The following is a 234,058-nucleotide window of genomic DNA, read 5'->3' on the forward strand; positions in this document are numbered from 1 at the left end:
ACTACAGTAGTTGGTTCTCATTGCTTCTACTCTTGCTTTCCTGTAGCGTAATTTTTTGCACAGTGGCCAGATTGAGTCTATTAAGACTGCAAATCAGATTTTGTCACTTCCCTGTTACTCAAACTCTGGTGGTTTCCCATCACACCTAGAAATTAATTTTAAATCTGTGGCCCACATACCCTTTATTTGGCCTAGTCACCTACCGTTTTTTTCCTGTACTTTGTTCACTGTACTCTGGCCACAGTGGCTTCTTTGCTGAGACTTTCCCCACCACTTCATGTGTTACATTTCCGCACTGGAAAGCGCTTCATTGAAAATGTTCTTAAGGCTCATTCTTTATAAATTCATGTCTTTGCAGTCCAGTGTCACCACTTGAGTCCTTCCATGTCCACTTATAAAGCAGTGCCCTTGATTTTACTCACTGGTTACTTTTTTTCTTAACACTAAACTTATCCAAGAGTAAGTTTCATGAGGGACAGGAACACTTTGGTCATTTTATCTCTTGTAGCTGACATTGACATTTTATTGAGGAAATTGTAAAATACTTGATGATGGGTGCTGGACTAAATGGGTGGTACTGCTAATTACATTAGATTTGGAAGTACAGAATTACACTTTGATTTGAGGAAGGAGTTTCAGGAAGAAAGGGAAATGAGTGGCCTCAAAATTCTGATCGGAGGCTTCTGAGAAATGTCAAGGAAGCAGTTGGATTTGTTTAAGTTCAGCGATCTGGCCCCCCAGAACTAAAACTATATAGGTGGCCCTTGAAGTCAACTGCTTGACCCCGTTCGTCTGGGACCGTGGCGGGGAGGGAAAGTAATTGAACGAGAGCTGACCACCAGAACTGGTTTTCAGAAGAGCGCCAGTATTTGGCAGCCAGACAGAGGCTTAAAGGGAGCCTGCAAGGTACAGCGGCCGCAATGGTGGAAAGAAAACCTATCTGGCCACTGCTCAGGCGGGTCTACAAGATCAATAGGATGAAGAGAGTCTAGTGGAATTAATGCGATAGGTCTGCTGATCAAGTTTCCTCATCTTGGAACATTAAAATGGAAAGTTACTTTTAAGAGGCTGGGCAGAATTACGTACAGACCCCCTAGACAGTCGTCTCGCGTAACCAGGCTAACACTGAAAACCCTGGACCACTTACCGTGAGGGGCCCCGATCTATCTGGGTACCCAGGCTACCCTAGCGCAGTGACAGGCCCTGCGGGTGCGGCCATCTGCATGCTTATTCTGCCCTCTGTAGCCAGGGTATCTTAGTTCTGGTATGAAGAGGCAAATTACACCCAGCACGACAGCTACCGCGTGTAGAGACTAAACACAGCCGCAGAGGCTGTGTCTCCGCCTCCCGGGCCTCTGACGTCATCACTCAGAGACAGGGGTGAAAAAGGCCCCCTCTCTCTCGCTGTCGCCTCGCCGTTAGTGTGCTGGCGCACGCACCGCCTATCAACGCCTGAGCGGGACGTGCGTCGCGGAACCAGGCGAACTCTGAGAACCGGCGGTTAGGCATCCGCTAGGGGCAGTCCGCTGCCCCTGCCTCTCCCGCAGAAGTTCGGTATCCCCACGTGCTTCCACTTCCCTGCTGGCTGGAGTCCGCCGGGCTCGGGGCGCAGGTACCCATCACAGGGTGGCTGGGGATGGGTGCTGAGGTCGTTGTCGGTGTCTTTCTTGGACCCGGAGGAGACTGGCTCCAGGACGGAGGCTCTGCATCCGTGCCGATGCCCGGCCCACGCGGACTGCCGCCTTACACCGGCGCTCCTAGATGACAGGACCCTCTTCCCTAGTAGGCGGCCAGTCGGGAGTGCTTCTCGAGCACTCTTGCGGGTTGCGTCGCTCTATCTCCACCCTTTAGGGACTGTAGCTCGGATCGGGGTGGGTGGTCGGGGTGAGTGGATGGGGACAACACTTTAGCTTTCCCGGAGCTTGCCCACAGTTCCTGGTTGAAGCACTGGGCATTGAACTGAGACAGTCTGATTCCAGATCCTCCTACACTCTTAGCCACTTCGCTATGCTTATTCGTTTATACTCTTTATTCAGCAGGCACATTCCGGATTTGTTTTGTTTGCCAGTGCTCCTAGAATGATGCGTGGTATATATAGGTGCTATGTTTATTTGTCAGACTAATAGATGAATGAATGAAAAGTAATCTTTCTTTTCCTTCAAGGCCTTCCTCATCCGTTAAGCCTTCCATGGCAACTCTAGCCCACAGTAACCTCAGACTTTAATCAGACCACTGGCTGTAGCTATTATTTTTACATGTAGTTTTATCTGTCTTTAGACAGATTATCCCTCATTTCTTTCTCTTAAGTATTTTCTCCAAGGAAATTTAAAGCTCCTTGAAGTCAAGGCTTTATCTGGTACTACTTCTGGGGCTCCCACAATAACTAGAGCAGAAAGCAATAATTAGTTGTTGATTGATTGATTGATGTGGGATCTTTGTGTGGCCGGCAACAGCTGACAAACTGGGGAGGTTGGTAAACTGAAAAGAGTTCAGGCTTTGTAAACAGGGGGACCTGAATGTGAATCTTGTCTCCGTCACTTTTCTTCCTTGGGGTACTTGAGTATTTATACTTGGCTCTTTCTTTATAGAATGGGAAACATCAATTGTGACGTAGTGTTTTACAGTAAGATAAAACTTCAAATCCATTTTGGATTAAGAGGCTAGAAGGACAATTAAGGCAGGTCAAGTTTCAGTTAATGAGCTTTATGTGTAGAATATAACAAACACTGGAGTTTCTAAGTAGCATGTCATTTTTACACTGTAGAAACAATATTTCTGGTGTTTCTTTGGTATATTATGATAATGATACAATGTTTTATCATATGTAATCACAATAACTTTTGAAATCTATATGTACAGGCTTCAGTATAGTTTCCTCTCCTTTGAGGAAACAATTGGACACATTCCATCATAGTAATATTTGTTGATTTCTTTTCTTTGACATTGTTAGTAATATACGTGAATTAAAAAAACCCAAATTCCAAAAAACAAAAGAACAAAATAAGAATCACATGCAATCTCACCAGCCATAAATACATTTTGGTGTGTTCTTCCAGTCTTTTTGTTTTTCTTTGCGTGTTACATACATCCATATCTTGCCATGTTATCCTGTAAGTGTCTATATCCATAGCCTTAGATAAGTTTTAAAAATGAGTTTGAACAATTTTTTTTGAAAACTGCCTTATTTTCCCTTAGGTATATCATATATTTTAATCATTCTATTTTTTTGAACATTGTTTCAGATTTTTTTTAAAAAAACTCGACAGAGGTGTGAATTGCAGCTTCCCTGTTGACTTCTCATTCCGAGGGAACATTTTCTTCACCTCCCAAGCCTAAGTTTCCTAATTTTAAAAATGAGGCTGATGTCTCCCCTAGGGAGCTGTTTGAGAGTTAAATAAGATGCTACTTATAAGTGTGCCTGGCATAGCCCCTGGCCCCACAGGAAGCAGCCACCTAATGTTCCTCAGCCAGACCATGGATAGTCATGTCCAGTCGTGTTTCCTTCTTTCTGTTTTAGTGATAGTTTTTCACCATGCATCGGAAGAAAGTGGATAACCGAATCCGGATTCTCATTGAGAATGGGGTAGCTGAGCGGCAAAGGTCTCTCTTTGTTGTGGTCGGAGATCGAGGAAAGGATCAGGTAAGACCTGGTGAATGCTTCCTGGTAAATGCTTACTTTGTGTCCTGTCCCACAGTCAGCATGTTGCAGACCCACTGGGGTGTTACAGTAATGACATTAAGGTCCCTTCGATTGGTTTTCTTTAAATGAAATGCATAGTGGGAACATTCCTTAGTTTCTTGGAAGTGGTAAGTACTGTATATTTAGAATTATTAGCATACATTATTAGGTTAACAGCTTTCAACATCTGGGGTGGTGGACTGAACATAGGGGTAAGTGTACAGTGACCTGGCTTCTAGTCCCAGCCTGGGCACTGCTTGCCAGTGGACCTGGGCCCTTGTCCTGGCCCTCAGTTTATTTTCTACATCTGTCAAATGAAGTCTTGGGCCTGGCAGTCCTAAAGGTCTCTTTTGGCCCTGAGAGTCTGTGGCTTTTTCCTTTGGCAGGTGGTCTTACTCCATCACATGTTGTCGAAAGCAACTGTGAAGGCTCGGCCTTCAGTGCTGTGGTGTTATAAGAAAGAGCTGGGGTTTAGCAGGTAAGCTTGGTCCTTTGAGTGTCCCATACCACTTCCCATTCCTGTTCGTTGGCTAAATGCCGGGAAATGATTCCTTGACATAGTTTTTCAGGGATAGTTAGTGAAGGTGCTATCTCTGAGGACGCTTCCAATAGAGAAAATAACAGAGCTGAGGTCCTTTTTTCATTCCTGATAGTAAGTTTCAAATCCTTTTCGTGTTCTCTAAGTCCCCAGCCTAATTCCTTACTTTCTGCATGCGATTTTTCTTCCTAGTTTTCTAAGCTGATTAAGCCCATGCAATGCACATTCCTTCAGTTATTTCTGGAAGTCACTGATGACCTGATGCCTCATGCAACAACTCTTCTCCCTCTTTCTCCTTTTCAGAGCTCTTCCTCTACTAGTCTATTGCTGTTTTTGACAGTTGGCTTTCTTATTTGAAGCTGTGGAACTTAAGACTTCTTGTGGTATATAGCAGACCTCCAACACAAACATGCTTAGGCACAAATGGAATTCATTGAAGTACAGTTGACCCTTGAACAACTTGGGTTTGAACTGTGTTGGCCCAATTTATAAGTGGATGTTTCTCAGTAGTAAATACTACAGTACTACCTGGTCCATGGTTGGCTGAGTCCTTTCATGCAGAGGAGCTCTAGTCACGGAGGGGCTGACTGTAGGTTATACGCATATTAGCCCTCACGTTCGAGGGTCAGCAGTATACAGGCTAGTGAGATCTGAGCTCTGCCTCAGGAGTGGCTCAGCTGGAGTGCTGATGCCCCAGTCATTGTTCGTTTTCTCGTCTCTCCTGTCTGCTCTGTCCTTTCCCACTTGAGATCAGCCTTCTGCCGTCTGTTCCCCATGGCAGAAACAGCACTTGAGTTTTACATGTTTCTGGTTCAGCTACATGGAAGTCTCTCCCAAGTTCTTGTAGAGGGACACCCACCCCTGGACCAGGGGAGGGGGGTGGGTCACCTAGCAGGAACCTGGCAGCTCTGCCTACAGTTGTGTGTGTGGAGGAGTTTGGGGTGTGCGTGCTGTTCCTTGACAGATAACCCACGATATGGTCACCTCAGAACAGCTCTCCGTTCTGACACTCGGACCACCTTCCTGAGCTCTTCTCTCTCCCTGATCTCATCTCCTACCCTAAACCCAGCTCGCACTGGGATTCTGTCCTTGGGCCTCTTCTCCCTCCTTTATTCCCAAATGTGTTTGTCTCTACTGTGGACTCTGAGACGTGCCTCCGGCTCTGGCTGCTCTCTGCTGTGGGCAACTCTTCGCCTTGGCCCCTGCTCCCTCCTCCACTCAGGGTGCCACTTGCACCTCTCTGTCCTCACCTACTGAGATGCTCCCCACTTTTCAGGGCCTGCCTCCTTCAGGAAGCATTTCCTAAGCCCCTCGTTGCAGCGCATGGCCCCTCTGCCCTCTTCAGCCCTTGTCTTCTCTTACAGTGCTTGTCACCCTCCTTCTCCCTTCCTCCAGATATGGTCACTTGTACGCTGGTCTTTTTTGATTTCCAAGTGAGTTCATTTACTGAGGAAGCATCTCCTGTTTATCTTAATTTTTTCATATTTTCAAATGATCTGACATGTTTGTAGTAGCTGCTCAGTTAATATTTGTCGAATTGAATGTATTTTCTTTTTTAATGGAGGTCCTGGAGATTGAACCCAGTACCTTGTGTATGCTAAGCACGCGCTCTACCACTGAGCTATTTCCCTTTTCCCCTGAGTTGAATGTATTATTAATAGGCTTTAAAATTATTTCCATTTTACTTAAGTGCCAAAGGCACAAAGTTTGATTAGTTCGTATCCTTTGTTCTTAAAGAGACTTGATTTTTCCTAAAAGAAGCTAGATTTTGAGTAGTTTTGCCTTTAAAAAAAAAAGTAATAAAAGCGTTATTGCAAGTAGTATGAAAAATACAGACAAATCACAAAGGTGAAAATAAAATAAAATAAAATAAAAAGCACCCATAATTTCAACACTTGTGCATTGTTTACATTTAGCTGTATATCACCGGTATGTAATTTTAAACCATAACTGACACATTCTTTCATAATTGAGCAAGTAAGCATTTTTAATACAGATTGAGAATAAGACCTGTTGCGTGTCAGCAGAACTGTAAGTTTCTGGGGCTTCTAATTCTCACTGCTGTTCACTTGATAAATGCCACATGGGTGCAGATTTAGACAGTTCACAGTATTCTGGGCAGATTTGCCTTTCAAACTTAACTCACCTTATTTCACTTTTAAACTCCTCTGTGCCTCTGGTAGCTCTCCCACCCCTACCTTGATGGGGCAGAGCATTAGGTTAAGGCCAATGCCGAGTCACGGGCTAAGGCTGGAGGAATGGTGGAAATGAACTCGCCCAAATGCCTCCTTTGACGTGTGAGGAGGGGGAGGCCCCAGGGGAGGCCTGGTTCTAGCTATTCAGTTAGAGAACTGTGATAAAATTTTGGTCAGCTATAATCCTCAATTCTGGAGTTTTCTTGTTCTCTCTTCTGTAAAAGAGTTAACTGACAGTTGGGTATTCAGAGTTTTTAAAGACAAAAGAAAAGTTCAGGGATTTCTGAGAGAGGTCCGGGTTCCATTCCCTATCCAGATATATTTTCTATCAGTACTGTCTTAGATTAGGTCTTCCCTGGAGGACTTGATCCCACAATCTGGGAAGGAAGTGGAGGAATTCATTTAGGAATCATAGATACAGTAACCCACCGTCACAGTGCCTTTCCCAGGTCCTCTGGGGAGCAGCGCTGTGTCACTGAAGCATTGGCTTGAGACTGAGGTAATGAAGCCACCAAGGTTTGGTTTCAAGCTCTGGCCAAATGTGAGGTGTAGGGACTCCCATTATCCTTTGTGTAAAGTGAAGTGCCTGCTGAAGGTGACAGCACAATGGCAGGGGTCACACGCAGGCTTGCCACTGTCTCCCTCTGAAGCCCCTCTTCTTCATCGCTCTGCTCTAATGTCTCTCCAGTTTCCTTCACATTCAAAGTGAGGGGACTAGCCCTACAGTTTCCACATTCCCTTCCAGCACTGAGGGTCTAGGTAGGTGATTGTTGAGCCTGTCCCCTGCTCCCAACTCTAACCTCTCCAGTTAACTGGCTCTCGTGGGATGGGGGGTTGATTGCAGTCATCGGAAGAAAAGAATGCGACAGCTGCAGAAAAAAATAAAGAATGGGACACTGAACATAAAGCAAGATGACCCATTTGAACTCTTCGTAGCTGCCACAAACATTCGCTACTGCTACTACAATGAGACCCACAAGATCCTGGGCAATACCTTTGGCATGTGTGTTCTCCAGGTGGGTGACTTCCTCCAGCCCGTGCCTGGGCTCAGAGCACTGAGGGGTGCTTGGGCTGTCTGGGTGCCCATGAGAACGGGTGTACAGAAAGGAGAGAAGATTCACATGTACACCCCTCCCCTCAAGCTTTATCAGTGGAAGACTTGGCCACTTTCCAAAGGAAACTTGGTAACTCACCCCATATAAAAAGAACATTTTTTTTTTAAATGTAGTTAGGGATTGAACCCAGGACCTTGTGCATGCTGAGCATGCGCTCTACCACTGAACTCACTGAGCTCTACCCACCCCCTAAAAAGAACATTTTCTACCTAAAGCAGAACTTGTCTAGAGATGCCAAAACTGGCAGTGATGTTTCATCACACCTGGGTCTAACAAGCTTGGTGAAGCACTGACCCTAGGACCCCAGACCCTCACTGGAGCTACCTGAAGACTTTGGTGACCAGAGAGCAATTCGATTTATTTTAGCCAACTGGGGGCAGACCTGTGTACTACATCCTATCCAGAGTGCTTGACTAGCATCACCACCGCCACCCTCACCCCACTCCCACCCTTCTAGTCCTTAAAGCCCCCTCACTTTCCCCCTCAGAGAACTTACCTGGTGAATTTCTTCAGTGGCATGTATTCTTTTGCCTGGCACATTAAAAGTTCCACATTTTTCCTTCTTTTGAGCTCTGGTGGTCTTTGTTTTAGTCTGTGATTCTTTGACACCTGTGATGCCCCTCCCCCAGCCCCATAAAAAGAAGACATTTAAGCACAAATCTCCACATTTAAGCACAGATTGCCACATTTTACTATGTATTTATTTTATGTATGCAATATTATGATTACACATACTGTGAAACATAGCTTATAAATTTAAGAAATGAGGTTGGAATTTTTGAGTAGAAGTGCTGGGTTTTTCTTTCTGCATTCCAGTGGGTCGTCTGTACTCTACTGGCTTGCATCCCACCTTGGAGGCTGGAAAGAGCATTTTGTCTGTTCTCACCTGCTCTCTGAGTTGCTTATGCTCCACACTGTTACCAGGTGCAGTGATGATGGCTCCTTTAGGCAGTGGCTCCCTCATGTGGTGCAGCTGAGTTTTGTTAAACAGTTTCCATCTGTAAACATAGCAGAAAGTGAATGTGAGAGTTTCTGAAATCCAAGTGTGAATCAATGAAGATTAGAGAACTTCTTTCCAAGTAAGATTTTATCAGAGATTATGAGAAGCACGTTGATATGTTGAATCAGGTACACCTGTTCTCCAGAACTGGGCTCTCTTCCGTGGTCCCCTAAGTAGGGGTGTGTGTGTGTCCTGGTGAGTCAAGTGACGAATATGGTCTTGAGTCTGTGCTCAGAAACCCTCCTTATACCTTATCACCTGACCCTTGGTTGAGCTTCCCTGTAGGTGTTCTTTGCATAACCAGCTGGTTCTAAGGGCTCCTTCTTCCAGGATTTTGAAGCTTTGACTCCAAACTTGCTGGCCAGGACTGTAGAAACGGTGGAAGGTGGTGGGCTGGTGGTCATCCTCCTGCGGACCATGAATTCACTCAGGCAATTGTACACGATGACCATGGTGAGTGTCTATGTTTTAACCTAGTTGTGGGGTTTTGAATCAGTCTGTTTCTACTGTAGGCTGCTTTCTTCTAAGAATTCCTGTCGGGCAGTTCCAGTGAGCAGCTGGTACAGCCTCGGGACTGGGAGCTCTTTGACTGCAACTGATGAGGAAGTCGCTACAGGAACCCCCTCCCCCCCACCGGCCCCAAGCGGGCTGGGACCTCGGAGTTGTGCATTTGCTTTCAGGCATTTGCAGATTCTGCACGAGTGAGCTCCAGACGTGATGCAGCTGTTGTGTAGTTACATTTCTGAAATAGTATTCCATGGAGAGCCACGAAGTGCCTGCCTACATTTGTCGATACTGTAGAAGGGGAGCGAGCACAGGCCTCCTCCCTGGGCCCTTGTCCTAGCGGGTGACGAGGGAACGTTGCCATCCCCCTCCCAGACTGGCAAGAACTTTGACTCCGGGTGGGGCGGGGTGGGGGGAAGTGTTTCTCTCCCCAGACTGAGGACGTAGCCGGAAGTGGGGCAGTGTCTCACTGGGGGCAGGGCTGGGCTCTGACGCAGCAGTTTGGCCACGTAGGTGTTCCGAGTGACAGGTTTTGCATCACATCCATGGCCCAACTGCTCAGGAGCTATTCACATTGGCCTCAGGGCTTCGTGAGCTGTGTCCATCTGGTGAAATGGACTTTCTCCAACCTTAGTGCCTGCTTCCTGTCCCCTCCCCATCTCTCTTCAGTTCACCACCACCCCTCTGGCCTCCTCGAAGATCCTCAGACATGCCCCCTCTCCTCAGTACACTCACCTGAGGGCCCGCACGCTAGCTTTCCCCACGGGAATATCTACCCGGCTGACTTCCTCACTGCATTCAGGTCCCTGCCCGAATACCGCCTCCCCAGTGCAGCCTCCCCCACACTCTGCAGCGTGTGGTTTACCTGGCACTCCTTAACCTGTTTCAGTTTTCTTCAAAGCACGTTACAACCACTTAAAGTTAGACACTTGTTTATCGTCTGGCTGCCTGTGCTGGTCTCCACACTTCACGGAAGCAGGGGCTTCGTTTTCCTCCCCAGTGTGTTCCCCAGTCCTGGAAGAGTGCCTGGCCTCTAGTCAGCCCTCTTTACATACCTGTGAATGAACGAATGTCTGCGCCCATGTCGCTTCGTTTATTCTTCTTCCCTCTCGTGGCTGCCCGCTTATCACCTCAGAGGGCCTTCCCTCACCTCCTGTATAAGTAGCCCCCCTCCCCACCCCCACTGGCTGTCCCTGCACCTGGTTTCTCACTCGCAGCATTTGCCAAAATTTGTATCTATGAACTTGTTTGTCTCTAGCCAACCATTTGACTGTGAGCTCCATGAGAATAGGGTCATGCTTTACTGAACACCAGTGTGTGCTCAGCTTGTCTGGTGTTGACGTGTGTGTTTCATTGAATGAATGAATACATTTATGATGCTTGATAAAGTGGGAAAAGTCAGAGATGAGGTGAGGGGACGTTTGTTGTAATGAGAATCATTGCATTTAGTGTCTGATCCCAGCTCCAGTAAATCACATTTGGCCAGTTCGGCACAGCAGTTTAGGTAGGAGTGGGTTTTTTGTCTCTAGCAGCATTGCTGATGCCTCTTTGATCCCAGGGTTACTTGATGGAACTTCCTCACGTTTGGACGCTGAGCCTCGGCACTTTGTTAATGGATATTGTCTTTTTAGGACGTACATTCAAGATACAGGACTGAGGCCCATCAGGATGTGGTGGGAAGATTCAATGAGAGGTAGGTCTGGAGCACATTTCTTAGTCCCTCAATGTGGGGAGTCACAGTGGGAAGATTTCCATCTTGGACCTGAGTGAGAGCTGGGCTCTGTCTGAGGGAAGGTAGTACGGGAGCCCCAAGTGATTGGAGTCCTGACAGCAGCAGGAATTGTGGCGCTAACTGGGAGTAACAGTGAGTGGAGGGCTGGGGCCAGGACTCTGTCCTCCTCCTGGCGCTAACCAAGTCGTTCCCGCGTTCTGGCTCTTAGCCTCCGCATCTGTCAAAGGGGCAATGTGTCTGGATCACTCTTTCCCCAGATGTGTTTCCCAGAACACTCGTGTTTAAGAGGGACCTTATGGCACAAGAGTTTTCTGGCCCAGTCTCTCTGGGAAATACTGGCACTGCTTTTCCTTTATGAAGGTTCGCGTGTGCCTGTTGTAGCTTCTGAACAGTATTAGAGCAGCAGGGACCCGCTTGATTGTTTCCTCCATTTATCTGACCACAAAGCCCTTTTTAGGGAACACCAGCTAGCAGCCTATGGAACACCTTGGGGAGGAAGAAGCTGTGGCCTAGATCGGTGGTTCGCAGTTTTGCTTCTGGGGAGACTTGGCAGTGTCCGGAGACACTTTATCATGAGCTGGGTGTGGGTGAAGGGTAGAGGCCAAGGAGGCTGTTAAACAGCTTAAAAGGCACTGAAAAGCCTCTTCAGCAAGGGATTACCTGGGCCAAGCTGCCGGGAGCGCTGAGGTTTAGAAATCCTGGCCTGGAAGAGCCGTGGGGCCGATCACATCTCACCCACTTCTGCTGCTGCTCGGGAGGAGCAGGCCTGGAGGGAGCCCAGTGCTCATGGAGGGGCCTGAAGCTGGTGAAGGTGTGTGAGGCCTGTTCTTGCAGCTGAGGGAGAAGCTGGATCTTATGGCCAAATGTGTTTGTCTACAATGTGGGTTGTATTTCTCAAGGGAGCTTTCCTCTCCTCCCTTTCCTTTATTTTTGCCTCCTGTGGCAGAAGGTAAATCCATTTGTGTCTGTTTCCCTGTGTGGCTGGTGAGCATATGTGGGGTGGGTTTGAAGTTTCCAAGTCAAGGATGGCTGAGACACCAAGTCCCGAAGGGTGAGCCTGGGAGGATGTGGGACGGGCCAGGTGACTCCGGGAGCAGCTGGGGTTCTGCACAACAGGAGCGCTTGTAATCAATCTCTTAAGGGAGTTCCCCGTTTTCTCATTTGCTGTGTGTGTTCCGGTGCCTTGTGAGGGAAACTGGGATCATCTGGCACTGCTTTCCAGCTGGGTTTGGCTTTCTCCAACTTTCTTAGAGACGTGGGCCTAGATCGATTTCCTGAAGAAAAGTCCTTCCCTTGCTGTGTAGGAATTGCCCCCAACACCTCATGACGGTGGTTTTGTTCCTCAGGTTTATCCTTTCTCTGGCCTCGTGTAAGAAGTGTCTCGTCATTGATGACCAGCTCAACATCCTGCCCATCTCCTCCCACGCCGCCAGCATTGAGGCCTTACCTCCCCAGGCCCCGGTGAGCTGCCGGGGGTCCGGGAATCTGGGGGAGGCTATGTTTTCTGTGCTGATCCTCCCTGGCAGTGGCAAACCTACTCGTCCCCTCTCTGGTAGGAGGAGAGCCTTGGTCCCTCCGATCTGGAGCTGAAGGAGCTGAAGGAGAGCTTGCAGGACACCCAGCCTGTGGGCGTGTTGGTGGACTGCTGCAGGACCCTAGACCAGGTGAGCCTGGCGTTTGGAATGTCCCCACCCCAGTCTAAGCAGTGGAGAGGGAAAGGAGCAACAGAAGCCAAGTTCGGACAAGTCGAGACTTGGCTTCTCCCTGGGGAAGGAGACTCTTCTGTCGCTCACACTCAGGCACAGGCAACAGTGTGGGTTCCCAGTATCATCTCTGCCTTTCCCCCAAGTTAACAGTTCAGGGAGCTGAGGGCTGGAGAGAGATGGGTTACATTTAAAGAGGAATACCTTCAGCAGTTTTTCCAGGAGAGGGTGATAGACTGATTTTCTTTCATTTTAGTTGAGTTTGGATGACATGAAGGCTTTTGCTTAAATTGCCTTGTGCGGAAGCGAGGGAAGCTGGAGGCCCCTCGTACATACCCTGGCTCCAGTGTGAGGCCTGATGAGGCCCCTGTGATGAGGATGTGTACCTGGTCTTCAGGTACAGACAGCAGGCTGGGCTGGGAGCTGCCAGGATGCATTTCTGTGCTCCCTGAAGTGGCCGGCGCTGGTAAACTTGGTTTCTCTGGTGCTTCCTGGGCGGTGATGGGAGCTGAATGGGCGTGGCCCAGAGGCCTCCAAGCTGTCAGGTGTGTTCAGGGTTCTGGTCCAGCCTGACCAAGCAGCACAGGCCTCTCAGCGCTGGGCTCTGCCCTCGTGCTGGAAAACAGTTGCAGTGATGCCGCCCGCTCAGGGCTGAGTCCCAACAGGCTGGTTTCTCTTTTCGTTCTGGAAATGGAATCGCCAGCTACACAGCTCTCTCTGCAGCCCAGGCTGCAGGCTTTAACCTCTCTCAGCCACTTTCTGGTCCTCTCTTTATCACCAGAGAGAGGGTGGGGAAAGGGAAGAAGAGGGAGAAACCACAGTACAGCAGTATTGTTATAAGAAAATAAGGGGCCCGTGGCCAAAAAAAAAAAGAATCAGTAAGTATGAAAGTGTGCATTAAAAATAGAAAGTGGTGTTTTACTTGGCTGCCTCACTCTGCAGACACACCTAGTATTAACAGTTTATTGTGTGTCCTTCTGGATCTTTTTCTTTGCGTATAAATGGATATTTAAAATACATATATATATGGAGGGATCACACTGTACAGAGTGTAAGTAGTCCCTGCTACACATTGGGTTTGATTCCAGCTCTTTTGCTGTTATAAACAATGCTGTTAGGACATTCTTACAGATACATCGGTGGGCACCATCTCTGGGATAAGTTTCCAGGAGAGGAATTGCTGGACCAGAGTGTGTGTGCATTAAAATGGGTGTCACACCAGGTTACGGAGCCACCACCAGTGTATGAAAGGGGCTTTTTCTCTGCAACCTTGCCAACACTGAGTACTATCTAACTTGTAAGTCTTTACCAATCTGATATGGGAACATAGACTCATTGTTTCAATTTGTATTGCTTTATTAGAGAAGCAGGCACCTTTTTAATATAACAACTGGTCATCTATTTGTTTTTGTAAACCAGTCTGCTGTTTTATATTGGTTTTTCATTTTTGAATATTATTTTGAAATGTATTTTTAGTCCAGATCCTTACTCTTTTATTGTGTTATTGGATTTTTCCAGTTATGTTTTATCAGAGTTTTTAACTTCTCTAAAGCAAACAACAAAAGGATAAAATACAGCCTTCAGCAAAGGATAAGGCAAGTAGGATCTGGATACCCCCTGAGTGTTTCCATCTGGAGACTCTGGCTTCCTCTTGCCCCTCCGTTTCTTTCCCTTCTGACTGCCTGGGCCTGAGTCAGTGTCTTCTAGGTGTTGCTGCCTGGTCACTTGAGGCAGCTTCTTCAGGACCAGGCAGGCCAGCCTGGACCATCTGGCCTTCCTCCCAGCCTCAATGGCCTGTTCCCAGGGCAGATCCCACTTGGGGAGCGGAGTCTGGTCCCTGAGTAGTGTCGTGGTCCTTCTCATTCATGCCTCTGGCATCTTGCTTTCCCTTCCGGTGCCAGGCACTCCTCTAGGCGCCAGGCTCAGCAGTAAACAAGAGGGACACACCTGCTTTGCGGGGCTCATGTTCTGATGGGATGGGGCAGACAGCGAATCAAGGAAATAAGCAAATCAGGCAGTACAGCAGAAGGTGCTGCATATGACCGGAAAATGGAAAGAGCAGCAGGGAGGGGTGGGGAGTGCCAGGAGAAGGGCGGGGTGCTGTGAGTCTAGGTACCGTGGTCAGGGAGGGCCTCGTTGAGAAGGTAGTATTTGAGCAGGGTTAAAGGAGTTGAGAGAGTGAGCCAGGTGGCTCTCTGTGGGGAGAGTGCTCGGGCAGAGGACCACCAGGTACACAGGCCTGCGGTAGGAGTCCCCTGGTGTGCTCGGGAGGCTGCTTGGGTTGAAGCAGAGCGAGCAGACATGGGCAAGAGGAGATGACGGAGGTCAAACGGTACAGGCTGTGCAGGCCCCTGGAAGGGCTTGGCGCTTACTCTGTGAGTGATGGGAGCCACCAGAGGGTTTTGCATTTACGGTGTCAGCACAGCTGCTGAAGAAACCCCAGGCTTAATTTTAAAAGGATCCTTCTGGCTACTGTGTTGAGTCTAGATGGCAGCAGAATGGAGGTGGGCTTAGGAAGACTAATTAATTTGGAGGTGACTGTATCAGTGGAGGCGAGACAGGATGGTAGCTGGGACCAGAGTGGTAGAGGAGGATAACGGAGAGGGATATGTTTTGAAGGTGGTATTGACAGGATTTGCTGATGAATCAGAAAATGGAGAAGGCTCTTAGCCTGAGCCATTGGACAGTTAACTGAGCTGGGGAAGATCGTTGGTCGAGGGGGACTGAGGAGGACATAAGGCGTTCAGTTTTAGGTTTGAGTTGTTGGTTAGACGTACAGGTGGAGACGTGCAGGCAGTTGCGTGTATATAAGAGTCTGGTGTGGGAAGAGCTCAGGATGGAAATGTGAATTTCAGGGTTATCAGCATCTAATTGAGACCAAGGGAGTGAGAGTCCAAGTGCTGAGCCCTGCTTCCTGACCTGTAAGAACTGCCCCCTGGTTTAGCCTTGGCATCAGCCTGACTTCTCTGCGGTGATGGTGTTGGATGGCTGAGTCTTGGCTGTCCTCAGAGCACATCTGATATTTTCTCTTTCCACAGGCCAAAGCGGTCTTGAAATTCATCGAGGGGATCTCTGAAAAGACCCTGAGGAGTACTGTTGCACTCACCGCTGCCCGAGGAAGGGGAAAATCTGCAGCCCTGGGGCTGGCTATTGCTGGAGCTGTGGCTTTTGGGTAAGGCAGTGTGATTCCCCATCTTCAGGCACGCTGAGCTTTGAGGGAGCGGTGCAGGAGCAGGGCTCAGGGGACAGGGAGGCAGCTGCTGGGTCTGAGTAGGCTCCTGTGTAATTTCTCTAAACCCGGGGTTTCTGTCTAGAAATAGCAATGCTGTTTCCCCCAAGGTGCACAGACACGTGCAGGCACTCTCAGACACACACACCAGGGCCTTTGTGATCACTATTTAGAGTTGAACACAAGAGAGCAAAGAAATGGGGGTAAGAAACTTAAAAACTCTCAGGAGATGGAAATGTGTATGACAAGCTTTGCTGACTGAGAAAAGTGTAAGTTTGACATGTTAATGATTTTGATCAATATTAGATCTGTTTGCTGCTGAGGAGCTGCCTTTGAGTGTGATGTTCCTTTCTGTTCTTTTGGCCTGGGCTGCTAGGAGAGCATGTAATTCCAGCTTTGCAGACATAAATAATGGACCTTGAGTTTACCATGTCTTCCTATATGCATTATCTCCCTTGATGCTCCTAATAGCTCGGCTAGCATTTCATAGGTGGATGAACATAGGCCCCAGGAGTTTGTGACTCACCCAAGATCCCTCCCCAAGTCAGTGCCGGTAGTGCCAGGGCTGAGCTCAGCTCCTGACTTCTAGTCCTCTGTTCCTTTGGCTGCTCCAGTGGTACCGCTCGGCCCCTCAGCCATTAGCATCCTTGATGTTCAACAAGGATCACTCGGAGGTTTACTGTGGTCTTGGCCTGAGCACTCTTGAGCTCTCCAGCTTCACAGTTTGAAACCCTCAGCAGAGCTAGTGATGAAAGTGAAGCCCCCTCGTCCCAGGGTACAGGACCGGGAGCAGCATGCCGCTTTGCATGCTGCGGGAGTGGTCCCCACAGCGCCCTCAGCAGTGGGCTTTCACATGTCGGCAGCTCAGTGCCAGGATGTGCTGCCTTCACACTGGTAACTCGTTTTCATTAGTTTGGGAGGAAAAATGCCCTTGGGTCCTGAGCTGCTTTACTTTTCCTCCCCCAAAACGTATCTTTTTTTTCTGCCATTATTTCTGGTTATCACCTGTGTAATGGGCAAACAACAGTGTTTTCTTTTTTTGAGTTCTCTAAACATTTCTTAGATTTCGTTACTTAAAAAAAAAAATCCTCCTCTTTTGTTCAACAGGTACTCCAATATCTTTGTTACATCCCCAAGCCCAGATAACCTACATACTCTGTTTGAATTTGTGTTTAAAGGATTTGATGCTCTGCAGTATCAGGTAGGAAATCAGGATAAGAGCTTATTTTGATTCTGTGCTGGGTGTAAATGCAGGTGAAGTCTTTAGAATGCAAGCTGACTTTCTTAATATTTAGTTTCTAAAGCTTGTTTCTAACGTTTGTCATTGGTTTGACTCTTTCCCCATCAGGAGCATCTGGATTATGAGATTATTCAGTCTCTAAACCCTGAATTTAACAAAGCAGTGATCAGAGTGAATGTATTCCGGGAACACAGGCAGACCATTCAGGTGAGGCTTGTTCTAAAACCCTGCCACGTGGGGCCAGTATCCTGCTGTGTATAAATGCTCTAAGATGTCCCCTTTTATAGTTGTTTTATGTGCTGTGTAACTGCATGTCTTTTAGACAGTGTTGTTGTTTTACGGTAAACCTGTTCCAGATTTCCAGCCTCTTCTAAAGAAAAACGTTCAAGCAAACTAACAAATGTGTGTAGCCAGATTGGAAAATTGTAGTTTTATCCCTTGAAAATTGAGTAAGTGGGATTGTAAGTATGCCAGTCACCTAAGAGAAATTGAATCATTCCAGCATCGTTTCTAATTTTGCTTAATTATAGCAGGTTTAGAAAAGATGCATCTGTAGCTAAAATGATAACCTCACCATTTAAAAGAAAAAAGGGACTTTGTAAAATGTGCTCTGAATCTTTGTGGTTTAGCCAGTGGCCTATTTTCCTTTTTAAACAGAGTTTTCCCCAAAAGCTCTATAAATCTGCAGTGCTCTGTAAGCCTGAATGGTCTGTACTTGTGCAAAGGCTACAATTTTGTTAAGTCGTGCCAGGCTTGCAGAAGGGATGGAGACCCATGGAACCTAATGGAGTGGGTTTATTGATTATTTTTGGAGTTGGGCTGCAGTAGGAAGTGGGCCAGGTAAACTTGGCAGTTTATGCCCTTGACCTTTGTGCCTGTGAGGCATGTGTGTATGCTGTCAAGGAGGTATACCCTTTATCAAAGGTCCAGGTTATAAATCATGTTAAGTGTTTGTGCCTTTTACTGTAAGGATCTTAATTTTTTTTTCTTACTAGGTCTTCTTCTAGAATCTCTTCCTTCTGTGCGTTTCTTCCCACTTGGGCCTGGTTGTCCCCACTGAGAGGAGGAAAGACTGATGCTGGGGCAGGGCGGGGTGAGGGCAGTGAGAATACAGAGATCTGCTAAAACTCAAGAAAAATACACAAACCAAAGAAGGAAAACCTTTCCCTGAAATGCTTAGCTCAGCCCTTGCCACTCCTTGGATCTGTCATCAGAGACCCTCTCATATTACCAGAGTCGTTTTGTCTCCAGACTGGAGTTTAAAGTGCAGAAGAGGTGACCTGACTTTATGAGGCTACATTTGTGTCCCTTTGAGGCCTCTTCTTTCTTGCTGAAAATTGAGAAATGGAAGAATATTAGATTAAAGCCGGCCACACCTCTCCAAGGGCCTGCTTTCTGCTGTTTTTATGAGGTGATGTTTAGTTTTTCTCCGTAAAAATCCAAGACATGGGGCCCTACTGAGGACGTGTATCCTGCTGTTTGGAATGAGTGCAGTCTCTATCTCCTCGATCCATTAGCTTCCAGCAAAGCTGTTTAAAAATCTTACTTGTAATGAAATACTGAAACACAGAAGAAAGCACAGAGACCAATATCATGTAACACTCAGGCTTAAGAAATGCTGATGTTTTGCTGTTTGCTGTATTTGTTTCATTTTAAAAGCCATTTATATTTCTGTTTTAAAGATCTAAAACCTCACAGACACACTTGAAGTCCCTCTTTTCCCCCTCCCCATCTCTTCCCTTCTGTCACTCCCCATAGGTAACTCTGCTCCGAGATTGGTGTGTTTCCTTTCAATTCACGTGTTTATATTTCACTACATAATTATGTGCCCATAAGTGGTAACACACTATACTTGTCCCTTTTCAGCTTGCCTTTTTTTCACTCAATGTTTATTTTCAAGATTTGTCCAGATTGAAGCTCGTAGAGCTGGTTGATTCATTTTTAAGCACCATATGAGTGCATTACAGTTTATTTGTATGTTTCTAGAATTGGGATTGTTGGGTTTTAGGCTATGTGTAGATTTCCAGCTTTCTTGGATTTTGCCAAATTCTCCTTCTAAGTGTTTGTACAGATTGACCTTCACCCCAGCACTTTGAGGTTTGTTTCCCCACGTCCTCACGAACACTGGGTGTTTTACAGCTCTAGGTTTTGCCTGTTTGAATATGAAACAGGATCTCCTTGTTGTCTTCAGCGTTGCACTGATTCCTGGTGAGGCGGAGCACCTTTGTTTGTATCAATTGGCTATTCAGGTTCCTTCCCCTGTAAAATACCTCTTTATGGCCTTTTGCAAACTTTAAAAATAGCAGGAATCTAAAAAAAAAGATACAATGGAACTTATTTACAAAACAGAAACAGACTCACAGACGTAGAAAACAAACTTACGGTTACTTGGCGGGGAAGGGGGTGGGAAGGGATAAATTGGGAGTTTGGGATTTGCAGATACTAACTACAAGTTTCTTCTGTACAGCACAAGGAACTATATCAATATCTTGTAGTAACCTATAATGAAAAAGAATGTGAAAAGGAATATATGTATGTATATGTATGACTGAAACATTATGCTGTAGGCCAGAAATTGAAACAACATCGTAAACTGACTATACCTCAATTAAAAAAATTTTTTTTGACCTTAAAAAAAAAAAAGCAGAACTCCCTGAAGAAACCGGAGGGGTTGTTTATACTCACAAGGATGCTAGGCTCTTGGCAAGTGTGTGACAGTAGATGGCCAAGCTAATAGTATAAATAAGGCCGTGTGAGCATGAGGAAGGGATTGAGTCCCCCCAGTAGTGTCCCCACTGGCACAGGGAGACTTGGCCATTATATTGACGATGTCAAAGCAAGACACACAGTATCCGGCGTGGAGGAAATGCTTGGGAAACCTGACATCCTGCTCTTTAGCCGTTGCCTCTGGCCCACTGGCCGGAGTGAGGCCAGGGTGAAGCATAAGAAGACCGAGAAGAGAGAGGAGAGGGAGGCAGCCCCTATCCTTCTGCCCAGGCCCAGGCAAGGCATTTGTAGAGTCACCTGATTTTTTTCTCAAGCAGCCATCACTATTTCTCCCATTTTTCGGAGAGGAAGCTGAGGCTCTGTGAGATGAAGTGACCTGCCCAAGGTCACACAGTCAGTGGTTGAACTGTTTGGACCCAGACATCTGACTCTTAAGGCCACCCCAGCTCTGCCCTGCCAAGGAAAAGTGAGAAGGAGGAATGAGAGAAAGAAGAAAGGGGAAGAGGGAGAGAGAGGAAAGAGAGTGACCTTGATGATGACTCACCAGCAGTCACAGCTGGGGGATTAGGTGGCCAAGCTAATGATGTAAATTCTTCTTTCCCGCAGTACATACATCCTGCAGATGCTGTGAAACTGGGCCAGGCTGAACTTGTCGTGATCGATGAAGCTGCTGCCATCCCCCTCCCCCTGGTGAAGAGCCTTCTGGGCCCCTACCTTGTTTTCATGGCATCTACCATCAATGGGTGAGGACCCTCGGGCAGGAGCAGGTTTCTTGGGTAGCACTGAACGAATATGGCCTGGGCCTGGGCAGGTGGGGCTGATTCCTAAAGTCTAAGTCTTTGAGGCTGCTTCACTCTCTCATTGGCCTTCTGCAAATGGGAGATGGCCCCTTCCTAGTGAGCTGTAGCTCACTTGTGGTCTGAGTGACAGCAGACCAGAGTGGACAGCACGAGACAGGAATTCCAGACCCAGCTGATGTGTGTCTCCTTCTGTCTGTAGGCCTGATCGAGTTCTGAGGAGTACTTGGGTGGCAAAACCAATGTCTTATCTCTTAGAATTATGTGACAGTGTAGTATTAAAGTAACTGTTTAATTAGCATAAGAAAGTGGGCTTACAATGGTTCAATGGCTTTTTTATAATTTTGAAATACTTAGTTCACATTTGCTATAGAAAAATTAGAAAAAACGGATAACAAAAAGAAAATCACCAGTGATCTGACCGACTAGAGACAGCTTCTGTTAGAATTTTGGTGTACGTTTTTTGTGCATTTATTTTACTTTTTCATGTTGAATAATGACATAAACATAGTTTACTTTTTTTTTTAATTTACTTTTTTACATGAGAATATACTGTGAAATATTTCCAGGTCATTAAATAAATTGGAAAGATTTCTATATGGAAGTCACATATACAATAATTGTGTTGCATATGCAATTAATTCCATATTACAGGTTTATTATTGTGACTGCTTACACTGAAAATAGTTAAATAAAACGGATTTTACTTTTTTTGATAATAGCTTTATTGAAATATAATTCACATACTATACAACATACTCATTTAAAATGTGTAAATCAGTGGTTTTTAGTATATTCACAGAGTTGTACAACCATCACCACAGTCAATTTTAGACCATCTTCATTATTCTAAAAAGAAACCCCATACCTTTTAACTGTTACCCTTCAGTCCCTTCCTACCCCTTAGCCCTAGGGAAGCACTGAACAACCTTCTGTGTCTATAGATTTGCCTATTCTCGTCATTTCATATAAATGGAATCTTACAGTGTGTAGTCTTGTGTGACTGGCTTCTTCCACTTACCGTAATGTTTTCGAGGTTCATCCAGGTAGCTTGTATCAGTACTTCATTCCTTTCTGTGGCCAAATAATGTTCCATTGTATGTTTAGATAAATTTTGTTTTTCCATTGATCCATTGATAGACATCTGGGTTGTTTCTATCTTTTGGCCATTCGGAGTGATGCTGCTGTGTGCGTTCATGTGCAGGTTTTGCATGTTTTCTGTTCTCTTGGGTGTATACCTAGAAGGGGAATTACTGGGTCAAATGGTAACTTTTCTGTTTAACTGAGGAATTGCCAGACTGTTTTCCAAAGCAGCTGCTTCATTTTACATTTCTACCAGGAGTGTCTGAGTTTCCAGTTTTTCCACATCCTTGCTAGCATTTGTATGTCTTCTTGGTTATAACAGTCCTAGTGAGTAAGCAATGGTGTCTCATACAGCCTTCGTTTGCATCTGGCTGATGGCCGATGATGTGAGGCATTTTATTGGCCGTTTGTTTGTCTTCTTTAGAGAAATATCTGTTCATATCCTCTGCGCAGTTTTCTAATTGGGTTATATGTCTTTTTATTATTGACTTGTAAGGTTTCCTTATATATTCGAGATGTGAATATTATGTATATGATTTACAAAAATTTTCTCCCATTCTATGGGTTTTTTCTCCACTTTTTGACAGTATCCTTTGAAGCATGAAAGTTTTAATTTTGTTGCTTGTGCTTACTTTTTTTTTTAAAAAAAATAAGTAAATGGAATTCCTTTGAGAAATTTTTGTTATTGGGGTGGGGATGGGTAAAACATTGAAAATGTGATTTTTTTGATATTCTATGAAAGAAGTATTGAGTAAGATGAAGTATTTATACAGTATACTCGTTTATAATAATGAGTACTGTGAAACATAATACTAAAAATAGAAGAAAACCCACTGAGCAGTCTGCATCCTGTGCACATGTGCTTGTGACAAAAGACAAGGAGGGAATACAATTGGAAAGAGCTGGTTCAGTGATCAGATTATAAGTGATTTTTTTTTCTCTCCCAAGGTACTTTATGTCATCTTTTAAGTGAAAGTAGTAATGAAAAAAAATTACTGGGTGGTGGATTTGTTTCATCTTGATTTTTCCAAACTGGAAATGTTCTCTGTTTATTCCATTCCTTTCTTCTAATAGCAACTGTCATTACTGGTCCATTTATCTATATTCCAGTTCTGTTATGCAGATGGCTTTGTTCACGTCATCTTTTCAGTGCTTATTCTTTTAGTTCACAGCACAGTTCTGTGAAATGTTAGAATAATCCCCTTTTGAGGAAGAAGCTAAAAGAGGTCGAGTTCCTTGCACAGAGGTACTAAGTAGACATGCTGGGACTTGCGCCCAGGCCCAGACGTCTCCAAGCTGAGCCACCGTGCAGCTCTGCCTCCTTTGGGCAAACACATGCTGTGCTGGAAGCTCAGAGCTGGCAGGGCTGTCCTCGGGGAGCAGGAGTCTGGTGTTTCAGCAGGACAAGGAAAGTAGTTCTCTGTCCCCTCCCACAGAGTGGATTTGGGGTCTGGTGCCTGATTGCCTTTGCTTTTGCTCCTAGCTATGAGGGCACTGGCCGGTCCCTGTCCCTCAAGCTAATTCAGCAGCTCCGCCAACAGAGTGCCCAGAGCCAGGTCAGCACCACTGCTGAGAACAAGACCACGACGACAGCCAGACTGGCATCAGGTACCCTTGGAGCTCTGAGAGGGCCTGCAGTACACAGCAAGTCACTCCAGACTCTTGCTGGATCCTTCCCCTCATGACTTCATGGGCAGTAACACCGCTTCCTACCATCGGGCAGAGAGGCTGAGTCCCCCGGAGGTGAAGTTGCATTTCTCTGAGGAACAGCAGGCCCGTGACCAGATAGGAGCCTGACCTGGGCCTTCTGGTGGCTAGACCCTTATTTGTCATCATCTCAGGGCATTGGTTGCATTGCTTAGTGAGATCCCTTTGGGGTTGATGTCGAGGCAAGTTGAACATCCACCATATCGATTTAAAACCAGTTTACATTCTTGAGCCATATTTCTGTGGGCACCACGTGACAAATAAAGTAGACCATTTGCCTTGCTCTTTGGGACACAACATATTTACTAATTGTTCCTTGTGTGTGTGTGCTTTGTGGGGATCAGCGCGAACCCTGCATGAGGTTTCCCTGCAGGAGTCGATCCGCTACGCCCCTGGGGACGCGGTGGAGAAGTGGCTGAACGACCTGCTGTGCCTGGATTGCCTCAACATCACTCGGATCATCTCTGGCTGCCCCTTGCCTGAAGCCTGCGAGCTGTATCCTGCCAAGAGGGCGAGGGGGCGTGGGAGAAGTAGAGGGTTTTGACCCTTTGTTTCACAGGCTGCTGCTCTAGGGAGCGGGCAGAGCTCTTGATTTCCCTTCTCTTCCTTCCTAATGTGTTTCTGCTTAGAACCAGGGGCTCCTCTTCCCAAGCTGAGGGAAATCACATGTCCAGGTGACCCTTGAAAGTAGTATGTCCTGTTTGGGGCTCTCTTTGATTTATTTTGGTTGCTTAACTCCAGACCCAGCTACTATGTTAACAGAGATACCCTCTTTTGCTACCACAAGGCCTCTGAGGTTTTCCTCCAACGGCTTATGGCCCTCTACGTGGCTTCTCACTACAAGGTAACTGCACCCAGCCCGCAGGTGAACTTTAGCAGTGAACTCCAGCACTTGGCCGTGCCCTTTCACTTGGCTTTTTGCATCTTTTATTACCCAGTGTCTCAGGTGGCCATTCTGTTGGGACTAGAATGTCCTGACGTTGGCTCGGTCCAGTGGTCTTGCCGGAGGGGTTGCATTTCCCATTGTTGTTCAGACTTGTCTTGGGCTTCCAGCTTTGCATAGAGTGTGGGATTTCTGCATGTAGCCCCATGCGCAGTAGCTGGAGAGGGTGGGAAGTTTTGCCTGTTTTAAAAGAAGTACTTATATTTCTGGCTTGTCTGCTAAACGGTGGGCTGAGATGACATGGCAGTTGTAATCCGGGGGTGCTGTTTGACCTGAGGACCAGCCTTACAGCCCTGGGCTATTTTTAAGGAGCAGAGAATGAGATTTTGGAATATTTGAAATTCTTAAAAAGGCACATTGGAAAGGACACTTTTTGAGTGTCTGGGTATCATTTTTATGAACACCTTTTAATGGAAGGCTGAGGAGTTGATGTTAGAAACAGTGAGAGGTTTTCTTGAAATAGCAGCCTCTGATCAGGAAGAAGTTCACTTCCCAGCTGTGAAAAATGTGGCGCTAACCTAAGCAGTTCTCTGCCCCGACTCTGCAGCACCTGCACTCATGGTGAGGTGACGGCAGACGTTGATGCGAAGTTCCTCCCAAGCCATTGCGGAGAGTCTCAGGCTGGCCGGCCAGGATGCTGCAAAGGCGCTGTGCTGGCTTTCAGCACATCACTTGTCTTTGGGGAAGGTGGTTCTCCAGTCAACCAGTGGTTCTGAAGTAGCCTCTTAAGTAAGGCCAGGAGGAGGGGTGGTTCTCACTGACAGTGTTTGTGCCCCACAGAACTCTCCCAACGATCTTCAGATGCTTTCTGACGCACCTGCTCACCATCTCTTCTGCCTTCTGCCTCCTGTGCCCCCCACCCAGAATGCCCTTCCTGAAGTGCTTGCTGTCATCCAGGTACAGAATCGTCTTCGTGGCATTGATTGGGGAACCACTTAGTCATCAAGGATTATGGCTCAGTAACTGAAGCTCTTGATTCCTGGTCTGGAGCCACGTGCCTGGGTGTATCCAGGCGGATGATAATGGTGCATTGCACAAAGCCACCACCCTGACACAAACCCAAAGCCCCACAGGGTTCACGGATGAGTGAAAGTCAGAACTGGCCACTCCTTTGACTTACAATTCCTCCTAAAACAGAAATTTTAAAATTTTCCTCCTTTATTACAAAAGCAGTACATGGTACTTGTAAAATTAGAAGACACAGATTGGAAAAAATAATATTTTTAATGACCAGCATGTATTTATGCATTTCTTTATCATTTTTCCTTTTCATAAACATGGGATCATATTATTTGATGACTTTTTTTCCCCAATGTGTCAAGAATTCATAATCTGCATTTTTTTTTTGCCTTTTTTTTAATGGGTAGGAGGAGGAAGGTAATTAGATTTATTTATTTAGTTGGTTATTTTAATGGAGGTACTGGGGATTGAACCCGGGACCTGGTGCATGCTAAGCATGTACTCTAACCACTGAGCTATACACTGCCCCCCAATAATCTGCATAATTGTTACAGGCTGTGTTGTATTTCATTGCCTGCATGTACCATACCATGTTTAACCAACCTCCTATTAGACCTTTGAGTTATTGTGAATTTGCACAGTTCTGTATAGAGCCACGTGAGCATCCTGAGTCTTAACTTATGAGCATACATGCACATCATGTGTAGAGACCTCTCCTAGTGAGGTCTTGCTCCCTGGGCCAGGAGGATGTCAGTATTCTGCCTTGTTAATGATGGTGTCAGGATGCCCACAGAATGTGGTAATGAAACTTCCATTGGAAATTGGTGAGCCAGTTACAGGGTTAAGCCTGAGCTGGCGTGGAAACAACTGGCGAAGTCAGAGAAGCGGCAGAGTGCAGGTGATGTTCTGTGGGCGGGCTCTGAGCCTGGAGCCTGCCTCTCCGTCTGCACTGTCCTGCTCCCCCGACAGGTGTGCCTTGAGGGGGAGATTTCTCGCCAGTCCATCTTGAACAGCCTGTCTCGAGGCAAGAAGGCTTCGGGGGACCTGATTCCATGGACAGTGTCCGAACAGGTGAAGTGCTTTCCCTGGTGTGTCCGAGTCAGTGAGACTGGCGGTGTTGGAGGCTGTCTTTTGGTGCTAAGTTCTGGCTTGTGTCTCCCTCACAGTTTCAAGATCCAGACTTCGGCGGCCTGTCAGGTGGAAGGGTTGTCCGCATTGCTGTTCACCCAGATTATCAAGGGGTAATGTGTCCACATGCCTTCAAACCTGGTGTACTGTTACTAGCTGCAGCCGTGTTGCTGGCCATTCGTTAGGGCAGGTGTTCTTGATTGTTTAAATAGGAAGCTGGTCAAGGAGTAGCAGTTCCAGGTACCCCTCTGCTGTGGGTGGGTTTGCCTGGGGATGGGTGGGTAGATTTGTCTGGGGATGGGTGGGTGGGCAGGATGATCGTGTGTGCTTGCCCTTCCTTTGTTTATGAGGACATGAGACTTGTGAACCAGATCTGCTTCCTGTAATTACCTCCTAGTTTCTTAGAAATCCCTACCGGGGAGTTGGCTGTAGCCTCATCAGTTTGGGGCTGGCTGATTTGTGGACCAGAAAGCACAGCCAGCCGCCCTTGTGCTCCGGTGGCAGATGGGCTAGCCAGTGCGAGAGTCAGGGTCACGGCACGCTAGGTCTTAAGGGTCTCTACTTTGACTTCATTGTGGGGTTTCATTGGTCCTTTTTGCCAAGTGCAATCTGACCCAGAGTGAAGGCTTTCTGGAAGCAACACAGGGGCGTAGAAGTGGTTTGGACACCGAGAACGCCTCTTTTCCCTTTGCCCGTCCCCCTCTGTGTTTGTTCAGATGGGCTACGGCAGCCGAGCCCTGCAGCTGCTGCAGCTGTACTATGAAGGCAGGTTCCCTTGCCTGGAGGAGAAGGTCCTCGAGACGTCACAAGAAATCCACACCGTCAGCAGTGAGGTAAGCATGTTCTGGCCGAGCCCTGGGCTCCTGGGAGGGTAGTTCTTTGGGTCTTCAGAGCATCATCAAGAGCTACTTCAGGTCCGGGCTCTCTGGGCGGCAGCAGCAGGTTTCCTCTGCTGTTTTCAAGAAGCTGCTCTTTCTCCAGCTAATAGTTTACCCGAAAACCTCAGATCAGCATTATCAGCCTCACCTGGAAACTTCTTAAAAGTACCAGGTCTTGAGCCCCACCCCAGGCCACCTGAAGCTGTCTTAACAAGCTCCCAGGTGATGCTGATGTGTGCTCCAGCTTAAAGCCACTGCTCTGCGGTCTCCTCCTCTTAGTCCTGAGCCTGGACTGAGGGAGCTCTGTCCTTCCAGGTTAGGAGCTGGGGTGGCTTTCCACACGCCTCCATTTGATTCTCACAGTGCTCCTGTTTAGGAGGTGGGGAAGGGGCTTGTATTTAAGGTCAGGCTCAGAGGTTTGTCACTTCCTAAGGCACAGGGCCACCCTCCCCCACCCCTAATCTTCAGAATCCTGTTACTGGCATTTCTTTCTTTTTTTTTTTTTTGGCATTTCTAAACCCTGTGGCTATTTTTTCTGCATTTTGGGTTCCGAGCGGTGTGATTCCGTGCATATCTAGGGATTTGGTATCCTTAGGCATGATCACTGGACTTAATGGTGTTCCTATATTTTAAAAACTATGGGAACAAAACCGAGAGGCCTGTCCTGGTTTTTGTTGTGTTTGTCCAGAGCCTGGAGTGGCAGGGGTGCTTGGGAATGTCACTAACCTCCCTGCCCCTCTGCTGGGTGGACGGGCTCTCCCCCACCATCCTCCAGGCTGTCAGCTTGTTGGAAGAAGTCGTCACTCCCCGGAAGGACCTGCCTCCCTTACTTCTCAAACTGAATGAGAGGCCTGCTGAGCGCCTGGATTACCTGGGGGTGTCCTACGGCTTGACCCCCAGGCTCCTCAAGTAAGGGTTTACCTGCCCTTCCTCCCCCGCTTCAGCCCCTTGGCCTCGGGGTCCTGAGAATGAGAGTTGCGTGGGCTGCGTGTCTGCCTTTCTGGAGGCGTCTGTGTCAGCCGTCCGTGACTCCCCGTGTCCCCCGGCCTTTCCCAGCTTTATGTGTCGGTCGCTCCCAGAAGGTGCACGCAGTGACCTGCTGTCTTTGCATCTTTGCAGGTTCTGGAAACGAGCTGGGTTTGTTCCTGTCTATCTGAGACAGACCCCGGTGAGTGAGGCGTCTGGCTGAGGAGGGGCTGGGGACAGGTCTGTCCTTGCATAGAGCCCTGGTGCCTCCTGCTGTGCTCTGAGCAGGCCTGCCTGTGCCTCCAGGAGGTTTGTTCCAGGCCACCAAAGCAGCCATCCTCACTGAGAGACCACATGGTCACACTGTCCCCCACTATGAGTACAGTGGCTTGTGCTGGCTCCTAAAATGGCAGAGGTGCATGTGGACTTGTCCATTAGATTCTGGAATCCTTTAACGGGGGTCCTCCTCAGATTTGTATTTTAAAAGAAAAGTGGTTTTAGGAGAGGAGTGCGTTTGTGCAGACTCAAATACTATAATTTGGCATCTGAAGGAGGGGCGTGACTGTGGATGACAGAGCCATAGAGGGTGTTATGGAAGGTGAGAGAGTGACTGTCAGTTCATTAAAGAGATATATATTTAGTACCTACAGTGAGTCAGGCAGTGGGCAAGGTAAGCCATGAGGCTTATTACCTAATGGGTAGAACACAGGTAACAAAATGAACAAATAAGAAATTTTCAGATGGTTGTATTGTACCATCTGGAAAACCAAACCCTGACGTTTATAGCGTAATGAGTGGTCAGGCTTCTGAGGGGTGGGTGACCTTTCAAACTGCAACCTGAGTGATCAGAATGGGCCAGCTGTGGGACAGTCCTGCCTGCGGAAAAGAGCCTTTCCAAGCAGAGGATGCGGTAAACATGAAGGCCTGAGGTGGAAAGGAAGTGATTTGAAGGAAATGGAAGGCCAGCGTGACTGGAGGGCCCTTTTAAGGAAAAGGTGGTGGTTCAAGGTGGGGCAGTCGGGTCCAGTTGAGGGCCCTGTGTTCCTTCCCCGTTCAGCTGGAGGGAGGGGCTGGGGGAGGCTGCTGGGGCTGCCGTGTAGATGATGGCCGGTAGTCTCCCAGGAATAGAGGCGGGGAGATGAGTGGGTAGGAGATGGTGTTTTGGACTGAGGAGGACGTGGTGAGGTGGAGAGAAGGGGCCAGGTGCCAAGTGTGTTTGGGAGGTCGAACTGACTAGAGTGGAAGGATGGGGGATGTGGAAGGTGCGTGAACAGAAGGACCAAGGATAGTTCTTAGAAGATTTTGGGCTTGAGAGACTAGTGTTGAGACAAGGGGTGAGAAACTGAATGTTGGAGGTACTGTTTGCTGAGATACGTCTCAGTGGGGAAAGGCCAGGTTTGGAAGTGGGAACTGGTTTTGGCACAGTAAATGTGAGATGCCTATTAGGCACACAGGTGGAAGCACGGAATAGGCGGCTGACAGCAGGAGTCTGGAATTCAAGGCAGAGGTTGTGACTGGAGGTAGATTTGAGAGTCGTCGGCTTATTTTTAATAGAGTGTACTGCCTGGGGTCAAGAATTTTTTCTGGCAGGGGTGGGGTCTGTTTTCTTCGCAGCTGTAACCCTAGCACTTAGTAGCATCTACTGTGTATAGTTTGTGTTCCGTAAATACTTTTGTTTCATGATCAAGCATTTAAAGCTGTTGAAAGTAGGGACTGAAAATAAAGAGAGTGAGTCCTTAGACTCTCCACCGTTCAGAGGAGTGAATCGGAAAGCACAGCAAGGGAGACTGAGCAGGAGTAGCCTTGCTCTGCAGGAGAAAGTCGGGGTGTGGCTTCAGGAGCCAAGAGTAACAAGTGTTTGGAGAAGGGGAGTCAGTTGCTGGCAGAGCAGGTAAGATGAGGACACCCAGGTGACCACGGGATTTGTCAGCACTGCTGATCTGAGTGAAAGCCGCTCCCGTGCACTTGAGGGATCAGCCTGATGGGAGAGAACGGGAGGTGAGGAGACAGACCGAATACATGATTCATCCACGTGGCAAAGGGAGCTGGAGGGAGACTGGGGTGAAGGCGGGTTTGTCAACTGGGAGATTCTAGAACACTAGAATTGTTTACTGCAGGGTATGATCCTGTAGAGCTCATGCAGACAGGTGAGTGGGGCTGATTGCAGGAGTGCAGGCCTGGAGGAGGCAAGGAGGGCAGGACCCGGGGTGCAGGAGGAGAGGTGGGCACCGCATCCCTCACAAGAGAGAGTTAAGTTGGTGCCGGGAGGATGAAGAAGTTTCCAATTGCTTCTGCTTTCCCAAAGACTGGAGGTCAGCAGCTGAGAGGGAGTGCTGGGGGTTTGATTTTGGAGAGTTCAAGGTCAGTAGCCAAAAGGTGGTGCCCATTTGAGAGTTCCCAGTGGACTAGTTAGGACCATTCGGGTGTAGGGCTGCTTCCACATGGGCAGGAGCAGCTCCTGAGGGGCTGGTCCTTGTCGGCAAGTTTGGTCTGGGCTGGAACGTAAATTTGGTGATTCACTGCAAGGAGCACACAGACCAGTGGGTTCAGTGCAGATCACGTTATGTCCCTGTGGTCTTGTGCTGTGCTCGGCTTGTTTGTGACTTGGTGGAGGTCTTTTGTTACTGGAAAGCCCTTCGGTTGAAATCCATTAGATATTTTTATGGTGTTGGGCTTTGTGGTTGTTGTGTAGTAAAAAATTTAAAACCTGTGGTCACTGTTTTAGCCCCTAAAGAAGCCTGCACTTACAAACTGGTTGCCAGCAGGGGAACTGTAGCCATCCTGTTTTTTGGCTGTGGAGTTTTTGGTGTAAGCACCCAAAGCATGGAGTTTAAGCTATAACGACAGTTCAGGATCTTCCCTGACGCAAGCAAGTGGCTCACACCTGTGGGTCCAGGGTAGAAGGTGTGCTGTGAAGGTCTGAGCAGCTCTGCTCCATCGCCAGGGCACCTGCTCAGAAGTTGCAGGACAAAAGGTCTTCGGAAGCTGTTGTGTAGGTGGGGGTGCTCATCCTTTAGAAGTGACAGACCGTTCATAAATGGGGTTTTTGGTGTCAGTTAAGGATTTGTGTTTCCCAGAATGACCTGACCGGAGAGCACTCGTGCATCATGCTGAAGACGCTGACAGATGAGGATGAGGGCGACCGGGGCGCCTGGCTCTCGGCCTTTTGGAAAGGTGAACGAGAGTGGAGTGGGGGTGGGGGGGCTCAGCCAGGTGCCCAGGGTGGGGCATGTGGACCTGACTCCGCGTGGTTGGGCCCCACAGATTTCCGAAGGCGGTTCCTCGCCCTGTTGTCCTACCAGTTCAGCACTTTCTCTCCTCCCCTGGCTCTGAACATCCTTCAGAACAGGAACATCGGGAAACCCACGCAGCCAGGTGAGCTGCGGGGCTGCAGGAGGGTGGGTGGGGCTTGGTTGTGTAACGGGAGGCGGGTGTGTGGTCCAGAAAGAGGGCTGGACTAGGGATGGGGGACCGGTTCCAGGCCTGCATCTCCCACCACCCACCTCCACCCAGCAGGCCCTGCTCCACCCCAGGGGCCCTGTCACACACTGTGCCTGTTGTTCTGACAAGACTTGGGGGATGTGATTGGGCTTCAGAGATGTATGTGAGGTCATACAGCTAGTCAGTTATGGAACCGAATCTAAATCCTGTGAGCGAGGGTACCTAGCTCAATCCTGAAGTTCAGTTTCCTTGTTCATGAAATTATAATAAGAATATACTGCCAACCTTCTGTGGCCAACACGTAGAAGTGTTTTGGGCATGTAAATTCTGTTTGAATATTTAAGGCACAAAAAAGGGTGTAAAGGATCATTAGAATTAACAGCTGTGGAGGTTTTTCCCTGTTGCTAATTATGTGCGCGTGCATACCTGTTTTTTGCCAATTGTATTTTGATGAAAAAATCTGTTTCTCGAGCTGGGTGGAATGTGGGAAACTGAGTCCTGAGAAGTGACAAAGTGGGGCGAGAGTGTTGTATTCATCTGAGCCCGGAGCACGGGAGCCTTTCCTTGGTCTCAGGTGTTGGCATGGAACTCTGAGCAAGGGTCACGTGCCACCCATCCCCCTCCCAGCACGCCCCAGCTGCCTCCCCTTTACAGAAGAGGCAGGGCTGCCCGGGGCACTCTGTTGTAATGGTTGGCCAGCATTCTCGGGTGGCTTCTCCCCTTCTCTGGCTGAAGGTCTGGTGGAGGAGCAGGTGCTAGGGTGCCATCTGGGGACCATGTGTGTGCTGTCTGGGAACCCTGTCAGATCCTGTGAGGGCATCGGGCTGCCCTGACCCTTCTGGCTCTGTCGCATGTATAGCCCTACGCCGGGAGGAGCTGGAAGCGCTCTTCCTCCCCTATGACCTGAAGAGGCTGGAGATGTATTCGCGGAATATGGTTGACTACCACCTCATCATGGACATGATCCCGGCCATTTCCCGGATGTATTTCCTGAACCAGCTGGGGGACCTGGCCCTGTCCGCTGCCCAGTCGGTAAGTTACCTGCTTCTTGGGTGCTGGTATTGTGGGGCAATTTACATGCTGGGTGTTGGGTTGGATGCTTTGATGTAATTTTGTGCATTTAGTTCCTCATGGTTCCGATAGGTGGGTAGTGATCTCTACTTTCAACAGGTGGGGACTCTTGGGCTCTGTAGTCGAGCCCCAGGCCCAACCATACCATTAGTAAGTAGAAGAGCTGCAGCCTGGGCCCACATTCCCCCCACCCACCACGCTGGCTTGATTCTTACTCTACTTCATCGGGGGTCCAGGAGCTCCTTGTACCTGGAACGTAGTTGTGAAGCAGCTGTCTGCCTGGATAAGAAGTTGGTTTGGGGATCGCAGGAAGGGGTGTTTCCCGGTGGTTTCAGTAGCAGGATGAGTGGGAAGATTCTAAAATAGGCAGTGTCAGTTGATTTTTGTACCAGATACCTTTGGTCAAGGGGAATAACTCTGATTCCTGGTACCATTTTAATGGGCGAGAGCCCATCCTGGCAGCCACTCCAGCAGATTTCCCATTCTCCAGGCTCTTCTCTTAGGGATTGGCCTGCAGCACAAGTCCGTGGACCAGCTGGAAAAGGAGATTGAGCTGCCCTCGGGCCAGTTGATGGGACTTTTCAACCGGATCATCCGCAAAGTCGTGAAGGTATCCTCAGCCAAGGGCAGGGTTTTGAAAAATGTGTCAAACCCACTCCCTGTCCCAAGATGCAAAAATGTTAACATTTGGCCATATTTGCTGTAGATCTACACACGCACATGCACATGCCCGCACGCACGCACACACACACACACACGCAGAACAAGAGGGCTTCAGCTGTATCTGTCATGTTCTGTGTTCTCTCCCAGAGGCATCACTGTTAGGAGTGTGACACCTGTCCTGTGTGTTTCCATGCTCCTCCCATGAACGCGTGTGCTCCTAAACCAGAGTATACACTAAATGACTTGCTAACAAGTGACTGGGTCCCTGCTGCTGCTTCATCTCCTGCTTCTCGGCCTTGGTCTTTTGTAGCTTTTTAATGAAGTGCAGGAAAAGGCCATCGAGGAGCAGATGGTGGCAGTGAAGGACGTGGTCATGGAGCCCACCATGAAGACGCTGAGTGACGAGCTGGTATGCTCCCGCCCAAGGCCTCGCGAACACTCCGCGTCCGCCCTTTCCCCTGTCGGGAGAGTCCTCTGCACTGGCCCAGCTCGGGGGCGCTGGTGTCCTGTGGGTGTGAGTGAGTGCCAGCTCCCGCATCTTCCTGCCCTGGGTGTGCGTGCATGCCCGCAGTCCAGCAGCTGCTGTTGGAAACTTGTTTGTTTATCCTTTTAGGTTTTCAGAGGGCACGTTTTATGTTCATGTACGCTTTAGTGAGAGCTGCCTCTAACAGTGTAGGGGGTAAACTGGGGAGAAAGAGAGGTCTGCTCATCCTCGTGGTGATATTCTGCCCCATCCCATTTGTCTGTGATTTGTCCCCTGCTTGACTGACCTACTCTGTATACGGTTCTTTAACCACAGGATGAAGCTGCAAAGGAATTCCAGGAGAAACACAAGAAAGAAGTGGGGAAGCTGAAGGACATGGACCTCTCTCAGTAAGGCCCCTCCACTCCCCGTGGGAAGCGCTGGGGCTCTGCCTTGGCCTCTAGGCCCCAGAATCGGCCTGCAGGTTTCTCCTAATTCACATCCTGGGTGCCTTGGAAGCTGTGTTTCATGGGATCATCTTTAGAAGCACTAACAGCTAAAATCCTCCTAATTCAGTATTTGCATGATTTTGAAGGATTTGTTTTCCTCAGATCAGCTCTGCCACTTTGTGAATCATGACTTGCAAATCACACTCCCGGGATCCCCTGGGTTCCACTTCATGCCTTGGGCCCCTCAGGGAAGGGAGATGCTAATTGATGAGCATTCACTTTTAATGGCCACGTTTTTATATTTGACTTTTGCATGTCAGTTTGTTTGAGAAAGGATTCTACTGCAAACAAACCTACAAAACCCCTTGCTCTAGAACCCTCTGTGCGCTAGAAATCCTAGTCCCTTTTGAGCTTCAACTATAGTGGCCTTACCCGGCCCATGGATTGATGCAAGTAACAGCTCCAGAATTGGTGGCCTCTGAGCCTCTTTGGCTGTAGTCCTGTTGCTGGTTCATTAGTGATGGTGGTGGTTGGACATGAGATGGAGGCGGCCAGGGGGTCCCTGGGCAGGGTATGGAGCTCTGCCCTCAGCTTTTCAGTATCAGACCCTGGACTTGCCAGGATTGTGAGATCTCAGATGGGGCCAGGTGGGGAGCAGTCTGAGGGCAGGTGGGCTGTGGAGGTGGGGGTGACAGGAGGCTTCTCTGATGGGCAGTTGATGAGAGTCACGTGGGAGAAGTCAGGCAGCTGCCTTCTGTGCGGACTGACCCCTGCTGGCAGGCCTGACCCTCCTTGCTCCAGTGAGCTTTCTGTCCCTGGGCGCTCAGCTGCACGCCTGTCCCCTACTCTCTGCTGTTCAAATGTTGATGCAGCTGGGCCTGGCTCTTGTGACAGGACGTGTGTGATAAGAACGTTGTCGCTGTCTTACTTTAAGCAGTTCTCTCTTCTTTTGGGTAGGCTTTGATATTTTCCTTTGTTTTTTAGATACGTGATCCGTGGGGACGATGAAGAGTGGAATGAGGTTTTGAACAAAGCCGGACAGAATGCCTCGATCATCAGCCTGAAAAGGTGAGGGTCTGGCACACATCTGACAGGCAGGCATTCTCGCCTCTCTAGGAAATAGGAGGTTGGAGCAGAAGCTTTGGGAAGTCGCTATTCTTTCCATTGGGTGTGGCTGCTTTTGTAGCCGGGCCATCGCTTAGGCCTGGATCTCGGCCTCCCTCTCAGTCCCCAGACATGCCAGGGAGGCGGGCTTGAGAACAGCCCTGGTGTTGCTGCTAGCTGGGCACTTTCTGGGGGCTTTAATGCAGCATCTCCTTCGTGCTCAGAACAACAGAGGTGGTTGTATTCCTATATCACTGCTTTAACGATGAAGGAACCAAGCCGCTAGGGTGGCAAGTAACTTCCCAAGAAGCATGTAGCTAGTAAGAGGCAGAGCTAGAGTCAGGACCAGGCTTGTCCTTTGCAAAGCCCGCAGTGTTCCCTGCTGCACTCTTCTTCCACTAAGCCAAGCCGTTCTCCAAGCTTGGGGTTTTATGGTTCCTTTATACCATAAAAATGATTGCCGACCCCAAAGGAGTTTTGTTTATGTGGGTTATATCTGTCTTTTGTTTATGTGGGTCTCCTATTAGAAATGAAAAACTGAGAAATTAAAAAAAATGTTTGTTCATTCAAAACTAACAATCAGGGGCTCGTTATGGGTTTTTTCTTGTTTTAAAAAATACCGTTTTTCATAAAAATTTTAGGGGGAAGAGTAGCATTGTTTTCCATTTACGTGTTTGCCAGTCTCTCTGACAGCTGGCTCACTAGAAGGCAGCTGGATTCTCCTACCTGCTTCTGCATTCGGTCTGTTGTGCCATCACGCGTCTCGTAGCCTCTGGAAAATGGAGCAGTTGGGAGGGAATGAAGTGGAAAAGGCAAACAATGTATTAGGGTTGTGACGAAGATGGCCCTACTTGGAAAGTTCTCGGGGACCCCAGGCCCCAGCTGCTTCTCTGCAGAGCAGTGCCTATGTAGACGACAGTGGTTCCGTGGGTGGGTCCTTCACCAGAGTTTTTCTGGGGAAGACAGTGAGGCCTCCCCTGCCCTGGGCGTCTGGGGATGAGGCTTGAGCAGATGAAGCTGGTTTTGGGGTTAGTGAGGGAGGCTTGTTCTTGACATTGCCATAGACAGGGTCCCCTGAAGAGTTTATTTGGAAAGAGGAAATCTTGTGCCTCTAGGAACCATAGGCTCCAGAAATCAGATACTCTCTTCTGCCGGCTCTGTAAGTCACTACGCTACCTTGAAGTTTCCAGCATCAATACCAGCCTCGTTTTTCTGGTGCTCTGTGATGTGGCACAAAAGCCCACTGTCAGTGTGTCCTCATTCCTGGTTTGGACAATATGGCAGGTGTGGCCCAGGGCGCATGATGGCTGTGGCCTTGAGTGTGGTGGCTTTGACTGGAACAAAAGGCCGGCGGTGTACCTGGTGCAGCAACAGCCTGGTTCCAAGCTCCACAGAGCTCGGCCTCCCCTGCCTGCCGTTTGTCTGGCTGCCTCTGCCCTGAGGAGCCTCCTGCACCAGCCAGCCTGTGTGGTGGTTCATGCACTTGAGGGCTCTGGGTAAATATGAAAGTTTGCACTTTTGGAGGTAAAAACACTGATAACTGTCATTATGTATCCCTTGAAGCCTTTTCTTTCTGTTTTCTGAGCAGTCACTTCATTCAGGTGATGTTAATGGTCTCTGGACAAAACTGTTCACCCTCTCCTCATAGGGAGGGGTTTGTTTCCAGAGCAGAATGACACTGGAGAGAATCTTTAACCTGTAAGAGGGAAGGCAGGTGGCCTTCTGCTGAACGATTCCCATGCTAATCTACCAGTGTGGAACCTACTGGCCAGCTGAAATGTGTACCCGGGTTACTACTCCTTTGGATTTTCTTCTCATTTAGCAAAAAAAAAAATAATAATATCACATCAAAAAAGTATTATATGGTTTTCCTGGAAGATTCATGCTTTGTATTAAGGACTGTCCTCAGGGTCACTGGGATAATATGTCTGGTTTCCAGGGTAATCCTTAGTGGTGAGTGGTGGGAAGGAATTTGCCTTGTGATGCCTTAGATTTTTTTTTTTTGAGGTCTTGGGAGGGGGGACCGAATAGCTTTCAGGAGTGAAGGCAGGCATAAATTTGTTCCTCCACAGACCAAGAGCTTGGTCAGGGCAGGAACTGAGTCGGTGCAGTGTATCCCCTGCCCCCGGCACAATGCCTTATGGGCTTGCAGAGAACACTTAGGTCTGACTGGGTGTTCTTACATTCAGTTTCAGATGGCGGAAACCCTTTTCAGACAAAGCAGAGCAGTCTGAAAGAGGTTACAGACCATGCGTGTTTCATTCTTTATACTCCTGTTTTGTTTTTCTTCTCCAGTGACAAGAAAAGGAAACTGGAAGCCAAAAAAGAACCCAAACAGAACAAAAAGTTGAAGAAAAACAGAGATGTGAAGAACAAAAAAGATATGAAACTGAAGCAGAAGAAATAGTGGAGAGAAACTTGGACGTCGGCGGCTGACTCGTAAGGCTATGCCCTGACTTTCTGAACTGTCTCTGGCTGGACTGGGCGGCAGCCGACTGGACTACTAAAAACAACAAGAGCCCCCATCAAACCCGGAATTGGCTGGGAATTCAGTCTATTGGCTGAGCTTGGCTTAAGGCAAAGTCACTTCTGAGTGAGTCTGCACAGAACTCAGTGGTCGGCAAACCTCCGGCATGGTCTCTCCTCCGCCTGGTCCAGGCCTGCCTCTCCCATATGTTCATAGTTTGCTTTGGGCCCAGCTTATTTGGTTCTTTCCCACACGTGCAGAAGCCACGCTGGCTCTTGCCCCTCTTCAGGCGTCAAGTACACAGCCTTCTGGGGATGCTCGGGAGGCTGCTGGCGGAGCGCCGGGGCCTCTTGTCCTGGACTCATCCACGGTGTCAGAGGCCCGGAGCCGCGGGAGCTCTGGTCCAGCCAGGCGGCCGTGGCCGCAGTTAGTACGCTGGGATCCGCGCTGGTGTGCCGTCTACTCCCGGCTCCAGCAGGCCTGCTGCCCAGGGGCCCAGAAAAGCCTGAGCTCTTAATTTAGGAAGGATATGACATCTGAGTCGCCAAAGCCTGTTATTTCCTCCGTTTGGGAAAAATTGTTGGAAAAGACCCTTTTGCTAGCAGGGGTGAGAGGGAGATAGATCTCTATTTTTAATAAATAACATCCTCCCTATGTGCCCACTGACTCCATGGAGGTGGAAATTGCACTTTGCCCCATTTCTTCTGGTGGATCTCAGCTGCCAGGTGCACTTTGGAGGGTGCTGGAATCAAGGCCCAGGGTGGGCAGTGTGGCCAGGACTTAACGACCCAGGAGCCCAGGAGAAGTGGCCACACTGACCGGTGCTCGATGTGGTTGTCCCGAGGACCTTGGTGTGGCACTTGGAAGCCAGCTAGTTGCGCCTCTTTTCCTCCATAGCTCCTGGCAGGTCGTTTGGTTCCCCTCTGTCTTGGTGGACAGAAATTAGGTGGTGGTTTCACTTTTACTTTGGTTATTATGTTTGATAGTATCTACTTTCTGGCCCCAAGCCCGATACCGTGTTACTGACACCTTGACCCCTCAGGTCCTCTGCTGGTTCTGTAGGGTTGTTTTTATCCACGTCACTAAGTGCAAGGAAAGCTCAGCGTGGAAGTCTTGTTCTGATCCGCCTTTCTGCTCCCCTTCGCATGTGAGTTGTTGGCTTTCCTTCGCAGCTTCCTGACTGCGTCAGACTTCAACTTCTGTATTTATTTTTATCAAAAAAGTTCATATGGTGGTTTTGGTTACTGATCCTCCCTGGTTTTTCATAGACTTTAAAAGGATTGATCTGTGAGTCCAAAAATAGATTCTTTCCCCAGCACTGAGAGGTAATCCTGGTTCCTAGCAGTCTAGCACGTGGACCAGGAAGAAAAGGGAGGTTCTGGACCAAAAAGGGTTAAACTTGCAACTCTCAGGATGGATGCCCACAGGGAGAAGAGCAGATTCCGACCACCTGTGCCTAAGACTGCTGCTTCTTGACTGCAGACCCCCTGTTAAGTCTGTGGGAAAGTTTAATGAGATGAAAAAGTATTTTGATCCATTTTTTTCAGGTGAGTGCCTTAGCCTGCCTTTCAAAGAAGGTTTTCTTAAGGAGAGTGGCCAAGGCAAAGTCACAATCACAAATGGTCAGAGCTGAATTGTATCTTAAAACTTCCCAGCCGTGTCATCCCACAGATGAGGGACCCAGATTGGCCGAGCCTGTGCTTGGCATCTCTAGCCCCAAAGCCTGTCCCTGCTCTGCTTCAGGGAGCAGGGAGAGACTCTGAAGCCAGACTTCTGGCCTGACACACTGGCTCTGCCTGGCCCTTGCTGTGACCTGGGGCACACTTCTTTCTTCTTCCTGCCGCGCAGGTCCACATCTCTAACAGGTACGTGGTAATGACAGCACCTCCTTGCAGGACCCTTGTAAAGAGCTGAGAACAGTGTCTGGTGTGCCGCACGCAATGTCTCTCTGCGTTCTGTGGTGCTCGTCAGAGGTCACTGGGAGCTGCTCCCTTATCCATGAGCATGAAGATGTTCTAAAACCACAGCCTGCGCTGGAAGGGTCCTACCTGGGCAGCAGGGAGCATGCGCTTTGCAATCAGACCTGTCCAGCTCTGTATCCTCCGACAAGCCTGTTCTTAACTTCTCTGACACACAAAAAGGAAGTGAGCACTTTGCCTACTGTGTACAATCCTGGCCCTTTTATTTGCAAAGCGAGTGTCTTAAACAGGTCTCTGCACTTTGTGATCATAGGTTCTCCAAACCTGAAAAAGTACGCCTCCCCCAGACCTCACCATCTGGCCCCCAGACAGTGACATCTGTAAAGCTCGCTGTCTCAGGAAATCTCACTTGCAAAATGAGTTCAGATAGGCTGGCTATGAATGCTGTCACCAGGGTGGTGAAGGGGCTGAAGAAGCCTGAACAAAGAGGATTCCTCAACGGTCTCCATCCCGCAGCTGGGAGGGGCTGGCGCTGGCCTGCTTCCGTGCTCCCACTGCTCATCTGTCCCCTGCAGTCCCAGAGGGCTCCAAGTGAGACACAAAGGGGGCTGTTGAGGCTGGGGGAGGGGAGGAAATGAGTGACCGTCACCTTGGAAAAACGTACTCATTATCTGAGGCCTGGAGGAGGGGGCAGGGCTGGCATCCCCTGGGCCTGAATAGGCGGTTCAGGCTTCAGACCTGGGAGCAGGGGCTGCCCTCGATTCCATGAACAACTGGTGAACATTGAAAGATGGTGTGGATTCTGCAAAGGGGTGGGGGCGGCAGGGAAGGGAGATGCTGAGGCTTTCTTGCGGTGCTTCCAGTGGTCTGCCGAGGAGAAAACTGATAATCCCTGCATCTGGCTGCAGCCAGCAGGAGCAGAAAGGAAAGGGGAGTTCCTGGAGGAGAAAAGCAGGGAACCAGACACCGTGGGGGGGAGGCAGACTTTGCATTAGCCTTGGTGGCCTGGCCAGACTCGGACTCCCCCTGTCTGGAGGGGTTTCCTTTGGAGGTTGCAGCCCAGTTACCCCAGCTTATCACTGCCTGCTGAGCAGCTGGAGTAGAACGGCATCCCCCTTGTTTCCCAGAGACTCCTGCTGAGAAGTTCACGAGCCTCTCCCCAGCCTGCCTTTGGCTGCGACCCGCCTGAAGCAGGCAGCGGGAGGAGGACTGCCTCGGAGCTCCAGAGCAGTGGCCTGAGGACAGGGCTCGGCTGCCAGGGGCAAAGGGGCAAGGTAAGGTGACAAAACACCCTCATTTCCACTCTGGTCCTCCTGGCCCCTGGGGAGAATGTCTGATTTCTTTTTTCTAATTATTTAAGTGCTTGCTTGCTTTAGAGTATGTCCTGTTACACATGGGCTCAGAGGGGTCCTGTCCTTCCCTTATAGCACCTTCTTTTACATCTGCCCGGCAGAAAGCACGGCTGAGCTCCCACCTGGAGCCAGCTAGTGACTAGATCTTGCCCCTTAGGCTGTGCACTTGACTGAGGCATGTCCTGTAGGGGTGGGGGAACTTGACAAGGTGGACATAGACCCCCTAAAGGGTAGCCACAGCAGATGGCCAGTGCTGGGGAGGGACAATACAAGGCCTCTGCCCAGAAGGATGGTGCCAAGGGGCGTGTCTCTCTGCGGCCCCCAGAGGGCGCCGTAGGTTCATGTCTGGCCCGCTCCATTCAGTTGCCAGGGCCCCAGGCTGAGCCTCAGCCTGCCCGCCTGGGCCCCACCCACCAAAGCTGCAACATGCAATTTCCCTGGACAGACCCTGTGAGGTCTTCATGTTGTCCCCCAGCTCCTGAGTCCTGGCCTGTCGGTCACTGAACCACAGCTACTCCAGTCAGTGTTCTCAGTGACCTTAGGAATTTATCTTCCTGTCTCAGGCAGGAAACAAAAAAACCACACCTTGATGTCTGCTTGGAGTCTGCACCTAAAATAAAGTGCAAAGGATTCCAGAAAACCCTTGGGCCTGAGTCACAGGCCCACAGTCCTCCCTCCATTACCAGGTGGCACAGCCAGCTCAGGCTAAGCACGGCCTGCAAGCAAGAGCCACCAAGGGATAGGTGGCCCTCATCAGCGCCCCTTTCCCCCTCGCTGGGCCACACAGGTTTGGACTGTGTGAGGATTTGCAAACAACTATTCAGAAAACCCTAAGCACAGCTCTCATGTCAGGGCCATGGGGGCCGGGCTCACGGAAGATCAGGAAAGCCCCTGATGGCGGGCTTATTCTGGTCACTGGACTCCAGTCCTTCCAGTCCAGCTCAGGGGCAGGGAAGTGCTTAACAAATGGGAACTACTTCACATCAGAAGAGGAAAACTCAGGCCCAGCACAGGTTGGACCCAGCCTGAGGTCCTGGGTGAGGCGGGGCAGTGGGTGGTGAGTGGGCACAGCCCAACTTCCAGCAGAAGTTTCTTCCCTCTGAGATAGTGGTGTCTTAAGTAACCAGGGAATAGCTCTGGGTTCTCTTCCTGGTCCTAAATGGGCTCCTCCCTAACTCTGAACTTTGAGTAACCCTCTACTCTACCAGGAGCCATGAGGCCAAGGTCATTGTTAACGAGTGTTTATTGTTAATAAAACCATGGTACATTTACAATGTGACAACATTAATGTATAGTTACAGTATCATACAATATTACAGCAATAAAATAACAGCCTATTCCTTTGTACATCCAGCTTAAGCAGCTAGTCAAAAATATTTTCCAGGCTTGCAAGCCTCCGGGGGATTTTCAAGATGACCAGAGTGACTCCTGGATTGCCCAGGGCTTCTGGTGAATAAATAGTTTAAGGTACAGCTGAAGGCTACATCTGGCGCAAGCTGTCCAGAGGGTCTGGTCCATAAATACAAGTGTCCAGGCCCGATGCTGCTCTCCATCCTGGGAGAGTCCAGAGTCTACAGGGGTCCAGGGCAGCGAGTGGGGAGGAAGTAGAAGGGCCTCTTCTCCCAGTCCTTCCCTCCCACCCATGCCCATCCTTCAAATCCCCAAGGCCCACAGTTCCCAAGGGGAAGAGTGTGCCCCTCTCTCCAAACCAAATTAAAGCATCTTCCACTGGAGAGACTAGACCAGGGGGATGTTTAGGGCTCCGCTTCCTCAGTCCACAGAGGCAGCCTAAATCTAGGCTTGGGATTTTAGAGCCCACCCCTTTACTTGGGCCCTGAAAACAGCAGCAACAACCAAAGCTGAGGCCCCCCAGGCTCCCCCACTGTACCCCGCGCCACTCTTGGCTCAGACTGAGAGCTCTGATGGCGTTGGGGGTGGGTACTAACTGCCTTCTACCACTAATTGTGCAGGTTGGCGGTGTCCGCAGGCCTGGACACCAAGAAAATGGACTCAAAGTGACCCTGTGTGTAGAAGCCTGAGGCCCCCGGAGGCCCCTATCAAGTCTTCCAAAGGCACGGCCTGGAGTAAGTTCAGGGTTTGGTCTGTTGTGACACTGAGGAAAAATACCAGCTTTTGACTGAAATGGCCCGAGGCCCAGACAGCATACATTCTATACATTCATAAGGATGCCCACATCCCTAAGAGCCCCACTTAGGACGGCCTCAGCTGACTGAGGCCCGGAGTGGGTGGGGGTTAGAGCCTGGAGGATACAATCAGAAGCTCTGTGGAGCAGAGGTGACCTCCAGGAGGGGCGAACGGGCACACAAGGGTGAGTACACGGCAGCCCTCAAGGTGCAAGCGAGGAGTGGGGAGGGAAGGGCCACCTTTCAGCCACATCTGCCGTTAGCCTATCACTGAGCAAATGGTTAGCTCTGGGGTTTCCCAGTGACAGGTGGGCTTGGGGCACATCTGCCTCCCCAAGTCTGGCTCCAGGAGGGCCTAGAACCAGCCTCTGCCCAGCAGGGCCCCAGCAAGCTCACAGGCTCTGGCTACATGCTGGTCCGGACACCCGGGAAGCAGTTGCTCCCAGCCTTTCCCACATGCTAGGATGCCTAGAGACAACCCGGCCCAGAGCAGGCTGGGTCCACTGACCAGCCACCCCCCCACCTCACACCCGGGAGGTGACGTAGAGAGAGTGCACGCGCTCGGCCAGGGTGCTCTGCAGGTCGTGCAGGGGGTCGAGGCCCTGCACTTTGCTGCTGCGGCCATAGATGAGCTGCCGGAAAGAGTCCTGCTCGAGCAGGGCCTTCATGTGCTTGAGGAAGAAGCCTTCGCAGAACAGGGCCAGCTCGGGGGCGTTGTGGATCTGTGGGGCAGGGAGAGCAGGTGAGGCCCACAGCCTCAGTACCCATGGGCCAAGGCCCAGCTTTGAGCCTCGGCCCGGAGGAAACATGCCCTGTCTCTGCGTCTTGGGGCGACCTCCCCCTTGTCTGAATTCCTTCCATAGACATCTCCCTGGGGTTAGACTAATCTGGGTTCAAATCCCAGCTGTGCTACCAGGAACGTCCCTGAAATCTTGTTCTTGATCCACGTCCCACTGTTGACGTTTTGTTGAATGCCAGCTATCGCCACTGGACTGGAAGCTCCCTTGCTAAGGGCAGGGATTGTCCCTGTGGGATGTCCAGCAGCGGGCCCAGCACACGAGTGTTCACGTGGCAGATGCTCAGTAACTATTTTAGTTCAACAAGTATCAAGTGGGCCAAGCACTGGGCACCAGGTCCCGAGGCCGAGGTCTCTGCAGTGTTCTCTGAGAGCTGATGTTCTAGTTCGGGGAGACGGAGAAACCAAGGAACCAGCCAGGCGACCGCCAACAGTGGTCAGTGCTGTGAGGGAGTAAGAGTGGGTGAGGGGGCAGAGAGGCATGTGACTTGGGGGAGGCCTGGGGAAATCAGTGCGACTTGGAAGGAGCTTTACCAGAGGAGGGGACGATGATCACAAGAATCCTGGGGTGGGAATGAGCTGAGAAAGAAACATGGGCTGCGTGGCTGGGTGAAGGGGAAGGGAGGCATTGGAAGGGAGATGTGGGCAGCGTCCCAGGGGCCTTGTAACGGGTGATAAGGGTTGGATTTTCTTTAGTGTGCAAGCAGTGGAAAACCTTTGCTGGGCATAAGTAGGGGAGTGACATGGTCTTTACACTCTTCAAAGAGCCTTGTGGATTGCAGGGTGGGATCCAGGACATGGGGAGGCCTGGCCAACACAGTCACCAGGAGGGGACAGTGGGGACGGTGGGGATGGGGAAGTGGAGGGGCTGCTGCTATCTTGGTTAAGTGCAGATGTGGGAGAATTTTTTAAAAGATCAAATATGAATCCTAAGTTTTGAATCTGAGCAACTGAACAGATGACCATGGCATTTGCTGAGATGGGAGAAGACCAAGTGGAAAAAAGCAAGGAGTTCCTGTAGAACTGATTTGACTCGGAGAGGCTCAGCTCTGGGCCCCAGGTGTCACAGCCTGGCACGGCCCAGCGAGAATGTGACCTGGGATCCACCCGGCTCAAAGCTGCCCCGCTGGGCGGCAATGACCCCAAGCTCCAGAGGGAGTTACTAACCCTCCCTCAGCTCCTTACACTGCCAGGCCACAGCGGAGCAAAGTGCGTGGCGGGACGCGGCCGGTGGGCAGCTGGGGTCCTCACCTTGGCATACTTGTAGGTGTTCACGGCGCTCTCCACGCTCAGGGTCTGGGAGCAGAGGATCTCGCAGTGGCGCTGCAAGGCGTCCAGTTGGAACAGGCTGGCAGCTGACAGCAGCTGGAGGCAGGCAAAGGAGACTGTGGGTATCAACAGCCAGGCAGGGCCCAGGCATCATGGGACAGAGAGCTGCTTCCTGCTGTGGGCCCTGCTGCCCCTCCACTGGTCAAGTCTGATGGCCTGGACTTATTTTTGCTCTAGGCTGTCTACGTATTTGCTGGGGCACTCTGGGAGGCACAAGAGGGGTGAAAGACTGAGGTTTGACACCAGGAGGCCTTCAACCATAAGCTACATGCTCATCTACATGACCTGCTAACCAGGGGCCTGGCCAGCAGCAGGTCCCTTCTCTAAGAAGTGACCTGGTGAGCAGTGGCCAGCTGCCTTCTGCTCCTCCTGTGCCTTCCATCCCCACTGGGGCGGCCCTTTCTAACCCCAGTGGGGTTGCCTAGGAGGCCAGGTGTGGTAGGTGCACAATTTCCCACGCTCTCCAAAGGGCCCTTCCTGGCACATGAAGAGAAAGGACCAGAGGGAACCAGGAAGTCCTCACGGAGGCCACCTTCCTTCCCTCCTCCTCTTTCTAAATGCTGCATTTCTGAGAGTGGGGTTGAGACCTGGCTGACATCTCAGGCTGGAGACACACAGGCACGGAGGAATGGGGGCTGCAGGGAGATGTGGGGAGTTGTGGGCAGCTGGGGGCCGAGCAGACCCTCACCTCCAGGATGTCACTGGTGGGGATGTCCATGGATTCTGTTCCTCCGTAGTACAGATACTGCATCATCAGCTGCAGGGAGAAGAGGCCCGCATGACCACCAGATGGACCCACAGCACTGAGGTCCTCAACCAGCCCTGCAGGGCGCGCTCCAGCCGCTCCCGGCCCTCAAGTGCTGACGTTGTGGGCAGATCCGCCAGCTCCCCGCAAACTGTGTTTCCCCTGGAATGTGTGTGGCAAGCTTCCTTCCACAGAATGGTTTCACCTCCATGCTCATCACAGTCCTGGGAGCCCAGGAGGGAAGGTGCTGCTCACAGCTGGGGAAACTGAGTTCTGGAAGGGGGGCTGACCCCCTCCGCAGAGCCCTTCCACACATCAGGCACCATCTTGCTCATTTCTCCTTTTACCAAAATTCTAAACATGGGGCTGGGAGGGAGGGAAGAAGGTGGGGTTTGAAGGGGGCGCCTGTCTAACTGGCCCGAAGTCCCGAAGTCCCCATCTGTGCGAGGCGAAAGCCACAGCCCAGCTTCCTCTTGGATTTGCTCCCTTGGGAAGAAAGTGCAGAGCTGGGGCAGGGGTCTGCTCCAGAGGTCACCTCGCTGACCGGCCAGACCCCTCAGGGTCCTCGGGGGCAGAAGGCCCTGGGACATCACACGAGGTGGCCCGGGGGAGGCGGGGTACACTTAGTTCTACTGAGGTCTAAGCTACACGCTCTGCCGTGATGCTGGAGATTGGAGAGGTTCCCAGTTGGAAAAAGAAAAATAATTCTCCCTGGTTGGCTGAGGAAACAGCCCCAGCAAGGAGCTGGCAAGTGTGTAAGTAAACACGGCTCCAGCCGGCACAGTCAGGCTCTGTTAGGACTGGCCCCCAGGCTGGAAGAGGCACCAGAGGGTCTAGGGGAAGGAGCCCAACCCTGGGGGAAGAAGAGCAGGGAGAGGGCCTGCCAGCCTCATCCAGGAACAAGGCTGGTCCCGGAGTCATCAGTCTCTCCCCCACAGGCCTTCTGCAGCCCCTGCTGGAGCTCACATGGCAATCTTATGTTCGTGTGTCCCTCCACGCCAGGTGGTAGGTGCCTTGGGTGGGCCCATGCCTGGCTTCCCCTGCCATCCCCCATGCTGGGTGCTGAGTCGGTGCTGGGCACAGCATCAGCAGGATGGCCCTGGACCATCAGGGGCAAGAAGGGGACCCCGGGGTGTGGGCTGGGAGACAGGTGACAGCCTGCAGCTTCCTGGCCTAGAAAGCGGCCTCCCATTTTGGGTGCTGGTTTTGGCAAGACCCAGTTATCTGTGGCGTGTAAGAGCTCCCTGAGGTCACTTGAATGCATTCGAGTTCACAGAAGTCAGACCAGATTTGCTCCCTTGGAGCCTAATGGAGGGAGCTGGGCTGCTGACAGGCGGAGGCGGGTAAATTTCCCACAGCCTGGCAGCCCCTAGCAGGACGTGGGTCATAGCCCTTGCCCCTCATTCCTGCCCAACCCCAGACTCGGTGTCTGATTGTGACCCCACCTCGTGCTCTGAATCACCTGACTTTGGGCTTCTTAACCAAGCAACTATCTAGAGCTGCTCCCCTTCCCAGTAACTTTGGATCAAGGGATGGGAAAAGGAGGAAGGGGAGACAGCCTGTGCCGGACCCTGGGCCTCACTTCCGCCTCCTTGTCCGTCACCGAGTCCCATCCATTCTCCCCTCATCCACCTCCTTGCGTCCAACTGCCACTACCTGGTGGCCATCGGCACTCAGCTGGATTTCTCAACAGCCTCCTAGCTGGTCCCCTTCCTGCAGTAATGCCCCCCAACCCCTTCCTCGCCCTCAAGTGTGAGCTATGTAAGTGCAAACGTGACCGTTCCACACATCCTAAGATTGAATCCTGGCTCTACACTTCCTAGTTGTGTGACCTTGGACAAGTTACTCAACTTCTCTGCGCCTGGGACTCCTCACCTACCAAGAGGGAATAATGATACATGTGCACCTCCCAGGACGATACTGTGAAGCTTAACTGATGAACAGAGGCTTGGAATCTTGCCTGGCTAAGTGTTAGTGAGGATGGTGACCTTTTAGTAGCTTTCAGTGGTCTTTGGGTTAAAGTTCAAGCCCTTCACGCTGCAGTTCCTGGCTGTTCTGAGGTCTGCCAGGACTAGACCAGAAGGCGTCTCCTGAACAGGTCATGGTCTCTGGCTTCTGGGCCTTGTGTGCACAGCTCCCTCCACCCAGAGCTCCGACACCTGGCTACCTGCCCTCGTCCTCCAGGAAGCCTCCTCCTCTGCAGCTTTGAGTTAGATGCCCTCTTCCTGCACTCCCAGTATCTCCACCACCACACCCATAACACGAATTCACAATCCTGTCTCCTGGAGGGCAGGGTCCCTGTCCTGTTTACTGCCGTCTCCACAGTACCCGTAAGTGATTACATGCTTAACAAGTGACTAAAGGGAACATGAGAGGGGGACAAAACCCTTTTAGGTGGTGGCTCCTCGTGCTTCTGTGAGGCTCTGATCTCACCCATTAGGTAACAAGCCTTTCCTGTGCAAGATGAGGTCCTGGACCCACACACTAACTGCCTCTTGGCCTCAGTCTCAGCTCCTAAGGGTCATCTCTGCAGCCTGGAGACCACTTTCCAGAAAGGAGCTCCCCATGGGGACTCAGCTGGGATCCCAGCCACCACCTCCTCCAGACCTCACCTGCCACTGCTGGCACCCAGCCTGTGGAGGTGCCATCACACGACCTCTGATCACCTCTAAAGCCCTGACCTTGATCTTCCACAACCAGGATGGGCTCACCGTAGTTTTTTTCCCTTGATGCTCGGGAGGAGGGATGTGGCTTACCCCAGCGCGTGCACCCATCACCTCCCATTCCCCAGGGTCCTGCTAAAATGCGGAGGATCTGGGGTGGGGCCCGAGGTTCCGAATTTCCATCAGGCACTCAGGCAATGCCTGTACTCTGGGGAACCAGGGCTCACGCTGCGGGTGTAGTATCTGACAATCACACATCTGTCAATCTGCCCAGACCCCTCATCCAGCGATTAGGGCTCAGGGCCCATGAGAAAAGCCCTGAAGCTACAAACCCACAACAGAATGGCTACCTTGGCCTGGGAAAAACCTAGATGCTCCAACCTGACCACTGATTCAGCAAAACACAGAAGGCATTGGGGATGGAGTGGAAGACCACAACTTCTCACCCCTGCCCTGCCCCCACCCACCCAGGCAGACCAGCCAGGCAGGGTGGGGCTTCTGGGGGAGGGGCACCCCTCGAGGAGTACAGCACCCCACGGTCCACGCACCTGAAAAATGTGGTACTTCATGTCGCTGATCTCAATGGTTTTGCCGTTGTCACCATCATGTTCTGATTTATTGGTCATCAGTGTCTTGAACCTAGAGCAAAGGAGATGAGACAAGGCAGGTCTTGAACATGACTTTTACTCCATTGCTGTGTGGCAATCACACCATCCATCACCTGACCGTCACCAGGAGATGGAAGCATTTGAAAAATTACTGCCATGCTCTCAAATAATTCTTGGCAAGAGACGTTTTACATCATCCTGGGCTGACAGCTGGGCTGAGCCCTGTTCTGTCCCTGCTGCCCCCCCAGGTAAGTCACCGAGATGCCTGTGGCCAGGAAACTGACCTTCTTTACCAGAACATTTATGTTTCTAATAATCAAAAGCAATAACCTGACCAGAAGGAATACAGCCTTAGAGCTCTACTTGGAGAACCCTGGGTTCCATGGTGATGGTCTCTCTGTCAATGTGCCTCATGCCTGCTGTGGGGCAGGTCGGGGGATCCCCTGCTCCCTCTGAGGGGCGGAGGCTGTAGGGTGGAACCCCGGGGCCAGAGGCTCTTCTCCAGCATGTCTGTCACCTCATATCTGGACAAAGCTGCCCTACCCCCAGTGGGCTGAGACTGTTATCTGGGGCTGCCTACCTGTTTGAAGCCGTCACCAGCAGGACTTTATGTGCATAAAACAGCTTTCCTTCCACCAGGAAGGTCACATCCGACATCTCCTTGTTGTTCAAAAAGTGAGGATCTGCCAGAAGGGAGGAGAAGGGGATGACCACAGAGCCCGCCTCTGGAGGTTTCTTAAGTGTATGTTGGGGGTGGGGCCGGGGGGGATAGGGTGAAGAGTGGAGAAACTGAGGCCTGGGCTGTGGCACTTGGAAAGGGGACGGAGGACAGAAAGAGGAATAAGAGGGAGGGGAGGAAGAGCTGGAAAGTGCAGGTGGCCGGGCGGGGAGGGCCTCACCGAGCCTGGCTGGCAGGGTCTTCCGGAGCTCGGGGATGCTGGGGATGGGGCTGCTGCCATAGCAGTGCGTGAAGATGGCAGCCAGCTGCTGGATGACCGAGTCGTTCTGTGGGGGAGAGGTGGGGAATGGCCGTTAGCTCGCCTGTACCCCCTGGCCATCTGTTTACCACTCCAGATAGTCAGGCCAGCTTCCAAAGTCCAGGCCAGGATCAGAGGGACTGCTGCCTTTTGTTCCTTCTGGGTCTGACTTGGCAAGGGATGCCTGTTCCTTTGACACTGATTCCCCAAATTGCTTTGTTGGCCAGGCTCCAGCCCAGACAAACCCACAGCCCCTGTAGCCAGGCAGTGCACATCTGGGTGTGGGGTGGGCGTCCACCTGCGTGTGTGAGGGTGCCTGTGTCCTTCCATGGCAGGAGTGGGGTGGAGGTCCCGTGTCTGTCTGCATCAGACAATGTGGCCGTCTCATGGTAGGTCGGGGCCCCGAGCTCCAGAACCTGGGGTTCTCTGAGCCTGGGGCAGGGACCTGCCTGGCGACACTCACCTTGCTGGTCTTGAGGATGTCGAACATGAGCTGCAGGCCCTCGGTCACGAGCTCCTCGTTGTACTCCTCCTCCTTGACAGAGCTGAAGTCCCGCAGGAGGCTCTGCACCACCGAGTACCGGGACTGGGAGAAGGACGTCCTCAGGGACTCGATCCAGATGTGCAGCTTCCAGGGCACACCTGGAGACGGGCAGGCAGTCATCCCCCTGGCAGAGCGCTCCCCGCAGGGACCACCAACCCCACCCCACAACGGCCCCTTCCTGGCAGGCTTTCCTGCCATGAGCCCGATGTCTGTAGAGCAGGAAGCAGCCCTGTCCCCAACCGCGCCCTGCCTGCTGCGTGTCGGTAAGGAAAGCTTTCGTTCACCCTGGCGGGCCTCCCTGAGAGATCAGAGGGGGTCCCAGGTTCCCATCAGATGAGGTGGAGGAATGGCTCCGGGCCAAGTATAGGGAGGCCAAGTATGGGGAGCCCAAGCTCTGAAAATCCATAGCTCAGTCTGGGAAACTTCAAGTGTCATCCCAGCACCCACACTGGCCCCACTGATTGTTGGGCCCTGCAATTACTTACAGGAGAGGACCCATTAATTACAAGGGTGGCCGGGGAGACTCGGAGGCCCAGAGGATATGCAGGGTGCTTGAGGACGCAGGGCCCCACGCCTGTCTAGAAGCCTGAAATGAACCCTGTCCTATCATGGAGGGCTCTTCCCAATGCCCAGCTCACTGGTCTGTTTGTGTACATCCAGTGCCATGTAATTACTGTTTACCAGCTCCCTGGAGTGTGTTGGTGGGGCCACAGAGTAATTTAAAACTACTTTGTAAAGGTCATGACAAAAACTAGCAATGTTCCTGATAATTAGGTTACTTCTCCCCCCACCCCCCCAGCCTCACTGTGGATTGAGAAAAAGGACCAACGGCATTCCCTGGGGACTTGATGACGTAGGTAGCATTTGCATCTCTGGTTTACTGAGTGTATACAGGAGTCATATTCCCATTTCACAGAGAAGAACACTGAGGCTTGAGACTACCAATTCGACCATCGTGCACTGAGTGCTCACGGTGAGCTGGCACGGGGCCCTGGGCTTTACGCGACATCACGTTCTTAGAGGAGGATTATCAGCACCACCGGACGTGGCACACCTAGGATCTCACCCAGATCTGTCCTGGGACGAAAGAGATCTGCAGGCTTGCAGACCCAAGGAGGGAGGGAAGGAGGCTGGCCTAGGGACTGGAGAGCACAGAGCTGACCAGAAATGTTGACCCCTAGTGCTACAGCTCGTCCCAGAGCTACACGTCCCAGGCTGTGACCAGGAACGGTGGGGGGTTTGAGGGCAGGGAGCCGGTGTGAGCATCTCGAGATGTGTGCCTGCTGGGGGCAGTCTGAGGCTCAGGGTGCCTCTTGTTCTGGCCATCAGCCACCAGGACAGGGTGGACTGAGCCCCACCCTGTGCTCAGCTGCCTCCTGCCTATCTGCCCCTCTGGGCCTGGGCCTCTGCTGGCCTCAGGAGGCGCAGAATGTGCAGCGTGTGTGCATGTGCGCGTGTACTCGCACGCCGCGGGGCCTCACCCAGCGCCCGCAGCTCCATGGTGATGTCCACGTAGCCGTGCTCCGCGCTGTAGTACATGGCCTCCTGCAAGGCCTTGGTGCGCGTCCGGCTCAGCCGCACAGGCCCCTCGCTGCCACTGCCTTGGCTCGACGTATCGCTTTCCTCCACGCCCTCAGCCAGGATCTCCTCTAGGGACAGCACATCTGCTTTGGCCTGCTGCGGCTGCGTCAGGAGCTTCCTCAGGACATTCCTGTAGGAAAAGGGATGGACAAAGGGGATGCCTGAGGCCCCCACCATAGATGGTGCCCGCCTAGCTGCCTCCCAGCGACCCGTGGCCCGGATGGGCAGCTGTGGAGCTTCTGTGGGCACAAAAGGATCATGGTCTTCCCCTCCCAGGGAGGCTGGGCCAGGGCTCCCAGCAGCTCCCATCCCCAGTCCCCAGGGTGAGGCAGGGAGGCTGCAGGGAACCTCTCCCTTTTGCCATCCAAGTACTGCTGAGAAGTAACAGGCTCTGGGGCTTTGGGGCAAAGCAGGCTCCGCCATGCTGTGTGACTTCAGGCAGTTTATTCTGCCTCTCTGAGCCCTGACTGCTTTGTCATCTGTAGGACAGGGTGTCAGCATCATCCTCCCCCAGTTAATGTGAGGCCAGGGTGATGATATCAAACGCAGAGCTTGACACACAGCAGCTCCCCTTATAGCAGCCAACTTTACCCACATGAACGTGTCTGCGACACGGGACATGCTTGTACTCATTTGTTCCTTTCCTTTTATTAGTAAGAGTGAAGTGAAAGTGCATGTAATACAGAATTCATTCATATATATGGACGTGAAGAACACTGGATGCTCGCCGGAGCACGTTCCCATGTATGGTTGCATTTAACCCTGTGAGAGCCCAGGAACCTCGCCATTTACGGGGGATGAATACATCTCGCTCAAGGTCACGCTGAGCAGAATACAGACTCAGACCCAGGGCTCCAAGTCCCAGGCTCGTTGTCACATCTATGGCCTGGGGCTCTGGGATGGCTGCAGCAGGGCAGGCCCTCAGGTCACCTGGCAGGGGAGCCTCCTCCCCACAGCCCTGCCCGCCGCAGTCCACTCCATGATGGAGGCCAGGCTGTGCCATGCAGAGACCCCCTTGAGGGATCTGGGGCCATCCTGAGCTTTGTTAGCTCAGTGAGTTTATGGAGCACCCAGTCTGTGGTGTGCACTGGCACGTGAAGCCCGAGGATCCCGTGTTCCCGAGGGAGAGCGGGAAGCAGATGGGCAAACTGCGTGGGGTGAAGAGGCCGTGACGGGGGAAAATACAAGCCCTGGGTGGGTTAGAGAGGCCTGGAGGCGGTGACCTGCAAGGTGGTGCTTGAGGGCGAGGCTGGTGGAGGTGGGTGGGTGTGGGGCAGGGGGACAGACGGTGTGGAGAAGCTTTCTAGGGAGGGGACCACAGCAAGGGCACAGTCTGGGTTTAAGAACAGCATTGGGGAACAGGAAGTAGGTGTCCCACCTGCCCTTCTCTGCCATTTACTGACCTCTGCCTCCCTCTGCGCCGCAGAGCTACCTAATGGTTCTGGTATCATCCCCACCCCACCACACCCCTGGGCAGGCCTGGCCCCCACAAAGCAAGGTCTGCCATCTGCCCTTGGAGCAGGACATGATCTCCCACAGAGCTACCAGGAACCTCGTTGTGGTGGAGCCATATGTGGTGTGGAAGCCCCTGGAGCAAACACCCTGGGCACGAGAAGGGACATGGTCCTGAGGTGGCCCTGGGTGGCTGCAGGGTAGACGGTCTTACAGGGAAATAGGAGGGCCTGCCCTGGGCATCAGGAGCCCCAGGCTCCAGTCCCAGATCTGCTGGGAAGTGGCCATGGGACCTCTAAGCCATCTACCACCCAGCGCCTCTGGGCCTCCAACCTCTGGGGCCCCCATGCTGGCCTAAGACCTGTATCTTCTTTCTGGCTGGCTTGCCTGCAGCCACCCCATTGCCTCCCTGCCACCTCTGGAAAGATCTCCAGGCCTCAGTCTTCTACTCCCTGTTGGGGAATCAAGGCCCCTGAGCGCCTGTTTCATGCCCCCACAGCACACGGGGTAGGGACCCCAGGTGGGTACCTGTGACCATGGGCGGCCGAGTGGCTGAAGCAGTTCATATCCTCGTGGAGGGAGGAGGCCATGCCATTGGCTTCGAGCATGCTGAGGAGGGGATCAGCGCCGCGGCTGAGCAGCAGGCTGACCAGCTCATAGTTCCCTGAAAGAGAAGGTGGATCAAGGATGCTCTCACCACTCACTGTGTCCCTCTGCTGGGCCTGCCGGGGCACTGGGCATGGTGGAAACAGACAGTGGAGTGAGGGGAGCCCCCAGGGGCCCAGAAGGAGGGTTTTCAAGGCTTGCCGCAGGGGTCTGTGTGTGTGCAGCGTAGCCAGGCTGGGTGACACTGCGGGGAGAGGCAGGTAGAGCTGGAAGGCAGTCGGGGACCCTCGTGGGCAGGGCAGCGGAGTACCTACCAGCTGCAGAGGCTAGCTGCAGGGGTGTCTCTGCATAGCTGTCCTCGCCGCCACTCACTGCCGAGCCCTCCACGTGGGCACCAGCATCCAGCAGCAACTGTCAGGGCACAGGGCGGGTACTTCAGTGTGGCAGGGAGTGTCTGGGGTATGTGCAGGGGAGGCTTTGGTGAGGGACCTTTAGGTCCCCCCAGGCATGTGACCAAGACTTGGCTTACCTTGGGCAGCTGAGGAAGCAGAACCTTAGAATTCCAGGTTCTCTTCAGGGCAGTACGTGTCTAGACTCTTCACCTGCACTCTTGTGACCTTGGACCAAGCCCCTACGCTGTGGGGACCTCTGAGCTATTTCTCTCTTTTCAACAGTTCCCTACAAACTGGCTGCTGTGATCTTCCTGAGAACTCGTGCAGAGGAGCAGAAGAGAAAGTACCGCCCCCCCCCATCAACCAGGGGAAACTGGGGCTCCAGAGGGAGCAGAGGTGTTATAGTCAGAAAGAGCTGAGTGCCAGGGCTGGCCATGGCCAGCGGGTGACCTGGGACAGGTAGCTCAACTCTCCAAGCCTCGTCTTCCACATCTGGAAAATGGGAGAGAGACCTGCCTAGCAGCATTGTTGGGGATTAAGGGGAATGGTGCTCAGCTCTCCACAGGGGCTCAATACCTAGTGGCTTTTAGGGTTCCCATCAGAGAGGCCTGGTGAGCTACCCAAGGCTGGGAGGTGCGGGGCCGGGGCAGGGGCTCCCTGTCTGGGAAACCAGGTGGCCTCTCCCCACTCTAGCGGGGGCAGGCCTTGCAGGGGATACACGGGGCAGGGTTAACAGATACCAAGCAGTTCCCGCCCAGCTGGCTGGCTTTGCCTTGGGGCAGGGGTGGTGTCTGCACCACTCGGACAGGTGACTTCAGTCCCATCTCACCTTTCCTGACGGGCTGCTCTGGAGGGAGGGAGAGGCCCCCTAGGTTTCTGGGTTACCAAAGCCTCCTCAGAGCCTGCTCTTGGCAGTCTGGAAACCCGCCCGCCCCTCACCTGAGACCAGGTGCGAGGGGTCCAGGCTGACCTCTCAGCCTCCCTACAGCATGTAGGGAGGGCGGCTGCCAGCCAGAGGCTGTTGTCAGTCAGAAACCAGTCGTGGCACCGCTGCCTGAGCCAAGGCACCGAGGCGGCAGAGGAAGAGGCCTGCCCATTGGGGTGAAACTGGGCACCAGTCCAGGGCACAGCCCTGCAGGCCAGTTGGGCTAGGGTGGCACTCTGCTCAGGTCCTCAGGAGGGCAGTCACCAAAAAGCAGGCAGGAGGTGGCAGCCAGGCCAGTGACCTTCATTTACTGAGTCCCTCCTTTAGGCTAGGGCTGTGTGGACAGGGGTGAAGAGGGAGGATGTGACCCCTGCCCTCAGAGGACTTGAAATCTAGCAGACGGCAAGGGCGTAATACCAACTCCCAGGAAGGGGTGCTGGAACCCTTGGACCCGTGGCCTGAGGAGAGGAGTCTAGGAGTTGAGGGGCAGTGTAGCTGGTGCCCTGTCCACAGCTTCCACTTCTAGGCCTGAACCCCACCCTCACACCAGCCACAGCTACCAGGGCCACGGTGGGCACAGCGTGGCTTGGCTTGATGGGTGAGCTGGGCCAGTCTGAGTCCTCTCTCAGGAAATGGGAAGCTAAGAGACTAAGCCTGCAAACAGGGAGGTGCAGAACCAGGACAGCATGATAGAGAGAATTCATGAGTAGATAAAGCTAAGAGTCGGGAAGATGGCTGGAGGAGAGACACGGAGCACACCTGCACAGACTCCAGCAACAGATGCAGAGATGCCAGGCAGGCCTGGTACTGCTGGGGCCTGCATCTTACTCCCTAAAGCCCCACACGTCTCCTCCCACCTAAACCTGCTCCTTAAAGCAAATCCTGTGGGTCTCTGCCCTCCTGACCAAGTGAGCCGAACTTCACCAGCGCCTCTGGTGTCTCTGATTCCAGGCTGCCACTCACGCAGGTGAGCAAGCTGAGGGCACCCTGCACACCTGGCAGGAACTCACCTGGACCACAGAGATGTGTCCGTGCAGCACTGCAAATGTCAGTGAGGTCCAGTGCCGGCTGTCAGGATGGATGGAGGGGTGCCTGGGAGAGTTGCCTGGAACCTAGAAAAATACCACAGATGATCAGTGTTTCCTTGGTAAGTGACATTCCTGGGCCGGTGACACAGGTGCCTGAGCTAAGGGAACCCTGCAGAGACAGTGACCTGGAGTCAATTTGAGTGCTTTCTACATTTGATTGGTAATGTCTGCCTGGAGCACTATGTGGATAAGGCTCAAAAAGATGTTCAATTAGTGATGTCTGCCCTGGACAGAGAGATGGCAGATAGAAAGCACTTTATGCGTCGGAGGGAGGTAGAGCTAGAAGTATCTGGGATGGTAGGAATGGCCAGGGATTCAGTTGGTAAAAGGGGAAAGGTGCTACAGTAACAGAATGATGCCATTTTCTTCACTCAAATCCCCTGAGCTCACTTCTTCTCTGATAGAAAGCTCAAATCTTGAAGAAAAACCCTCTTTGCTAACTGTGATCTCTGTGCATCTCATATTTCCAGTCCCCTGAGACACATCTATCCAATTGTCCAAAATATCGCACCCAGCATGTACAATGAAGACTTTGGGGTGTTCTCTTGCTGGGACAGGGGCCCGGTACAGCCCTGTGGGGCTTTCTCACCTGGATGTCCAAGTTTGCTCCAGCATCAATCAACATCTGAACCATTGCTTCGTCCCCAGCAGCACAGGCGTACATCAGTGGCGTCATACCCTGTGTGAACCAAAGGCAGATGCTAAACTGTCTGGAAACAGAACATGAAGACACATATTCCATAGGCGTCTGCTCCAGAAACCACAAATACAGGTCTCCTGCTTAACCAGCTGCTCATCCTGAACAATCCTGTGTCCTGTGCTGGACAAGACACCTGCTCCTTGTAGGGCCACTGGACATGACACCTGAAGGATACGTAGGGACTTTTCCACAAGCACTGCAGGTCACCAGAGGGGCAGGGGGCACAGGACCTGCAGCCAGACTCAGGTACAAAGGCTACCTCTGCTGTAAACTTTGCACCAGTTACTTATACTTCTCTGTGCCTCAGTTTCTTTATCTTTAAAATGGGAATAATAACAGTACCTACCTCACTGGGTTGTTGTAAAGAGTATGAGTTACTGTGTATGAAGTGCTTAGTACAGAGTAAGCTTACCTTGGTCGAGCTAACTAACTACAATAACACAATAACACCACCACTGCTACTGTCACACCGTCACACCCGGACCCATCCCAGGCTTGTCAGTCACCGTGTGAAGTGATTCACATGCATCACCTCATTTAATGACCATGACATCCCTGTTAGGGAGGTTCTGTTATCATCCCCACCTTACAGGTGAGAAGCAGAGAGGGGGGTTAACTTGCTCAAGTCACACAAGGACTGAGAGGATGAACTCAAACAGAACCCAGGTCTGCCTGAGCTGCGAAGCTCTCCCTCTGAGGCATCTCACGAGGGTGACGAGGGTGGAGAGGTGCTTGACTTTAACATCTCGTGCTGTGAGCAGTTCTGAGCTTTTCTGAAAGCTGAGGCCCAATCCCTCCCTGAGTTTAGGTGGGCGGTTACCGGGGCTGCCTCCCTGGCTGGGAATCTTTCTCCGTGGCCAGTAACAGCAAAGGCAGCTGTGGAAAGTGTTATCCCACAGCTGGATCCTGGCAAGGGTCTGTCTGCAGCCCTGCGAGGTTATTTATTAGGTTATTTGTGTGTAGACAAGATCTCCTTACCTCATAAATTCCTGCCTAGTGCCCAGAGTAAAGAAATGGCCCGAGATGAATTATGGGTGAGAGGCCCATGTACCCAGATCGTTCTACAAACACCAAGGCCGAGGGGACCAACAGGACCGAGCAGTTAGAGAAAAGCCAACGGCCACCGAGCAAGGACCTGACTTTGTTTCATTCTCCTCGGCACATCCTTGGCTTGTTTTTCCGCCACACATCCATACACGATTCTGAGTGTCCACCAGGCTACGAGCCTTGTGAGGAAAAACTCCTTTCTGTGTGTTGGCCCCTCCCCACTGCAGGCACCTAGAGAGGCTAAACTGAAAGAGGCCACTTAACAGATTTCAGAGATCATCACCACGTGGACGACAAAAACCAGAACGAACATTCACCGAGCATTTACTACACGCCCAACTCAGAAGTTTCCTAACCTCACTGGCACCCCGCTGTGCTGGAGGTGGGGGAACAGGCTCAGAGGGGTAGAGGAGCTTGTCCAAGATGCCACAGCTACAGCGTGGAGGATTAAGCCCCAGGTCCCTCTGAAGCCAGGGTCCACGGGCTTCCCCACCGCGCTGCTGGGGGAGGACGACTGCCCCGGGACGAATGCGCCTGCAAAGCCCAGGGCCGGCGTTGGCAGGTGCCTCAGGGAGACCCGACACACTGCCTGCTGCCCCTGTAGCCCTGCCGAAGCATCCCCCTCAGCCTCGTGGTCTCCCCTAACCCAGCGCGTGCCCGCCTGTCCCATCCCAATGCTCCTGCTCCCAGCATCTCCCTTCCCTGGAATGCCTTGCCCCCTTCTCCGCTGCATCCGATCTGCCCTCCCTCCAGCTCAGCTCAGGTCCTCCAGGAGGAAGCCCTCCCTGGCTGCTCCTGCCGCACCCCTCAGGTCCACTCGGGCTTGGGTTTGCCAAGTGCCTCATCACGCCTTCTTCTGTGCTGTCACCTCATCTGAGAGCGCTATGTGACCCCTCAGTTATCATTTCACTTCCCCCATGCTTCTGTGTGGTCTTCCAGACCACGGGGCCACGACCCACACTGCAAGCACTCACAAAACCGCATCAAAGAAACAAACTGGGTCTTCCACAGCAGGTCGGACTGCTCGGATTCTCTAATCCCAGCTCTGCTCCTTAAGTAAATGAGAACCTCTGTACCTCAGTTGTCTTATCTTTAAAAGGGGGTGAGAACAGTACCTACATCACAGGGCCGTGGTCAAGATTAAATGAGTTAATCTGTGAGAAGCGCCTAGAACAATGCCTGGAACACAGTCAGTGCTATATGAATGGTAGCTGTTCACGGTAGAAACAAAAACCAAAGCAAACCAAAAAATTCAAGTTAAATTCTACCTAAAATTGTCGACCACCTCCAACACCTCCTATCCCCTTTTCTGGCTTCACTTAACTTCTCAGCACTTTTCACTAACATACTCTTGTATTTTATGTGTTCATGCTTCTCAGTATCCTCCTCTAGAACGTTAACCCATGAAGGCAAGGATGTGTGCGGGCTTGGCACGTGGCAGGCACACAGGATGCTCTGGTACAAGTCTCAGTGACTATTATCCATAGCTTGCTGTCAAGCTAACTTTTCTGAACTTTTTCCCAGCCCTGCACCCTCCGGGACAGCCTCCATCCTTCCAGTGAGGGGAAGCAGAATCCCCGTTACAAAGGGTTTCCCAGGGGCCCTAGGGACGTCTCTGGGTTGACATTCCACCTGCACAGCAGGGCTCCGCTTAGAAGCACAGAGCTGAGTGGGTGGGTCTCTCAGGTTTGGGACAGAAGGAACAGTGCCACCGACTCTGGCAATCACGAATCCCTGTGCATGGCCCCTGGCCCCTGAGCCTGGCTGGCAGAGTGCTCAGGACGCACCTGGTCGTCCATGGTGTTCACCCCGTCGGGGCCCAGGGCCTCGATCGCCTGGCTGATGAGGTCCGTCCGCCCGCAGTTGAGCATGCGGAAACCCAGGTCCTGGTTGAATTTCTCAGTAGCCGCTCGCGCATCCAGCCTCCGGAAGGAACTGAAACAGCATTCGGGCCTGTGCAGAAGAGAGCGGGGCATGTGAGCATGGCTCTTTCTGCTGGGACACTGCCTCCCAGTAAGAGGAGACACAGCTGCGCTAGGCGGACGTGGTGTGAGGACGGGGTGGGGAAGCACTGGGAAGCACTGTGTAATCAGCAGTGCCCGGCCTTGTCATGCTCAGTGACATAAGGAGCACACACGTCGGCTGTTCTAGAAACACGTTAAACAAGTGCTCTGAGCACTTGGGAGCTATCACTTGTCAGAAATGAAGGCCCATCTAAAATGATCTCTCAGGGGACCACCCCGAGGAGGAAGAAGCCAAGGCCAAGTTCCAGGTCTCAGCTCTCCATGCTCTCCCCTCAGCGCTTCCTGGTGAGGCCCAGAAGCACCAAAGAGAGTGGCCCAGACTTCTGTGGCAACCAAGCCAACCTACCAAGGAGAGTCACAGAGAAAACCTGTGTCTGCAGAGGGCACACCACAGGCCTCCAGTAGCTGGCTGCTGCCTGGAGCCTTGATTGAGCCAAAGAGTAAAAAGTACATGCCCCTAGAACGAGGTCCTGCTATTTGCCATGGAGAGAGAAGAGGTTAAAAAACAAAAAACTAACTCTCTCCCAGGTCAAGCGCAGCCAGAGAAAGCCCTCTCTGGAACAACTTCTGGAAGCCAGTCCAATACAAGAGAGGCACACTGGCAAGGAAATGAACAGCCCAGGCTTGGCACCATAGGGGCCTGGGTTCAAATCTGAACACGGTCACGTAACCCGCTAAGTATTTGTGGGCAAGTTACTATCCCTCCTGATCCTCACCTTCTCCATCTGTAATGTGGGCATCTCAGCCTGTCTGCCTCTGACATTGTCATGAGGATGAGGAAATGCACATAAAAAGGAAGGGCTCAGGACTAGCCTGCACCTAGGAAGTGCTCAGGAAAATGGTGGTGATCACAGGAAGGGAGGACCCACTTCTGCCGTGTACCCCCAAATATCCCAAAGAGTCAGACTGCGAGAGCTCTCCCGCCCAAATCCAAATGTGAGTCCGCTCTGTGTGCCAGACCAGCGGCTGCAGAGGACGCATCTGAGCGTAGCCGGGGGCCGGAGTAGATCGGTTCTAACAGGTGGGCTTGTGCAGGACATGCCTTAGAGCAGCTCGAGTGAACGGGCTGCAGCCTCTGCTTGCTGCCCCTCCGGATCCAGGAAGAGGAGGGAGCAGAGGGTCTACCCAGGGCTGGGTGGGGAAGCCGGACCCCCGCCTCACCCCTCCCCAGTTCCATACTTGAGCTGCCGGGGCTCGCAGTCCAGGCCGGGCAGCAGCAGCCGGGCGGCCTGCCGGATGTCACCGCTGTCCACGGTGAGGCTGCGGCGGTGCTCCGCGTAGGTGATGGCCACACGCATCCACTCCATCAGCGGCGGCAGCAGCATGAAGGGCCTGGGGGGCAGCAGAGAGAGAGGGTCAGCCTGGGCGGGGTGCTCCCTGAAGTGCAGAGGGGGCCCCGTTCAGCACCGGCTCTCAGAGGACAGCCGTGGAGGAGACCCCAGTCTATCCCAGTGCACAGACATTCATGAGTAGGAAGGAATTCCTGTTGGGGGCCTTCAGCAGAGCCTGAGGAAAGAAGGGGTTAGCCAGCACGTGGAACTAGGGACTCCTGCCCCATCCAAAGAGTTCAGATGGGGTCTCCGGTCTCCAGGGAGGGGAGAGGCTGACTGCAGAGGAAAGAGTCGAACAGACCTGGGCTCCAAACCCAGCTGTGCCCCATCACCGCAGACAACACCCCGAGGCTGTTTTCTTCACTGGTGAGACAGGGCAGCGCCCACTCCTCAGGGTCCTCGTGAGGCCAGAGGAGATGACCCACATCACACTGTTATGCGGGGGTGATAGCCACTCCCTCCTTAACTGGCACCCGGGCTGAGGTGGGCCTGCGTCACCTCCTGTGGCAGGCCAGGGTGGCCCAGCCTGGTGCTCCCAGTCCTCCAGGGAGGAATGGTCCCGGGGCCTGTGTCACACCCAGAACCCATGGCCACGGTGTGGGGCAGCCAGAAGGAAGCAGGGAGCGGGGGTTCAGCAAGGCCTCTGAGTTACAAACTCAGGGGCACCCGTCACAGGTGTTCTGTGCGTCACCAGGGGGCGCCATTTGCAGGAAGGTGACTAGTGCCTTGGTGGTCAGCAAAGTTGTGACTCTGCCACTAAGGGCCCGTTCCTCCCCTCCCCAGGCCCTCCCTCCCTGACCCCACCAAGCTTGACCCCTGTTCTCCACCAGTCCTCACGAGTCTCCCACAGTGAAGACCACTCTACAGTCCAGCAGGGCCCAAGCCACAGAGGGTCTTGGCTCGTGCTGGCTGCCCCTCCACGCCCCACTTCCATGTGTGCGATAGGCCCCTGCTGTCACCACCTTTCCCCTGGTCACGCAGAGAGGTACTCTGTCCAGGAAGAAGGCCTCCATTCTCCCTCCCCAGCTCCTGAGCAAGTCAGCTGCAGGCAATCACCGGGAACGGCCCACAGGTGACCTGCCTCAGGTCTCCAAAAGTTTAGCTCATCCTCGAAGTTTTAAAAGCTTCTCTCCTTGAGGGCAAAGGATGTTTTTGTTTATTTATTTTTTAAAAACAAAATAATCAGGATTCTTGAAGGTGGTTCACTTGGAAGTTATTTTGATGTTTCAGAAAGTATACCTAGGTTTGAGTCACTTCACTGGTGCACTGAGCGTACCAACTGCTGTGGCGTTGAGGAGGCCACAGGCTGGGGAAGCCTTGTAGCCTTGGCCTTCAAGGATGCTCAGAACCTCACCCCAACCTACTTCCCAGCCCTGGCATGCACCCATCATCAGGACACACCAGGCCACCAGACATCTGCGGTTCTCAAGCTCACCCTGCCCAATCCCACCTCTACACAAGGACAAATCAGAGTGAACCGGAGCTCACCTCTGCCTGTCCAGATCCTAGTTATCCTTCAAGGCTTAGTATGCCACTTCCTTCCAGAAGCCTTTTCAGATGCCTTCTCCGAAGAAAATCATCTCTTCCTTCTCCAAGATCCCTTAGAACTCCATTCCATCTTTCCAACTAGACTTTTCATCTTCAGGACTAGAGTGATACCTTCATCATCTCTCACTTTCCAAAATATGCCCAGCACGGGGCTTAGACGCAACAGATCCTCAATAAACCAAACGACTGCAAGGATGGCTAGGCATCAGGAATGTAGCATAATGCACCCAAGTTCTCAGTTCTGGACCACATCCTGTTTCTGCCCAGAAAAGAATGCCATACACTTTTCAAGGGCACAGCATTGACACATTAGAGTGGGAAGCCAGGACTCTCTACAGGGAGCTTGTAGAAACCAATAAGGAACAACAATCCATTTGTGCATGTTTACAAGATCTTGACTGTGAATGCCCATTTGACTTCCCTCCAGATATTTTGAGTTTTACAGTTCTTACACTACAATGCTATAAGGCAAGCTCAGAATCATGCTTCTACACATCACTCCTTCTGATCCAAGGGGAAGGATTTATCTAAATCACCAGCATTAGAGACTGAAGTATAAACAAAAAGATAGTCTGTGGATTTGCCAGCCATTCTTCCTTATCATGGCCAACAGCCAAGACAGACAGCTAAGTGTGGCCATGAAACCTCCAAGCAGCATCTCCCAGCTGCACCAGGGGAAATCCAAGAGGGAACTCAGGAGACCGTGAAATCTAATCAGATGGTGTCATGATTCATTCTTCTGCCTTGTGCCTCTTACAACTTGGCACATGAAAAAATGCATTGTTGATAATTGGTGGGCAGATACTGGGGATGGGTTCATTCGGCCTCCATTTTACCATCTTAGTTGGAGAGGTAGAAATTTGAAAACTACATTTCCCAGACTGCTTTGCAAATTGAACGTCATCATTAAGCTACAGCTGCAAGAGTTCTGGTAAATGGATGTGAGGTAAGAGGCCACCTTTGTGCCCCTGTGGCCTGTTTCTGCTAGCAAGCCGAGTCATAAAATATGAGGTCTTTTGTACCCCCTACAGAGAATTCGAGCATACGTTTCCCACCTTCCTGAGTGCTTCAGAGGCAGCAGTAGCGCTATTCACTGAAGGCAACAGCAAAGACTGCTGGACTCTAGCATCAATCCTGAATTGCAACTTCCAGGGTTATCTCAGAGGGAGTAGCCCCCTGATGACAAGTTCTGTATTGTCCTTGCAGTCATTCCCAGAGGTTCAGCTTTGAACATGCTCCTTGAGCCCTCAGTGATTCTGTTGGCACCTAATTCCCTGCATTATATCCCTTCCCGCTTAAAACACCTAGGGTGGTTTCTGTCTCCTGAATTGCACACTGATTAATATTCTCAATATACAAAAATCCTCCAGGGTTAAGATTGTCCCTCTGCCTCTGGGAAGGTGGTTGGTGGCCACCTGTCCACAAATAAGGCTGTTGTAGCCCCCAGATGGCCTCTTCAGGCCTTTCTCCTTGGCTTACCCACCTCCCTGGCCTGTGGTCCATAGGAAGGTAAAATGACAAGCAATTCGTGGACTTTCTCAGTAACATCCTTCCCTTGGCCTCTGGGTTCCAGGCCACTACTTCCTTTCTGGTAATTCATCTAGCCCACTGGGGATGCTGAGAAGCTGGCCTGCATTCCTGGATATTCTGGAAAATCCCTAGAAAAACTCCCATCTGCACAGGCCACGGCTATGTCCTAACTGCAGGGTGAGAAGGGTCCAGAGGAGGGAGACTGGGAATGACTGATGATGCATGGTTCCCAGGGGCTCTCTGCTTGGTTCCTTCCCAAAGAAAAAGGCTCTTTTCCTCTTCTTGCCTTTCCCTTAGGCTGAGCTTGGCTGCAAGCCACTGACTCCCCCCCTGGCTGGGTCTGGCACCTCAGAATAGTGGTTTTCAAGTGCTTTGGTCTCAGAATCCCCTCTGTACTCTTACAAATTACTGAGGCCCCCAAAAGAGCTTTTGTTTGTGTGTATTATTTTGTCACTAATTACTGTATCAGAAATTAAAACAGAAAATGTTAGAACATCTGAATACACAAGCTCACATCCTGTCAGCCATCAGAGTGATACTGTGATCACATGTCACACAGACTCTGAAAAACTGCCCTGGACACGTGTGAGAAAATGAGAGTGAACAGGCAAATAACACCTTATGATATTATGAACATAATTTTGACCCTGTGGTCTCTTGAAAAGTCTCTGGGACCCCAGGGGTCCCCCAGACCACACTTTGAGAACCACTACCTCAGATGAATGTAGCAGATCCCTCAGACAAGGCTGCTCTGGGGCGTGGGGCTGGGGTTCTGCCCTAGTCCAGCCAATTCTAGATTGAAGTGTGGTTTGCATGCATGCTCCTGGATTAAGTGTCTGAGGATCCTATACCAAATCCTCACTGGGAGAAAGTTCTGGAGGCAAGTGAACTGGCTCTGTAACTTTGGGCAGATTATTACCTTCTTCAGGCCTGTTTTTCTTTTAGATATGGAGTTAGGTCAGTGGTTTCTAGACATTTTCCATCATGATCACCCCTTTTGCTGTTATTTCACAGCTTCTACTTGACAACAGCTGTACCTACTGTACGTGGGCAAAAGCATGGGCTCTGGAGGAAGACTGCCCTAGGCTGGAATCCAGTGCACCTCAATGAATTAAACTGTAATCCTGTGCAGTTACCTTATCGCCCTTAGCCTCAGTTGCCCCATCAGCAAAATGGGTATAAATAATAGGACCACTTCTCAAGAAGGCTTGATATATGTACATAAAGTGCTTATTAGCACAGCGTTTGGCATGTGGTAAGTTCTTGGTAAAGGTTAACTACTACCACTGTTCAGTGTCTACTGACAGAGAAAAGACCCAACAGCAGAAAAGGCTAAGGGAATCTGGTCCTATTAAATGCCTCAGCTCCAGCCTTCTTCAAGTCCAGCCAACTCCCTCCCCCCACCTCCCAGCCCTCCAGCAAGTATAAACATGTAAAGCTTGCAAAACCTTCCAGCGGGCTGCCCACCACCCACTCCACCCCAGCTCATAAAACAGAGCAACAAATGCAACCACTATGTTGAGTGTGATCTGGAAACTGTTTCTGGCAGTGCAGGCCCTTGGCCTTGGCTGTCAAGAACCCTGAACAGGGGAAGGGGCAATGGCAACACAGACCCAGGGGTCACGGGGTCATGAATGTGTGATGTGGTGAGTGGGGTGGGCACAGAATTACTGCAAGGGACCTGCACCCCTAAGTGCTGCTGGCGGCCTAACCTCAAAAACACCGCATGTGCATGTGAACGCATCCGGGCAGGCTGCTACTGTGACAAACAAAGCCACTTAAAAGGGTCACCGACTGGGAGCATTTGTCTTTGTGTGCAGAAAATAACAACTAATGTCATGTGGGGCAGTCCATAAAATACACCAAAGAAAACGAGACTTTAACAGGAAGGGGGCTGAGAGGAAGAAAGAGAGACCCAGTGAGGCCAAGTGCCGGGTCCAAGGTCACAGAGCTTTTTGTTCGGCAGCAACAGGAAGACCAGTCCCACGGGGTGTGACTCAGTTTCTCTTCCTGTCTCGAAGCTAATCACGTAGGTGAGCCTGAGTGTATCAAGGACTGGCAAGGCCCTTTAACTGGACCAGGCCTGCAAAAGCCATTTTATCCTGCCAAAAAAAAAAAAAAAAAAATGGAAGAGAGTAAACTTCTTAAGGCTTTGGTTTTAAGAGGTCCCTGCAGCCTGGAAAAAAATAAAAAAAAAAACCCTGCCCCACTCAGCAAGCGTATGATTTATTGGGATTACAGTCCTATAAGCAGTGTCTTAACAACATGAAACAGGAAACGCCTCCAATTTCCAGCTCAAAGCAGGCTCTGTTCTTCCTCAAGGTGGGCAGGGGCCTTGGGGAAAGAGCCAGGCTGGCAGATGGGGTACAAGCCTGTAGCTGGAGGCCATGTCACCTGAGCCCCTGGCATGAGAAGGCCTGTGCCTCTGTCCCCAACTGGCAGGCCAACTCTGGGGCCAGTAGGTATGTCCCCACTATGTCCACCCATGAGGACTCAGTACAAGTACTCAGGCAGGCAGATCTGGAAGTGCCCACTGGCTGGACAGGGCCTCGAGACCCGGCCTGAGCTCAGCCCCGGAAAAGCTGGGCTCCCACTGTTGGCTGGGAGCACAGAGGGCTCTGGGGTGTGGGCCTGGCTCCCGGGGTGGGGAGGGTTTGGGGGAGGTCCAGGATGCCTTAGGGTCACTCCCTAAGATTCCCCCATCACCCTGTAAGCCCATCCCACCCCGCCTGTGAGCACCCTTAGTCTAGGAAGGCAGTCTCACAGGGACCAGCCGGAGAGCTGCAGGTGGTGGTCAAGGGAGGGGGTGGGCCTGAATGTCTCCCACCTTCAGCCCTAAATTCTTCCACTGACTTTGCCCCACCTTCAGGGGGACCACTGCTGAGCACTGAGGTTGAACGGGGTGACCTTCCCTTGAATCCATCCTTTTCACAGATCCTGCTGGGAAGCACACTCCCCGCCGTGCTGTCTGGCTGGGTCTGGCAAGGCAGGAACCTGCAAAGATGCCAAGCTTTCCCCAGTAAAGTGACAGCTCCTCAAGCAGGGACTGCTCTGGGAAGGTCAAGGTCGGCTCTGTGGTGCCAGCTCTGAGGCCCTCCCTCCCCACAAGTCTCCCACGATTTCTGGAGGGCCACGGTGGCCTAACACCAAGCCAGAACGTCCATGGAGAATGAAACCAACATTGTCCCACCGAAGTCAGATTCCACTCACAAAGGAAGTGATTCTAGTCCCGTTCACATCTTGGACTAATTATTTTTTCTAGAATTGCTTGGTAAACCAGAATGGTTTGGCCCAGCTTGGAGTCAGAGCTAGGCAGCCATCTCCTGACCCCTAGGCCTATCTCCTCCAGCAACCTCGCTGCCTCAGACCCTTGCAGCTGACCCCTGGCAGAATCTCCATGTGGGGTCAGGGGACTTGTGCTAGAGGTGGGGCTTAGGGCTTCCTGGGGGGGAATACACTTTGCTTATTAGAACCCATCTGGTACAGATTAGAGGCATGAGAAAAACCTCCATTTGCTCAGATATGCACATGGATATAAATTTAGATTACAACCAGCCAGGATTAGCCGTGAGCGATTTCCCTGCCTCTTTCCAGTGGTTGCCCTTTAGGGAGCCTAATTGTGAGCAGTGGGATGGAAGGTTGATTGGGTGACAAACAGGGCATCCCGGCCTGGCTCCCACGGCATCCCAGGAATATTAGGGAACACTAACAACTAACATGTACAGAGCATCTGCTAAGCACCCGGCACTGTTTTAAGCCCTTTACATCAATTGACTCACTTAATCCTCCTATCTCCTTTATGAAACAGGTACTATGATGATCCTCATTTTACACGTGGGGAAACTGAGGGCTGGAGGGTTGCAGTAACTTGCCCCAGGTCACGTGCCTAGTATGTGGCAGAGCTGCGATGTGGTCCCAGGCAGGGTACTCCCAACATCCAAGCTCCCAAATAGTACACTCCACCGCTGCTCTGTAAGTTGGCCCTGGCCTTCCATTTTCTGGACCCTGCCCCACCTCCTTCATCTTAGGGGTGATGAGTATTAGGCATAGGAACCCTGCAATGTGTCACCCAAGCTGGACCATTTTTGAAAGGGAACAGGAGTGCTGTTACCAGCAACTCTAGGGCAGCAGGTGCAAACCAGAAGAGTCTCAGGCAAATGCAAACACCTGGCCGCCCAAGCATTCGGCACTTGGGTAAAGCACCTCCACCTGGTTCAAGCGTCCCTGCCAGGCCGTGGGAGGCCCTCTCGGCCCGCTGGCCCTGAGCCTGGTCTCTGTTCTGCCCTCAGCTCTGCATCCTCACAGCACTTACCCCATTTGCAATCATTCTGCTTGTGAGGGTTTTCTCTTTGGCTCTCTCCTCAGACTATAACTTCTCTGAAGGCAGAGACTGTTTTCTCAGTGACGCTGCTCCCCCATCAGCACAGAAGCGCACATTAGAAACTCAACCTTTGAGTTTAGAAATACCCCGCACACTTCTTAGTCCTGGATGCAAACCCCTCTGGCTGCTAACACGTTTTTAGGGGTCTGCTCTTAATCCAGAACTCTGTGCAGGGCTCCAGAGTTCTCAGTCTGGCAAGTGAGCACATGAAATGGGGAAGGGTTTTGTCCTCCATCCTTGGAGGCTTGAGCAGGTCTGGGTATTAACAAATGGTTCTTTTCAGAAAAAAAGAAAATATTTCCTCGGTAGAAAGATAACCGTTTCACAGGAGAACTTGCTACCCGGGAGCAGTCTCCTGGGGAGTTGGCTGATTGGGGCAGTTTCTGGGAGGGCAGCGAGGACGGTGGGCGGGGCCTCCTCAGGGAGGGAAAAAGCAGGCGTGGCTCTGCAGATGTCAGTGTGGCCTTGAGCCTCGTTGGACAGGACACAGCCATCTGTCTTTGGTAACTGGGCCTGACTCCAGGGTGGCATCTTATGTGGGCGGGATGATACAGATTTCAGTGGCGACTGCATGCGGGCCGCCACCCTCCACGCTCCCTCCCACAGCAGGGAGGGCTCGAGTGCTGCCAGGCCCGGGGGATCTGGCCCATCTCTCAGGCCAGGGCTCCCCTGTGTGGTGGCCTGGCCGGCAGGCAGCTGGTCTAATAGGACAGGGTCTTGCTGCTTCCCACACACCTGGAAAGGAGCTGCATGAAAGCAGGTCGCTCTCCACTTGGTTGCGGCGCGGCTCCCTTGGCCTGCTGGCCACACCTCCCCTACGGGGCTCACAGCTGCCATGAAGGTGCAACAGACTCAGAGTCACCGGGGCTCGGCATCTGTGACAAGAGACCACAGCTCTTTCACCGTGTGGGAGCCAGACAGGCAAGGGCTTCCAACACGTTCAAACACATGCCCCTCCTTCTGAATACAACACTTTCAAAAGCACAGTGAGGGCACTTGCCACCATCCACCAGCCTCTGCCAAGAAGGCAAGCTTGGGAGGACCCTAGGGCTTAGCTGTCCTGCTCCATTTATTATTCCACAGACACCAGCTGGGCAGCAGGGCGGGGATGGGTCTTGTATTTAGACTCTCTGAACAGGTATACCTGTTTAGATTCAGGTGAGTATAATCACACAGCACCGGCCTTCCCCATCCCCCACAGTCTAAGGCAACATGGTGACCCTTGCACTTTTGGACACAGTTTCCAGAAACTTCAGGAGAAGGTAGAGGCATGGGACTCCTGTGTAAGGGGGAGATTCCTGACTGGCTAGTGGCTTTGAGCTGAGCTGTAGAAGGCAATGCACTCCAACCCAGCCAGGGAAAGAAGCTCCCAGCACCTGCTTTCTGCACCCACAGCCAAACTGCAGCCCCAGGGAAGACTGGTACTTGCTTCTGAGCTGCAAAGCCACATTGCTATGATGTGCTGAAGGCCTATTACATGCCAAGGAAGCATGAGGCCGTTCTGCAAACGTTACCCTCTAATACAGCCACCCTGCAAGGGAGGTATAACTATGAGTTTGCATTTTACAAATGTGGAAACTGAGGCTTGGAGAGATTTGGACACATGTCCAAGGTCACATAGCTAGCCAATGGTGATCTGCCTAGCTCTAAACAGAAAAGATTCTGGGGTCCTTCCTGACACCAAATTGCCACACACACAATGCTGTGAGCCGCTGGCCGGAGGAGAACTGGAAGGCAGGCACGAGGGGGAAAGGCTTGCCCCAGCGCCCAGCCCAGACTTCAGCTTCTGCATCCACCTGCCTCATTAGCCCTGAAGGCAGCAGGCAAGGGGATGCCGGGCTGGGCCCCAAGGTGCCAGGGGTTATACTCCACCCCCGAAGAGCTTTCTTCCCCCAGATCTCAAATATTAAAGCAGCAAAGGAGGCGGCTGTCAGAGGCAGCCAGTCTTGTGGGAGGAGGGAAATCTGGAGAGCTGGTTGGCAGGCAAGTAGGAGCATGCCAGAAAGCAGCCCAGCTTGACTCCAGACATCGCCTGAGCTCCTAGCCTGCCCACGTCCTCAGTGTCTGGAAGGTCCACAGCTCAGCCTCAGAAGCCATCTTCTTTTTTAAAATTTTTTTGGGGGGAGGGGATTAGGTTTCTTTGTTTGTTTATAAATTTTTATTTATTTATTAATGGAGGTACTGGGGATTGAACCCAGGACCTCTTGCACGCTAAGCACATGCTCTACCGCTGAACTATACCTGCCCAGCCACGCTGCCCCCTCCACCTCCCCACCCCCACGCGCCCCTCCACCTCCCCCTTCTTCAAGAAAGTAAACTTCATTCCCTTTTGAGTTGGGACTTCCCAGCACCAAGGCGCTCTCTGGGATCCTGGCAATACCCTAGACAAAGGGGATTGTGGCTGCCGTGTTACAAAAACCCTCCTAACACTCCTAACGAAGGAGGCCCCTGGGCCTGGCAGTTCCCAGTCTTCTCCTCTGTGGGGACAGGTGGGCACAACAACAGGACAGGAAGTCATACACAACAGGCCGCCCCTGGGGCACTTGTCAACAGCTGGGGCAGGATCCTGTTCTGTCTCCATGCCCTGTTATCTGGCACTGCCACTTCCTTTGTCTGCCCCCCAGTCCCTGGCTCACTCCTTCTCGGATGCTGGACATATGCCCACCTTCGGCTGGCCACCCAGAGCCAGCGAACTCAATCTGCTGGGGAAGAGGCCCCAAGGAGTTGAGAGTGAGCTGCTCAAGTCACACTGGGCAGAAGGTGCTGACTGGGAGACCGGCTCCCAGGTTCTTGCCCTTTCTCCTGGGAGGCAGGAATGAGGTATCACGCCGGACATTGAATTCACTGCATTCTTACCATTGGACCTCCCTGCCTGAACTCAGATCCGCCTCCTTCTAGCTGTGAACCTGGCTGCCCCTCTCACCTTCCCAAGACCCCAGTGTGCCCACCTGTAAATGGGAGTGGAATCGGCTTCCTCTGAGAGCTTGTGAGGGTCTGTTAGAGAGTGGGGTGTTTCAAGTGCTTGATAAACTGTAGAGGTTTGTCCAGATGCTTCCAGCCCATGTAAAAATAAATCAGATCATATCCCTCCCATGCTTTACACTGGACAATGGCAGCTCATTACATGGAGGCGTGGCGGTCAAACCAGCAAGCGAGCGGCCCAGGACATGAGTACTCCGCTTTGGAGTGTGTGACTCGCTGCTCGGTCTTTGAACCAGTGAGTGGGTGAAATCCAGTTTTTAGAGTTCTTGGAGATCCTCGGGTGGTAGGATGAGATAAATCCAAAGTTTGTACAACATCTCTGTTTGACATGGTTCTCACTGAATTAGTCCTTTGTGACATCTGGTCGACCTCATCTTCTGTCACTTGCTTGGGCCCCTGGCTATTGTCAGGGGTGGGTGAAGAAGGAATTACAGTCAGGGACTGAAAGAGGTACATTTGAGAGGGAAAGAAAACACTCATTTTGAGTAGATGTGATTTTTAAATTCAGCAGTGTTTTTGGTTATTTATGCACTGAACACAGGTTAGTTATTCTAGTCCTTTCACAGGTTTATGAAAACAGTAATTTTGCTAATAACAGCTACCATGTGTGAAGACCTTACTCTGGGCTAAGTCATTTCAGTGTATTACCTCATTTGATCCCCTCAAAAAATCTTTGGAAGTAGATCAAGCCATTCTCCATGAAAAGCTGGGGAAACTGAGTCCTGAGACATTAACTTGCCCATAGTCCCACAGCCAGAAAATGGCAGAGCAGAGACCCTGCAGATGGTCTGACTACACAAGTCTAGCCTTTAGGGTCTGCAGCTTATTTCATTAACTGGACAAAATATTTAACTGCCTACTCTGTGCCAGGAAACGTTCTATGTGTTGGGGGTCACAGTGGGAACAGGGCCAGCCCATGGTGCTTACCTTCTAGAGGGGTGAGGAGGGCAGAAAAGGAAGCAAACACATCCACAGACAAGGGAACTTCACACAGAGGAGGTGCTCGGAAGAAAAAGCAGGTGAGATGCTGGAGAGTGACTGGGGGTGGGAGGTGTGGCTCCCTGTGTGCACTGTGGACCACAGGCAAGTCACTTACAAGTCACTTCAGAGGTCACTGGGTGCACCAGCCTGGGGAATACATGGAAACTAGTACTTAATTCACCCAATAGCTATTTTTGTTTCTTTTAGTTCCATTTTGGGTAAACAGATGGAAATTTAATGCACAAAAGTGGGGAGTGGAAAGAGAAAAGAGTTTAACATTGCAAATCTTCTTGAAATGGTATTTAAGGGAACCACAAGTCAGTAGCATCAAGCCACCACTGCCATCATCTCTATTATTTGATAAGAAAGCACTTTCGCAAGCTGAGCAAAAGATTAACGAGCCCACTTCTTCAGACTAAGCACACAGCCTACCCAAGGGCGCTCATCTGAGGGGGAACGTTCCCCTCCTGCCTCTGGACTGGAACAAAGAGGGGCCTCTCCTCGCTATGCACTTCACCTGTGTCGGGGGCACTGCCCCAGAACTTGGGGGGCCCCCAGGCAGTAGGCACTGCTTGGATCTTGTCTCTACACAGGAGGAAACCAGGGCTGGGGAGGTAAGGAGCCTTGCTCAGACCACACAGCTGGAGAGGAGGGGCTGGTTTTGCCCCTCTGCACAGGCACCTCTGAGGACACAGGTCTCCACAGGAAAACCCCTCAAGCCCCACCTCGAAGCATTAGCTACTTAAACAACAATCAGCGATGACTTTAAACAAAAACAAAAACAAAGACTTAATTCTGTGTTTTGAAAATGTAGATCCATATCTTTACCTTTCCTATAAGTTGTACCAAAACATCTACTTATATTCCTTCAAATAAAGTAATTTGGTAACCCACTCTCCAAAAAAATGTAGATCCATTTCCGACATGAAGCATGCACTTGGAAGCAACAAAATCCTTCTGTGACTTTTGCTGCCCACATCACCCTACCTGTCCCAATGTCGGGTAGCTGTCCTTTAAGACCCAGTTAAAATCCCAGGCTGTTCTGATGCCACCCCTCAGCGACTCCAGGCTTCTCAAAGATCCTCTGGGATATGATGATGAAGAGGAAGAAGAACATGGGAAGGGGGAGGGGGAGGAGGACAGTGGTGATGACAGTGATGATGACTGACACACACCATGGACCAGGCACTCACGCTTTACGTATATTCACTCAATCCCCGCAACACCACTATGAGGCTGGCACTATTAGGCCCGGGCTAAAAAGAAACTGAGGCCAGAGGCTAAATGACCAGGGCCACCTAGCTCATACCCGGCGGAGCCGGGATGGAATCCAGGCCAGCAGCAGGGCCTGGGGGCCAACGTAATGGTACCATCCCACCAAGCTTCCTCTCACACCATCTGGTGGTTTGTGCTCAGTTTTCCCCCTTTCTGTCTTGTTGTTGCCTCTCTCATTAGGCAGGAGACTCAGTCTCATAAGCCACTCTTCACAATTCTCTTATTCTCTTTATAATTCTCCCCTTCCCGCTGATGGACAGAGAAGTACAGCGAGAAATATGAGTTAATAAGCAAAGCATGTAAGATGGTATCTGTCACTTAATATGTGCTCTGTAACGCCAGCTAGAATTAGCAGGAGTGTTTGTAAGTAGGGTAATATTGGAAGCTGTCTCATTAATTATTATTATTGGTAGTGACAGTGGTTATGGTAGTGACATCAGTAGTAATAGTAATTGTATTAGTAGTCATATTACTAACCCAGATGCCACTTGAGAGCCATGTTTTAAGAAACATCATCCTACGTCAAGGGAAGGAGACTAGTCTCAGTGTCAGACACGTCATCTAAGCACGTTTCTGACCATTACAGTGACGAGGAGTGGGTGGCGGTCACCATTTACAAGTACTTTTATGTGCCAGGCACTGAGCTGAGTGCTTCGCTGGACGCTCTCATTTAACCTGAGTAACCATCTTATCATCTTCACCATTTTGCTGATGAGGAAACTGAGGCCTAGAAAGATGGGCTGCCCAGTCACGCTGCTAGAAGGTAGCAGAGATGATCCCTGCAGGATGACCCGAGGCCGTGGTACGGACTTCAAGTGGAGCGGGGTGGGGTGGGGGGGACCGTAAGGTTAGCACCTTTGCTAACTCCAGGTTTTCTGAGTTCTGTTCACACACTTGCAGAAGCCCTCGTGGCCAGCGTGACACGGATCAGGGCAGCCAAGGGCTGAGCTGGACACACAGCACCTTCCGCCAGGATCTCACCTGGACAAGAGCTTCGAGCTCGGAGCAGACCCGAGCCTGAGTGAAAACGGCTCCACAGGAACTGGGGATTAAGACTAGTGTCAAACCAGCACTCACTCCGGGCCCTTTGTCCCTCCCGAACCTGCCTCAGGGTGCAGGACCAACGCACCAGACAGCATGGAGGGGATCTTACTAGGCGCACCTCTCTTCACGGCATCAAGGGAGCAGTGTGGGCAGGGCTTCCTGGAGCTCCCTCACTCTCAGAGTGGCCCAGGCCCTGCGAGGGGATGGGTCGGGAGAGGGCCAATAAAAACCAGCCAGTCACAGAGACCACCAAGCTGGACAGCCAGGGCAGGACAGTCTAGGCCACAAGCTCAGCCCTCCCCTTGTTCTGGCCCACGAGGTCCCAGCTCCCTCCGGCATCCCTGCAGACTGTGTCTCCGCGTTCTCACACTGCTCCTTTCTCTCCCCACAGGTCCCACATTTCATCCTGCCACCTGGTCTCAGCCAGATGCTAACCATCATGGCAGCGAACACTGAGCACTGACTGTGTCCCAGTACCATTCTAAAAGCGCTATGTTAACGCATTGAGCACTCATACCCCTACGGGTGGCCAGGAAGTCTAAATGTTAGTTGTCCGCAGAACCTGGGCTCTGGACAGACTGAGTGACAGATTGAAGGTTTTAAAATCAGAGAGTGATAAGTTAGATCTCAAACACGCGTCTTGGAATAGCAGGCTCCCCCTCAGACCGGGCTCTGCTGGCTAAGCACAAGACAGCAGATGTTTCTAGGCTCCATCCCAGATCAGACACCCCTCCTGGCCTAACGTTCTGCACACCAGCAGGCCCCAGGTCCACGGAGTGTGTGGCCCTCCACGAAGGTGCACCGTGCGGGGCTGAGGAAAGGGAAGCAAGAAGCCAGGGCTTGAAGCTTAAGCAAATGGATTGGTTTGTGGACAAGGGGCCCCACTTCGTTCCCAGTATTCCCAGATATTCCTCAAGGGTCTGGCTTCTCTGCTGCTGCTGGGCTTGGGAACACTGCCTGGTGAGCCTGAGCCCCGCCTCGCCCGAGGTTCTGAAGCAGAAAATCGGATCACGCCCTGTCCACCTCGGCTCCTTTGCATCTCCAGCTGTATCTGCCTCCCTCCATGTGCTCTGCTTCATGATGCTGTCTTCCAGCAGCTTGCTGGCAAGCTGGCGGACCTCCCTCTGCTCTTGCATGTCTGCACAGCCTTTCTTCCCACCTCCCCCAACTCCTCATTCCCAGGATGACGACGTCCTCTGCCCAGGATGCTCTTCCAGCTACCCATCCCTCTGCCTCCAGGCACGACTAGCAAGCCAGATGCCTGACCGTTCTCCTCCAGACTTTTTGCAGGAAGGAGGCTCCCCCCATCTCCCTGGGTAACGCTGGTCTCTCACAGCAAGTCCTTTCACTTTCTAAGTTGGGTCCCGGGTGATGACATGCCCCGCAGGGCAGCAGCTGTGACTAATCCTGTGTCTCAGACCCTGCCTTGTGCTTCACTGGTGCCAGTGATGCAAGCTGCCAGCAAGAAAGGGATCTGGGGAGGGTGCAGGGCGGTTCCAGCTGCGAGGCTCTCCCAGGGTGGCAAGGAGGCATCCTGGGAGAGGAGAGGCAGGTGGGGCTGGAATGGCCCCGGACGGGGTGGCCCCAAGGGCCAGGATCCACCCAGACTGTCTTAGAGCTTTAGGACTGGGTCTTAGCTGCCAGGTGGGAAAGCTGTAGGCTGGCACGATGAAGGGCGACGGCTTCCTAGGTCAGGGAGACCTGAGTCGAATCCCTGCCCAGAAACTCAGCAGCTAGATGTGCTCCCTGCTCCCCCCGCCCCCGGCCTCGTGCCATCATCTGTAAAATGTAGGCGATGCTAGCACCTACCTTGTTGATTCGTCGTGGGGCACAAAAGAAACAGAAGGAGGTAGAACTGCCCTTTAAAAGGAAGAGCTGGCTCCTTTTACAAGTATCTTACTTTGTCCTCCCTGAGGGGGTCACTCAGCTCCATTTCACAGATGAGGAGCCCGAGGGGCCAGTATGAGATGCTGATCTGAGACCAGGTCTCTGCTCTGAAGCCTGTGCTCTTTTCTCTGGGGTGGCCCGGCTCTCTGTGGCAGCAGATGGAGGAACGTCAGAGGGCCTTCTTGTACCTTGCACAGTGCCCCCATGCTACCTGGAGCTCCTGTCTACAACCCCCTCCTTCCTCCCAAACCCAGAGCAGGAGGCTCTGGGGAGAAAGGTCCTTGCGGAGAGATGCTGAGGGCCTGGTAACCAGTGCAAAGGCAGCGCGTGACTTAGCAGGGACCCCGGGATGAGCTTCACACAGAGGGAGCAACGCATGGCCTGCCTGCCCTTTGTCAGCACGTTTGTGGTCACACACAGCCTCCAACCAGAAGGAAGAAAGGTACTTTCTTCAAAGCAGAAATCTATGAGCTGCAGACTGGGTGGCCCTGCCATCAGTGGTGCCATGGGCCAAACCCAAGCCACCAAACTGAGTTCCTCCACCCATGTGTGCGAGGCCATGGAAAGAGGTTCCTTAGTCCCAACGGACCCAGAAATCCCCAAACCATCAAACCCCCAAGCGGAAGGCCTCCGGGCCATACACCCACCATCACACCTGAAACCAGAGGCTCTGTCCAATTCTGGCTGGGGGACCTGACTCCCATGCTCCTGACATGGGACAGAGGGAGCAACTTCAAGGGAATGAAGTAGTGGAGGAGAGGGAAAGCGACAGACAGACATCCTCAGACTCACAAAAGCAAACCTGTGTCACTCTGGAGCCCTAGCCAACTTCAGCTCCTCTGTGCCCAGGAGAGAAGGTCTTCCCCAGAGCTCTGGAGGGTATCAGAGAGGCAGTGACTGCGGGGACACGCAGCCCAGCCTGCAGTGAAAGGCCAGGGGGCTCTCCAAGGCCCCCAGGGTGAGTGAGTCCAAGCTCAGCAGGACCCACTTAGCTGCCAGGAACTCGGCCACCAGCGGGCTGTCTGCTGGCCTGGTTATATTAGGTGTCCTCCTTTCAGTAGTCGAATCTGAAATTTGGGGATTCTGTTTTCCTAGTGGTGGCTTCCAATTTCCCATGTGTCTAATACTCATTTAAAATGATTCATGGAAAGATGCCTTTGCAACCAATTTCTTGGTGCCGCCAAGTGGTGCCAAGACAGTGTGGTTTTTAAATAACAAGGTATCTAAACACATCCCGTGTGTTATGTTACCATTCAAGCTCAGCTATCAGGATCACATATAGACAAGCAGCTCGGGGCTTACAGAAACCCTGATGCTGTTTCAGAGCATCAGGGGCTGGGAATCCTCCCGGGGGAAAAGCCAGAGGGTAGCCACAAAGACATCCAAGGGATTCCGGGCACAGCACTCGCAGGAGAGCACCTCCCTGCTCAGCGCCACCGCCAGCAGCCACCGTCACAGCCGGAGGGCCACGCCAGCCCAGGGCAGCGGGTCCAGGGAAGGCTCCTCGTCCTCCTCTCCCAGCCACCTTTGCCTGGGTGACCCGGCCTTAGACCCAGTCTAGCACCTTTGGGGACCTCACCAAGCAACAAGCAAGCTTCCCCTCCCCTCCCCCCTCCCTCCAGATGTTTACCTTGCCCCTTCTCCCCCTCAGCTGGTTCTGGTAACCACAAAAGTTTCTCCCCAGAGCAGAAACAGCTGGGGCGCAGGGCCTGTGCTCTGGCTCCCCCTCCCTGCTGGGTGCTTCCTTCAGGAAACCTGAGGCCTGCACCTGCTGCCCTGTTGCTCTGTGTCAGGCCCAGGGTGACCTGCCTCTGCCCTCATTCACTGTCCAGCTCCCAGAGAAATAAGACAACAGTGATCTAATAATGACACCACTAGCAGCAGTGCTAGTGTTTACTGGGATCTACTACATGTGTGCACTGGGCCACCACTGCTTCATTGCCCTCATAACGACAGATGGGATGGTATAATGGTTATGAGCAGAGCCAGTGCGGCCTTGGTAAGCTACTGACTCTCTGTGCCTCCACTTATCCATCTGTAAAATGGAGCTGCACCTATTTCCTGTAAGTGGGCACCCACATGTAAAGTGCTCAGCACAGTGCCTGGCACATGGCAAATGATCAATAAACTCTTGCCGATCATCACTGAAATAGCACGTCACACAGCTGCTTTGTTACTGCCCTGTGTTAACAGCCAAGGAAGTTGAGGCCCAGGGAGGTCTGAAACCTTGCAGAGGTCTCAAGGTTCATGAATTCCAGAGCTGCTGTTTGTGCCCAGGCCATCTGACTCCTGAGCCACTACATCCCCCGCTCCCAGTGTTTGTCATGTGTCCACAGGATTGCCAGGGTTTTCCTCACGGCTGTTTTTAATGAGCTAGTATGGGAATCTACCTTTGTACCTTTGTCTTTCGTGACTGTGGAGGCCCTGAAGAGGGGGGCCTGGCTGTGGAGCGGGTATGAGGACCACAAAATTGCTGAGACTCAGTGCATACCAAAGACACTGGGCAGCCGGGGATGGGGCAGGGATAGCGGTGGCACTCTCTGGATCAAGGTCTCAGATCACCTTCCTCCACCATGGGGCACAGACCCCCTGGGCTCTGCCCCTCTCCTAGGCCCCGCCCCTCTCCTAGGCCCTGCTATGAGGTGTAATGTTCGTTGACAGAGCTTCCTAAACTAAAGGCAAGTCTTTCCCACCCCCTGGACCTTTAATTACACCACTCTTGATTGAGCCCATGGACTGCCCCTGCCTTGGGTGGCCATACGGTAGCCTCCAGTTGAGGCTCACATCAGCATACATATTGGACAAAATGTAAAAAAGCATCTTTCCTGGACAGAAAACTTTTAAAAGGTGACGACCCTCTGAGTAGACCATTTAGAATGGGTATCCTGTCCTCAAGCTGACATGACCTCATGTATGTCCCCTACTCATGCCCCTCACTGGGTCCCCTTGTGCAGTGTACAACCTGCACATCTGTTCTTAGCAGCCCGTTGCCCAGCTGGGAAAGGGCTGAGACCCTGTGGAGAGCAGTAGACTAGGGGCCAGCAGGCCTGAGATCCTGGAGCTATTCATCCACTAACCTGCTAGAGATCAAATAATCTGCCAGAGCCATGATGTTCTCATCTGTAAAATGAGTGGACAGGGCAAAATATGCCTGAGATCCCTAACAAAAATGCTAACAGTGACACTGCTGTCATCAAAAGAGGTGACAGCTACCACTGATGGAGGGCCAGTTACCACCCACTGTCCTTAGTGCTTTTTCTGAGGGCACTAGCTCACTCAAGTCTTACAACCACCTTTCTAAGTCTTACAACCATTCATTCTAAAATGAATACCTCATTTTATAAAAGAGGCAACTGAACCTCAGAGAGCCCAGGTAGTGAGTGCTAGAGCTGGCAGCCCCGAGACAGAGGCCAAAGCCCACCTTCTGAGCCTCAGTGACCTCACACCATTCAGCCCAGGGTGAAAAAATCCCGCTGCACTCCAAGACCAGGCCTTCATACATCTGATCCCAGTCCACGCCCAGGTCAGGCCGCCTCCTCCCAGGCACACAGGCCAGGGCGAGGGCTCTTTTTCCACCTTGTCAGTCACTCAGTCAGTTGACACACACTAGGTAGCATGGCCCACCAGGTGACCAGCCCAAGGCAGATCCCTACCGTTCATTGTTCAGGGCCATCCTGGGGGGGTCCAGGTTGGGGTTCTCCATGGATTCCATCTGGGGACACCGCAGGAAGTAGTAGAGCGTGTGGAGGGCGTCAGGGGACCAGGTGATGGGCTGGGGCGGCTGGCGGGCCTGGCGGGCGGGGCTGGAGCCAGGACACAGTGGGTGGCGCCCCTGCATGTGGTGCATGGCTCGGGAGACCAGGTCACCTGGCAGGAAGGGCAGAAAGGAGGGAGAGAAAAAGAGAAAACAAAGTCTGAGTTTCAGGCCCACATTAGGATACTTGCCAGCTAAAGAGAAGCAGCTCCCTGAGCAGAGTGGTAATTACTGTTTACCCAGAGGCAACAGGCAGAGGTGGAAGCTGTCACCTAGACACACAATAGCAATTCAGATTCCCTTTCACTTCAAGTCTGGCCTTTACAACTGAATGAAACACTTGGCAGGGCCCGCTTCTCCAGAACTTGTGTTAATGCGGTTTCTTTTTCAACATCCCCACTCTCTCCACCACCCTGGGCCTTCCCCCAGCTCCCAGACCATGGGAGCCTCCAGGCCTCTTCTCCCAGCCTCCGCCAGCAGCACCAGGCTGCACGGTGATTCTCCCCCGTGCTTTCTGGGGCAAAGCCCATGTTCTTCTGCAGAAAAGGTAACTTCCTCTGCATGGCCTCAAGTAAGAACCGCCCCCTCCACCACCCGCTATGCTTACTGGGTGCCGACTGTTCTGTTTTCTAGAAGTAGGATTTCATTTGATCCTTACAATGCTGAGCCCAGGTATTATCCCCATTTTACAGATGAAGAAATTGAGGCTTATTCGGTACACAAACGTTTACTGTCTCCATGCATTTCCCTGGTCACAGGTATGCCGTGGTGCCCAGAGGTTTAGTAAATGGTGGAGTCTAGATTTGAATCCAGACTGATGTGATTCCAACGTCCATGAAGTGAACTGTGATCTAGGCCATGGGGTCCTCAGGTCCCCATATCCTGTGCTGTTTCTGCCCAAGTCAGGTCTTTTCAATAGCCCACCAGCCCGGGACAGGAAACATCCCATCATTGTGCGAGGCCACAATGCTGAGAAAGGATGGGTGAAACGGCCCCAGGCACCTGCGGGCCCCTCGTTCTAGGAAAAGTGGCGCCTTCCGTTCTTCTCAGGCCTGAGAAGTCAGGGGGGCGTCCATGGTGGGTCAGCTCCCTTTCTCTGTGGCGATTCCTAACAGATAGCCCCTTTCAGAGAAAGCCTCTGGACAAGGCTGACCCTAAGGTGGGAGAAATGAGCAGGCTTTAATATGACAAGTGACCTGTCATTCAGCATTCACTTATTCCGTCAACCTGCCTTACACAGCATCTGAGTCTCATACTCTGTGCCACTGCGTCCCCAGCCCTGCACGGCTTCTACTGTGCAGCAGGAACTCAGCAAATATGTGGAGAATGAAAAGGTAGCCTTATGAGACACAAATGAACTTATTTACAAAACAGGAACAGACTCACAGACATAGAAAATAAACATGGTTACCAGAGGGGAAACAGAATGGGAAGGGATTAATTGGGAGCTTGAGATATGCAGATACCAACCACTATATATAAAATTGATATACAACAAGTTTCTTCTGCATAGCCCAGGGAACTATATTCAATATCTCATAGTGACCTATAATGAAAAAGAACATGAAAACAAATATATATGCATGTATATGTATGACTGAAACAGGCTGTGTACCAGAAATTGACACATCACAAACTGACTATATTTCAATAAAAAAAAAAGGAGCCTTATGCTTTCATTCTAATTTTTTTTTTTGGTGTGGGAGATAATTAAGTTTATTTGTTTAATTAGTTCTTTTTCTAATGGAGGTACTGGGGATTGAACCCAGGACCTCATGCATGCTAAGCATATGCTCTACCACTTGAGCTATACCCTCCCCCTTGCATTCATTTCATTTTAAAATACAACTTCCAGTGGGGCTGACTTGAGCTTACTGGCTGCCAAGTTCTGCCATCACAGCCACAGTGATGACATCTAGCTTTCAAGCAGGGACGGCGACAGCCCTGGAACTGGAGATCTCCACTGGGAAAGAGCCCTCCATGCCCCCACTCCTGGGTCTCACTCCTGTCTACACAGCGGCCTCTGCTCATCTCGCAGTTGTAGCTCAGCTGCCTGGGGGCCTTCTGACAAACCCCAGGGCCAGGAGGGCCAGGGGCAGCGAGGTCCTGTCACCTGGCTCCCATGCAGGTCTGGAGCAGGACCCAGGCATCTGTATTTTGTAAAAGTTCCCTCAGTGAATCTTATGTCCAGTCAGGTTTGAGAATCACCAGGTAAATGGATAAGAGCACAGATTCCAGAGTCAGAGCTGCCTGGTTTCAAATGAGGGCTCTGCTACTTCCAACCCGTGTGCCTCACGGAAGTTATCAAAGCCTTGGTTTCCTATTCTGTAAAATGGAAATAATCATTTCCAACCTAAAAATTCTGAGGATTCAAATAATAAACATAAAACACTAAACATCCTGCTTGCCCCAGAGTAAGTACTTCGTAAAAGTTAAATATAACACCATTGTTACTACCGTCCTATTGTTTTTAGTCCTCTATCCTACAGGCCACCGGTGGTGCTCTTCCTTCCAGGACCTCTGCCTGCAGTCAAGCACTGCCCTGAATCTCCCAGGACAGGCGGAGTCCAGCCCTGAAATGCCAGATCCCAGCCCTGGCCTCAGGCTCCTGGGTGGTAGAAACTGGCACCAACCCCCAGGCCAAGCCGCCTCCCAGAACTGAGTTGACTGCAGTAAATTGAAACCTGGCTCCCGTTTCTCCAGATCTAAATGTCATAACTATTGGCGTGACTTCGGGACCACAAGGAGGAGAATTCAAAGAGTTCCCGATAGCATCAAAGAAACCTTGTTGAAATATCATTTCCAAAGCGCAACAAGGTAGAGTCATTAGCATTAATTATGCCTAAGATTGTTTCCTTGTTGTTGGTGGAGAACCCTTAGCAGCACATTTCCAGCCAGAATGCAGGCAAGAAACTCAAGGAAGGAAAAGAAGTGCCTCTGAAGGGTTCCCTAAAAGGGAAGCCAGGAACAAAGAAGATTCAGGAAACCACGAAGGCAGCAGAATGGTGACTGGAGGTGGAGTTCCTGGATGCTTCTCTGAAGCCCAGCTGCGGGCTGTCAGTCTCTTTAAATGACCAGAAGGACAAATGCCTGCAGACAACTCCCATCAGGCATCTAAAATCTACCTGGTTACAGCCAAAGACAGCCGCTTGCCCTGGATGTCCTCCCAGAGTGGTTTCCCTGCTGCCACCTTCTATTTTCTAGGCTTCGTGATAGACATGAAAAGATAGACAAAATCTCTAGCCTTTACAACCACCCCACAAGGGAGCCATTTCCATTTTATAGACGAGGACACAGGCTCAAGGAAATTAAATGATCTGTCCAGTTGCACAAGCAGTAAGTGAGCCAGCCAGGACTTGAACTCGGGTCCCTGTGTCCCAAACACATGCTGTCAGCCATTGACCATTGTGTCACTGCTACTTGACGTGTGGTCTGCGAACTGCTGGTTACTGGTTCACAAGTTCATTTCAGAATTGAGAGTGAGCCTGAAAAATCTTCCCGAGCCTGTTGAATCTAGTAACTTCTTAAAAAATTGGCTTGCATCGTACCTGTGCTTTATTTCATGTTTCTAGACATTCCTTTTTATTATATTTTATAAAAGTTTCAGTTTGCAACAGGGTTGGGGGATACCGTCCCTGACCCATCACACAGCAAGTTTGGGAAGCTGTGGCCCTAATGGGGCCGTGCTCTTCGTTTGGTCCAGCTGGGCACTCAGAGCTTCTTCCGAAATGTTCTTGTACGTGAGAATCAATGGATCTGACGTTCAATGAGACCTCAATCTGAAGCCCAGAAACACCCACGAGGCATGGAAAAGTAAGCCCTCCCTGCTTGTTAATCATGAGAGCCTGGATCAGACGTGCTACAGGTTTCCTCTGGGGTCTGTCCAAGCCCCAGTAGGAGCCACAGAATAAAACCAGGAGGGGAGAGCCTGGAATTCAGCACAGTCTTCAAAATAAGGCCTACATCATCTGGCTCCCTTTAAAAAGAAGTGTCTTATTTATTTCTCATTCCCTCTCACTTACACTCCCATGGGTAGAGAGGGACAGAGGAAGTGCCCGAGCTCCCAGTGCAGCTGGACCTAATCCAAGAATGAAACTTCTTAACCTACCTGGCAGGCTGGTCTTGGCGAGGTGCAGGCAGTGAGTGCATGTTAAACTCGAGGTAAACTTCTAAGTATGAGGAGCTCAGCGCCAAGTATCACTAGCCTCATTAAGTTCTTTAGTCTCGGAGAAAAAAATTGCAATATCTGCCTCCACCTTCGTCTCCTCCCTCCTTCAAAATAGTTAGCAAAATCTCTGGTTTCAGAGCGAGGGAGCTCAAGCAACTTGGCACATGACACCGCCTGTTGGGTTGTCTGTGAAGGATGCTATGGGGAGGCGTCTTCCCTTTGGCCTGAGGAGTGCCTGGGCCAGGATGAGGACCAGTTCTAGGTGGGTTTTAGGAGGCAAAAACTGAACAGTAGAGAGAACTCATTTCCTTCACACACACACAGCTCAGGTACTGTTCTCATCACTAGCAATACAGCACAGCAGGGGACACAACAGAGAAAGTCTCAGTTCTCATGAAGCTGATGTTCTAACCATATGAGAGAGATGACCATCTATTCACAAGTAAATACATGACAAATGTCAAGTGTCGATTAGTGCTTTGAATAAACCAAAGCCATAACAGAAGACAGAGGAACGAGGGTAGAATCCTTCTCTGCGGGGTGTCTAGCAAGTGTCATTTGGGCAGAGACTTGAAGAATGGACTAACATGTTTGGGCATCTGGGGGAAAAGGTCACCAGCAGAGGAACGGCTAGTGCAAAGGCCCTGGGGTGGGAGGATCTTGGCTAGGAGGCTACGGTGGCTGAAGCACTGTCAACAAGAGAAGAGTAGTAGGCAATGAACCAGATCATATATTGGATCTTGGGTTTCACCGAGTGTTGGGAAGCCAAGGGGGTAATGGAGCGGATACTGAGCAGATGAGTGACATAATCCAATTTGGGTTTTAAATATCCTCATTTGGGCTGAGTTAGTAGCAGTGGAGGTGGTGAAAGGGGCAAGCAAAAACTTGGGATAATTTTAGAAGGTAGAACCGATAGGACTTGGTCCCTGGGCTGAATGGCAAGGACAGAATGATGTCAAGCCCTTCTCCTGAGGGAAGTTTCAAAAGCTCCCCTTGTGTCTGACTGTGGACTGTAACGGGCACAGAGGCCTCTATGATAAAAAACAAAGGATCAGGTTCCAACTTTGACCTCAGCTGCCCTTAGATGCTGGAGGCTGGGCTGCTAGCCATGTCTAGGAAGCCCATAGTCCAAGCAGCCAGACTTGGGGAAATGACTTTTCTTCTCTAAGCTTCAGTTCCGTCATCAGGACAAACCTCACTGAGTTGTCCTGCAGAGTAAATGAGGTCATGTGATTAAGGTGCTTCACAGGGTGCCGTGAACACTTAACGTTCAAAATGCAAAACAAAACCAAGGTGCTCTCCAGTAGACTGAGGGCTAAGTGTGCCCCTCCCCTCTAAGGCAGGAGAATTCACCAAACAGCCCCAAGACAGCCCGCTGTCCAGAAGGCATTCAGGAGTGGAGATCAAGCCGTACACCCAAGAGTCTCTAAGGGGCAGGGGACTCAGGTGGCCATGCTGCAAGGCCCCCCAGAGACAGAGGGCCCCAAGTCCTGCTTTCTCTCCAGCCCTACTCCCAATCCGACCTTGAACCAGGCACTTTGACTTCCTGTCCTGGGAAGGGGAGGAGGACTCAGGGGAGGAAGGGAGGAAGCTGTGTCCTGCAGAAACAGAAAGATTTGCCATTCACTATTCAGGGGCCAGAAAACTCAAAGAAATCACAAGCGGAAAAGGCTGCAGCAGAGTGAAACTCCATCTGTTTCCACACCATGTGCTACGACCCTTGGCCTGTGTCCCCGCCCGCCACTGGGTGGTCTCATGACACCACGAGGGGGAACTAAGGAGGAAGAGTGAGCGGTTTGATTTCTCAAATAACTGGGCTGATGAGAGGGAGAGACTGGGAGATGCAGGTACCTCTCGCCTCCTAACACTCTCTTTTGAAGCAGCTGTCAAACAGTAATGACTTAGACCCAGGGGTGTCTTGCTGCATTCCAGAGAGCCCTGAGGTTCTGGGAGGTGCCCAGGGCACTGCAGGGTTGAGGGTCACTGACCACACCCTCCTTCGGCCAGAAAAGCACCACTTTTTTCTATGTTGAGGTTTCAGGAGGTGCTTTCTTTCAAATACTGGCTGTAAATTCAGAGCCTCTGGTGCCAGGCAGGTAAAATAAATGAATGAGATGGGCCAGCTATAGATACTGAGGCATGTGACAATGTAGGGAGTGCGTGGTGTCCCCTGAGCCGCTGCTCAGCTCCCCTGATCCCTGTCCTGCAGGAATGGGGCGCAGCAGTGCCAGAGTATCTGATTTCTCTAGAGAAACCAGAGATCTGGATTTGGACATGATGAAGTGCACTTGCTGGCCAAACCATACATGCCTGTGGGCCACCCATTTGCAACCTCTGGCCCTGAAGGCTGGTTGGAGCTTTCAGAGAAGGCATGAAGCACGGGTGCCCCACTTACTCAGCTCCGAGATGCTCCCCACGCACGTGGCCAGGAGGGACTGCTCCAGGGTCCGGAGCTCCAGCTGCGCGTAGGCGTCGGCGCACTCATCGTGGCCCAGGGACCCGCCGTTGTAGGGACTGAAGTACGCGGGGAGGGAGAGGACACCTGTGAGGAAACAAGGTGGACAGGTCAGCAGAGGAGGCAGCAAAGGTCTGCAGGCCACAGCCCTGCTCCTCATCTGGTTGAGTGGGGTCGGTAGGCAAGTCTCAAGGTTCCACTCAGGACAGCTGATTTTTTACTGTGGACGGTGCTACAGGAGCCAGAATGAGGCATGGCCCACCTATAGATGTGGCTTTAACCAAGTGGAGACCATCCTTTCTTGGAGCAGCACGAGGAGCTGGCCTCCAGAGGCTGTGGGCCATGTAAGAACACATTCACCTCTCCCTTCCTCACTCACTGACTATGTACCGGGCCTCTCACTCAGCCCATGCATTGTGCCTTCTGGATTCCGGGGTGACAAAGAGAACTGGCTTTGTCTTTGTGGAGCTCAGGGGATGGGATGTCAGAGGCAAACGTCCGTCCTGCCCACCTAAAGGGCAGTACCTCCTTCTGAGTCCTGTCACTTCCTCATGCTCTCCTCTTTCCTTCTTTGAGCCAAGAACGGGACAAGGAGGAGCCACAGAGAAAGAGATGCTGCCTTCACCACTCCAGGAAGGAGCCGCAGCCCAGCTACTGGCCAAGGCCAATTAGTGTTTTTCATTAGCACTTCAGCAACAGAGGAGCAGAGCTGTCAGAATCAATCCCAAAGGGTGACAGCCTGTAAATTTCTCCAACTCACTGTGTGGCTTCTTAGAAAGCACCAGAAAAGCAAAATCAGACTGACTTACAATGACATGTTGGTTCTTAAGAGCATGTTGCCAAGAGATTCCCAGTTTTTGGTAACTGCTGGTTCTTTGATTAAGGCATCTCTGTCCAACCCTCTTGAACTTTCTTTTTTTAAAGAAAAACACCCACAGGAATTTAATCAGTCACTTTGGAGAAAATCTCCTAAAATTCCTTGAGATAACGGGAGAGCCCCTGGGATGTGGCCAAATCGGGGTTAGCATTCCCCATCCTGAACACAGAAACGTCACAAGGATGACAACAGTCCCAGGACCCGCAGCAGAGAGGGTAAGACAGAGCCGGGAGCTGGAACCTGCGGGTTCCTGATTCTGGCTTTGTCACAGCAAGCAGTATGATCTTGAGCAAGCTACTCCACTTCTCTGTGCCTCAGACTCCTCCTGTGTTAACTAGAGATAACGAAGTTACCTGGCTCACAATGTGGCCGCCAGGAGTCACCGAGTTGCTGGATGTGAACGCGAGGACCGGTGCACGGCTCAGGGTACGTGCTCTTCGGATGCTAATGCTATTACTTTCACTCTGTGCTGGGAGTGCAGGCTCTACTTACACTGTCTCATTTGTTCTCTCAGCAACATAGGCATTGCTGTCTCCATGTTAGATATCGGGGAACTAACGTTTAGAGAGTTTGAATTACTTGCTCTACTAAGTGGCCGAGCCAGCATTCAAATCCAGGTCTGACTGGCTCTAGAGTGTACACACTTCACCCCTCTGTGAGCCCAGGTCCAATGAACACATCACCAAGCTCACCTACGGCTATTCCGGTTTGGTGGCTCGTGCAAGTGACAATGCTGCTACAGTGTTGCCACCACTCATCTCACCTACGCAAGCCCCGTGCTGGGCCTGGTGTGACTCTTACGGGGCAAGCGGCCGGCTTCCTCTGCCCAGATCCTGGCAGCGTTCTCTGACCACTCTGCAGGTGCAGCTGCCGGTCAGCCCTGCCCTCCGAGCCTGCCCTTCCCCGACCCACCCTCCCTGCCCTGCCGTGTGGCTGAGACCTGCCCTCCCTTGAATCTCCTTTTGACCCTCCAGGATGGCAGAGGCCCCTCCCATCACATCTGGGTGCTGACTCCCAAAGCAGGGCATCAAAGCACTTCCTCAAAGCTCTGTTTCCAGTGGGAGGAGGAGGAGGGCATGACTGGATTCCCCCTGCCCCCAGCCCTGTTTCCCAAAGTGGGACCTCTCCTTGACAGCTGAGGACCCAACACATTAGGAAGAGCTGGCTCTGAGCATTAAAATGAGTAAAACAAAAGACAACCCTCCCACCCGCACTCCTACCCCCACATTTAGGCGGGTTCCTCGGCACCTACAGGTCCCAGCACAGGCCTCGCTCTTCCTCTTCCCCCCATCATTAATCCCCAGAAACAACACTGGGGCATGTGGATCAGATTTACAGTGCTTAGGGCAAGGGAATAGGAAATTCAGCTGATTTGTCAAAGGATTCCCAGAGAGAAATATTATGTCAATGGATCTAGTAGCAAGAGCTGGCAGCTCCATTAATAATAGTTCCCATTTTCCCAGTCATCACCCACCCAAAGCAGCTTTCACTTAAGACTGTGGCAAAAGTAATTATGAGCCTATTATTAATAATAGTAATTGATAGCATCACAGCTTTTGCATAGTACTTTTTGCTTTTAAGAGACTTCTAACACCGAGTACGTAATTTTCTCTCCCAGCAAGGGAGGCAGGGCAGTCATTACTGATAATAGCCACGCTGACTTTCACAGAGGGCTCCTGTGTGCCAGGCCTGTGATAACTTCATGTGCGTGGTCACATTCAATTCCCAAGACTCCATGAGGTACTATCTGCACCCATCTTTTAGATGAGAACATCGATGCCCTCCACCCCCACCAAGTTAAGTGACTTGCCCAAGATTATTGAGGATCAAAAGATGAACTGGGAAAAAAATAAAACAAAACAAAACAGAAAACTGAACTGGGGCTAGAATTGCAATCTCTTGAGTCTCAAGCTGTTGAAATGACGTCCTAACTTTGGCCACCTTGTCCTTTAGCTAAAGAGCATGAGGGTATTTGCGAGAAGAGGGCTTCAGTTCTGTTTAAACAGGGCCTGGGGTTTGATAGGAGGAAATATAAAGAAAGACCCAGAAATATGACTTTCGTTTTAATGTGTCTCCAGGCACCGCCTGTCAGGGATTCCTGGAGGCCTCTTGTGAAACTCTACAGACAGAAGGCTGTCTTTCTCATTCCCTCTGATCTTTCCAGAATGCAGTTCCACAACTTGTCTTCTGAATCTGCTTCTTAAGAAAGACCTTTTTAACGTCAATCCGAAATTCTTCTCTCTCCTACATAAGCCCGTTCCTCAGTAGTTCTCATTGGAGACCAAAAATATTTGCCTTAAATTCTCTCAACACTTCAATGGCTCCTTGGCCCTGAACACAAATTCCCAGCTTTACGAGATGGGCCCAGGGCAAAAGCATTCTGGAAAGAGGGATTTCCAAAAACACAAAAGACACCTCTCTTCTCACCCCACTTCCTTTACTAAAATCTGTAAGAAAAACTGTTTATTTCACTATTCAGAAAGAAAAGAATGCATGCTGGAATAAAATTTTTATCCCTTCATTAGTTAATCAAGACACCCCAAATCAACCCTCACTGAACTCTGTAAAAGTTGGAGGGAAAACCCACAGGCATCAGTCGGTTGCTGTGAAATGAACAACTGAGTGTGAGCAGGGCCGGGGGAGCAGTAGGCAGGATGCCTTTCTTTTCTACAAAACCAGCATTTCTGTTGAAACAATGTTCCACTCCAGTGTGCCTGGACAGTATGTGAGTCTCTACATTTCTCAGTCTATACACAGCACCATAATCTTCGATCACTCAATTTTTCTCAACCTGGTTGCCCAACCCATGAATCTCGGAACTCATTATCTCGTTCCCTAAAGCCGCCTCCTCCACGTCCCTTCTCTGAGTACCGCATCCACCCAGTTGCCCAAGGACAGACCTGTGAGTCATACTTGTCAACTCTCTCCTCCTCCCCCATGCGTCCAATCACCCACCAAGCCCTGCTGCTCTTACCACCTTAGTATCTCAGAAATCTGTCACTGCCAGTTCAAGCTAGCGTCTTCCCTCACTGGACACTGCAGCAGCCCCTCGCCTGTCTCCTCCCCTAGTTCTACCTGGACCCTGCCATCCCTAGCTCTGGTCATGCACTCATATTTACTCTGGCTTGGGACACTTCAATGACTCCCCACCGCCCTCACCAAGAGGTTCATATACCTTTCCACGGATAAGAATAGATCATATTCTTTCTTTCTCTGAAATTCAGGAATGAAAATAATTCTGCCAGTAAATGGGGGAAATTCCCAGCACCTCTCGAGAAATCAGCAGAGTTAAGAAGCCTACGCACACCTGATCCAGGTTTCTACAAGCTGTTTTGCGTGTTTGGTCGCTGGGGTCTGCTCCAGCCCTGGGCTTCTTCCGAGGTGATTCACCACCAGTGCCCAGAGAGGGCGCCATTGAGTCGGATGGGAAACCCAGTGCCCAGAAGCCTGGGAACCCCGCCTGCTTGCTGGTGGCTGCCAACCAGGAATTCAACCTGGGTTTCAGCTTGCAGGGGTGCAGCTCCTCCAAACAAGCAAGCAACGAGCCAGAAGCCGGTGGGCTGCACACTGGGTTACTAGCAAACCAAACTGTGCAGTGCTAAGGTTTTTCAGAAGCAGGGCTTGGCCCAAAGGCCAAAACTGAGGGGATTTCATTCTCTTCTCTGTAAAACACAGGGGTCAACTGGATGGCCTCTCAAGTCTGATCCAGCATTGGGATCCTGCACCCTAACTGGCCCCTCAAGCACCAAAGTGTACCCTTCAAACCCTGTCCTCCCACCTTCATTCCACTATTTTAACTTCTGAATTGTCAACAGTGGAAACAAATAGGCCCTGTTAATACTATTTTCCTGGTTTCATTTCCCCCCAATTATAATAACACCCCCCCCCCCATAATTGTAAATGTGAAGTTGTCCCTTTTGTGTGAAAACTAGATAGATTTACAGTTCAGCTTTTCTGACCATTCATCAAAAGGCCATCAAGACTGTAACATAACCGTCCCCTCCCCCCAACTCAACAACCCATTCCCAGTGCTCTCCCCAGGCTTGCAGGTGTTCTTTTCCCGGCACCGTGGCTGCGGTGGGCCCTGTGCCAGCCCACGTGTCTAGCATCCTCTCCACGTCCCCTTCCCCGACACTCCGCACCAGACTCACTAGCCACCCACCCGGCTCAGGGAAGCTCATTTGTGAAGACGGCACAGGCCACCGCCTGTCTCCTGTTTCTTTAAAATGAAACCCGGGATGCAGAAGATTACTCTTTTACTGCCCTTGAGGGGGAAACTTGGCACAGCATCTTCTGCCAGTTTTCATAGGCGCTGGAAGCTTGGGTGGGGTTCAATCCATAAGCTTCTGAAAATAAAAATTATATTGCCCCACTGAACAGTTTCCAAATAGCCCACATAATCCAACCCTTTTTATTTTTAAAGAAGTGTTTCCATTCTCTGATCTGGAGTTTTATATATAGTACGTTTAATACCCAGTTGTTGTGCATTAGTCATACAGAGACAATGTGCTGAAGAGTTAAAGTATGAATATTTTTCAGAGAGCCCCAAATGGAGTATAAGGATAGTTGATCCTTAAAACAAAACAAAACAAAACAAAACAAAACACCCACTTCACTGAATGGTATGTCTCCTGACATTTTAAGTCCAAAGAGGCTGGGGGATGGGTGCTGAAGCAAGGGGAAGATGAAGGAAATGAGAAAAACCTAGAAGTGGAATGAAAGTTGCTTGACTCGATGAGCTGTCAATCATCCAGGTAAAAATGATTCATTAAGAGTAACTGAAAGCTCATGCAGTTCTCCGCCAGAATCCATCTAAAGATGAGACCACTAGACTATGAGGCCCGTGTTCCAGTGAGGAGCTGGGAGACAGGAAGAGAGAAGAATGGGGGTCTAAACTGAGTTTGGGAAGTAGGTTTGAACCATGGGTTAATAATGAACAGGGATGGAAAAAAAAAATGGGGGGGGACAGTATAGCTCAAGGGCAGAGCGCGTGCTTAGCATGCATGAGGTCCTGGGTTCAATCCACAGTACCTCTGTTAAAAAATGAATAAACCTAAATACCCTCCCTGCCAAAAAAAAAAAAAAAAAAGATTAACAAAAAATAAAAGATGGCATAAAATTAAAAAAAAAAAAAACAACTAGTGAACAGAGACAGGCTATCATATATGGAGCAGGGCTCTGTGCCAGGTGTGGGCTGAAGCAGCATCTGAGCCCATGTGAAGAGCCTAGCAGTGGTCTCACTACTATTAGTCAGAACCATTACTGGCACCATTTATCAGTGAGGGACACTGAGGTTCACATGGGCCAGGTCACTCGGCAAAGGACACAAAGCTAGAAATCGGCAGAGCGGGGATTCAGACCCAGCCTGTCCCACGCTGGAGTCCACACCGCCTCTCACCCGGGCTGTCCCCATTCAAGCCCAGGGACGGAACGCTTCCTCCACCACTCACCAGTCCAGTTAGCACTGCCCCTTCCCCTTCTTCTTCAAGGTCAGGAAATTAAAAGCAAACACGATCATGCTCTGGTTAACACCTCACTCTGAGTAAGTCAGCAGAACACCACCGGCTGAAGGTGGTCTTCCGGTTAAAGGAGGCCCGGGGGCCGGGAGCTTACCATTAAACAGTGAAATAATAATGCAGGTTTATGACTGCCCCGGGAGCCAGGGGCCAGAGAACCCAGGGCGAGATCAGAGGCCGCTGAAGTACAGCATGCTCATTGCCAGCACCCCCAATTCCCTTTAAAAGATGGTTAAAAAAAAAAAAAAGATGGCAAAAAGCAAACCTCACAGTGAAGACTGGGCTGGAATTCATCTCTCTTTGGAATCCCTGATCTGCTGGTGGTGGACCTGCTTGGGGAGCTGGCCCAGGGCTGCCTCTTCTCCCTCCAGCTGGCAGCCGTGCCTCTGACCTCAGGGCTCGCTCACCCAGTTCTCAGGGGGATCCAAGCAGGGTGAGAATTTAGAGGGGGAGGGAGGGGTCACCATAAAACAAAAGCCCAACAAAGCAGTGGGGGTGACCCCGGAGTCTCCACTAGGGATGCTGGCTCACTGGCATTTTGGTGATTTGTTTAATTAAGGAACATATCAGCTCTGTCACAGAACCAGAGGATGAGGAAAAGAACAGACTAGGAGAGATCATGGATTGCTGCTTAATTTTTCTGAAGCAAAAAACCCTAACAAAATGCAGCCTGTTCATTGCCACCCCCCCCAACCCTTCTTAAGAGAATAAAATAAAGCCAGAGTAACCAAGCAGATCAATTTCAGGAAATTAAACCTAAAGGTGAACTCTGGGAAACCCAGCAACAGTCACAACACTGGGCAGTGCGGGGCAGAGAACTCACACGTGGCCCACTGAGCTTTTTCCTAAGGAAAAAGATCTCCGTGGTGTTTAGAAGACTTTTTAAGAGATTCTGGGTGGCCTCTCTCCAAAGTATTGATGTAACACATTAAAAACTTGAGTGACCCAGGAAGTGTGAGTCTTGGAACCGCCGTCTCTTAAAAAAAGAAAAATCCACCACATGACCATGGTCTATTATTGTCAAATGCCGTCCTTGACCTGTGGTGGCCGAGCACGCCAGTTCCTGTGGGCCAAGGGCAACATCAAGGCACTTTTGTATAAGGGTCACACATTCCGAACACAAACACACACAGTCATCATTCTAAAATATCAATCAGCCTTTCCCCCAACCCATGCACACAACCACCAAGGTGATAGTGGTTCTTTCTATGCTGGGGCCATAAAAATGTCTTGAACTACTGTTTTCTAAACTTTTTACAGTGAATATGATTTATTGCCATCGAAAAAAGTGATTGTTATAAGAGAACTGGGTGGGTGGGGGGTGGGACCCAGGGAGGAGATGTACTTAGAGAGAGAAGAGGGTGAGAGAATGTTTCTTCTGAACATAGGAGCGTCCATCATTTCAAATATGGCAGAAAATTAGTTATCTGAAAGTGAAATTTTTATGTAAGAAAACAAGTGAATTTTAAAAAAAAAATACTATGATCTAGTCACCTATGAAGAGCCCAGAATGGAGGTCATCTAACATAAAAGAGGGTTATTTCTGCATGGAAGAACTTTAGATGATTTTTGTTTCCATTATTCTTCATATGTTTTTTCCAACTGATTAAATAATGAACATATGTATCCTAATAAAAATAAAATCACTATTATAACTGCTGTGAGTTCACGGAGGCAAAAAAAAACCAATTTAAATAAAAGGGAAATTACCTGGTTGTTTTATACAAATATTACTTCTTAAAAAAGAAAAGGGGAAGAAATTCAGGCAGAAACTATTCTATATTCTTAACCAGGAGGTAAGATTTTTGTCTGCATGTCTCATTCCAAGAATCGGCCCCTCTGAGAGCCAACCCCTTCACCTGGCCTGGTGGTGGTGACTCAGGGGCCACCTCACCCTGGGGACTTCCTGTGCCATCCTGTGACACTGGGCCTAGACTTGTACCCACTGCGCTGAGCCTGTGTGATCGTGACATAGCCTCACGGTGGCCTGGAACCCAGTACTCACAGCCAGTGCAGCCTGCGATGTGCTAGGACTGAGGACGGGGAGAGCTGGGGCAAATGCTCACACTGCATGGCCAAGTGCAAAAAGAGAGGCTCGCCACTGCCAATGCTGGGGTGGGGGTACAGGCAGGCCAGGGAGGGAAGAGGAGGCAAAGCTTGTGCTGGGAGTGGTTCCTGAGCTAATCCCTGTGAGAGCAGTGCTGCCGGCAGGAGAAGGAGGGGAGTGGGAGAAGTCTCCAAGTGTCAGCCACCAGCAAGGAGCCGGATAAATGAGCCCAAGCACCTGTAACACACACATCACTCTTTGGGGGTTTTAAAAAAAAAAGAGGCAAATATCACAAGGTCCAGGGAAGATGGCCAAGATATTTATTAATAGAACACGAGTGTATTAGTCACAAATGTACTGTGCTAGAGTCCTTCTAACAAATCTAACCTGCTTCAGTTGGCTTTGGTTCCCATTCCAAATGGTTCTGGCTATTAGACCCTCCAGATGACTTAATAGCATGAGTCAGAGGGAAGAAGGTTCAAAACCCAGCACTGAATCTTATTAGCTGTGTGACCTTGAACTAATTACTTAACCTCTCTGAGCCTCAATTTGCTCATTAGTATAATAGGCCTAACAATAGGTCCTAATTCACAGGATTATTTGAAAATTAAAAGAAGTTAAATAAGTAAGCATTCAGCAAAATGCCTGACACATAGTAAGCACGTAATAAATGGGAATATTCTTATAAATGACCTCACTGATTCCCAGGGCCAATGGCTTTGGGATAAAGCCATCAGATACCATGTAAAAGTACTTATCACTCTTAAAAGGAAAGGATGGACCCAAGGCCAATCAATCCCAATATTTTCCTAAAGGTCAATGCTGATAAAGAACCATGCTTTCTATTTACAACAGCCAAGATATGGAAGCAACCTAAATGTCTATAGACAGATGATTGGATGAAGAAGATGTGTGTGTGTGTGTGTGTGTGTGTGTATATATATACACACACACACAAGATGTATTGTGTTTGTGTGCGCGCGTGCAGTGGAATACTACTCAGCCATAAAAAAGAATAAAATAACGCCATTTGCAGCAACATGCGTGGACCTAAAGATGGTTATACTAAGTGAAGTAAGACAGAAAGAGAAATAAACATACCATATGATATCACTTATAAATGGAATCTAAAAAAATGAGACAAAAAAATGAGACCAGAAACAGACTCACAGACACAGAAAACAAAATTGTGGTTACCAGTGGGGAAAGGAAGGGTGGAGGGACACACTGGGAGTTTGGAACTTGCAGATACTAATTACTATATATAAAATACATAATATATATAACTTAACAGCAAGATCCTACTGTATAGCACAGGGAACTATATTCAATACCTTGTAATAAAAACCTATCATGAAAAAGAATATGAAAAGGAATACATAGATGTATAACTGAATCACTATGCTGTACACCAGAAAAACCACATTGTAAACATCAATTAAAAAAAAAATCATGCTTTATTCACCACAGATGGTCATTTATTCTGCATTCATTCACTCGTTTATTCAACAGCTGTTCACTGATGACCTAATAATCTGCCAGAAGTGGCTATGCTCTGGGGATAGAAAAGTGAGCAGGCATGGTCTTGATCCTCTTGATGTTTGCAGTCTAGTGAAGGAGGGCAGACAGTATACCAGCCAAGCCAAAAATGTGTGAAAACAGCTGCATGGTGCAGGGCCAAGGAGTCAGGAGGTGGGGTCTCTAAGCCAGGCTACCTAGGCCTAGTAGTCAAGGAAGGCTTCCTGGGGGAAGGGACATAGCTGGTGAGTAGATAGATATGAGTCTGGCGAAAGGGTTGGATGGGTCTTCCAAGCAGAGGAAGAGTCTGGGTAGGGAGGTTCTGGGACAGTGATAGTTTGGGGAGGGGCCCCCTGTGGCTTGTCATGAAGCTGTGTTTATACTTAGACTATGTGTTTATTTGGGGCAGCCTGGGAAGTGGCTAATGGAGATCATTGCCCTCTCTCATTGCCCTCTCTCCACCCACCTCTGGAGCCACTACGAAGCCGGGATCAGTGAACTTCTCCTGTAAGGGGTCAGAGAGTAAATATTTTGTGGATCTCTGTCACAACTACTCAGCTTTACCAGTGTAACATGACACAGATAATTCATAAACAAATGGGCTGAGATTCAAATCTTGTATCACCTTCATGTCACAAACTAGTATTTTACTACTTTTCAACCATTTAAAAGTGTAAAACTTACTTTTAGCTTGCAGACCACGTGGAAACAGGTGTCAGGTGGGATTTGGCCCCAGGCCCCTGCTTGCTGACCCCTGTACTAATCCAAAGGCCCTCGGAAGGACTGAGCAGTAGCTCGGAGTGATGGGCGAGCATGACAGGCCTCCGGGGGAGGGACCGAGGTGGTGGGCACCAGCCACAGGAGTCTAAGGGGCTGGGACTCTGTTGTGAGAGCAATGAGGACTCACTGAAGGGGTTCAAGCAATTGAGTGAAAGGGTCATTGGCACATTCACACAGATCCAGCAGCCGTGTGGAAAGGGACGGGAGGGGAGAATCTAGGTTAGAGAGCCCCAGTGCTAGCTGAAAACATCTTCTTTGCCGAGGGATTCACAATCTGAAAATCCACCTGGGCCACTGCTTGGGCTCTGATTTCAATGAAGCTGCTCAGTTCCCTTTAGCTTCTGAACTGAGCACTTAAACATCAAAGACAGAGGTAGCAAAGCTTTTGTTTTTCGGAGCTAAATTCATCAAGGATCATTTTCAAGCCCAAATAAGTGAGAACCAGTGTTTGACGACTTTTAAAATTGGTGATGTTCCTGGATCAACTTAAAGCAGTTAGCAAATTTCAATTTACCTGTCTTTATGGCTCCAAAAAGTAATTCATAAAGAATGGGAGAATTCAACGTGCGTCTTGAAATCTGAGCCAGAACAAAGACACCCCAATGTTAAGTGTGCTGGGGACACCAAAGCCCAGAGTTTAAGTCACTCCCTTCATAACTCACGTATGGCACATATATACATAACCATGAACCATCCTCCCCACTACCACACACACAGAGAAAGGGCTGCTTGCAGGCAGTTAAATCCTACAGACAGACAGCATAGTTTCTAAGGCCGTAGGACCCTTCTGTCCCAAGGTTGACTGATGGCTTCAAATATGGAGTAAGTATCTGAGTAAACTCAGGGAATTTTAGCACTGTGCTGTTCCCGTCACTCATCCTCTTACTCAAATGTTCATCACATGCCCATTAGTTACACTGAGCTTAGTGCTAGGCACACAGAGGTAAGACCCAGATTCCTGCTCTAGAGGAGGGGAAAAGTATGTGGACAGAATTAAAAAGCACCATAATAAAATGCTAGAGGAGGGGTCTGCAGGAGGTCCTAGAAGCCTGGCAGGAGTCTGAAGAGAGGGCTTTTGCTATGCGCTGTCATCATCAGCAAGGGAGGAAAAATAACAGAATGTTTCAGAAAGCCCCCGCTTACTCCAAGAACCCCAAAGGGAATGTACAGACTTTATGTGAAGCAAACAGTCCTTGGTCATCTCATGGCTGAGCAACGGTCACAACAACACGGGAGGGGGTTGATGGTGGGGAGGAGGTGCAGGGGAGGAACCTCATTTGCAGAAAGGCAGTCCCCATAGAATGTTCACTCTCAGGATAGGGACATCCCAAACCTCACTGTGTCACTCCCAGGACACCATGCTCTTTCTCTGCAAAGATGTACGAAAACAGCCAGCCACCGGATGCTTCAAACTGTGCCGACACTCTCAGTGACCTATCTGATGCAGTTCCTTCTCCTTCCTGGCTAACAGAGCTCCAACTCTGCCTGGAATGGCTATGCAATATGAGTCCTGAGGCTGGCGGGGGAGGCGGCCTCCCCAGACTCCCTTACAGCTGTGTGCAACACAGTTTTGAACAATGAGACATAAATTTAAGACTTCAGGGGTTCTGGAAAATGTTGCTTTTCCTGATCTAAAGGGACAGGCTGTCCAGCTGGCAGGTCCTTTGCTCTTCTTAGTGCTTTGAATGTGACACACTGTCTGTGGAAGGTATAGCAGCAGCCATTATGTCAGCAAGAGGCAGGCTGCCTGCTGCAGAGGCCAGAGCACCCTAGGGCTGCAGTGGACAGTGGAGACACAGGAAGGGACCAGGGCAAGACCAGAGCCAGCACGCCAAGGAGGGCAGAGCAGAAAGTAGAAAGAGCCTGGGTCTCTGATGGTCTCACTGAGCAGCTAACCACCACCAGGGAACTGCTGATCCCTGAACTTTCTTGTTACAGGAGAAAAATGCCACAGACTGGGTGGATTGAATAATAGAAATTAATTTTCTCACAATTCTGCAGGCTAGAAGTCTGAGATCAAGGTGCTGGCAGGGTTGGCTTCTTCTGAGACCTCCCTCCTAGGCTTGCAGACAGCCATCTTCTCCCTGTGTCTGTGTCCTCATCCCCTCTTCTTATAAGGACACCAGTCCCATTGGATTCAGGCCCACTCATAGGACTTCATTTTGCCTTAGTAACTTCTTAAAAGGCTCTCTTTCCAAACCCAGTCACATTCTGATGTACTGGGGGTTAGGACTTTAGAGGGTCACAATTGAGACCACAACAGCCGGGTTTTCTGTAACTTGCAGATGAAGTGACTTCTCTGACACAAGATGGTATCAGTAAATTGCTAGTTTTCAAAAAATTTTTAAACCATGAAACCCTCTGTTCAAATGAAATCATATGGAGAGTCTAACGATAAAGCCGTCTTCCCACTGCCAGGGCCCCCACCTCTCCACAGAGGTTGAAAATGTGTGCTCACAGCCCCCTCTCCATGGCGGCTGGCCGTGGACATGCCAGACCCGGACTCTGATGAGAACAGAGCAGTTCTGATGCGCAAGTTCCCTGAGGGCTTGGGGTGACAGCAGTGACTCCAGCTCTCATTTTGCTCAACATAAGGCCTGGGAGCTCCCTTCATGGGGGAATCCTCCCGGCAGACCATTTGGCTGCTGCTGGGGTAAGTGTCTGCAGAATGCCACTCAGTTTATTTTAATTTTGGAAATGCAGATAGGTAAAAAGAAGAGAATAAAAATAGTAATTTTGCCACCCTGAGATAATCACCATTGACATGACGGTTTAATACCCTTTCTGACTTTTGAATACATGTCTCTGGTTTTGAGTGTACGTGCGTACTTTCAACTTTAAGAAATTAATACTTTAATGACCTCCTTTTTCACTTAATATTTCACAAACATCCTTCCATGGCCCCAAATACTGTTTCTCATCATTACTTTCAACGGCTACAAAACACTCCGTTCTAAAGGCTCCCAGTACTTACTGCCATTATTTGGGGTGAGTCAGGAGGGACCCCCCAATATAAGTTCACAGTAGGCAGTGGCCTCTGAGTCGCATCAAACCCCAGTGCTCTGGCACTGAAGGGACCCCTGCTTGTTGTCCCAGCCCTGGAAGCGAGCCCTGGGCATCCATGTGAGGGGTGAGCAGGTCCCACCCTCTCCCATCCAGGACCTGCTAGAGAGAAGTAACCCTAACAGGGCCTCCAGACAGAAATTAGCACCTCCATCTCATTTGGAATTTGAAAACCAGGTCTCACAAAAAGTGGAATTAAAGCCACAAGAAGATGCGGAGTTTCCTTGCAGGTGTCTTTGGATCACAGACCCTCGCTCCCGGAGGCCTCCGAGGGCTGGCTGTGGCTGTCATCCAGCCAGGGAGTGCCCAGGCTGTCTGGTCCACTGACATCCAGCCCTGGATTTGCACACAGGCCTGCTCCTTTCCTCCCACCGGCAAAGCCAGGGCCCTCCAGTGCTTTCCACACAGAAGCCATACAAGAAGGTCTTTTACTAAGTCTCCGGAGGTCTGTGGCCCGCCGTCCTGGGAGGCAGGCCTGTCCTTGGAGAGCACCACCACTCGGCAGCCCTGGGCGTGCGGAGTCTCAGCCCGCCTGCAGAGCTGTTCGTGACCCCATGCGCTTCAATGGCAACTTTGGGCTTTGGCCCGAGTCCCTCTCTGTTTGTTTTACAAACTCCTACTTAGAGTCTCAAATTAGGCTCATTAAAAAGCCAGCTCCCCACGGGGCTATAAATGTCACATAGACAAGCGGAGAGTGAGTTTACGAGGCTGGCATGCGATCTGCCCACCAAGACGGCGTGGACCCAGTGGAAATAGTGAATCAGCCTGCTTGGGCAGAACCCCCTTCTCCAGCCCCTCCTCGATGGAGACTTGTGTCGGCCACAGGCCAGAGAAGAGGGAGACCGCCGACGTCCTTCCAGGCTAGCTGGGCTGGTCTCTCTTGGATTTGAGCAGCATAACTGATGGTGGGGGATGACCAGCCGCTCTGACACCTTCTGCCCTGCCTGGCTTTTCCTCACTTCTTTATGTGCAGCACCCCAGCTCTGTGTACATCCTCCACAATCATGATTACCGGCAGAGGCTGCTGCCAACAACACAACCCGCTATGTTCTCACTCACGCCTTAAGCAAATTAACCTTGTCTTTCTGTGGGATGTCACTCCTCCCTGGTGGCCCTGCTCTAGCTCAGTCAGCTCTGCCTTGCAGCTCATGCCCATGGGAGGGGCTGCGCCCTGCAGGTGGGAGGCCAGGGTGAATGGAGAGCAGAGCAAAGTGGTCTTCTGCTCCCCAGCATGAACCTCATTACTCGAATCACTGACCAGTCAGCATGCCCCAAATCACTCGGAGGCTGAAGCAATGTCACCTCGGAGATCTTACTGTCCACCTCCAGGCCACCTGCCAGATGGTGAAGGTGAGAAAGCATCAAAATATTTTAAGTTTCAGGAGATCACTTCTCTGTCCCAGGGCTTTACTAAAACACACACAAACAGCATCCCCTCCCTCCAAAACCCAGAAGAGCAGGACATACACTTATACAGCCAAGGCTGGGAGAGATGACAGAAACCGCACAGCCTCCAACCCCCGTTGGGCTCACCCACGATCCATCGCTGTTTAATACGCTGGCATTGTGTTATCGACACACCACATCCCCAGTACACATGGCGCTAACTGAGTACGTCTGCTGTTCGACACTCCTGCACAACACCCCTTATAAGTGGCTGCACAGTCCCAGTGACCAAGAACTCACTTCCGCCTCAGAGAGCTCATGTGCAGCTCCGACTACTGGAACGTTTTTATTTCATGCAACCTGTCCTGTTGCAGCTTTAATCCCTCGTCCTGTATCCATACCAGTAGACCTAGCCCCCTTCCCCCAGTGAGGCCCCTACCTCCGTCACGGGTCCTCATGCATCGTGGCTCCACCGCACTAAACTCTGGGAGCCCAGGGCTCACATACATCCCCAGTCTGTGTTGTGTGTCTATCCTGACTGGTTCACAAGAGAGGAGGGTGGTCCACACCCCTCCTTCCAGACTCTGAAATGCTTACGATGGCAGCCTCCACACTGGTCCACCTTTGTCCATCCTCTTCCTACGCAGTGACTGGTCACTGCCTTCTTCCTAGAGCCTTCCCTTGGCTACCAGCACAAGCTCGTAAGTTAGGCAGACCCAGCCTCAAATCTTGGCTTTACCACATACTCACCATGTGGCCTTGGACATGTGGAACCTTCTCTTAGCCTCAGTTTCCCCATCTGTAGAAGGGGGTTAACACCTACTCTCAGAGAGTGAGCGTGAGGCTCACCTGAGACGACATGGATGCACAGTTCTGGGCAGGCACCAAGTAGGTACACAATAGAGGGACAGTGTCCTTGTCTGCGCCGTTGTCCCCATCAGCTCATGCGGTGTCTAATCACCAGTGCACTCCCAGGGTTCTCAGGCCCCAGATAGGAGTTATCTGCTAGAGCGATGACACTCTTAACTAGACGGCTAGCTTATGAAGGACAGACTCTGTTTTCCGCCTTACTCCTTCCTTCTCCCTGCCGTCTCTGCAGTTCCAAGAACATGGCAGATGCTTAATAAGCATGAAAAACCCAGAGAACACAAATTTATTTTAATTGTAAGCCTTAATTTAAAAATATTGGACATTCTCAATAGTAAAGCAAACCAAAAGAATGGCTTTGGCTTCAGAGGACATTACAAGTTAAAGAAAAAAAAAACCTTATCTGTGTCTCCTCCAGTTGCCTGGCTGGTGAGGAGACAGCCGTCTGGAGGCAGACGTCAGAGGGCAGAGGCCTGCTGGGTGCTGACCAGAAGGGAAAGAGGGCGGGCGGGTCAGTTGGGCCTCCACCCTCAGCACCCCCAGCCTTGCCCTGGTCCACAGACGGGCTGGAGGGAGCAGGGAGGCCCGTCTGCGAAGCCCTGCCTGGTGATGGTGACGTTGCCAGCTCTCAACAGCAGCTCTGATTCCACGCTCTGCAGACTGCAGAGCCCAGCCTCAGCTCTGAGCTCTCCTACTCCTTTCCCTTAAAAAGAAAGAGCAGGAAGGAAGAGGGGGACGGGAGAGAGAAGAAAGCATGTCTGAAAAAAAAAACATGTGCTATATGAGTGCTTTGAGCTCAGAAGACCTGTGACACTCGCATTAACTACAAGTTTTGGAAGAGGCCACTGCCTATTTGACTTCTGTTTCTTCAAACGAACACTGGAAACGGCTTGGCACGATGAGCCATTACTCCCACCCAGAAGCCCAGTCTCTTGGAAGGCGTGGTTTTAATGGAGGAGTTTTCCTATGGGAACAGGAAGCAAAAACCAGGCTCCCCTTACATGAATGACAAACCCACCCGCTTAGGGAGCATTGAACAGCTGCAGACTGGAGGAAGACGTGCAGAAGGAGTATGGGGTCGGAACAAACTGCCCAATGACCCTTGGTAATGTAACAGCCCCCATTTTACCCTAAGAAACCAACACTGTAAGAGGTTAAGTGACTTGCCCAGTGTCACACAGCCAGGAGGCAGCAGAGCACACACTCCTCACTGCTCCCTTGTAGGGAACCTGGGCCCAGCATTTATAAATCAAAATTGGAGCATTTTTAAAAACAGAGATATCATAAAATCTACCCTTTTAAAATGCACAATTCTGTTGTTTTTAGTATATTCACAAAACTGTAAAACCACAACTACTATTCGATTCCAGAACATTTTCATCATCCCAAAAGAAACCTCGTCCCCATTAGTAGCCACACTCCAGTCTCTGTCTCCCCCGACCCCACCTCCTCCAGCCCTGGCAGCCAGTCATCTACTTTTCGTCTCTATGAATTTGCCTTCTCTGGGCATTTCCCATTAACAGAACCACACGATATGCAGTCTTTTGTGTCTGGATCCTTTCATGTACGTAGCGCAATGGTTTTCAGGGTCATGCATGTTGTACTGTATCAGTACTTTTACTCCCTTTTGTGGCTGAGTGATTTTCCATCGTATGGACAGACCATACTTCATTTGTCCCTTCAGAGTCCAGTCGATGGACATTTGGATTCTCTCCACTTTTTGGCTATTATAGATAATGCTGCTGTGAACAGTTTACATACAAGTTTTGTGAGCACACACACTTTCATTTCTCTTAGGTCTACGCCTAAGAGTGGAATCGCTAAGTCATCTGGTAATTCTATGTTTAACTTTCTGAGGAACTTGCCCGGACACCTTTCACGGTGCCTGCATTGTTATGTTTCCATCAGCAGTACAGAAGCTTTCGATTTCTCCACACACTAACTGACACTTGTCAATTTGGTTAAAACCATCCTAGTGTGCATGATGCAGTATCTCATTATGTGGTTGTTTTTTTTTTAAGTTATTTATTCTTTGACAATGATTCTATTCTAGAATGGGCTTCCTCAGAAGGAGCACCATCACCAAAGACACAGAAGAAGTGCATAGAAAAATAAGACACACATTTAACAAGAAATCAGCCCCAGGAGACTAGAAGGACCCTGAGGATGAAGTGCCCTCATGAGCTTCAGGTTAAATTACTTTTATTATTATAAGAGTAATTAATGCCTGCTTACTGCAGAAAAATAAAGAAAATATAGTCAAATGCAAGACAGAAAATAAAAATCCATAATCCCATCACTTAAAGAGAGGTACTGATACATTTTTTAAACATACAGTGTTGAATCATGTCACTTATTACACACTATTTTTCTTATGCCGTTAAGTATCTTTGAAACAGGCCTTTAAAGGTCCGTCCAGTCACTGCCACCTGTTTCATGTTCTACTGTCAGCTTAGCTTTTGCTCATCTATGTGTATTCATTTTTCTTTCTTCTAAAACCCCCCATCATTCAGCCCACGAAGCAGGGTCTCTGGCTGAATTCACCTACCTGCCAGGAAGGGGCAGGAACCTGTGAAGCCTGTGGGATGGACAAACACACCCGTGCACAAACAGCATTTCCATTTCCCTGTGATGACCACTCTGATCAAAGCAGAGAGGGGGGACCAATGAACTTGAGGGCACCACAGTCCACTCCTGCACTAGAAGTGAGTAAGTTCACAAACCACACTAAGGGGAAGCACAGCTCAGTGAAAGAGAATCTGAGGGCCACATGGAGGTTTGAATGCCAGGTTCGTCACTTAACAGGGATGCTGGACAAATCCTCATTCTTTCAGCAGTAAAATGGGGCCAACAATATCTATAGGACCTTGCAGGGTGCTGTGAAGGTCTAGGGAGAGCCTAGGGCAGTACCTGGAACACAGGGGAGGCTAAAAATGGTCCCTGGGGTCAGGGGTGGGCAGGGAAGGCTCTAGTAAGTTGGCAAGAGGAAAGCCTGTCCCCTCAGGTCCCTTGAATGATGGTGGCCCCTCCTTAAAGCATCTGTGGCCATTTACTTGTCTGCTTATAACCCCCACCTCCACCCCTAACCCAAGGCAGGGGCCACAGGGCCCTGCATGGTGTCCACCTAAAGCTGTTGATTTGGTCAGAGGCTCAGACTGCCTCTTCCAGCCCCTTCCCTCTTATTTTCATCACAAACTTTCTGTACAGATTTGACTCCTTTTCCCCTAGTTTCTGAAAACCTTCCAAGATGAATGTCCCAGGCAACCCAGTTGCAATGAGCACTTCCCACACACAGATCCAGGTTTCTGATACCATTCTCCAACCAAAGGACCCAGAGCTCCTTGGAGAAATGGCAGATTCCAGGAATGGGGCATATTCTGTATTCTGTAGTGCCAGAAAGTAAGAGAAGGCTCAAAAATATCGAAATAATGGGGCATGTTAACAGGCTGCAGGAGCCAACCGAAGGAGCTCTCAGTGACCCAGGCTGGAGCAATTTGAGTAATAAAATACAGTAGTATTGGGTTACAATCCAAAGTATACACTAAATGTTCATGTATCTATATGATTAATAGTGATGCATGGTTCAACAACTGATTGAATAAATAATTGAGGGGAAAATAGACAAATCTTTCACACAAAATAACTCCAACTAATTTATGTAGTTGTTGGAGCATAATTTCCTTTCCCTTAAATGTGGGATGTGCATAGTGACTTCATTCTAAGGAGTGCAATATGGAAAAGGCTGGGGGCAGGGAGCGGAAGGCACAGAGCAGGGGCAGGGAGTACCTTTATAGTAGGGAAACCTGACACACATCCCAGCCAGGTGGTCAAGGTGAATATCGGCAGTGATAAGTCACGCTGACAGTGTGTAATCTTGATAGGACATGGTGAGAAGGGCACTTTACCTCTGTGGCCCTCCTTCCCCCAAACCCCACAGTCCCAACCTAATCAGGAGGAAAACCCCAGACAAACCCAGACTGAAGGATATTCTACAAAATACCTAACCAGTATTCTGCTAACGATCAAGCTTACCGAGAGCAAGGAAAAGCCGAGAACCTCTCACAGCTGAGAAGGATCTAAGAAGACAGGATTACTAAGTGCAGTAACATGGGATCCTGGGACGGGAAAAGGACATTAGGTAAAAACTAAGGAAACCCTAATGAAGTAGGGTCGTCAGTTAACATCACTGCATTCGTGTCAGTTATTCGTGTGACAAATGCACAGTGTAACAAATGTAAGAGGACAACAGGGGAAACTGGGTGTGAGGCGTTAGGAACTTGTGTTACTACTTTTTCAACTTTTCTGTTGAATCTAAATCTAAATCTATTGTAAAAAATGTTACTAAATATTAATAAGTAAATCCTTAAAAAAAAAAAAAAAGGTCCCAGAAACAGCCTCACATGGACTTTCCTAAGTCCTAACGAGGTGATCTCTCCTGTGAGGCCCCACCGAAATCTGCAGACACGCATCTCACACGGCACGTGTAACACCCGAGAGCAGGATATCTATTGTTGAAATGACTTTCTAGGCCCAAGATGGAGCCGCTCCTGCCCGGGGAGCCATGTCAGCGAACTGAAACTTCGATAACTTTTGTGTCCTCAGCCTGACCAGAAACACAGTCTATCTAGTCAGCCGATCCCAAATGCCAAGCGAACTCTGGGCCTTCTCACCCGAGACAAGGCTGACCACGTGGCCCTGGCCAATCAGATATTTTCTATTTTTCTCCTTGTTCTTGGTTCTTGACTCTATGAGAGCTTCCTGCCTTGGTCCTAGTTTGCAGTTCTCCAAAAGGAGACTCTCTGCTTCATGAAGTGTTAAATATTGTTTCTATCACCTAAATTGTCTTTACTCATTTTAAAACACTGTTTATTCACATATCCATTTCACATCCATTTTTTTAAATTGAGCCCTTACTGGGGTTCAGGCACCATGCAAGGCCCCAAAGATGCACTGGTCCAGAGAACAAGTGTTCTTCCCTATCTGCTGTGCTGAGGCTGTGCGGGGAGACGCCTTGTGGAATTAGCTTGTCTCTTCTGAGGCTAGGGAGGTGGCTAATGTTTGCTGGGTGAGTGTTAAGTCCATCCCAGTCACCTGCATTTAACGGTCACCCTTGAGCAGTTGTTAGGCATTTAAATGAGGCTGACACCTTTTAGGACACTTGGGCTTGGTTTATTAGGATTTTTCCCCCAAATCTTTTTTTTCTGATTATAATGATAAATATGATCATTATTTAAAAATCAGAAATGCAAAGTGAATTAAAAAAAAGTTTCCTGTAATCTTACCTTCCAGGGATAACTACTGTTAACATGCGTGCGCGCACGCGTGCACACATACATGCACACGCACACACAGTATATATTTTTTTCTTTTAACAGCTTTTTTTCATGTATAAATTAACCATATCAACATCTCCCCCTCCCAGATATCATTATAATGACATTATTTTTCACCTAACTGAATCCTATATTTTGTGGACATTTTTTCAGATCAGTAGACTTGGCTATATATATAAAAAGATCTGTACAGTTTTCTGCCTCAGTTGCTTCCCCAGATTTGAACTGTGCCCACAGCTGGCACCTGCCTCTCAGATATTGAGTGAAGCTGTCAGCTCCAGGGCACCTACGCAGGGCCAAGCTGGAGCTGCAAGTATTTTCCACAGCAGGTGCCTTAGTAAGGGATTTTCCCCTTGTCCTGGCCCGTCCCCTGTGGGGGTGGGGGCAGAGGTAGACGCCTCTTCCCAGGGCAGATGCCCAAAGCAGGCCATGAGTCAGGCAGAAGAGCTTCCGGAGTGAAATCATGCCAGGGAGCTATTAGTGGACACCCCGGCAGGGCCAGCTGAGCGCTGACTCAGTGAGGCAGGAGGGAAGGGAGGGGGGCTCCCATCTCAAGTGGGAATGGGCAACTACTGAGAACTGAGAACTGTTGGGTTCTCCCCTCCCTGGCCTTTTTAGAGCAAAGGCTATAACCAGAGCATCAGAACCACAGTAAATTTCCCAGGGCTTCCCCATCAGGGGGATTCCTGGGTTACTCTCACTGATAACAAGACTAACCATCTACATTCAGGGTGAGGCTGGGCAAGGGAGGTGCCAGGACTGGTTCTGCCTCGAGGAGAGATGCAATTCTAAGTGCATCGTGGGAAAACCTTCAGTGCCCGCTCTGGCTCTGCCTCTCACAAAACAAGGCCAAGGTGCCTTGTACATAATCGTTCCCTAATGCAAACGCATGGCTACCAGGCAGTGTTAAGCACTAGGGACTTTCAGGTGACTAACTCTGCCTGGTGAGGCCCCCAGGTTACAAGCTGATGTGCCTGCTCTTGCCAGCCTCGGAGAGCTCTGGGAATCCCGGCTCTGCCATGGAAGAAAGACTTTTTAGCTCTCCTGAAGCATTTATGCAGAGATTGCTGTGTTTATTTATTTATTTTTTGCTTAGCTGTTCAATGTCTGGTGTTCCCCTCCAAAGTGCAAACTCCTTCTGGCAAGGGTTTCCTGAACAACTCCAGACACATAGCAGATATTCAATAAATGTCTTTTGGAAAAAATGCTTGCCATCAACTAGCTGTTTGACCATGACTCTGGGTAAGTTATTTGATCTCTAGACCCCAGTTTCTTCATCTGTAAAATACATGTGGTTTCTTCTCTCCGGTGGTTATGGTGAAAATTGAAAAGGGCAAGTTCACAGGAAGCCCTAAGCCCAATGTCTGGCACGTGGCAAGAGATCATCAATAAACCAATAAACAGGCTCTCTTTGTCATCATCAACAGAGGCAAGGAACAGATCCTGGACCTGCCAGTAAACTGCCACATCTCCAGTATTTAATGAATTAGCCTTTGTTCAACCAGCCTCACAGGAAGGAGATGGCAGAAGGGAAGATCAAAAGGAACTGGTGCCTGCGACCCCACCTTCCTAAAAGGATTTGCCTATCAGAGTCATCCAGGACCCCGCCTGAGTTGGGGTCCTGCAGTTTGGCTGGTAAGCCACAAGCCACGGGCCCTGCTGACAGCACTCCCAGGAAGCAGCAACAAGCAATCCATCATTAACTAACTGTTATTTTGCAAAGCTTTTCCTGATCCAGGCTGCTCAGGCCAGCTAGGGGCACAAATTAGCTGCAGGGGGCCAGCCCGTTAGCCAACTGAGCAGCCTTTGTGCCCCAGGTAACAGACAAAGCCAGGAAGGTGGAGTAGCCCGTCTCCCCTTGATATGAGCTTTCCAGGTAGCAAAGCCCTAAATTGAGAGAGAGAGAGCTGTCTGATGGTGGTAATAAGAGTCACCTGGTTTCTCTGCAGCCCAGCCAGGCCCAGAGCAGCTCAGTCTTTAGGAGGGAAAGAGGTGCTGGGAATGCTGAGAGCTCTGCACGGGAGAGAAGAGATTCTGGTGAGAAGGCCCTGGAGATTTTTGTTGGGAAAGGGAAGTTAAACATGGAAAAAGAGACAGCCTGGAGAAAAGGGGGAGAAAAAAATCATCAAAACAGAGCAAGTTATTTCCCTTGAAAGAAGAGGTCATTTGGAAAAGAGTCTTAATCTGAAAAATGCATTTTGAAATAGCTGAGAAAATGGAAATTTTCTCCTTCCTTCGCTCTTGTAGTAGAAGTTGAGAGAATTCACACTTGTCTTCCACCTCTGGCCTTGTGTGAAGGACGGAAAACACAGGATTCATTTTAATATGCTTTTTCAGAAAAAAAAAATTCTTTCTGATTTGGGCTGGTTCACTGATGGGTTTCAGAGACCTTACTTCTAGGGCTGGAGAACGGCATTTTCTCTCCAGATTTCCCTAAGGGCAGCTCCTTGCAAGGGGACTTTCCCCCTGTCTTCAGGGTAAACCCCAGATTATAGGTAGCTGGAAGCAGAGAGGACCCCATTCTCTTTTGATCCCTTCTCTGCACCCTCCCCCCAATTTACTGATTTACTCCAGGGAGGCGGGGAGCGGGGTCGGGGGGGAGCGGTGGCGCTCAGGGCCCAAGGCCAAGCCTTGGTCTCTAGGGGAAGCAGAAGTGACTGAGATGCCGATACATCAGGCTTGTGGGCAGGACTAGGAGGGAAGAGGACTATAAAGAGACAAAGAGGAGGAGAAGGATAAGTGAATTCACATCAGCTGCAAAGAACCTCTCCTGATGGATTAGCACCTTCCTCTGCCCTAATCATTCCAGACAGCCTCTACATCCTGGGCCCACAGGAGCCACCTGGGAACCCTCAGAGATTCAGACTCTCGGTTCCCTGGGAACGTTTTGTCAACTATTATCTGGGATCCTTATGAGAAAGTTGAACATAAACATAAATATAAAAGAAGATCATTTAAATTTTAAGAAGGAAGCAACCTATTTACAGGTATTAGAGGAGTGGTGGCCAAGGTCAGGGACTTTGGGGACAAAACTCTGAATTATTCAGAGGGTGGGGTGTGTGTGTGTGTGTGTGTGTGTACGAGGTCCTGGGTTCAATCCCCAGCATTACCTCCCCACAAGAAAGATTAACTATGCTAATGGATGAGTAAATGTTCTATATTGACTGCATTTATAATGATTACTCTGACTATACCCTCTTGGTATTTCTGCATGTTCTGATTTCAAATAGTTTTCCTGTTATCTCTATAAATCCCTCTGCCAGATTATTTATAATTGTTATTATGATCAGAATATGCTCTTGGTAAAGGCTAGTCTCACTTTCTGATCTATCATTTGTGTAAATGTGAACTTGCCCAGCTCAGGCTGGCTGAAAAGAGGAACCAACTCAAGAAAAGCCAGAGGCCACACAGTAAAGAAGACAGGGATCCCCTTAGAAGTAATTCAGGATCTACTGGTTCTTCCCTAAATTACACCTACCTATGGGGAAAGGATGTGACCACAGGCACAAACAACTGGGAAGGCTCGAAGAAGCTCCAATGAAAACAAAGCTGCAGCCAAAGGAACAAAATCCTGGCAACACCCACTTTCCCAGGCCAGATCAGGTCCAGCCCACCTGTAATTCTGTAGCTCTTTTCTTATTTGGAGAGAAAAGTCTCATCTTGACTTTCTGAGCTACTCTGACTTCCTCAAGCAGGACTGGCAGGCAGTCCAGGGCACCCCAGGGTTGGGGCGCTGTGGTTACCATCAACTTCCTCTGGCATCTGAGAAGGAAGGTCAGGATGGGCCGGAGCAGGCCACTTCCTCCCCACGAGGTCAGCATCCATCTTCCAACCCTCTCTGATACCACCTGGGCCAAGAGTCCATCACTGCTCACCTGGCGGCTCTCGCTGCTTCTCTCTTTGTACTCCATTCCCAATAGAGGAAAGAGAAGGCATCCAGTCCAAACCCGGAAGCAAAGTCTGATCACAGCAATCTTCAATGCAAAGCCCTCCAGTGGCCCACCCGCTGTGTGCCCCCCCCCCCTCAGCCAGCATGGCAATCCAAGTAAGTCTTTAAATTGGCCTCAAAGCCCTTTGTCATCCCCCACACCCCTACCTCTCTGGTCACACCACACTGGCCTCCTTTCTGTTTTCAAACATGCCAGGCATGCTGTGGCCACAGGGCATCTGAACTTGCTGTTCCTTTTCCTGAAATGCTTCCCAGGTGTCTGCACTGGCTAGCTCCCTCACCTCTTTCAGGGCTTTTTACAAATTTTTTTTCAGTGAGGTCTTCCCTTACCTTACACACCCACTTCCGTCTCTCCCTGTTCACATTCCCTGCATTATTTGTTTCCGTAACACCACTCACCATCAAATATACCATGCATTCTACTTAATTGTATTGTCTGTCTTTCCCGAATGTGATATTACCTCCACGAGGCAGGGCTTTTGTCTCTTTCATTCATTGTTATACTCTTAACATCTAGAACAATGCCTGGGATATAGTAGGTGCTCGTAAGTATTGTTGAATGAAGATTTACCATGACCATATCCATATTCATTCACGCATTTGTATAATTATGAATCCAGTACCTATCATATGCCAACTACTTAACATACGCAACCCCAGTAGGCCTTGCAACAGCCTGTGAGGGGAGATCTGACCCCTACTTTATAAACGATGAAACTGAGACGTGGAAGCTAAGTGACTGGCCTGAGCTGGGCTATTCTCTTCCGTTGTGTGATCTCATTACTCATCACATCCTATCATGGTCATTGGCATCTGTTTTCCTTGCTGGACTAGAAGTGCTACGAGGGCCAGGGCTGAGTCTGGGCTGTTCATCGCTGTGTCCCTTGTGCTCAGGACAGCACCTTGTACCCGGGAGGTGCTCAGTAAGTACCTGTGGAATAAATCCCTTCAATCAGAGGTGGGAGATTCACTGCCCTGCCCAATAGCTGGCTCCTGGGTTTGCCTTCTTACCTACAGAGGTTTTCAAAAGCATGTAAAGCAGTTTACCCTGAGGCTGAGTCAAGCCAAGATTTCACTCTCAGGCCTCTACCTCTTTCCTATCCCATCCACCCCCAACCCTGGGCTTTCTGCCAGCAAAGAACAAGCACCCAAAGAGACTGGAAGACAGGCCTTTTCCTGTAACTGACTTTACAGTAGTACAAGGTAAGTCTCTTTGACAAGAGTCTATGGGAAGAACTGACCTTCGGGTGGCGAACTGCAGCTGTCATTACCCCAACACAGGGCTCTGGTCCCCTTCCCCTACCATCTCCCCACCTCTTGGCAAGGATCCAGCAGAGGTCCACTGCCCTCCAAGGGCAGGAAAACGTTCTTGTCTGAACTGACCATTTTCAAAGAGAAGTCTACCTCCACGAAGGCTCACCTGCCTCCCCGGGGACTAAACTATCACTTAGCAGTCAGGCGGAGTTCCTCATTCCAGTTACACAATCAATTTCCTCACCATAAAAGACAGTTAAATGGATGCAGAAGATTTGACAATTCATACGAAAATCATCCTAACCTCAATTGCTACTCATTACAGCCCATTTTTGGGGGGCTTTTGAGAACAGATGAGAAGAAAAACATTGTATGTGCCCCTCACCCATCCCCTCCAAAGCTTAAAGCCAAGAGAGTTCTCCAAGGACGCCCTCCTTCCCACCGTTTCCAAAATGTTTCCATCTGATGAATGGACTCCATTAGCTCGCAGCAAAGCCAAGCTGCTGACAGGAACAGCTCAAAGGCTAGAAGCCACGATTCTGGCGAATCTCTGATGATGCAACCTGGCCAAAGCAGATGGGATGACCTCACCACTGAGGGGTCCTGAAAACAGGGCTCTGCTTCCTTCATGGCCAATCACCTCCCAAAGACAGTCCCCCCATCAGTACTGGGTAGTAATCAGAGACAGGAGAGGTTTTCTAGTAATAAACCAATGATGCATCCATAGAGGTTCGAGTCACTTATCTCCGGTGCCCAGTCCCTTCAGAGAAGCCTGTGCTGGACTGCTTGGGCTTAACTCTTCACAGAGGCCAAGTTTGCAAGGTTCTGGGGAGGGGGAGTTGGAGACTTTTCAGTCAGAGTTGCCTTTTTTCTAGAAGAGGGGCATTATGGCATGGTGGTTAAAAGAAGGAGTTGAGAGCTGGCTGGTTTGAGCTCCAGTCTCAGCTCTAGCCAGTTACCATGTGACCTTGGGCAAATTACTGAACCTCTCTTTGCCTCAGTTTCCTCATCTGTACAGTGGGAATAACAGTCAGTAACCTCCTTTATGGGGTATTGTGAGGGTTACGTGAGTTAATACTTCTGCTTCTAAAGCCTAACAAAAAGGAAATGGAGGATATAATTAAGCATCTGAGATAAGGTAGGAAGGTGGGGAGAGGAGGTGGCATTCACAGTCCAAGGGTGCCTACCTCCTCCTCTGAATTTCCAGTCAGATGACACCCCTGCTGCCCAAGAACCATGGAAGGGGTGAAGTCATGGGAGAGTGGAAGGTACTGGAAGGCACCACAAACCACAGAGGTGTCTCTCTCCAGGAGTCCAGGACTGAGATGGGAAAAGAACCCAGTAGACTTCTCTTGCGTCTAAAGCTCCACTGTTGATCGTTATTTTTAAAAGATCATGTCTGGCTTGCATTCATCTTTAATTAGAATGTCACTCTGGTTATCTTTTATTCTAACATGTAAACATCCCCCTCCCACCCCCTCATCATTACCAAATGATGGTGAGCTTTTAGGATCCAAGGCTGAGTTTAAGTCCAAAACAGGCCACAGCCCCCAAAAGGCTGCTGTGGGAGCTAAACCCTTCTGAGGTGTCTGGTGAAGGTTCCACAGGCTGACCTTGCCTCCCGGACCCTCATAAAGGGCTGAAAAGCAGAGGACACTTCCCCAGGTTGGCATCGGAAATCTCTCTGCAGAATCACTATTTGCCTTAACTATGCTTCTGGAGTTCCCCTCCCATCCCTGCTCTGAGACTACACCACGACTCTGCACAGAAAGAGTGGGCTTTGCCTTTTACAAATGAAACCAGGATCCATTCAGGCTCTGTGATGCTGCCTTCTTGTTAGGCCTGCAGGTCTGTGAAGCACCTCTGTGTCACCCATGAGTCAGACCTTGCCACGCCCTCCAGGTCTCTGGCATTATCTCATCCTCTCCCAGGCTTATGACTCTTGAAATGGTGTGGCCTGGTCTTTGAATGAGATGATGACTATCAGGTTATTAGTACACAGTGTCTGACACACAGCAGTAGTGGTGATGATGACAATGTTGGTGACGGTGTGAAGCAAACACTGAATCGTGCTTGTCAGGCCCTTCCCCACAGTGTGTGCAGTGAGCGGGGGCTATTGCCGGGCAGTGGCATTTCCTTCCGGGGTGCGAGGTGGCAGGAGGAGGAGGAACACTGTAAGAAGGCTGTATTAACTCTGAAGGAAGGGGAGGGATGGGTGTCCTAGGGGAGGAGGGGTCTGGACTTGTGGGAAAACATGACCAGCTGGGGTCTTCTGTCATAAGGTGTGTGACAAAGCTAGCTATCACCACGGGCTTCTGAGCACCGAAGTTCATTTCTTCTAGGCTTGGAGCTGCTCCTGTCAGCAGCTTGGCTTTGCTGCAGTTAATGGAGTCAGTTGACATGCGCATCACCTCAGTGACCCCTCACCGAAGTCTCCACAGGATGGGCACCACCATGTCTTCATTTTCCAGAAGAGAGAACTGAAGCTTAGAAGTCCAACAACCTTCTGTTGGGCTGCACTCTGCAGGTGACAAGGCCTGTACTTGCCCATCCTCGAGACCAAAAAAAGAGCCCAGAGTCAGCGACCGAGTTATCAATGGCTTAATGGATGGGGGAGCTTACATGTCTGAAGCAAGGAAATGGAGTGACACCCCACTGTGCGTGGCAGATGGTGGGCAGGATTTGGTGGCAGGTTATGGGGAATTAGGTCAGGTTGGCTCTTGGTTACCAGGGAAACTAGCAGAGGGGCACACCCTTCAAGGCCCCTTCGATAAGAAGAGTCACTAGCTGGGGCAGGGGCAAGCATGTGGGAAGGTCAGTCCTGAGTCGGGTGTAGGTGAAGCGGGCACTGGTCGAGCAGGGGATGCACAAAGAGTGCGAGAACAGCCATCCTGAATGGCCTGACCGTACACTTTCCAAGTCACAGCTGCTGAGTGGAGGGCACCGGTCACTTACTGAGGACTTTACCTTGGGCGTGGCCCCAAGAAGCAAGGCCAGAGGAGCTGGGCTTCTCTGGGGTTGGGATGCCCCTTCTCACCCGTCTCAGCCTTCCCCTTTCACTTCTCCTATCTCCCCCAGCCCCGTCCAGCTCAAAGGTGACTTTCAGGGAGCCTGGTGAGGAAGCAGAGGCCCAGGGAGGGAAATGACTGCTGGTGGAACTTTTTACCTTTCGGAGGCCCTGTCACAGCCAAGATAACCTTGGCTTCTGCAGGACACTGCCGCTGTAGGCAGGGAGGCTGTTATCACCACACGGAAGAGGGAAGAGAGGTGTGAGATCCAGCCCCTGTCAAATCCTGCTTCTGCTAAAGTCAAGTCACTTACCCCTTCTAAATCCCACCTGCCTCACCCATAACCACCCGCTGCCCCCCACAACAACAGAAATCACTAACTCTGAATGAGCACTTAGTCCATTCTAGAACACTTGCTAAATACCTCCCATTTGGTATCTCATTTAATCCTCAAAAATAACCCAAGGAGATAGGTCCTAATCTTATCCCCATTTTAGAGATTGTTATTATTTGTGAGAATAAGAACAATACTGATTCTCTTTTAGGCTCCTGTGAAGATCCGATAGGATCTTTCACAGAATGTGCTTAGCACACACCCAGTGTTTGAAAGGTGAAGACTTGAAGCTCAGGGACAGCCCTAAGGACCAGAATGGAGCCCTGAGGTGTCCAGAGCAGGGCTCTTTCTCCAAGGACACACCCAGCCCCAGGTATCTGTGCAGTGACTCAGCAGAGGGCATTCCACTGCCTTGTATGAAACTGTCCCAGAAAACCCCACCCGACCATGGACAAGAGCCTCCCATACCCTGGGAGAGGAGTGGATGTGTCTGGAGAACAGATGGAATTTGAAGCCTTGGATCCTGAGTTTCAGGCTGCTATGTGGGCTGTAATTCACACACCACCTCTGTTTCTTTCTGAGCCTGTCCCTGCACTAGCCCTGGAGAGACAAGGGGAAACCAGACCAGCCGTCCCAGGTACCGGCAGGTCACAGCAGGCCTGCCCTGGGAACCCAGATTCTGGCCTCTGGAGATGCTACTGTTGACCAAAAGAGGTGCTTTCTCCCTTTCTCTTTTTTAAAAAAGTCATTTCCAGTCATTAAATGAGTAAACAGCTCTAAAACACTTGGGAGATAAGAGGACGCTATCAGGACTTCCCTGACCTTTGAAAGCTCAAAGTGAAAATGCCAGCGGGCCTCGGCTGCCCTGCGGTGGGGAAGGCAGATAACCAGCAGTTTCACCGGCAACAAAGAGACTGAAACCCCTGCACATTTTTAGCCTGTGACTAGAATGATCCACAGCTGGGCCCCAACATAAAATGCAGGCTAATCAAGCATGCAGGAGATAGGGTATCCAGTGGCCCCCGTTAGAACTGAGTGAGGCGCGCTTTGTGCCTGGAGTAAGCCGTTCACCCAGACTATCTCACTTAATTCCACCCAGTCCTCACCATAGTGGGGGCGAGCTGGGTGCAGAGCCAGTCTGGCTGCGTCACTCTGAATATTCACTCCCACTCACCCTCCCCACCCCACTCTCCTGGCTGGGTGACCTTGGCACGTTGTTTCATTCCTTGAGGCCTCAATTTCCCCATAAAATGGGGGCACTAGAACCTACCTGGGAGGGTTGTTTTAAACATGAAGTAAATAAATAAATTCAAAGAACCTCACTCAGGACCTGGGACACAATCCTCAACAAATGCTACCTACTGTTGGTGATTCCGATGAACCATAAACTGCCTCCTGACCATGTGTCATCTCTTTCACACATGATAAAACTGAAACTTGCTGAGTTCAGAGCCCACTCAGGCTCAAGCAGCCTCCTCTGGCTGTGGACGCCTGGGCCCAGGTCAGCACCCTGCCTCCCTGCAGACAGTGGGTGAGACCGCTGAGGCCACCTCCCTCAAAACCCTCCTTGAAGATGGAAGGCTGCCATTCTTTGAGTTCTCCCATTCGGAAATTACCTCCTGAAGCGAGCCCTCCAGGAATGGAGACCCACCTGGGGACCTGTCTGTGGAAGCAGATGGCAAACCAACCACCGGAAATGCGTGCTGGGCAGGCCTGAGGCTGGACTCTCAAGGTGTGAGGCACAGTCCTGGAAGGCGTCCCTGAGGGGCTGAGGCCTGAGGCACAGCAGGGTCTGAGGAAGCAATCTGTCTCCAGTGGTACTGGTTTCTCTTTGTTCATTTTCCTCCTCTGATCCAAAGGGCCTGGGGGAGGGCGGGGTGAGCAGGAGCTGGGGTCTGGCTTCCTTACAAGGGGGCCATCTTTGGGCCACAGGGCTGCCCCTCCCTGTGGTTCCTCGTACACACCCTGGGCTCCTTTCCAAAGCACGAAGTCTCATAGTGGAGACAAACAGAAGCTTTTTTGTGGACTGCTTCCTCCACCCTGAGCCCTGGGCCACGTCTTGGCTGCCACCGGGGGAACCCAGAGCCTCGTCCTTAAGGGGGAAAGTGGCAGTGCCGCCCACGCCTCCTCCCGTTACCATCACACCTGTGACAAGAGGCCCCGGCACAGCCTCCCCTGATTCATTCACTCAAAACAAATGACGGTCAGCCGGCTGCCGATGTCAGAGCAGCAGAACACGACCACAGCTCGTGGCCACAGGAAGTCTCCAATCTAAGGGGGAAGAGATATGGATCAAGAAACCCAACGAGGTCATTCCTCAACTAGACTTGACACAGTGCTCAGAAGTGTCCTTTCCATAAATACCTCAGTTCCCGTCATCCCTCTGCTCAAAGCCCTTGGAGGGCTCCCATCTCTCTGAGTCCAAGGCGAGTCCTGAAGACGCCGTCTCGGGCCCTGCAAGGCTGCCCCAGAACTCAGATCTCACTGCCTTGTGTCCTCACTGGACTCAAGTGTTTTTTGTAAAGTTCAGATCCACATGACAGAAATGAGTTTCTTTGTATTGAGCCTCAGAAGGCTGAGCAGATGACTTTCTGCCACAAGTTCAGCTTCGTAAAACGCTGGGCCAGTGCCTCCTGTGTGAATCCTCCTTGGCCCAGGACCAGCTGGAGCGGTGGCCACTGTCATCACAGGCTGCCCCCTTCCCCTAGCCCCCTCCACAGCAGAGCAGCCCCAGAAATCCTAGCAAACCAGCGACTCTCACCACCAGTCACAGCACCAGCCGATGGAGATTATGCCTTTCCTGCGAACCGGACACCCTGCTAAGCACTTCACACGCATCATTTCATTTAACCTCCCGACAACTCAATGAGGAAAAGTATTACTGGTGCTGTTTTGTGCATGAAGGAACGGGTTCAGAGGTGTAGGGGGTAAGGACACTGAAACTGGAGCATCTCAGTGCTTTATGCTTAAGTGAAGGGCACGTGAGTGCTGAGTGTGAACACGAGCACGGGGGGGAAAGAGCCGTACCTGCGGGGCTGGGGGCCCCGCTCAGCTATGAACCCGCTGTGGGAAAACCCAAATCTATGCATAGGGAATGCCAAGGAGGAATGCTTCATTCCTTAAAAGGGTTAACTGCAGATTTCCCATGGAAAAAAAAGAGACTTCCTCACGACCTTTAATTATAACTCCATTTTCATTCCACATTCCTAGACCCCAGGACAGCGGTGACCCAAAGCAGGAATGATTAAAAAGCAGAATGTGAGGCAGAATCGTGGCCCAGTCTACCTCGGAGGTGGCTCCACCTTCAGAGGGAAACCTGAGGCACTGCTCAGGCCCCGGACCTGATCACGACACCCTCCCCTCAGCTCACTGAAGAGTGCGAAGTAAGTGAATCAGCTCACAAGCGGGGTGTCCGCACAGGAACGCAGAATGAGCGCAAATGTACAACTTTTGAAAGAAGGACATGTTTAGTTTGGGGGATATTTCAACTGCAAATCCATTGATGGGGTCATGATAGGATGTCTACTTAAAACCCTAAAAACTCTGAAGTTTATAGAAATATAACACGCCTGCAACATGAATTCACCACAAAGGTGGCCACGACTTGCACGCCTCAGAGTCTTGGCTGCTGAATTACAACGGGGGCTGGTGTAGTATTATATAGGTAGGTATCCGTGAGTAACTGAAAAAGTTGGGGAGAAGCGGTTAGATACTAGCTTTATACCAGACTAGCCAGAGCTGGGTGGAAATTTTGGTTTTTGTCTGTTTTGTTTTGGGGGGTTTTGTGGAGGGTAATTAGGCTTACTTATTCATTCATTCATTCATTTACTTTTAATGGAGGTACTGGGGATTGAACTCAGGACCTCCTGTGTGCTAAGAATGCACTCTTACCATTGAGCTACACCCTCCCTGACCCTGGGGAAAATTTAAATCAGATTTACAGAAGCAACCAGTTTAAAATGTCTTTGACAAAAATAAGCCCCTGAGGCTTCTCGGGGAGTCAGAGGCACTTTAGGAATCCCCTACTGCTCAGGCCCAGAACACAGGCAAGGGGGCAGGCCACTCTACAACCTTCTGGACAAAGGGAAGGCCATTTGAGCCTGATCCCACCTGAACACGTAACTCAGAGCTTTGTCCCGCTCGGGGAAGTGCTTCTTAAGCACCGTCACTGCGTACCATCAGCAGAGCCGAAGAGGCCCAGCCCATAGGCCTGTGCTCACAAAGCGGGCAGTGTGGCTGGTGAGAAATGACCTCACTGGTGTCAGGGAGTATATGTGGCCCCGGACGAATAACCTCGACGGTGCTCAGTGCTTGGGACAGCTTCATGGGGACTTAGCGACAACTTGAGCTGGCCCTGGAAGAAGAGCTGGGAGCTCAGGCAGAGAGACAGGAGTGAAGGCAAAGTACCAGCTGCCCTGGGGCAGAAAGAAGAGGGGTCTCGGGGAGCAGAGTGTTTACAACAGAGTCGAGCAGGGAATGCTGGGAAGGTACGTGGAGGCGGAGGGTACCAGGGCGGCAAGGAGCCTGCATCTCATCTACGGGAAACGGAGATACTGAGGATTTCGGTGCAAGAGAAGTGTTTCTAGTCCCCTGCGAGGGCCTTTCCAGGCTTTCAGCAATACCAGATTGTGAGTTCCAGAGGGCTGAGGGGTGCATTCCCGGCACCTGTGAAAATGCCTGGCACGTGGTGCATATACAGTAATGACTTGCTAAATAAAGTCATCATAAATGTGAATCCAGAATCCCTTCCCTCCTGGCCCAAGGAGGAAAAGAAGGACTCTATACACCTCAAATGACAAGGTTTTGGTCCAACTGACACAATTTCTTGGATGGCCTCTAGGGTCAGCTTCCTGCCTCCGTGAAGACGAAACTCAGTTCTGGGAGAGGAGGGATGGACATGGAAAGAGAACAGTCATGGCGCAAAGAACCTGCATCTTTCCAGTCTCCACACCAGCTCCTCCCCAAACCCAGCAGCCTTGACTGAGATTCCCCTTCAAAGAGGGACAGCATCAAGCCCAGGCTTCTTTCTGCAGCACGCAGATTAGGTGTCGCACTTAATAAAACTGCAGCTGCCAGTACTGCGATCTCACCATGTGTCAGGCACTGTGCACACCCTCTGCTCATTCAATCCTCAGGATGATGTGGAGAGGTAGATACACTCATTCCCATCTTACAGATGAGAAAACCGAGGTTCAGAGAGGTTAAGTAGCTTGTAAGTTCACACAGCTGGTTAGGGGCAAGCCGGACCCATAAATACCGGTCTGACATCAAAGTACTTGTCCTTAATCTATATACTCACCTCTCCTGAATCTCTGACAATACACCAAGGCGGAAGGGAAGGAGGGCAGGGGGCCGTGAACAGGCAGAGAAGCCTGCAGCTAAGAGATGAACATTCCCTACTGGCTTAAGAGCCAGGGAGAGGGAAGGTAGGAGGGGGCCTCTCTGAGGCAAGGAGGGTGGCTCCTCCCTTCTTCTATGACAATCACACCAAAATAGATGGGGCGAGGCTGCTGGGGGTGCGTGGGAGCACATCATTCCCAAATGAATCAAGCCTCATGAAGGGAGAGGTGTCTGCTCCGACAGCCGACACTTCTGCTCTGCCAGAGTGAGGGCTGAAGGGTGAGGGGCAGGGCTGTTTGACAAAGGGAAGAAGATACACAGAGAAATACAGCCAGAACCACATCCCCTCCAAACACACACACCTTTCCCCAAGCACCAGAGGCATGTTGGGGTGACTGGCTTTGATGAGGACCCTGTCCGCCTCCTTCCCCTAGGTCACTGCTGACCTGGGTGTCCAAGCCCACGCCCAGCAGGGTGTCAGGACTCTGGGGGAAGCCAAACACCTCTCTAAGCTAAGAAACCTGGTTGTGCTGGAGGGGTAAAGTTTTTTACTTACTTTATCCCTTATTACATGAATCTTTTTAAGACTCCTTAACTTTCATTTTCCCCCTGGGACCAAGTGAAATGCAAACAGGTTAAAATGTTCTTCCAGCCCTACACAGAAATAAGATACACCACATGGAGTTGAGGACACAACTGTCCCCCAGGAAACAAACGAAGGACAATACGAGGACAGCTACAGGAAAAAGAGAAGTGACCCACTGCAGATTGAAAAAACTGTAGCTGGGAAGATGGAGAAAGATTGAACTGGCTCCTCGTTATGGTAGTTCTGTGTGTGTTCCCGGGAACTGGGGAGCTGGTGGAAGGCTTCCCTCACCCTGAGCGCTCCCGGAGTGTGGTGTGCAGGGCGCCTGGAGATCGAGGGGCCCCCAGTTATCCCCCCACAGCTCCCTCCCATAGGGGCTCACAGCCCAGCTGGGGAAGGGGAGACTTTCAGGAGAGAAGCACACTGACAGTCAGTCCCCGGTGGTGGTTCCGAGTTCAGGCTCAGGGCGTGGTAGAGGGAGGTGAGCCACCTGATGTGGCCCGGCCCCTGTGCCGGAACCCAACTCCACACCTGGGAGGGTGATGACTGGGGCCACAGCGAGGGGCCAGGCACACAGGCCCTTTCCTGAGTCCTCACATTTCCCCACTTCTTTTTTGTCTATTCCTTGAAGTGGCCACATCTGTCCCCTTGCTGGGGCTGACTTCCCTTAGGAGTAGCACCTTTTGGGGTGTGTGGGCAGCTCAAACAACTGCTGTAACTAGCTCTCCTCAGTCACAGTGGGAAGGTGCCATTCAGAGTGCAGGACCCCAGCCCCACTGGACCATGGATGGGCCACTAACTCCTTCCCAGAGAATGTGGAACGGGGACCTAGGGAGAGAGACTGGGTTCCTAACAGTGCATTTTAGGGCATCCCCTCTCCCCCCACAGCTGATCCCCAATGTGCCCTTGTTTACAAAGAAGCCTGTGGAAGAGGAGAAAGTAGAAGAGGGGGGGTGTATCATTCCCTCAATCCTCGGTCCCGCACCATCTGGAGGTTCTCCTGCTCTTGGGCTCCACCTGCTTCTAAAAATCCTCCTTTTTTTAATCTTCACCTTAGACTCCAACATGTTTTTATAACTTGCAACCGCAAGAGTCCTCGCTAACCTAGTGCCAGGGCAATGAAATGACCAGCTGAGCCAGAGGTGGCCAGGGGATCTCCAGGGAGCCATCGGGTGACTGGCCCTGGCCCTGGCCCTCTCCTGCATCAGCCCAGGTGGCCGTCACCTGTCCCAGGCACAGCTCGGGGCCGACTCCATCGCTCCACCCACAGAAGCAAGAGCCGCTTCTACAGCTGCCACAAGTGGAAAAAACCCCTATCAGTGCCGGCCCGGAGCCCTCCTGCTCCCTTCTCCAGCTAATTCCCACGTCCTTCCTGGGGAAGACCCAGCCCCGTTATCTCCTCAGCATTCTTCCCAGATGACAGCAGGGCTTGCCTGCGGCTAAGTCAACTGCCCTGGCTCCTTCCAGGCTGGCAGCATTGCTGCCACGGCCTCTCATCTCAGCACCTGCAGCCGGGTCACTCGTGGGCCTGGAGGCCTCACCTGGGCCAGGAGACACAGATGCCTGGGACTCTTCACTTCCTCCCTTCAGAAAGATGGGGAGCACTGCTTGTGTATGATACTGCAACCCCCACCTCGCCCACCCCTCACCACCACCCCCGCTGCCAGAGCTCACTCCAGAGGAGCCACAGAGGAAGCCAAAAGCCCGGGTTATCTCAGCGTCTTCCTGCCAGGGGAACAGGCCCCTCCTCCCGCCCCCACCCACTGGAAGGGAGTTAAATGCTTTCTTTACTCTCTGAAGAAGGGGCTTCTTCTATGGCCCGCAGGGCTCTTGAGACAAAACTGCCTTGGCTGGCCATCACCCCCTTAGGCTTAAACTACCACGCTGCCCCCTTCACTCTCACAGGTGAAGCTCTCCGTTCTTCCACCGGCCGACTGTGAGGGCAGTGAGCGTGCAGACTTGTATTTTCCCACATGTTGTAGCAGCAGAGTGACAGCAGCGCCCACAGCCCAACAAGGCAGGACTTAAGTGACCTAAGAAATCATCTGAGCACTTATGAAATGCCAGGTACTGAGCTGACTGCTGGGCAGACATGGTCTCCCTAAACCCTCAGGACCATCTTGGGAGGAAGGGACCATCACATCTGTGCTACACAGGAGGCAGCGGAGGCTCAGAAGAGAGATTTAACGTCCCAAAACCTACGGCTGGTGACCTGGAATCAAACCCCCCATCTCCCAGGCTGAACCTTCCTCATGCCTATTAGCTCCCAGCCCCTGCTCCTCCTGGCCCCAGAAGGAAGGGAAGCTGCTTTTACCACCTGCTTCCTCACACTCCTATGCAACGGCGCTAGTGAATGGGGTAGCCACTCGCCCCGTGTGTCTACCAAGCACTTAAAATAAGGCCAGTGAGCATCAGAAACTAAATTTTTATTTTTATTTAGTTTTAACTATTTAAATTTTAATAGCCACATGCAGTGAGTGGCTACCACACCAGACAACACAGGTATGAAATCTCATTTTATACAAAGGACTTCCAGACATACCATGTTATTCGATTTTCAGGCAAGCAGGGCCAGTAATATTCACCCCATTTACAGTTGAGAAACCTGAAGCCCAGAGATTTGCTCAAGTTAAATTGGATTGAACACTTCATGCTCTCCTAAGCTCCCAAACTATTTCCATTACATGACCTTCACACCTGAACTTGACTTCTGACCGGAGGGCCAGGGGAGACGGTCCTGACTGAGCCCCGCTCTGGCTCCACCATCAACATGACACATCCTTTCCTCACCTTTCCCTCCTCTGCACTGAGAAGGAGCATGGTGAAGGGTTCCAGAGAGCCTGCGGCCTGGTCTCCTCAGACCAGAGGGACAAGGTGGTCAGGATTCAGGATCCTTCTAAGCTGCTGTGATGTTCCAAGTTACTTTTCTAAAAATGAGGACAGTGAGGCAGAAGTTAGAGAAGTTCTTTCCCTCCTCCACCAGCACATCGTCCCAGGAGCCATATGTAAGGGGAGGCAGGGAGAAAGTGGATGACCTCAAGACGCTGGCCTCGACATTCCAATGCGTCCCTGAAATAAAACTCGATTTCTGATTATTTCCTTTAGGATCAATCCAATCCTCAGGATACAGCCATTCTGCCAAAAACAGTATAATGCACTGGGTGGGCATGAAGTCCTTACCAAACACCCTGGCACTAACCCAGTCCTCCTCCTCATTCCTGTGTCTTCGTGAAATCCAACTAATGAGTCTCAGCTAACTGTGAGGCCCACACACTACTGTGGGTTCACAATCTCCCTGGCGGGAGGCGGGGCAGGGGGCATCTAGAGGCAGAAATAAATCACACGCGGAAAAGTCACAAGGAAAACACGGATTTAATAAAACACAGACAGAAAATAAACCAGCAGCCCAGCCACTGGTGACCAGTGCAATGTTCTCCCCCCTCCCTCTGGTCCCTGGTGAATACCCCCTGATTCTGGGAAAGGCTCCCTTTCGTCTTCTGAGTCAGGCTTGAAGGAATACTGCAGTATTTCAGCCTAGGGTTTCGAGCAGAGAAACAAACCCGGTTTTGTCATGTAATTTTCTGCACCTCTACTATAATAACACATCATTTGTGGATCTATGCTAAAGCAAACACCATCTGGTGGCTGTGTAAAAAGCTGTCCGGGGTTCTGACCTTCTGGATATAAGGGGTTTGTTTGGGGAAAGGAGACCAGGCCGGGGAGAGAATCAAGTCAGTAATGAGACACAGTGTCGGCAACCTGCACAGTGTGACGTTTGGAGGCTCGCGGAGGAAAACTAGGCTGGTGTCAGGTTCCAAACACTCAGGGAAAAATCATCAACGATTCCTTTTTTTCTTTCCCAAGTGAAAAATGTTTCAAGAAATCTACTTTCCCAGTCTCCGAACCACAACACGCACGCACACATCCACACTCACTCACTCAGTGGAGAGGAGATGGTATGGGGGAGCCATGGGCTCTCCAAAGGGAAAATTACCCTCTGAAAAATCTGGCTGGTGAGTTCTCCATTTTGTGGACTATCGGACCCAGGCAGCTGCAAGAATGGGACTTGAACTTGCCCTGTCTGCAGCCCGGGAGTTTGTGGATTGCTCTGAATCACTAGAACGCCACCATTCGCCCAGATACAGTGCGCTCACAGTGTTCAGATGCCTTCTCAGGGGCTTAGCTGCTTAAACACAAACTTGTTCAAATATTCTAAATATACAATAAAACCCCATTATGCCTCACACATTAAATGATCCCTAAGAGATAGTATGAAGGACAGCAAGACCTGGTCCCCTGAATTGGCTTTTCATGAAGACAGGTCTTGAGGCTGATCTCTGAATTCCAACCTGAGTAAGCAGAGTCCGTTCTGAGCACACAGGAAGAACAGCTGCTCCAGAAGGAACTAAAACCCCTGGAACCCTCCACACGGGAGGGAGAAATTAAAAGAAAATGAACCCAAGAGCCACGTGCGGCTCAGGAAGACCTGGCTCAGTGGCATCAGACAAGAAAACACATGGCTTGAAACATTTAGAACTGGTACTTGTCAAAAGCAGCTCAGAGGAATTAAGTCCCCAGAAGGCCTCTGAGATTCCAAGAGATGAAGAAGAGTTTCCAGACTAGAAGGGGCCACAGAACCCAGCCTAGGAAAGAGCAGGCTTGCTGTCATATACCCAGAAGAACCAGTTAGTTAATGATGACAACTTTCTGCATCTGTGCTGCTCGACGTGGGGTCACTAGTCACGTTTGGCTCCGGGCACTTGAAATGTGACTCATATGACTGAGGATCTGAAATGTTCATTTTATTTAATATTAATTAAAATATAATTTTAAACAGTCACATAAGGTGAGTGGCTATCATAATGGACAGCACAATAAAACCAAACCTCAAATCACTGTCCATGAGAAAGCCCAAGAACCGTCTCCAGCAAACCTGTCTGATGGTGACTCTTTTTCTTTCCTTTTCAACCCCTGGGCCCCTGGGCCTTCAGGTCGGCTCAAACTCGCATCTTCTAACACCAGGACACCCAGCCACAACACCCAGGAGGCCGGCTCAGGAGAAGCCATCTTCCAGCCAAGACCAACCCCGACATACGTCCCCAGAGGAGACATTCTCCACCTGAGGGTTGTTACCAATCACATGAAGCCACCAAATCTCTCCAAAGGACATTCTCCCCACTCCCCCTCCAGAGTCCCCTCTGGGAGGCATGGCAGGAACAGGGGCATCACCAGCTCCCTTAAGGGCCCTGCAGGCCACCTGCTCTAACAACCCCCGGAACTCCACTGCCAGGGCTCCCCTCAGAAACCCCAGCCTGTTTTGTCCCATAAAAATCTCAAGGTTAAAGATGAAGTCCCACAGACTGTCACACTGGCCTGTGAGCTCTGCGCCACTCACCCCAGAAGGCATTGATCATTACGGGATACGCCTCACCTGCTTTCCCCACAACCCACTGGGATAAGGGATAACTTACAGACTTCTTTCTCACTTTATTATTATTTTTCCCATTTACTCCTCACAGTGAGAGAAAGGCAGAGGGAGGTCCCATCACACCCATTTTATAGAAGAGAAGCACACACATTCAGGGTTTACAGAGGTGGAGTCAGCGACCCAGCCAAAGACGGAGGATAGTCTGGTGTTGCTCTGGGCAGGCAGCAACCTCTCAGTGCTTCAGCATCATCTGTCACATGGGAAGAAGTAGAGCCCGCCTCTTTGGGTCACTGTGAGTTAGAACACGGACAGTGCTGACAACTGTGCCCGGCACACAGAAAGCACTACAGGTGTGTCTGCTCTGGTGAGGAGGCTGTCACGTGTGTGGAGGCACAACTATCTGTTCAAACACCTGGTTGCAGAAAGCCTCTGAGGCTTCCCCAGAGGCGCTGGGAGCCGAGGAGGACGAAGGCCAAGTGGAGCAGGAAAAGAAGCAAGCTGAATATGAAATGAGGATTTTCCGAATTCAATAACGCACCTGATAAAGTACCTGCCCTGGCAGGGCAGGTGTACTGACTCCTGAATAATACATACACAAGGCCCTTACTGCTGATCGCGGTGTAACTCGATGATGGGTCTCTGAAGAGGATGCACCAGTGTGCACCGAGGTCCTGGGGCCTTGGGAAGGCAGACTTCCCAGGTCCAATTTCTCCCCAGACCGTGCTCCAGAAACACGCCTGTGTCCTTCCAGGAATAAACCTGTACTGAAAACCAGGGAGCAACATTTTTTTAAAAGGGACATTCGGCCCAGCATTGCCTCATTGGAAGAATTCCTTAATAGGTACTTACTTCATGGGTTTTCTTAAATATTTCAATCCCTCATGTTACAGATATAAAAACTGACACCCAAGGTCGTACAAAAGGTGAGGACAGAGCTGAGGGGACCCTGAGGCTCACAATTTTTACTCCAGGCATCCTGCCACCCTGCTTCACAGTCACGGTTCCTCCAAACGCCTTTTCCTGTCGGGTTTGGGTTCACTGTCTCCTGGCACTTAAATGACACTTCATAAGGCAATTCACATCTGTCTCAGTCACTCTTCACCTAGGTTTAATAACTTGAAAGTTTTAAGTTGTAAGGATGTAAGTTGATGTGAAAACAGAAATACTGCCAGAATGGTTGATCTATCTGCCTGAGTACACAGCGTAGTAACTGTGAGTGTGAAAAATCCAGATATACCCAAAAAATAAAGATACAGATGCTTCTTTGCTTTACAAAACTCTACTGTGGGATTCCAGTAAGTGGCCTGCTTTTCTCATGCATTTGAAAGAGGATTTAACATACAAAAATCTTTCCCCCTCCAACTTTTTTGGGTTTATACCAATTGTATTATATGGAAAATGTACTTTGTTCTCCTGCTTGATTTTTATTTCTGAGAACCCAAGGTGGTGATAAAAGGACTAAGAGGAGGAAGAGGATTACTGACAGCGATGATTAGATTCCCACCTTTCAGATGAGTAGAGAGGTCAGGATAGAATTATAAACCCTGGGAGAGAAGAGGCGTCAAAAAAATCTGGTGCCTACAGAGCTGTAATGAGTTAATCCACATAGACCTCATGCACAATGAGCATTACGATACATTTATAATCATCAGCATTTTCACTCTTTTAAAATGCTATCACACAGCCTCCTCTGGCTCCCCCCACCCAAGGCACAGCCATTTTCACAGATTGGTGAATAAGCTGCATTCTTTTGGTTTTTAACAAACGCCGCGCAGTGCTGTCTGTACCACCCCCAAAATTAAATCAGACTTGTTGCCACACAGCTGCAGCGACTGGCTGCCAGCGTCTCTGGAGGACAGCAGAGCTTCCAACTTGGCAGGGTGGGCTGCTCGTTTTCACAGAGCCCATCCAGCCCCAAAATGCCACCAGACGCCTGGTGCGGTGAGCCCGGTGCCCAGCAAGGAAACATCACAGCTTCACACCCTCATCCAAACCAGTGTGAAGGCCATCATTCTTGTGATGTCCCTTCCCCGAGAAGTAAGTGTGGTCCAGAAACACAACAGGCTCGGCGCTGGCACACAGCTGACCCTCAGTAAGCGGTGGCCTCAGTTAGGGCCCAGCATTGCATCTGCAGCCTCCCTCTAAGGGCTGCAAAGCAGTTCCAGAAAGTCTTCTTCCATAACACTCTTGCCACCTGCTCTGGGCAGCTATCATTCCCAGAGAAATGCCAGGGGCCTGTCCGCCCATGATCTCTGATCCGGGCGCTCCCCTGCAGGTGAGGAAGCAGACTCGGAAATAAAGGAAACTGCCCCACATCACACTGCTGTGTCAGAGGTAAGATTTAGACCTGGGTTGGCCGAACTTTATTTTTATTCTCTCTCGTTTCAGAGCCCTGGAGGGGCTCATGTCCAGTGAAACAGACAAGACAAAGGAGGGGCTGGAGCCACTCTGACAACGGAGCGAACGCGATGCAGCGCTGCAGGCATCTTCCAGTTACACCTCGAGTAACGAGAGTCTGTCCCAACCCACCCACAAAACCTCCCCCTGTGGCCTCTCCTTCTCCACCAGCCTTGATGAATTACATGGCCCCACAGCAGGGACTGCTTCTTCCTCTCAGCTTTGTTTGGAGCATTGTCCTAGCCAGGCTCAAATAAAGGGCCATTATTAATAGTGACAATAATGCAATACTGTTTTCTCAAGGGCCCCACGAGGGCCTGCCAGACCAACACCACGCTGCTTCCTGCTGCCTCTCGTTGGCGGTTTTCATCCGCGAACCCTCAGCTGCCCTGGGGCGCTGGTACCTGGCACTGCCCTCCACGCTGTGTTGCCTGAACTCCATCTCATCAGGTTCTCCAGGGCCCTGAAAACTGGACAGAGGAGCAGGGCCCAGCGCAGCACACCAGAGGCCGGCAGAGGATGGATGAGGCAGCCACAGGGGACAAAACCAGGCCAAGGAGATAATGGGCCCCAGGTTTGTTTTGAACCAAACTCACTTGCAGGCCAAGGCCTAGAGTGAAACAGCTCTGGGATGGGCTTAGCGTCAGGAACACTCCAGGGGAGCTCTGGTTTTCATTAGACACTTTGGGCCTGTGGAAGCTGTGACAAGTTAAGGGTTCATCTCTTGAGACATGCTGCTTGTGATGAGGCAGGGGACACAGAGGAGAGCCACGTGTGCTGTGAGGCTCACGCATGGGGGTCCCCGTGTGCACATGTTTGCATGAAAGCCAGGCTCATCCTTGGGGTTCTGGCTAGAAATTCATTAACAAAGGCTCGGTGTGGGAGATAAGAGGCTTTACAGCCACAAAAGCAACCAGCAGGATGAGGCAGGGTGAATGTGGAGAGGGGGTGGGGTTCAAACGAAAGTTCTTTCACAGGTTCTCAGCTTTTAATTAGCACACCTCTGGGGCCAGAGTACTCACCTCTACCCCACACTGATAAACATAAGGTCTTTAGTTTTACCGTCACCTGGGCAGGCCTAGGTAACCAAAGCTTATCAGGGACAGAAGAGCTTGGCCCTTTCCTGAGGGTCTCACGTGTGTGGCTGACATGTTCTTGGAGAGGCTGGGAAGGCAGGCAGATGGGGTGCACACCCGCACGGGACTGCACGCTCCTGCTCACTCCCCAGGAGGTCCTGCGCACCCGCTGTGGACAGAGTTCAACTCCAGGCCCAGTGAGGAAGCAAAGATACAGGAGGCCAGATCTGACCCCAGGAGCTCTCTTTTCCAAGTCCAAAGGGCATGATCACTCTCAGAAACCCGAGGTGCATCTGACATGGACAACACCCCTGCCGCCACATTGCTCCACCCCAGCCTCCTGCTGACATCAGTGGTGGGTGGGGGAGGCAATGAGCTGGGGGCCTGGGAGGGCGACTGTGGAACCGCCTGCCAGGAAGGCTGCTGTGAGGCTGCTGAGGGGGCGCTCTCCTGTCCACACTGACATCTTTATGGAGTCTGGTGGTTGATGCACTTTGCTCTGTGAGATCAACAGTCTGTTAGAGAAAGTCTCCCAGCATCTTCTCTGAGCGAAGTGACCCAGGCCTTCCCAGGCTTCTCCAGCACGACAGGAAGGGAGGGAGTCCCAGCTCCACTGGAAGGGTCTCCGTGCCTACCTGATCTTTCAGCAGAAGCTTGGAGGGGAGCACAGTGGGTAGGGCCCAAGGCGGGGAGCCCGAGGCTGGGATTCTAACCTAGGCTCTCCCTCGGTACCCTTCTCCTCATCTCTCTCAGTCCTGATTCATCCTCTGCGAAATGAGAGCTTCGATTTATGCTGCCCCTCACAATTAGCACACGAAGAGCACACTTGACATGCTCCTTCGAGGACTGTGGACAGGAAGCAGCATGACCATGTCAACAGCATGCAGGGGAAGCAAGAGTGGACAGGGGCCCTTGGAAAGTATGCTTCATGGCCTGAATCCATGGGGATTTGCCCAGCTACTCCAAGATCTTTCAAACTTGCTCAGAAAAATCTAATTTTGTTTGACTTTTTGCCACCAACATTTATCTGAGTTGGCTGGTTGCTTTGCCCCCTAAAACTGATTGAAGAAACCCAAACAGAGACTCAAAGCCAAGAGCTAGCTGCAATGCTCTCCCTGAACAGGACCAGTGGTGGGTGTCATGGACCACCCAGGGCACTGGACTGTTCGAAGTGTGTCCCAGGGCTACTGTCCTGGCGGATGTGAAATTTGGGCAGACCTGGTACTAAGGGATGCTGACCTGAAGGCCCTGGACCAGACTCCTCCCCTCCCTGGCCCTGTTCCCTCATCCTCAGAGTAAGGGGCTTGGCTCCGCTTCCCTCTAAATCTTCAAGCCTAAAGGTTCCACCCTTCAGTGTCCCTGGTGACCAAAAGGGGGGATTTTAATCCAGCACAGAGGGCTGGGGACAAGGTCATGAGCATCGCAGAGCCATCCTTCCACTGATTGACCCAGGACTCGCACCAAGTCATCTTACTTCCCGATGACTCAACTCAGGTGCTTCACCTAAGAACAAAGGAAAGGGCTACCTGACCTATTCTTCTCGAGGCAGACGCAGGTTACAAGAAAGAACAAATGCAAATGCAACGAGCGTCAGAGGCAGCCCTTTCCATCTCAGCACCTGAGCTGCGTAGAAGGGCTCCCACACTCACCTTCCATCCTCCCCTCCAGCAGAGAGAGAGGACAGAAGGGAAGAGGCCAGACCAGCATTTCTACAGAGTCTACAAAGCACTGGGTGAGTCCTCTGATATCTCAGGGACATCACAGTAGGTCCCGTTCCCAGCAGTGAAGCTCTTAAAATCCAGAGGTAGCCCAGAGGGGTCCCTCCTGCCGGGAACTCCAAGCAGACCTATGAGCAAAAGGAAAATGGTCTTTTCAAGTGGGGAGGAGAAAACATTGCCTGCGAGGTGCCAAGGCCTGGGATCTAGTCCCACCTCTGCCACAAATTCACCCCAGGATGATGCAGAAGTCATGTCCCCTGCCTGGGCCTCGGTTTCCCCATCTGTGAGCTGAGCTATTTGATCAGAACGATCCCTTCCCCCCCGACACTGTGCGCTCCTCTGTGGAGCAGGAAAACAGTGGTGTGTCTTGTTGTTTCTGAGCAAAGGCCCTAATTGTTCTCTACGGCATGAGCTCCTCTATCTAAAAACCACAGCCTCTCCCCTCCCTCCCTCCCCGCTGCCACCCCCTTCCTCTGAGATCCACAAGACTGTTACAGAACATTCATTTATTTTTCTTCGGCGCTTGGGCTGAAAACTCTGATGACTAAGCCATTGAATTTTAATATGCTACTGTGCTCCTTGGAGGATTCCTTCATTTCCCAGCTCCCCCCTCCCCAGCCCCTGCGCCCTCCGTGGACATGTGGTAGTCGTTAGGAACAGTTTGATGAAGTTTAGGTTTGCAGAGTACAGGAGGGACGGGGGAGGGCTGGCGGTGAGGCATGATAAATGGACAGAACAGTCCAGAGAGCCACTCAAAAAATAAACATAAAGCTCCTTTTGAGTGAGCCCACTAAAAACAAATTCCAAAAAAGCTTTTCCCCTCTTTTTTTTCAGGCAGGGTGGGGAGGAGAGGGAAATTCTCTTGATGTAAAGAACCTTATTCAGAGAAAGAAACAATTCTCTTCCTGGGCAGCCAGCAGAAATGCACAGTGGGCGCTGCCAGCCAGATGTCACCAACATCAAGTCCTCCAAAGCTGAGGCTGGGCATCCAACTCCTGGGTGCCCGAGAGGCAGCGGCCCTCGGAAGAGCCAGCCAGTGCTGGCAGAATTCCACGGAGAGACCTGGGTCACCACGGTGTAGGGGCAGACACCCAAGTGGCCAGGAACGCAGCACTTGGCCTCAGCCTTGCTGACTCTCCGAAAGCCCCTCTTGGTCCGAGCGGACTTCCTCAAATACTCTTTCCTGGACCCTGACCCCAGCCTCTGGCCCATCCCCTTGGCACTACTCCCTGCCCCTCAGCTCCCATTTCCATCCATGTAGTTTAAAAACTCTAAACCTGAACTTTGAACGTGGACTGGGTAGCACCGGCACCAAAGAATCCCAGTTAGTGTGTTTAGACACGATGATGACATTGCGGCCATAAAAAGACAAGAATTTTTAAAGAGACGTGTACTACAGTAGGAGGGGTAAGATGACCTGAGATACAGGATATGCTTTCAAATACTTCAGCAATGAGAAGGGCAAAGCCAGAGGGGAAGTGGGGCAAAATCACCATGACTGCTGAGCCTTGGTCCTGGGTGTGTGGGAGTTCCTCATGCAACTCTTTACTCTCATCTGTCCACTTCAAACTATTCTTAATAAAGAAAAAGACCACCATAAATGACACCCCAGCCTTTCAGTGATAAGATTTCCCTTGCCACCTGCGTTTCTTCACCAGTGCGTGAGCTGGGAGTTTTCAAGGAGTTGCCCTTGTGGAGACACGCGCAGCATCTCAGGAGCTCTGCGTGCTGATTTCACTCGTCTGCCACACAAATGAGCTTGGCCAAGCAGGTGCTACCCAAGAAGGAAGTGTCAGTGTCCTTATGCTTTCCAGGAGGCACTGGAGGCTTTAATCATTGCCTTCCACATTGGAGTTCTATGTGGGGTAGCACCCCAAGGATCTCTTAGGGCATTCCTCAGATGCACTGTAAGCTGACAAACGACAGTTCACTCCTCCTTCAATTTTATGACCGCAAAAAAACACACAGATGTACACACAACATACTCTTCCCTTTTTCCCTTTTTTTTTCAGTTAGTGACTAATTTTTCCTACCCATTTGAGAGCCCAAGTAAACACATTCAGATGACCACAGGAAAGATAAACGCTCTGCAGAGCTCCTGAAATGACAAAGTCGAGGCAGGAGGTACCATCACTCTGAGACCTGCCCTTCCCTCCAGAGGAGGCTGGGACCAGCCAGAGGCAGACCATCCCCTGGACAATCCATCGTAGTAGCCTGGAATCAGAAGGCCTGGCTGGCTTTGAATCCTACTCCACCACGAGCCAAAACCTCAGGCAGGTCACTGAAACTTGTGGCACCTCTACTTGTGGCCTCATTTGTAGGTCAGGGAGAGAGCCGAGCGCTTTGAAGAGCATGAGAAGCTGCACCAGGGGTGGGTGAGCCGCCTGTATGAGTTTCTTTGGGCTGATGTAACAAAATATCACAAACTGGGTGGCTTTAAACAACAGAGGTATATTGTCTTACACTTCTGGAGCCGAGAAGTTGGAGGTCAAAGTGTCAGCTGGGCCTTGTTCCTCTGAGACCCTGGGGAGAGAGAACCCCTTCTTGCTTCTTCCTAGCTACTGATGGTGGTCACCAGTCCTTAGCTTTCCTTGGCTTGTAGATGCATTACTCCAGGTTCTGCCTTCCCCCGAGTGTCTCTGACTCCGTGTGTGAAGTTCCCTCTTGTGATAAAGACGCCAGTCATGTGGGACCTGGAGCCCACCCTACCTTAGTAGGATCTTGTCTTAACTAATTACACCTGCGACAACCCTATTTCCAAATTAGGTCACATTCTGAAGTATCAGGGGTTAGCATTTCAGCATATCTTTTGAGGGACGCAACTGAGCCCTCCCTCACACTGTCTTCACACGCTTATCGGAGCCGTAGCTGCCCTGGGTGTGTCCTGCCAGTCCAAGGCTGGGGGAAGCTCTGCTGACCAGGCCTGTTCATGGTTACTGTGCTGGAGACACGCCCACTGTGACAGGAACAGCCTCTTCTCTTTTTCTGGTTGTCGCTAAAAGCGGGGCCTGGCTTAAAAAAAAGGCTGTGGTTTTCATCAGGAAGTGCCCCGAGCTGGAGCCCAGAGGACGGCAGTGTTTCTCCACTGGACTTAAATCAAAAGGAAAGTCTTGGTCTTACATCTGAAAATACTCCTTGGGCCACCTCTTTGCAACAGCACCTGAGTCTGGGTGGTGGAAGAAATGAAGAAAAAGAGGCGGAGGGAGTGTGTCACCGCCCCTCCATGACCTACCCTAGAGGTTGGCCAACCCTCTGGAAAGGGTCAGGGGGTAAATGTTTTATGCTTTTGGGCCATCTGGTCTCTGGCGTAACTAACTACCCAATTTTGCCATAGCATCGTGAAAGCAGCCACAGACAATACCTAGACCAGTGGGCGTGGCTGTGTCCCATGAAACTTCATGAGGACACAGAAACTAGAACCGCGTAGAAATTCTACGCACCATGAAACACTACTTGTTCTTTGGTTATTTTCCAACCTTTCTAAAGAGGGCAGGATCTGTCCCGTGGACCACAGCTTGCTGACCCCTGATCTACATACTACCAAACAGCATAGAGGTTGTGTGTTGTGTGTTCTTCTGTGGCGTGCCATGGCTGTCATAAAACTTGAGTCTTAAAAATTTTTTAATGTTTTTATTATTTAAAAAAATTGTATTGGGGGTGGAATTAGGTTTATATATTTATTTTTAACGGCGGTACCGGGGATTGAACCCAGGACCTCGTGCATGTTAAGCAGGAGCTCTACCACTGAGCTATCCCCACCACTTGATTTTTCAATACAGCTTACACTTCAAACATTTTCATAGGATCATGTAACCTGATCCTCTTAACTACCTTGTCAGGAGGCACACTTGACATCATCCCCTTTTTATCAATAGGAAAATAGACTCCAAGACATCAAATGCCCAGTTAGCAAGTGGTAAAGACTGAAACTTAGGTCTTCGGACTCCTTGATTGGTACCCCAGCTAACATTCCACATCATGCAACTATCCTCCGAGCCAACTACTTCCCCACGGGTGCAGGTATGTACCAGCATGTGTCATCCTCCAGATCACTTTCCCAGGAATTCTTCCACAATTAGGGTGTTGGTACAGAGCTGAGAATCCTCCTTGGGAATCCCAGCTTCCTAACTAAGGCGACCAGGTGTGTCATTGACCTAACAGACGGATGGACAATGAGCAGCTGTCCACTGCCTTTGCTGCATCTACACACAGTAAGAAGCAGAGTCTCAGGATCAGCCGTGGACAAATTAGCTCCTGAAGCATCAATAGGCTGCACCTTTAGAGACAGAGTTCCTTCTTCATCTGCGTCAGGAGTTGACAACCAGATGCTTGCGGAGGCCAGGCATGTAAATGAGTGACCTTGGGGGATAGAGGCTCACAGCAAACTGGAGAACATGTGCTCCATCCAAAGGGGGCAGATGCCACTCAGCTTTAGCCAACTGTTGCCAGATCTGGAAATCGCCTACTTTTTAATGATAGAATAAGAATTTTTAAGAGTATTAGGTCAAAAGACATGCACGGGCCACCGTGTGCAGCCTCTGCCTGAGGCCTGTCTCTGGACTTTAGGCAGCTGATACCACCTTGTAGTACATACAAGAAGTTGATTCTATTTCCTAAAAAGGCTCATTACTGGCAGCCAGAGGTGGGGGTGGGTTGGTTTCTGAAGAAACAAGCAACCACATGACCCTGAATAAAGCAGTTTGAAGCTAGGGGGCGGGGAAGCATGGCTTAGAAGTAGATGGACACTGAATTATTCAAGACAGGTTCAGCCCAGGGCAGAAACAGAAAATAAATCCTTCCTGTGTCCTGATTCAGACTAAATTGGACTTGACGATGCCCTGTCACAAGACACCTTTGATGGAAATGAAGATGATAATCACAGATGCCATCCAACATGGTGATTGATAATGTCCCCTCTGCCAAATTGCAGCGATGTCCTTGAATCCCAGGAAGGTGCCTGGCTTGGGTCCAACACCCAGACTCTGGATCCAGAGGAAGGCACTCTAGGCTGGGTGGATACCCTCCTCCTAGTTCACACTCTGTAGATACTTGTAACTTGCTTTTTGCACCATGACCCATTACATGCTCCCTGATGGCAGTACCACCGGGTAGTTGTCCTTGTATCCCCGGGAAGCTCTGTGACAAATCTCCGCAGAGGCTTCAATTGGCTCATGCAATACTGTGTGCAGCACCCTGCAGGGCTCCATGTTTGCTAAGCAAGCACACGGAAATCAACATTTACAAACATCCATGCACCAGGGGCTTTATCCCATTTGATATTTGTAATAAAACACAGAGATGGGTACTGTTATTAGTCCTGTTTTACAGGTTAAAAAGAAAAGTGCTAGTAGTTTAAGTAACTTTCTCAAGGTAAAAAATCTAGTGAGATGGCAAGCTAGGATTTGAACCTGGGTCTCAACTCAAAGTCAACCCAAAGTCTGCTCTTCCACTGAGATGTGAGGCACACTTGCAATTTAGCCCTAAAGACATACTTCCCAGGGTCACTGAGCTTGTATGGCAAGCACATCCTCCATGGAAAGGAAGGGACCGCTAGGAGGAACGGTGGGGAGACAGAAAAGATGACGGCAACCAACTGGTTCAATTCCATCCCAGGTCTGCCACAGACAAAACAAGGTCCTGGGGCTGCTTGAAAGAGTTTCCTGTCACCTGGGGAACTCGACCAGCTCTAAGCTGAGCCTGACACAGAGCTCAGCCCCACATACACCTTCGAAGTATTCTTACTTCCAAAAAAGCACTCTGAGCTCCTGCTCTGGAGTCAGAAAGACCCAATAGCCTCACCACTTCCTATTGACTTCATACAACTTATTTAAGCTTGCCAGCCTCCAGTCTCCTCATCTCTAACTGAAGATAATAAAGCTCCCAAACCTCACTGGGCTGCTGGAGGATTAAATAAAATAACAAGCATGAAGTACTTAGCACAGTGCTTGTCATATAATCAAAATTCAGTACAATGTTGGCCATGGTTTATTTCTTTGTTGGAACCTTTTATTTTGAAATAATTATAGATTCACAGGAAGCTGCAAAAATTGTACAGAAAGGTCCTGTGTACCCTTTGCCTAATTCTCCTGGAAGGCTACGTCTTACATAACCACAGCACAATAGCAAAATGAGGAAACTGACACTGGAAAATGTGTATTATAGTTCTATACCATTTTATCACATATGTGTATGGTTTATTCTTATAATTATAACCATTTTATCATTGATAACTATCATGACAGGCAGTACAGGGCTGTGGTTACATGTGCAGTATCTAATGCCAGGCTAGTTTCTAAAACCAATTTGGCCTTTACTAGCTGTGTGACCTTCAGCAAGTTACTTAACTGCTCTGTGCCCTAGTCCCCTTATCTGTAAAAGGGGAGCAACAATGAAAGCAACTTCTCTGACAGGGTTGTTAGAGGATTAAATAGTGTAATATATGTAAAGTGCTTAAACAGTAGCAGGCAGGCACTTTGATAAAACACCATGATTTTTAGCTACTGTTATGTTCACTATTTTCACCATTCCTGGGACCCAGGAAGGGAGTGGGGAGAATAATTTTGTCTGATTTCTGACTGTCGCAAGGCTCAGACCTTCCTTTCTTTTGGTTGATGGTCACGATGCTTTATAGAAGTGAGCCTGCTTTTGCAGTTTTGTTTTGGAATAAAACTATGTTGCAACTTGCAGAGAAAACGCTGGCAGTCTAGGTCTGAGGAGCCTGCTTTTCGAAGGCCTGGGGTCTTGGCTGGGGATCCTTGACTGACTCCAGGTTCACTGCTTTGGAGAGTAAGCTGGCAAGGGACTTGAGAGGGGCAGATCTGGGTGGCTCTGCTGGCCTTTCCACCCCATAAAGGCCAGCGCCTGACCCCAGGTAACATTACCCCAGAGTGCTTATTACACTTTCTCTGAAGGATTCCTCCGTCCATCTGAATGTGGTCACCTAGATGGACTTCACAGCTAGCAGACCTTGGAGGAGACAGATGAAACAGGACCTGACCCTGACAACCAGCCCACGGGAGGAGAACTGATGGTGACCACAAGGTCTGGCTTCAAGGTCAAAGCTCCTAAGAACTCACATTGTCTTATGCACTGGTATCAGCACAACAATGTAGAAAAGAGGAAGGAAATCAGACACATTCAGCTGCATGGAGGCATCACCCCAAAACAGGCTGTTGCTATGGGAGAAGGGATGACAAGCACCATGCTAACAGCTCCTCGGCAGTGAGCGCTTACTTCATGTTAGGCACACTCAGCTCTTAGGCCAACTTATGGCATGGTACCATCTCCCCATCGTATTTTTATTTGTATTTTTTTATTAAAAAAAATTTTTTTTACATAAGTATAGTTGTTGCACAATGTTATATAGTTACAGGTGTGCAATACAGTGATTCATAATTTTTAAAGGTTATACTCCATTTATAGTTATTGTAAAACATTGGCTCTGTTCCCCATGTTGTACAATATATCCTTGTAGCTTATTTGCCTCCTAATAGTTTGTACCGCTTACTCCTCTGTATTTCCTCTCCCCCATCTCCCCATTGTATAGTAAGAAGACAGAAGGTTGGAGAGGTCAAGGTCACAGCTAATAAGCCACAGGGCCAGGATACAAATCCAGGCTCGTGGACTCCCAGGCTGGAGCTCTTGGCCACCAAGCCCCACTCCCTACCTCATGACCATAGCTCCTCTTTCGCTGGGCTCTCATTCGGCCCTTCATCAGTGCTATGGTTCAGTTCTGGTTGTAGCCCTTCCAGTATGATCTTACACATCCCTGCATTAAGTAGTGCACTGGCATGGTCATACTAAATACTTAAAACAAATAACAAAAAGCACACCTCAGCTGGACAACATTAAAAAGAGAAAAGAACATGTTCTTTTTTTTTCCTTCTGGCCAAGCAGGTCTCACTCTGTTCTACTTGGGAGGTATGAAGTCAGACCAGAACTTCAGCAGTACCCTGTCTCAGTCCTGGGACCCCACCAGATACAGGGGTCAGCCCACACTGGCTTGGTCTGGCACCATCTTGTGCAAATGTGCCTTGAAAATCCATAGCACGCTTCTGCCCTGGAAAGTTCCTGCTTCTCCACTTCCAGCCCGCTCTCATCCTCAGGCAGAGGCTGCCAGTCATTCCAGACTATGTGGGGTGATGATGTCAGTGGAGAGAACTGGACCAGCAGCCTTGACCGTCTGACTCCTGCCTGGGGCCCCAGGCCCAGCGCTGCTGAGCCTGGCAGAGCAGAGTGGACGGACGTTTCCTGGTGGCAATGACTCACCTGCGCTCCATGCCGGCCAAGCCCAGTCCAGCGCCCTCGTTCCATGCCTGTGCCCTCAGTGAACATTAGGTAAACAAATCATGTGGGTCTAATCACATCACACCGACTCCCTTACCTCAAAACCCAAAAGGAAAAAATCAGATTCCATCATTTGGAATCTATTTGGCTTGGAGCCATGACAGCATTCCTTACTCGAGATCTGAGTCAGAACAGGGCTGTAGCCCACGGGCTGAGGCTCTGTGAGGGAGAGTTGAGATGCCGGCATCGTCCTTCTCACCCTCTTGGAATCAGGGCTGTAAGTTACGACAAAAGTAAAGCTGGTAAACACCCAGTGAAGAATGTTCCACCCCATGGCAGGAATAGTACACACCAGACTTTCTCCAGAGCTGTTTAGCTAAGGGGAAATTGCAGGGGCCACGGCATGTCACAGGCTCCCCTGAGTACTGGACATCATTTTCCTTTTATTCTGCCCTACAAGGGAGCTAAAATACCAACCTGGTCTTGGATTTCTTGCCTAGAAATAACCATGGCTGATGTGTTACCAGCCACAGCCATAGTTTCTGTGAACAGCCAGGTCTGCAGAAGTCACCCCACTTCCGTGGGTCCCAGTTCTGCGCGTCTCTTCCTGTATCATTTGTCACCTGCTTTTACTAGCTGGTATGACCGGTTTTCCCTGGGCTTTCGGGTCTAGTTAAGGGTGCTTGCTAATTACTCACAGCAAGCTCAGACTAACAATACTTCTGCCACGCTTTCATGTCAAGAACACCAGAACTTTCCACCCAGAACTCCCTGTCAGGTGAGCGACGTGAATTACTCCTATCAGGGCAGCTGGACAAAACCCCACAGACGACTTCACAGGTGGGCAAGGCCATGGGCAGAGAAGATGACTGTCCCGCTGGAGATGGCACAGGGGGCCACGGCTGAGGGGTAGAGAAGGGAGATGCTGGACAAGCACTCCAAGCAAGGCCGCCATCCAGTATCTGAACAGAGACCTTTCCACATTTCACTCAGCTACTCTCTGAGCTTCCAGGAAACAGAAACGGCAACGGGGCATTACCAACTTGGGAGGGCTTGGAACTGACAACTCAGGGGTCAAAGCCATTGTTTCTGGGGGAGGGAGGGCCTGCTTCTGAATGACACCAAAGGCCCTCCAATGAGAAAGATGGTATAGAAATAGAAATAGAAAAAATTCTATTTCTATAGAATTAGAAAATAGAAAAAATTCGATATTAAAGAGAGCCATGACAAAAATTCTGACTCAGTGTGACGCCTAGCTCCCCAGACCACACCGTTGAAGGGTCCCAGCCAATTTAAAAGTTTTGAAAAGTACTTAGAATAGATTGCCTTCCTGCTCCCCAAAACTGAATCAGTTATTCTTGGCTGTGAAAAAAAACTGGTGCTGGTACTTACTTAAAGTTATACTTCATAATCCAGTTATTATTCTTAAGGGAAAATATTAATACATAAAATCCTTCTTGGCTATATTCACCATGTGGAAAGAATACAGGGCAACAGGATTCCTCCACTCACACGCCCTCCCCCCAGCCCCCTCCCCTGCCCAAGCCTGCCATTTCATCTCTCTGCCTCTTTGGCATGCACATCTGGATTACATAAATTTCAAGTATGGTTTTCAATATTAGTGCCGCTTAGGGTTACAATACTTGACAAATCTCAAATGCCAGGATGTCAAATCAAATTAGCTTGACCAGCCACAGGAGAGAGGGGGTGAGAAGGATGGACCGTTGGAGGACTGTAATAATAAACAAGGGCTTGCAGCGGGCCCACTGTTCCTTGTTGAGTTGGCACAGAGGTTTCAGAGGTGACCTAACGAACTCTCAGATCCAGGCTAAGGTTGACCCGCAGATCCACACTTCCAGTCCTTACTAGAACAGTCTGAGCAAGTGAGCAGTGAAGCTCGGGGTGGGGGTGGGGGGGATGTCTGGAATGGGGTAGGGGGGATGGAGTGGGTGGGGGTCTGGTCATCCATCCAATTTCTACCATGCAGCATTATGAGGACACCCGGATTCTCAAATGAGTCTTGTCAAAGCAACTGCACCACGAGGCAGTTTTGTAGATGAGTGTTATCCTCAAAGACACAAAGTACATGAAAACTGTTTTTCAGGATAAATCGATGACCTTAGAGCTTTCATATTGCTCCAATCTAATACTGCTTGATCTAGCTGGAACAGCTGGGCCACAGGCAGGTTCAGGAGATCCCCACTTGGCTGAGAATGTGTGTTTAAAGGGTCAAATGAAACAACCCTGGTTAATCCATAAAGAGCATCTTTGAAATGTCAAATTTTACCTCTATTATTCAAGTCTTATCCCCAGTTGGAGGCATCTTCTATCATGTAATGACTCTGGTATTTCAAGAGGGCTGTGGGTTGGTGAGACATTGAGTATTTTCTGATCAAATCTAAAAGTGATTTGCTACCAGAACCAAAAAAACAAGTACTTTTTTGCCAAATACTTTTAATTCTATCATTTTCTGAATGTCTCATTCGAAAACAACAGATTCTCCTTTCTTAATATTCACATATCACTTGTTATAAACTCTGTTAGGATAATCAGGTATCTTCAGTGTTTTTACCTAGCCCCTGGGGATGTTAATAGATGTTATATGAAAAAAAAAGTATTTGTGTTCATGGTGAATTTGATTTGGGCACTAGTGGGTTAAACAATATTAAGTGTTTCTTTACTGCAGGGCTTCTCAGAGCCTTGAATATGCAAATGTGTGTGGCTATAAAATGCCAAGAAGAAAAGCTAGTGTAATTCATTTTCCAAACATATTTGGCCATGGAAACTTCTCCTGGGGTGCATTTCACATGACCAACATTCTGAGAATTACTTTGGGGATTATTTGATACTTAAGTAAGCCCTCTACTTAATAATCTTCACCCCAAACTCACAGATAAGAAAACTAAAGCTGCCCAATGTGCTGGCTTCCGTTTTGATGCATTGAGGGAGTGAATGCAATGAGTGTCACCAGCCTCTGTGGACACACAATGGCCCAAATCATGTCCTCTCTCTGACTTCCCACAGCACCCTGTAGGATCTGGGCTTGTCAGTAACACAGCATGCTGCCCGCCAGGTCCCCCAGATGTCCAGCACCTTGGGGGGAGTGGATGTGGCACAGGCAACTTCATGAGAACTAACTCACTGGACATACAAGTCACGTGTTGGCATTCCCAGGCAGGGAGACTCAGCACCAACTTGGAAATGGGAGACGTGTTCCAAGTCAGGCTACCATCACAAAGAGGCTGTAAAGATGCCCGATGGTCCCTGCCACTACGGACTCCAAAGGCCACAATTAACCTCCTGGGGTCCACTGTCTGATACTGGCTTGTATGTGAAAGTGCATATAGAAATGCAACTCTGTGGATGTGGCTGTGTGGTGGGGGAGGAGGCCTTGTGCCCAGGGGTCCTGTTTTCCTTCCTGTGCTCTGACAGTCACCAGGGAAAACTAAAGTGAAACCAGAAATCCCCCTCTTACTTCAAAATGAAACCTAAAAAGCATGCATGAACCACCTACTTAATGCAGTAGAATGGGCGTTATAAGGCACTGTTCCACTCACAGCATCCACACCACCACTTCCTGAAAGCTCACTGCTGCCGCGTGCTTTGCACGTGTTCTGTAACCTTCGCTACAACCCTAGGAGGGGTCTACTTTACTCCATTTCACAAAAGAGGCCATGAGGCCAGTGAAGTCCCAGGTCCACAGACAGGCCAAAGTCAGGATGTGAACACAGGTCTATCTGGTATCACAGCCTGAGTCTCCCCCGAGTCCATCCAACAAATATTTAGGAATCCTTACTTTGTGGGGGTTAAATGGATCAGATGGGATTCTGCTCTCCAAAAGAAACAAGAGGTTAAGTTGAAAGGCCTGAGGCAGAAGGCATCAGCAAGCACTTATAAAGAAAATGCCTTCCATACGCAGTCACTATTCTATGTGCTTTTACAAATAAACTTGTTTGATCCTCATGAAGACCCTATGTGGTAGGTACTACTATCCCCATAGTACAGATGAAAACACTGAGTCACAAAATGGTTAAGAACCTGCCCAAGGTCACGCAAACAGAAAGGATGGAGCTGGGATGGGACCCAGGGACGTGCAGGCTTGACCACTGTACTGCACAGCCTGGCAAAGGAAGGCCAGGGGTGAGCCTGGAGCTAGGATGGTGAGGCCAGGCCGAGTTCCTGGACGGTGACTCTGCTCCCCGCCTGCTGGGCTGCTCTGGCTCCAACATACAGATCGGAGAGGAGGACCTCACAGGTCCTCCCTGTGCCGGTTCAAACCCCCTCCTCACGCCTTCAGCGACCCAGCACCTTCCTGGTCCCCACAGCTGCCCAGGGGCCCCATTTTCTTTCGCATTGCCTCGTCAGAAAGGCACAGCTCAATAATCTGTTGCAGTGACTGTTTTCCCAGCCTGGGTCTGAGAGATGGCAGAGCTGCCCTAAGCCTTTTGACCTCAGGGGCCCTGCTGTTAACCTAACAGGCATGTCTAGTGGGATCTGCCCACAGACAAGGATCCATCAACCCTTATAGACTAGACCACACTAAGTCCTCAGTAAAAATGGACAGTTTAAGCACTTGCTATCCAGCCAGCTACTAAGGGGGTACTTTCTATGTCATTATTTCTAATCCTTGCAACCACCCCATTTTACAAATGAGGACCCTCAGGCTCAGAGAAGCTAAGTAACCTACCCAAGGGTCACCCTGTAATTGGAGGAGGCAGAAAACTAAGTGGAGAGCTGGGCGGACTCCTAATCCCTGAGTGCTCTCCCCACACCACACTGCTTTTCCTGAGACCTGCATGCAACCAACTACAGGGTAATGAAGAAAATGGGAAAGGCCCTGGTGTGACACAGATAACGCAACATTGGGAGGTTGTTCCCAGCCAGGAGGAGGCGGTCGCATTTAAGGGGCCACAGCTGCCTTCCATGGGGGAACATATTGTGACAAACCGCTAAGCTCTAGGCACTCCAGGAACGAGAACCTTCACCCACAACTACAGTCTCAGGAACAGTGTGACACCCAGCGGACTTCCCCAGACCAGGAGTGCGCAGCCAGGACCAGATGTCCCTTCCGTGTCCGCCTAGCAGGAGTTCTCCGTCACCTGCTATCTGGGATGGTTCTACCCTGGCTGCCTCTCAAACCCTTATCTGCCCTTCGTGTTGAGGCCACTCCCCCGGCTCCCAGCTGTGCCAGAAACCACCTCCAGTTCCCCTTTTAGCAGAGCTGCCCACACCCAGGCCCTGGATCTCTTCTGGTTCCTGACGAAGTCCAGGGTGTGGCCTGATACATCCAGACAGCGTCATGCTTCCCACTCACTTACAAGAGCCTCTGCACCTCCCCTGGGCCCTTTGTTGAGACAGTCCTGTAACTATCACCAGTGCTTTGCCAGGCAGGCTTTGAAATTCCAGCACAGACTTCTGCGGCTGCCTGCTAGGCTGGTCTCTGAGCTGGAGGATCTAAATCATTTGTTTTCGTCAGAAAAACCACATGATTCCTAAGAGCCATTTGCCAGAATGAACCACCTCGTGGCAGCACATTGACAGTTTATTCACCTAATGGTGTTATCAACAGGCACAAAGCTACATCCCAGGATAGAATCAACACTCACAGTCAACCTTCTCGTTCTTGGAAAGTTGTCATTTTTTTTAAATTGAAGTGTAGTTGATTTACAATGTTGCGTTAGTTTCTGGCATATAGCATAGTGATTCAGAGATACACCTATATACTCTTTTTCATATTTTTTCCATTATATATGTATTCAAAAAGTTATTCTAAATAAATCAAGACCATGTGCAAATCTTTTGCCACAGATGAAGTTCATGGCAATGTTGATACAGCAGAAAGCCTATAAACCAAAATGCCCAGAAATAAGTGATGTATTACATAAATCCATTACACAGAACATCCCATAGAATGAAATGCTTTGTAAGGCATTAAAAATGAATATGTAGAAGAGCTCTATTTATCGACTGGGAAAGATATTGATAAAATATTGAATTAAAAAGCAGGTTATAAAACAATGTCCAAAGTACGATCACATTTTGTAACAAAAAATCTGTGTGTCAACATCTTGAAGACACAATACATCTACCACGATCTCCAAACAGTGAGATTATGGATTTTAGTCTGCTCCTTTTTGGATGATCCATATTTTAAACCTGTGTCTACATTTAACATATTAACTGTACAATAAATTTTAAAAAGTTTTCTTTTGACTTAAGAAGAAAGCAGCATATGTCCATTTAGCAAGTGTGAAAACACAGAGAAAAAAATATATACCATCCCATAAATCCAAGTTTCAAGTTTAACCTAAGACAAGTAGTAGTAATTTAGGGCATGGCTGAAGATGGAAAACTGTCATTAAATACCAGCCAACTTAGAAGATACCATCCAATAGCAGGTACTATTTTCCACGTGGTCTTTCAACACCAAAACATTTCCTCGAGAATGAGAAGCCGCTGCCAAGAAACTTAGTCCCAGGGGCCTAAGACCCACATTTGATTCCTCAATCTTGGAAAACATGCTTCAACTGGTTTGATGGAAGTTGCTGAGTTCTTTTACTTCTTGGCAAATCAAAAAAAAAAAAAAGGCTCCCCTCTCAGATTCATGTCCTGGTACAGATTTTCAAACCGCACTGTATACACAACCCCCAGGATCTTATCATAACACAGAGTTTGAGTCAGGAGGTCTGGGGTGGGGCCCAAGATTCTGCATTTCTAATAAGCTCCCAGGTGATGGGCAGCTGGTCCAGAGACCACACTTGGAGCAGTAAAGCTCTCCCCGTGATCCTCAGACAGGAGAACTTGGCTCGGCCCAGGGGTGCTGAGGTTAAATGAGACAATGGGCCAAACCCTATCATCCAAGAGGGCAGAAATGGCTTGGTTTTTGGAAAACTCTTACTTCTCAGGCTACTAGTGATTATCAATCAAATTATCAATCAAGCAAACGATCCAAATGGAACCCTAAAGGACCTTGCTGATTTAACGTTCCTATCAAAATGAGCTGTGCACCTCAGTTACCAGAGGGAGCAGCCCCAATGCCTGGGCTGCCTCCCAGGAACTCTATGTATAAGCAGAAACACCCTTGGGTGCCTGAAAAATAGGCAACACCAAGGATTCTCTTCAGAAACAGAACACTCAAGACCCCAATAAATCAACCCCCGAACAGGAATTCCGACTGGCTGTTCTAAAAACTGACACTGGAAGAGAGGTGTGAGGGTGGAAGGCAAATGTGAGAGGCTGCAGTTCGGATGGATTAGAGAAGGATGAACAGGAAGCAGGGAATAAGTCACTGGAACAGGAAAGGTGGAGAAAGCAGAGGACAACAAAAATGGTAAGAGATGGCCCCAAGTAACACCACTGCAGCTGGAAACCTGTCCCCCAGGGCCCTGCACAATGGCAGCAGGCGCCTGCTCGCACACACCCCCACTTGATCCCGTCTGGACCCCGAGGGGCGTTAATGAGGCTGGGTGGTGAGGCCGACTCCATTTTTCATCATTGACACTCAGACGGGCGGGCCTCATCCCAGGACCCTGGCCAGTCAATCAGCCCCTAGCTTGGCTGTGTATAAACACCTTCCATCCTCAGTCGGCAAGGGAGGCAGGTGCTGGAGATCTGGTCACGGTCAGTTGGACAATCTGATAAAGCCTTCCTGGGGTCGCCGGGACCCAAGAATAGACCCCGCGTAATTAGACCAGGCGGAGAGGCTGTCAGGCAGCCCAGGCGGAAATAACAGGGCCTCTGCCAATCAAAGGGAAACCCGACCACGGTGGCCGGCGGGGAGGGGACATTTGCTGTAGAAGTGGATGGTGGGGGAGGGGAGGTTTCTGCGAGGCTGGCCGGTGACTCTGGCGGGGCTGCACAGCTCATTATGCGAGCCCCGGAGCGAGGCGGGCGCTATCGATCACCAGCGGGGTCTCTGGGTACCTGCCATTATGCAGCAGGCCCTGGTGTGTGCTTTGCTCTGGCCGAAACCAGAGGAGCACAGCAACGCACCCCTGCTCCTGGAAAAACAGACTGGCTCTTTTTCCACTCCCATCTTTTAACTGTCTTGCACGCCTCTTGACCATGAAGGTGCACGAGTGCACGGTAACAATAAAAAGACAATAGGTTTGTCGTTTACAAAGTCATTCTCCACACGTGATCTCAGGGAGGCCAGAGGCGGGTGGAGGCTTGAGTGGAGTAGCTGGGAAGACAGAAGCTCATCGCCCCCGCCCCTCCCCACCCTTTGGTCCTGTGACCCTCAGCCCATCATATATGTGCATAGACTGCTAGATTTACCCAGGGATTCCAGCTTTGTCAAGAACTGGGCAGAACTCACTGGCCCCTCTCCCAGCCTCTGGCCAGCCGGCCTCTCACTGCTTTTCAGGTCATGGACCCAGGACGCAGTGAAGCAACCACTCTCTTATCCTTTTACTCCACTGTGTCCTGTTTAAGCCAAAAGTTGCCCCCCTGCAGCTTGTATTTTGGATGGACTAGAACTGATGGGCAGCCTCTGTTCTTGGCTCACATCTACCCTGCAGGAGTCAGCCTTTGGCACATCCTCCAATAAATTCAACATCATAACCCACCCTCCAGGACTGAAGGTTTCTTGGGAAAAATCAAAGGAGATTTACACTACACTTTTATAGAAGACAACCGGATACACTCTACTGCTACATACCGTGCTTGTACCCCAACCATCCTTTCCAGTGCTCACCTCCAGGTCCCCCACTCCTGTTTTTGGTTCTTACCATCCATCACCATTTGCATGCTGCTTCTTCCCCTTTCCCTCACTCCCAGAAATACAAAAGCCATTTGACCAGTATTCTCAACATGTCCCCTTGGAAGCTTAAGAACATATTCATGGGCATTATGCTACAAGAAAGAAGCCGGTCTCAAAAAGTTACATACTGCAGGATTCCACGTGTATATTCTCAAAAGACAGAACTATACTGATGGAGAACAGATCAGTGGTTGTCAGCGGACGGGGAGGGGATGCTGTGACTATTAAGCATAGCAGCAGGGAGCTTTGGGGAGTGATGGCACTGTTCTGTATCTTGATTGTGGCAGTGGTTATCCAAATGTATATAACAGAACTGTATCAACATCCCCAAAGGCCATTTTTACCAACTACGATAAATACAGAATTACATGCACCAACAGAACTGAACTCCTGCGATGCAGGTGGGAAAATTCTGCAGTTATGAATGATCAACTGATCCTAGTCACTAAATAGGTTCACTTCTTCAAAACTCTTCCAATTTTCGAAGATAGCTTTTTACACAACACATGTATTCTCTCTACCCAAGCTAGGGCTTCGACATGCATTACTTGACTTTGAGGACCCCCATTCATCATATGCAATGCAAGTGGTCCCAGAGAGCTGCCCTGCCGGATGCCCCCATCCCCAGCTTTCTCTGCCTCCTGCAATTAGAGGAACATTCTAGGCCTACCTTGTAAGCCTCTGGCTACCTCCCCGACCTGTCTCTCAGACACTCCCTTCTTCTCTCCTGCACCAGCCTTCTTCCATTTCCTCCAGTCCACCAAGCAGGTGTCCTTGCCAAGCCTCTGCAGCAGCTGCTCCCCACCTGTACTGTTCCACCCTTCATCCCTGCCCGGCCTTCTGCTCACCAGGTCTCAGCTCAGATGCCTCCTCCTTGGAGAGGCCTTTCCTGAGCCCTCAATACACAGTAGCTCAGCCCCCGCCTCACTCTGTGTTTCCATGTTTTTTTAATTTTTCTTTTTATAAAACTTTTCACTCTCACTTGTCTTTCCTCCCCACAAAAGAATGAAAGGGTGTGTGTTCCGCAGTCAGAGGACCATCCTGCTCACTATTGTATCTACATCACCTAGACCATGCTCCCAAGTGCCCCCGACGGACTGAATAGGCCATGAAAAAGACAGAGCTTGAACAAAATGGGGAAACGACTGTGGGGTGGGGGTGGGGGAGAGGAGAAATTCCAAATCGATTAATTTCCTCTTTTGTCATTTTCCAAACATTTTATGCCCAAATATCGCATCTCATTCCCTATATTTGATTATTAAAATCTTCAAACATATAGCAAAATTGAAAGCATTTCACAGTGAGCACCTGCACGGCCACCACCCAGAGTCTACTGCGTCCATTTTGCTATTCTTATTTATCACATATCTATCCATCCGTCTGTCCCACTATCCATCCTTTCCCATCTGACTTTTTCTCCACCAATTTCTATTCAATCATCTAAAAACACCCACGGCATCAACAAAGCAAATGAACCAGGGATGAGGACACTCTTTGGGGCTATCCTAAGTGCAAGAATCATCAGAGATTTCCAGTAACAGCCAGGCCTCCTGAAGCTGTGCACCCCTTCCAAGTTTTGTGAGCACTCTGAATCAGGTCTGAAAGAATCGAACGGAAGGACAGAGCACTAGATGCGTTACTTTCTCACTGCCTCATCAGTCTTCTGTGTTTCGTCTACTGCCTGGGGAGAGGGGGAGGTGAAAGAGGACGGTTAGGGACTCACAGGTCTACAGGAGATGACAATGAAGGATGACCCTCAGCCATGTGTCCAAGGCCATTGCCCTAGAAGCTGGGGGTCCTGCGCTGCTGCAGAAATCCCTTCCCGGGTGCATGAGGAAGGTGGAGGGAGGGTCACAGCAGAATATACTGGGCAACGCCCCACTTTATAGCCCTGACACCAAGCACAGTTTCCTCCTCTGGACACTCTGGCATCTGGTCATAACATCAGCAGTGACCTTCACAGTCCCTCTGGGGTTATTCATCACATGCCCCCACCCCTGCCTTCAAATGGAAACCCAGCAGCATGGCCATTTTCATGGAGGTCACAACGGCAGACTGAGAATCTGCTTTTCCAATTCTGATGTCGGCATTGCCTGGAAAACTGGCTCTGCCCTTGGAGAAAGTGGGTCAATGGCATAAATCTATGAGCCGTCAAGTTCTGTCGGGGCTGGGAAGAGCCAACCAAACACAACTCTGTGCTTCCAGGTCCAGGAGGGCCTGCGCGTCGGTTCTCCAACATCTGAGTCCTGGGACGACTTCCTCGGCATCCCTGAACGTGGGGTCGCTACGTTATCACTGTTGATGTTTAGAATCTGATGAAAGGTGATGACTCTTTCACCAGGGAAAACAAAGTGCACATCAATGCAACACTCTGCATTTAATTTTAGGTGTTCACCATGGCACATCCACAAGGCTTCTAAGTCCCAACAGCCATGGTTAATGCTAACTAATGTAGGGCTGACCATGTGGTGGGCACTCCCTGCACTGTCTTATTCAATCTCATGACAACCCCTTTGTCACTGTCATCATTATCCCACTCTCAGGGGCAGAACATGAAGTCTAGATAGGCAAAGCAATGTGCCTCCCAGAGCCACACGACTGGTAAGCAGTAGAGCTGAAATCCACCCAGGCCTGACTCCAGGACCACCAGGACACTCACGGCATTCTTGGGACCCCACAAACCAACACTGCTCAGGCCATAACTTGAAGCTACCCTGACCTCAAGTCTTCCTGCCCATCCAAATGGCTTATTAAAGTCAACTCATGAGATGGTCCTTCCTGGCAGGAGCCAGATCGGGCCCTGGGCATGAGCCAGGAGCACGACAGCCTAGGGCCTGAACAAAGGAGTTCTAGGGGCAGGTAACCAAAACCTGAGAGATGGTGAACCAACCCCCAAGGCAAAGAATATCCCGTAAAGAACCAGAGCGCCACAGCAAATGTCAAATTGCACCCATGAGCCCAATTCAAACTAGATGTGTGTTGTTTGGCCCACACAGCTTTGCTTTTGCTAAAGGTTAAATTTGAAGAGTCTCAGGTAAGGCCTGCAGCTGACTACAGTCCTCACTGTTCCCAACTGCCTTGCTTCCAACATCTTCATTAAAACAAATTAACAAAGATGAATGGCCTAGCCACTGAAGACATTTGAATGGAACTCTGAAATGGCAGGAAATCCAGCTGTATTGACCCTACAATGGAAATTTGATGCAGGCCCCCAAATGCTTCTCCCACTGCCTTGGATTTTTACATGCCCCAAAGCCCTCACCCTGGACTTCCTCAGAACACCAATTTCCACATCTGCTCACACCTCTCTAAGCTAACACCTCCCTAAGAGTAAGCAAACGAGCACACGAAAGTTAGCTCATTCCATTTTTGTTATCCTAAAGTCAGAAAAAGTGTGAATTAAGAAAAACATTGGGGTATTGAAAGTTTTTTTAATGTTTCTTTAAAAAATTTTTTTTGTTTGTTTTGGGGGGAGAAGTAATTCGATTTATTTATTTATGTTTAATGGAGGTACTGGGGATTGAACCCAGGACCTCATGCATGCTAAGCTTGCACTCTACCACTGAGCTATATACCCTCCCCTCCTTGAAAGTTTTTATTATAAACTTTTATTTATTTTATTATAAATTATTTTCATACACAAAACAGAATTAAAAGATAATTCCAAATGGATTTATTGTCACAGTTGTTAAAAAATACCTAGTCTAACAAAACAAAACAAAACCCTACCTAGTCTGCTTTGGCTTGTTTTCTTCCCTTGACACTAAGAGTTAAAATATTTATGCACATTAATAGCTTTTTACAAAAACACAGCAAGAGAGAGAAGCCATTTTCTATAAAGAAAGCACATATACTACGATCGCACTTATGTTTTAAAGGTGCGTCTTCATAGACCATATAAAGACAGGACGGATACACGACGACGTACTGCCCCACACCTGTCAGGATGGGTACTATCTGAAAATCAGGAAATGACGAATGCTGGAGAGGATGTGGGGAAACTGAAACCCCCGCACACCGTTGGTGTGATGGTAAAATGGTACAACCACTGTGAAAAACAGCATGGAGATGCCTCAAAATAATAAAAACAGAACTACCATATCATCTAGCAATCCCACTTCTGGGTATGTACCCAAAAGAATTGAAAGTAAGAGTCTAGAAGAGATCATTTGCATATCCGAGTTCACAGCAGCATTATTCGTAATAAAGAGATTGACGCAACCCAAATGTCCATCAGTGGATGACGGATAAATAAAATGTGGTACATACATACAGTTGAATATTATTCAGCCTCAAAAATGAAGGCGATCCTGTTACATGCTCCAACATGGATGAACCTTATGGACATTACACAAAGTGAAATAAACCAGTCACAAAAAGACAAACATTGTATGATTCTACTTATATGAAGGATCTAAAGCAGTAAAATTCATCGAAACTGGAAGTAGAGTGGTCACCAGGGGCTGGGAGGAGCGGGAAAGGGGAGTTATTTAATGAGTGCAGGGTTTCAGATTTGCAAAAGGAAAAACCTTGGAGATTTGTTTTATACCACTGTGAATATATTTAAGCCTACTGAGTTGCACACTAAAATGGTTATTTAGTTGCACACTAAAATATATTAAAAAATGAAAAAAAATTGTAGAAGATAGAAAGGTAATACTGCTAAAGTCTGGATGTATCTCTGAGGGTAGGATCATGGAATCCATTTGTACTCCTTGGGTTCTTTTAATTTGTTACAATGATTGAGTATTATCAGACAAAAATAAGTAAAAAAAAAAAAAAGAATGTCATGTTTTGCAGGGTTCTAAAGATATGACAGTGGGATTGTAGCATAATGAGGATTACCTGGGTGAGGTACTGCTCTGTTCAGGCGAGCTGGCAAAGGGGACTCCATCTGAGATATCTGGGCCAGAGGGCTGGCCATCGAGTTATGCTTACTTGAAAGACAGTGAGTGCAAGAGAGATCCAAATACATGCGCCCAAGTGTGCGTACACTTCAGTAGCCGGGACACGTAGCAGGTTGTTGGACTGAACGAAGCAATTTCTTAGCCCTCCCACGCTTTTTTGAAAAAAAATTATTTTATTTTATTTTTTAGATTTTTTTTTAACCTCCCCCTCTTTTAAAAAAAAAAAAAAACAACTAAACATCTTAAATGGTGTGGGAACCCTAAAGATTCCATTCTAATCTTTATTTTGGTTCTACCTTGAACCATGCTTTTAAAACGTTCTTTTCTTTACCTTCAGAGACAGTCTTGCAAATTCCCAACTTTTGTATAGAACCACAGTGTGCTTATGCATGGCCCCTTGTTTTTGCATTTCTGAAATCGGAATGAGGCTTCTCATCTATGTATACTCTAAATTCAGGCCCTCTGACTCCTCCAAAGTAATGTTTAAATTGTTATTTCAAACAAATGGCACTTATACTAAAGAAATAATTCTCTTAAGTGCAGCGCTGGGAAATTTAGTGGCAGCTGGATTAACATTAAAAAAATTTTAATAGTAACGTGTATAATGTGTTAGGAAAAAACAAGAAGCCCACCAAAAACTCAGTATTATGGATAGTATTGCTCAGAACAAGGCTAAATTTTTAAAAATTGATTTCAAGAGAAATATTGAGAATGATATAGTCAAACTGTATTTAGATACAGACAAAATCAAGAAATGATTTTGTTTTGGTTTTCTTTTCTTTAAATTGAAGTATAGTCAGTTATAATCTGTCAATTTCTGGTGTACAGTATAGTGTCCCAGTCATGCATATATATATATTCATTTTCATAATCCTTTTAAGGATTATTACAAGATACTGAATATAGTTCCCTGTGCTATACAGAAGAAATGTGTTTATCTATTTTTATACACAGTGGTTAACATTTGCAAATCTCAAACTTCTAAGATGAAATGGTTTTGAAATCATTAAAGGATTAAAGCATAGAAACAACTGGACTAGGGCATGTGTCTTTGCAGAGTGGGATTGGATTTGGGAGGAAGTAGCTATCCTCCCTCTCCCAGTCCCATCCGAGATCAGTATTCTGCATTTTCATGTTGGTAGCTGGAGTTAGAAGTCACACTGTACACTGGGAGCAGACAAGGCTCAGTTTTCTCTTGTCAAGATTATTATATCCAATTCCTCCCTGACCTCAGCAGTCCATGCCAATCCAAGTAACCCCAAGAAAATAGTTTCTAAACTTTAAAAGTGATCTTCTCTGTAATAGGAGGCAGTAGTCAAAGAAAGATATTTTAAGCAGCTCATTAGCCACATATGGTAGATATGAAAATCATCTATACATCATCAAGGACAGGTGGCCTTCAGAAAAGCTTCAGAGGGGAAAAAAGTAGAACAAAAGGAAAGTGTGTGCCAAAGAGGACAGAATAATTGTGACTTCGAACACAGATGGATAAGTGTCTCCGGGAATTCCACAGTTAGGACTAATGGCTAAAATTACCAGCTTAAACTATTTCCCGTGTTCATTCTCTGAAGTGCTATAAATGGAAACAGTTATAAAATTTTTTCCCCAATAAAGTGTTCATATTCTTCTTTCTAAGACGCAAGAGACTAACACTCGCTTAAGACCAAGCGAGGAAAAACAGCATTTTACAGCCACTGTTCAAACCCTGAAAATCTTCATCTGCAGAGTGGGAAGGAAGCAAGTGGTGCCCGGGTTTCCCAGGCTCCCTGCACTTATGAGAGACTGGGGTCTGTCGAGATGTGTGCATATCAATGAGCTCCAGATCTAAGTCAATGCCACAGCGATCCCCAAGGAAACTGGCTAAGTGTTTCTAACAGCCTGCTAACTTTGGGAATTCAGAGGACAATAGTATCTTTTTCTAATTGGATCAGAATCCGCTTTGATGTCTTCATCCCAAGTGGACCAGCTTCTGCTTCCCGGCCAGCCTCTCACGCGGGGGTGCGGGGTCTGAAAACACACTCCCAGCCTGGAGGAGCAAGAGCCGGAGACCCCTTTGTTGGCTGAACACGTGGGCTGTAAAACTGGCAGTTCTACTCTGCAGATCACAGGCTGGGACAGAGATGGCTCTACACTCTCTGGGGGCGGGACACAGCACTGAAAACTGCTCCTTTAGCTGATCTTGATTACATTTCTTTTAAAAATTGTTTTTAATATTATTACTTAACGCCAATGGGCTTTTAGTTGGGCAAAACCATCTGCAAAGAACCATCCCCACTTGTAACCAGTCAGAGTTTTTTTTTTTTTTAAGGTTTTGAGTGGCTTACACAAATAATACAAAGGTACATTTAAATGAATGCACTAGGAATCTGAGCTCAACTGACTGACACCTCTAAAACAGAGGCCATAAATATTAATTTGCTGAGTCCCAAACCCAGCCCATTTATTTTCTAGAGCTAATGAACTGGGGAAGGTGGGAGGCACGTCTAAGTAGACCTTAAATCAAACAGATATTTCATTCTGTGTGCAACCTGGTCTAAAGTCCACTGGATCAGCACCAAGGCTGCATTCCTTCTGTTCATCCAATAACCCCGCTCCCTCCCCAGTAATGAAGGAAGGGAAAGCAACAGTGTTCTAAGAGAGGACTGGGAACAATTTAGCAAAGACGTACTTGGAAACTTTTAAAACAGCTGCAAGGAGCTACATGCCTTGTGGCACAAAGATGATCTTTCCTACTTTGCAAATTGGTAAAATGTTGGCCTCGACCTGAAACCAGCCAGTTTCCTTGAGGATTTTTTTAGTCATAGTTTGTGAAGATGGCAGCCTGGCCAAGGCTACGGAGAAAGTCTACTCTTCTCAGAAACCAGGTGGCCTTTTTGCCTTTGTCCCACTGGAATATAGAATACTTTATGGAATTCTCCTATCTGCCAGAGCATTTAGTATTAAACAGAAGTCCTGCCTCAAGGGTCTGATAGACAATAAGCAAATATATATGGCAGACAGCAGTTGTGTATGTGAAGAAACACTAAGCAAAGAAAGAACAGAAACGGATGGAGGGTGGAGCTCTCTCAAAGGGAGGTCAGGGAAGGCCTCTTGGAGGAGGTGACAGTGAAGCTGAAAGCTGCACCAAGCGAGGGAGCCTGGGACAGGGCCACCTGGGTGAAGGTAACAGCAGGTACAAAGCCCTGAGGGGTGGTAACAAAGGGGTCACCCAGAAAGGCCAGAGCCAGCTCACAAAGGGCATGTAGCTCATTTTGGCTCTTATTCTAAGTGTGACGAGAGGCCTTTGGCCAGGGGAGGGGCACGGTACGCTCTGGTTTTCAGGGAGCAAGAGTGAGGGCAGGGAGACGGGTGAGGAGGATAGAGAGGGGGAGAGAGAAGATGTCGCTCAGATTAGAGAAAGAGTGCTGGAAAGAGAGGACTCTTTGAAGGCAGAGCCAACAGGATGGCTAACGGACGGGGTGTGCGATGTGAGAAAGAAGAATGGAGGGGAACTGCTGGGTTTTTGGCAGAGTGACCAGAATGTGCCATTTGCTGATATGGGGAGACACTGGGCAAGAAGCAGTGTTTGGGCAGGTGAAGGCAGGACCCCATTCTGGGCCTGTGATGTGTGATGGAGACGTAAGGAGGCAGAGAAGAGGCTGGGTCTGAGGGAGGCAGTCTGGGCTAGAGGCATAAAGTGAGACCTTAGAGCCAAATGAGATGGCCAGGGACCTAGCAGGGATGAAGAGCTCTCAGGGCTGGGTGCCAGGGAGCTCAGCCCTCAGGAGGAAGGAGGAGGAGGAAGAACTCACAAAAGGGGACTGTGAGGCAACAGTGTGGGGCCACAGACACCAAGTGAAGGAACTGTTCCAAGAGGGAATGAGTGACCAGCTGTGTCAAATGCTGCTGAGACACCCTCAGAAGGTGGGGAGAGAAATCTGTGCGTGCACGCGCACACACCATGAGAGACGGATGGAGGGGGGGTACGGCAGACACTGGTAAAATGTTAATTAATAGCTGGGACCTGGATGTAGGACACAGGGAGATTTTGTGTTCTGTTCTTGCACCTACATGTGAAGGTTGCCTCAAAATAAAAGTCAAAAGACAAGAATGATGTTTCTGAGAGGGCCAGTATGATGAGGACCTGGGGAAGAGATGAATATCTGACAAGATGGAAGCTGCTGATACCCTAACAAGGGCAACTTCCACAGAGGGGTGCAGGTGAAATCTCAATTGCTGATGGTCCTACAGAGAGAACAAGAAGTGAGAAAACGCTCACACTGACTATAGACAACGCTTTCTGGAGGTTTCACTGTAAACTGGGACACAGGAATGGGAGGGGACAGTGAGCACGGCGTCTGTGAAAGAAAAAAAAGAAATTAAGATGGTGCATTTGTCTGCTAATGAGAATGATCCAGCAGAGATGGGAGAACTAAGGGAGCAGGGCCTTGAGGGAGCTGAGAGGTGGTGGGATGTGGAGGTCCAAGTGGTGGGCTGACCACAGACAGGGGAGAGACTGGTCAGCCACTGGAGGGTGGCAGGTATGTGGATTCAGATGCAGGAAGAATATTCAATTTGGCAAAGGAAATGTATGGAGATTCCCTTCTGATCGCATCTGTCTTGTCAGTGCTGTATAAGACAACGTGAGCAGTTAAATGTGAAGGTGTTTAAGGTTCAGAGAGAAGAGGAGGTGTGGGAAAATGAGAGTGAACTGACTATGGAATGCAGTGGGCTTGCCAAGCACGGCAGAAGGCTCAGGTGAGAGGTATGCGGCTATACGTGCAACGCGATTCCCAGCAGCATGGTCATGTGCTTGTTCTTCTCTGCCACGTTGAGCCGCTTGGATGCCAGCATGGAGAGGGCAGAGCTGGGTTTAACCAAGGTTAGAATTTCCAGAGAGTGTAAGACAAAGTGCAAAGCAGGGCAGTGATTACCGTGACGGGCCATGAAGCCTGAGGTGGGCAGGAAGGGAAGGAAGAGAAGGATGGAGAGTGTTCCCGGTCAATGGGTTGGAGGGCTGTCTGGAATGGAGGAACCACTTGAGTAGTTAGTTGGTGGTGGTCAGAGAGAAGGAAGTTTAAAAAGGTGATTTCAGAGATGATGCGGTCATTGGTCATAACAGGGCTCAGGATATGACCCTGGGAGCAGGTAGCTGAAGTCAGATAAAGGACAAGACCATCAGAAATGAGGAGGTAAAGGCACCAAAGACCAGTGTTCTCTGTGGATGCTGATGCTGCACAGAATGAGGCAGGAATCACCGTGGAAGCCGGGGCCAAAATCGCCTAGGAAAGGGGTGGGGGTAGGGATCTGGGGACATGCAGAGGACTGAAATAAGCAGGGATAGCAGGCGGCATAATCTGAAATGCTGTATGCTTCAAAGAAACTGGGTTTTTTTTTTTCTTTTTCAGGAGAAAACAGGGGTAAATGTTCTGGAAATGACAATAAGGAGCAAGGGAGAGTCCTGACCTGTATCCAGGCCCTGTGTGCACAGGATGTGGGAGAAATAAACAGCCACTGCTTGAGAAGGCTGCAGGGACAGTAATGTCCTCCAGATCCAGGCAGATTTCAATTACAGCAAGATGGTGACGAAATGGTTAAAAAAAAAAAAAAAAAAAGCATAGATTTCTGGATGACTTGCTCAAAGATCCAGAAAAATTTACCACCATCCATAATGAGTTTGAAGAAGACTGCCAGTAAGTTAGGCTTTTATTCATTTATATAATTTAGCTATATGTATATGGCTTACCATGACAAAAAACAAACAAACAAACAAAACAAAAAGATCCCCTCCACCTTTTAAAAGTATTTCACTTTAAAGAAGACAGATTTAGCTTTGGCCATTTGTGTATATTCATACACAAAATGAATGTGTAATTCACTTAATATCCCTCCTTGCGAGCCTCATACCTGGCACACAGGAGATACTCTGAATTTCAGAATGAATCTGCTTTTCCTTAAAGGTCCCTGCCTCTCGGAGGCCTTTGTGTCTTATGCTTACTCTCTCCAGCCTTTTCAACTACTTACATTTTAAGTAGTTAATGTAAAGAATGCCAGCCAAGTTCTGGTTAACATTTTCTAATGTGCTGCAGGGTAGAATATCTGAATATGAAAGTATAACCACACTAGAGAATTTCAAGCTGAGTGTAAACAGAAAATTTGTCCTATTTTTATCATCTCACTCAGACTCAGAGAGGCTCAGTGACTTAACCAAGATCATACATGGTGTGTAAGAAATGGAACCAGAACCCAGGACTCTCAGGTTACCCACCACTCCAACATACATCACAAAATACATGCCCACACTTTGCTGCAACATTACCAACCAGACTCAATCACTCATGGTGTAACTTTGGCATAAAACTCAGGTCTTAATTTCTACCTTTAAAATGCAAGGGGGAGATTATGGTGGGGGCGGCGGGGAGTGGTATAGCTCAGTGGTAGAATGCATGCTTAGCATGCACAAGGTTCTGGGTACTTAAAATAAGTAAATAAATAAACTTAATTAACTCCCTCACAAAATAAAAACAATAAACAAACGAAGTTTACAGAAGAAAAAAAAAACTTGGGGGGAAAATCTCATTTCTCCCCTCTTCTTTTAAATTAATTACTTTAAAAAGCCAATTTACTTTCTGGTCTTCCCATTAAAAACCAGCGTTCAGCTTGGGTATGCCAAAGCAAAAGAGTTTAGTGTTTCCTACATACAACTGGGCCTGCATAAATGTTTAAGTTAATAAAGATCCCTGTTCTAATTTCATTCTTGAGGCCTCCTCACTCTCTTTTAAATTCTGGCCCTTGAACAGTTGGAGTGATTGAAGATGCAGCTTAAGGTTTCATAGGAGCTTCTCAGGGACGTCTGCATTAATCCTCTGCTCCATGCAACATAGAAAAAGTTAAGTAAAATTGTCTGAAGTTAAAATATGTACTTAATTCCCACTACAGGGGATGGATCTTTTTAGCAGATGTTTTTCTGGAATGGCTGGTGATTGTAAAAGAATCAAAATCAAAGTCGGATGAAGAGAATGGATTGGGCAGGGGTTTGGACTGGGAGGCAGAAATGGCATGTCAATTAAATTTCCAGACTATTGCTTCAGATCGTTTCTAGGACACAGCTACACACGGTGGCCACAGACCAGAGAAAATGAATCCAAATTGATGTGAAAAAAGAATCATTTAAGCAAGATGTTCCTATGATGTTTAAGCCAAGATCTCCAAGGGTATTGGGTTCCCTGGTTTAGGAAGACTGTGTGCTTGCAAAGTCGTGACAGTACAGCCCTCGTGGAAAACAACTAAGGCAGTTGTCTGTGAAGCCCGAGGAGGCTCAGCTCTGTAGATCTTGCTCCACCAGGGACCTGCCCGCCCATCACTCCTGATGGGGCATTTTCGGCTGCCAGCAAATGAACCCTGCCTGAGCCTTTGGGGGATGGGCCTTCCCATTTGCAAAGGGCACTTTTCCCCAGGCTCAAACTGACAGCAAGTACATTTTGGGTCCCCATGCCAAGGGCATTTTGAGTTTGCCCATCTGGGGCCCCCACTCTGCGTTGCTCTTACATTGGAACCATCTGGGTGGGGCAGCAGAATGTGGCCGAGATTGGCACCCTGGCTCCACCACTTAGCAGCTCTAAGAACCGTGATGAGCTACTTAACCTCTCTGTATGCCAGTTTGGTCTTTGTCAAATGAGAGTAGTATTACTACCTACATCTTAGAACCATTGAGAAGATTAAATGAGACCAGAATAAAATAGATTAAATGAGCCTGGCACCCAGTCGGAGCTCTCTGCCTCTTATTCATGAGGGGGGAGGGATGAAGGTAAGGGATGCAAGCACTGCTAAGGTTAAGGAAAGGGTTTCTTGTATGGCTGTTAAAAATACATTGTTTTCTTTTAGAGGAGCTATTATACAGCCCACTGCATCTAACAGCCATGCTAGCTCAGCATGAATACCTCTACATTAAGAATCATGTCACACTCTTGTTTCACAAGTCGCGGAAACCCAAATCAGACTGCATTCAGCTTTGGGTAGTGGGAGACACATTGAAGGCCTTTCAATTTCCAGAGCCATGATCAGAATGAAATGTTCTCGCACCAGGCGTTTCACATTTTAGAATTCAATTACAAAACCCTACCATTTAGCTTGTTAGGCTGGCTGCCCCACCCCAAAAAAGAGTGACAAAAGACAATCTTTATGGCCTGGCTCCAAGTTCCAGTGCTATAAATCACTGGTTATCGGATGGAGTGGAACTCATTAATATAAACGAGAAGCCTGAAAGGCACCATTAGCATGCTATTAATTTGTTTGACGATCTATGGCATGGTAAGAGCTAAAATCGTTAGGCTGGGCAATACGACGTCTCGTGCAGAAGAATAATCTGGTCCCATTAATTTTTGTCTTGGGCTTGCCAAATGTAATTGGGCAAAATCAGAGCTCATACATCTCCGCATAGCTTTTTTCATCCTTTCTTTCAGAACAAGAGAATTGGGGGTAGGGGATGAGCTCAAACTCTGGGTACCCAACAAGAAGAGGCTGTAAGTTGCAACAACCTGGTTAAGAACTGTGAGTGTTTCTACCCTTTTGTTTTCCTCTCTTTGCTCTGTATTTCTTGTTTCTTTATCATGAAATGAATGTGAATCATAAACTCTTTTCCAGTTCGGTTAACTTTACTTAAACATCTATCTACTCCATTTATTGGGAATGGAGGAGGGGAGAATCCATTCTATCCCAGTGGGTAGATATGATTGTCTCCAATCTTTGCCAGTAATGAGAGGGCATGAGGGAAGAAGAGAAGGTGGAGCAGCTTTGTCTACATCTCTGTGGTCACAGGTCTTTCTGGCCAACTGCAGGGTATTTCTATAGCCTTCCAGCCTTCAGTGTTACAGAAAAGTGACTCACAGAGTTGAAGCCCTCTGACCGTGTCCTGGTTCACCTGGGTCACTCGTGGGCAAACAGGACATCAGAGAAGAGGAAGCTGCCCACATGCTCCTGAACACACCTCCTTGCCTGTGGTTACTGCTGTTCAAAGGACACCCACCCACCCACCCCATCATGCCAGTAAATAAGTTGAAGACAAAAACCGTTTTCAGAGTTTTTCATATAATAGGATTATATGTAAGGGTCTCTGGATCTGAACTGAGTCTTCCAATGATCATCTTGAGTTCATCAAGTATTTTAAAAAATCTAAATCAATGAATGTGTACTTCTCCTGCCCATCAAAAAGCTAGCATAAAATAAGCTACAAGGATATATTGTACAACACAGGGAATATAGCCAATATTTTATAATAACTCTGAATGGAGTATAACCTTTAAAAACTAAGTCATTATGTTGTACACTTGTGACTTATATAATATTGTGCATCAACTACACCTCAATTAAAAAAAAAAAAAAGCTAGCATAAACAACAAGCTTAAGCAAACTGGTACAATCACATCTACCAACAGAGCAGGAAAGCCCAGCCTCAGAGCTGAAAGGAAGAGAAGAGGGCGAGGCCTGTGAGCTCTGCACTGTTTCAGCCCCGCCCCCGCGTACAGTCCAAAGAAAGATCCACCCCTGAGGATTCAGGGCTCTTCAGCCTCTCCTCACTGCAGAACACTTCACATTAGGAGACACTGCAACATATTTTTATGCTCAGGGCGTAAAGTTTGGCAAATATTAGAAGTATAGGGAAGAAAACTAAAATCATGTGTGTTTCCACTGCCCTGAGATAATCACCAGTAACCTACAGTCGATTTTCACACACACATGACATGTATGACGGTGTCTCTGGAACTGGGCCCTGGCACCAGCAGTTCCCTGTCTCTCCTGCCCACCGTGACTGGATAGTTTGTGAGCATTTTCCTCTGCCATCACCTTTCCTTTGAAAATGTGTCTTTGATGGCTGGATAAATCTCCCCATAGCCACGTGCTATGATTAACTTAACCGTGCTCGGATGGTGATAGGACTTTAATCTCACCCTGGCTTCTCTACTCAATTAAACTTTTATATTCCAGTCTGAAATCCATGACCAGATAGATTCAAGCCTGTCAAGGGACATTCTACTGGGGAAACTTGACAGCAGGAATTTTGCGTGTAAGTCCCCAGTATGAGAAGGCCTGCTGGGTCACAGAGGGGCTCAAGCTTCAGTCATAAAGGTTACCACGGCCTGAAATCAACCACTAGGCTGCCTGCTAGTTTCATCACCAACTTGTGCCAGTGTTCGTGTCCTTGATAAAACCTTGGAGCAGCAAACAAAGCAAGGTACTCCCTGTGACCAGCTAATGCTAAGGAGCCTGCAGCCCTCAGAAATGAGACCGCTTGAATCCTGGCACCAGAAGTCACAGTCATAAGGAGAGCTGGGACACTCCTGGCAGTTTGGTTCATTGCCCAGAAGGCATTACAGATTCACCAGGGGGTTCTGAGCTACCCAGGGGTCTGGAACTGTCAAGCCTCCAGTTGTCAACGGAACCTTACCTGTAGATCTGCAACTTGTGCTTCTCTCTGAGGGTTAAGATCAGCACCTGATAAGACACCTCCGATTCAATTTCCTGCCTCTGGTGGATTTATTCCTGATGGGTTTCATTCCCAACATTCCTGTCCTTTGATTTAAGGCAGAGGCCTCAGGACACTTTCTCAGGAGGGAACCAAACAGAGAGACCACACAGTTAGCATCTCCCTCTCCCCACAGTCCTATTGGGTTTGCAGTACTTAGGAAGATGACAGTGGTCGACTCACTCCATTGGTCAAGAGGGAGAGCCAGGAAGAGGTGCAAAGGTCACTCCCTGCGCTGAGAACTTCCTCGGAGCAGCAGCCACAGGTCAGCCAACCATCAGCCACTGACAGCTTACAAAGGCGTCCTTTCTAACTCCATCTTCCATTTTTACTAACTAGTCAAGCACGTGTTACTTCACACCAGGATAAGAGGATCAGAAACGGCTCCCCCACATCTAAGGCGATCTGGATCAATCGAAAGGAATACGTGAGTGGCACAGTGTGGAAGCTTCTTGACTAGAAGAGGAAGAGATCAAATGTCTTCTGTTTAAACTGCCAACACTAGCTCACACTCTACCCTCTGCAGTGGAGGAAATGCATTTAACACACATGAAAGCAAACATTAACACGTGAAGAAAAGAAAAATCACTGTTAGTAAACATGTAAAACTAATTTATATGCCAGCACTATTGCAAGCACTTCCTATAAATGAATTCATTTAATCTTCGTTAAGTAGGTATGATTCCCATTTCATGGATGAGAAAATAGACACAGAGGTCAAGAAACTTGTCCGTGGACACATAGCTAGGAAGTGCTGAGGCCAGGATTTGAACCCAGGCAATCCAACTGCAGAGGGCTCTTCGCCGACCACGTGGCCTGCCGACTGGCATCTGCACTGCCGTTCCCCTCAAGTGGCGTGGACCCAGAGTAAACGTGGGACAGAGTCACGAACCTTGCTCCCTGCTGGCCTTGGTCCCCGGGTGCCTCTCACGATATGCTCTGCAGGCCATTCAAGAGGTTTTCAGCAGAAGTGTTGGCCATATGTGGTTTCTGCTGTGTGCGCTGACATAACAGCCTCATTCCTGAGTAAGGTTAGGACTCCTCGGAGCAGCACCTGGGACGGCACATAAGTGCAGACCATCCACATCAGAGCACACATCTCAGGCTCCCGAAAATGTGGACTCTAAGTGAAGCCTCCACATAGGTGCCCTTGATCTAGAAGAGGTCTTTGAGAGGGGTGGGTAGAGCTCAGTGACAGAGCACAAGCTTAGCAAGCACGAGGTCCTGGGTTCAATTCCTCAGTATCTCCATTAAAATAACAATAAAATTAAAAAATTAATAACAATTTTTTTTAAAAAGAGGTCCTTGCATCTGCCAGCTGAAAATCAAAATGTTAAGCTGGGTCTCCACACTAAACTCAGCAACACACCCGAGAGACGTCTGGGGGCCCATGGGTGAATCCTTGGTGGTGTTTTCCTGGGGCGTGTGAGTGGGGAAGCCCTTGCAGGACAGGCTGCTCACTACTGCACACGTCCTCCCCCGCACACAGCCGGCCGCTTTCTCTCCCAAAAAGAAAACCTTGCAGTTTGAGGCATCACCAGGGGGGCAGTAACACTGCATGCACCTCTTTCCCAGCAAACCAAAAAAATTGAGTCAACCAGGCAGTTGAATTTTTTTTGTCTTCTGGCTGAAAATAATCTTGCACATCGTATAAGTGAATATTCTACTGGTGGCTTTGAAGCTTGGCAGGAAAAGAGTGGAGGAAGGGAATAGGAGGTTTATGATAAAGACCCGACATCTCAATAGATTTCATTCATGATGATTTCCGCCTTCAGAGACGGTTAAAGTACAGGACAAAAGGACTAGGACTTTACTTTTTTCCCCTTCCAACTTTTCATTCTGAAAATGTTCACACTTACAGAGAAATGGAAAGGACAGTACCATGAAAGCCCATGTACTCATCACCTAGATTCACCCAGTTATTAACATGCTGCCATATTTATTTTCTCTCTTTTTTGCTGAACCATTTGGAAGTTGCAGACACAAAGCCTCCTCAACTGATAATTTAGCAAGCATCGCCTAAGATGAGAGACGTTCTTCTATATAACACTGTCATTCTCAAGAATGTGAATATTGACACAAAAATATTATCTAATATTTATTTTTACATTATTTTCTTACTTCTGATACAATTATAATTAATAATATATTAATATATTATAATGTAAATATATGTACTTTGAATATAATTATTTAATTATATTTACTTCTAAGAGTCAGTAAAACTTCATTTAAATAAAATGATACAACCTGGATTCAATTAAATTGTTCAACAGAAAAATAATTCTAAAATGGACCAGAGCACACTAAGTACAGTGCCGTGAAGAAAGTAACTTTCAGATGTTGATTAAGTATTTGCAAGGTCTCAGCACCATGAATCTAAACCAAATTTCTCATTATACGACACCGTAGACCTGGCCGGAGAGAGAAGCTCCAAGAACCCGGATCCCACTACACATCTGGGAGGAGGCATTCCATTATCTGCTTGTGTTCCTGCCTTTTGCCATGCAGTGAAAGTCTTTCTGCTTTAAGAAAAGAAAGACTGGAAGGTGACTCATTTTCTTGAGTTGTCATCTTTTCCTTTTTACAAACAAGTATTATTTATAATATTTAGAAAATTCTGCTATTTGAGAGTTCGGATGAGTTCAACACATAGGAGGTGCTCAAAAGTGCTTTAATGACTGAATCAAAACTTGCTTATATGAATGAAAATGTTTTCTGTCATATCGGTAAACAAAGGATGTTGCAGCCAACATCCCCTTGCAGCTGTCTAGACAGTGAGCCCTCAGGGAACTCAGGATGGAAACAGGGTGCCTGCCATCAAGCCCTCAGCCATCACAGCCACCCCCAAGGGTGCATCCTGAGGCGACTTGGAATGGGAAAGAACAGGACAGTGGCCCTAGATAGCTAGTGCATATCAAAGGGATGATTTCAATGAACCAAGACTCCTGTATCTTCCCATACTTAGAAGAGCACTAAATTCTTTAACCTGAGATATCTGATTTTGTTTAATTAACAGTAACCTTTTGATGCTCCAACTACGTGAATTCCTATATGTCCTGGCTCCTCCCTTACCTCTTAAAACTACCTGAGAGGCTGTCTCCCGGGGTTGAAGTCCTCAGAATGTCTGCCGAATAAAGCATAATTCTCAACTTCTAGTTGTGCATATTTTTTTTCGGTCAACACTTGCTTAGTCACAGTAAGAAATGGCAGCTAACAAGCTAACAGCGTGACAGGGGACTTTAAAAAAAAAAAAATGGAAAAGGCAGAACAAAACTTCAAGCAAGACTCTAGGGGGCCATTCGGTGTGGGGCCTCCCTGAATGAATCACTTGGAACTTGGTACCCTAAGAACCCTTATATGATGATGCCCCAAATCACCCAGGCTCCCTCCTGGTGCCACCAGAATTGTTCGACAGCATCCAATGCTTGCAGTGCTTCAAAAAGTAACTGTCACTGGTCACAAACAGCACATGTCCAGAACAACAAGGTCACTTCTCTAAAATACCCCTGAGATCAGGACCAAGAAATGACCAACCGTATTCTCTCAACCGAATCACGTGTTTATCCTCAGGTCTCCCCTGATCTTGTGGGCATAACCTGCATTACCACTACATCCTAAAACTGGGATACCTCAACACTCCCTGGACCCAGAACCCAACTCTCCAGCCATCTCCACCTTCCAGCACTCAGCTACAATCAGGAAATGAAGGAGAAACGTCTGAGCCATCAACAGAAACGCCATGAACTTCACTCACGGCTCTCACAGGAAAGCTCTTCAGACGCAGACACACTTTGAGAGGCTTTCCTTTCATCCTCTCTTTGCAGACACTGATCATGCCATCTGGGTCTGATTCTTACATTATCGATGGTTACGAGTCTGGCCCCAGAGTGGACGACTCTCTAAGAGTTACAACATAGTGGCACAAAAAAGGTCAGTGTTTTGGAGTCAGTGTCTTTGGGCAAGTTACTTTACTTCTCTGAGCTTTGACTTCCTTATTCTTAAAACACAGCCTAAAACACTTTCTTGGAGGGTGTGGTGTAACAAGAGACTATATACTGAGCAGCAGGGTCATTAAGATTGTGGCTCTGGGAGTCAGACTGCCCAGGACTTGAATCCCAGCCATGCATCTTTTGCTCTGTGATCTTGAACGAGTCACTCTACTTCTCTGTGCCTCAGCCTCCTCTCCTGCAGGATGGGGATAACAACACCCCTACCTCACAGACGACCATGAGGACTATAGGGAGGACACACATGATGAGATTCGAGCACTGACGTAGAGCGAGCCCTCCATGAATGCCCATCATTACTAACCACCATCATCAGTATACGGGCAGTTCCCAACTCATCACCACCAGACACAGAACAGATACTCAGAAGAGTCTATTAGCTGAAAGGAGGCTGTCCAGGTTTTGTTTTGCAGATCATAGAATGTTTAAAGCAGCAAGAAATGACAGCTAACAGCTTTAGAAGGGCCAAAAAATGTACAAAAAGAGAAGCAGGTGTAAAAATGTAAAACAAGATTGAGTGTGGGCTCATTCAGCATTGGGATCAACTCCCGGTCACATCTTGGGGTCCCTGGGTGAATCACTCCCTCAGGACAAGCACAGTGCTGGACAAGCACTCATGTGACTACCTGAGTCATCAGGAACACGTTCGCGTCTGCTCAGCTCACTGTGTTTAAGAAAACAGGACTGTGTGAAAGGCTTTAAAATACTTAAGAAGTTTTCGTGTAATGACAAAGCGTGGGCACTTACAGGGCCCGAATGTGCAGCTATCCTGGACGACCCGCGCCCCTATGGTCTGATGGCTTGAGATTTCAAGCTTCAGAGAGATTTACTGCAAAGCGAAGGAAGCTTAAACTTCAGGCCACTTATAGAGGTCCCTTCCAGAACCCCTGGGCGTCCAGCAATGTGTTCAGATGGATATGTGTTTTCATAAAATTTGACCAAAGATTAATCACATCAGTAGGAACTCCTATCTCTTCCCACTCCAAATGATCCTCCTTTACACGTCCCCAGGTGTTAGGGGGGCATTTCTGGAGTTGGTTGAAGGGAAGTTGAATTGGGGGTACAGTCAGTTGGTTTTAGTGGTTAGTAAGCAGGCACTTCCACATACAGCTAATATATCACTAACCATCCCAGTGCACCCATGACACCTAGAAGTCAAACGTGTCCTGACATGAGGGGACAGGTCATATCAAGACACAAATGTCTGCTACAGTGCTCACACCAGAAGCACGTGGGGAGTGGAGAAGGAATGAAGCCCAGAACACAGGGAGCCAAGCTCGGCTGCGGAAAATTCTTCCACATCTCACCGCTCCTTAAATGAAAGAAATGTGATCACCATGTCCCCAAATTTGACAATAATCCTATAAAATCCTGGACACCACCGACAATGAGTTACAAAGCCAAAATAAAGTGATAAAAGAAAAACACAAATTTTTGATGATCTCTTCTAAAGAAAAGGCTAAATTATTCCCATAGAAAATAGTATAGAATCCTTGTCACATGAAAAGGTTACTGAAACCAAAAAATGTGGGGAAAAGTACTGTCAAGGTGTGCCAGGCAGTTAATGAAATGATTTTTCTGGATTTTGTGACATGTGTGCTTTTGAAAATGTGTTGTACAATTTTTCTCATTCCAAATAAATCTTCACTTGTGATTTTGGATTCTTTTTCTTAACTGGATAAACTTCAGATCTCACAGAACCTGGATTGCCCCTGACCATGGAAGAGTGTGAGCTTGATCCTGAGACGAATTAACTGCGTGGTTTGAGAAGCCCCTCCCTCCACCCCACTGTGTCTCTACTCTCCTCCCTAAAAGAGGGATAAGCACGGTGTGTGTCTCATGCTTGTCAATGAAATGAAAGAAGGTCTAGAAAGGGCTGAGAGCCAGGAAGGACTGTGAAGCAGTACCTTTAAACACGGCTGATGATTTTCAAGTCCTTATCCTCAGATCGGTTATCCAACTTGTTATTTACAACTTTATTTAGACATCTCATAGATACTCCATTCTTGGCATGTCCCAACCCTTGTTCTCTCCCTGTGTGCACCCCCACCAACCCATTAAAGTTTCCACAGCTACCCTTATGTGAATGCCAGAAACCCAAGTCCTGACTGACCAGTCCTTCCCCTCTCAACACTTCCAGCATCCAATCCTAAATCTGTCACTGTGGTGTTCTTCAAACCACCTACCTCTCTACCTCACACCTCCTATGCCACCTTAGTCCCAGCTTGCTCACCTCACCTGGAACACCCCATAGTCTCCACACACAGTCTCTTTCTCACACCCCCATCCCCTCCAAGTACACCCTCCAGCCAGAGCAAGCCTTTCCTTCAAGGCAGTTCTCTGCGCACGTCAATCTCTCCCTCGGGGTAAATACCACAATCTTCAGTGGTGCCTATCTCCCTAGAAGATTGAATCCTGCACTCAGCTTCAGCCACTCCAGTCGGTAAGTCCTGACTTCTTTGTGCCTCAGGGCCCTCACACATGCTGTTCCCTTTCCCTGCACACCCTTCCCCTCAAGCACCAGCACTCTGCCTAGTCAAGTCCTCCTGCTCAGAGTCTGGCCCCAGGACCCTTGCCTGAACCTGCTGGGTCAGGCTCCCGTGTTTCAGATGGCATGTGGCTCTCCTCCAGGGAGAGGGCCGTACTGTGGTTATGCTGTTAAATGCACGTCCCCACCATTAACCCTGCTGACTGTCATCCAGCCCTTCCACATCCGCAGTCCCTAGCACAGCTCCCCACACACAACACTCAAAGATAGCTCTTAGAACAAACGTGCTCAGAGGTGTAATAGTTATGGAAGGGAGGCAATTCCTCATGGGCCCTCTTTTCAGCCCAGGTCCTGAAGGAGGATACCAGTCTGACTCAGGATGACACAGTCTTGAGGGAAGCCACATGGAAAGGTCATTTCTCCATTCCCAAGGGCTGCACACACCCCTCCCACTGCCCTCTGTTTCTGACTTTCTGTGTCTTGTGAGAAGTCCTGCTTCTTAACTCTCTGCCTGCCAGCGTGCTCGGGGACCCTGCACTTCATCCCAAGTGGCTCCTGGCAGGCCTCACGCACACCCTGTTCTGTCAGGCCCCGGAAGGGCTGCCTCGGGCTGCTGAGAGCTGCGACCATCGAGGTGAGTCTGGACAGGAACACAGCACTTCCAAACCCAGAGAGGCATGCTGCAAGTGCTTCTAAATTTATCTGCCGCCGGATGGTCTAGAAATACCGAAGGTGACGCTGAATCCTGCAAGTACCAGAGTGGCTCGGACAAGACCTCCTCGGCCCTCATGGTTCCCCCTTGATCCAAACCAACCCAAATCAATTTACTGTAAAAGAAAACCTTACGTCCCCAATGCACATGAAGCTTTATGCCAATTTCTCAGCCTCTCCCTGAAACCAGATTAAAGCCAAGACCCTCAACTAAGCAGAAATTTGGGAGCTGGCACTGACATTTTAATTGAGAAAGAGAACATTTCTTCCAGGGATAGTGGCTAAGGTTGCTCTCTCGGGCTGAGTATTTAAAAAAAAATTTTTTTTGTTTTTAAATAAGGTATCCATTTTCAATGGGAGGCCATTACTGAGACACAGCCCTGGTTGCTAGCGTTCTGCCTCAGGGTGAGTCCACTACTGCTGGTTTGGGAGGAAGCGGGAAGGAGGGAACAGTCTACTACCACCCTCTGCGGAGACGGGTCCGCTGGCCGTTCACGCAGAGAAAGTGACTCACAAGCTGGTTCTGCCTGGAAACGCATCTTCAAACAGACGGAGCACATCCAGATGGGCCCCAAACAGTCCCCTGTTTAACTTAACACTGGAATCCCAGGAGAACCCATGTTCTCCGCCCATTTCCAGAGGGTCTCTGAGGTGAGAAACAGTGGCCTTGCGGTCAGAAGCTTCTGGTTCAAATCTCCAAAATGAGGCAGGCTTTCTCAACTCCGACCGGGGGTGGTAACCACCTGGAGGGGGCTGCCATGGGGAAGACAGGAAATGAACGGCAGACACTGCACAGGGCTGGACAGGTATTTGCTGCATCGGAACCTAGTCTCTGGCTTTGGTTTCCAATAGAGTGTTTGGTACCTTACAATTTCTAGACCAAAGAGACCACTCCAAAATGTTCCCTATACCCAACTGGTTTGCAGTCCTCAGAGTTCTTTCAACTGATCTATGAAAAATAAGCCTCCCCCAAAATATTCCTTTGTCTCAGACTATGCTTAATAGCAGTAGCAACTAACATGTTTTGAGCAGTTACCATATGCCGTGAGCTATGTAAGTGTGTTTTGTGCATGACATTCAGTCCCCTGAGCAGTCCTGTGTCACGGCTTCTATTCTTCTCATTTTATAGGAGGAAACAGCCACAGAGAGTAACTTGTGTTAGGTTGCAGAACTAGCAAGTGTCAGAGCTGGGCCTCAAACACAAGTGTAAGTGATTCTAAAACCCACGTTCTTTAAAACAACAACAACATTTTCTTAGTGAGATACACACTTTAAAATCAAATCTGTATCCTTGATTTGGAATGCTCCAGGGGCTGAAAGGGTTAACAAGAGCTCGCTATCCGTGGGGTAATGTGTACGGGAGCCCCTGTGCATTTTCTTGCTAGAGAGATTCTGGAGCTTTCTGCGGAGTGAGGTCGGCATCTGGAGAGCAAGCTGGCCGGCAGTGGGAGGGGAGTGAGAGGGTGATCAGACCTCCTCGCAGGCACTCTAGAGGGCTGGCTCGCAGACAGATCACCCTATTGGTTGGCTCCTGTGCACCCCAGCTGTCTCCTGGGGAGGATGTGGTCTAACCACATTCTTTCAAGTGTCTGGTAGCTCCTTGCCGGCCACCTAGCTCCAAAGTAAAAGAGCCAGCACCTGAGCGGCAGCCTGTGTCACACTCACTCACCGGAGAAGCCCCATCCCCTGCCCCAGTGGGGCCAGCGCTTCCTGATTAAGTCAAGGCCCTGCCTTCCCTTGTAAACAAGCTAGTCATTGTAACCAGGAGCATCTGACCAGTGAGTGTCTGGAGAAGTCATCCCAAACCCCCAGAGAGACAGCAGAGGTTGGTACCACACTCACAGACCTGGGCAGTGGTATCAGCCGTCCCATGTTAAGTGGGAGAGATGCCACTGTCAGGACTCACCTGCCTCCATTCCTTCCTCCGTGAAACAGGGTTAACAGTGGGACTTTGCACATCTATAGCATGATGAGTTAATATGTGCAAAGCCCTCAGAAGAGCGCCTGTGCACATTTAACACTCATCAAGTGCTGTTGGCTATTGTTACTACTATGACTGCCCCAGGATGAGGAGCAAGAATTCATAGATTCACTATGTAAAAACCTCAACCCCCACTGGCCTCGGAGAGGGACTTACCCCAGCACCGCCTACGGAAGACAAAGCTGAGTTCTCCTCCAAGCTGGGGGCACGGCCAGCGCGGCAGTGACTGACTAAACACGCTCAGAAACAGAGAGGGCTTGAGGTCCCCAAATTTACAACAGCAAAAGGCAGGGGCTGATGCCAGTGAGAGTGATGATGGAAAATACTGCCTGGGATATTCTCATGCATGTGGCTTTGTTAAATTCTTTGATATCTAGCATCCCAAACTTAGCAAGGGCACCCTAGAGGGCCAGGGAAGACTGGATGGACAAGTATTCCACATGCCCTGAGGTCTCATGGACCAGCTGATCCCACCAGACTTTGAAGCTGTTCTTCTTGGATAAACTGAGACAGAAGAGAGACTTCTGCAATCTGCTCAGGGAGTGATGAGTGGATCTGAGGTTATACTTCAACCTCAGTGAAGTCAGGGACCATGTATTTTCTTTTTTTGTTTCCCCCCTGTTTTGCTTCTTTTTCTGAACCCAGGACCTCGTGCACAATGAGCACATGCTGCACCACTGGGCAATACCAGCCACCCCCCATGTATTTTTTTTAATGAAGTGTCTATGCTCCAGTCTGGTCCAGGGCCTGGCACAGAGTGTGTTGGCAGTCACTAGGGGCTACCATAACAAAATACCACAGACCGAGTGGCTTAAACAGCAGAAATTTATTTCCTCTCAGTTCTGGAGGCTGGGAAGTCCAAGAGCAAGGCTCAGCAGGGTTTGGTCTCTAGTGAGTGCTCTCTTCCTGGCTCACAGGTGACTGCCTTCTTGCCGTGTCCTCACAAGGCAGATCTCATTCTCTGCCTCATTCTCGCTGTCTGTCTCTCATTCTCTCTCTTCCTCTCTGTGTGTCTCTCATATTCTCTCTCTCTCTCTCTTCCTCTTATAAGGCCACCAATCCTATCAGATTAGGGCCCCACCTTTATGGCCTCATTTAACCTTACCAACCTTCTAAAGACCAGTATCTCCAGACACAGTCACACTGAGGGTTAGGGCTTCGACATACGAGGTGGGGGCGGGGGGAGGCTCCCAATTCAGTCCATAGCATATGTGTTCAATAGTATTTGTTGCATGAAGAAAGGAGTGACTAGACAAAGCCATCCAGATGTGTGAGTCTTCAAGGGCCTGTAATGTGTGGCACACTGTGCTCCACTGGATGGTTCTCACTGGAATGGAGGACGCTGAGGCTAAGCCGGCAGTGTCTCCGCGGCCCCCGGACTCCTAGCTGGTAGTGGCGGAGCCCAGCCTTCACCCCAGATATCCATCCCTGGTGCCTGAATCCTCTTGGTGAGACTGGCTACGTGACTTATGGGGCCCAGGGCAAAATGAAAATGGAGGGCCCATCATTCAAAAATTGTTAAGAATTTCAAGACAGTGACAACAGGCCGTTGAGCTAAGATCCCCATGAGACCCCACAGGTGGCATGCCCGTGAGGCCGGCTCTGCCTCCAGGGGCTGATGCCGAGAAGCCAAGGGCGAAGCGGAGCTGACAAGGCATCATCAGCCCTGTAATGGTCCCAACTTTCCTTTTGCCAAGTTCCAGCCCATCTCTCCGAACGACTTCTCCAGAAAGGCGGCCACGTATTATCTTACCCTCCTTTCAAAAAAGAAGGCCGGAAAATTCCCTGCCAGAAGACTTCGAAATTCCACATTAAAAGGAGGCCTGCACTTGGGCGAGTCTGTCTTCTGGACACAGTCTGCATCTGCTTGAGGCCACGTGAGAGGCAGACACTCTATCTGTGGAAACAGGCTCGCCTGGCATTTGGAAACCTAAGTGGGACCAGATCCTTGGTTGAGGAGCCCCAATTACCACAGAGCGAGTGTCCTGATTAAAACCACTGGCCTGAGGTTCCTGGATTTCACTGAGTAAACACACCCAGTTCAGGCTGACTGATTTCTGCTGATGGAGAGAAATGAGTATCTGAAATCACCTGTGCCCAGGGCCTTCCTGACCCAGGCTCTGAGGGGTCTGGGACTGGGCTCCCTGAGGTTCAAAAGCCCATCCCTGGGAAACTGTGAAATAAACACTTTTGGGGGCGGCCAGAAAGCTCTGGGGAATACAGCCCCAGATACTCATGCAGAGGAGTGGAAACAATTAGGCTGATGCCAGGGACGAGTTCTGGGTTCCTGTTCTCCCCCTTCTCCCCATTCAGCGCCCTCCTCCCCCATCTCGGCTCCTCTGCCCCAGTCACAGGTCTCCCACAGCCGCGGCAGCCGCAGCAGGGAGGCGGAGGTGCACCCAGGCCGGCCAAGGCCCTGCGCCTTTTCCTCACCGTGAGTTCAGTTCTGAAGTGCCCAGGAGTCCTCGAATTCAATTTCCCTTTTCATATTAGAAATGGCAGGAGCAGCTATCCTTCATGGTTTAGATCATCTTTCATGATGGGATCTCAGTGTTTCTGACACATAGACAGAATCCTAAAATGCCAGGGCTGGTCAGTCCCTTTCCAGAGAAGGGACCCGCAGTGGCATAAGATAATTGGTCCCAGGCCAGCTTACACAGCAATTTCTAACCACCCAATGTCAAGCTGCTAGTTAAACATTTGCAATGAAAATTTAAAGGGAAGAAAAGAAATGCCTTACTTTGTCCTAACACTTGATGTCACCAGAACCAACTTTGGGACCAATTGGCCACATTTGTTAGAACAAGGCTAAAAATGTTGTTGTCATTCTGCTTTACCGGCCCAGGAGGATGGAAACACTGTTCCAGACTCTGAAGGGTGCTCCCTGGGGCAGGGCATGCAATCAACTCTCAGTGAGGGCATCCGACACGAGGCTGTGTCCTGCGGTCAACCCCAGACTCTGTCCATCGCTTGTCACATGGGTATTTGAAAAGTTGAAAACTGCTCCCTTTTATCCTTTTTGGGAAGCAAGGATACTCTTTGGATTAACTCCTACATTCTGCTCATTTGCTCCCCCAAAACCCACAGGCTTAAGTCAGTGACCAAGGGCAAACATGTGTTTGCCACAAATATTTCATCATCAACTACAAACATACCAGGGGGGGTGGTGAAAACAGCACCACCAAGTGACTGTTTCCACTGGTGCCACCGAAACCCAGCTTTACAGACCATCTGTGAGCTTCAGAATATACATACATAGATACAGATGTATATCAGATACATAGATACAGATATACATCAGACATATAGATACAGATATATAGTTTTTTTTAAGAAAATATAGTGTGTACTAGAATGTGACAAAATGTGATAAAACTATAACAGTAACAACCACAGACAAAAAATCTCCAAGAATAAAGCTGGGCTGGGCCTGTCCTACTGGACTACGTCTCGGGCAGACTGAGGACCTAGGTGTGCCTAAGGCAGCAGTGGGGCTGAGGACATGTGAGCAGATTATGACACAGTGTCCACTCTCCACACATGGATGACCTCCTTGGGGGAAGCTCAGGAAGGCACATGGGAGAGAAAGAGCTGGGCAGAACACTCGGGCCCGATCAGCATTAACTCCAGAATTCTGATGCAGGAGGAATTCACCGCAGGAGAGGCATAAAAGGCTGTTTGCATCTCCACCCCTAGCAGGCGACCCCAGAGAAACTCCAATCAGAAATGCACAGAAGGATCCTTGGTGCTTCAGAGTAGGTTTTTGGATGTTTAATAAAAACTCGCCCTGTCCTGTGCAGGTTAAACATGTGAGGCTTGTCTCTGCTCTGCGTTGGCCTGAGGAGGCCTAGCTCAGGTGATCCTTGCCCTCTGTTCAGCTCCCTCTGTTCAGACCACCATTCCAGTCACCAGTGCGTTGCTCACAGGCCTGTCCACCCTGGAAACTGCAATCTTCCTGTGGGCAAGGGAGCTGGGACGTGTGTCCTCTCCCCTACACTGCGTTCCTACCTCCCACGACAGCACGCGGCCCACAGATGGCTTGATGAGTAGGCACTGACTAGGAGAGCAAAGGCAGCCGGGAATAGTAAGGGGAATTATTCATCAGCAAGATTAAGAATCACTGATTTTGGGGCGAGGGTACAGCTCAGCGGTAGAGCGTGTGCTTAGTGTGCATGAGGTCCTGGGTTCAGTCCCCAGCATTTCCATTTAAAAAAAAAAGAAAATCTCTGATTTTAAAGACAACCAGAGACCACCCTGAGAAGTCACACCCCAACACTTTCCCAAGAAGGAAACATGGGCTCTGAGGGGTCAGGGGGCTGGTGATGGTCACTCAGCCAGCTGCTGGCAGAGCCAGGACCTGACTCCGAGTCTCAGCCTCTAAGTACACAATGAAGCAGTCATCAAAATCCAACTTAGATTTCTGGGCAGTCCAAAAGAAGGCGGTTTTACTAGATTGTGAGTCACAAAGTAAATACAGAGTCCAAAAGCCCAGGGGATTGTTTTCTATCTAGTGCCAGCTGAGGAGTCAGAACTCGGTGTTCTAAGTCGGGAGGTGACCCAGAATGTGATAAGGATCCAACATGCCACTCTCAGGTCTTTCCAAGTCATCCATAAAACCCACTGCTTAGAGAAACAAGGCATCTTGATGAAGGAATAACAAGAAGTATCATCTCATGGTAAAGAAAGAAGCTGGCATGACTTTCAAAGGACCGCCCCAGTTATTAGCCTGAGTCAGCTATACACCAAAGGCACCTCTCTTCCACCCAACATTCCAGAGCCCGAGACCAGCACCTGCCTTAGGAAGAGGAACAGCAAAGGCTCCTGCAGCTGGGAACATCTTGTCACCCCGCAGAGTAACAGGATCAGCACTGGAGTAGAGACCACCCCGAACTCCAGGAGCAGGCGACAGGCGAGCACAGTGCAGTGAAGTTCCATTGCCTGACCCTGGCAGACAGGAAGCCTTGGTCCAAGCTGCCACAATCCCACTGACTTCAGGTGGTCCCTCCACTGCCACTAAATGGAGGTCACAGAGTCCTCAGCGAGGCTCATTTTAGCTTTCTTCCATCCTTGTCACAGAGGAGCAGACCCAATCAGGACCAGCTGATGCCTGGGCTGGCCAGTGTCTAGGAGGCAAGGCAGGGAAAACAAATTCAAGACAGCTCAAAGGCAAGGATGGGCTGCGGGCAAGAAGCAAATGACCAATACACACCAGGTAGTTGCCATGCTGCCATCTTTGGGAAGTCATTAACATGGTGGGCTCTGTAGTTAGCCAGACCTGGGTTTGAACCCCCTCACCATCACTCATCACCTTAATGACAGTTATTTAACCTCTCAGTTTCATCATCTGGAAAATGAGACACCACTTCTTCTTAGACAACAGGTATATTACAGCATGTTAATACGTATAAAGAATTTAGCCCAGCATCTGGAACATAGTAATCTTTTAATACATGTTACCTAATTTTATTTTTATCCTTAACACATAGCTCATTCCCTGAGATCTCTATCCACAGAGCTGGACCTGATTCAATGTCAATCTCCCCTGTGAATGTGCAAAGGTGATCCAAACAGGAATTCGTTCTAGCTTTGGAAGACACTGATGTTTTCATCTGAGGAAGGAGATTTTCTTTCTTAAGAATGTTAGACATGGGCTAACAATGAAACATATCCTGGACAAGCCATGTCAGAAGACAGGGTCCTAGAAATGCACTCAGTGGCTGCAGCAGTCTAGCGGATGGTGAGAAATTGTCCCTGGACGATACCCAAGTTGAAAGGCCATGGGCCATCTATCCTCCCCGTGGGTGTAGAGACTGATGACAATAGGTCACTTGAACGGATATGCCTCATTACAGCAGTCTTTTCTCCAAAGCAGAGTACAACCTAGAAACCCAAGGGGTCACTTTTGGTAGATTGAGTTGAGTCCTTTTCCCATTCACTCGCCTTACTGTCACCAAGTACTTATTCCACGAACACCATGTGTCCACATGAGGGGGTGGCCAAGTTCTACCTTTATTTCCCCTGGGCAAGCCCTGCTTGCTGCCTTCCCTCTCCTGAGGACACCTCACTCCATTAGCAAGCGGCACATGCAAGCTTAACCAGTCTCTAACACAGTTTTTATCTTTCTTGTAGCTATGTGCACTAAAATCTTCCCTTGAAGTTTTACTTTGCGCTATTTAGAGAGGTTTTACCTTGGGTTAAGTTTTGCAAGGAGAGAAGGAACATGCTTCCCATTCCACAGAATTCAAATCTTCATAAATGTTTCTGGACAAATCACAGAGAGCACTGTGTCAGGAGTCCAAAGGAAAAGGAGAAATATTAACCAACCAACTTGAAAAAACAAAGACAGAGAGGTTTAAGCAGGAGAACAAGCATAGAGTATGGAGGTCAATTCCCCTTTTCTGCTGCAAAGAAAATTAAAAGCTATTAGGGATGATTTTTCTTTTTCTAGAAAGAAGCCTGTGAACTGGATGTAGGTATCACTGGGATGCTCCTGGGTGTAAAACAACAGCAAAAAGCTCACAGAGTGACTTAAACAGTACGGGGCATTATCATCGCATAAAGCGTCATCCTCGGGAGGGTGGTTTCAGGCGTGGTTAGTTCTGTGACTCAACACTGTCATCAAGGACCCAAGCTATTTCCTTTTTACCCCGAGGTCTGCAGCAGGATGGTGGGTTCTTTTTCCTGCAGTCATGAGATGGTGGCTGCAACAGCTCCAGACACCCCCTTGTGACATCCAAAAGTCTGAAAAGGTGACCCCAAACTTGGGTCATTCCTTTAAGAGAGGAAAACCTTCCCAGAAACCCCACCCAGCAGGCTTCCCTCAGTGGCCTGAACTGGGTCACAGGCCCATCCCTCAGTCAGTCACTGTCAGGGGGACAAGAGCCACAGCTGGCAGGACAGTCAGGACTCACTGCTGGGCCAGGAGGGAAAGCCTGGACTCATACTGCACATGGTTTCTGACTCCTGAGCAGAGCTATAGCTCCGTCAGCAAGAACAAAGGATGGGGCAGGGGTTTCAGATGTCGGTTTGGGAGACAATCCAACAACATCTACAGTAGTTCACGGTCCTCTGGGGCTCCTAACAATTTAAACTACATACCGGGCCAGAAAGGCATGCGAAAACCATCCCACTAGTGCAGGTCTGATGTCAAATACCTTTCTCTTTGTGCTCATCATGAAAACACATTTGGGTTAACAACAATTTACAACGTGTGGACCTTTGGAATTCGATTCAAACTAACCAACTCATATCAGACAGTTCTGAAGCAAGCAGATAAATATGAATATGGACTAAGTCCTAAGTTAGATGAAGGAATTATTATCATTATGAAAAGGGCACTGTGATAAATGTGAGAAATTACATTAGCATATAAGGAAATCCTGATTTTTTTTTTTAAGGATGCACACGAAGTATTCAGGGGGTAAAATATCATGACATCTGGGATTTGCTTTAACCTATTTCAGACAAATAAAGAGATGAAGAAAGAGTCAAGCGTTGAAATCTGAGTGATGGATATATAGTTGTTCATTACATAGGTCCCTACCTTTTTTAATGTTTGAAAATTTTTCAAAATAAAAAATTGAGGGGGGCATATAGCTTAGTGGTAGAGCACATACTTAGCATGCATGAGGTCCTGGGTTCAATCCCCAGTACCTCCATAAAAAAACTAATAGTAAAATAAAATAAATTAAAAATTTTTTTTAATTTTAGAAGTATTTAGTAAGTAAGGTATAATATCCCTGATTTTGCTCTCTGAACACTTACCATACTTTTAAGCTGTTCCTCCCCAAAGCCCTTTGGACCTCTTCTTCCATCTCCCTGGACTGTTTTCCCCCAATTTTGTCATTACAGTCGGCCTTCAGTATCCATGGATCAAAAATGTTCAAAAAAATTAAAATTTCAGAAAGTTTCAAAAACCGTATCTTGAATTTGCCACACTGGAAACTATTTACACAGCATTTCCATTGTTTTACGTATTATAGTAATCTAGAGATGATTTAAAGTACACTGGAGAATGTGGGTAGGTTATATGTAAATACTACATCATTTTGTATAAAAGACTTGAGCATCTTTAAATTTCGGTATCCACGGTGGGGTCTGGAATCAACCCCCTGTAGACACTGAGGGACGACTGTACTGGCTCCTTCTCACAGTCAGGCCTCTGACCACATGTCACCTTCTCACATCGGCTTAACCTGCCCTGCAGTCCTTCTCTAACTCAGTCTGATTTTGTTGTGGTGGTGGCTTAACACTCTCACCACTCCCTGAGGTTAGCTTACTTGTCTCTTTACTAGCTATTGTCTATTCCTTGCATCTAGAACATCTCCATAAGAGTGACCTAATATATCTGTACAATCTTTCCCCAGGGCCAAGTCAGCACCAGGCTTAGAGAAGGTACTCAACTATTTGAATTTGAACTCTCTTCTTAAAAACCTTTACCAATGCTGAGCAGAACGATTACCATTTAATGAACAATGTCCATATATTCTTATTTAATCATCACAATAATCCTATGAGGGCAGGTAATACTGTTAAAATCCAAGGCTTGTTTATCCTCTACATCCAAGGTGACACACACCTGACAGACCCGCTTCCAGCCTGTCCCTGGACCCATGACAGATATCACCAGTAGATCCCCAAATTCCTTCTACCAAGACTGGATTCAACACAGTGGTCCAGGCAGTGATTGTCACTAGATTAGATTTGGTCCATGAGGTGGTATCTACTTGCCATTTCCACTTAGGTCTTGTAATTAAAAGGCAGGTGCCTGTGTGACAGTCACTCCTCCAATAGTTCTCTCTGGGGTCCATTCCTGCCTCTTTAGGAAATGCAAAACCTAAGGCTCCAAATAAACCTCAGCCTGGGTGAGTGATACTGCCAGGCCACTGGATCAGCCTCCAGAAGGTTATTAAATAGCAGAGCCCAGCTGCCAATGTCCTCTGAGGCTTGGCATGCAAGGAAGGGCTCCCTGGTGGGGACCACTGGCTGTCCCTGTCAGTTACAGATCAGAATTTCCAGCTCTGCTACTCTTCAGCTTCCCACAGCACCCTGCCAAAAAAGCACAAGGATGCACAAAAACCAAAAGCAGGAGTCAGGAGGCCCACATCCAGCCCCGGCTCTGCCTCTCCTGGTGTGCCTCTGGGCAGGCCGCTTTGCCGCCTCCCACCTCAGATTCCACATCTGAAAAGGGCACCACTTAGGCCACATTTAGAGTCCCTGTCAGTCCTAACCTCAGATTCAAGGTCCATCTTCAGAGCTTTGGTATTATGTGCATTAACCCTTGGCACAGAGAAGGTCCCGTATCAACGTTTACGGGAGGATGGGAAAGTTTGGAAACAAAGGAGCCTCTGAAGTGGACCATCACTGAGCCCCAGCAGAAGTTCTTTTTTTTTTTTTTTTCTTAACATTTTTTATTGATTTATAATCATTTTACAATGTTGTGTCAAATTCCAGTGTTCAGCACAATTTTTCAGTTATTCATGGACATATACACACTCATTGTCACATTTTTTTCTCTGTGAGTTATCATAACATTTTGTGTATATTTCCCTGTGCTATACAGTGTAGTCTATTCTACATTTTGAAATCCCAGTCTATCCCTTCCCACCCTCCACCCCTGGTAACCACAAGTCTGTATTCTCTGTCTGTGAGTCTATTTCTGTCCTTTATTTACGCTTTGTTTCTGTTTGTTTGTTTTTGTTTTTGTTTTTTAGATTCCACATATGAGCGATCTCATATGGTATTTTTCTTTCTCTTTCTGGCTTACTTCACTTAGAATGACATTCTCCAGGAGCATCCATGTTGCTGCAAATGGCATTATGTTGTCAGTTTTTATGGCTGAGTAGTATTCCATTGTATAAATATACCACATCTTCTTTATCCAGTCACCTGTTGATGGACATTTAGGCTGTTTCCATGTTTTGGCTATTGTAAATAGTGCTGCTATGAACATTGGGGTGCAGGTGTCATCCTGAAGTAGATTTCCTTCTGGATACAAGCCCAGGAGTGGGATTCCTGGGTCATATGGTAAGTCTATTCCTAGTCTTTTGAGGAATCTCCATACTGTTTTCCATAGTGGCTGCACCAAACTGCATTCCCACCAGCAGTGTAGGAGGGTTCCCCTTTCTCCACAGCCTCTCCAGCATTTGTCATTTGTGGATTTTTGAATGACGGCCATTCTGACTGGTGTGAGGTGATACCTCATTGTAGTTTTGATTTGCATTTCTCTGATAATTAGTGATATTGAGCATTTTTTCATGTGCTTTTTGATCATTTGTATGTCTTCCTTGGAGAATTGCTTGTTTAGGTCTTCTGCCCATTTTTGGATTGGGTTGGTTTTTTTTTCTTATTGAGTCATATGAGCTGCTTATATATTCTGGAGATGAAGCCTTTGTCGGTTTCACTTGCAAAAATTTTCTCCCATTCCGTAGGTTTTCTTCTTGTTTAATTTCTGGTTTCCTTTGCTGTGCAGAAGCTTGTAAGTTTCATTAGGTCCCATTTGTTTATTCTAGCTTTTATTTCTTCTAGGAGAAAATTTTTGAAATGTATGTCAGATAATGTTTTGCCTATGTTTTCCTCTAGGAGGTTTATTGTATCTTGTCTTATGTTTAAGCCTTTAATCCATTTTGAGTTGATTTTTGTATATGGTGTAAGGGAGTGTTCTAGCTTCATTGTTTTACATGCTACTGTCCAGTTTTCCCAACACCATTTGCTGAAGAGACTGTCTTTATTCCAATGTATATTCTTGCCTCCTTTGTCAAAGATGAGTTGACCAAAAGTTTGTGGGTTCATTTCTGGGCTCTCTATTCTGTTCCATTGGTCTATATGTCTGTTTTGGTACCAATACCATGCTGTCTTGATGACTGTAGCTCTATAGTATTGTCTGAAGTCTGGGAGAGTTATTCCTCCAGCCTCTTTCTTTCTCTTCAGTAATGTTTTGGCAATTCTAGGTCTTTGATGGTTCCATATGAATTTTATTATGATTTTTTCTAGTTCTGTGAAATATGTCCTGGGTAATTGGATAGGGATTGCATTAAATCTGTAGATTGCCTTGGGCAGTGTGACCATTTTAACAATATTGATTCTTCCAATCCAAGAGCATGGAATATCTTTCCATTTTTTAAAGTCTTCTTTAATTTCCTTCATCAATGGTTTATAGTTTTCTGTGTATAATTCTTTCACCTCCTTGGTTAGATTTATTCCCAGATATTTTATTACTTTGGGTGCTATTTTAAAGGGGATTGTTTCTTTACTTTCTTCTTCTGTTGATTTATCGTTAGTGTAAAGAAATGCAACTGATTTTTGAACGTTAATTTTGTAACCTGCTACCTTGCTGAATTCTTCAATCAGCTCTAGTAGCTTTTGTGTGGACCTTTTAGGGTTTTCTATATATAGTAACATGTCATCAGCATATAATGACACTTTTACCTCTTCTTTTCCAATTTGGATCCCTTTTATTTCTTTCTCTTGCCTGACTGCTGTGGCTAGGACTTCCAGGACTATGTTGAATAGGAGTGGTGATAGTGGGCATCCTTGTCTTGTCCCAGATTTTAGTGGGAAGCTTTTGAGTTTTTCACCCGTTGAGTACTATGCTGGCTGTAGGTTTGTCATATATAGCTTTTATTATGTTGAGATATGTTCCCTCTATACCCACTTTGACGAGAGTTTTTATCATAAATGGGTGTTGAATTTTATCAAATGCTTTTTCTGCATCGATTGAGATGATCATGTGGTTTTTGTCCCTTTCTCTTGTTGATGTGATGTATTACATTGATTGATTTGCGTATGATGAACCAGCCTTGTGTCCCTGGGATGAACCCCACTTGGTCATGATGTATAATCTTTTTTATGTGTTGTTGGATTCTATTTGCTAAAATTTTGGTGAGGATTTTGGCGTCTATGTTCATCAGTGATATTGGCCTATAATTCTCTTTTTTTGTAGTGTCTTTGCCTGGTTTTGGTATCAGGGTGATGGTGGCTTCATAGAATGAGTTTGGGAGTATTCCCTCCTTTTCAATCGTCTGGAAGAGTTTGAGAAGGACTGGTATGAGTTCTTCTTCGTATGTTTGGTAGGATTCCCCGGTGAAGCCGTCCGGTCCTGGACTTTTATTTGTAGGGAGGTTTTTAATTGCTATTTCTATTTCCTTTCTAGTGATCGGATTGTTCAAGTGTTCAGATTCTTCTTGATTCAGTTTTGGTGGACAGTATGTTTCCAGAAACTTGTCCATCTCCTCTAGGTTATCCAGTTTGGTTCCATATAGTTTTTCATAATATTCTCGTATGATATTCTGTATTTCTATTTTGTTTGTTGTAATTTCTCCATTTTCCTTTCTTATTTTGCTAATTTGTGCTCTCTCTTTTTTCTTCTTTGTGAGTTTGGCCAGAGGTTTGTCGATTTTATTTATTTTTCAAAAAACCAGCTTTTGGTTTGGTTGATTTTTTCTATGGTCTTGTTAATCTCTATTGTATTTAATTCCTCTCTGATCTTTATTATTTCCTTCCTTCTGCTGCTTTTTGGGGCTTTTTGTTCTTCTTTTTCTAATTCATTCAGGTGGTGGGTTAAATTGTTTATTTGAGATTGTTCTTCTTTTTTGAGGAAGGCCTGTATCGCTATAAACTTCCCTCTTAGCACTGCCTTTGCTGTGTCCCATAGGTTTTGAGTGGTTGTGCTTTCATTATCATTTGTCTCAAGGTATTTTTTAATTTCAGCTTTGATTTCCTCATTGATCCATTGTTTTTTCAATAACATATTGTTTAATCTCCATGCTTCCCTTTTTTTCTCCTTTGTTTCTCTGTTGTTGATTTCCAGTTTCATGGCATTGTGGTCAGTAAAGATGCTTGAGATAATTTCTATCTTCTTAAAATTGTTGAGGTCCCAGCAGAAGTTCTTAAGGCGGTGAAGAGTACGAGATCCTCAAGACAGACGAGGAGTTCACATACCTTCCAGTATGTTCTTCCCCCATGGAGACCTTCTGATAATGGGATAAAATCAATGGGTCCAAAGTCTGTGGTTTTCTGGCTAGGTGACCCTGGGAAGGTTAAACTCCTGGTGGCCTAGTTTCCTTATTTATAAGTGCAAATAATTATGGTACCTACAGTATATGGTTGTTAGAAGGGTAATAAAATGCCTGTAAAGGACTTAGCATAGTGCATGATGTACAGTAAGTCCTCAAAGCTAGCTATTACTATTAATAAAGTAAAATTCATATTTTATGGCAAGACAAGAAAAACTTAAAATTTTCCTTTGCCTGTTTGGGCCTCTCTACCTTCCCCGTTAGTGTGTTTTGTGCATCTGCATTAACCAGACCTCCTTAGGAGATAACATTTCCTCTTCATCTCATCCAGGGTCACAACCCCTCAGAGATAACCTTCCTTCTTAATCTTGTAAGGGGCCACGATGACCCAAGGCCCACTAGTCCCTTTGTAAATGTGGATCTGGACTGTGTAAACCATCAATGATATACCAATAATGCATAATTTAATGGATAATCCTTTGTCTCAAAAACTGACATAACTGTGCTTTGACCTCTAACAAGCAGGACAGATCTCAGAGCTTTCTGAGACATTGTTCCAGGGTTATAATCCTCAGTTTGGCTCAAACAAAAATGTCCATTTCTTTCTTAGATCGACTGATTAATTTTTTGTCAACACTATTACTACTCCAACTAGATGCTAGATTATCCAATCCAGAAAGACGAGGATTCTGCTGCCCAGTCAGGTGCCGGATAATGTTACTAAGTGAAGGAATAAATGACATAAAAACAAATTTCATTCTTTCCAGGTCTTCCTCCTTTCTCTACACTGATTGATGGGTTAGAATGATTTTCTCCAGAACCAGATTTTATACGGACCCATACAGTGGTGAGTCTTCCACATTGCACCTGACGTAGGAAAATACTGATTCCAAATTGACTTGGAAAGCCTATTTTTTAAACCTTAGACCTCCTACTTAAAAAGAAAAACAATTACACAATAAAATATAGTAAAAAACACAATAGATAAGTTAAAATGGAATACTAAGAAATGTTCAAATAATCTAAAGACAGGAAAGAGGAAAGAGAGGAACAAAAAATAGGGAACAAATAAACAAAATAAAATGGTAGAACCTAGATCCAAATGCAGCAGTAATTATATTAAATGTAAATAGTCTAAATGTACCAATTAAGACAGAGATTGTGAGAGTAGATTAAAAACAAAATGCAACTATATGTTGTTTACCAGAAACTCATTTGGTATAGGATATAACCAGTTAAAATCAAATCTATGGAAAAATCCACTAGGCAAACGTACCAAAAGGAAACTGGAGTGGGTATAATCAATATCAGATAAAGCAGACTTCAGAGCAAAGTTAATTATTAGGAACAAAGAAGGACATAACACTAATGCTAGCTTTTATATAACACATCAGAGAGATGAAGTTTCTAGCAGGATGGGGTGGGAGCCATTCAGAAAGGCCCTCTTCTCCCCACAGAAGACTTCCACTCTCTGCTCCCTGATGGCCCAGGGGCAGAAAAGGCACTGGCTCTCCCTCCCGGGCCTCAGGTTATCTTCACTCATCTCCAATTCCCTTCCAACCTCAAACAGCTTTTGAGGGAAAACAACCCCAAAAGGGACAGGAATCAGTGACTTCATTGAAAAAGCCATGCCAACCCCCAGGATTACACCCTCATTCCTTGTGGTAAATTCTCAACCCTACAGCATCATACTATCCATCCGGCACTACACCTGTACAGATAAGAAATGGGGGCAAAAAATTCCCTCACTTCCACTCCTCCCCCTCTCCCAGATATATTTCTCCAAGAGAAACTAGATAGGGAAAAAAACAAAAACAGAAAACCAATTGAAAAAAAAAAAAAACCCAAAACCCAATGATCCTGCCCAGGAGAAAGGGTTCTGGATTATGTTTTCCGCTTCCATGACCTTGGCAGGGTCTGTTTTAAAACAAGCCCCTGGCAGTGTATTGTACGGTTAGGATGCGCTGTCTGCCGTCTGGCCTTCCAGACCCAACTCCTCACAGTCTGTTTAACACCTCCCATCTCCACACTGCCCGCAATCTCCAATGTGTCATCCAGTCCAGTGTGTGAAAACACAGAGATCATGGGGGCCTCAGCAGCTCTGGACAACTCTGATTCCACCCAACCCCAAAAATAAAGATTTAGTTCATGCTCAGACTTGTCCTGCTGTCCAGGCTGCAGACAGGCTGGACCGGCAGCACAGAGTCAGCAGTCAGACAGATGGAAGTATCACGTGGGTCAGACAGGCTGGCAGGAGGCCCACCCAGGATCCTCCTTCTGGAAAGGCACTGGCCTCGGACGTGAGGCAATCTTCTTTCTTCCCAGGCCTGCAGTTTCATGAGTGATGAAATCTGCTATCAGGGGAGAACTCTTTTTTTTAACTGTGAGAAATCCTGCAACAACAGTCTCCGTCCACGGCAGTGGGGTGAGGGACCTGGGCTTCGCAGCTGGAGAGAGGAGGGTAAAGCTGGTTTTGCTGCTCACTTGCTGTGCATCTTGGGGCAGACTGCTTAACCTCCCCAAGCCTCTGATGCTCCCTTTGCAAGCCAAGGATATAGCATCTGCCCTCTTACTGTTGTTGTGAGGACTGAAAGAAACAGTGTACGCAAAGTCCTTAGCACCGGGCCTGTCCAGGGTAACTGCTGAATAAACAGTTCCTGTTATAACTGCAACAGGATCATTCATTCCTCCAGGGCAGAAATCACTCCTTCTGTGTCCTCCCTCCATGATGCTGGCCACAGGGCAGGCACTCAAGGAGCCCTTATTGGCTAAACATTCGCACTCTCTGGATCTAGTTAGCTGTAGGTACTTCAAAAGGAACATTTAATAACACCCCTTCCAGTCTGGTTTAGTTCTGAAATGGAAAGCAAATTAGCCACCAAGCCATCCAGGATTCTGAAAACATGTGGTCTGTAATATTATCACACCTTCCATTTGCATCTGCAGCTGATTAAAAACAAGGATCTGTGAGATGAACTTGCCTGTAATGATTGACAACACACAACTCAGACCAAACGTTCTCACTAAAACATATGAAGCACGTCAAGGTGGCATCGAGTTGGAGACAGACTGAAGAGGAGAAGTGGCACTTCAACTCATCTGGCATGATTTAAGATACCACTGAGACAGAAATAAGACCAGTCACCAGCTATTCAGGACCTAAATGGCTCTCTCCCTCAAACCTATAATCTGAATACTTAAGAGGCACTCCAGAGAAGCGCTTTTCCTCCAGAGAGGAAAGGTTACATTAGAACAAATATACCCTGAAGTCAGTGAATATAATAATTAATAATTGCTCTAATAGCTGCAACAAAAAGATACTTGTGAGCTTCCTGTTCTCATTAATGGTCTGTTGAAACTCTCTTCAAATAAAAATGTACCCTCCCCAGCCTAATGTAGCAGATGTCTTTTTCTTTAAGACTGGTTTTTCCATTCTGCTTTTCACCTCCCCCCACCAATCCTACCCCCAGGTCTCCCACAACATCTCATCTCCACAACATCTACTCTTCCCTCCTCCATAGCCCACTTACGGTCCTCGGACCAGGAGGGCTCCCAGCCCTCCTTCCCAGCATGGGAGCAGCATACGGCCGATTGGGTCAATGGTGGGCATGTGACCCAAGCCAGGCCAATCAGAGGCAATGAGACTCAAATGCAGGATTTTTGTTTGAGCTGTCAGGGAAGCTGACTTGTCCCCTTTGCTATTAAACTTGAAAGCTGAAGCTGCTACAGGCAGTTTCTAATCACGAGAGAAAAGCTGCTGGATAGTGGAGCCAACCCAGGAGCAGAATCCAGAGGAGCCAGCAAGCAAGAAGAAACAGGGGTCTGGAAGACACCACTGAACCCCTGAACCAACACACCCTTGTAGCTAACCCTACCTTCAGGACTTTCAAATAAGGCAGTGAGTGTCCTTTGGCTTTAATCGATTTGAAATGTGCCTGCAGCGTGCAGTCCTGACATAGAAATTTTAAACAGAAGTGCATTTATAAGTGGCAACTTTATGGCTTCTTAGCTTTACTCAAACTACTTTGAACGTGAGAATAATGCACTGGATTCCCAGAATTCCTTCCCTATCTGCCTGCCCTGAAGAATGAGTACAGGACTGGCTATTTCTGACCAAGTGGTGGCTGACCTGAAAACGCTGGTGGCCTCACCTGGGTAAAACTGTTCAGGTTAACAGGTCTTGGGTAATGACAAAGCAGGGGTCCCTCAGGAGACCTGACTTCTGGTCCCTGCTGGGTCGTTTTTGGCCCTGGGACCTCCAACGAACCCTCAGTCTCTCCTATAGGAGAATGAAGCCATCTGCCTCCAACACGGGGAGACTAGGAGGCAGCACCACGTGGTACTTAACAACATGGGCATTGAGTTGGGACAACTGGGGTTCAAATCCCTAGTCCACTCTTAACTAACTAGGTGATCTCAGGTAAGAGGCTTCCCTGTAAAAGGGAAATAATCAGTATTATCATACAGGGTTGTTTTAAGGATTAAATAAGATAAAGTTTGTGAAGTGTTTAGCGATGAACTTAAAGGTATATAGGAAAGACTCAATAAATGTGAGCTCTCATAGCTGTGAGATCAAATGAGAAAGAATGCGAGAGTACTTCGTAAAAACCATAAGGCGCTGTACCCATATTAGGGATTATCATCACCTCTCCTCACTCCTGAACTGGCAGTGGTTATTATGTCACAGTGTGGGGTGAAGGCAATAAACTCAATGAAATGGATTCAACTGATAAATTATACCCGATCCAGCAAAGAGGAGAGAGAGAAAGAGTTGTCGGTGGGGCACCAGGGTGCAAACCCCATGCTGTAACTGTCATTTTTGTCCACCGTGTGTAGCATGCACCCCAAGAAATAGATTAGGGCAGTTCATGGAAAATGCAATCAACAGCGACCTGTTAAATGTTCCTCTGGAGGCCTGGAACTGTTCCCAAGCTATGAACAGTCTGGCCCGTTCTGAACTTTTCCAGAGCTCCATCTGCAAAAGTACAAGTAAGATCCCCTTCCTGATTTTTCAATTTCTTTTACCAGCTTCACAGGCAGGATGAAAATGTGCTTCTTTATGAATGAGAAATTTCAGTTGCTGGACTTGGCAGCACTGATTTCCAAGAAACCCAACTGTGAGGAGTGTGGCCTTACAGAGGACCCCTCCTATTTCCCCTGGGCACATCCCGTACAACAAGTGGGGGCTGGGTTTCAATCGGGCTGCTCGCAGGAAAGACGCAGCTGTGGTTGAAAAGATACACCTTCCAGGTGCTGGAGGAAGAAATCCCCCCAGATGGAAGGGACACTGGTTCTTTTTCAGTTTGGAAGCTTAAAAAAAAAAAAAAAAAAAAAAAAAAAGCCTAAGTGCTCACCATGAACATACAAAAAGGTCACTTCAAATAACCTAAGTGTTGCTTAATATGGAAAAAATTAAAGCTTGAAAATCAGGTCCATAAAATGTAAGGAGTCTTGGAAAAAACAACCCCATTTGATTTTGCAGTACTCGTTCAGGAAAATAGATAGATTGTTCTCTGACTCTCTTTTCTAACTGTAGCCTGTATACCAGCCGTGTGTATTTTGGCCTCTTTCCCATCCTGCCATGATTTCCTGTCTAAGTCTGGGTCCCATGGTAACTGGAGCAATTCGGCGTGCTGGCCCATTTGCAAGGACTGGCCACTCGAGGGATGCCAAGTGGGTATCTTCTTCCATAACAAACATCTCTCTCTTCTGGTTCTGTGGCAGAGTTACTCTCTTACTCATAAAATCTTACAAATAAAGTCTTCAGTTTATAAATGGATCTCCCCAACCAGCCTCTCTCACCCACCTCACAGGGAAATGAAAATCTTTTGCAGAATCAGAAGACCTGTGGATTCAAAATCCCATTGCCCAGGATACAGGGGCTACAAGGTTGCTGGGGTTGGGGTGGGGGGTGGCGGGAACCAATGGGCTTGCCACTAACCAGAGTAAGCAGTTTAGTAAAAATAAAATCTCATTTATGGGGTGGGCAGACGTTATCCTTGGAAATGTATTTCCTGAGAGTCTCAAGGATACACTGATGTGGGTCACATGTTTTAGATGTCTGAGGGCTAACTTCTATTTATCTTTCAGATCTCAACTCATATGACACCACCTCTGGGACCACAATAACCCTGTGCCCCCAATCTGGTTTAGGGGCCATGGTCTTTCAAGTGCAGCACAGAACAGACTGCGTCACAAATGTCTGTTTAAAATTCTTGCTTTCCTGCTTGAAGCTTCTCCCTAAAGGGCAGGGACTGTAACTTTTCACCTGCACTCTGACACAACACTTGACATCACATGGGTGTTCTGTAACTGTGTGAGTGTCCCGTGGGAAGACCTAACCCTAGACCACACCACAAATTCAGGGAATTTGTCTTCGTAACCTCTCTTTGCCTCCTGAAGCTTCACTGCACCCCACCAACTGCACGATTCTACCTTTTCCTTCATTTCCGCCCTCCAGGAAATGACACAATAAAAAACATTAAGGTTAAGATCAGATGGAATCACACAGCATTAAAGTATGCGCCCCACCACACACAATGGCTCCCCACCCCTCAACCGGGATCCTGGTGCGTCCCCCAGCCCCTTGACCTAAGGAATTAAACAATAAATGTAGCATTTCAGGCAATCACCGAAGTAGATTGTTTTGCTTTGTTTTTTTTTTTTTTTTAAAGGATGAGCTGGAAGAGGTGGCTTCTCTTGCCCCTGAAACCTCACGATGACTGACGCCTGGCACGTGGACTACCCTCCCACCCCAGGGAAGTCTGTCCAGCTCTGGCCTCCCCAGCAATGCCTCTGCTGATTTTGCTATTAGAGCAAACACACCCTCTTTCAAAAAGAGGCAGAAGCAGCAGAACTTTCCTGCTCATTTCCTTTCCTCCGCCTTATTAAGAGAGAACTGGTTTTAAGATGAAACCCTGAAAGCCACAGAGGCAACAATCTCAGAAGTGTGTTCAGAGGCTCACAGGGTGTGGATGCGCATGGGAACCAGGGATCACGGTGAGCACCGACCGAGGGTAAGGTCTGCGTCCCTGGGGGAGGACCCGGCGAAGACTTAAGGCAACCACGGCTAGAATAAACCATAACGGCTTTACCTGTGAGCTGTTTTACAAACATTTTACTAATGGCTTCATGTGTGTTGTCTCATCTGATTCTCTTCATTCAGGGCTATAACACAAGTACTACAATTTCACCTTTAAAAATAAAGAAACTGAGCTGAGGCTCAGACAGGTTTGATAGTGTGCCCACTCCCCAGAAGTTCAAGACCAGGCAAAACTCAAGGATGGTGACAAAAGGCAGAATCATGGTTACTCGGGGTAGGGGATGGGGACCGTCAGGGAAGGGCTGGCCACGAGGTACCTCTTGGGGTGGGAGTGTTTTCCATCTTGATCTTGACCTGGATAGTTCACACAGGTATATGCCTGAGTTAAGATTTCATCAAGTTGTACACTTAAGAGTCTGCCCTTCATGCACCTTGATTTAAAATTAAGGAAAAAATATAATGCCTCTACCTCAAATCGCACAGTGAAGGTCCCAAAATTGAGACCAAGGTCTCCTTACCCCAAAAAACCTATGTTCTGATGTCCTCTACTTTGTCAAATTCAGAGGAGAAAGGCAAGGCATGAGGATCATTGTATGTTCAGAGGCCATGGACCTAAAAGCACACAGCGGGGGTGTCTCAAATGCCCTCCACGCTCCTCCTTTCCCTTAAAGGAAGGAACTGCAGGTGAAGAAAGGCCACAAGCAAAGGTCACAATGCTTGGTGGTGGCAATGGAAGCAGAGAGGTCTCAGATTATACCAAGGCAAATAACATCAGGTCCAACCCAAACGTTTCCTTCCCTTGGAAAGAAAATCTGGCTAACATAAGTGCTCCTCAAGTGATTCAAGTGAATGCCTTTATATCTGGCCCAGCCAGGACAGAAACAACCCTGTCTTTGTCCAGCTACTTAAGACACACACAGGCGCTTATGCCCAAGACCTGCCCCAAACCTAAGAAACGAGGCAGCTTAAATACACTCACTGTTCTGTGTTCCCATGTGGAAACCACTGTGGCTGGAGGCGGAAAAACGTGGTTCTCAGGGTATTTTGCACAGACGATGGGCAATCTCAGACGGTATTAATGGTGGCCTGTGGCGCGGCCCAGGTGGTTCACGAGATCACGGTAATAAACAGTTACCACCTATTGAGAATCCACGAATTTTTCAGCCTCAGGTGCTCAAATTGGAGATAACATAATCCTTGGTTCATGGTCATTTTTAGTTCATTATAATAACGTGAACTCACCTCCAAACAAAAGCTGGCACCTTAACAGCTTGTCTGCCTCCCCCAGTTCATCCCTTCCTGTCTCCCCACACAATGTAGTCCATCATCCACATTAACCATCCCTCACTTTCTCCTTTATACAGCATTTACTATGGCTGTGATGAACTCTTTCAGTACATTAAAAATTTTAACTTTGTAAAAACTGTACCACACTGTATGTAATCTTTTGAGACTGATTTTTTTTTTTTGTTTATTATATTCCTAAGGTTCATTCGCCTCCTATCTTTCCTTCTATCCATTCATTGCCAGCTCAATTCATGCTCATTGTCAGAAGCTTGGCTTCCATTTTTGCATTTAACATTTACAACAGCCCAAGGCAGGTGCTCCTGTCAGCCCTCCTTTATAGATTAAAAAACAAAATAGACCAGGGGAGGACCTTCATGTTAAAACAATCACCTTAGCTGGGATTAAACCTAGAACTGTCTCCAAAGCGCAGGATCTTCCCACTATAAAACTCAGGATGTGCTCACATGAGTGGGCTCCCCCATCATACTATGGGAAGGGTCACCAAGGACCCCCCCCACCCCAAACTGTTACCATCATCATCAGGGCTCACATACTGGACACTTCTGCCAGGCACTGTTTCAGGTATAATTTAGAAGTCTAATTCCTTAGTCCCTATAACTACCAGATGAGGTAGGTAGCATTATGTCCATTTTACTGACAAGTAAACTGAGGCACGCAGGTATGAATTTGTCAAGGAAGCAGCGGATCCAGGATTTGAACCTGGGCAGTCCAGCTATACAACCAAACCCTCAATCACAACATTATATGCCTCTCGGTCTACAGAGGTGGACAATCACCTGAGTACAGCGACTATGACAGATGCTGGCTAAGATGAGGCCTGGGCTGAGTTGGCACTGAGATGTATGCAGAGGCCAAGTAGGGAAGGAGGAAGGGGGAGAGGGGGAAGGAATGGCAAACTGAAACACAGCCACCCTCAATGAGAGCAGCAGAGCTGACCGGCCTGTGGAGGGAAATGATGGCCAGGCTCTGCAAACCGGGGCTGGAATGGCCAAAGGACAGTGCCTTGAAGAAAGATGGCACAGAGGACCCTTCTGGGAAAACTCCCACATTCCACTTACAAGATTCTTATCTGATCTACTCCCAAGATAGTGATTAAAACTCCAGCCAGCTTCCAGAAACAGAAGTCATGGGTTTTGATGCTGGGCGTGACCCTGGACAAGTCATTTTAACTGTCTCCGGGCCTCAGTTACCTTATTTGTAAAGTGGGAATAAATAATAGTACCTACACTTCACAGGCTGTCGTGTGGATTCCATGCAAATCACTTAGAATCTTGCCCCACCTCACAGTCAATAAATACTAGCCTGTGTTCTGATCTCCACCACCTCACAGTTTGGTTGAAGGGATTAAACAATATAGTATCCAATAAACATTATCTTTTCCAAAGCAACATCCTTCTCCACCTCCTCCCATGCAGTGCAGTCTCCATCCCACTGAGCACAGAGGAGACCTTCACAGACCAACCTCACACTATGCCACTTCTCTCTAAGGGGACCTCTGCCCAGTGCGTACTCTCAAAGGAGCCTCATAGTCAAAACTCAAATCCAAGTGGTAGAGGATGGGGTTTGAATCACCTGGGGAGCATTTTAAAAAATATGGTCCCACTTTTAGAGGTGTTTTTACTTAATATATCCAAGGTGGGTCTCAGAGTATGAATTTTTTAAAGTACCTCAAGACTTTTCAGCAACCAGCCAGTCCTGGAAATGACTGATTTAAGGGTTTCCTGTGTTTTAGGAAGGAGGGGAAGGTGTGTAGGCTTGTGTTACAGGTACACACATGTACACACCTTACTGGGTTCTTTTGAGGTTTGACGGGCCCCACTGATAATGGAGGAGACCACAGCACAGATAACTAACAGAGCAACTATTTGCCAAGAGGAGTCCGAATTATCCATTAACCAGGGGTGATCTGTCAGTGCCAGGGGAGCCACACAAAGGACAAGGGTTTGGTCAGCCCGGGAGGCCCCACGGTGGGACCCATGTTACATGTATGTCAACACAGTGATGCAATATCCTGGCCCCTGTCCTTCCTTTCTTCTCTTGGAAGCTTCTTGTTGAGAGTGCTGCCTCCTTAGCAGAATCACATGCAGAAGGAAAGTGGGGACATCACCACTGCTCAGTGACATTAGGATCCCCCTGATATAAACCCACTTGTGGTAACAACTGTGACTGAAAATTACTCGATTTCCTACATATGGTTCCAAGCCATTTAGATTTCATTACAAGCAGATTTAGCACCTCTGGGTGTGGGTAAATGAGTGGCAACTGCATATCTATCTGGGCATTTCACACCGCACATTAATCCTACAGAAATAATCCAGCTCTGTCTGATTACACCTTTTGATTGGTGATGCTGGTTACACAGCCCATGTGAGGGACTGAGATGACCACTGCACAGTCATGCTTTTCACCCCCAGCACCCTCCAGAATGAAGGGAGGGAGAGAGGGAGAGAGGGAAAGAGGGAGGGAGGAAGGAAGGGAGGAAGGGAGGAAGGAAGGAAAAGGAAAAAGAAAGACCACATGGAGGCCAAAGATATACAAATTTAACTTAGACATTCACTTAAGGAGCTAACATCCTCTGGACCACTTCTGATTAGACAGATAACACATCCCCCAGTAGAAAAATGCCAACACCACCTGAAAGTGAAAGTGCACCAAATGCCGCTGCCTGGAAGCAACAGTGATGAGGTGGCAGCGGCCACGGGCACCTGGTGGTTGCCATGTGTCAGGCACTAGGACAAGCGCTTTATTTTGCATTTAATCCTCACAACCACCATGCCCAGTAAGCTCTAGTATTGTCCCCATTTTACAGATGGGAAAAGTGAGGTACAGAAAGGTTAAATCTGGGTATGATCTGGGCAAGTGAGTAGTGGAGTCAGGGTTTGAACCCAGGCCGCAGGTGTGAGCGAACATCCTCTCAGAGCCCTCTACCCATCAGCGCGGCCTCTCTTGGTGCTATTCGTTGTAAGGGATACTCCTTTCAAAGCCACCCTCTGCTGGGATCCCATGGAGGGTTCTCTTAGGCTCAGTCTTCACAGCAAAAGATGCAAAAGGACCACAGAGCATGTGAAGCACTAAAAACCTTAACCTCTCAGGTAAACTTCAAGTTCCAAGGAACCAGATTCTGGCAGGAGCTCTCCTGGGGGCAGCTCTCCAAGTGGACACTGACGAGCCGGCTTCAGGCAAAACACCTCTGAAAAGAGCTCACTTCGAATGGTGGAAGGAACAGGCAGTTCTTGAACGAAAGTGAGCGCCAAAGAGCTTCTAGTTCGAACAAACAGCCTCTGACTTACAACAAGGGGTCATCCAACCAGCCCAGGTGGAAAGAAGAGCCTTGGAGGAAAACAGCAGAACTCAAGTTCAAGTTTTACTACCCGGCAGAAGGGGCAGGCGCAGAGACAGTAGCAACAGTGTTCCCCAAACCGGTTTCATTATCTTCAAAATGGCAACAAAATCTTCCTCCCGAGGACTGCTGTGTGGCTCCATTGAGAAAACCCAAGAAAACTTTTGTAACATACATAAATTCTTCCCATGTGTCAAACATTCTGCCAAGTGTTTTATACATACTTTGTCATTTTGTTTAACCCTCACGAAAATCCCTGTGAGGTATTTTTAAATCACCATTTCGCTGAAAAGGGACAACTTCAGAGACAAAGTGACCTGCTCTAGGCCATGTCGCTTGGAAATCATAAAATGTGACCTTGTGTCAAAGGTCCAGAGGTTACAGCCACATGAATCAATGGCCTTAATCTCCACGTCCATGAATCTTCCTGTTTCTGCACACAGAGGGCTTTAGAGAGACTGGAGAATGGTTAAAATCTTGAGACCTGTGAAAATCCAGAGAGGGGGCCCCAAGTGACCAACTGGTGACCCATGCTAATGGCCACGTGTCCCATGGAATTGTCTGGGGTGACGGAGATGTTTCACATCTGCCTTGTCCAGTCTGGTAGCCACCAACCTCACATGACGAGTAAGCACTAGAAATGTCATGGGTGGGACCGAGGAACTGGCTTTTTAACCTTATTGAATTGTATTAAATTTCAATAGCCTCACAAGGCTAGTGGCTGCTGTGAACAGAGCCGCTCCTCCCACTCACAGCATGTCAGGTCTCCCGGCTCCCACGCCAGGAAGGCTGTAAGGAAACGCACGCTTCCCAGAGCAGGCCTTAGTGTGAATGAATAAAATAAATTCTTCCCGCCCCAGAGCAAACACCATCACTGTGATTTTGGAACCTTTGCAGCTGGAAGAGAGAAATGATGGATTCCAAAACAAATGGCCTCGTCTCATTTTTTTTTTCCTTTTAAAAGGGAAAAATGAAATGTGTAGAGAGCCCCCAATTCAATTATTTAGAAAGGCTGTCACTTTTTCAGGTGGCAAACTTCTTTGGCTTCTGATGACACAAGGGCTAAAATACAGTGGAAAGAAAGGAAAAGCCAGAGGGTAAACAAGAGAAGGCCAGGCATTCTCGACGGTGTTATAAATCAGGGGGAAATAGACTAAAGAAGCTAACAGCTTCCAAACATTCTTCCTCTGGAACTATTTTAAGCAACCAACACACAATCTCTTGGAGGTTATTTCATTCACACCAACAGAAGGGGAGCAACGTGCTTCACAATATACAGCTTTAAACACGCAGGGAAACAAATACCTACCTGCACAGCCCTCAGGCCTGTCAGGCTGGACCCCGGGCTGAGCGATGTTACTATTTTAAGGCCCCTAAGTGGCTCAGTTGCTCAGAAGCAGTGAGGGATGCCTTTCCTCTCGCCCTCTTGGACCAACCCATTCATTTCTTTGCTCTGGAAATCATTGCATGTGCTTCCTCCCCACCCAGGCCACTGCCGAGGACAGAAGCAGGGGAGGACTCTGGAGTCCGGCCGACCCTGGTTTGAATCCCGCTGTGTCCTGCACTAGCTATGCCACCTTGACTTCTCAGAGCCTCAGTTTCTTTGGCTGTCAAATGAGATTAAGAAGAATACATATCTCATTGGACAATTATAGAAAACACACAATAGACATGCAAAACACCTGGCCTTGGGGTGGAACTTTCTAACGCTCAACAGACGGGTAGGTATGTGCAGGGATCCGAGTTGAGAAGTTAGTCTCAGCTTTTCCGGCTAAGGAGGAAACAGGGCGTGGTTGAGAGGGAATCAGGAGGAAGGCTGTCTGGGTTTGATTAGTCTCCAGCTCTCATTAGCTGTTTGACCTTGAGCAAGTGACTTAACCTCTCTGTGCCCCAGTCTCCTCTTCAAGATGGAATCAGTAGTACCACTACTACACGGTGCCACTGCCATTCTGGATCTAACTTTGACCCTTTCACGCAAGCCTAGCAATGCAAGCTTCTCTTGCGTGTTCTTGGGCGATCCCTCCCGAGGTGCAAGGCAAAGCAGCTTGGCTGTGAGGTGAAGGCAGGTCGCCATCCTGGGTGGGGCAGAAATGACTGCTCCAGAACAATGACTCTTACCACGAATAACAGCTAATGTCTGAGTGCTCACTGAAAACCAGACCCTCCCAAGAACTCTACCCACATGGTCTGGGCCCTTCTCCAGACCACTTGTATCAGGATTTCTGGAGGTGGGGCCTTAACACACACACACACACACTCACTTCTTTTTTTTTTAAAGCTCTCCAGGGGTTTCTAAAGTGAATCCAGGGTTAAGGGCCACTGAAACAACTCTGAGTTAGGAACCATGATATACCTACTAAACAGAAGAGGAAAACTGAGGTTCAAAGACCAAGTAACTGGCTGGCAGTCAGACAGAGATAACTCCCACATTCCATCTCTTAGCCATCCCGTGTTACGTGCCCCTCCTGAGCAGCAGAGGTCAAACCATCTCACAGACACTTGGAGACTCCTGGTGCCTTTCTGAGACTCCTCCAGGCCCCCTGTGCCCTCTCAAAGCACCCACGAATGTTCTTTTTCTGACTAAATTTCAGACCCAGACCTGACCTTCAGGAATCAAAGCTGCCTGAATATGGAGTCTCACTTTCCCACAATTGAAGGACAGATGCACAAGGTCATGAAGATGCAAGAATAACTGGACTTCATTCAGCAGACCCCATGCTAATGACAGGGGACAACAGATTTCACAATCTTCATTAAAGGCTGCCCGCTGCCAGTGAAGAAGCAAGAAGGCAAAATTCAGGGGGCCTCTTAAGGCCATCAACCAAAGAAGTATAAGACTGAAAATTAAATCTCCACTGCCTGAGGCCCCATCCAGCCCTGCTGTGCTGTGCCTACCCTCGGGGAAGGCAAAGGAGGGCAATGTTAGTCCATCAAATGGTCAAGGACATTCCGGGAGGCCCTTTCTCCCAGTCAGGGGGGTCTGGAGGCCACCCTCCCGCTTGATATCTCTGTATATTAAGTTTGAGACAAGTAACCAAAACCACACTCAGCTCTGCTTCTTCCATACACAGCCGTTCCCATTTCAGTTGACGGCCACTCCCTCCTCAGCTGCTCAGACCATAAACCTTGGTGTCATATGGGTTCCTCTCTCACACCTCCCATCCAAGCCATTGGGAAGCCCTATTGGCTCGAACTTCAAAACACATCCATAACCTCCTCCACTGACACCCCAGTCCCAGCCACCACCCTCTCTCACTTGGATTTTTGCAAAAGCCTCCTCAGTGGTCATGCTGCTTCCATACTTTGTGCTATAGCCCATTTCCAACACAGCAGAGAGGGGGAATCTTGTTAAAATGCAAATCAGATCGTGTCATTCGTGGGCCTAGGTCCCTCCAGTGGCTGCCAGCGGACTCAGAATTGAAGGCCAGGGTACCACACAGTGGCCTCCGAGGCCCACGTGCCTAACCACCCCTCCTGTCCCTCTCCAGCTGCATCTCCTCCTTCACTTGCTGCTCCCCAACTCGCCCCACCGGTCTCCTTGAACCCACCAGGCACTCGCTGCTCCCTCTGTCCGGATCTGTCTTCCCCTGCCTGGCTGGCCTCACGGTGATTCCTCCAGCATGCCTTACTCTTCCTCATGATCCCCTGGGCCTGCACCCTCCCCTCCTTTATATCTCTTACATTCATTTGTTCTATCACCAGTGCACACTAAGTCCTCAATAAATATTTGCTGAACAAACCAGTGCGTGTACCCCAAACTAAGCTCTTAGCTTCACCCTGGATCCTAATCTCCAGACCCTCCCACTGTAACCACTATCCATCTCCTCAAAGACCAACATGGTAGAAAACACAGCAGCCTCTCCCAGGATGCTTTACAGGCATCCGTTGGACAGGTGTAATGCCTTCTCAGAGGCAGCTCTACCCTGGAGGCCCTCTCACCTGCTACCGAATGGGGTCCCAGCACAGCTCTGGCCTGGCCAGCTTGTCCTGGGAAGATTACATCCAGAAGAACAGCTGCAAGCAACTTGCTTCCAAATGGGGTCCCCACGTACAACCTGGTTCGCCCAGCTGCTGAGATGAGTTAAAGAAGCAGCACTGGGCCTCTGTTCCCACAGAAGCCACTCTTTTTTTGGCTGTATGTTCTGCCTTCTCCAGAACATTTTATTAATCTTCAGCTGGGGGCTTCATAGGATGGATGGGCTGGCGGGGCGGGACAAGCTGCCCCGACTCACCCAGCCTCTCGTGATGACCTTCCCGAGCCCTGATCAAATGCTGTGCAGTAAATTGGGGTTCAGAACCCGTACTCTTGGAAGGGCCGAGCCCCGTATCTCAGCCTCAGAATTCCTGGCAGCCTGACATCCTCCCTGACTCTCACTTTCCCTCGTCTTTGAAGAGCCGGCCCTGCCAACTGCAACAAACAGCATTTAAAAATATCTTGCTGGATTATACTGCCCTGCCTTCTAAATTCCTCACAATGCCTGTCTCTGTCCCACATAGCATAAGAAGGGTGTAGCATATTGAAATTTTTTTCCCTAGCTACTCCTCTGCTATAAATATCCGAGGCTGGGTAGGCAGGCTGCAAACACCGGCTGGATGAAGTCACCTCGGGCCGAGCTCACCCCCACACAGCCTGCCAGGGCCTGGACACAGCTGCGGGGCGCTGCTCAAGTGGTCGGTCAGCCAAGAGTAGACAGAACTCATCCTTCGCGGAAAAGTGGGGGAAGAAAAACTCTAAATCAAGTAATCACAGCTAATCCCAGTATAAAAAGTCCTACTGCTAGGCCTGTCTTCCGAGAGCACGGCCAGCCCCATCCTGAGCTGCTTCTCTCCCAAGGATACTAATTACAGGGCTTGACCTTAGGAGAGTGATTTCACAGTGTCAGTGAGGGGTCTAGAAACACTATCAGAGACAGAAGGGCCCTTGGAGGCTCTAGTCCACCCTATTCACACCACAGATAAAGTAGCAAAGAGCCAAGGAGACGGAGTGATTCACTCCAGGTCACTAAGAGGCCAAGCTCCAGCCCAGAATTTTCTGGATGCGAATCCTTCGCTCTCTGAACTGGATTGTCCTGGATGCTTGTTTGGTGTGTGAGCGTCAGCTTGTGTCTATTAACAGCTCTCCTCAAAGCTAATACTGATTTTCATATCTTAAAAGGTACAGACTAAAAAAAAGTTTTAAAAATTTCAACAAAACTTGGCCTCCTCTTTAGGGATGATTTCAGTCACTCAAAGATCTGTTTCACCCTCTTTGTGGTCCAGTGGAATTTCTCCCCATCCCTAACCTTGTAACTCTGGTACTTCTAAGTTCAACTTTCCTGTTTAATGTTTCCACCCTGGGCCTGACCACCACCGCCAGTGCCCCCGCCAGTTCACTTTTAGAAAGTAAACAATCTGCCTCAAATCATTAACCATAAATGAGCACATATGTATTTTTTGCAAAACATTCACGATATTTCTCTCTTTCAAGTGACGAATTCCTTTATAACACCAGGGTGAGGAAAAGGACTAACACCTGAGTTATCAGCTATGCCATTGATGCTCAATTACATTTTATTACTGTCAGCGGAATTCAGTGGGACCCTAGGGAGTCCAGTCCAGATGGCACTGAGGTATAAGGTGGTTCCACAGTATCAGACATTTAACATGATTGAACTCTTCATTATCAGGGCTCTGGAAACACCTTCACCAAGAGTTAGGTGACTCAACCTCTCTGAGAATTGAGCTGTTATTTTGCAGAAGGATAAACTCTGAACTGGACATTGAACATATCAAGCCAGGCTGATAACCAAAGTTCTGAGACCCTTTTATCTCATCCTGTTTGATGTCCTTCTCTGCCCCCACATTTGAGAATCCTGCCTTGGCAAGAGGCAGTCAAACAGCCTCATTTAACGGGTCGGCCAGCCCCGACCTTCATTCCGTAATGGGATTGCTTTGGCCTGAAATGCTTTGTTCAGGGTCCTGGAAGAAACACTGAGAGTCAGAAGCCAAACTGAATGGGAGAAGCAAGGTTGATAGCAGCCTGGTTTTTCGTGCCCCCTCAGCCCAAGTTTGCTTGGTTAAAGTTTTCTTTCATTACTAGGACAGCGGCCGGGGCATCTGTGAGGTCGAGCTTTCCATCAACAGGAAGGGTAATGGGAGATCTGGGGCTGTGGTTAAGATGCGCTGGGGAGCAGACACACTCCATTTCTGCATTATAAAAATGAGTTTTGGAAAACTCTCTCCCTGCACTCTGGCAGGCTTCTTAACATCTGGATAAAAGATGTGGGAAAGTTTTCCTTTTCGCTATGTTATCTGCCCTGCTCCTCCTTGCCATGCGCCTGAACCTTCCAGCCAAATAGGGTTCCTCGCTGTTTTCCAGCGCACACACTTTGGCTTCCAGGTCTTTGCTCACTCCGTTCCCTCTGCCTGGAAGCCAGCGTGCTCTCTGCACCACCTCCCCGTCCCTGTCACAGCTCCGCCTGCCCAAAGCCCCTGGCTCACCCGCCACCTCCTCCACAAAGCAGCCCTCCCCGCCACCCCACCCCCGCCAGGACTCATCTCTCGCCTTTGAACTTTTCAGTCACCAAAAGCCTCAAGGTCCCCGTCTATGGGATGGACAGCATATCTACTCTCCAGAGGGTCTTGGGAGGATTAAATGAAAGAGCTCATGAAAAGCAGTGGGGAAGAGATGGCTCCAGCATCAACCCTGTCCCTTGAATGCAGCAACCCCAAACTTCCTCGTAAGGATCCGTAGACTTGCTTTGCTTTCCCTGCTAGATTCTAAACTCCTTGACAGGCAAGATCAATTCTTGTCCTCCTCCCGTCCATCTCCGTGGCCTTGCATGTAGCTGGCGCTGGGCATGGAGTTAATGTATGAGGCCGGCGTAAGCTCAGGCTGGAGATGAGCTGTTTCCAAAGCTTCTCCTTCCGATTCGGCACGCAGCTAGCTCTAAGCCTACCGCCAGAGCTGCAAAACCTATTTAGGCCTTTCTTAAAACAAGCAAGAAGACCACAAAGTATGTTTACATGACAGGCCAGCAAAACACAAAACACCTGCTGTCCTGTGGCTCATGACTTGGCAGCTGCAACAAGCAGGGTCCAATAATCACAGCAGAACGACTCCCCCGGGCCTGGAGCTCTGAGTTTGCACCATGGCTGTCATCCTGGCAGGTCGGTCATGAGCTCAGAGGGAGGGCTTCAGATCTCACTGCTAGCCCGCTTCATGTGGAGGGCAGTGGAGCCTTAACTGAGCAGGGTGCAAAGGAGCTTTTTCCAAATTCCGTAACTTCCTCCTACCTATTAGTCACCAAGGAAAGCCTTGTGACTAACACTCGTCACCCTGGGATCTGGGTCACGATCCTCCCCTGCGCTAGAAACGCCGACTCTGGCAAAAGTGAACACGACTGGTACCGCCAACACAAGTTTGCAAAAATATAGCAGTGATTAGAATTAATATTTTATGTGCCAGGCACAGTGCAAAGCCCCTTACAGAGACTTTTGGTAAATCCTCACAGATATCCTCTGAGCTGGGCACTTTGTGCAGTCCTATTACAGAGCAGCGTCTCTCAACCAGGGGCAGTTTTGCCCCCCAGGAGACATCTGCTAATGTTTGGAGACATTTTTGATTGTCAGGACTGGCAGCAGGGGCTGGGGGGAGGGGTGATACTGGCATCTAGTGAGTGGAGGCCGGGATACTGCTAAGCATCCTATAGTGCACAGAACAGCCTTACGGTAAAAGCTACCCAGTCCAAAGTGTCAACACTGACAAGGCTGAGAAAGCCTGTTTTAGGGGAGAAATGAGGCACAGCAGTTAACCTGCCCGGGACGACACAGCTCACAAGCAGGGAACCAGGAATTACACCTGGGCAGCCCCACCCTGTGCCATACTCTCAATGCTCAGCTCAACCAGGCCGCAGCTCTGACATCCTGGGAGTGCTGAGTATGCACAGGACACAACTGTCCCATGTATAAGAGCTGGGCCCTTGTTTTATGGTACAGAAACGGAGACCTAAAGTGACTTGCTCAAGGCCCTGGTAAGAGGCGAGGCAATTTGGGGCCCAACTCAGACTTCAAAGCCAGAGCATTTCAGTGCTTGCTACCCTGATTCCTTCTCTCCCTGTGCTCCTGGCACTGAGATTTCACCAGCAGCCCGACACGTAGCAGTGGACTCAGAGGAAATCAAAGTGAACTGAGTGCCCAGAGGCCAGTGGCCTCAACACGGGCCCCCTTTGGGTTCTTTCCTCCCGGGTGCCCTCCTTCCCTGGGCTGGCTCACCCTGCAGCTAGACAAGTACGCAGTAGAAGGGGCAGCTTTCCTATCTGACTGAGCTTATTGCTCACCCAGCAGCTGGCACTATAAGGCCCTCCCTGGATGGCAGAGCTCCCCACCCCTCGTGAGTAGCAAGGATGGCTCCTTAAATTTGATAGCCCCTGCAGGATACATCCTGGGACCGCCAGCAAGCAACATTTAAACAGCCTAACACAGCATCCTCTGGAGGAAGAACCACCCATATCTGGGCCTCAGTGCCTGGGCTTCACCTTGCTTGTGAAGATTCTCTGGCCTAATGGATCTGAAGTGTCCGGACACTGCAGGCCAATAAGCAACAGGTATTAACAAACAGGTACTGCTGTAGCTAGTAGTCTCACCCTCGCCGCCACTGGCAGAGGATCAAATACTGCCCTGTTCCTCACTACTTCTGTTTCTGTGATTCTTCACAGAAAAAGCACAGGTCTAGGGCTTGAGCAACATGGGGCTTGGTCCATTACCAAGCTGTGGATCCTGGGCTCCCGGAGACCCTTCTGTGAAAGGGCATCTCATTCGATGGATTTGTATGGGCACCCGGTAGGATCCCAGAGGAAAACATTTTAAGGAGCTGCCAAAGGTCAGACCTATTACTACAGCTGTAGAAGTGTGAAAATAGGCCAAAGCATTCACCCACTGCTCCACCTGGCAAAGGACAGGGACTGATGGGGAGGCGGGACAAGGACCAGCCTGAGGTTCCGCAGCCCAGTGTCTCTGGCTTGTTTCAGAACCTTAGGTGTTGCTTGTGTAACTCAGGAATGTCTCAGTAGTTGACTGCCTTAGTGCCATCCTCAGATTGGAGGCAGGTGGGGGGAACACAGATGCGAACTCTTCTGAGCAATGGTCATCAACAAACTGCCCTCTAGGGCAGCTCTGTGGGCAAGGGGGGGATTTGTATTGCTATTCTTAGGGGAATTGACTGCCTCTGTCTTTCAACTCAGTCCTCCTGTGGATCTGTTGCCCATTAGACTTCTGCTGGGAAACCCTCACTTTGGGTACCACACTCTGAAGGAATCCTCCCAACCTGAAATGCTTCCCATTTACATGAACTCATCCCAGGTGACTTCAATCATTTGCCTGCCCACCATGCATGGAGCCTCTACTACGTGCCAGACCCCGTGCGTGCAAGGCACAGGGGAGCAGCGATGCCCGTGAGCCCACAGTGTGCTGGGAGAGACAGACACAAGCAGGAAATGATTCAAGAATCTGCCCTGGGTGTTGTGGAAATTCAAGGAGAGGTCGCTCTTCTAGCCAGGGGTGGAGTCAGGTGAAACCTTCAGGAGAAAGCAGCAGAACAACCAACCCCACCTTATTCCTCTAACTACTTAAGGCTGGGCTGCGCTCCTTGAGCATTCAAGGAAAACAAAAAAAAAAAAAAAAAAATAAGCTTGCATTTCCAAAGCTTGCTTTGTTTCAGTTTTACCAGCTCCCTTGGTTTCAATAACGCAAAGAGGAGGGAAGTCCCCCACCCCAGACTACCCAGGTGTGGAAACTGATTAAACAGCAACTAGCAGCTCAATTAACCCTCGCTCCTGGAGTTGATTATCTTAATGGAAATCCATCCTATAATCTCTTTGTTGAATGAATCCAACAACCAGAAGACTTCATCCCTGCTGTAGATGCAGCCCTTTTATTTCTTGACCGCAAATGAGATCGCTGGGACTCGCCTCAGCTGATAATCAGAAAGGTTTTCACCATTTTTTTTTTTTTTTTGCCAAGAGGTTGTTAGACAGCAGTGATATTGATATATTACCTACTACTACCTACTACTAATGAAATTTCAGAGAGGCTTTCCTAGTCCATCATTTAAATTAGCCCCAGTCACACTAGCCCATTACTTTGTTTTTTGTTGTTGTTCATAACACTTACTGCCAAAACCATCTCTGCAAAAAAAAAAAAAAAAAAAAAGTAAATCCCTATTTGTTGACTTTTTCTTGTCTCCTTCATTAGTTTGTGAACCATGACAGAAGGATCCTCTCCCTTCACCACCTAGCAGCACTTTTAACAGTGGTGTGGGCAGGGTCAGTGCCCAAGAAATTATTTGTTGAATGAACTGCAACTATTTCTTAAGCATTTAATATGTGCTAAAATCTTTATTTTAAAAAAATTTTTGTTTGTTTGGGAAGGAGGTAATTAGGTTTACTTACTTGTTTTATTTTTAGAGGAGGTGCTGGGGACTAAACCCAGGAACTTGTATGTGTGCTAAGATCTTTAAATCTATGATATCACCTAATCCTCATACTGACCCTATGAGTTTAGGTGCTGTTATTCCCCCATTTTACAGACAGCAAAATTGAGGCTTAGAACGGTTAAGAAATATGCCCCAGGTCACTCATATAAACAGCAGAAGTGAGCTTCACACGCAATTCCAAAGTTTTTGCTCTCTACCGTTATGACAGAGCTACCTTCATGTACATCCTGGTTACTGCTTTGGAGGAAGAATAGTCTCACCAAAATCCTGTCATTTAACCCGGAGTCTCAAAACGGAATGGGATTTTTCTCAGACAGCATGGACCTTCAGGAAAGCTTAGTAAGAAAAATGGCCAAGAAGAAACCTGGAAGTGATGCTCAGCATCAAACTGACATACAATGATGAGAAGCAGGGGGAGGGAGGAACGAGTGGATGAGGGAAGTTTCTATTTTCTGCCAGCTCCACCTTTATAAATACTACTCTATTAAAGTGGTTTCTCTACCTCCCATAAGGAAGCCATGGAGATACCATCACTTAATGACATTGCCCTGGGAACAGGGACATCAATACCAAATGAGCAAGCAGTATATAATTCCTGCTGCTCTGTGAAGCTGAGATCATGTTTTATAAACACCATAGAACTTTTATCATCCATCTCGGGCTGAGCAAAACCATATTTGCCCAGCACTCTGAGTAATGGATGGGAATAGATGGATGAGGGCCCTTAAACTCCTGGTTGGAAAACATTAAAAGTTTAAGAGCCCTATATAGCTGACTCAAATGCATGTGCGCATGCTGTATAATTAGCAGGCACAACAACAATAAATATGCAATTTAAAGGCAAGCCAGCAGGACAAGACTGTGAGCCAGCACTCTCCCTCCGGTGTGTGAGCCATTGCCCACTTAGTCTTTGGCTGTGTAAATGGTCACCTTGCTGGCCCTTGGCTTCTTTCAGTATAACAAAGGTTTAGGATCTCTCCATTTCTTTCCTAAGCAGTTCACGCTTCCCTCTGAAGTCAGCTTTCAGGCGTAAGTAATTCATTGTTCCTCTACTAAACATACATTTCACTTTGTCTAAAGAGACTTAATAAATCAGCCTGGTTATTGTTTACTGGGGCCACCCTCAGGTTTTCATGTATAAAAAATGAGCATCCATGTTACTCAGTGGAAGCAAATGGTCACCTCTCCTGCAAGAGAGCTCCCTGGAGACCAAGGAATGCACAGAGGGACCCGTTGGCTCAGAATATCCCAGGAGCTTTGCCGCCTGTCACATAGAGTCCTGCTGTCTTGACTACCACAGCTTAAGAAGGATTGTTCGAGGTGGGAGAGGGGAGGCAGGAGGTCAAATCATGGGGTCAAAAACGCATTCTGCAAAGAAAATCCCAAGGAATGATGACCCTGGATAAGAAAAGGCCCTTTAGGATAAGCTCTTTAGTAGAAGACACCTGTGTTCTAGCAATTTCTGGCCACTCTGCATTTGCAGGGGACCCTGGAGAGGCAGCCACTCTTACTAGACTCGATTTGCAGTTAGAAACACGGAGAAGGTCCTCAACCTGCTGGGCACCAGCATGAAGGGCATGTTCTGTTTTGTTTGGCACCTACTATTCCTTCCACCTTTATTCTAGTTTGGGTTATACGGTTATAGAGCCTGGGTTTTCTTTCTCCTAGGAGTCTTTGAGTTCAGTCTGGGCCTCCCCTCAGCCAAAAGTTCAGAACGCTTCCCCTGGGCTATGACAACCGCCTGGAAATCCCCTCGCCCTCCACTTCCTCTCCTGGAGCTCATGTTCCCGGGGGTGATGCCACATACCTGGAGCGCAAAGCACAATTATCAGCTGTGATATCATCAACTGAGATTCTGAACTGACCTCAACTCTGACCTAAGAGGAGGAAAATTAAAAGGCAAATGCTCTTCCATTCCAAGCAGCTCCTTTTGGCAGTGCCAGAATTAAAAAAAAAAAAAAAAAAAAAAAAAAACAAGGAAAGTCAGAGTCAATCATGTTGATAGATACAGACTGTCTTCAAAATGAGGCTTAAGATGTCAATTGCTATCCTTGGAAATTGGACCCATGAAAACAAAGGTGCTTCCTCTCCTCCAGTGGCTAAAATCTTGACCTCTGTAGCCTGCCTGGGTTCAAATTCCAGCTTGTCACTTGATGATATCTGTGTGATCTTGCAAACTGCTTAACCGCTGGGTACCTCGGTTGTCCTATCTGTATAATGGGGATAATACCTTAGGTACCTACCTTAATAGGGTGGCTAGAATTACTTGCGTTGACATATAAAGTGCTAAGAACAGTGTCTGACACACTGTCAAGTACTAATTTTAAATTTTAACTATTACGATTATGTTAAACCACATTTAAATTTGATTCCCTTTATGCCTTTTCAGTACCCACCTGGCCTCTTCCACTGACTATTTATTTGCCAAAATGGCCTTCCAATCAGACTGCAAGGATATTAGCCATAGCACCATTCTAAATAATTAATGGTCTGCTGACTACTTAAGTTGGAGTCTGGTAGTCAGTTTACTGTTGAATGTATGTCACACCCTTCCAAGGAGCAGGTCAAGTACTTCCCACCACCTTTTGCACTGAAGCCATGTCATCCTTCAGAGAAATGCAACTACCCAATTGTTTCTTTTCCGGACTTGACATGAAGCAGTTGCCCATCCCCCCATACCTCTTCCCCATAGTGTGGTTTACTGACTGGGTCATCATTTCATTCAGAAAAGCCCAGAAGGTTATGCATTTAACACAACAGAGGGTTTTAATCGATTGCTCACTTGGTTGGTGACAGCTTGGAAAGTCAGGCCCTGGGAGCTAGTATGTGGTTCCCTTTCTGGAAAGGGGATTCAGGGGTCACCAAGTTCCACCATGCTGGACACACAGAGTTACGAACTTACCACTACCACTCCATCTTCCAGCAGATGGCCTGAAAGGCATCCTTCAATCCAGCAAAGCCCAAGGTGGCAGCACCAGGTGCTGGGCTTCCTGTTCCCTTCCTCCTATTCCACTTACCCAAGGCTCAGGTCTTAAGATTTTTGGCCCTCTAGCTGCTGCTGTTGGGTTGGAGAGTACTGGGACAGAACCACAGTCAATCTGCCCAGTGTGGGGAAAGACGCCAACTACAGATGCAGTCAAGCCAGGCAGAGAGCAACAGGGCAGTAAGCTTCACGCCACGAGAGGTTCAGGGATGGCTTGGTCAATCAGTTCAATCAGTGAACAGCCTCCAATAGAGACCACACCATGCAGAACAGGATGCAGAAAATCAACCACGACTTTGCCCTCCAAAAGTTAGTCCCAGAAAGAACAACCTCGGGCAAGAGCTATTTGATGAACTCCTCCACCTATGGACCAAACGCTTTCTCTCAGGTCCTAGGAAACCCACCCCGTGGCGGATTTCTCTCCCACCCGGTCTGCGGGCCCGGGACCCTCGTGCTTACCGTTGGCGTTCTTGCCGCAAATGAGATGCTCATAGGGCTGCAGGACGCCCCAAAGCTCCGCATCGTTGTTGACGACCATCTCCAGGGCCTCAGCAGACACCTCCCCGCCTCCGGCCCCTCCTCCGTCGGAGCTCTGGCTGGCCAGCACCCTGGCTCGGATCTCCTCCACCAGATTCTCCATACAGGCAGTGAGCGAGATGGCTGCGTATTCGTGGATACGCACGGAGATGCGGGTGTCCACCATCCAGCGGAAGAAGCGGCCCACGGAGAAGGTGAGGCCACAGCGCGCCGACTTGCCCCGGCGAAGCCCGTCGCCGGCGCTCATGCTGTACAGGGACAGCGCCTTGACAGCGGCCAGCGCGCAGCTCTCGGCCAGCGCCCAGCTGTGCACTAGGCGCACGGCGCTCTGCACCTCGAAGCGGGTGCACTTGGCGTGCAGCACGCTCAGGCGCTGCGCCTCGCGGGCCACACGGATGAGCGCCCGGCGGAGCAGCCCGGCCAGGCGCCTGACCGCCTCGGCCGAGAACAGGGGCAACCGCCGGCCTCCAGCACCTTTGCGAAGCACCCGGGCCACGTCTCCCTCAGTCCAGGGGAACTCCTCCAGCTCTGGGAGGCGCGGGCAGCGTGAAAAGAGGTCAGCCACTTCGGGGTCCTCTGGCAGCACCGTGTTCACCGTGTCCCAGCTGTTGTGGCGGCTGTTCATGGAGCCGGAGTAGCACCACCAGGCCGCCCCGCGATGCTGCTGCGCCGAAGAGTTGAGCGCCTGCGAGTTGGACTTGGAGGACGAGAGGCTGAGCGAGCGGCACGAGTCCCCGGCCCCATACCCGGAGTCCAAGGTCAAGTCCTCCAGCGTCTTCAAAGTGGAGCTGTACGTCCCGGCCATGGGGAGTCTGCCGGGAGCCGCCTCGCCGAGCGAGGGGCGCTCACAACTCCATGCGCCCTTTCCCAAGTGGGCAGAAACAAGCTCTAGGCTCTCCCGGGCGCTCTCCTTCTTGGCGCCGCGGAGCTCGGCGGCCGCATCGCCCGCCCGCCCGCCCGGCGGCCGCGGGAAGGTGGGAGAGATTCGCTGCGGCCGGAGCCCCACGCGCCCCGCGTACGGACTTGAAGCTATCACTGGAACGCCCCCTCCACCCCCGTCGCTCCTCCTCAGCACTCCCCCTGGCCCACCTCAACTTCCCTCAAGCAGAACGTCTACCCTCCGCAGAAAAGGAATCCCGAGAGAACAGGGCGGCGGCGGCAGCAGAAGGAGACGGCTCTGGGAGCTGCGCGAGTCCGAGACCTGCCTTCGAGAAAGCGCTCGGCAAAGTTCTGTGCGGCGCCGGCCGCCGGCACAGCTGGGTACCCAGCCGCCGCCGGCATGCAAATAACCCGGGGAGGCCCACCAATCATCGGCTGCGACGGGCAGGAACTGCACCAATGATCTCCTACAGGGGCGGTCACTATGCAGATTTCATTCCGCAGCGCGTGAAACCCCGCGGTGGCGGAGGCGGGGCTGGAGGCCGAGGGTCGGATGAAGCCGCCGGGAGAACGGTGGAGGAGGGGGAAGAGAAGGCGAGTGAGCGAACTGGGAGGTGGGGAGCAGCGACTTGGGAAAGGAGGGATCGAAACGCTAGGCTGGGGAGCTGACGATTTAAAAAAAAATGTAAAGGAAAAGCCACTGTGTGCTGCCCTCTTCCCGCGGTCCAGGCTTTGGGCTTTCGCAGCTCCCTTTCAAGCCCCCTGTTGCCGAACACCAACGCGGGCGAGCAGAGTGTGGGTCCGGGGGGTGGAGGAGAAGGGGACAGCGGCCTGGGAGAGGGGGCCCAAGCCGGGCGTTCCACCTCGCTCCTACGACTTTCTGCCCAGCCCCTCCGTTCTTCCGAGGTGAAACTCCACTTGTGTTTGGAGGGAGGAGGAACGCCCCTGCTTGCCTCTCTTCCCAAATCCGTCTGGTTTTTTTTTTTTTTTTATGTTGCTATCTAGGCTCCAATCAGAACACAACTCTTCTTAACCTGGAATCTGATAAATGGACGGGCTCCAGGAGGCCTGAGATCCCGCCCTGCCCCCCCCCCGAAATTACACACGCAGTAGTCTGAGTCTTACTCTCGGAAAAGGGCCCCAACTGGTCAGATTCTCAAGAGTTCCTGACTTCCCTGTTACAACTGTACGACACCGCTTACTGTAAGGTGGATCCTTTTTGTCCAAAGTACCAGTGTCCAAGTATGTGTGTATGTGCGTAGGGTTACTACAGGAAGACTGCGAAGGTCAGAAGCATCCCTAGCACAGGCTTGCGCTTGGAACACCTGGCTGAATGCACCTCTTCCTAACGGTGTGCCCATGGGCAATGTATATATACCCCCTCAAGACTCATTTTCCAACCGGGGTAAAATGAGAGCTGACCTTCAAGAAGCACCGTTGTAAACCTGTGTCAGGCGTGTGTCCAGAGGCGGTCATTCAGAGTTCTATTGGTCTTTAGCAGATCCACGCCCGGTCCACTGCGTCCCGCAGCTGTTCTGTAACTAATCACACACACGTGCACGAAGTGCATATGCCTCCTCCAGTGGAACCACAAAATCAACGAGGAGATTGTGCACGCGTTTCCCCCAAGTCACCCTCCTCCTGCGCTCTTGAATAGCTCCTTTGTACTGTATCTTACACGGTCCTGACCTTGGGCCGTGAGTTGGGTATAAACTAGAAATGTCTGGTTTGTCTCTTTCCTTCTTAAATTAATGGCCCTTTCCCTGTGAAACTCCTTTTTCTTTGGCAGTTTGGCTTAATTTTCCCTTCCTGTTGGTCTTTATTTGTGCAATACTGCCACCTTATGTTTAGAACTGGGAACGGCGTCAAGGATCGACGTAGTAATATGAACCATACAAGTCCGCAGAGACCAAATCAAGAGAGGACACAAGATGTGACTACATCTTGCAGAAGGGAGATAAGAAGTGGAAATAGGTAAGGAGGTCCAATTTGATAAAAATGCGAAAACAAATTTGATGCGATTTTAAACGCATTAGGGGAAATATAATATTAGGACAAATGTCGCCCTCTAATGGATGTTTAGAGGAAATAAATTCCGCAAAGGTTTTTTGTTTTGTTTTCCTTTTTTTTTTTTTTTTTTTTCATTTTGTTGTGAGCACGCTTAAAAAATAACGAAAATGACAACTGGAAATTTAGGGCAGGGAATTTACTGAATGAAAAGCTTATCTGGGAAACTATCTGAAATACTTCTTGGGGGCAAAGAGCAGGTGGGATTGATCATACTATATTCAAGTTACTTGATGACGCGAAGTGTAAAAATAATCAAACATGCCTACAGCTAAATTTCAGAATCCTGCGGTTGTTAAATAGCTCTACAAGGATTTGTTCAGCAAAATTCAGCTGTGGGAAATGCTGCTGGACAAACAACTGAGTTTCATTAGTAAATTACAAGGAAAGAAAGAGATGGAGAGGAAACCTATACACTGAAAGAGACTTAGAAGACAAATCAACCAATCACAAGGTGTGAAATTTATTTGGGGTTTGTGTGTGTGTATGTGTGTGTTTTAATCAATAAACATTTGACCTTATGAAACAAGTGGACCTCGGGAACACTGGGTATTTGCTATTATGAAATCATTGTTAGTTTTTCGATGTGGTAATGGTGGTGTGGTCATGTTTATTAAATGTTCTTATGTTATAGAGACACATTGAAATGTATTTTGTAATATTAACCACTTTTTAAAAAAGGAAAATCTTCATGGAAACATCTGGTAGAGGGACTAGAAAAGTTATGAAAGACAATTAAGACTCTTTCATATATTCTGCAAAGTCTTCTGTAGCCTGCTTGAGAACAGGAGGTACAAAGTAAATCCAGAGCGTGTCCGTGTTTGTCTTCTGTGTGATGGGGAGAAAGAAAAAGAGGGAGAGTGATCGAGGACAAGATACTCTGAACCATCTTAAAAATGAACCAACTGATTGATTTCAGTTACTCTTTTGGCAGGTTGGATAAAGTGCAAAATTTGGATCAAGGAAAGGATGGACATGACGTCATATATACACATGTGTGTGTTTAATTAAGACAATCTGGTAGTAATGTGTTTAATCTTAGGAATGCAAATTACATTAGAAAAAGAGAAATTGTCCCGACTTTCTTAACTCAGGCCTGGCCCAAACATAATCTTTGAAGAAAAACAACTGTGTCATGTTGCTGGACAAGTTAAAAAGAACATGATGAAACCATAGCAAATATTGGGAGAATTCCCAGTGGAGTGAGCAATTAAAAAACAGATCTGGGATGTCCCATGCCAAAATTATATAAGGGAAGAGCTTGATATAAAATGCAGAAATTTTACCTTGGGCAAAGTCTCATATTTGTTATACAGTTTCTTACAAAAATCAAAAAAACAATCTGAAGTTTGGGGGGCAAAATATCATAGAATTTATCTTGAAAGAGAAGGGGTTAATAACTCCAATTATTTAAGTACAGACAGAACTCTCCTATGAGAAAGGTAGATTGTGACCTTGACTATGTAGAGTGACCAAATTTTAGATTGTAGGTCATGTTTGGTACATTCTTTCAACAACATTTATTGAACACCTACTGGGTCTAGAACTGTGCTAGATGCCACGGAGGTGCGTTAGATAAGGTCCCAGCCATTAAGAAAAAAAAAAAAGCAGGGCCAACATATACAAGTGGGCATATGAGACTAATTCTTCTGCAAAAGGTGCTTTGCTGAGCTTCTTGAAAGCCACTGACCAAGGACCATTGCCAGTTCATTGACTCACCACACAGGCTGATACATCTAGAGGAGGAATGGTACACGGCAAGGAAGGACATACTCTGTGGAATGCCAGGAGAGCCGACAAGGGTGCCGGTTGCTAGATAAGTGTGTTGTGGTTAGCAGCACTGCTTTGCAGCTCAAAATCAAGCAGAACACTCAGCTGCTGAAAAAGCACCGATGGTGTGGAAACTGAGGTCGTTCTTCCCTTCTAGGCAACCCAGGGTAGCCCATTCCTGACACAGGTATTGTTTGCTAGACCTCAAGACTAAAGAGACATACAGATCATTTGAAATGAAGAGCCCCCAAGAGGACTAAGGGAAAAAAAAAATACATTTCCCCAAAGCATGTTCTGCAGAATAGTCTCATGAGATGGTCTGTGAAAAAGCATCCAATGGTTAGGTTTGGGAAATTTTGCATTCTGTCTCTCCCTCTAGTATATTCACGATGCAATATTTTATTTAAAGCTCTGTGTATATTTCTTTTGACCCAGTATGTCTCAGGCTTAACTGGGCAGAGAAATCTCCCCACTCCCCACAGGGCTGCTGTAAAGTAATTGGGACTTTTTATTTAACTTGAAGCAGAAAAGACAACTTCATTGTTTATGTGGCTGCTCAGTTAGTGGTGGTAGGCCAGGATTCTTGGAAGGAACTTGGAGTACTCTCAGAACATGGCAAGCTTCAGCATCTGCCCCTGCACAAAGCTGGAATTTGGTGATTCTGTTGGACACAAATATTACTCCAAAGGTAAATGTAGACCTAGGACATTGATCCACAGGGGAGAAGGAGGTGGAGTGTGTGGAGGTGCAGGCACAAGTTAAAAGGTTCACAGAGCGAAGAAGATGGGGGTGGGGGAGTGGGTTGTCTCCCCAGAAGGGAGTTCTGCCTACTAGGCAGTTGCCTTCATCGATTTCTTATTTGGTATTAGAGATGAAGCCATCAAAAGCCTAGGGTTAAGGGCAAGAATTTTAAGGGATGGGCTGGAATTTAAAGCTACAGAGCTGAATTAAAACGGCAGGACAGAAAACCCAGGGACTGTTGCCAAATCCCCACATCTGGACGCTCTGTGTATGCGTTATCAGTTAAGTGCAGCTATGCCTTTGTATCTTGGCATAGAAAATACCTAGAGTTAAATATGATGTTAAGGCAATATTTACTAAACATTCATCTTTTAAGATTCATCTAGCATTCTTATTACAAATTTAAAGTCCCAGTCCCCTTTCCTGGAGGTCCTGATTCAGTGTGATTCAGGTAAAAGTATCGCAAACAAGCATTCCCCGGGAATCCTCCCCCTCCCCCAGCCCTCCTTTTGTGTCTGTACCTATGTATTTGAATTAAAGTACAGTTGACCTACAACAACACTGTTAGTTCTGGGTACAGAGCATAGTGACTCAACATTCCTGTACATCACAAAATGATCACCACGATCTGTCACCATACAAAGTTTTAGGCTGTTACTAAATGTATCCCCCACACTGCACATTTCATCCCCCTGACTCATATATTTTTGGAACTGGATGTTTTGCCTCTTAAGCTCCCTCACCTATTGCATGCATTCCCTCCTACCCCAGACAACTCTTATCAGGATCTTCCCGGTTTGTTCTGATTCCATAAGCCTGGAGGGTGAGCCAGATAAAAGTATTTTAAACAAGCATTCCCAGGTGATTCTTATCAGGCAAGTTTGGGAACTAAGGCGTTTGTCTCTTAAACCTCAAAGTCCATGAGGACTTGTTTAAAAATATTAACTTTTGAGTTCCACCTGCAGAGAGTCTAACACAACAGGCCAGGAACTCATGAATCTTCGTTTTTAACCAGCGGGTCTCCCGTAGTTCAAATGCGTGGGGACCGGGAAACTTGCTCTTCAATATGCACGGTGAGGAAGTTCACGTGTTCCCAGCAGGTGGCGCTCTCGTTCATTTTGCTAAAAAAACAACAACAACAAAAAAACAAACAAAAAAATGCATCTAAAAAGTTTAATTCTTTAATCACAAGGTGGATTTTTTTTAAGTTTTAAATCTCCCTTGAATAGTTCTGGGACCAAACAGATATTCCTATTGATGAATTCCCTCCGAAGTTTCAAGATGTTTCTGTCTGCCCTTAAGAAAAGATGGTTATGATTGTAGGCATCCCCAAGCATAGGGAGAGGCTGAATTGCAGAGGAACTAGAGTAAATAATTTTCAGAGTTCAGACAGTGGTATCCTTAGGCTTTTTAATACTGAATTCATTTGAAGACAATTAAGGCTACAAATATGATGAGAATATGTTAATTTAATACTAAATGGTTAAAAATTAAACCATATTTTAGTCCTTTTAAAAATCACTCCAAATCAAAGTAAAGATCAACTTGGAATTGAAGAGGTTAGTGGGTGTTCAGGATGACCCCGGTATTACAGGTGAACACTGGAGTGCATAAATTTCTCTTGCCTCAATTTGGTGGGCAAGCCAGGATCAGACATCTAATGAATAACCAAGATTAATGACCAAGATGTGTTGATTTCGATTTGAATGATCTTATTTACACACTTTAAAAAACCTTTTTATTATTGAAAATTTCCAAACATATACATAGACAGAATTTTATAATGAATTTATAGTTATTACCCAGCTTTAATAATTATCAATTTATGATCAACCTTGTTTACACTATCACCCACTTAATTCCTCATCTCCAGTATTTTTTAAGCAAATCTCTGATATCATAACATTGAATAATGCCCATCTAAGTCTTGGTCTGCTGGGCTATCTGACTCAGTGGTTTGGGACCTAACGGGACCATTCTTAACAATCCTGAAAGTTTCACATTCAGAAATAACCCCCAGCAAAGGGAACCCTCCTACAGTGTTGGTAGGAATGTAAATTCGTGCAGCCATTATGGAAAACAGTTTGGAGTTCCTTAAAAAACTAAAAATAGAGCTACCATATGATCCAGCAACCCCATTCCTGGGCATGTATCCAGAAAACATGAAAACTCTGATTCAAAAAGATACATGCACCCCAATGTTCACAACAGCACAATTCACAATAGCCAGCGTGTGGAAACAACTCAAGTGCCCATCATCAGACAGTTGGCTTAAGAAGATGTGGTCTATACATACAATGGAACATTACTCAGCTTTAAAAGAATGAAGTATTGCCATTTGCAGCAACATGGATCTAGAGAATAATGTACTAAGTGAAGTAAGTCAGACAGAGAAAGACAAATACCTACAAGACATCACTTATTGTGGAATCTAAAAAATAACACAATGAATCTATATACAACACAAAAACAGATTCACAAACATAGAAAACAAACTTATGGTTACCAAAGGGGAAAGGGAGGGCATAGGGATAAATTAGGAGGCTAAGATTAACAGATACACACTACTATACACAAAATAAATAAGCAACAAGGTCCTACCGTATAGCACAGGGAACTATATTCAATATCTTCTATATTTCCTATAATGGAAAATAATCTGAAAATACATATATATATAACTGAATCACTTTGCTATGCATCTGAAATGTATACACTATTGTAAAAGCAATTATATTTTAATTAAAAAAAAAGAAATATTTCTCAGGGTCACAGAATACAACCCCTAATACCAAGACGACACTTGCAAGCATGATCTCTACTTTAGGTTATGCGATTCAGGGCGCACTTGACAAAGTATTTGTTTCCCCTCCGATGTGAAAATCACCATGTTATCAATATGAAGAATTAGCGTGAGTCTCTTTTCTTAATTTCTGAATTGAACTCAATACATGCAAACTTTTATCAAGGAGCTGTCTGTGGGATATTGAAAGGAGTAACTGTCTAATAATTATTTTTTCCGTGTGTGAGTTTTGGTTTTTAAATCATCACTATCCTCAAACAAAGCTAGAAAGTAAAGATACTTTTAAAGTTTATGTTGAATCTAGGATAGCAACTTTGTTTTTAATAATATGTTTTTCTATGTTTCAATTTTATATTTGGGGGAAAAAAAAGAAAAGAAGCAACAATCATAAAACCACCACTGAAAGTATACAAAGTAGGAAGTGAAAGTCCTTTGTTTATTCTTTCAAGCTCATGCCTCTTAACTGTTGGGCCTTCAGAATTTTTTCTTAAGCTTAGCAGACACACATCTGTTTACACACAAACACACACACAATACTTTTTTTCTTTTCACAGAAATGGGTTTATGCAGTACATATTTTCTGCAAGGTATCATGCGAAAAGCTATCATGGACATCTTTCCAAATTAGTAATATATTTTCTGGCAGTTTTTAAAAAATGTTTGAATAGCATTCCACTGCATGGTGTACTATAGTTTCTTCAGCTAGCCTTTTATCGAAGAATTTGTGTTCTTCCTTTCTCTTTCTTCCTCCATTCCTACCCACTCCCTCCTTTCTTTCTCTTTTCTTTCTCATTATTTCTTTCTTTTCTTTCTCCCTCCCTCCCGCCCTCTCTTCTCTTGCTGTACAAACAATGCTGTAATAAACTTTTTTGTTCATGAATCTTTTTCTACCCAGTCAATTGTTCCCAAATACTAAATTTCTAGAAGTTGAATTATGGGTCACAGGATATGCTCTTGGTTTTTTAAAAAAGATACATCACTAAAATTTCCCCTAAAATGTTCTACCAGTTTACATGCTGCCTTCTCAAATCCTAGGTATCTTAAAGGTTCAGCGGAGTTCCTGCTCCTGGCTTCTCCATGACGCTGTCCCTGGCAATCTAACCCATTTTAATTTACAGCTTAGTGCTCCCTGTCTGCTTCATACATGACTGTTCTTAAAACAATGTACTTGGTTAGAGAGATCAAATGAATAAACGTTGTGCCCTCGGCCCCAGGCTCATCTCATACTTTCCCTGCTGCAGACCTGGCTCGGCCATTTCTCTGGAGATCCCTGGTTCCTTTCAGTGGGGCCTCAAGGAGGCTTCTCCCCCATGAAGCTTTCCATAAACCTTCCAGACCCCACCCCACCCCTTAATCCCAACTTTGCTGTAATCTTCCCTCATCAGTGCAATATAATGCTTGTTTACTTGTCTGATTTTTCCCATTTTATTGTAAGCACCTTGAAAGCAGGGATTTTATTTCATTTAGCTGTGTATCCCCAGTTCCTACTTAACACAGGCTCATGGAAAGCATTCAATGTTTTGTTGAACGGATAAACGAATGACATTTCTCATGTATGCCCAATAATATGATTGAATTCTTTCATGGGTGTTACGTCTTTTCTTTCCAACTGCATTGCCTGTTTCTTGATGGCAAGCCTCTGTTTTATATTTCTTACTCCACACCCTTTTCCCTCCAGAGCACAGTTTAAACCCAAAACAGTCACTCCGTAAGTATGTGTTGCTTTAAACTCAGTCGAGTTACAGTGAATTGTGCAACACACATTGCTCCAAACCAGAAAGCTCTATCTCCTTGTAGGGCTACACACATTTTTGGTTGTTAAGATTGTGTGGCAAAGGGTTTGTAAATATTCACAAAATACTGCAATTTAGAACCTGTAGAACATGCTTTCTCTTTTAACAAAAAAAGATTCAAGCTCAGGTAGATAGCTAGAAAGGAACCAGGATTGCAACAAAATAAATCATTTAGGCCAGCAAGTGGGAAAAGTAACCCCAAACTCTTAGTCAACAATTGAAAAATAACTTGATAAAGTAGCTCTTCCAATTACCTTACAACCTCACACAAAAGTTGTACATACAGGGAGCAGATGAAATAGAATGAATATTCTTTATTCTTGCTTACTGTTAAAGTGACAATTGTATAAAGCAATGATTCAGATTGTGACTGTCTTAGCATCCATCCTGGCATTTTAATAAGTGTAAATGCCATTTGAGTCATCCACATTCATGAGTCTGTAACAACCTGCTTTCTGAAATTCTGCAGGAACAATTGATGTAATAATGCTATTAGGAACTCTGTTTTGTTTTTTTGTTTTTTTCTGTCATCTGCTTTTTTAAAGATGATTTCTAGAGCTGTTTTAGTTTCACAGTAAGACTGAGAGGAAGGTACAGAGATTTCCTATAGACTTGGTGACCCCACATATACATAGCCTCCCCCATTATCAGCATCCCTCACCACAGTGGTACATTTGTTACAATTGATGAACTTACACTGACACATCATTACCACCCAGAGTCCATGGTGTACATTGTGGTTCACTCTTGGTGCTGTACATTCTATGAGTTTGGACAGATGTACAATGGCATGTATCCACCATTATAACATCACACAGAATAGTTTCACGGCCCTGAAAAATTCTCTGTTCTCCACCGATTCATTCTTCACCCCTCTCCCCTAGCCCCTGGCAACCACTGATGTTTTCACTGTCTCCATAGGTTTGCCTTTTCCAGAATGCCTTGTGGTTGGAATTCATCTGCCTTTTCAGAGCATCAAGGAGAGGAATAAAATTGGCTGTTGTTCAGACAAAGTTTGGAAACTGATGACCTAAGGGGACCTAGTAGAGCTCCTGGGGTATAATCTTGGGGGCCATGTCTTTTAGTTCTCTGTAATCTGACTCCTTGGTTGTTTCTAAGAGTTTATAACTGGGGTCTTGGGTTACATCTAGTAACGCCCCAGGAACTCTGCAAACCAGAAGAGCCAGGCAAGCTGTGCTGGAATCAGTGCACCCCTGTGCCCACGTAGAACCTGCCACAGAGTCCTGGGCTCATTGCTCCTCATTGAAAGAACCTCCTGCCTTGCTAGCCTGCTTCTTTGAATAAGAATATAAGCCACAGGGAGCAAGCTACTCTTTATTTGACATGTAATAAAAATGTTTCAATAGCATATTTCATATTGCACTATGATTATCTGTTTACCCATCCACTTCCCCTTCAGCCCAAGCTCCTCTAGAGCTGGGATTATTATTTATCATTATATGCCTCGCACGTAAGTCAGGAATCTCGTAGGTGATGAGTAAATGTTGAATAATTGAGAAACAGCACACTGAAGAGTGTTGAAAGATTTCAATTTTAGTTTCAAGGCATGATGTTGACAATCATGCCATCTGTCTTGCTCTGACATAGGAACTGTAGTCGATGTATTGACTAGTATTACAACAAACTTTGATTTGAAAAAAGCAGTAATTCTCACCCCTAGATGATGATCAAAAATATGTAGGAACCTCTACTCCCAAACAACCAAATCAGAATCCTCCCACTGTAAATATCATTGTGGCAAAAATCAAATCCACCATAGGAAGTCTTTGAGGCAAAGTTAAAAGATCAGAGACCAAGGGCTAACGGTAAATAATTCATAGAAACCACAAGCTGTGTTGTGGGTGCTACATCAAATATCCTATCAAGTTTAGGGAATCTTAGAAAGTATTACAGAAAAACTGCCAACAAAACAAACATTGATAATATTCAGTGCTTTCAAGGATAAGGAAATGAATATCTACTTGAATGCATTCTTTTCTGGAGATCGAGGCATACGCGTCAAAAGCCTTAAAAATAAGCACAACTTTTGGCCAAACGATTTCACTTCTGAGGATTTATCCTTCAGAAATTATTGTGGATGTGCCCAAGAAATCAGCTCTAGAGATGCTCAACACAGAACCATCTGTAAAAGCAAAAATAAACAAAGGAACAAAACAAAAATGAACAATATCAATGTCCAGCAGCAGAGAATTGGTAAGGGTAATAATTATGGAATACACATTTAACAGAACACCTTGTGACAACTAAAAAGACACTGGATACTGGACAAATATATTTCAAGATACAGAAAGATACTCGGAATATATCGTTACTTGTTTTTTTTTAAAGGCATATTCCAGAGCAGTATGCAAAGTAGACCTAACTTTTGTAAGTGAAAAAATACATATGGATCAAATATAATTAGTAGTGATTTTCTCTGAAGGAAGGAGATTACGGATTGTCCAAAGTTCCTTTTGTTTCTCTGTTTTTTCTGGGTTCTTTGGAATAAGCCTGTGTTGCTCTTAGAAGAAGAAGAGGAAGACTTTAGCAAAAAACATGCACATATTAAAGCATCATACCAATAGGATCAGCTCAGCTCAGATACAGAGAATTTCTGTCATCCCAGGAAGTCCTACTGGACAGCACTGGTAGAATCTTGACAATCCCCAGACTTCCAATTCTCCATCATGCTTCTGACTTTGATAGTAATTCCATCTCTGCTTTTCTTTATAATTTTACCACCTTCATAAGCTTGCTACACAATATGTTTCATTTTGCCTACTTTCAACTTTAAAATGTAATTTTATAAGCATTTTTTTTGTTGTATTGCTTCTTGACTGTTTTGAACAGCTGCTCGTTGTATGTAGCTAATGTTTGTTCATTGTCTTTGCTATAAAGTATTCCATTACACAAATATGTTACACTTAAAAAGATATCCATTCTACTGTTGCTGGATGCTTGTGAACAAAGACACACATTCCTGGAGTGGAATTCAATGTCTAGGTCATTAGGTGTGTATTTCTTTCCCTTTAATGGACCATTCCAATCTGTTTTCCAATGTAATTGAACCAATTCACACTCCCATCAGTTGTACATGAAAATACCTGTTGCTTCATGCCTTCACCAACACTTGGTATTTCAGATGTTTACTTTTCAGCCATTCTGATGAGTGTGTAACAGTATCTCCTTGGGATGTTTCAATTGCATTTTCCTGCTTACCAATGAGGTCAGCACCTTTCAGATCCAATTTCGTTTTCCCTACATATATTATATAGATAAGTGTTTCAGCATCATTATTAAAGATGCTGTCCTTTTTCTATGTTCTTTATTGCCACATCTGTCTAAATCAAGGTCCACATATGTGTGGGTCCTTTTTTTAGGATATCCTTTCCTTATCTATTGGTATTTTTGTCTATTACTGTATCAATTCCACATTGTTTTAATAATCATAGCTTTGATATCAACATAGCTTGATATCTGTTGTAGCAAAATCCTCTGACATTTTTCTTAAGATTGTCTTAGTGATTTTTAGCCCTTTGCATTATCATACATGTTTTAAAATTAGCTTGCCAAGTTCTAAAAACAAAACAACACAAAACAATCCCTCCCCAAATTCTTTTGGGTGTTTCAGTTAATGAATATGGTATATTTTCCCATTTAATCAAGTCTTCATCAATGTACCTCAATATAATTTTATCACTTCCTGTGGAGGTCTTCTACCTTTTTAAAAGAATTTATTTCTAGTTATTCAGAATTCTTGATGCTATTGTTTATAGAATCAGTTTTTAAAAAAAGATTTTCTTTGTTTTTTTTAGGGAGGAGGTAATTAGGTTTATTTATGTATTTATTATTATTATTATTATTATTATTATCATTATTATTATCATTGTTTTTTTAAATTTTTAACAGAGGTACTGGAGACCAAATCCATGACCTTGTGCATGCTAAGCATGCACTCTACCACTGAGCTATACCCTCCCTCCTTATAGTATCACTTTTTAAATTTTATTTTCTAATTTTTTTTTTTTTTTTGCATAGAAATGCTGTTGATTTTCCTGTATGGACTTTGTTTCCTAGCAACGTTGCTAAAATCCCTTACTGCCTAATAATGTACAAGTAGAGCCTTCTGGATTTGTTTGATCACTATTATATAATCTGCAAATGACAGTTTCTTTCTTGTTTTTCACTTGCTGTATCTTGCATATCTATCTCCCCCCTATTCACACCATCTAGGGCCTTCAGCATACCCAGCAATGTTAAGTAAAGGTTGTGATAGGAACTGTCTTTGTCTTGTTTCCAATCCCTAAGGGAATGACTTTGCCAATTCACTCAGTTGATTATTTGCTTTCCCCCTCCATACATTTTACCAAAATAGGGAAAACTTCTTTTTCTCCTCACACCCCTGCCCCTGCCACCAAAGTTGTTAACATACTAAGGAAGATTTTTTTTTTCTATTCCTAGTCTGTTAAGCGTTCTTTATTACTTTTTAAAGATCATCAATGGATATTAAGTTTTATCAACTCCCTTTTTTTTTTTTGCATCCATTGAAATGTCCTGTGCTTTTTACCTCTTTAATTTATTTACATACTAGACTCAGAAAATGAGTTGCCAGTTGCCAGTCTATTTTCTAATACAAATAGTTTGAGACATGCATCTCTGTGTTTATCAGTTTAGATTCTTTGTGTGTGTGGGGGGGGTGGGTATTAGATTTATTTATTTTATTTACTTATTTCTTATTGGAGATACCAGGGATTGAACCCAGGATCTTGTGCATGCTAAGCAGGCACTCTACCACTGAGCTATACCCCCCCCCAGTTTAGATTCTTTTGATTGCAAAGATAAATAAGCCAACAAGGGAATTTATTGTCTCACTTAACCATAATTTCAGCACAGGCGAAGTTAGGCATCAAATTATGTCATCAGGACTCTGTTTCTTGCCATCACTGTGTCTGCTTTTTTCTGTGTCAGCTTTCCCCCCCTCATCTGGGGCAAGATGACTGAAAAAGCTACAGGGCACCTTCTTCAAGCTTCAAGTTCAACAGAATAAAGTTAGGCTTCTTTGTTTCAGCTTTCCCAGCAAAACTGTTATTGTATCCCACGGGCTGTGGTTGGGTCATGTTCCCATCCCTAAAGCCATCACTATGCCAGTGGAATACAATGACCTGCTTGCTTAGGCTTTAGTTGCTTGTCCAGTCCTGTAGCCTGAGACCACATCAACTCAGCCTGTAGTGGTGGGTGGCAAGAGGGGCAGGATGTAGGTGATTCCAGAGAAAAACTGGAATGTGGTTACCAGAATTAGCATAAAAGGATGTCTCCTACACTAATCTAGATCTTTATTGCTACCATTACCCTGCTGGGTCTTACTTTGCTAATTTTATTTGGTTTATTTGGTCTGTGTAATTTAATTTGATTTATTAAGTGCTAGGAATTGTGAGAGCTTTAGATGAATTACTCATAATTCTCACAACCACCCTAGTATGTAGGTATATACATTACCCACATTTATAAAGTAAGGCCAAAGTGACACAGTTGAAGGGACAGAACTGGAATTGAAACTTACATTGATCTATCTGCAGGGTCTGGGTTTTTTACATTCCCCAACACTGCTTCTCTAATCACCTAACTCTGAGATATAAGGGTATTGAAATTGGTGAATCTAATTTTCTAAATTTAAGACCCTTTACCTCATTTCAACAGAACTTTAAAAATATTATCCCTGAATATTTTTTGTAATTTAACATACCCCAGAGGAACAAACAAGTGGAAGGAACCACAATTTGTTACATAAGGTGTGCATAATGAGAAAGCTAACTAACACAAGGATTAGTACTGACTTGACCTGTCGCCCAGCCTTCATCGGTGGCATGAGGCCATTTCTGAACTTCATTTCCTTGTGAATCAGCTGCCTAATCCCAGAGCTTCACATTAAAGAAGTTAATACATTGTCTGGTTGGTGACAGTGGCACACTGAGGATAAAAGTTCCCTAAGGCCATGTAAAATGTTCCTGTCCTCATGCTTTCCATGCTGCTGCTTGAAGTGCTGGATTTTGCAGCATCTAGTGCCTTGTGGACCCCCATGAACTGGATCCTTATATGTCCCAATGAGATGTACCTTCTCTATTCCCTGGTTGTCAGCATCTGCAAAGACGCTGCCCTTTGATAACCATTATATGGGAGAATGAAATTCTACTGCTGTCCAGTTATCAATGCATTGCTTCTTTCATCAAGGAAGTCTTACATAAAAAAAAAAAAAAAAAGAAGTTGTGCTCCAGCTAAAATAAACTCACTTCTGCTGTATTTCCTGTCTCCAATTCACTCTTTCTGCTATTCTGTATATGTAGTATGACGGGAAATTGGGTTCATTTAGGTGTGCTAGAACAAACTATGCAAGGGCATAGTTTATAGTTTTTTGTTTTTGTTTTGGGGTTTTTTTTTTTCCACTTTTTTTTCAAAACTGGTGTACCATAAGTGCCAAGTTCTTGCCACATAATAGGTACTCAAAAAAAAAAAAAAAGGAAAACAAAAAACCACTGAATTAGTGTGCTGAGCGTCACAGTTGATTTCAGTTGATTTGTCTTCTGAGGCAATCTCCTTACCTCATCCCAGAGCTGTAAAAGTTCACGAACTGACACATGTCCTTGGCCCTCACTTTGCACAGCCCTGGTTTTGTCCAGTGTCTCTCAATGTGTGGTTTGTGGACCACCTACATCAGAGTCATCCACAGTGCTTATTAAAAACTGTAAACTGCCTAGCATGGGGTTTTTGAATTGGCAGTTTTTAATGAGTAACCTGGGCTATTTTTATGCATGTTAAAATTTGGGATCACTGATCAAGTCCAACACCTTATTCTATAAAGGAAGGGAAGTAATTTACTCAGTTACACAGTTTAAGGCACTTTTTTGGTTGCCCACTGAAAATTTGTTCCCTCTTCCTCTCTTCCTGATGGTATCCAGGTTTTTGAGCATTTACCCCATCTATGGAGAGCCTGTGCTCTGGAGAGAAGTGAACAACATTCCAGTCAACTTCAAGAGTGTACCTTGGTTGGGGGAGGGTATAGCTCAGTGGTAGACTGAGTGCTTAGCACACACGACGTCCTGGATTAAATCCTCAGTACCACCATTAAAAATAAATCAATAATTACCTGACCCACAACCCCTGGCAAAACAAAACAAAAAACAAAGGGGGAGGGGACAATATACCTTGAATGGGATAGTCAGTCCCTCAGGACATGTAATTGGCTCAGAGGTAGTCACACGACCCCAACTAGTCCAGGGAGGGTGACCATCAGTGTTCTCACTGGGAATGCTGACATTCAAGCACTCTTTCTCTTTCTGAATGGGCTGGATGGTCTTCAAGTGTGGAACAATGGCAGCCATTTTGCATCCATGAGGAAAGCCAGGTGCAAGATAAAACCAACGGGTGAAAGCAAACAGAACAAACAGGCAGTGATGATATCACTGAGCTGCTGAACCAAACCCACCCTGAAATAGGCTGCACTTTGGGCCTTCCTATTAGTTATGTGATTGATCGTTTCCCTTTATTATTTAGACCGGTTAATATGGATTATTCTATTACATATTTGCAACTGTGTATGTCCTAACTGATGTATGAAGATGTTCAAAGATGAGAATTTAAGGATTTCAGCTCTTTGTGCTTCAGTTTTATCATCAGTAAAATAAATGAATTGGAATTTATCAGGGTTTTTTAAATCTATTTTTAGCAGTGGAACCCATTTTTCAAGCAAAGTCTTACCTGGAACATAGGAATATATAAAATATATTAAAAAAAAAAAACTATAAATGGTCTCCTCACTTAGTAATTCTCATTATTGGTAGAAATATTTTATTGTTAGTTGAGCCTTTCATATCCTTGGAGCACAATTTAAAACCTACTAGTGTAGATAATGAAATATATGTGGTCTATTATGTATAATAAAATATGAAATATATAAATGTATATGAACTAGCTGACATTTATTTCTCTTACTCTGTGCCAGGAATTGTGCTGAGTACTATTTTAATGCATGATTTTATTTTTAATTCACAACAAATCCGTGAAGTAGGTATCCATATTTAATAAAGGGAATAATATTACCTACTTCAAGGGATTCTTGGGAAATTAAAACAAGATCCTGGAATGCAGAGTGGATGGCTGAGAAGTCCTCCCAGTTCCTCTCACTGAACTTGAACCTGGAAGGGTGTGCATCTGAAAACCTTGTCTATCAGCAGACTTTCTAATGCCAAGTCAGGAAATTCCCCCTTTCTGCTTAAGTGAGCCTTAACTGATATAGATTCTTTCTGAACTTTAGTGTCAATATTCTCACCAGTAAAATGAGATTTGCTTTATGTCTCCTCTCACTCTGTGATATGTGTCACTTCTTCCAGTGGTAGAAAATAGTGCTACCAGCAGCAGTAATTTAAGAGTGAAAATAATAGTCTGGTCATAGACCTCATAGAATGTGTGCACTCAGGCCTCATAGTCGTATTAATTTAAAGACGGGTCACAGAGAGGTTTAACAGCTTCCCCAGGTCACACAGCTTGTTAGAGTCTAGAGCTGAGACTAAAAGCCAGCAGGGGCTCCGACTCCTGGGCCAGTGTTCTTTACACTTCATGCTGCCCCTAATCAACCTGGCCGATCTCGGGCTCTAATAGCCACTAAGCCAATAAGAAAGATAATCTGATGGGCATTAAAAACAAGTATGTTGTGAATTTAACTAGCCAGGACTTCCTATGGCCTAGTGAAGAAAAGAGTAGTGGAACTGTGGTTTTCTGTGTACACAGAAATGTGACTGTGGTTTTGTAACCTTATTGTAATCCTTCACATTGAAAGTTCAAATACAGAACCACTGAAATGTATTTGGTAATTTTCTCTAGTTTTTGCCATTTCTCTATTAGCTGGAAAACTTAGGCGCGATGCAATACCTTCAACATTTTAGGTATTATTTAATTTGCTTGAATGTTGGCTGGTTCCTCTCATGCTTCAAGATGTGAAATAAACTGTGGCTAGTGTATTACTTGCCTTTGTTTACAAGTTCTTTAATGTTATTGTAAGTTTTCTGGCAAAGAGGCCATTTTTTTTTATCGAGTACAGCCTTATCATATTTTGATAATTTTCAAACATTTAAATGTAATCCAGAAGTTAGCTCAAACCTCCCAAGGCATATCCTTCCCAGCACTTC

General features: G+C 48.4%; 2 protein-coding genes and 2 long non-coding RNA genes across 4 annotated transcripts; 2 read left to right on the forward strand and 2 right to left on the reverse strand.

Annotated features, from left to right (window-relative positions):
- Window positions 1-450: 450 nt before the first annotated feature.
- NAT10 (N-acetyltransferase 10) lies at window positions 451-38,431 on the forward strand. The gene is made up of 29 exons (XM_006195052.3): window positions 451-1,612; window positions 3,518-3,640; window positions 4,066-4,157; window positions 7,257-7,428; window positions 8,858-8,980; window positions 10,663-10,724; window positions 12,110-12,224; window positions 12,320-12,427; window positions 15,505-15,638; window positions 16,803-16,896; window positions 17,044-17,142; window positions 20,269-20,405; window positions 23,026-23,150; window positions 23,594-23,744; window positions 23,997-24,093; window positions 24,973-25,089; window positions 26,122-26,223; window positions 26,319-26,393; window positions 26,997-27,113; window positions 27,934-28,067; window positions 28,278-28,326; window positions 31,202-31,298; window positions 31,389-31,499; window positions 32,425-32,597; window positions 33,127-33,246; window positions 33,610-33,708; window positions 34,099-34,172; window positions 35,196-35,279; window positions 37,611-38,431. The coding sequence occupies exons 2-29, from the start codon at window positions 3,533-3,535 to the stop codon at window positions 37,720-37,722; spliced, it is 3,081 nt and encodes a 1,026-aa protein (XP_006195114.2). The 5' UTR covers window positions 451-1,612; window positions 3,518-3,532; the 3' UTR covers window positions 37,723-38,431.
- Window positions 38,432-42,278: 3,847 nt separating this feature from the next.
- On the reverse strand, window positions 42,279-215,631 carry ABTB2 (ankyrin repeat and BTB domain containing 2). The gene is made up of 17 exons (XM_032488441.1): window positions 214,749-215,631; window positions 87,951-88,097; window positions 81,287-81,500; window positions 61,854-62,006; window positions 60,438-60,603; window positions 57,493-57,582; window positions 56,826-56,927; window positions 54,813-54,909; window positions 54,421-54,556; window positions 52,341-52,570; window positions 50,779-50,957; window positions 50,238-50,343; window positions 49,919-50,021; window positions 49,279-49,369; window positions 46,011-46,079; window positions 45,245-45,358; window positions 42,279-43,919 (listed from the first exon to the last, which is right to left on the reverse strand). Exons 1-17 carry the CDS (start codon window positions 215,629-215,631, stop codon window positions 43,722-43,724), a joined length of 3,078 nt encoding a protein of 1,025 aa, XP_032344332.1. The 3' UTR covers window positions 42,279-43,721.
- Window positions 165,763-180,291, forward strand: LOC116666341. The gene is made up of 3 exons (XR_004323147.1): window positions 165,763-166,280; window positions 179,632-179,636; window positions 180,281-180,291. It is a non-coding gene; the product is annotated as an uncharacterized LOC116666341 (long non-coding RNA).
- LOC116666340 lies at window positions 174,895-185,631 on the reverse strand. Its single transcript, XR_004323146.1, has 2 exons — window positions 182,321-185,631; window positions 174,895-181,476 (listed from the first exon to the last, which is right to left on the reverse strand). It is a non-coding gene; the product is annotated as an uncharacterized LOC116666340 (long non-coding RNA).
- Window positions 215,632-234,058: the final 18,427 nt, after the last annotated feature.

This window comes from Camelus ferus, chromosome 10 (assembly GCF_009834535.1).
Source record: "Camelus ferus isolate YT-003-E chromosome 10, BCGSAC_Cfer_1.0, whole genome shotgun sequence".
Classification (NCBI taxonomy): domain Eukaryota; kingdom Metazoa; phylum Chordata; class Mammalia; order Artiodactyla; family Camelidae; genus Camelus; species Camelus ferus.

Coding starts and splice junctions, on each gene's coding strand:
- ABTB2 (XM_032488441.1), bottom strand. CDS start 215,631: ATGGCCGGGACGTACAGCTCCACTTTGAAGACGCTGGAGGACTTGACC. Junction 54,557..54,812: donor GCAGCTAGCCTCTGCAGCTG/GTAGGTACTCCG, acceptor CTTCTCTTTCAG/GGAACTATGAGCTGGTCAGC. Junction 46,080..49,278: donor TGAAGTACCACATTTTTCAG/GTGCGTGGACCG, acceptor TTCTCCCTGCAG/CTGATGATGCAGTATCTGTA.
- NAT10 (XM_006195052.3), top strand. CDS start 3,533: ATGCATCGGAAGAAAGTGGATAACCGAATCCGGATTCTCATTGAGAAT. Junction 23,151..23,593: donor GACAGCCAGACTGGCATCAG/GTACCCTTGGAG, acceptor TGTGGGGATCAG/CGCGAACCCTGCATGAGGTT. Junction 28,327..31,201: donor TCTATCTGAGACAGACCCCG/GTGAGTGAGGCG, acceptor TGTGTTTCCCAG/AATGACCTGACCGGAGAGCA.